At 39.5% G+C, this 250,338-nt stretch overlaps 3 protein-coding genes across 3 annotated transcripts in view; 2 read left to right on the forward strand and 1 right to left on the reverse strand.

Moving 5' to 3' along the window:
* Positions 1–89,103: 89,103 nt before the first annotated feature.
* LOC140235089 (uncharacterized) lies at positions 89,104–215,786 on the forward strand. Its single transcript, XM_072315125.1, has 22 exons — positions 89,104–89,320; positions 155,075–155,173; positions 158,996–159,094; positions 160,242–160,340; positions 170,184–170,282; positions 172,244–172,342; positions 179,129–179,227; positions 183,780–183,878; positions 194,411–194,509; positions 195,614–195,712; positions 196,223–196,321; positions 196,566–196,743; positions 197,770–197,931; positions 198,621–198,830; positions 199,626–199,782; positions 200,528–200,679; positions 201,477–202,189; positions 208,781–208,979; positions 209,693–209,858; positions 210,488–210,666; positions 211,430–211,611; positions 212,666–215,786. Exons 1-22 carry the CDS (start codon positions 89,210–89,212, stop codon positions 214,598–214,600), a joined length of 5,334 nt encoding a protein of 1,777 aa, XP_072171226.1. The 5' UTR covers positions 89,104–89,209; the 3' UTR covers positions 214,601–215,786.
* Positions 215,787–224,420: 8,634 nt separating this feature from the next.
* On the reverse strand, positions 224,421–241,279 carry LOC140235393 (motile sperm domain-containing protein 2-like). The gene is made up of 16 exons (XM_072315420.1): positions 241,211–241,279; positions 239,515–239,572; positions 238,377–238,535; positions 237,795–237,881; positions 236,827–236,981; positions 236,222–236,282; positions 234,006–234,044; positions 233,566–233,690; positions 232,677–232,877; positions 231,626–231,697; positions 231,020–231,090; positions 230,373–230,481; positions 228,827–228,923; positions 228,037–228,172; positions 227,061–227,148; positions 224,421–225,708 (listed from the first exon to the last, which is right to left on the reverse strand). Exons 1-16 carry the CDS (start codon positions 241,277–241,279, stop codon positions 225,490–225,492), a joined length of 1,746 nt encoding a protein of 581 aa, XP_072171521.1. The 3' UTR covers positions 224,421–225,489.
* A 3,962-nt stretch (positions 241,280–245,241) lies between these two features.
* Positions 245,242–250,338, forward strand: part of LOC140234737 (probable cysteine--tRNA ligase, mitochondrial) — a 15,525-nt gene continuing 10,428 nt past the window's right edge. The window contains exons 1-6 of the mRNA XM_072314776.1: positions 245,242–245,367; positions 246,829–246,879; positions 247,220–247,412; positions 248,477–248,582; positions 249,051–249,279; positions 250,045–250,178. Coding sequence (XP_072170877.1) covers positions 245,345–245,367; positions 246,829–246,879; positions 247,220–247,412; positions 248,477–248,582; positions 249,051–249,279; positions 250,045–250,178 — 736 coding nt within the window. The 5' untranslated portion in view covers positions 245,242–245,344. The remainder of the gene's footprint in view (positions 245,368–246,828; positions 246,880–247,219; positions 247,413–248,476; positions 248,583–249,050; positions 249,280–250,044; positions 250,179–250,338) is intronic.

The raw sequence follows: 250,338 nt of genomic DNA on the forward strand, positions 1-250,338 counted from the left end.
CGAAAACTCACTCGTTCAAACTTGCCGTGGATAATCTCATTTTGCAAGGCCGTGTACACGATCGGGTACAGCATCAACCGTGGTCAGGTACAGCATCAACCATGTGTGCAGGAGTAAGCATGAGTTTTCTTAAGCATCTGCTTTTGTTGCCAAATCAAGTTTAAAATGCGAGGAAATGGAACCCAGCCGTCTCAAAAGAATTTTCATGAACGTGCCCTTGACCGGCACTTGACTTAAAGAGCAAATATTATTGTTCCTCTTCATAGCTTTCAAAAATTAAGACCCCCCCCCCCTCTAACGTAATAGAGAGAACTCCAAGCCCTTGCTATCTGTATCTCTGTTTTGATATTGAATGGCAAGAAGGACTCATATGCCTCCTCATTTTAGTACTCCCTCAACAGCAACTTACTAGTCCTGAGTAGCTGTATATTGATGTTGCCAGTAATATTTGGCACTGTCCAGATTCTTTTTGGTGGCCTTGTATTTTTATATGGTAACTTGCACTTTATTACTAGTTCTTGAAATATAATTAAATTCTTTATTAGGCTGAAAAGGAACTCCATCATGGTGATGATGGTGACATACTAGTAGATTACATTGCTAAATGACACAAGTAATGTTTCACACTCTGCCAATTCTTTCTGGTGGCCTTGTATCTTTATAGATGGTAACTTGCAATTAATTACTAGTGCCTAAAATATTATTAAATTCTCTATGCAGCTGAAAAGGAAATCCATCATGGTGATGATAGTGACATGGGCTAAGTTGCTAAATGATACATGTGATAATGTTAATTATGATAAATAAAGCTACAGCAATATAATATTTGTAGCTGGTTTGTACATAGCTCATCTCATAACTATAGGGGAGTAAATCAATGCATTTTACAAGCAAAATGAACAATCAAGTCCCCTTGCTTATCAAACAAAATTGTGCAGTATGAATGATTTTTTTTTTTTTTTGGAGGAACTTTATTAGTATTGTAATTTCTTTGTAAAGCAAGTGTTCTGCAATTGCATATTTTTTTCTTTTGTATTTGACAGGCCATCCCTGTAATGAATTTAGCTTGCTCTACTCTAGTACACCAGCTGTTATACAAAATACCAACTGTGGGTCTTTTAGTCCATCTATTGCATTTTAAAACTGTGGTCTGAAAGGATGTGAATGTGTAAATGACAGTTGTTTAAAGGCTCCTCTCATTTGGAAATATATAAAGCTAAAATGTTTTAGTTTTCATTTCACACTGAAAACAAGAAACAAAACAGAAAAAGAGAAATATCGTGAGCTTTCACCAGTGTATTGCGCATGCTCAATTGACTCGGCAATTTGACAGATACTACAGCTATTGGACATTACACCAGTAGCTTGCACAACTAATTTCACAGTTTGTGAGTGATCACATGGAGGCATACCAATATTCAGTGAAGTCTCAAGATAAACATTGAGAATTTTGTGTGGCAAAAGCTGTCATTGCAAAATGTTAACATCTAACTTCATACAAAAAATCAGACTGTTGTGTGATTTTTCTGGCAATGTGTCATGTGTCAGTTGCTTACTAGCAAAATTCACCCAAATGATGCAATTCTTCACTGGTCGGCTGACTGGCCTTTATGACTACATGTAGCTGTATTCTCATCAGTCGTTATAAAATGGTGTCTTGAAGAGTGAAGTAGCATTAAAAACTGAAATTGTTTGTGCAGGTATGCTCTGTAATTGTGGTATAGAAGTCACTGCAAGAGCCAACTAAAAGCATTTTGTTTGTACCTCTCTCACGTTGGGTATATAGTAGCTTTTGTGCAAGCCCAAAGAAATGCAGATTTACTTCCATCCGTCTTGATGTGGTAGACTTCAGCATAAATGCGCCTCGTTGGTTTGGCAGCCCAGTGTAGAGGGGAGAGCATCTAGAGATTCTCCCTTCTTCCTTGTCTTGTCTTGTCCTATCGCCAGGATGATATCGCCCCTAATCAGATGCCTATTGAATCAAGGGGGGTTCAAATAGAATTGGTGGAGTGAGATTCGAAACGCAGATTGAATTAGCAGGTGACGTGCAGAAATGGCATAGCTGTCACCTGGCAGAATTCTGTCACTCAGAGATGCAATATTTTTGGGCCCCGAGAATGCTCTCATATTATCGTCATCCCTTTCATTTTTTTTTCCTCCCCCTCTTGAGTTTCTGGGAGAATGAAAGGGAAGAAATCTGGAGGTAAATTGCCACCTTGTACACCCAAAAGACGTCAAGCCCTCAAGGCATGCCACACTTGCCCAGCCAGGTCATTTGACGGTCAGAGAAATTACATTGTGTTCCTCTTCCAAATTTCGTCGTGCTTACTGCAACAGTTTGTAAATAATTGCTATCTTTGGTCGCACAATTTCCCAACTTTTAACTGTATGGTCGAAGAATGGACGTGGTTTGGGGAACATCCCAAACACTTTCTTAATCCTAATTCCTGATCTTTGCAGATTCTTATAAATTTTCTGTGCATGCGGAAAAAAAAAAACAACCCTCATTCTACTTATTGCAATATTCCCAACTGGCCAATTACAACTGGCCAATGATGTACAATGTGAATATTATGAATGGTGTCAATGTGATATTCACCTGATATAGGAAGCCTAATTTATTCATAATGCAGTTAGCAGATACCCGTAGTATTCAAAGAAGATGAGAGGAGAATGAAAAGAATAATTTTACCTCCAAAATATGAATATTTTGGACTTACACTAGATTTGACTCCAGATTACTAACATTTTCAGGTGTTTTTGTGGAAAACAGTACGACTGACAAAGAGAGAGAGAGTGGCTTTGCTGGATTTTAGGTTCAGAATAACAAGTTCTGTAGTTTTGATTCTGATAATACTAAAGCCAGAATTTTTTTTTTTTTTTTTTTTTTTTTTTTTGCATCCAGTTCAATTTTGCACATTTTGCAAGAGCCAAGAATTGCAAAATCTAAATGCAAGCTAAAGTTCTAGTCTACACTATATGCATGGAATGCAAAAGGCAATTCACTAAAAATTGCATGCTGGGAAAAAGCTGCCAGCTCCAATTTGCAAAAATTTCTTGCTTTACAGTATTGAAAAATAATGATATTTACAAATTTTTAGTTTGGTTGAGAGTGAGCACTTCAATAATCTGAGCAATTACTGCCAGCTTTGAGTGTTGGATCTTTTTTTAGGACAGATCTTTAAAAGCAAACTTTGTATAGATTTAATTACGTTCACATTAAGGCGGTAATTGTGTGACTTTATATACCTAAGTAATAAGCAGCTGATTAACAATGCAGACCCTTAAAATGTTGTGTAGCTTCACCATGCTTATAAATGATAATCCATCAATATGCGTAATGCTATTGACTAAATGACCCGCAAAATTGACTGTTGTCATTTCAATATCTCTGATTCTATATTTGTAAAGAACCCATCATTTCACTCCAAAGAGAGAAGGAGAAAAAGATACAGAGCTATCCAGCCATTGTCACATAGTTTTGGATTGGAGCTTCATAGGAGATCTGAAAGAAATAGATTTTCCTGGATTTATTGTGCTCTACAATATAAAGCATCATTACACATATGGAAAATAATGATAATGACAGTAATAATGGTAAAGATAATATGAATCGTTCGTATACTGGCCTTTCTATTCTTATCAGCACTGATTGATACTGCAAGAGAAAATCACTGTATATAAGCTATGTATTTCACAACTGATTGAGTTTGTGCTTGAGAATCACAGTGCATGAAGAAGAAATATTTGTGAGTAATATCCCTTCTTAGGAGAAAAACTAGTGATTTTCCACACTGGATATAATCCACTGCTCATTTGTGTGATAGCAGTAAATACAGAATATAGTAATATTTTTGCAAGTTGTTTAATAAAAACAATGAAATATACAGTGTATACAGTATGCAGTACATTTAGTCAGGAATCAGAAAAAAAAAAGTCCTCAATGTTATTGCGTAGATATAGCAACATCATTGACACCACTCTTGGCAATGCCACCAAACTGACCAACGTCTGACCATTTTTGCATGCCAGGCCGCTCTGACCATGGGATATAACGGGACAAATGAGAAAAACTATATTTAGGTTACCGTTGATTGGCATCGATGGATTGTGTAGTAAGAGCCTTGGATTGATTTCTCTTTGCATAGATCTAAATGAGTGAGTGTGTGTTGGCATCTTTGGGAGTTGATTTGTCCTGCAGGAATCAGTTGAACACAGAGTCATTGCACTATTCTACTCGAGATAAATCTACCAACTTGTCTGACCAGGAAGATAGATAACTAATTTTGGTATTGTTACCTGACAAGGCCCCATTGTGCAGAAAAAGATGTACCTAAAGGCACTGTAGATTTTACTAATTATAACTTTATTGTGCATTTGTTGTGTCCTAATGAATGCCTTGTGTGCCGGTTGTGCTGAAAGCAGTTTGTCGTTGTAGCCTCAACTTCACCACAGCTGCTAATGTTTGCTGAATAGTGCCAGTAGGGTATTATATCAGCAAATATTCTGTGTGTTTGTTTGGTACTACAGTTTTTTTTTTCTTTAAGAGGGGGCTAAATCTTGTTCTATATGGTTTGGAATGTAAATTTCCTGCATTGCACTTAAAGATCTTCGATTTGTTGACAAAGTGCTGCTGCTGATGAGATGATCTGCATCAATAAAGAAATACAGTAAATGCAAAATTTGATAATATCACAATGAAGCTAACACTCCTGTTGTTTTTGAGGCTGGTGTTTTCATATTCTCTTGGTGTATGAACTCTTGCAGTGAATGTTAGCTGCAAAGACTTTCAGGTTTTAACTGGAAATCATTTGACATGAAATGTCTCCCATGCAGGAAGAAAGTGTCAATCCATGTATTTTGTCTTTTTTTTTTTTTTGGTTTTGTTTTAATTTTTGCTCAAAAGGTTTATATCAGCTATTTTAATTTATGCAAGACAAAGGAAGTATCTTACAGCTTAGGGAGGACTTTGAAGCCGAGTGTCACCTTTGACCTTGATTAACTGGTGCAATTCTTTTCCCTGTGATGCAATATATATCTGGATTTTAGTGCCATTTCGGCAGTCAAAGCCAGTCATGGGGATTTTGCTCTCTAAGCCTTAATGTGGAGGTCAATTGGTCTTTCATTGTCCATTAAGGAATTGATGATTTCACGAGTAGAAAGGGGTTCATTGGATGCGATTTCAGAGTGAGCAGAAGGTAGGATTTGTCGTCTGCAATACAACAGACGTGGAAGAGCTTTGCTTGCGAACGCAGAGATAAAAACAAACGCGCAAAAACCCACGAGAGGGTATGCAAACCAAAGCTTAGCCAAACTAGACTGATGGGGTACTGTCGATGAGAACGGGTTTTGCGTGATCTTGATGGAACTATTTCCTTGTGTGTCTTTAAATCAATATTATTTTGTAGGTAAAATTGGTCAGTGAAAATGGCATAGCTATTCTGTGGTGCCTTGCATCAGAAGTTTAAGTCTTTAAGTGTTAGAGCAGTCTGTATTATGGGGTCGGCTGCGAAAGAGTGATGAAAAGTGTCTTGAATGTATGTATTACTTTTTTTTTCTGTAGTGAGAAACACACGAATGAATTCTTTTTTTTTCTGTAAAAAAATTGTAAAAAGTATATAATTTTGAAATTCATTCAATCTTTTAGAGTGCACGTATATTGAAGAATGACATTTTCAGTTTGCGCAGTATTAGGAATGCAAATATGATTTGAAAACTGATGTGAGTAGTCATCTTATGCATATAAATATTTGCTCTAAATTTAAGATGGTCGCCAGCCTGTCTGCAAAAACCACCTGCCAGTTAGATCCTTTCCTTCTTGTCTTCTGTTGTCATTCCCCCCCCCCCCTCTAATACAGAAATTTGACTGTAAAAATGTAACTCAGCATGCAGTCACTTTTAGGCTGTGTTTTGTGGTAAAATATGTATACATTTTATTCTTCCATGTGTTAAATGAGTGCTACAGTACATGAATAATACCACTAGAACTCTATGCCCACTTTTATGGAGGTTAAAGTATATATTCAGAAGCAATTATGAATGGTGTGTATTCTGTCTGGAGATGACATTCATAGGATTCCACAGATGAATGAAGAGATTAAGTTGCTGGAGACACCTGCCCTCCAAACAACCTTTTTTGAAAAAAAAAAAATCCTCAAAACAGGGAAGTTTTTATCACAAAGCTTTCTCCAGTTAGTTAGAATGACCTGTGTACATGAGATAATCAATACATGTAACACTGCAGAGATTTCTGGTATCTCTCACAATGACAGACAAAGGTCATGACCCTTTTCAATCATAGGCCACAGATAGTGCTACATGACATTGTACTTCACTGCTAGAACTTTGTTGTCAGAAAAAAGAAAAAAAAATGATGACATTTTAAGCATTCATTGTCATTGTTTAGACCGGACAAAAAAATGAGATAAGCACATAGTGTAAATCAGAAAGGAAGGCAAATATTTAGTTCAGACAAGTTGCAAAGTGAAAAAAAAGAGTATAATGGTGATAATGATGATGATAAACCACATTTCTATAATGCATATCACCCCAGATTTAGTCCCTTTGCGCTTTGCAAATAGAGAAAGAGAAAGGAACCAGAGAAATGAACAGAAGAGGATCAGGCAAAAACATGCAAATCAATTCAGTTTTGGAAAGCACAGTACCGTAACACAAAATGTGGCTATGAAACCTGCGATGATGGTTTTCAAATGTGAAAGATCGAGCCAGCAATCAAAATCTAGGTATAAACGTGTCATGTGAGGGAGATCGAGATGATTTATGTGTTTTGATTTGAATAAGGGTTTTTTTCACCTTTTTTTTTTTTTTTTTTTTTTAGAGCTAGTGGCTGGCTGACAATAGAGAGAAATGTCTGTGTCTGTGTGACAGAAATTCCAGTGTTCCCACATTGTCAAATTTCTCTCCATGATCACAGAGAGGTGGCTAAGACCCCGTTTACAGTGCGAGGCTTGGCCGCGGCTTGGCCGCGGCCGAGCCCAGCCCCGCTTCAGTGTAAACGCGCAAAAGGCCAAATGCGAGGCCAAAAATTGGCCTCGCATTTGGCCTCGCTCTGGAGGTGGTCTCGGCCTCTTCTTGGTGTAAACGCAAACTGGGCCAAATGCACGGCCAATTTTAGTCTGGCTTCCAGACCCTCTGCCCGTACTATTTCGCTATTCACGATATTAACCCCCTCAACGTGGAAAACTAGTATAGTTTAAGGTGGTTTTGTCCTGCAAAGGATTTTTCCTTCGGCAAAGGCCTTTGCCCGAACGGCGACTTCGTCGCCACAGAATCCAGTTGGCAAAGGGTCTGAAAACCAGGCTATACCAAATTGCGTTTGTTTACAAGCAGAGCGCCACTACGACAAATTGAGGTCGGGCTCGACCGTGGCTAAGCCGCGGCCGAGCCCGGCCCCGCACTGTAAACGGGGTCTAAGATTTGGAGTTGTTTGAAGGAATGAGAGGGCGTGAATGCCACAAGAGAAATGGAATGGGAGTTACCGTGAAAGCTGTCCACGTTTGCAAACAGTCAGTTTACGTTGACGGCGCCAACGCAGAGGCCTAAACTGCCTCATCCCCACATGTTCAAAGTTCAAGACAGACGAGTCAAACTTTTGACACAGTCACATATGACCAACCATCATGTGTAGATGGGTGTGGAAGTGTGATCAGCAGAGCTACAGTGCCGACCGCGGGAAACGTCACACTTTTCCGAGATCTGGACGAGGCCACTGACGCGTATCCCCGCGGGTACCCGCGGGTATACGCGTTCAGTGGACGAGTCCATCCGCCCGCACGGATAATCCATCCTCGGGAATTTGCGTCTCGATTGACGCGGGTTGGACGAGGGTGGACGAGGGTGGACGAGGGTATTCAAGGGCACATTCCCGTTAAGCTTTATTTTGACCGCTCAATCAAAATACATTTCATGGAGTTCCGACTTTGCCCATTTTCATCAAATTCCGATTTCAGTGGCTTCTTTTCGATTTAATCACACTCTGATGTCCACTGCCTTGATTGTTCGCTACTTTCTAAAGAAGTACACCTGCGGAAGTTGTGCACATGCGTTCATCACTCAAGTATCAATAATTATTAGAACATATCGACATCGGTTACGATCATCTCGCTATTCACGACTTTTAACGACCTGCGCCACCAAAATTTCATTGCTGAAAATTCGGTGGCCCAATCGGGCTACAAAAAAAGTCGGATGTTTGCCTTTACTTTTGAAAATGAACAGCGGTAACAGTCGGCTCCGTAAGCCCCAAAAATGAATGTCGCATGTTTACTTTTGATTTTAGAAATGAATCACGGTGACATTTGACTCCGTATGATACTGGAATAAATACCGAATGTTTGCTTTGGCGTTCGGAAGTGAATGATAATATTCAACTCCGTAAGACGATAAGATAAATGCCGGATGTTTGCTCTTACGTTCGAAAGTAAATAGCAATAACATTCAGCTCCGGAAGATGCTTGAGTAGGCTATATGTCGAATGATCCCTTTGACGTTCGGAAATGAATAACCAAAATATTCAACTCCGTACGATGATAAAATAAAAGACGGATATTTGCTTTTACTTTCGAAAATAAATAGCAATAACATTCGGCTTCGGAAAATGCTAACATAAATGTCAGATGATTGCTTTTACGTTCGGAAGTGAATAGCAGTAATATTCTGCTCCATACGATGCTAAAATAACTGTTGGATGTTTGTTTTTAGATTTCGAAATAAATAACAGTAACATTCAGGTGCGTTCGGTGGTAAAATTAATGTTCAATGATTGCTTTGATGTTCGGAAATGAATAACAATGACATTCAACTCCGTATATACGTTTATAAAATATACAATGTATATCTGATGTTTGCTTTTACGTTCGGAAGTAAATAGCAATAACATTCAGCTCCCGAAGATGCTAAGGTAAATGTCGAATGATCCCTTTGACGTTCGGAAATAAATAACAAAAATATTCAACTTCTTACGATAATAAAATGAATGACGGATGATTGCCTGTACTTTCGAAAGTAAATAGCAATAGCATTCGGCTCCGGAAGATGACAAAATAGATGTCAGATGATTGCTTTTACGTTCGGAAGTGAATAGCAGTAATATTCTGCTCCATACGATGCTAAAATAACTGTCGGATGTTCGCTTTTAAATTTCGAAATGAATAACAGTAACATTCACCTGCGTTCGATGGTTCGGAAATGAACACAATAATATTCAACTCCGTGTATACGATGATAACATAAATGTCTGATGTTTGCCTTTATGTTCAAGAGTAAATGGCAATAACATTCAGCTCCGGAAGATGCTAAAATAAATGTCGAATGTTTGCTGTGACGTTCGGAAATTAATAACAAAAATATTCAACTCCGTATACTGAGTATACGATTTTGCGTTCGGAAGTGAATAGCAGTAATGTTCTGCTCCATACGATGCTAAAATAACTGGCGGATGTTCGCTTTTAAATTTCGAAATGAATAACAGTATACATTCAGCTGCGTTCGATGGTTCGGAAATGAACACAATAATATTCAACTCCGTGTATATGATAACATAAATGTCTGATGTTTGCTTTTATGTTCAAGAGTAAATAGCAATAACATTCAGCTCCGGAAGATGCTAAAATAAATAACGCATGTTTGTTGTGACGTTCGGAAATGAATAACCAAAATAACTCCGTATATACGATGATAAAATAAATGTCTGATATTCGGTTTTACGTTCGAAATATAACAATAACAATCAGCTCCCTTCGACTTTCGGAAATGAATGATAATAATATTCAACTCCGTACGATGTTTAAATAAATGTCGGATGCTTGCTTATAATTTATATTGCTATGTACTTTCGCAAATAAATAGCAATAACATTCGGCTCCGGAAGATGCCAAAATGATTAATGTCACATGATTGCTTTTACGTTTGGAAGTGAATAGCAGTTACATTCTGCTCCGTACTATGCTAAAATAAATGTCGGATATTTGCTACATGTGTATTACATTTCGAAATGAATAGTAACATTCGGCTGCGTTTGATGGTAAAAAACAAAACAAAAACAAAACAAAACAAAACACACACAAAAAAAAACTGTCTGATGTCTGCCTTGACGTTCAAAATTCGGCCCCATACGATATGATGAAATAATTGTCAGATGACTCATTTCACTTTCGCAAGTGGACAACAGTGACATTCGGCTCCGTACGATGATAAAATAGATGTCGGATGTTTGCTTTTATATTTGGAAATGACTAACTGTTAAATTCTGCTCCGTATACGACAGAGCTGCCAACCTTTCGAAGCACAAATTAGTACTCAGCAGCTCCAAAATTCGTGTTTTCCACCAGAATTCGTATTTTTTTTCAATCTCCCTCTTTTTGCTATGAGGCCTACAGGCTCTAAACATAACGTTATGACACATGCCGAAGCATCCAGCTGGTCACCAGCACGATAAAGATTCTAAACTACGCAATGTTCAGCGTTGATTGATTGCTTTCTCGCAATGTGTACAAGTGCAAGTTTGTACCTCCAAAATCTTTCTGGGCTGATTATGGAAGCTTCCATTTTCTAGCAGGTGACGGGGAATGCTTGATCTTCTCAAGAGAGCTTCTGTGTGAGCGGATGCAAAACTCTGTTCTGTGTTTCCAATTATGTACTATCAAAACATAATCATGCGTTGTTTTCAGGCTTTTTTCAGTTTATTGGATTTTAAACATCAGTATTCTTCGAAGTATTCCAATTCCTTTTCCCCTGACTGGAATCGGAAAGTCTGCTATAACGATGATCGCAAAATGCCGCGCTGTGTGTGGAAGCGCCGATGTGGTGCAAACACGTGGCTTCATTTTCAAGTTTAAATGAATGCGCCATGTGCTCCTGCCTATAATGCAGCTGTCATTTGTATGACGCACCTCTTGACCCCCGGGATAGGTGCGTCAAAGTACCAATGTGCGTCATACCTTTTAGGTACCATGACGTACCCTCCGTCACAAAAAGTGACCCACCTCTATGAGACATTGACGCATTAACCAGTCAAAATGGTGACGCACCTCTTCGTGAAAATGACTGACCCTTGACGCACATGTTATTCGCAGTACGTGCCAGACTGGAATGCTGCAGAGCTCTGTGTGCGCTCACGCAATTCGCTGCCTGCGAACTGTGTACACCGAACGGAACTTCGCCCGCGTGAATCCCTATCGCCTACGGACCCTGCTGGATGTTTACTTCGATCGCCGTGGTACTGTATCCCCATGTTGTGGGCGGCTGGGGAGCGTTAGTATAGTAGCTTAGCTGCACACTGTAGCCAGTTGCCATTACACTCCAGTACCCTGTTTCGATTCGAATCGGGGTAGAAGCGTTCCGTTGTGCAATGTCTGCTTCTTTTTCTCTTCTTCTTCATCCGCTTGTCCCTTGCCTCCCAAGTATGAAATGATTTTTAGGGTGTTGTGTGTGTTTTTTGTAACGTTATTGCATCATTTTTCTGCAAGGAAGAGGTGAGTTTCTGTTCGTGTATTGATGTGCACTGCAGTATGTGCAGGTGAAAAGCGTTCGAACTGTCTTTCCCGAGTATCGTGGAAGCTCGATGTATTTCTCGGCCTATCAAAGGAGATCTCATACAACAGAATACTTATAACAAACTATTTTCCGGTCAAAATGAATTGATTTCCTTTGTTTTGTATCGTTTATTGACTTGATCCTAAGGATCTTGTCGCAATACCGAGTTTCCAATGTGTATTTATTTTCACCTTATTTTCGCGTAGCTTTCGGTGCTGTAAACTGTTGCTAGGGCCTAAGCCTTACCGTTCTCCACTGTCGTTTCTCACACATCGTTTGGTACGATTTCTTCCATTTTATATCACTTTAGCCGTTCCCTTTATACTTTGAAGTATTTGACGTAATTCTTTCAAGTGTCTCACACTGCTATTTTCGTAACGGCGATTTCTCCGCTTTGCTGCAATACTTTTTCGAATCCAAGCGACGAAGTTTGATACCAGCCGCTGTAGTGTGCCGTGTGTTGTCTTTTCTAAATATTTGTGTTGTTGGGAGGTGTTGATACTTTGTATGTGTTATTTATTTTTCTTAATGTTGATAGGAAAAGGCTAAAATGGTCTGAGTGATGTCTGATGGCGATGATGATAACTATGCTGGTGTAAAAAGACGGCTTACTGTGAATGCTGAGCGTACGTGCCGTTCGTTCCATTTTACTTTCCCTCTTCTTCTTCTTTCCCCCTTACTCTTCTTTTCCTTTCCAAGAATGATAAAAAAAAAAGAAATTACATACACCTCACAACAAAATAGAACCACGTGCTACCAACCTTCGTAAAGTTAAATCTAAATGTTCAATATCAGCAAAGAATAAGGGGAAAGCACGAACGACAATAAATTAGAGCGAAGAGATTGTTTTACATGCAGTCTCTTCGGCTCGAAGAAACTTGACACCCCACCCCTCTCCCCTTGTGGAAATTTCCACAAAAGCAGGTGCCACACCCAGGTGCGTGCCAGACGGAAGAATGCGCGCACTGGAATAAACAGCGTGTAAATATAATGGAAATATCGATCGAAGAACCAGCTCATTAGTTGAATTCAAGGAATCATTGCAAAGATATCGTGATTCTATAGCCTTTCTTTTGGCGCATAGTAGGAAACATCAAACAGTCGAATATAATGTACTTGATCGAATATCTTATGTTCCCTGAACAATAAAAAAAGATCGATTAATCAGTCAATTAAAAATGCAACTGAGCCAGAAATACTTGAAAGGTCTCGTATGCCCAGAGAAATTCACTACGAGTAGGTTCAATGAGATGCAGTCATCACCTGGTTAGACAACAAAATCATGACAATTAATTTCAGTTCACGCTCATGATAACTGCTTATTACTTATCAAAGTTTTGGCTATCAACATTCGTTCGTAGGTGTTTTTTGTTTGTTTTGTATGTTTTTCCTCGTGAAAGACGTAATGATTTCTTCGTATCGAACGTAGACTGCATGTTTACCGTTTATCCAAACAGTAGGCGCCTAGGCGTACTTTCTGAATATATTCCGAAATTTCTATCAACATTTTAAATATATTACAAGACTCCCAAATACCAGTTGAAAAAAATTAAGAAATCGAATTTTTTTAGATATGAACAACAACAAAAAAAAAAAAAAATGCGTAGGAAAAAACCACTTCAACCTCGAATGACTTCGAATTTCTCTAAACCGTTCCCTAGTTCATGGACATCCCATAGAAACGCGTGTTTTGATATACACGTTGCTATGGCAAACTATCTAGTTTCGCGAAACTACGGCCTGGCCACAGTAATTTTTTCCGTAACCTCCCGCCTCCCCTTCCCCGATTCGAAAACAGCTTGATTGAAGCCCCTGCCTATTTAAACACGAACCTTATTAAACCCAAGTTAGGTACATGGTTTATATGGCTAGTGTTTAAATAGAATTTACTATTTTAAGTTAATGCAGGTTTTAATAGACTCTCAGTAATGTTAGTTCCATAATCGTTTGTATACATGTGTTTTGGGGCCTGGCCTCTGCCATGCCTCGCCTTCTGTATACGTATGTACGCGTGTACTGTATGTATACATGTACCACATGGTCGACATCACGCACGTGGTTTTGCTGCAGGTTCCACGGTCGACGGTCGATGCTACACTACAGTGAATGCGATTGAAGGATAGCGAGCTTCGCGATGCCGCGGGCTGTATGTGATGATTTTAATCACAAATCGTGTTTGGTAGTGTGGTTTTGGAGCAAATTTGTACTCAAACTTTCTGAAAAGACCTTTAGTCTGACATCAGATAGAAAAAGAAGACATACGAGAATGAAGTGAGTATCAGTATGTTATAATAAAACTGATTGAAAATTGTGTCATTTTCGCGTTTCCAGGAGCCGGTGAATTCGGCCGACTCGCGATCGCGAGTTTGTTTTATTCTGTTACGGAGGGATACCATGCCCCATGCAAGAAGCCTCGCAAAATTACATGACGGTCCCATTAACGAACCTTTTGACACACTCTGGTTAAATGACCGACTATGACGCACATAATGGGTCAGTATTGTGACGGACATTTTGCTCCCGTGACGGCACCACGCGTCATCAAATTGGTGGTACTTGACGCGACCATGACGCACATTTCCCGGGGGTCAAGAGGTGCGTCATACAAATGACAGCTGCATAAGAGGTTACTGCAAGTTCGATGGATCGAATGCGCCATAGCTGAGCTGAGCTGAATGGCTTGTTTACGGTAAACATGCAATTTACGTTTGATATGAAGAAATCATTACGTCTTTCACGAGGGAAAAACACACAAAACAAACAAACAAACAAAATACACCCACGAACGAATGTTGATAGCCAAAACTTTGAAAAGTAATAAGCAGTTTTGATGCGCGTGAACTGACATTAATTGTCCTTACACGTTGTATTTTGCTGTCTAACCAGGTGATGACTGCATCTCATTGGACCTTCTCGTAGTGAATTTGTCTGGGCATACGAGACCTTTCATGTATTTCTGTGATTGCATTTTTAATTGACTAATAATCAATCCTTTTGTTATTGTTCAGGGAACATTAGATATTCGATCAAGTACACTATAATCGACTCTTCGATGTTCCCTTACTATGCGCCAAAAGAAAGGCTATAGACATAGAATCATGATATCTTTGGAATTATTCCTTTAATTCAACTAATGAGCTGGTTCTTCGATCGATATTTCCAGGATACTTACACGCTGTTTATTCCAATGCGCGCATTCTTTCGTCTGGCACGCACCTGGGTGTGGCACCTGCTTTTGTGGAAATTTCCACAAGGGAGAGGGGTGGGGTGTCAAGTTTCTTCGAGCCGAAGAGACTGCATACACAATCTCTTCGCTTTTATTTATTGTCATTCGTGTTTTCGCCTTATTCTTTGCTGATATTGAACATTTAGATTTAACTTTACGAAAGTTGCTATAGCACATGGTTCGTTTTGTTGTGAGGTGTACGTAATTTCTTTTTTTTTTAATCATTCTTGAGAGGGGAAAGAAGAGTAAGGGGGAAAGAAGACTAGAGGGAAAGGGAAATAAAACAAACGTCACGTACGCTAAGCATTCACAGGAAGCCGTCTTTTTACACCAGTCACCAGCATAGTTATCATCACTATCAGACATCACTCAAGATCATTTTAGCCTTTTCCTATGATCAACATTAAGAAACACGCATAATCCCTCGAGATAAATACCTAGGAAACTCATAGTTACGTTCAGACGGCAGGCCCTAACCTCGAGGTTAGGAAACAAATACAAAGTATCAACACTTCCCAACAACACAAACATTTAGAAAAGACAACAAATAGCACATCGAAGCGGCTGGGATCAAACTCCGTCGCTTCGATTGCAGCGAAGCGGAGAAATCGCCGTTACGAAAATAACAATGCGAGACACTAAGAGAATAACGTTTAAATACTTCAAAGTATAAAGGGAACAGATAAAGTGATATAAAATGTATGAAATCGTACTAAACGAGGTGTGAGAAACGACGGAAATAAAACGAAGTTTAGTAGTAAGCTTAGGCCCTAGCAAAAGTTTTGCAGCACCGAAAGCTACGCGAAAATAAACACACATATAAAACTCGGTATTGCGACGAGATCCTATGGGATCAAGTCAATAAACGATACAAAACAAAGGAAATTGATTCATTTTGACGGGAAAATAGTTTGTTATAAGTATTCTGTTATATGAAATCTCCTTTAATAGGCCTAGAAATAATCGAGTTTCCACGATACTCTGGAAAGAAAGTTCGAAGCTTTTCACCTGCACATATACTGCAGAGGGCAGTGCACATCAGTCATCAATACACGAACAGAAACTCACCTCTACAACTTCCTCGCAGAAAATGATGCAATAGCGTTATAAAAAAAAACACACAACACTCTAAAAATCATTTCGTACTTGGGAGGCAAGGGACAAGAGGATGAAAAGAAGAGAAAAAGAAGCAGACATTGCACAACGGGACGCTTTCACCCCGCCTCATACGGTACTGTAGTGGCAGCTGGCTACAGTGTGTAGACACTCCCCAGCCGGCCGGCCACACATTGGGATACCACGGCGATCCATGTGAACATTCTGGGTCCGTAGGCGACAGGGATTCACGCGCGCGAAGTTCTGTTCGGTGTACACTGTACGCAAGCAGCGATATGCGTGTGCGCACATTTTTCTATTCAGCGCTTTCCACATACGGTGCGTACGCAATGCATCGATATCCCAGCTGAATACAGATAACATGGCACATGCGACGTGCGTTTGCGATATTTTTACCCATTATTTTTCCCCACTGTGAATTCGTACTTTCTAAGGACGTTTTCATATTGTCGTATTCCCTTCGATTTTTCGTATACGAATTTTTCGGAACGGTTGGCAGCTCTGGTACAATGCTAACATAAATAACAGATTATTGCTTTCACATTTGAAAATGATTAATGGTATACATAGGCTCAGTATGATGCTTAAATAAATAGAGGATGTTTGCTTCACATTCGGAAATCAATAAGGGTAACATTCAGCTCCATAAGATGCTAAAATGAATGTCGGTTGTTTGCTTTTATACAGTGTATTTGAAAATGATTAACGGTAATATTCGGTTCCGTAAGGTTCTAACATACTATAGTAAATGTTGGATGATTGCTTTTACAATCAGAAATGAATAGCGGTAACTTTCGGCTCTTTACAATGCTAAAACAAACAATCTGGAAATGCTCCCACTTTCTCATCCCAAAAGTAAGCTATGACCACCTATATAGGCATCAACTTTTATAATTATCTATAAGCCTATTTGCTAAATCTTAGAATTCAGAATAATGGTGATAAGATGATCTACTTTTGTATTCATTTATTTTAGACATGGGTACCTGTCACGTCAGTAATGCTTAATAATTGTTTTTAGTAGGACCGATTTAGTTTTTCCTATGTTTTTCTTGTTTTTTTTTTTTGGCCACCAAAAAAAAAATAGAAATCAATGATTTTGGTGGTCAAAAATAAGAATTAGTTTGGAGCCCTGCGATATCATTGGGCTCATCATTACTTAATCTTTCCCATGATACGCTAATATTTATATCATCAATCTGCCGACGTCATCCGACAATTCATGATTAAAACCTTTTTTTTTTCATCGTCCGTAACCCAACTTTGAACACAGACAGGGTGTTCTTTCTCATTCTAGAGTAATGAAGGAGCGCACTTTCGGCTGTGATCTAAGTCCTATTATCGATGTCGCCGTTTAGTGATCTAAACTTCAGCTTTGCTGAACTGTTCAATGTCTTGAGCAGGAAGCGAAAACAATGGCTGGACTAAGGAACCTTCGTTTTTAAAAGGGGGAAATAGAAACAAAAAACAACACTGAAACCGAACAGGCCGGCCGAGCATTGTTTAGGTTAACCACGCGTGGTGATAATCGCGCCCATTGATCGCTCTGTCCAGCTGGCTTAACCCTATTCTAACTGGGAGGAGTTTTTACTGGGGTGACCCCCCCCCCCTTCAGATCTCGGCCACCGATCGCGCGATCGCTGCGAAATTTTTCCTGAAGATAGAGCTGGATGTCAACTACAAGATTACATGGTCATACAATAGAAAAATATTGCCTTTCTATTTTTAATAAATTGATGCAAAGTTGTGCATGAAATCATATTTTCACCTATAACTCCATAAAAAAGACTGAAGTATTGCTAAATTTTTGTGTCAAAATTCCTCAAGACATATAAACCAATTTTCATTTAAAAATAAAGCACAGTCAAAACCAATTTCTTTTGTTTTTTATTGTTTTGTTAATTTCTTATGTATTTTATTGTTTTTTCGACCTTGTGTTTTCTGTTGTTTTTCAAAATTTGTTGCAGGCACTTTTTCAGGCTTATCTACACTATATAGAATTGATTAATTTCAATGGTTCAAAGATGAAATACTATAATTTATATCAATTTAACCCCAAAAACACAATTTACATTCAATTTGCACACGATATCATGAATTTGAGCTGTTTTCCGGTTGACATGCATTTGCATAACATTACGTAACTTCAGAACGGTGTACTCAGACGTCGCAAATTTGGTCTCAAAATATGCGGAAGACTTCAATGAAAAAAGTTGTGAAACGACGCGGCAAAATCTTTGCTCGTTGCAGAATCGTGCGCGAAACGTGGGGGGGGGGGGGGTCAATTTGACCCCCCCCCCCCTCCCCCAAGAATAGGGTTAAGAGTATGCATATTGACCAAAAATAGTCAGAGGGATGCTAATTTACTCTTACAAGCTATCGCTACTATTTAAGTTGAAAACTGGAACTTTCTGAAAGGTTAAAGATGATCGTAAAATCAGTTCTGGCTACAGGATTTTATAATAATTATAATAGCATACAACATGTACCAAGTTTTCATCGTTTACCTGTCTTATCACTCCAAAGCAGTTCAGCTTAACTGTTGGCTTATAGAAGTGATCATCAATCGGTAAGGATTAGTCAGATGAATTCATGAATTCACTTTATGCATCACGGCTAATCGAACTATTCAACATCGTTGAAGTAACCATACTTTTTTATTTTCATAGTTCAAACTATTTCTTAACATTTATATGCAAAACGAAAGTACTCTACACGTTTTTCAAAATGCTCAGATGTAGTGAGTCAATTCCACAAAGATTGCATTACGGCAACCTTTACTGACCTAAACAAGTTTTCTATAGAGCTATCAGTTCTATTATAATGGCATTCTGATAACTTCGACTGCGTTTTGAAGTCGTACCGAGCACAGCATTCAAAACAACGGGTTCCTCAGGTCCTCTTTAGGTACTGGTATACTTGCTAAAAGCATTCTCTTTAGCTTCCATTGACAACAACATGGGAGGAGAATGGAAGCGATCAACTTTCTCGGTAAATGAGGCTTTTCGTATATAGCACGCATTGCGTGCCTCTTTCTTTTTTCTGTTTCTGTTGTTTCAAACTACACTGCAGCCGACACACAACACAAACACACCAAAGTTTACATTCAGGCAACCGTATTTTGGTATTGGTTAGAATCGAATTATATCTGTCTTGTGATTGGCTAATTATCTGTAGCAAAAACAAAACAAAACAAAACAAAACAAAAACAAAAACAAACAAACACAAAAATGCTGAAAACTGCTTATCAAATATCAGTGGCGTGCCAAAGGAGTAAAATGGAGTCTATACTCTAAAGGGGCCTGAGCTTTTGATTCCAAAAGAATCTTCGTCAGAGGCAAAATGATAATCAGGCAGGGAAAGCAATCACATTATAAAGAAGTTCACACAACACGAACAGTCAGGGACAGGCTAGGGACACGGAACAAAGAAAACAAAAGGAGAGGATGGGAGGTCATGGGCAAGGAGGCCAACAGGTGAAGGGAGGGGGATTAAAGCAGGAGGGTGGATAGACAAAAGGCATAGGAGGGTCAGTGATAATCCTGAGTGCCATGGGGGTGCATCCATTTAAGAATGAATTTTCTCACACACCCAAGCTGTCGCCATTTATGTGTGTGCGATGAAGCGTTAACGCCGTCGCTATAAAGCAGGACTGTTGCATCATGGGGGGGGGGGGGGGGAACGGGTTGTGAGCTTGAACATAACCTGAATTTAAGGGCGATTTTCTTTTTTTTTTTTCTTCTTCTTTTATGACTTCTAGGGATGCGGAAAGGGGTTGTTTTATGTATTATTGTAAAGATAAAACTATACAATGTATGTAGAATTCAAGTATTTATATATACATGTGTAGACATGCCTAAAATTTCGTTTACTGCGACATACGCATTTCGACCGAGCGCATCACGACCTGTATGGACTACGCACATGTATTCTTTTATCTTGCGCTCTGCTTTTGTGGGAATTTCTTCAAGCATAGGTGTCAGGTTTTCCTACGTTACGTCTGCGGTCATTAATTCCATATTTGTTAGTTTGTCTGCTTTCTTATTCTGTGTTTATGCATTTTACTTGAACTTAAAGGTCTAGACATTTCGTTTGCTAAATGCACGCGAGTCACGTTGCATTGTATGATGTATTTTGTTTCGTTGACCATTCATGAGAAGCGTTTCTTTGAGCAAACTCTCTTTTCACACCAAAATCACTTATAGAAGGTAGTCATCCACATTGGTTATCAAAATAATAATTCCGTCATTTTCCTTTCGTTCAGAAACAGGAATCAGAATTCTCAACACGTCATCCACATTGGTTATCAAAACAATTCCGTCATTTTTCCTTTCGTTCAGAAACAAAAATCTGTTATTCTCAACACGTTATTACAAAAATTACATCTCACAGCAATAATAGGGCCTACTATATTATAGAACCAACTCATCGCAGCAAAATGACACATTACGGTTACGAGGACATACACAATGCTTGAACAAATTACTTTGCTTCAAAATGTAGAAACAGATGAAGTGACATAACAAGAGAAAGGGCGCACCGAAAGAGGTACACTGTATCAAGATCAACTAAGATAAACTCTAACAAAAAAGAAGAAGAAGGAGGAAACTATTCCCCCCCACACACACACACACGCACACACATACACACAAACGAGTAGATACACAAAGGTCATATGTTTACCTTTGGGAGCAGTGATTTAAAAGATGTTTTAGATATCACATGTGATGCGTAATAGGTCCGTTGTGCAAAGCATCCTACATAATTTTTTGTAATAAAGCCTAGAATATAAGGAGATATCAGTATTTCTCTTATAGATTGTAAAGAACCTTCGGAATTAGGACCTTTGTTTCATTTTCGGATTAACGAACCTTCGGCATAACGAACCTTATTTCATTTTTTGATAAATGAACCTTTGGAATAACAAGTTACAAACCTCATATTTTCGGATTAACGGACCTTCGGAATAGCGAACTGTAACCGTTCACATAGTGTACTGTATTTTCGATCATACGGATTCAATTTTTTTTTTCCAGCAGTTGTTTCTATCCCTATAACTCACATTTCAGAACTATGGGGGTTTTGTTTCATGTATACGTGGTGAATTAATACGCCTTTAATGCAAGAGCAAAAACATGGGAAAGTTTGAATGCTTTTCACGTGCACAGATTCTGATAGGTATTACCCCGTAACAGGGGCGGATCCAGGAATTCCGTAAAGTGGGGGCGCGTTTACAAAATTAAAGGGGGGCGCACGCACCCCTCCCCCATTTATTTTTTTTTTATTTATTTTTTAAAAATAAAGGGGGAGGGCGGGCGCCGGTTGCGGTCCTCCCTGGATCCGCCCCTGCGTAACCAAGTAAGTTTGAGAGAGAAAAGTTTGAGCCAAAAACACAGCGTTGACAAGTACTACCACAAATTGCATAGTACACAGTACGAGAAAGTATACAGCACGAGATCTCTAGTTTGATTTTCATTTCGCTTCGAATAGTAGACGAGCAGTGACAATCCGTCAAAGTGCTAACTACAGCTAGGGCCTAGCGGCACAGTTTACAGGTCTACCTTCTGTTCACTGCATGGTACACATAAACAAGAACAAAAGCGTTTTCTTCTTTTGCATGTTAGCATGGGGACGATAGTGAATTAAGTTCACCAAGATTCAATGTTTGTAAACAAGAAAGCAGCGCGGAGCAAAGACCTCAGATCGTTGTTATAGCACACGTGCATCTATTGTGGTAACATTTTAATCAACGCAATAACACCATCTGAACATACTGAACGATCATGCCACACAATCACTGTGAAGGGGAAAAATGTTCAGCAACAACAAGAGCACGAGTATGTAGCCTACCATATACTGCACGCGCATTCATTCCGTGAGTGCCAAACACAAGCTAGAAACACACGCAATAAAGAAACATCGCAAGTTCGTGAACTGAGGGACCCTTTTTTTGTCTTATATCTTAACAAGATAAAGACGTGATTTCGGGTGCTGTTCGTTATTCCGAAGGTTCGTTTATCCGAAACACATAAATTCCCTAAACCATAGAGGTTCGTTAATCCGAAAACGAAAAAAGGTTCGTTAATTCGAACATTTGCGGCGTTATTTCGAAGGTTCGTTAATCCAAAAATGACATAGGGTTCGTCATTCCGAAGGTTCGTTAATCCGAAAATGAAATAGGGTTCGTTATCTCGAAGGTTCGTTGATCCGAAATGATATAGGATCCGAAATGATATAGGGTCCGTAACGAACCTTCGAAGTAAGTCGAGCTTTGTTTCATTTTCGGATTAACGAACCTTCGGAATAACGAACCTTATTTCATTTTCGGATTAACAAACCTTCGGACTAAAGAACCTTACTAACGAACCTTCGGAATAACGAGCTGTAACCGTGATTTCATATCCAATTTGTTTAATTGGACCTTTTAAAAGCTATGACTGTATCGAATCATTGAGAGCAATGAAATTTAACGGCCTTCTGTCCGCCGTATCAAAAGTGTGATGATAAAGGGGATGTGCGCATTGTCATTCGAAATACATGTAACTACATGTAACTCTACATTTAAGTAATTAGTCTGATTATTATATAGAAACTGATTTTGGGATTGATAGTCACTACTGACAGTTTTTATTCTCGTAAACGGCACCTGTCAATCTCACAGGCGTCAAGTCGAAGCACTCACACGTCATGAATTGACCATAACGTAAAAACGACAGAACTCTACACACAAGAGTTCTGTGATAAAAACACGCTGGGCACACAAGATGAGTATGTTGGAACCACATGGCGCACTCACTGCTGGCAGGGCAAGCACGTGCTTTGCTCATCGAACTGATCGTTTTTATAGCGATCATAATATCGCTGCACAGCAGAGATTCGTATTCCAATGCACAGTAGGCCTACTCTCTCTCTCTCTCTAAAAAAAAAAAATGAAAACATTCACACTTGAAGGGGTGGATACATTTAAAACGGAGTCAATTTAGAGTGAATTTGGAGTGAATTTTGAGTGAAAATGTTCATTTTCACTCGGAGTGACCTCCGGGATCACTCGAAGATTTTGGAGTGCTATTGATGTAGCGCGATTCCGCTGCTTAAATGCATTCAGTTTTGCTCATAATCATTGATTTCATCCTTCTTCTTTTTTTTTTTTCTTGGAAAGCAAGCACTCCTTAAAGAGGGAAAACCCCGATTGGACAAATTGCGACGTAAACATGCATTGACATAGTTATGTGATATGTATAAACAATTTATCATGAAAGGAGAGAAGGGTACCTACAGTACATGTATCCAAGATAAACATTATGCATGCACGTGTAGTACCACTTCTCGGGGACTCGAGTGAAGTTAAACGCAGCTTTGTTGATTACATAATGCCACTCTGGTGGTTTCGCCATACCCTTCTCTCTCTCCTACGTTTTCTTTGTTTTCTCCCTCTCTTTGTCTTTTTCTTTTTTCCCTACAAATCGTGTACTTTAAGAATAGACAGACGGTGTTAAACTTCAACTCAAGTGGCTTCTTAAGATCTGCGCCTCTTTCATCCATCTTAGGGACCGTGACACTATTGTGAATGACACAATTAAAGGCAGCCGGTCGTCGCAGGCGATTCGCAGCTCAGTAGAAAAGCACGACAAGCTGCTCCTCCCGTTATTGTATCCCCGTACGTACCGAATGCCGAACACGACGCTACGCAGCGCACCAGCGAAAACCTGATGGGGCACGAGCGCCGTGCGAGCTGTCCACTGTAATTTCAACATGGACGCCCGAATACCTACCGAATGGGGCCGAATGGGTGCATGCACAAAACCGCACAACAGCCATGCGCATGAAAATCTCTCCCGGTCCGCGACACAACAAGTAGTGAGAGCTGTCGGGTGTACGTACGTACGTATCTGGCTCCAGTCTCTGTTTATATGCACTATGGTGCCAATTTCAGCAATCTAGGCAATAATATTTAAAAATGTCTGAAAATATTATATAACAATATCATAAATTATTCATATATTACGTTGTTTAATATTTAGTATTTATAAATATGCTTTGATGAAGAAATATTAAAACTCTAAGCTTCATGTATAGCAAGTTGCAATGCATATGGCCATATGGCAGGTTGTTATGATCTCATCGCGAATCGTGCAATGTTGTCTGCTGCGTCAGCTGCATGTGTTATACGTACAGCTTACAGTACGTTGGGCCGGATCGTAACATAACAAAGTTGATAGAAAGTCGTCGGTACCGGTATGTCAGTATCAATATTGTGTGTGGTATGGGAGTACTGTTTGCAATAAAAAGTGCTGTACTGTTTCGGCTTAGCCTTGGCTTTGGTTTAGTAATGAAACCTCACAATGGAGATCAAACAGCCGTCCAACTCGAGGCAACGTATCTACTTGTTTGACGCTATCGACGAGTGGAGAACGCAGAGAGACGTGTTCTTAGCTGGAGGACAAGTAAGAGACCAGAGGGGGAGGCTTCAGCGTCAGCGTGCCGATGAAAATTTTGCTTTCCACTTGCTGGAGTTGCATGAACAGTTTTGCAGGAATTTTTATTTAGAATGTGCAAATTCGTGTTACGACATGCACGGTGGAATTGTGTTGCCACGGCTTACGCCAATCAAGCAACCCCAGCTGGCCAAGTCAACAACTTCAAGGAATCCAGATCCAGATAATGTGTAAGTAGAAGTCTACACATGAATCAGTGATTGAAGTGGAATGACTTTTTCTAATCTAGTATCAGTAACTTTAGGGCATTCGCGTTTGATCGACAAGTAGGCCTATTTTTCTATGTATAATTCCGCGTTCTCGTTTATGTCAAATTATGATAATGCCGTAATTGAAATGACATTTGCTGGGTCAGTTTAATGTCATTGGTCCCATTAAATGAGAAGTTTTTCATATCAGTCATGTTATGCAAATTCCCCAAGAATATGATTTAGGATTTGCAAATAAATTTTAAAAAAATGAATAACGTTAGATCTATCGCAAGCTCCATCATACATGTAGTCTAACCCAATAGATCTGGTAGAACTCTAACGTTTAAACAGGGGAACTAAAGGTTCAAAGATGATAGGTCTAACAATAATAGATTCTAGTTTAGGCCCTACTTCGACTTGAAGGTATGTCGGTTGGTGCACGGCCCCCTTCTATCACGGCCACAGTTACACTGTGCAGTGCAACTGTGGCCGTTGGCCCTGCACGGGCACAGTCGCTTCCCCGTCCTGAATTTACACACGCCAGGGCAAGTATGGTTGGACCTACTACTAATCGACCGCCTAATGTTTATCTGCTTGATAAGAATATTTAACACTGAAATTCACGTAAAAAAACTTGACCTACGTGATTGAGAAAATCCAGCTCTATCAAATGCCGTTGTTCCGTTTTCGATTCGAAGTTTCAGTGCAAAAATATCGCCGACGAACTTGCGTGGCCTCGCTTCAGCTCCCCGCGGTAAATCGCGTTAATAGGATCGACCGCTGTTTTTGCATTGACAATGCACGCAAACCGAGTTGTATTGAACACCGTGTTGTACGAAGCTTTTTAGAAGCCTTTTAGAAACTTCCATAGACATTACATTGTGCTGTCATTACGATTCGGTGAAAATATTCATTCGAAATTTTGTCCTTGATTAAAACCATTAATGAACAATGAATTATCGCGTTTTCCCACACCATCCTCACCTACATTCAAAGCCAATCCATTTTTATGTGCTTTGCGCGCAGAGAAGTGCGTACTAAGTGTTCAGTGCGCGAATTATACGCGGTCGGTTTCAATAAGGGTGGTCGATATGTAGTAGGGCTACACAAGACACAGGGTCTCCGACCCAATCGTCCGCGTTCAGAATGGACAACTCGGCGGTAATATCCGCTACCCATGACGATGTGTCATCGTCCATGATGGCCACCCTACCTGTACCTATATATAATCTGATCTGACGATTACAGTGTAGTTAACGAGTGACGACGATCGACGGTGCGATGAAGAGAAGGCGTACACGTCGTAGCTAGGCAGCTAGCTACTATAGCTCATGCGAACATTGCATCACACAGTACATACAGTATACCATACTAGTACATTCAATTCACATTACACAAAACGTACTCCCCGCGCTCAGATCAATCAAGCGAGCAAACGAGATACTATAGCGCGATACATTGCTTTAGGGATGTCTTGCGCACACACACATTTCGCTTCGTAGCAACTTCGGAAGCGAGTTAACGTGCTGCCGCCCGCGGCTGAAATATGTCCATGTATCCTCGCGACTGGGTGTCTTTAAAAGCATCACACAAGGACTTTCACGCCTCGTTAGACCTTTAAGACTCAGATCTTTTTCTTTCTTTTTATGTGTGTGTGTGTGTAGACGTGGACGCCATTGGGAAATATCAAGCTCGAGACAATAAGTGGCCACTTACAATATAATGACCGACCGATGTTGAAGGTAGATTAAATCAGTAACTAAGTCAGAAATTGGGGAACCAGTAAATAAATAGGCAGCGATCGACACTTCGACGGTTTGCCAATCTAATGTGCAGCGATCGACGTCGAAAGTGTCAATCAAATACGTTATTTACGGTCGACGTCGAAGGTTGATAAAATCAGTAAGCAGCGATCGATGTCGAAGGTTGATAATCGGATGGGTGCTGTTCGTAATATTCCGAAGGTTCGTAATTCCGAAGGGTCGTTAAATTCGAAACACACAAATTCCCTAAACCTACAGGTTCGTTAATTCGAACGTTTGTGGCGTTATTCCGAAGGTTCGTTATTCTGAAGATTCATGAATCCGAAAATGAAATTAACGGAACAATATACCTTCTGAATAACGAATCTTCGGACTAGAGAGCCTTCGGAATAACGAACATCGGAATAATAGCTACCGATGTGTAAGGTTGATGAAATTATTAAATAGCGACCAATGTCCAAAGTTGATTAGGTCATACCGTCCGACGTTAGTGATCGAGAAAACTATAAAGTAGCGGCTGATGTCGAAGGTTGATAAAATAAGGACAATTAAATCAAATAGGTATAGCGTCCATAATGTCGAGATCAAATAAAATTGAGCAGCAACGAAGTGTCGAAGGTTTATGTAATCAACTTGGTATCGCACGACGTCGAATGTTAAGCAAAATTATCTGATTTATCCGACATTTGTTTTAGCATTGTAAAGAGGCTAAAGTTACCGTTATTCATTTCTGATCGCAAAAGCAATCATCCAACATTTACTAGTATTTTGACACCTTACGGAGCCGAATGTTACAGTTAATCATTTTCATATGTTAAAGCAAACAACCGACATTCATTTTAGCATCTTACGGAGCTGAATGTTATCCTTTTTCATTTCCAAACGTGAAAGCAAACATCCGCTATTTATTTTGGCATCTAACTGAGCCGATTGATACCGTTAATCATTTCCAAATGTAAAAGCAACAATCTGTTATTTATCTTAGCATCGTCCGGAGCAGAACATTACCGTTATTCATTTCCAAATTTAAAAGCAAACATCCGACAGTCATTTTAGCATCGTACGGAGCCGAATGTTACTGTTTTTCATTATGAACGTCAAGGCAGACATCAGACATTTACTTTACCATCAAACGCAGCTGAATGTTACTGTTCGTCATTTCGAAATGTAATAGCAAATATCCGACATTTATTTTATTATATGGAGCAGACTGTTACTGCTATTCACCTCCAAACGTAAAAAGCAATCATCTGCCATTTTCTGGGCATCTTCCGGAGCCAAATGTTATTGCTATTTACTTTCGAAAGTAAAAGCAAACACCCGACATCTGTTTAATCATCATACGGAGTTGAATATTAGTGTTATTAATTTCCGAACATCAAAGGGATCATTCGACATTTATTTTAGCATCTCCCGGAGCTGAATGTTATTGTTATTTACTTTTGAACGTAAAAGCAAACATCCGGCATTTATTTTTATCATCGTACAGAGTTGAATATTATTGTTATTCATTTCCGAACGTCAAAGCAAAGATCCGACATTTATTTTAGCATCTTCCGGAGATGAATATTATTGCTATTTACTTCCGAAAGTAAAAGCAAACATCCGACATTTATTTAATCATCGTACGGAGTATTATTGTTATTCATTTCCAAACGTCAAAGGGATCATTGGACATTTGCTTTAGCATATTCGGGAGCTGAATGTTATGGTTATTATTTTACTTTCGAACGTAAAAGCAAACATCCGGCAAATTACTGATACTTTTCAAAAGATTTTCGCGGATCGATTTCAGCTAATTTCCTTCATGTAGCCGATGGTTGACGGGAGAGTTTGATTTTCATATCATTAATTCCGCGCTGGAGCGCTCGGGCAAATGCGGGTGTTTAGACGAGCGTGAAAGTGCGGGCGACTTCCCTCGTCTGTACGCGTCCAAACGCCCGCGTATTACCTAGTACGCCCGGACGAAAGGGCTTCCCGCATTTGCCCTAGGGGTTTTCGTGACGTTTCCCGCGGTCGGCACTGTACCAACTAGTGTGTTTTTAAAGATATTTATCATGATTTTACTTTCATGAATTGGAGCTGACAGCTGTCTTCGCGGCATGAAATTTTGTGAATTGGAACCAATGGCCTTTTTGTGGCATAAAGTTTTCATGAATACCACTAGCATCCAATTGCATTCTCTGGCATTTTACTTTCACAAATGTTGGCTTCTAGCAAAATTCGCGAAAGTTTCATGCACACAAAAATTCATGGTTTTACAGTTTGACATGGTTGTTAAGCAGTGTGAAAGTTGTTCCTTGTTAATGAACAGGGGAATAAATGTTTCTGACATGGCAACTTGGACTTGGATGCTTAAATGCCATTTGAAGAAACATAGATTTATTTATTCATTTTTTTTTTTTGCAGATGAAATACTTGTATGACTTATGCAGTAAACTTATGCAGTATTTAGCATGGTAAGTCCCTTCTCTATGTTGACAGTTAATGTTGGAATGATCACTTTTAAACTAATAGCTTGTGTAATGAGTTCAATGTTTGAATGAAAAGGCTCTATCTTATCAGATGGATTGGGTCTCTGCAAATTCTGATATGAATTTGCAAGAAACTTTTGGACTGCAGCAAAACTTTGATGTCATGGTTGGCAATGGTGCAAATGATAGGAAAACTTCACCATCAGTGGCTTACCATGACATGGTTATATATTGGTGGGGCTAAAGGAATTCGTCTGTTCTCATAGCTGAGGTAGTTTGACTTGGCGTTTTAAATTGTTGCTGTGGAGTGCTCCCCTTGCGCTCCCCTCATGCATCTGGAATGTTTGCCAGGCAGTTTGTAGTGGGCTAAAGTTTGTCGGAGTGCAGAACCGAGAGAGACTTGTTCGCAGACTATGTTAATATATGCAGACACCCCTAAAATCAGCTCGTCCCTGATCAGGGACTAGAATAGGTTCAGTCTTACCAGCATCCTGTCGCTCCATCTACCAATCTTCCTCTGTCTGTCTATCTATCCATGTACATGTCTGTCTATTTACATGGTCCAGCCTATCGATTCATCTGTCTCTGATTCATCTATCTCTACTTGTCTACCTGTCGGTCTGTCTTTGCCACCTTCTGTCAATCCATCTGTCTCACTTACTGTGATCTCATTTCCTTTTTCTGCATTATTCATCATTGCCTCGTAAATCTTGTCCTTTTTTTCTATCTGTGACTTTCTTGTGTTCTCTGTTAGTCTTACTTTCCTTTTTTTGTTGTTGTTGTATATGCTGCAGGTCTATCCATTGTATATTGTCCCACCAATCTATCCATCCATCTCATCATTCACCTATCTACTCCTCATCTATCTGTCTATCCTTCTTTGCCTTCTTCAGTCTGTCCCTAAGCTCTGTCCATTTTTAAGTCTATCTATCTGTCCAAGGTACTGTTGATATCCTTTTCTTCGCTAGGACTTCTTTTTAGTCATGCTCTGTCATGTCTTGTGCTTTATCTTTCCTTCTCTCTCTCTCAGTCCTTCTGTTTCCTCATCCTCTCCATGTCGCAACGGGTGAAATGCCTGTGTCACGTTTTGATGCCGGGGAACAGCAGCAGCACCAAAGGCCTAGAAGCGGCTGCCAGGAGGTAATTAAAAACCTCAGTCACGTATGTATGTGTACATCAAGGCATATGGGGAGATGGATTTATCAGGTGTTTGCATGGCGCTATGTGTGTGAGAAGACAATCCAACCAGATTGAGTTAACATTGTCGGGGGGTGACAATGAAAGGGGGGTGAAGCCGGTGGAATAAGGCGCGGTGCTGCGGACCCATGCAGGCATGTACGTCACGTCTGGATCATTGTGTATGCCGTGACACAACCGGTTGTGTGTAGAATGCGGAGTGGCGTAAAATGCATTATCGTATATATACACGTATCATGGCTTGCAATAGGATGGTTTACTTCGTGAAATCTGGGTACATTTTCCTCCATGGGATTATCATAAGCACTTAGCTATTCAGTTCACCTGCTGCAATTAAACTGAATGCACTTCATTTAACTGGAATCTAGTTCACTAGTATGATGTGTTGCTATGTTCAGCAAAAACATGACAAGCTCTCCAGCTATTTGAAGTAACCTTTCCCTGAAGGCATATAATATAGTATGGAAAAATTGGCAAAGCTTTCTTTTCATCCATTGATGGAAAGATTAAACAAAAAGAGGAGATACAAAATAATCTGAATTAATTTCATTTTGAATGAAAACAACTCTTCATTTGCTCTTTTTAGTGCATCTGTGCAAAATCAATCAGTTCTGCATGTCAGGAAAGAATCAATGTCAGACTTTATTCTTCCAGAAAGGTGAGAGCAAAGTAAATTGGGTGCTTGAATCTGTGAGCTGACTTCTGACAGAAATCAACAGTGATGAGAGAGGAGTCAGATGTATAGCAGAGTTTATTGATGGGGTGCAAATAATGGCTTGATTTTTCCTGTCTCTCTAGATAGAAGTGTTTATCCTGTGATCCAGTGAGATGGATGAAGTTGATTTGCATGTTCTCTTTTATTTATTAATTTGAAGTTACTCTTTCAAATTCTTTTCTGAATGTCATGAAGACATCAGTCATTATGGATTTGGCCGAAAATTTCCCATAACGTGATCGACATATCACAATCATTCATTAGCTGTTTTGAGCATTGGAAAGCTAAAAAAAAAAAAAAAAAAGAGAGAGAATTTTTGGAACTGAGATGTAAATCTGCTACTCAGTGATGGATTTCAGCCATTCTGTACCAACAGACAGTGGCTTTTTAGATGAGATCACATGTGCCTATGCTGAACTTTAAAAAAATTTTTTTTTTTTTAATACTGAACTAGCTGTTTATATGACAGAGTTTGATAGTGCAATGTAGGACTTTAGGCCACATGTTGCAATTACTCAGGTTTTAAAAAGCAAAATGAGTTCAAGAGCTCCCTTGGAGATTTAGAGAATACAGACACATGCATACACACACACACACACACACACACACACACACACACACACACACAAATGGTTCTGTAGGTAATATAACACGTGTAAATAAACTTTTGTTGTGATGTGCAAAAAAACTGCTGTACAATTACATGTGAGGAAGAGAAATGTATTACTTACCTTGTAAAATTGTTTTATTTACATGGCTTGCAGAATTTGTGATAAAAGCAAACATTAAAATTGACTCCAGTAACAATGTATGCCTTTTCTTTCAGCTGTTAAAGATGGGATATAATATTTGAGATTTGATAGATATTCGGTGTATGTTCCCTCATATGTTACCTTGAAGTGTCAATATTTGTATAACACTCCGCTCCTCTACGATTCCATTGTGTAATTAAAATCATAAATTTCAGGGTAGCGAATCTCATTAAGTGATGCCATTCAAGTATGCCCTTCTCTTTAAATCGTGTGTCATCCAGAAATAAAATTTTGACACAGTGCTGCTGGGAGAGTCTTAGATTAGGGGGATTTAGAAGGGATAGCGATCCTCTGCATCATTCCGTGAGGGGATGCAAGGATTTGGTTGCCCATGACAACGGCATCCCTGTTCCATTTTTCCTCTATTGTCAACCCGCTCCACAATGCATATTTGATGTGTAAAGGATTCTTTAGGTCACATTATTGCTCTATTTATGACAATGTGGCCGGCCAATGCATGTCACCATGACTGTGTCATGCTGTCTCTCGCATGCCTAGTAGCTGGGGAAATTAGAGCTTTTTTGGTGCTATGTATACATAGAAGGTGATGTGTATTGTCTGAGAACAGTCTAATGGCTGACAGGAGGAATTTGTTTGTTTTGTTTTTACACATGGAGTAAATGTTAATCACAAAAAAATTTGTTGAGCCTTTTTTCTGTCTATCTGTCTCTTGCTGTTTGTTTATATATAACACAATATTATGTATTGCAAATGAATAGATTGTTTGATGCATGGTTGATATCATATTGCATGTAGGACCATCGGTTTCTAATCATCAAATTAGATGAAGTGATTGTTACAAAAAAAAAGTGGACAAAAGAACGAGGTAGTAATACAAAATCAACTCATACCTCATCAAGACAGGGAAACTAAGCTGTGATGGACGGAACACTCTCTCTCACTTGCATTGCATCGGGTGCGATAAGACAGCTTACAGCTTAAATATCTGTTGCAACACATGCGGTAATTAAGTTTATGGGGAGGAGAGAGCCCCATGGGGGGAAAACTGCATGAGAAAGCTGCAGGTAAAGCAGTGTTGTGTTTGGGGAGAATAGTGGAACAACTTGATCCGCATGATTGCTGTAACTTATCTCATCTCCCCAGAGGTATGGAAGAATCCCCACCTCCGCTGTCGTACAAGTCTATACAGTATTGCTTGCTATGTGTGAGTGTAATTGTGGCGTTTGAATTGCTTACCTGTTGTTGTTTAGCAAGAATAGAGAGAGAGGGGAAATAAAAAAGAACAAGCTAGACAGAGGGGGTGAGATGTTAGAGAAAATGCAGAAATGCCGTGTACTGAATGAAAATATTTTCTTTTTCCCTTTTCTTTTTCATCATCACAGATTCGGTCAGTTAGTTTTCACGTGTCGTACTGAGGGTTAATGTCCCAAGTTATTTTCCTGTATCCTTTGCCGGAGTTAAGGTGCTTGGGGAGGTAAGTGCCTCATTTTGTCATGGATTGTGAGCTGGTGTGAAGGCGTAATTGAGAGGAAAATACTGATGGTTATTAAAGTGAGCTAGAGAGCAATTTGGTAAAGTGTCGGACAGCCTCGTCATCAATATTGCTGGAACCCACCACATCCTCTGCCATTATTTCCACTACCCATGCTGTCATCATCATCATCATCATCATCATCATCATCATCATCATCATCGTCATCACTACCACTATCATGTCCTTTCATTATTATCACCACCACCACTATCATCGTTATCCTCTTCATAATGATTAGCATTTCCCGTTGAGGACAGGCTGATTTTGCTACAGCATGCATTTGCCATCATAGACACTTGCCCAAGTATACTTGGGACTCATCTTCAACGGGATAAGACTGGTGGGGAGGGGGGGAGGGGGGAGCTGAAATGGATGTCTTAGTCATAACGACCTAGACACTTAGACACTGTTGATACATGCATCAATAGGCATATGCTCAGTACATTCAAATGCTGTACAGTGAGATTTTTATTGCAAATGTATAAAGAAATTGCCTCTACTGGAGCTGATGTGTAATAATGCAATTTCCAATTGTGTTTCCTCCTAATCAGTGAGAAAGTATAATTTCTGAAGTGAATGAATGAATAAATAAATGGATAATTCACACACCATTAAATAAGACCACTTACAAAATGTGATGTCACTGTTGTATGACCGAGGCAAGTAACATATATGTCATGGTGCCCATAACAACAGTGCCATGTTATGTGGCTTCATCTCAGTTTGCCATGAATATTCTAAGCATTCGAAAATCAAATTTCACATCTTGATCAAGTAGACTTTGAGAAATAAGAATAAAATCGAAGACACTGAATTATGGTCGTTTTATCAAAACTGGACCTGAAATGAAGTCATGGAAATTTGCTTACAGCAACACAGTATGCAAATGAGAACAAACTATGATGTAATCATCTCTCAGTTCTCCACTTTGTTTCTAGGAAAAGAACTATTTCTAACCCCCAAATTTATCATTTGCTGACTATTACAAGGCTACAATGAATTCGTGTGAAAGGCTTAACCTTTTTCCTTCTGAATTCCATGTCCCCCCAAAAAAGGAAATTACTAATGAAGGTTTATGTAAAGCTTAGTCTGAGTCTCATAAGTAAAAGTCATTCTTGCTTCCAAACTACATAAGAATTGCTCCTAGTATCACTGCCATGTGAAAACATGTGAAACTTTAAACATCGCTAAAAAACAACAACTACTTACACATGATATGGAATTGCACTTTCAACTTTTCACATATCTGTAACTTTCTTTTCTCCCTCTCTTTTCTTTTTTTTGGTGGTACTGCCTCCCTTTAATATGATTGTGTTTTTTTTTTTGAAATATGATATTCATTTCAATATGGTAAAAAAAAAAAACTATCAGCCTCAGGGCTGTTTTTCATCGAGTCTGTATAGCCGTTGACAGCATAAAACAATAAATGATCCGTTACGTAAGTAAACGCAAAAACTATATTAGAGTGAAATATTTTTGTTTTGTACAGATCTCAATCTGCCTCATAAAATCGAGTTGGGAGCATGATGTGATCAATGTTTGACATAAGTTGATTTAACTTGGTTTCACATCTGTGAGTCTACCATATATATATCTATATCGAGGTGGTAGATACATATGTTATATCTACGACGGGTTCCTTCTTCCCTTAGCAGAAGAAATGTGTGTGGAACAAGCATTCACGATATTTGAGATTGTGAATGATGGCAAGTCAGGGGAGCAGACGCGGGAAGAGAAACGTACCTCCGGGTCGTGAATGAAATATACGGAATATGGTGTCCATCTCATTTGACAGCTGTAGGCATGAATTTCCCCGGCTTTCGAAATCCCAGACTTATCTGCTCAATAAATCAATGTGAGCAGAAGACATCATGCAATGCAATAAATGGGCCCACTTGTAGTTCTGAATCACAGACCTTTGCATCTGTAACTCGGTTTGTATAGCTGAGGTATGGTAAGCCTTTAAAAATGCTTGGTTGGTATCTGGTACAAGATGACAATTAGAAGGAATGAGAAGGCAGATATATATATTTTACTGGCAAAGGAGAGATCGGAATTTACTTGCTCATGGTGACTGTCTTCCTATGTAGTTAAGGATGTGGGAGAGGGAACTGGAGATAATAAGAATGAGACAAATTACTTCCAATCTAAACCGCATATTGAAATATTGCATGTTGACTAAGTCAATATCTTATGTAGATAACTATGCATGCTCATTGCAAATGAAGTCATGCACCTGTGCTTCCTGTGGGTATCATAAGGTTAATGCATCCTTTTTTCCTTTTTTTCCCCTGTCTGACCTAATCCTTCACACTTTTGGATATTGATGTATTGCGAGATGTGTGAATTCATCATTCATTATATCACCTGTTGCTGTTATAGTATAGATTTATTCAGTGTATTGTAGTTCTGTGTAGTGTCACAGTCGTAGAGGAGGAGAAAAATTACGAAATTGCACCTTGCATCTGGAAGGCCTCACTAGAACAATGAAAAATGCCAAATGGTTAAACCCATAAATAAATCTTTAATATATGATTATATAAAGAGGGAGAATGAGAGAGATTATGTTTATCCTTATACATGTTTATATATATATATATATATGTGTGTGTGTGTGTACAGATAGATTGATAGATATTTCGTATGATGTGTCAAGTTCCTCGACTGTGTTTATAATGTGATGTAGCTCTCTCTTCTGTCTTAAAGTTAGCCTGCAGTTACTCCATATAATTGATTGCGTAAATGGAGTGCGTGTCTTTATGAAGCTGGAATGTTAGTGTCCCACAATGTCCCCACAATGCCCCCACAATGCCCCTGTAAGTGTGCTCGTGTTTGTGCAGTCTTTCTGATGGCACGGCTGGCAGCTTTCAAGGTGTTATTTCACTTAACCACGGATCATTTGGTGGAAACGGTGGGCTCCTAACCGGGAATGAAAACAGCGCGGTGTCAATGTCACATCAGTGTAGCAGCCACATTTAGAACTTCTAAGAGCTTGAAGCTCTCATTGTGACGCAGCATCTGTAGGCGGTGGCCCTCCAGGCGAGGTGAACCAATAGCAGTATCACACTCTGCTCCATATCAAGTGAAAAACTTTTTGTCGTAATTGTGTTTACGTATTTACAAATCGGGTGCCACAGCCGCCATCAGTGGGCTTAAATAGCCGAATTGTGAGGTACAATGTGGGATAATTTCGTCTATGCAAATCCTGACATTGTATGACCAAAGCACTGTGTGTGATGCATGTCCCACAGCATTCTGTATCACAAAGAATGTATTACCGTATACATCAAGAACTTTAAAGAAAGGCACAGTCATGGACGTCCTTTAGTGGAGTGAGTTAGGATTCTTTTTTTTTTGTGTGTGTGTGTAGAAAATATCTGTGATATATAGTTAAAAGGGGTGTATCTGTCATGTTGCAAAAACAAAGTGCTATAGGTTGTTTTTTTTTTGTTTTTTTTTTAAGAAAGAAGATTCACAGATAGCGTAGTTATTCATCTCTTCTATTTTTAGGAATATAAGGTCTTTTGGAAGAGACAGTCATGTCGATGCCATACACGTGTCATCTTAAGATGAGGTATAGAGAAGAGTAGGTAGGATGATCAAAAGGGGGCAGCTTCCTCGGAGACAACCCCACGCAGGGCTTCGCTCTTGTCTGATTATACCAGGAGCAGAAGGCATCAGCTCTTCAAATTTTGATGCTGATTACTATAGGGCAAACCCTTATTACCCCCAAATGTTCCATTGCCACAGAGTTATTATTATTGCCGAGTAAGACATCACCGTGGCATCCTATCAGGTTTCGGCGCGTGGGGGCCGTGTCCACCGCCCCTCATTCTATTGCCTTGATGGTTTCGCCAGTGGCCTGTGTGCCCAGTCAAGTACAAATTCCATTAGCTCGCGAGCGTGCATGCTGTATTATCCCTCTTGTGTTGCAAACCCATCATGTGCTGAATAATTGACTGTGACTGTAAGCTCGGGGTTTTGGCAGCAGCTGTGTGCGGTGCGCTTTTTAGGTGCAAAACCTCCCATCTCCTCACCCGGCGCATTCTGAGTCTCTGGCATTTAAGGCTGCAGGTCCATATCACCGGGCCACTCAGTTGGAGCGAGAAAATCAGACGTTTCGTCTCTATCCCTAGTATAGTCCAGTACTGGACATCTATGTCAGGTGATAAGAACTGTCCCACAGGGTGCCTATGACCCACTTCACAGATGAAATGTGCTGTGGAGAAAGGAATCATTTTGACTTTTAAATGCAGTATAGACAAGGTAGTTTCATAGGGCACATTCTAACCCTGATTTCTACTCAAGAGTCTTCTGTAGTGATCATTTTTCAAAGTGCACTCAAGAAAAGGAGAGAGAGGGAGATAAAGAGAGGAGGGAATCAGTTTAACTGTTAAAGACAGGAGAGATAAAGTAGTTTCAGAAGGCAACTTCTAACCCTGATTTTTACTCAAGAGTCCTCTGTAGTGATCATTTTATTCAAGTTTATTCAAGAAGAGGAGAGAAAGAGAGAAAGGGAGAGAGAGAGGGAGAGAGAAAGAAAGAGGGCATAGATTAACAGACAAAAAGAGAACTTATTTGACTTTTACTTTACCAATGTGTACTTGACTCCAATTTAAGAAAAAAAAGTACATCTTGTCAGCATGTTTCTCCAGTGTTTCCTTGTCTTGCTTTTTCACTTTCCCCTCCTTCCCATGAGCTCCTCCCCCCCCCCCCCCCAGCCATCTCCACTCATCTCGGGATCAGGGGTGTGTATGTATTCACGTGCAGGGTTATCCCGCCCCGAGTGTATATTTACATGCATGTCGGATGCGAGCGTGCATCTCCTGCGCAAGGGTTCAACTGGTGGCGGGGGTATTGCGTGAATTAGATGCACACAAGCATCCATCTTCCCATGGCTGGAGCCGCGGTTGCCCCGATCCCATTATTCCAATTTCTGCTCTTTTTTTTCCCCCTTCGTCTTCAGGAGAGGTGGATCTTACCGGTATTGTCTAGGGTGCCAAGCGTACATGTGTGTGTGCGCGATTATCCCAGAGGTGGCATTTTTGCAAACGTTGGGAGGAAGGTCACAGCGCTTAGTGGCTGGATATCGTGGTGCATGGCTATGAATTGTGATTTCGGAGAGTGGAAGCAGCGGCACTGGGTGAGAATTGGTTTAAGCTTATTAAGTTTTGCTTTGCTGTGTCAGTTTCTCAGCAATGGCACTGCAGGTATCGTGTAGTCCCTGCATCGTGCCTGAAGATTTGAAGTCTGAATGTATGTTTGTCATTCTATGGGTTTGCTTGCTTGTGCTTTAATTCGCTTTCTCTGAATCTATTTAGGATCGATACCAGAAATGGATCAGCAAAACTTCGAAGAGTACATTTTTGTTGTTGTTGCTGAGAGAATGAGATATTGTGTAGAGTAAACTACAGTGGACTCTATTAACAGGGGTCAAAGGTCATATTCAAACTTGTAAGTCTCACCTGTTATTGTAAAATGAATGGGATTGTGTGCTTTTGTACAACAGTTTGAGAGCAAAGTTTCTTTTCCTTTAAATGTACTCGCTGATAGTTCAGTTTTACTTGTGAATATTTTTAGGACCCCTGTGAAGTATTTTTATGATGCTTTTGTATCAACATGGATGTCAGGACCTTTATTCCATATTTGTCCTTGTAGATTATTGCTTTACTCATAATTAGCCCACATTCTCGTCTCTGAAGGAATCTACCGTATGCATGATTTTCATAATGTCCTTCAAAGATATCATTCATGATCAGTGGCCACGAGATTGATTAGAGCGTACGTTGTGTGAAATTCACGTACATGTAGCGATGATCATTTGTGTCAGTGTGTGATCACTTTAGGATCGCAGTGAGATGAATGAAAATGTCAGTCAACTGTGTCATGTGGGATATATGTGAATGGAATATCAAATGACACATTCTATCTTTTCCCAATCACAAATTATGATCTAGGTTATGGCGTGTGCACTCTCAAATTTTCTGATTTGAGGAAGCTAGAATTGTGACGACAGCGTACCGCTGTACTTGTCCCGTCACTGGTGCAGGTAATTTCCCTAGTTTGCTAGTAATGAATTAATGTAGTCTGTGATTGAAATCAAATGGCAGGGCCTACTCACTGACCAGAACTTGACTCTCCATGATCCGAAGGTCGCCCATGCAACGGGCAGAAGTTAAGTGACTCAGGGCTTGCCGTAATCAAGGTGGTTTATTGAAGCAGCCAGGCTCCATTAGGGGGTCTTTTCTTCAAACTGTCTTTTCATTGGAGGTACATATAATGCAGGCTTCTTTCATCTCATTACTGTAAGTTCATGTGAGTTAATCTCTGAGAAAAGGTCCATTATCTTTTGTAAGACACTAAAATTCATGGATATTTCATGAAACACATTTTCTTTTACAAGTGATTTGTGGAATTAAGATGAAACCAGAAGTGAAAGTCTCCCTTTTAAATGTGAATGTGGGGAACCTGGTTGATAAGTTACAGCTGTAACATCAATGGAGTAATACTGATCTTGCATTCATGCTGGTGCTACTGTTGTAAGCACTGGACAAAGTATTCGTTTATTTCTTTGGTCTGTATTGTGTTGCGGTGGCGCCACCCCTGTGAGCACATTCTGTGCATGACCATCATATGCTTGTATTCTTGTCAGTTCTTATTATATCACTGGCCATAGTGTGTGTGGTGTGCATGATTTACTGTAAAACGAAGAATGTTCGCGTGTATTTTAATTTTCGCGAATTTCGCGAGCGCGAAGTTTCGAGAAATTAAAATGCACACGAAATTTCTTGTCTACACTATATGCATTGAACGCCAGTGGCTTTTTGCAAAAATTTAATGTCACGAAAAAGGCCTTCAGCTCCAATTCGGGAAAATTTCGTGCTGTGAATATATCATGTTTTACAGTAATCCAAGAAGAATCGATGTATTGCTCCGATTTGGTCTGCATTCATGTCCAAGTGATGGCAGGGTCACTTTTCTTGCAGATTTTCAGTTGGTTGTTTGGATATTGATAACTTACCTTAAACTAATAAGCCTTTTAATGGGAATTGCTGCCCCCAAAATCTGAAATAGTTACATGTAGCCCAGCCATGTCTTAAATATTCTTGTGTAGTCACATCCTTACTGTTCTTAGGAGAATCCTCAAAACCTAAGGGTGTACCTTTTTTGTTGTAACATACTTTGTGTAAGTGCTCTTATACCTAGCAGTTAATATCTTGCATAGATGCTTGTTATTATCATCATCATTGTTATCATCATTATCATAGTTTTATCATTATGATTCTATATTGTCATTTTCATCATTGCTGACCCAATTACCAACATGGTGAAGCATAACCTTTTGTTGTTGTTGTTGTTGCTTTATTGTTTGTTTGTTTGTTTGGTTTTTTTTTTTGGGGGGGGGCAACATAATGTGATGTTGTCTGATCCTTATGTTGACCATCTGTTGGAGAGTGATACATCCATAATATTTCATCATCCATTTTGATTATAGGTTGTCATATTCACTCCCCCCTCATCGCCGGGATTGGCCCTATGCCTCTTTCACACAAACACAATACCCCCATGACACAGTTATTTTCTGGCCAATCAGTGCAGCGATGTGAGACCTTCAAAACCCCCGACTTGAGATGATTGGCTTGGGAGAGACTGGCATCTGTGCACCTGTCCCAAATATCACAGGAGCGCAGTAAACTCACATGCAGGCAGTCGGTTTAATGGGAGACAGACCGAGAGACTGAGGGTAATAATGATGCTTATCGCAATTTCAAATCTTGGACTTGATGAAGAAAGATGATCCCTGCCCCCCGTAGGTGCATGGGAAAAATGGGAACAAGTACAGAGCATGCATGGAGATAAAAACAAACGGCAGTCATTGTAGAGGCAACAGGCATGCTCGGGGTACAGAAATGTGATCACATGAATCCTTAAGCAATTTTTCTCCCCATCTGATCTGATTGTACTCATTGATATTAAGAATGAAATCAAGTTGTGCCAGAATGGGAAGTTATCTGATGGCTGCAACAATGCAGTAAGCAATACCTGAGCGACCTACTTATTGGCTTGGAAAACAATGTTAGAAGTAAATAGTGAAAATAAAAAAAAAAGAGGTCATTATGATGATAAGGAAAAACGGAGAAATGACATGATGTAGTTACAGAGCACATTAAAAAGAAAAAGGAATGTTACGGGTGTCCTGCAGTGTATAGTCCCATAGTGTAAGTATTCATGACTGGCAATGGTACACAATGAGTTATATCAGGAGATAAGTGCAGAAAAAATAGGCCCTTTGCAAAGTGTATGAGAGCACTGTTTGAAGAAAATAAATGGGTATGTTCCAGTTTGCGCCGTTTACGGTGAGAAAGTACTGTACTTTATTAAGAAAGGAAATATGGTAATTATGCGCAGGTTTTTATTGCAACTGGGCATATTTGAATTATGTGCAGGTGTTTTTTCTCCTGTGGATTATAAGAGCTCGCCTCAGAGTGGACAGCAAAGATTTAAAGTTGAACTATTCTGCATGCTCCATTTTCTGAGAGATGATAGTGATTTTACAAGTATGAACATAGTGCAGTCAATTAAACAGGAACACTGTTGAAAAGAGAACAAGGAGATATTTACAAAGTTATTATTATTATTTCATTTCTCCCAGCACAGATGAGTATCTTGGAGTTGAGATGTAAAGTGCCCACTTGGTTGCTGGAATACCTTTTTAGCCTATTTTCAGTCTGAATATAAAGCTTGTACCATGCCTAATGCATGCTGCACTTGATAAATCAAATTTGTAACAGAGTATGACATGCGTTGTATACCTAATAAAGCTGCCTCAGTATGGACAGCGGCTGAATAATATAACTCCAAGCTCTATGTATTAGATGTTGATCATCTTTATTTTTCAGACTCGGAAGTCAGTAAAGACAGTTGCGTTAAACCTAGGTTCATGACACAGAAATGTAATTTGCTCAACATTGCATTCTGTCATAATCAGGGTACAGTCATGCAGCATTGGTAGGAAATATAAACAATCAGATGATGTCCCTTTGAATAGGTTTTTCTACTTTTTTAATGCTAAAATAACTGTTTCTGATTCATACTTCAGTGTGACTATTTGCCACAGGAGTACTATAGAAGTAAATGATTCCTAGATGTTGAGAAAAAAACCCTGATAAAATATCAGAGCAATACAATGAATGAGATTCCAAGGATGCATAAGAGCTGTGTGTTGAGAGAAGGGGTAGTTTGAAAATAAATGAAGGACTGTGTGCATCTTCCATTCCTTCCTATCCACGGACTCGGCAAATGCCTACTTACCGGCAGCCATTGCCCGTGCGCTCAGATGGCGGCCCAAAACGTGCTTAATGCACCATTTTCTCTGCCCCGCGTCCGCGCCCGGGAACACGAGCCAATTGTGCAAATACGGCTCACGTCGGACGTTTTTGCGGGGGAGAAATGTGGAAGGGAGGATGATGGCACGCAGTGTACAAACGGGAACGGAGTGTGGAGCGGTTTTGACCCTGTTCATGCCACTGGGAAATCTAAGCATTGCACACTTCCTGCAAACTTATGAGAATCCCCTCTCTCTCTCTGTCTCTCTCACTGTCATCTTGTTGTTATAGACAGTAAGATGGTGAAGCATAAATGCATCACCAAACACGTATGCTTTCGAACTTGCCAAGGTTGATGCTGTCTCCTTGTATGGTTAGTAAACAAGACCAATATATTGGTCACAGTCTAAGAAAGCAGCATTAAAGTTAAATACCTACATACAGTATTTTCATGAGTAGTGAGGCAGGAAGAAAATTAACTTCAAATTGATCCCTTACAGGGAATGAAAAGATGTTGTGCAATGGCTAACCCATGTAGGGAGTCAGAATGGTAATCAGTGTGAGGGTGTTTTCTCTGTGTTGTAGGCCTATACTGAATGCACTATGCCATATTGTATATTTGGCAAGTGGTATATTTGGTTACATTTGGTTACTCTGAAGCTCCATTTATCCGAAAATGTACATGTAATAAGGTTCATTATTTTGAAGGATTGTTAATCCGAATCTTAAATAAGATTCATTTTCCGAAGGTGTGTTAATCCGAAAATGAAATAAAGTGTGTTATTGTGAAGGTTTGTTTATCCAAAATGAAATAAGGTTCATAATTTCGAAGGTTTATTACTACGCACCATCGCTATGCTTTCGGATTAACAAATCTTATTTCATTTTTGGATCAATGAACCTTCGGAATAATTAACCATATTTTATTTTCAGAATTACGAACCTTGGGAATAAAGAACTTTTTTTTTCAGAATATTGCCACAAATCTTTAGATTGATAAACTTTTTTTTTTTTTTTTTTGATTAATGAACCTCTACATGTAGGGGTTTTGTGTGTTTTGGATTTATGGACCTTCAGAATAAGGAACATCACCTGTTATATTTTGCAAATTGGGACTTGTGTTTCAATTTTACGAGTGTTTGAATTTGAGACTAAGAATTGATGGTAGGAGGAAGAAATATCATCACTTTTCAAGAAATTAAAAAGAACAAATTCCCACTGTGGACATAATACTGTATATGCCATATATTTAGCATGTCTGATTCTTCACAGATTAGGACTTCCAGACAATATAGCGAGTGGTTATTTTCGTGATCAGCAGTGTGGATGAAAATTTGGAAGCATGCATGTGGCGTTCGTGCTAAGGTCAGAGTTCATATTTTTCTCATATTGTTAAATTTGCAGATAGCACCAGACTATTGAAATTTGCAAAAAGAAAAGGCCCATGAAATGTGATGTTTACAGCAAACAATGTGTTTGTGTTAAAGAAGGCATTATTTTTTGCGAGTTGATACTTTTGCAAATGTTGGCCGACTCGCTAAATTTGCAAAAATTAAAGGAATGTGAAATGCATTACACGTACAGTAAATTGGTCATTGATTAAAATGCTTAATAGATTTAAAAACACTTATGTAATCCTCAACAGACAAGAACTTTCATCAAACTAAAAATGGTAAAATCCTTCTTGATGTTTGTATAAATATGGCAGCTTGGAAGACACAATATCAGTTTTTCATTCCTTCATAAGCAATCTTGCTTATACACCGTAGCTTACACACTAGTTTGATTCTCACTACATATTTTCAGAAGAAATCTTGGAAATTCACAGCAGATATTTTGTGTTTCTTAAGTTTATGTCCAAAGGGTGCAGCATGTTCCATTAAAATGAACATCACGTTTGTACAAAAATCTGTCATGCCCTATACTCGTGAAATAACTTTCAAGTTTAATATTTGATAACAAAAATGAGGGTTACTGATGTCAATGAGTTGGATCTGAGTACAGAATTTCGACTGAAACACATACAAAAAGAAGTGACGTAAAGTTTTATATGAACATGCACACGCTCTTCAAAAGGCTAAAATCTGTCTTTATTCTGTGCACCAATTTCATAGCAGGCAGATCCATTTGTGTTTTTGTTTTCGTTCCTCAGAAAAGCCCCTTTGCGACAGTGATCATTTCAATCGGCGCCCCTGCGTCACTGCTCACGGTTGTTGCTCCCTGTGCACCGCTGCAGGCCTCCCTGTCGCTTCAGTGATTGACGGATGCGCGATGGTCAGAGTCCTTCCCTGGTCTGTTTCAGCAGGCAGAGGAGAGAGAGGCTGCCCTGAAGCTGCTGCTGGCTGCGACCCCTTTCGTACTGGGAAATTCTCCACATCTTCCACCCGCTTAAATTTCTGTCGGTCAGAAATCTCTTTCGGATGAACCCCTGTTGGCTCTCAGATAAAGCAGTGGTGAAACTTTGAGCTGAAAGTACTGTTCTCATCCCATAGATACACGCATCTGAACTGCCGTCTGATAAGTTCTTCGGTTGAAATGCTGACGAAATCAGGCACGCCGCTCAGTTGTGAGGTGTGAACCGTTCCATGCGTAGAGCTGGCTGATGTTAGCGATTCACATTTTTTGCCTTTCCAATTCTCTTCAGACGTCATCACCTTTCAGCCTGGATGATGGGAGGAAAAATAGATTGCTGATAACAAACAATGGATGATTCATGTATGAGGAAAAAATAGATTGCTGATAACAAACAATGGATGATAGGAGGAAAAATTGATAGCTGATAATGAACAGAATTCTTTTCACTGATTCACTGAGATTTCTGAGGGTAAGTAACAGGTACAGTTGGTCTGAAGTCCACAAGATGCAGATGAATCATGTCTGCTGTATGGGGGTAGTCTAATGAGTACACACACACGCACAGATATGCACTGGGTTTGCTCATAGTACAGGTTTTAACCTCCATACAAAGGTCTATGTTGAATGCATTCATGTATGTGTGTGTTTGTTTGTTTGTTTGTGTGTCTGTGTGTGCATGTGTGTGTGTGTGTGTTTCACGCGCAATACTGGAACAAACACCAGACTCAGAGTATCCAGCGCTACATTGTGACTTCCTTGTTACACTTCTGGACGGATTCACATACTTTGTGGGTTGATGTGTCTTCCCGCTGGATTCCAGCCTCAGTATGTCATCTTCATTTTGGATGTCACATTGATGGCACTCTACGAAGAGCTAAGTCAGCTGTTTTGAGTACATGGCAAAGGTACATTTGTACATACACTCCAAGGATGTTCACAAATCAAACTGCATTACACAAACACAAATAGTGATCATTCAGAGGTCTGAGGTCAAGCAATTAACATGAAGAAATTCTCATTTGCAATTTGTGATACAAGATGCTACAGACCCTCATGCTCACGTGTAAGAGAACTTTTAGTAGATATCTAGTCTAAGTTTGGGCAAAAATCAGTGAAGCCACAAAATCATATTCAAATGGCTTACAGACTTCCTGTGGTAGTAAGCTATAATGCTGTTGTGTTTTATTTGTGTGTGTGTGTGTCTTTTTGTTGTTTTTTTTTGGTAATGTGTGGCAGGAGTACAAAATGTAGATTATGACAAATGTGTTTTTTTTTCCTGAGGTTGAATTGTTCCATGATATTCCAGATTTAGAAAAAAAGAAAAAAAAAAAAACCATGCATGATCAGAAATTCGCTTGCAGTTTAATCAGCAACACTGTGACAGTAACGTTATTAATTGTGTATCTGGATAATGAACCCCACTGTATGTGCTAAGAACTGTATGATACCCATACGGCACACTAAATTCTAAAACAGGAACATCGTAGCACTGGCATGAACACAGAAGCTGTATCAATGCACTGCTTTGCAGGCCTAAATCTTCTGTCTCACATACCATTTGTGGCTTTTGGATATGTTTACGATAAAAAGTGACACTTGTGATGAATACAAAACATAAACTCCTTTCAGCATGCCAGAACTTAGGCCATTTAGTACAGATTTTGTACGTTTAATTCAGACCCTGGACGTTCTGTTATTCCCCTCAAACGTGATCAGTGGAACGCTGGAAAGAAAACATTTCACTTCCAATCAATTAGGCCCTGCGTGGCGATGGAAACTAAGACGCGATATTTGGAGAGAGAGAGAGAAAGCTATTCGTAATGTGTGCACGGGTTGCCAATGACATGCTAAGTCCTAGTTGATGCATAGGTCTACAAGTTGTTTACCCATGCAGGACTCCAGCAGTAAAGAGCAAACATGGCTCAATTAGGGCTGGTTGCCATTAACACCGACTCTCTCCCACATGCATGCGACTACAAATGCGTGACATCGTCGGCCTGGTTGGAAATTTAGGCGCACGATGGTTGCACAAAAGCTTGACAGTAAAACTCGGTCAGGGAACTGATAGAGTTTCTATCCTAGCCCTTTTAACCCCCTGCTAATCTGTAGTCGTCTCACGGTACAGCTGACCAAAAAAAAAACTGGACCACCGAAGTATGTTGCCGTGGAAGTGTAACATCTTCTTCTGGCATGTGTATATGTCACACCTAATTTCATGCAATTAAGGAATCCATTATCAGAGTTGTGCGGTAATTGAATCTCTCCGTGCTTGGATGGGCAACCGCAATTCCTTCACTCCATCTGAAGTTCAATTAAAGCAATGTGCGGGAGATCTTCTGCCCCCCCCCCCCCCCCCCCGTTTCATATTGAGATTATAGAGGTAACAGATAGAAGGGCACCTATCTACATGTGTGTGTGTGTGTGTGTGTGTGTGTGTGTGTGTGTGTGTGTGAGTGGTCGTGAATGTCCCAGCCATCTGGCTCACTCTTATGATCGGTTTTACACCAGGGATGGTGAGATCATGTCAAGAGACCTTTTCAGAGGTGATACAAGTTCCAATTTTTGGTCTGTAACCATCTAATCATGTACAGAGTTAATAATCTCCGAACCCAATGTCCCACTGGCGTAGGACCGGTGGAATGACACCATTTGGCTTGGGACATTCTCTTCCTACTAACCCCTGAAATATCTTGGTTCATTCATGTTAGCAGCACATATTGTCAGTCAGGGATTACTTACAATTTGTCATTTGAATTGAACCTGTAGTAAGATACAAACCACTGGCTGACTGGGTAGCAGAGTTGAAAGCGTAACACTAGGACAACATAGGCTGCTCGGGCTAAGGTAATGTGTTCAAAACCAAAAACCTTTCATTTGTAAATTTTCTGATAAATTGTGCTCCTCTGTGACAGTGCTGTCATCTTTGCAGTTTTGTTTGTTTTGTTTTGTTTTATTTTTGACTTGTTTTTTAATTTATGAATGGAAGAATTAAAATATAAAGCAAATATGAAAGGATGATGATGATGACATTTAAGAGAAGGATATTGTGGGAAAGGATGGGAGAGGTAAGAGGATGACACATCCTTGGGCCCGCAGTATGACTTCTTCCATCTTAACGTCCTGGAAGAACCTCGCCAGATTGGGTTACCATCCAGATGAGGAGATGCGCTTTACTGGAGCCGCCAGAGGAAAAGAGGGAGAGATAGAGGAGGAGGTAGGACAGGGGGAGAGAGAGAACAAAATCTGCACAGGAAGGAGGCATTGGGAAGAGATGAACCCCTCCAGGGGGGCACACTGCCCCGTGGTGGTGGAGCCAATTTGAATTGTAAGCGGATGAGCGTGTGTATGAGACTTTGCGGAAAGATGTGGCACATTGGGCCACATCTTATCACTGTCATCCAGATCGGCTTTCCTCCTCCTTTTTAAATGCGATTCTTGCTCTTTAGAAAGCTGCTCAAATGTTTATCGTGTAAGCACCCCTGAAGTGTTTTGAATGAGGGAGAACCAAAGACTCTTTTTCTTCGGGGGGGGGGGGGGGGGATATGGGGGGGGGATATGGGGGGGGGGTCAGGAGGAGGGCTGATGGATGGATGGGGTAAGCTGGATAAGATGATGATGATGAGACTTGGATGGGGGAGAGAGAGGGGAGGGTGGAAGAATGGTGGATATTCAGAGTCATTTGTCTAAGACGGAAAGGTTTGTGAGAAAGATGATTCACAAGGAGAGATAGAAGGAAAAGACAGATGAGAGATAATCTTGTGGAAAGCAGTAGAAAAAAAAAATATTGCTTGCTCAAAGGAGAAAGGTAGGAAAAATAGTGGCTGCACTTTGGAAATTGAAGAGCAAGATGACATTATGGATTGGAGAATTAAAATGGAAAAAAAAATATAAACACTTAGAAAAGATGGGAGGATGCAAATGATGGTACTTTTACTGCAGTGAAATTTACACTGGTTTCACTTTTTCAAAATCTTGCTAAATTTGATTTTGATTTAGTCCTTAATTGACTGTAACAAGTGTCATCCAGTGCATTCACTTTGCAACTATTTGACATTAATGTGGAATGCTTTCAGTAAGAAACGTACAATATTTCTCTTGATGCTTCTTTTTGTCTGGTTATGAAGGGCCACATCTTAGGGAAAGGGGAATTTTTTGAGGGAATGTTTGGACTTCAGAGTTTCATTCAGAGCAGGAGTAAGGTAAAGTGACCTCTAGTTCTATATGTGCCAGTGAATTTCATCTTTTCCAGTAAGCCTGTGACAGTGCTTGAAAAGGAGCCTGGAATCTGTGAGGTCAAGTGAAGGGAGAGAGCCCAGAGTTAGGTAGCACAAATAAGAAAACAAAGAGATGAAAAGAAAAGGGGTAATCTGAAGTGTTAGTCAGCCGAGGCATGGGTGACAAACTGTGGCGGTATTTCCGCTCTTTCTTTCAAAGATTTCAAGAAATTCACAGCCACATGTTTGCAGTGGCATTTAATCCTGGGGCATCGTCGAGTGCTCTGCCAATATGACGTGGAAGTACGGGGGGGGGGGGGGGGGGGGGAGGTCTAGGGACGTATGCATGTTGAATGGCGGAGTCACTCTTTGGGACTATCACCATCTAGATGCAGCCATTTCTGACAGGTTCCCTTTTCGCCATCTGTTACGTTGCCAATCTTCCGCAACTCCCCAAACTCCCAGCCAGTTTCCTCAAATCATATGCATTAAAACTTTGGGGTTTTGTTTGCCGTCGATATTGTTTGGGGATTCATTCATTTATTTATTCATATATATGTACGTATATGTTGGTGGTGTTAAATCCGGGCTGTGATTTCCTGTGGTACTAATGTGATATGTGACAATTTAAACCCTTGGAGTGCGATGTGATGTTAGCTAGAGCTCTCACTGGACTTAGGAGCTGGTTTTTGGCGTTTGTCAGTGATGGATGCAAGCCTGGTGAATCATGGATGGTCAGGGATGCATAAGATAGCTAATGTGGTGACCTCACTCGTTGGGGGTCGATGGCATTTTGCATTTTTTAGGGAACTGCCACCTTCTGGCAAATTTCTCTGCATCCCGTGCAGCAAGATTGATGGCAGGCACATGATGAATTTATTTTCACTCTTTCTGTAGTGTGAAATCTTCCAGCTCCTTACAGTACTTTGATACAAGCTTTCTTATAGGTCATTCCTGGTCATTCTGATATGATGGGCAATTCTTGAAATGTCAATTACTGTCTGTGCAAAGATCGAATGTAACACGAGCTGAAAATCGAAAGGAAGCTGAATGGTGTTAGCGATTTGGAAGGAGTTTGCAGATGAACTTCTGCCCCATGGCCACCAGTCCAGCCTATCCTTTCGTCTTTCTGTAATTTAAAGCTATACCTTTGTTATACAATATAGTATACAAATGATGCACAGGATAGAGTGCGTTAGTGGAGGCGTATAGTGCACTCGAGGGTATTTACAATTGTGAAACATGCATGAGGTGAAGCCAAGTGCATGTTGCACTACATTGTAAATACCCGAGAGTGAGCTACGCCTCCACTAACGCCACGAAATAATCCTGTGCATCATTTGTTGTATAAAATGGGTCGAAAATTCAAAAACTAACAGCATTTTTCACGTACCTTTGTGGGTCAAGACGTCCGAAGATGTTCGTCCCAAACATTTACGCACGTCGCACTCGGAAATCCGGCACATACAGTATAAGTATGATGGGGGTTGGGTTTCTGGACACTTAAGTTCCCGCATAGAATATGCACCCTTTACATTAAAGACTTGATATAGACTCCTCATATAGGCCTACTAGACAACATACTCTGAAAACGGCGTGAGAATTAACCTGCTAAATCGTTGGATTTGCCCTACAAAGTGACTCCATGTACGCGTCCGGTCCCACAACGCTTGGTCTACTGTACTGTACAAAGTGTACGTATAAAGAGTATACGTAGGCCTACGCCACACATGTTATGCACAAGGCCAGGGAAGAAAGGCCGGCCGGCCGGCAGCCCGAACTAGAAGTTGTTTACAGGATTGACAGCGCGTACTGTATGTATGCATGCAATTCAAAGGAGCCGCCGCGCGCACAGACGATCGGCAATAGGATTTAACCACGGTGGATTTAACACGCAGTGCGATGGGACTAGAATAACCAAAGCACACGTGACTCATTTCAGCGCTTCCTATTGGCTACATTCTTGAACCCATTTTATAAATGTACATTAAGAGCTTTAGTCTTGCATGAATAATGAGTGGTTCCATCTGTTTCTGTTTTCTCCTGGATTTTTTGTTTTTATTTCAATGTCTACAAACAATTCAGTCTATCACTGTTAGTCCGTTGAGGATGGACCGATTTTGCTACATCACGCATTTCTCATAGACACCTGCCCGAGTATACTCGGGACTCGTTCTCAACGGGTTAGTTGAAATGTAGGCTAGGGACTTCCTGTATTTTACACTCAGTTCTGTATTCTTTCCGTTGTTCTATAAGTAACATTGCCCTCTTCCGCCCATGTGTGTGTGTATGTGTGTGTGTGTTTTCCAATCTCTTTAACCAACTTCTACCTTGTGCTATGCACCCATGTGCATTGCCATCTTCCGCCCATGTGTGTGTGTTTTCCAATCTCTTCATCAACTTCTACCTTGTGCTATGCACCCATGTGCATTTCACCATCTTCCGCCCATGTGTGTGTGTGTGTGTGTGTGTTTTCCAATCTCTTCACCAACTTCTACCTTGTGCTATGCACCCATGTGCATTTCACCATCTTCCGCCCATGTGTGTGTGTATGTGTGTGTGTGTTTTCCAATCTCTTCACCAACTTCTACCTTGTGCTATGCACCCATGTGCATTGCCATCTTCTGCCCATGTGTGTGTGTATGTGTGTGTGTGTTTTCCAATCTCTTCACTAACTTCTACCTTGTGCTATGCACCCATGTGCAACGCATCTTTGCCTTCTTATCCTGTATATTCTTCTATGAATACCTCTGTATACATTTACCTACTAGTTGCCATTTAGTGTCTTCCCTTGCAATTTTCTGTTGCCTTTGACCCACATTCATCTGAAGTTCTTGATTCTTATTTTGTTACACACTCATCTTTAGGGTGCTTTCTCATTTCCTCTTTCGTTTCATCATCCCTTCACTTGCATGCAATTCCAGCTTTCTTCTCTCTCTCACATTCATTGATTTCTCCCCGTACCTCCATCCTGCCTGGTTGTAGTGTTTACCACCATCTCCCGCTCCTTATCATGAGGGTAATGAATGGTCCATTAGAGTATTGTGCCTCTCTCTCTCCCTCTCGTGGGCTGCAGTCCGCAGCCAAATGGCAAATCAATCACCGAACATTACTACTTGTTGGGATGGTGGGGGGGGGGGGGGGATTTGGGCCTGGTGTCTTCTTGTAGGCTCACTAGATCTCCCTCTTCCCTCCCACCCCCCCCCCCCAACTTCCCACCGACCATACCTCACAATCTCAGTTGTACTGTAAAAGCGTGATTCCATTGCATAGGCTGTTTTCAGATGACATAGGGTTACCTTGACTTTGTTTTGTTAACCACTTTAGCTGCTCACATTTCATGTCTTTTTGTTACCTGCTGTATAACAATGATTAACGTAATGCCTCAGAATGTACTAAATATACCTCAATATATTGCTGATTTTATTTTAATTGTTGCAAATACTCCGTAGTTACTCAGTGAAAAAGATGAAAGGGTATACAATACAATGATGTATATTTTACTGGCTTTGAAAGAAAAGGAGGAAAGGTAATGAGATTTCATGCTCATTTTCAATGACCCTTTGAGTCTTTGTTACCTTGTGATTGATGTATCTCAATAAATTTCCTATTATGAATTTATCATGACAGCTAACTATAGTGGATGTGATGCAAACCTTGAGAGATACTTACACAATTTTTGCTGTCTATCTTGATGAGATGTTTCTATCTGGATGAAAGATTTTGTATTCCAATCAGTGTTTCACTTTTGTGCTGTCTTAGCTTGATATCTTCAGAAGATGTGAAGTTGTAGTTTTTAAGAAATGTTATTCTTTCTTGGAAATATATCAACGCTTTGTGGCCTGATTCTTTCACAAAGTTATAAAGGATGAACTGTTAGTTGTGATGTTTATAAATGGAAATAGAAAAGATTATGAATTTCAAAGGGCTTCTTAAACCATTGTCTATAGCCATATCCTGTACATTAGCCTCTGTCTCTCTTCTCAAAAAAAAAAAAAATATATATATACATATCTGATATAGTTTCCTTAATAATGGTGTCAAGAGACAATTCTGTAGTCACTAGGGAAAAACAAAAAAGGACTTTAAATTGTTTAGTGGACATTTATCAGTATTTTCCATGACTGAATACTCACAACCAGTCTTTTGGTAGTCTTGAATCGAGGCTTCTGGTACCAGGTTTCCATATATACATTCATCACAATATTAGTGGTAGTTGCGATGGCTGGGGGGGGGGGATAGAATGATACTGGTAAATATAAAGTGCTAAACAACAACAGGCTTGTTCCATCTTAATGGTCAAGATTGTAGGGAACGGATGTGCAGTGCTAATTATAGTGCTTTGTCCAGCTTTTTATCAACTCCATCGTCCATCTGATCGCTGCCCTGACCCTTGGTGCACCAGCCCTACATCAAACTGCAGAGATACCCCTCGGGGTGTCATCAAAGCACATCCATCACACATTTGCCTTTTCCGTCTGTTTGATGTCTTGTGAATATTGTAGTATCCCGATGAAATATTGACTGTCCCCTCCCAATATAGAAACAGAGACTTCTTGATGCCCGAGGTAGCCCAAAACTAAGGGGGAAAAAAATAGAATCGAGGAAGGCAAGAATCGTCGAGAGGGGACATGTGTTGGATCAAAGTGTAGCCACATCTCTCAGGTCTTTGCTTGTGATGAAGATGTTTTTGGAGAACAAAAAAATCATCGCCCGCGTGCATGGATTTTCAGTTTGTATTTGAAGGACAGAGGGAAAGTTTTGCGTAATTAATTCGAGAAGTAGTGCCAGACATGCTTGTTACTCTTTCAATTATATGATATGGTCGGTACCTGATGTGATATCTTTCATACAATATGCAGCTGTGAGGAATTGTTTCAAAGAATATTATTTTCCTATATTGTAAGGTACAGGTCTATCTGTCTACCTATCTATCTATCTACAGTATCTATCTATCTATCTATCTATCTATCTATCTATCTATCTATCTATCTATCTATCTATCTATATCAATCTGCATGTATGACTGGTTGTATGTATTTATTTTGTGTGGAAAGGGGTGATCATTGGATTTATGTATGGGATTCATGGTGCAGTAAGGATATTTAGCCAAGAGGAGATTTTCACTGAAATTTCAATTTCGGTACCCATTGGAATCTTGGCAAGAAGTGATATGTCTGTTGGCAAAATAAGTGATTCTCAGAGATGGGGTATTGAAGGTGATCTCAAACCACAAGTGAATCAAATGTTCCTTGGGAGCACATTGTCGCAGAGAGGATGCTTACGTCAGAGGAGATGCATGGTGGGCAAATGCAGGACCAGACGTTTAATGGGAATGTGTGCGAGCCGCACAACCTTGGCCAATTACCATTTTGCAGACACTCGTTCGCGTCGGCCTACATACATGACTTGGATGTGACGTGGGCAAAATAAGCCGTCACCCCTCCCCGCGTCCCGCTGCACAATGTTGCCACGCACCATGATGAATCCTGCGGAGAATGCCGTCAGAACTTGGTAACACTTTACCCAGAGTAAATCCATTTAGCAGCATGCGGCGTCAGATAGACAAACACCAAGGGAAGGGTAAAAAGGAGCTTCCCCAAGACACTCTTTCCCAACTGTCTCTGGGTCTTATTTGCTCTCAAGAGCAATCATCGCTATCACGGAGTGAAAAATTGAATTAGAGCCCCCCTGCTTGCGAGGATTCTTCTCTTCCCTCTGTTTTGCTATGTTTAGTGTGATCATTGCCAAGATTTTATGAGGCGATGATTTAAAATTTTGTTGCGAGCACAGGATTGACAGTACAATGTATGTATAGGAATGTTTGCCCAGGTTTGGAGTGCATTTTACCAGAGAGACTACGCATTTATCTCAATTGCAGGTCACTTGCAGGTCTCTGTGAGAGAGTCCCACAGTTTCCACTCTTAAACTATCAGTGTCCTGGACCCTGAAATTGTACCTCGGAAGAATAAAACCAAACCCTAATATGACTGCATGTATTTCATTTAGTAACAACTGCACAAAGTCTTCAGAAAGATAGGAAGAAGTTTTTGAGACAACTCATATATACTATCAAGCATGCTTGAATTTTTTTATAGTGTTGATAATGGAATACAAGCCTGACTACCTCCCTTCATCATGGTAATTTCTGAAGGGGCGTTCTTTGGTCCTTATGCAGACGTATAGTCAAAAAGGAGGAAACTTCGTTGTTACAGAACTTTGGGATAGCACAGTGACAGGCAGATGCTGATTGATTTGATACTCAGGAGATATTGGTTGCAGTGTCCCTGTGGATGTGTGCACACTGAACATAGCAGCACTCGTGAAATCTTGAAGTGAGTGTTCAATGACTCATACAGGTCTCTGATAGATCATCGATGGAGGAAAGTTCATCACGGAGACACCCCCGTTTCCTTGCCATACATTAATCAGCCCAGTTTACCCTTCTCTCCTTTCTTCCGTGTCACGGATGTGAATGCAGTGGTGGCAATCTGACACCAGCTGATTGCCATGCATGGTGAATGCTCGGAATCCTGATAAGTTGCCATGCCAACCAGTCCATCATTTTTCCCACCCTCAAACACCATGCCAGTTTTGCCAATATTGTCTGTACTCATATGTTCACAATTGTGCCAGATCAAGATGTAGGGCGTATCCAGCGGAAAGATTTTTTTTGCTCACGACTTCAGTCTGGCTTTGTTTTATTCATGCCCTCCCTCAAGGGTATCCTTGTCAGTAGGAAGGGATAAACCCTTGCCTATGCACTTGTCCCTCCCATCTGAAGTTTGAGTTGTAGAAGGGGTACATTCTCTCCCCTCCCAGGTCTTCTGTATCCAACTCTTGTCCTCCGGTAAAGTTACTAGATTTCTCTTGCTGCTGTAACATGGAAAATCTCAAGCCGCTGTTTCTTGGAGGAAAGGAAAGACAATAATGTAGAGATAGGCAAAGTATTTATACATGTACTTACAAATTGTACAAGCCAGAGAAGTTTGATACTTGAATTCATTTACTCACTGGTATTTCATGTTGATAATGCAGTCAAATGGATTATTGCAAGAAAACCCCTCCCCCTTCTAGCAGGTTGCCTAAGTAAATGTTACTACACTTCTTTAGCATTATTAGGTACTTGTTTTAAAACACTTAATGGGGCTATTATTATTTAGCCTAATGGGTTTATCATGCATTCTGTATTGCAGTTGCATTGTAAGAATATGCACATATTGCGGTTTGCAAACGGTATGGTAGAGAACAAGAAGCAATTACCAAAGGATGTATATAATGCATGGGATAAGTAGAGCGATACAATCTGTAATACAAGTGATATAAAACGTAACTAAAATTCTTATTGCATTTATTGATTATGTCATGAACCATGTGAATACTGTTAAATGAGGAATGTTTGCGCGCATTCTAATTTTGCAAATTTCGCGAGCGCCAAGATTCGTGAAATCAAAATGCACGCAAAAGTTCTTGTCTACACTATATGCATTGAATGCTAGTTGCAGTTTGTGAAAATTTCATGCCGCAAAAAAGGCCGTCGGCTCCAATTCGCGAAAATTTCATGCTGCGAATATATCATGTTTTACAGTAGTTACTAGAATGTAAATATCACCTGGATGTGTACAAACCTGGTATTTTGGCCAGATTCAGTTGGGGCTGGGGTGAGATAGAGGAGGTGGCAAGGAAACCCTAGCATGTAACTGCTGGTTTTTGTCTAACATTGTTACATGTAATGCAACATTTGTGTTGCATTACACCGGGCCTTGATACACTTTTTATACACCTTTTTTTTTTCCTCTCTCTGCCCCATCTCTGATTTGTAGAAGAAACCACAAACACCGATTGATGACAGCGTACTGAGGATAACTCTGTTGCTTTATGGGTCATCTTGTGGTATTGCATTGATTTGCAACTGAAGAAATTAAAGAAGAATCACATAGTCTGCTGCCTCTCCTTCCATCTCTGTTTCCGCTATAATTTTGAGAAGGAGAGAATGTTCGTTCAGGTTTCCTTTTCTGCATATGTCTCAATGAGGAAAAGCTGAAATTTACTGTAAACTTTGCCTATTGGACAAAGTGTATAAAGTAGGTTTGCACCCCAGGGTGTTACAATCCTTGTAGCTTTGGGATGCCATAAAGTGGAAAGGCTGGCCTGGCTCGGATATATTCGAGAATCCCCGTAACAAATTGTTTGCAGCATTCTCGCTGATCTCTGAGTTAGTGCACATACAGTACAGCCACAGATTCTTGATCAGAATCAACCGTTACTCATGAGCGTACGCTTTGATGCACATTCCCTGACTGGTGCTATTTATGGGTTTTTAATGTACCCCGGTGGACAGCCAATGACTTGAGCCATCCATGAATCCCCAGGTTAACAGGTCTTTAAGGATGTGTGGGTTACTACAGGAGAAAATATAGGACAAAAAATGAGTGTAGAGTGTCTTGCACTTACTCTTTGTGTCAGTGATGTGTATATTTTATTCAGGTTGTGTCAGTGATGTATATATTTAATTCAGGTTAGAAAATTGTGCTTGATAGAGAAATAAAACTACCATCTATGTTCTCTTTTCACCCTGCTCTTGCTATTTCTCATTTTCTTAGTCATCATCACCATCATTTTTTCATCATTATTATTATAAGCAACATTCACTGTCTTTATTGTCATCATCATAATCATGATCATGGTCGTCATCATCATCATCGTCATCGTCTGCACAATCTTCCTTGTCTTTGCCATCATCCTTGTAATCATCATTAGGAGCTTCACATGGAAAAGACATTGAACTACGCTGACATTTAGCACCTTGATGTGATGCATGTCTTGATTGCGATTGTCTGTGATTAGGAGGAGGTAGAGTCTGTGAAAGGTGCCAAATTAGTTAATGAATTGGATTCCCGTTCTTTGCCGTGACAAATACGGTTTTCTTTTTTTTTTTTCCTCCTGTTGTTGTGTTCTCCAACTTTAAAGTACAATTTCCTACACTAATTGATATAATTCCTGTTCCAGGTCACGATAGCTTGGTAGAACTGTCATGCATTTTTTTTTTTGTCTTGCCATAAATTAGAGATATTACAAAGTATGAATGCAAAGCAATGTACTTCATTTTTTTTTGGTTATTTGTTGTCTTTTCAGATTTGAGGATTTATGCAGCGTTCACTTCGCGTGTCAAGGATATATACAAGTAATCGGCCGAGGAAAACAAGGTGCTTCTGACTGAACACTGACAAAAACGGTGAGATCCATATTGCGTTTAGATTTTGAAGGAATTATGGCAATAGTCAAAGACGTGTATGCACCATTTTAACTGCTCTCATGTTGTGACTGAAGGCTGGTATGTGCTGACGGCATCCCCCAGGCCATAGTCCAGACATGTGTGCCCAGACTCCTGGGGACATGTGAGACGCATGTGATGTCAGAGCAGGGGGAAAATAATCCCCGGCTGGGTGGAGGAAACGACTTATTACGTGGAAATGGACCCATTATCTGCAAAAGCAAAGTGTGCTTTTTTTCCCCTTTTGGAATTAGGTCAATCTCCTTGTATGTAAACAGCGCAACATTTCTGGAGGTAAACAGATCTGTTAAGGGCTCGGATCTGCACGAATGCAGTGAGGTAGGGTGCTGCAGGGATGCTAGTCTATTTAAAGACGAAAATGAATTGGAAGATATAAAGCATGTGTCAGTATGGTAGTGGTAGGTTATTTGAAAACATTTCATTTCAGTGTCAGGTATGAAAAGGATAGATAATTTTATGTGTGCAAGTTTTTTTTAAAAGACTGTATGAGAAATTGTAATGCCTCTATTTGCCTCATATCTGATGGGAATTCAAATGAAGTTTGAATGAAACAACAAGTATTTTAAAAGTTAGCAAAAATGACAATGACTATGTTCAGCTGTGCATATATTGGTGCATGGGAAAACAGCCTGCCGATAGTTGGATACGTGACATGGAAGAAGTTGCACAAGAAATGATGGAGAAAAATACTAGAGAATGGGATTTTCTTATGGCATCTTCATTATGTGCTGTGATATGACTGGTACCTTGGGCTTGGAACCCACGATATGCTGCTTGGGGGTCTAGTCAGCACACTTCCATATATGTCATTTCTTCCATTTTGTCAATATGTCTCCTAACTTAGTAAGCATTGATTTAAAAAAAAAAGAGCTCTAATTTAATATTGGGTATGTCTGCTTCATACACTAAAGCTTTACACAGGGGCATCTCTTGTGAACAACTGTTCCACTTGTTGCAAATTAGAATAAAAAATGAAATCACACAAGAAAGTATTTTAATATCAAGTTAACATAGAAGTGGGAATACAATATTCCTGAGTGAGAGACCTGCAAACAGTTTTATTGTTTTCAACCCAGTGATCCAGTATCTGTTCACACTGACATCAGAGTTCAGCTAACTCATCAACCGCTTGATTGAAATCAAACTCTGATAATCTTAGTGGATTGTCGTACCTTTTGTTTGTGTATGCACTCATTCTGATGTTGAGACAATACTTAGATTAACTACACATTCTGAAGTTTTGAGATGATACACAAACATCACATTTTGATGTTGAGATTATCCCTAGAGGCAAACAACACATTCCAGTGTTGAGATAGTTCAACAAACAGCACATTCTCATAAGTGCTCTGAAATACTGAATCAGTACATTTCTACAATCATACCACCCCTTTCCCATACATATTTATCTTATTTCTTTTGCCCTCTCCATATTTTCCCATCTTTTCTCTCATCTTTCTTCTTTTTTTTTTTGTATCTTCATATCCATCAGATTATGAATTTAGGTCACTACCAGCATAGTGTATCAATCATTTCACCCTTGATTCCTAACAAGTTAATTAATCAACTCCCAAACACAATGATCTCAATCATTGAATGGTTTTTTATGCTTTCTTATGCCAGTAATCACATCACTCTCTTTGTTGCGTCAGATATAATGGAGAAAATTTGACTCAAACAGTCATTAGTCTGCTTTGCTGTGTAGCTTGGACTGAGATTGACTTTGACAGTGTACTTGCTCTTGAGAGATAATTTGATTGTGAAGTGTTTGTGTGTGTGTGTGTGTGTGTGTGTGTGACCATATCTGTGTGATACAGAATGAGGTGATATGCAATTCACTTCTGATAGAAAGAAATACTCCCTGCATGAATAAAACAAAATGGAAAAACCCAAATTCCACATTCTCTTTTCATGTATGGACTCTAAATGTTCAAAGTTGTGTTTAAAATTCAATATAGATATCAAACATCCATTCTTCAACCGTGTAGAATCCAGCATTAAAGCTTTCTGTTTGATCATTACGTGATCTTTGAACATTAATTTCCCCAAGAGCTTGAAAATCCCAAATTTTACCTGGTACTCTGTTACAGTCATGGTCGTGTAAATGTTTACTAAGTTCCAAATAACTTTTACCAATTGCTACATCTTCTTTTTCATCCATTTGATCCATTTCACGACTCTTCAATCCTGCTGGCCTTCTGATGGATATTTTCGCATGACATCTTCGTTCCCCCTCCCCCTTCACCTTCCCATCATGCACCACCTCTCATCGGCTGTGTGCACATCACTTGACGAGATTTCTCAAAGTAATTATATCTTGGGCTATAGTAGCCGCGGCCAGTCACCCTTCACACTTGCCATTCCATCCACTTCATGCTGTCTTACGCAGGTGACTCATTGGATGGTCTCTCTACGCTTTTTTCCCCATCTTGCGACTTTGATTGATTTTCTTCTGCTTTTCCTTTAACCGTGGCCTACGTTTTTCAGGCGGTTACTGACTGCATGGGTAGTACATGACATGACAGGGTCCAGTGGCTTTGTATCGCATGCTTCCGAGGAGTGCTAGTCTCCCGTCAAGGCAAAGAGTGTCTTGCAAATCAGGCTGGACGATTGGTTGCAAAACAGACTAGTCAGTCTCTGAAGTGATTTCACTTCATTCTAAACCTGTGTTGATTCATGGTCATCTGTCATAGTTGTCATGCTGTAGGTTTGCATCTGATGACCTAAAATCTGACTTTTTAATTTCTAGTACAGAAACCCCCAAAACTTTCATCATTCATAATGAACTTTTTCATTCTATATTGTAAATTTTTCTTATTTTTTTTTAAATCTCTCTGTCTTTATTCACACTTTTTAAAAACAAATATATTGTTCCTCCACCCCAATTCTCATATTTTTCTCCAGATTTTCCAATTATATTTATTTTTCATTTATTCTGTAATTATTCAGGGCTTTTGTAGAGAGAATATTCTAACATCTTCTTAGTCTCATTTATGTATCCTGCATTTTCTTCCTGAAATATTTCAGATATAAATATGGCTTTATCTTTTACCATTTCCATCTGCCCTAAACTTTGTGTATCACTCCTTCACCCCTCTCTCTCCTTGTATTACTCTTTGAGATCCTGTTGTATCTGTCTGTTTGTTAGTCAGTTGTCTCTGTGTATGTATGTCGTGCATCTGACTGCCTGTCTTATCTGTGTGTGTGTGTGTGTGTGTGTTTGTGTGTGGCATGTCTGTCTGTCTGCCAGTCTTGTGTGTGTGTGTGTGTGTGTGTGTGTGTGTATAGGTGGTGTGTCTGTCTGTCTGTCTGTACGTCTGTCTTCCATCTCCCATCCACCTCCCTCTACCTGCCATGGTCGCCTCAATTCATCAGCTGCTCGAGTCTTCCCCCGGCCCATCTCCCTGGTTTTATCATCCAATTTCCGGATGTTCAAATTTGCCAATATGGAGCCCGTAGCTGTTGTTTCAATTGCCTCTTATCCCACCATATCTGCCTTGCGTGATCGTTTGAAAAGGAAAATTGTCTTTACATGCTGCCCAAATTTGCTCAACCTTGAGTGTGTGATAGTACGGACCCTTCCTGTGTCTTTGCATTTCACTGGCAAACATTTGTCCAGCTTAATAGCGAGGATGGGTGGGACCAGTTGAATATATTGTGATTGACCATTAACTATGCCTTCATACATCAACACATATGTGACATGTTCAATTGCATTCATGTGTTTGTTTCTCCCCCCCCCCCCCCCCCCCGATCTTTTTTGGTTCAGGAAAAGCAGTTCCATCTACAAACATAGGTTGTAGAAATGTAAAGTCTTCATCATTATGTGTTTACTTGCTAAATGTATATTACAGCTTGTGAGATCAATATTGAATTGAACCAAGCAATGCACTATTAACGGGTCTGACAAAAATGATGACTATAGTAGCGTTTTATTATCACTATTGGTGACTGAGGTTCAGGTGAAATATTTGCTTACTCCAGTCCTATGCTAGGAAGTGCACAAATTCCATTTTCAAGCAGTACAACAACACAAAAATGCTTAAACACACTGATATGCCCCAAAATGCAAAGAACACTCACACATTCACTCATATACTTTTTTTAAAAATAATTTTTTGATAATCTTTCTCCTTCCTCATTCAAACATGAAAAATGAAACATTCCATTTCTGATATGTTTTGGGCAATGTTACATGTATACAAATATGATATTATTCATTAGGAACAAACATTACAACTGGATATTTGACACTTTGCATTTCAGTCATCAAAAAACAATGATTGAAATTGAAACACACACACACACACACACACACATGCACTACATAAATGCGCAGAAGCACACAAAGTATACACAGACACGCAATCACACACACACAGATTCAATGTCTATCATGTGTAACATATGTGATTATATAACAGCATATATATTGCACAGGATACATGTATAGAAGTTCATGGTTGAGTTAAACATTGACTTTAGCTTTGTGATGCTTATTACATGTAAGTGTAAACATCTTGTAAGCAGCATTTCCATACAGCCCTCTCAACTTACCATGCACGCCAGCAGTGCATGAAATCCATTTACTGCTCCTTGAACTCATTAAGGTCACCATGCATGAAGAACTTTTTTAAGATCTCTTTTTTTTTCTCTCTCCTTTCTTTTTTTTTTCTTTTTCTTTTTGCTGGATGGAGAATAGATTCTCTCACAAAGGCCAGTGAATTCCACAGGTTGCTCAGAAAGGTTTTAGACCCCTTCAGGCTTTGATGTCAAATTCAGTGCACTTTGGGGGAGTAGAACATTATATTGAACTGTGTTCTCATTGTTTTATACATCTATCAGGATTTTTAACTGCCTGGTATAAAAAAGCCCAATGTTTTGTGCAGTGCATACAGGCTCAATGTTTCATATACATGTATATCTGAAGACATAAACTAATAGTAAACTAATGATTATCATGTTTTTCTTTCTGCTACTTCATTGCTGCCTTCATACATTTTCTTTCTCTTTATCACATTTGTAATCCTTTGGTTTCTTTTCTTTTTGTTCTTTCTGTTTGTTATGTTTGTTGCTTTTTCTTTGTTGTTGTTATCTGTTTACTCTTGTCTTGATATCCTTATTTTTTCATATGTTTTTCCCCCTCAATTTTTTGTCTTCTTTTCCTTCTTGTTAAATTTCATTTGAAACCAGTCAGAGTGGCATAAGATACTGTTTTGATGATAACAAGAACAGCAAAATATGTGTACATGGCCATCAAGGGATGATGCAGTCTTCATGTGCACCCTCTCCTGTGCCTCCCTATTCTCCTCATCTTCATGAGCCTTTCCCCCCTCTAGTTTGTCCCAATCCAAGCCCCCTCCTCTGAGCCTTCATCTTGCTTTTACAATATAAGTTTACTTCACATTGGCGACCCGCCCCCATCTCTTACCCACATCGTCAAGTTTATGTAATGCACTGAGTATGACTGAGGCTGCCTTGTTTGAAATTAGTCAGTTTTGCACAAAGTTGCTAATCTTAAAAGAACAATGTCAAGTTTTAAACACTGATGATTATCTTGCACTTCAGCCCAGTATAGACAAACTCACAAGTTAGCAATCTTTAGGATTAGTCAGGTTAAAACTGCAAGATTTCTTGTGATTTGCTGTGTTTCCACGAGCCATGTGGACACAATAATCAACAAACTTAACCTTGACCACTCTGTGAGCCCCCATTCCTGCTTAGCTATAGCAGGTCAACCTCCAGAACATGAATGTAGTACACGTCTGTGCAGTACACAACTGTATCATCACACATTATTGGGGGTTTCTTGCTAGCTCTGCATGTATATATTCTGTGTGGTGTTGCTGTAGTTATTAATGTCATTGTGACACTTCCAGTTCTGTGGTTTAATCCTCAAGTGGGACACTTGCTCTCAGAAGTTTAACTCTTAAAGATTAGGTGAGGTGTGTGAATGATCATCGTAGTTTAAAGGGTGTGTACAGTTCTGGTCGAGGTGAGGATTTAGCTTTTAATGTTTTGCGAGATATTCAGAAACCACTCTATGAGATGTTAAAGAGCATGCAGTTCTAAGGAGTATCAAAAGTTTATTCGATGAAAATCGGTTTTGAAATGACTGAGATATCCAAAAACAAGGTGAAACAAAGAGATCCTGATACAGTTGTGGCATGTCGCCTTTTATTATTAACACTTTTTTGGATATCTCAGCCATTTGAAAACCAATTTTCATCAAATAAACGTTGAATCCTTCTTAAAATTACATGTTCTTTCATATTTCATAAGAGGCTTTTCATTATCTCACTTAGGAATGTTCAAAACATGAATCCCCACCTCAACCAGTACTGTACAGTCCCTTTAAGGGGTAAGCTCTTTTCATTGATGATGAGCTTCCGTGTGAAAGTACCTGTAGTTCCCCTTTCTCCGATCGTTCCTTGTCACATTCCTCTGGGAAGGAAGGCATCAGGGGTGCGGTAGCAGACAGGCGGTAGGAAATGACTGTCTCACAGTCAATGTCTCCTGGGCATCTCAGCCCATCATCACTCGATGAAAGATGTCTCATGATCATTTTGAGACAGTGAAATATGTCTCAGATTTTGTGTGTGTGTGTGTGAGTGTTCTCTTATGTTGTTCTTTTTTTTTTCAGTCGACAGTAATTTTATCCAGCATGGATGTGACATTTATGAAATTACATGTATCACATCTCTTGAAACGTGCTTGATTCTAACGGTTTCAGTTTTAGGAGTTTGAGTTCATTAAAAGCGATACCAAGAAGTAGGAACAAAATGCTGGTCTTAAAGTTTGTGATATCAACAGCAATGAAATAAGATAAAACTGAGAATATACATGAGTGCATACAGCAAAGGAAAGAATTCATAAGGAACATGACATACATTTATTAAGAAAATGATATGAACAATGATTTAAAGTCAAATGTAATTACAAATGAGAAGGTAAGAGTTATGTTGCCATTAGATGTCAGAGTTAGAAAAACAAAACAAGGAATATGTGCAATGGACAGAAATGAAAGTTATTCAAGTTTCACTTTGTCATTTAGGAAAAGGAGGAGAAGAAAAGTGAGTCACTGTCAAATTTCAGGACATATTTGCTTGGCATGGTAGAAAAGAAATTGCAAAACTATCATTCTCAAATATATTGTTAAAAGGAAAATGAGTGCAAAATATGCAGCATAGCACAGTGATTAAGCCAGTCACAAACTTGGTTTTCTACAACAGGCACAGAAGTGTCGTGAAGTTGTACCGTGTGTGTGTGTGTGTGTGTGTGTGTGTGTGTGTGTGTGTGTGTGTGTGTGTATGTATGTGTGTGTATGTACAAATGTGTGTGTGCACAATGCAAGAAATACAATTGGTCAAAACTTCTTCAGCATAAGCCAGGTCAAATGTATAATGTTTCACCTGCATCCAGTGTGGTTACGTTGCCGTTAAATCTTCTCCATCACTTCAATATCCGGTCATAAAAAACACCTGATACCTTTACGATATCTACGAAGATGAAAATAATTTGATTTGGTATGTTATGTGAAAATCTGATTTAGCGCATAAAATGGGTATCGTTTGATGCATGCAAGAAAAAAAAGGAAACGTCGTAGATTTCAATGTGGTTTTTTATTTTTTTATTTTTTTTTTATAGATAGCTTGTAGCTCTACCACCTTTACACTTACATTGTACATCTAATGCGTCTGATGCAAATTTAATCAACGGCCCAAACAAAGCTTGAGTATTTCAGCTGACATGTCATGATTGCTGTTAAGTATAATGCATTGACAGTGCCTGTAATGAGTGTTGGTTCTGCATATTTATGTAAGGCCTCTTTAACCCTCATATCAAGATCTTATCATCCCATCAATTTTTCCCCCCTGGGGTGTGATTCCATGGGACCACTGATGACAGTCCAGTCCTCAATGCAGGGACCTGAACATACCCCTTGCCCCACCCCCATGGCTAGATTCTGATGGCGTCAAACACAACATGCTACTCTTCCGTTTCACATTCTATACATACCATACATACCTCTTTCATCCCACTGTCCTATCTTTTGAAAGCAGAGTGCTTGCTATGCCCTATTTTATGTAGGTGGGGGTAGTGGTGGTGGTGGTGGGGGGGGGGATGAATTACATGTAGATTATATGTAGATGATTGCCAATATCCCCCTCCCCCCTAAAAAAAAAAGAGAAAAAATCTGAAAATCTGGGAGGTAGTACTAATGATTTCAACCTTATTTGAAAGTTATTTTACTTTCCTTTTCAAGTTATATCATGATAATGTTTGTTCTTTTTTTTATTATCTACCTGGGATAGCCTCTTCAGTGCAAACACTACTCTTCTAGACTGCCCTGCCTTCACCATTAGCCCAGTATTGTGTGGTATCTGGACATACAGCTCAATTCAGAGGAACAGTGTAGGCAAACATTCTGTCAAAAGAATGCTTACATCACACAGGATTTGAACCCACTGTCCTCTGTTCATGAGAACATTTTTAAACCACTGCACCACACACTATTCTCCCACTGCTAAATTCCACAGGGAAATTCACAAGCAATCTATTCAGAAGTAGTACTCTTTAGTGAAAAATTACACATCTGGCATCTGTTTCCTTTTGTCACAAAAGAAGAAGAGATAAATGTTCAATCGAACAGATATATATATTTTTCCTTTTGTTTCATCATGTGCAAAATTATCGTGCTCCTCTTTTCAGTCATTGGACTTGTGAGTCATGTTTGTTCCATATTCTGATTATCTTTAAGCGCTGCCATACTGGTAGTTCCTGTGCAGAAATTGTTTGTACTAGATGGTTGAATCTATGGGCATGATTGTTCTTTATTCCAATCTTAATTTTCTGAGATCTACGCACAGATGAAGATAGAAGTAGAGATATAAATTTGAAAATTTCTGCCAGTGGTAGAATGAAGAGAGAGAGAGGATAATGATGATATTAGCATTTGTGCCATTGTGCATCTCGCAGGCAGCTGCTTGTTAATGGCAGCCTTAAAGAGAGTCAGTGCTATTCCATTGAAGATTTGATTTTCATAATTTGGTGCGTTATGTGATGACTCATCCATAGCTTAAGCCAATTTTGATGCAAATCCTGTAAAAAAAAAAAGAAAAAAAAAAGAGAGAGACTAAACTCAAATCGAGAGAAAAAAAGAAATGCAACCTCCCTCTTTACTGCTTAGATGATAGATCCCTAAGGATGAACAGATTTAGGATAACTACTTGTGATTCTTGATGCTGATTGGGCATTGACCCAGAAATCATTTTAGGTGATGCAGTATACTGCATGAGTGGTGTAATATGGTGTATACGTGAAGGAGGGCATCTGCAAGAAAGACAGCATCTTGCTGGTGTCATCACTCACTGTTGCCATAGCAACTGTGCTGTCATCGTAGATGTATCCAATCAAAAGGAAAGTAAAGAGAAGGGTGTAAAATGACGTGGGGATGCTCATTACATTCTGGGTTGCTTTTGTTTGAAAACATCAATTAAAAATATTGACCCAGATTTGAATGGGATTGGAGATGCATGGATGCACCTTTAGTATACATAGCAGAGGCTTGACTAGACGGGAGTTTGTATTCAAAGGATGAAGAATAAACATGTAGAAAGGTATGAAAGCATTTGATGCTGATTACTGGTGGAGAAAGAAAATCACAGATGAGCAAAACACAAACAAAACCCCCAACAGTATCTTCATAGCAGCACCTTATTTCTGAGCTGGTAGCTGTGGTTAAATGATAAGAAAAAGAGCAAAACAAAACAAAGATTAATCACGATTCTGTGTTTATTTTTGTAACTTAGAATAAGGATTTGAATTGATGGTGGGTTTAATGAATTTTGATAACAACTTGTTAACCAGTGTATATGAAGAAGGAAAACAGTGGCATAGCTTACTGACTGGCTGGCCGTAAAGTGTTGGAAGTTCTTATGACAGCATAATCACACTCAACTCTTTGCTTTGATTTAGTTTTGTGGCTTGTGGTACATGCCGTACATGTATCTACATTCATCATCTGTACAGATCATGATCGCATCAATAAACATTACGGAGAAATGTGCCCTTGAAGTAGTGTATGTTCTTCCTGATGATCATCACTTATCTGCCATCCATGATCAAGATCCGAACATTCTACTTTGCTGGCTTGTACGCGGATAGGAAGTATGACATTTCTTCATGCTCGGGGCTTAACTGCTGTTATGGGCAGGTAATAAAAGCGGCCATATTGTCACTCTGAGGATGATTAGCCAGCGCTAAAGATTTATGGTAGCTTTGCCTCCGCCGTTACTGCCTCTTTGCTGCACAGCGAACCGATTTAGAGGAAGAAGATAATGCCTGGCCGTTCCCATCAATTATTTGAAATACTTTCATCCGCCCATCCACGCAGGCATCAAAGCCATCACAAAGCCGTACATGATTTTGACTTTGACTGGATTGATGGCAGTGCCTTGCAAATTGTTTTGATCATATATTTTTCTTTTTATAAATAGACCATGGAGTGTGCGTTTGCCCCCGCTCTCTTCTCACAGTGGTCATCAGTGAAGGAGATGCATCGAAGTCAAGTCAAAATCTTTTTTGACATTTCCTTGGAACTTTTGGAACAGATGCATTGAAGTCAAGTCAAAATCTTATTTGATGTTCCCATGGAACTTTTGGAACAGAACATGGAACAAATTCCATAGAACTTTGTTTCATTATGTCTTGGCTCTCATTATAAAGTCAAATCTTAACCTTGATGGTATATGTAGCAAACAGCATGTCATTGTATACCATATTAGCAGAACAACATGTAGCCGCTTAATTCGTTGCTACCTGAATGAATGAATGAGTGGGTGGGATGGGGTGGGGTGGGGGGGGGGAGGGTTTTAGCAGGAACTGCTGTAATTTCCTGAAGTGGTTTGAATGGGAAGTTGCATCGATCCTTCCATTCAAGGGTTCAGTCAGTCACTTGTTTTATGACTGTAATTCTTGTGTGATGATAGTATTTGGGCAACTTGCAAAAAATTTCAGAAGAATTTTGGTGGGCTTGTGTGCTGACGTATGAAAGAACGTATGAGAACCTGCACATCAGAACAGAAATAAAAACCACCTTGACAGTCACACAAATATGCTGACTCTCACTGCACTCATGTGCTTTTCACTGCAGTAGTGAATCAAAACCATGGGTCAATATGAGGTCAATGTTGACTATTATGCACTGTTGAGACCAAGAAAAACAGCCCGAAAGCAAAAGTCAGCAGCAAAGCATACACAGCGAGGATCTGCTTGAGAAAGTCCTTGATTATGTGGAAAGAAGGATTCTGCTTATCGATACCACTTACCAGGGCTGTTAGTGAAGTCATATCAGAAGGAATAGTTGCATTCACACACATACCCAGCACTAACGGTTCTCAAAATTGAAGTTTGCAATGTGATACAAAAACCATCTACTTCTCGTGTGTGGACACACACACACACAAAAGACAAGTTGTTGCAATAACTCATCTCAATTCAAAAAGCAGTCCTGCTTGACTAAAAAAAAAAAAAAGCTCTTGCGATGATTTGTCCTGCTGTCTGTATGTGAGCGGTATGCGCAGAAACCATCAAAGTTTTAAATCCCATGATGCAACTTGCCACGTTATTGTCTACTGTACACTCAGGTACCCAGGGTCATGCTCTGGTCACTGTTCAGGCATGTGCAGTCTGGAGGTAAAGATTGCTTCATTTGCAAACCAGTCAGTCTGCAGCGTGAGCGAACTCGCACATATTAATTCATAGTTGTATGCACAGCTTAATGGGGCTTGCATACAGTGTGTGTAGTAATCAGACTCATGGTCATAAACATATTCATGTAGAATGAAAATTTCTAGTTGGTTTTCAAAAATTATATTATTCCATTAAAGAGAAAACATAGAATTACGGAGATTTATTTTTCATTTTACTGGTCATGAACTAGCAAAATCAAGCTGTGTTCTAAAAACTTCCCAAGAAATGGCGCAATAATCATATATTTTGACACTTCAATGCTTTTCTATAATGACACCAAAAATGGGGAAATAATACCCCTTTCAGTAACTCGTGCATTTTTGGCCGGCTCCTGGGCCCGAGCTAAATCAGCCCGCGTCAAGCAGTAAAAATTGCGTTCAGTAACTATAGCAGAGCAGCGCTACGTTTACGATGACCCATTCACGAACTCGGCCACGTAAGGGATAACCACCATGGTAACTGAATGGGCACTCCGGTGGAGGTACAGACAGGTAATTGTGACCTTTGACTGTGCAAGGAATTTTGGTCCGATCCTGGCACCGCTACCGTTCATAAACTCTTCGATCAGCACCAGGCACGAGCCTGGCCCACGCCTGGTGCTAGGCTGCCGCAGCGCCAAAATAGTCTGCCCCATTTATAAACTCAAAATTTTATGACTTACAAAGTAGCTTGGGCGTGGCCCGAGCCAGGAAGGTTACTGAAAGGGGTATCAGATATTATAAGCACAATCAGTTCTGTCACTTCTGCAATTATCCTGGATCACACAATGCATTGTGAAAGCTACCAATGCCATTGTTTTGACATCACTCTGCAAAAACTCTCGCAAAGTTTCCAAAATCCTGTCAGTCTCAATGGCTCCGACTATGCAAACGAGGTTCTGAATGAACCCATCAGTTTTGCCTCATCACATGCGCTGTGGACTGATTGAGACAGGTTATTTTTGTCATCTATGAACAGTGGCAAATGAAGTGAATTTTCTCATTGTTATGCACAAAGTGATAACTCCTGTGTATGAATCCGGCTAATGGGTTAATCCCTTTGTTGGTTTGTTATTTAGTGCAACCTCTAACCTTGGGCCATTTTTCTGATCTGAATAGCAAGGTGTGTATTCCATCAGTGCATTAATGTGTTATGTTGTTACCAGAGACATTAATATGTTTTTAGCAGGATTTTGTGTGGGAGACATCATCAAATCATTGATGTCATCATTAAACTACAACAACAACAAAAAGGTTGGCCTTCTCATCCTACCACTTCAATTGCAGATCAGCGATGCATGTTTACAGCGCTTACTTCGGTATATGCCAAAGGAAGAGTCAAGGTTTGTTTGGCCGATCCAGACCGATCCAGATTGAACTGTTTGCCACTGATAGGAAAAGGAAGCTGTTCCATTATTGAGAGTTCTCGATGCGCACTCGCTGGCCTACCCAAAATTGACCGAATTTACGAAGAGGAAGCACGGCGGTAATATTGCGGATAGCGGCGGACAGCACGTGCCTCCAGGAAGGAAGTTATCGAAACTCGCTCATTGTCTGGTCCTGCGCCTTTGAATTCGCGTACCAATCACTTTTCTTCTTGCTGTGTTGCCCTTATGTGTGTTTACAAGTCTTTCTTTCTTAGTGGTAAGTCGTAATATTTCTGTTACTATGTGTTAGATGGAAAGCATCATAGAGCCAGTTTGTTTGTTTTTATAGGTGTAAGTCTTTCCACCTTTCCTCTTTCTCGTTGACTCGTAGTGGGGGTGGGGGAGAATTTATATTGGGGGCCAAAGGCAATAATAGTTTCAATCAGAATATTCTTCTTCTTCTTCTTTGTATGCAACAATGCCCCTGGTTGATGCCGTTTGCTCGCTATTGCTAGTCACTTGGGATGAACCTACAGGGGTCGGCATCAAACGCCCGTTTTCTGGGGTATGTAGGGTAGACCACTTCACCGGGTCAGCACCCTGCTCTTTGCAAAGAAGTGAAGTGGGGAGCATTCACGGGTTTGCACCCTGCTCTTTGCGATGAATGAATGATGCGGGATCGTTCACGTGCATGAGTAGTCCCTTTCTCACACACGGGGACCTCCATTTCATGTCCTTTCCTAGGGACAGTGTTTTTGCCTTTTACTAGAGTGGACGGCACAACAGTACACACAACATTACTTGGCTAGACTCGATATAGTAAGTGAATCTGAGCCATTTGATAGCAAGGCAATGTGCTATCGAATGAGCCACATCACCACCCTGTAACCAAAATTTGACTAACATACAATGCTGATACTAAATGATACAAGGCTACTCAGCAAGTACAAATGAGTATTATACTATGCCACTCACCTATGACACACATGTCACCCTCCAATAACCCATATGTTATAATGTAGTCTATCAATTTTTCAGTCCAGATGCCTATTTTGCTATTGTTTTTTGTGTGGGGTTTTTTGATTAATTGCTCTTCAAACTTCTGGTTACCTTTCTATAAATGATTGCCAAGAATCATCACTTTGGATTCAACACACTTCTAAAATCACGTCCTTAACTTCATCAGTTTTAAGGCTGAAGGAGTTACATTTGCTAGGTAAATCCTGTTTAAATGTCATGACTTTTGCTCTTGGCCATGGCTGATGTAAATTGTGAGTAACCATGATATTTCAGCAAATTTTTTGAATATATTGGCAATCATTTCGTATTGGTCTAGATTGCAGGTTAATGATTAGAAATTGTATTGAAGCTATAAATACTACAGATTGACTTTTCCCATTCCCCATTCTCTCTGCCCCACCTGTAATGTGTGTGTGTGTGTGTGTGTGTGTGTGTGTGTGTGTATGAGTGTGTGTGTGTTGTTCCTGGATATCTGTAGAAACTATGCAAAACCACTGACTTTTATTTTGAATTTATTCCCTAGCATTTCACAACAGTTCAGTATAATAAAGATTTGACTAAAGATAGATTGATGAGGAATGGTTAAACAGTGGTGAGTGGTATTAGGAGAAATGTAAACTTCATTATCATGTTTACCCCAAGAATGAAATATTGTATGCGTAGAAATATGGTGTGCATGGAAACTTTATGTAAATTTGAATGGCTGACAGTATCTGCAGGGCTGCACTAGGCCTTCATTTTGCCATTCTGGTATTAAGTTTGATTCGCAGTATCAACAATATCGTCTTCTCTCTGCTCAGCCATCCATCCCTCCATCACTCGCTGTATTTATGCGCTTCGAGGAGAATTTTAATTTTAGACTGCTGATTCGATTCCGGCTGCTCGTTCATGGATCCTGCACAAATTTCTTCCTTACCAACCTCCCTCCCTCCCCACACTCCCCACCCCAAGTCTGTTTAAATGAAACTGGCCAATGAATGGATGGAGGGTGATTTGACAGCAAATGTTGACATGGTGCTCCAATTGAGTCTGGTTTGTAACCCTAACCCTCATTGTTAATGTCAATCAGTCCGCTTTACTGAATGACTTAACGTCGCTGTCGCTACGATAGATGCAGTCAGGCCAGTACTGAATCCAGCCAGTCGCAAGTCCGAGGAGAGAATCTAAATATTGATGATTGTCATTTCTGGGGCTACGCTCCTCTTATGCCCCAATCCCCCCATCTCCACCCCACCCCCAACTGAAATTAAGTCAAATGCTGTCAACAGTTTTGCTGCAGTGCGTGATGGCCTCTCTGCGGATGCCCCGTAGAGGGCGCACTCAAATGCGTTGTTTGAACTTGAGTGTGGGGTGTACCTACAATGTACCTATCAGGTGAAGGGATATGAGCTTTTCTGTCTTCATCAGCCTGTATCGTCTTAAGTATCTTTTTAAGATGCAATAAAATGTTGTGTCTCATTAGGCTGACTGGCGTTCATCATGAGGGTAATTGATAGGAAATGTGATGTACATTCAGTCTTTATATACCTCTCAAAAATACAGAACAAAAAAACAGAATGAGACAAAAAATGTTTAGAATGTATTAACCACTGCAGGTCTGTGCCTTGCTTATTCTCTAACACATCATTTGCATGGTTAACACAAATACACACTTAGGCAGAGAAATACAACATGACACAGACAATGTGATTCAACCAAACACACACCTAATGTTTGCAAAAGTGTACTGGATAGATTTAGCTGTCAGGCCGCAGCATTTGAAAGTAGACCCTATGCTTATTTTATACTCTTTAATAAATAGCATCACTTGCAAGTGGTGTCATAATTCACTCAGGAAACACGCTTTAGCAGAAGACTGCACACTCCCGAGCTGGCTGTTGACCTTATTAAAAGCTCCACGGAGCTCGCAACAACGATGTATAAATTAGTGTGTGTCGATTGTGTCTTCTATTACTTGGTTGCTGACCCAGTGCCGATAGCCCTGGGGTGAAAGTGAACGGGTAAATCTGTATTATGGAGAGGCCCCTACCACAATGCAAATGAGGCAGGTGGCCCTAGGATAGGTGCAGGCAGCAGAAGAGAGCACAGAAAGAGGTGAAGATCCTACGTTCTATTAGTCTTTTCTACGCAAATCTATTCATTTAAAGAGGAAATCCACCCCCCTAGAATAGTTAAACTCCAAAAGAAAGAGAAAAAAAAATCCCCTGCAGAACATTTAAAAAATGGGGAAAAAATAGGATAAGAAATAAAGAAAATATGACATTTTGAAATTTCACTTTTTTCAGAAAACATTTCTTGACCAGTCCTTTTGAATATTCTAATGAGCGAGTTGATGATGTCATGCCCTCACAATCTTTCATGTATGTTATACATGAAATTCAGAAAAAAAAATTGTTATTTCTGGCTAATACAGGTAAAGTCATATTCCCATACCAAAATATATCAGAGGTAACATTTGTTCTTTTTATTTTGGGTGGTTTTAAGGCAAATTTTATATTTGTGAAGCTGAAATATGAGATTGTCATAATTTCTGTATATGAAATCACTAAGAAATTGTGAGAGCATGACATCATCAACTTGTTGATTTGAATATTCATAACTGGTCAAAGAGTGTTAAAAAAATTGAAATTTCAGAATGTCATAACTTCCTTATTTCTTATTCAATTTTGATAATTTTTGCATTGTTCTGCAGGGAATTCATTTCTCTTTCTTATGGAATTGATAAAATTTTGGAGTGAATTTCTTCTTTAAAGCATATGGGGAAAGAGAAAAAGTACTGTGAATACCATCTGGATGGGATTTTAGCCCTTCTACATCACCACAGTCAAAACCTTGCAGTATATTTGATGTTTCAGTGGAGACAGCTAGAAAATCTGAAGAGCTGATTGGCTGGATGCTGTGGCTGTTTCTTAATACTGGACAGACTTTTACCATTACTGATTGCTGAATTCTCTGTAAGTCCATCACAACATTACCTCCCCTAATTTAAAAACACTCTGTCACATTATGGTGGCAGTTGTAGCTTTAATAATAGGTGATAGAGTGGACCGAACTAACCAAATTCTGGACTTTTCTTCACAATCAGACCTTGAATAAGAAAGTCAGAGAATTTGTGATTTTCACTTCTTTACAAATCAGTGATATTTGCAGCAACTAATGTATGCAAATTAGATGAAGTGATGATGTCATGGCATTTCTGGTCTGACACTCCAATCAGTGCTAACTCCATGCTAACTCTCCATGCCCCCATGGTCCTCGGGATCATCACTGACCCTCCTCTGCCTTTTGTCTGTCCACCCTCCTGCTTTAACCCCTTCCCTTTACCTGCTGGGCTCTTTGCACATGACCTCTAACCTTCCCTTTTGTTTTCTTTGTTCTGTGTCCCTAGCCCTTCCCTGACTGTTCTTGTTGTGTGTAGTCCTGTATGTGATTGTTTTCCCTGATTGTTTTCCCTGCCTGTTTGACCCCGTTTACAGTGCGGGGCCGGGCTCGGCCGCGGCTGAGCCGCGGCCGAGCCTCGCAATTTTATCCGTTTACACTGCTGGGCTTGGCCGCGCTTTCAATTCAAACCTTTCAACATTTTGTCGTAGTAGCGCTCTGCTTGTAAACAAACACAATTTGGTATAGCCTGGTTTTCAGACCCATTGCCAACTGGATTCCGTGGCGACAAAGGCCTTTGCCGAAGGAAAAATCCTTTGCAGGACAAAACCACCTTAAACTATACTAGTTTTCCACGTTGAGGGGGTTAATATTGTGAATAGCGAAATAGTACGGGCAGAGGGTCTGGAAGCCAGACTAAAATTGGCCCAGTTTGCGTTTACACCAAGAAGAGGCCGGGCTCGGCCGCGGCCGAGCCGCGGCCGAGACCATTTCCAGAGTGAGGCCAAATGCGAGGCCAATTTTGGCCTCGCATTTGGCCTTTTGCGCGTTTACACTGAAGTGGGGCTGGGCTCGGCCGTGGCTCGGCCGCGGCCGAGCCTCGCACTGTAAACGGGGTCAAAGTCATTGTACCTCTGACGAAGATTCTGCTAGGATCGAAAGCTCAGGCCCCTTTTATCGAACTCTGTGCTCTATGATGTAAAATCAACAAGGAAATCTTGCATCCTTTACAGCATATTTTGTTGTGTTGTTATGACGTAGTAATGGCAAGGGGGGGGGGTTGAGATTCGTAGTTGCTTGATCATTAACCCAAAGCATAATTTCAGTGACATTTTTGTGCACCAACCTATGGGGAGTTTTGAGTTGATGATATCATCACCTTGGCTAATAGAGATATGCTTGCAACAAATATCTTTGGACCATGAAAACATGGAATATTTAAAATTCATAACTTTCTCATTCTAATATTAGGATTTTCAAGTTGTCATATTCTGTTGAGCTCAATCAGTATTACCCTGAAAAAAATTTGAGACCCCCAAAAGCTTGTAGAATTCTGCGCCAGCGTTCACAAATTTTGATGGTGCATTGTTGTCTAGAAAGTGCATTATATATTATCTTTAATAGGTAGCCATCCCCACCTTTATTGTGTGTCTGAAACCTAAATAGGGAATAATGACCCGAAGGAAACAGATGCAAAAAGTTGGCACATGAATTTTTCCTCTTTCTGTCCCATTGTCATTCGAAAGCAAGCGCCTCAAAGAACTTTTAAAAGGTTATGCAATGCAATGAAGTTCCCCCATTATTGAGGAGGTTTTGTTTTCAACATTTTTGGGTAGCCAATGTTTTGCAAAGATTCTCTCTCCAGTGATCCCGTTCTGATTTCACATCAGTTTCCCAATCTGGATGTATGATATATATACAAGTGGTAAAGGTCGACTATTCAGGTAGAGATTAAAGGGAAGATAAACCCCAAGAGCAATGTGGATTGAGTGAAAGCAGCAACATTAGTAGAACACATCAGTGAAAGTTTGAAGAAAATCGGACAATCGATGCAAAAGTTATGAATTTTTAAAATTTTGGTGTTGGAACCGCTGGATGAGGAGACTACTAGAGGTTATGACGTATGAGTGGACAACAATACCAAGAAAATATAAAGAAAATTCTACAAAAATCCATTTTTCATGAAAATTACAAATTCCATCAACTTGATATTGACATATGTTAAGGGTAACAATTATTCCCCCTGCTTTCTGAAAGAGGTTGGTCCATTGCTCTTTCATGATTCTAGAAAAGTGAATTTTTGTTGAAGTTCCTTTATATTTTCTTGGTATTGTTGTCCACTCATACGTCATATCCTCTAGTAGTCTCCTCATCCAGCGGTTCCAACACCAAAACTTTAAAAATTCATAACTTTTGCATCGATTGTCCGATTTTCCTCAAACTTTCACTGATGTGTTCTACTAATGTTGCTGCTTTCACTCAATCCACATTGCTCTTGGGGTTTATCTTCCCTTTAACAAGACAAGGACCGCTCAGGGAGGAAATGCGGCAAGACTTTGTGTAGCTGCCAGCCATTGTTTGATTTGGTTCTGACTTTTTTTTTTTTTTTTTTTTTTTTGGGGGGGGGGGGCTGTTTCCTGCCTCTGTCCTTGCATCGGAAGCAGTTACACAAATGGAAAAGCAATCACAGGTGGCATTGTTGGTGGATTATACATCTCTTCGATAGGTCTGAATGCACCTTGCATTTATAGAATCAGATTTTATATATTTACCCCTTGTTTTGAGGTCTTCAAAACAATGCAAACTTTTTCCCACTCTTCCATTGTGTACAGAGATGTGGTTAAATGAACTAGAGCATGTTTATGCTTTTTCTCTATTTTGATACCCTGAAATTGCTATTTGACCAACAAAATTGAATAATTATTCTTATGAATTAAATGTTTTTACCCATCTTTAATAGTTATATAAACTTGAAATAATTAGTTAACCCGTTGAGGACGAGTCCCGAGTATACTTGGGCAAGGGTCTCTGGGAAATGCGTGTTGTAGCAAAATCAAGCCGTCCTCAACGGGTTAATCTGATCCAAGAGTTTTCTTTATCTCTTTATAAATAGTATTGTTGCAAATGTAAAGCTTAAATCCAGATATGTAGTGTTTGATGTCAATAGATGCTGTAGGGGTTGAGTTCATTCTTTGTCATTACCTGAGATGTAATACAACCATCCCAGCCCTGTACACCCCTAATGACCAAACCCACTTCAGGTTTGACCTTTGAATTGGGAACCTAATTTTGATGTTTCAAAGTAAATTAACAAAGCTATAGTCACAAAATGCCGTAACCTAGAAAAAGTTGTGTGTGACGTTTCCCTCGCTTGGACTCTAAGCTTCCTCAGTGGCCTTTGACTTCTGAACCTATATCATTATGATATGACAAGCCTGTCACATTTAATGGGTTAGATGAAATGCTCGCTGCTTGTAAAACACAATGTGAAAAGATATTCAATGTTGATTGGCTGACTTGAGATTCATTTTCTTTTTTTCACGTGCAATTCCATCTGAAAAATATTGGCCAGAAATAGCCTTTTTTTTTTAAATTTCATGTTTGGCCTCAGCTGCAGCACAGTTTTTAGAATCAACCGTTCCCATAATATATATATATATATATATATATATATATATATATATAGAAATGATTTTTTTTTTTGTGTGTTATGAATTTTTATATTCTTAAGATAAACTGTCATTTTCAGTCTCACATGAGAGAAAACATCAAGGGACATTTGATCTGTGCAGGTTTTGACATGAAAACCATGTTAAAACCAAGAATGAATATTCCTACATTTACTTTTTACAACAGAAATGATTGGATTTTGTGTAGTTGTCCCATATTCCTTTAACTATTCATTGCTGATTTGTATCATTTTGTCTGATATTCACCTGTCTGCACCAATCCCGAGCATCAAAAAAAGCTTTGGAACAAAATGTTGGAAGTTTCTCCCCAAATCCTTGTTTCATCACCAAAACTTGTTCACGGGGGCTTTCAAGACAACTGGCTGGAAGTAAATGATGTAAGAGTAATGGTATTGTCGAAGACAGTGACTCACAGAGTGAACTGAAGACGACACCACGGCCGAACAAAAACAACGAGCGGCATCTCTCACGCATCACCTCCCTCCATCTGTGTTGATGGGGGATCGGTGCTCGTCTCCGGTGCCTAAAAACAGCCAGTTGACGTCACGCAATTAGAGGAACACGGCGTGATGATCTATCCTCGTGTTGCCAAATTGATAATCGCTCATTTTGCAGCCAACAATGCAGTAATCTGTAGCACCGAGTTGCATCTCCGCGAAAAATATCGCCCAAACTTGGCATCTGAAGTGGCACATTCTTTAGACTTCAATAGTTTCTCTGTGAGATTCAGGACATTTATAAATGCAAAAGATGACGCATGTTTGTGTGAAACCTAAATCACCTATCGTAAGAGATTTTGCACAGCACTGGTATTGGAAGCTGTATGTATCTATCCAGCAGTACAATATTTATCACATGGAAGTGCTTTGAAAGGCTCATGAAATCTAACTTGTTGAGAAGGGAATACTGCAGTGCAATGACAGTGTACAATATGGCATAGTACTATACAAGCTGAAATTTTCGCCTACAGATATTTTCGCGAATTACTACTTGGAGGACATTTTTGCGTGTTGTTAATTTTGCGGCTGCGAGGGTCTAACTGAACTTAGTTTTTCGCGCGTTGTTATTTTTGTGGTTCAAAGGTGATTCACGAAATTCGCGAAAATAAAACCACTGCGAAAATTTCAGCTCGTACAGTATCACATACACACATGTAGGTATTGATGCAACATTCATTTTGTATGTCTGGATTTAGTGTCAACAGCAATGCTGAGGTAATGATAAAATTGGAGCCCTGTGTAATGAATATCTGTGCTATATGCTGAAAAGGCTACTAGTACTCTGGATCATGTTGTTTTTAGTATTATCATCATATTATGATTGTGATTATCATTAAAAATCATGTCATCAAATTATTATTATTATTATTATTATTATTATTATTATTACTGTTGTTGTTGTTGTTGTTGTTATTATTATTATTATTATTACTGTTGTTGTTGTTGTTGTTATTATTATTATTATTATTATTATTATTATTATTATTATTATCATCATCATCATCATCATCATCATCATCATCATCATCATCATCATCATCATTATCATTACTACTACTAGTTGAAGAGTAGTATCATTGTAAAGTAGGTATCGATGTTATGTTTCAAACAAATCTTGAAGTTATTTTAAAAGACATGACCTCGAATATCTCTTCTCTTCCTTTCTGCTACATGTATGTATTCAGTTGAAGAAAGACAAAGCCATTTACAATGTTGGCTATACTCATTATATTTACTGTTGTTGAATTTGATTTTTTTTTTAAAGCCTTTTTCTGCTCTTAGGGAAATCTGAAATCCAGTGTACTAAAACTCATAACCGTTTTTTATTCTTTATTCTCTATATTTTATACGTTGTTTTATTTGGAGGGGAGGGATGGGATGAGGTTGGGTTCTGTGAAACATAAGACAAAAGCAATTTGCACAAACAGATGGATCATGAGGGAGGAACTTCTGAAGCATACAGACTCGATCACATTCACTCACACATTCAAGTAGTACTTGGCATACATGCAGTATGCCTATGAATTGATGTAGAATCCACTGGCAGATATACAAGCTTTGTATTACATGTGCAGGATGCGATATGAAATACAATGCACTGTAAAGGAAATGAGAGGAAGAGAAAGAGAGAAAGAAATAAAGTTGACAATGAGAAGAGGGTAGATAGACCAGAGACTTACAAAGTGCATGAATAAGACAGAGTGTGTGTATATGCATGCTCTAATTCCATCTCCACTGGTATAGTGCTCAAGAAGTGTGCTTCTTAACCCGTTGAGGACGAGTCCCGAGTATACTCGGGCAGGTGTCTATGAGAAATGCTTGTTGTAGCAAAATCAAACCGTCCTAAACGGGTTAAAAAGGAGAATGTTATAACATTGTCAGACCAAAGGAGACCCATTTTATATCCTGCACATTGACATATCTTTTGGTTCTCACTTGTGTATTATCCAGTGATGTGATTGTAGTATAGTATGAACACACGAGGGGGTCAATTAGTAACTCAGATTCTGATAAAACATTGGAACTATGAAGGCTTTCGCAATGTTCATTTTGTTAATGTGATGGAAATAGAAACAAAAAGTAACTGTGTTTTGACAAACCTTTCTGTTAAAAGGCTTCCCCATAATATACTCATGGACTTGTAATATTGCTGATTTAAAGGGTGTGTACAGTTCTGGGAGAGGTGTAGATTTAGCTTTTAACGTTTCGCGAGGTATTCAGAAACACTCTATGAGATGTCAAAGAGCATGCAATTCTAGGGGGTAACAAAAGTTTATTTGATGAAAATCAGTTTTGAAATGGATGAGATATCCAAAAACAAGGTGAAACAAAGAGATCCTAATAAAGTTATGGCATGTCACCTTTTATTATTAGCACTTTTTTAGATATCTCAGCCATTTGAAAACGAATTTTCATCAAATAAACGTTGAATCCTTCTTGAAATTACATGCTCTTTCATATTTCATAAGAGGCTTTTCATTATCTCACTTAGGAATGTTCAAAACAAGAATCTCTACCTCAACCAGTACTGTACAGTCCCTTTAACTACTTTAGTTCTTTATAAATGCTACAGATTGTAAGTGGGATATGAACATGTCTCTTGTGTCCTAAATAAGGGTTTGACACTCCTTGTGTAAACTGTTCTTTTAGAATAGTAAAAGAATTTTCTCCCGTGCGACATGCTCATAGAGTGAATTCACATTGAGTAAACTGCAGTATACATGTACCAAGGGATGGGTATGCGACCACATGATTGTTCTGAATATCAATGCATGGAATCACCTGACCATGGACAGCTAGATAACAAAATGTAGTTTTATTCTGGGTAATGTGATTGCGAGGAAATACATATTGAGATTAAAGATAACATACAACGGTTACATCCTAAAGCATTCAGTAGGACCATTATGTTTATTCAGTCTTCTGTAAAAACAGGGTAGTCTTTTCAGAGCCAAAAGGCCTGCTTTTAAAAAGAGCCCTGTTAACATATTGTATAACAATTACACATTGAAACATAACTTCATTGTTAGTGAATGATAGTTTGATGCAGTGGTTCCCATGCCCAACTAGATACAGTAAGTTTAATCCACTAGACTTTTGTTAGTGAATGAGTGACTTCGTATTGCACATTTACACAAGATATTTCTCAGGGGCTATTTCACTTTCTCGGGAGTAAAATGGTAGTTAAAGTTATAATGGTGACAATGTTAGATCAATTATTGCAATTTACCATATTTGCTCGTTCCTGGCTTTACTTTGTTTGTTGCTGTTATGGTCCTGAATTAACACGTTGAGGACGAGCTGACTTTGCTATTTACATGCATAGTTTCTTATAGACACACCTGCCTTAGTATACTCGGGACTAGTCTTCAAAGGATTAATCTAATATTGATTTTTATGAATGCCATTGTTTTACATGCATATTTTCCAAATACCTTTTTTAAAGTGATGTCGCAAAACAAAAATTGCCCGGATTGGAAAAAATACATGTATATAACACTGATGCCAGTAGCAAGAGGCATCACAGGTATTTTTTGTATGAAGTACACTGATGGAATTTTTTATTGTCACAGCACCCTCTAGTGGCCAACTTGTGTACAGACATTGCCTAGGGATGCTGTCTGCTGTTCTCCTCCTTTCCTCAGGTCAGCTGTGAAAATACAAAAAATGTGGGGGGGGGGGGAATAAATGATACACATGTTCTCTCAAGCCAAATGAACCCAGAACATCTTGAGAGGCTGCATATAAATAGCTCAATTTCTAGTCACTGAAACCTGCATTGAGTTTTACCTTGAGTCTTGTCAATCAAGAAATCAGATTCTGGTATTCAGAAGATGAAGCATCATGTCACAGTGACTAAATAGACTGAATATAAACTCAACAAGTTTATGATGTGTGTTATTAACCCATGGCTAAAATGTAGAGAAATGCAAGGTGTGCTTTTTTTTTAGTATCTTTAATCCGTCGAGGACGGGCTGATTTTGCTGCAACATGCATTTCCCATAGACCCCTGCCTGAGTAAACTCGGGACTCATCCTCAACGGGTTAAATGAGAAGAAGTAGCCCTTAGATGGAAGCTGCTGTAATACATGTATGTTCATCATATTCTGCACATTGTGTGTGAGAGTTTGTAATTAGATTGAATTACATATCGCAGTATTATTCAATTAGTGATTCTTGCATCGAGTTGTTTTTTATTGCAACTGATTGACAAATTACCCTACATTTATGTAAATAAGTACCCATTATTCAGTGGATTCGGGTCCTACCCAAGTATATTTGCCCATAACTTTTATCTGGGCCATTACTCTAAATACCAAATAATCTGCACTTATTTACATCATTGAAGAGGAATGTGTCAAGCAGTTGCAACTCAGTAAACCTGCCCAGAGACACAGTATTTGTGTTATATTCATCCAGCATTTAACTTTACTCTAGGCTTGATTACATCATTGCTACATGCACCTGCTAGGAGTCTCAATAGTTGGTTATAGGCCGATGTAAAAACTGAGGAGAGATGAGAGAGTTGGAGGCTGTGATCATCTGTCCCAATATCTTTAGGTCCTTATGATACAAGTTACATTCAGACGGGAGCCCTTAACCTCGAAGTTAGGAAACTTTGAGGTTAGAGCTTGTAGTTGGGGACCTTGAAGACGCACTCGTAGTTAGCAAACCTCGAGGTTTGCTCGATGTTTCGAGCCACGAGAAGTCTTATGGTTAGCGCTCTAACCACGAGTGCGCGCATGCAAACCTCAAATATGCGCAGCCTGAACTCCCAAGTTCATTGACCCTACCTGCCAAAATATCAAAAATCCTTCATAAATTCCTCCAAAATTCTCAGATCACTACCAAAATTTGATCATCTGTTACTTGTATCAATCTAAACCTTTCCTGCAAGTTTCATCCAAATTCGTTACCCACTTTTTTAGTTATTTTGCACACAGACAAACAAACTAACTAACAAACAAACAAACAAACAAACCAACGGTAACGAAAACATAACCTTCCCCCTTGGCGGAGGTCATAACACAGTAACAGCAGATTTGTGACAGAAAAAATCTACTTTGTCTGCAGATTATCCTATCATTGTTTTGATAGCAGAAATTCTAAAGAATTTGATAGGGTTGGGGTTTTAGGTGGTATGGAATTGTTAAATGGTATTGTTAAATTCAAGTATCAGAATGGCTAATCACTTTCGACATCCAGCTGAATCCCTGCTTGGCAAACTGCTTGGCACACTCTCTTATTGCCACAAACTAGCATTAGACTAACATGAAAACATATGAGTGGGACTGTAAGGACAGCAGCAATTCTGCTTTTAAAACCCACCACCTAGGCTTCAGTTTCTGTACCCGTTCACATGGGTGAACCAACATTTAAGAATTTTTAGCTGGCAGAAATGTATCAATACATTGCTTTGAAAGTGATTGCTATACAAAATCAGAGTGTATGTGAGTTTTGTCCTGGCAGCTCATGTTACAGGATAAAACAGTAGTTGTTGAATTCATGTTCATGGAATACAGCAGTGAACACAGAAATGTACACATGCACGTTACATGATCAGGAGTTGATATTTTCACATGTTGTTAGATTTGCGAATAGTACCCAGATCGCAGAATTCCCACTAATAACCCTAGGAAAACAGGTACGGTATGAAATCTCATTAATAAAGATTGTCTTTGATGCGTTTGAGGTGACAAAAAATGATGTCAAGTATCAAAACTAAATGCAATCGTAAAATTTGCTTTGTGTTTGCTCTGTGTTGGGGGCTGCTCAGGTACAGCCCTGCCGCGATTTATACAGCGACTGGGCTGTGTATAGTTAGTGTACAGTGTATTTACATAATATGCACAGCCCTGTACAGTGTATTTACATAATATGTGCATGCACAGGCCTGTCACATCATTATCACAGTAATTCATGACTGGTACTCCTAGTGGTCTCAGTCTGGTGGCCCCTGGCTGGCCCCCCTGCCTTGGACCAGCACTTAGGTTCCTGGCCTCGGCCCGGCCTTGGGCCCCGTGAGCCCCTGGGCCCCTGGGCCACCAGGCCCCCTGGGCCACTGGGCCTGGCCCCACTTGGGCTATGGGCCTCTGGGCCTGGGCCCACTTGGGCTCTGGGCCCCTGGTTCCGGGCTAAGGCCCGTGGCCTTGGGTCCGGCCTTAGGCCCCGCCTTTGGCCCGGCTGTACTTTGTACATGGTCTATGTGAAATCAAGCTTGTCTGTAACTGTATTATTACAAATAATTACAAATAATCACAAATGCTCAACATGTCCATACTATGAATATATACTACTATATATGAATATATGAATATATATGAATATATATGAATATATGAATATATATGCGTTCAGTTCAGTGCTTCACGACGAAAATTTAGACTCGCTAAATATTTGGCGTATACAGTATCTCTGACTGGACAAAAAATGTATCAGGCATCAGTATCAGTGTGGAAAGAGGAGTCATGTGAAAGTGTGTCGATAGTTGCTCGTGGCGTGCTGTATTAATGGGTAGAGACTCGAGAGGTGTCAAGACCAAAACATTTGATTACAATGTAAGTCAGAAACCTGAGAAATGGATAATGTGCACATGGCATGATTGAGGCACGGACACCGGAGGTTGTTTACAGATGTGAAGACATGGAAATTGATGGGTTTTGGAGGAAAGGAACATAGCTGGGGAGAGGTTTGTTAAGAATTCATGTCCACAGTGAATAATAGCAACAAGTAGCAGCCATTATGCACTTAAGATGCAATCTGGCATGAACTGTTATAAGTAGGCTGGATGTGAGCGATCAGGAGTGACCTGCAACTGTCTCAAGAACGTGTCTAATCATTCATCCTGCGCATCCTGCACATCCTTGCATATCGGGTCACAGCTAAACAACTCGTGTTTGTCATCTTTGTAAGAGCTTCAAATGATGGGAGAGGGGTTTTGTATCATACCAGTTTTCTATGCATGGCATAGAAGAAGTCTTTGCAATTAAAAAAGAAAAAGAAAATGTGAATTTGTTCCAGAAAATCGTTGAAAAGGGAAGACTTGTTTGTGAGGCACTTGATATAAAAACTGAAAGTTCTTCCTTCTTGACAAGGTAGAGAAAATCACGTGAAAAATCCTCATTTATGATTTCTGAATTACATCTAGAGGAATTAACTTCTGTTGTGAAAAAAAAGAAAAGAAAAAGTGGAAGCGCAGGAGACCAGCATTTTAAATGTAACCTTGCACCACAAACCAACAATAAGCCACATGATAAGATTTTCTATTTATGGTCCGATTTTGACATGGGAGATGCTCACCTTTGTAATCGTACTTAACTTATTAACCTGTTGAGGACGAGTCCCGAGTATACTCGGGCAGGTGTCTATGGGAAATGCGTGTTGTAGCAAAATCAGTCCGTCCTCAACGGGTTAAAAGAGAATGTTCTTAGCCATGAAAATAATTGAAGGATAATTAAATGTCTAGAAATGCAACTTATGGGAAAAAGTGTTTGAAGTTTTCATTTCTACTAAATGACCCTTTATTGTATTTTGAATGACAAGGAGCTTTAAACTCCATGGCAACCACTGTGAAAGGATTATTGCAGATGCTGAATATTTTGCAAGGGTTTTACTTATTTTTTTATTTTTTGCAAATTTCATGAGCCAAAAGAAATCACAAATTTAATAACCTGCCATAGTATTGCCCTCCGGATACATTGTATGTGAGTACCAGTACTGATTTCGAACTCAACCACCCATGATATATTACACCCACTAAATATATGGCAGCTACAGTATCACATTAACCTAAAACTCAGTACAACTCATTATTTGTTAGTGTTATTGTTACGTTAGTGTATCAGATCTACTGATGACTGCCTTCCCAGTGTATAACAGAATCAGGAAGGTTTCAGATTCATTCACAAGGTAAAACAGAAAAAAAAAGAAAAAAAGAAGAAAAGAAAAAAAAAAAGAAGAAGCATTAGTCAAGGTGTCACTGCACTTAACTCTTTACATTTTCTACTTCCCTAGAACTTGTGTGTAAAAGAAATACACTGTGAGTGGCTGTCTATCATGAAGTAGGAGTCATCAGCATGGTTTATAGTGGACTTACCTTCTTTATCTATCAGTAGAGAGAAGAAGAGTTGCTGCCCTCTAGTGGTGATAGTTGGCAAATTGGGGACAGTCAGTAATGTTCAAGTGATAAACACCCGTGGGTCGATGCAAGCTGTCATTTGAATCTGACAGAGCAGAGTGTACATGAGCGGTCAGCTGTTGTGATGGGCATTGGAATGTCGCAATGACTCTGCTGTTTGTCGCCCTCTATAAAGTGCATTTACAATGACTATCGTGGCTGTCAGCAGAAGTAGGCAGTTACCATGCCATGTGACGAACGGTATTACGCCATAGACATTAACATGACTTTTCCTTATTAGGTCATAATATTACATCAGTCTTTTCAAGATCATAGTAGTCTTAGATACTGAAGAAGCTGTAGGTTCTCACATATATTGAAATTCCAATGGGGGAAGGAGAGGTTAATGAAAAAGGTGCTTTTTTGCCCTCTTCTGATGTAGCAAAACATTCCATCTGCTAATCAAAACATAAGCTTTAAATATGGCTGTTGCATAGACCTCACAAATAATTTTGGTGCATTTTTCACATAAAGCCAAAAAGAAATTAGACAATTTGAAAAACATGCATATAGTGGACTTATTATCACCGTAAGTATACTTCCATACATCAGTGTATGTGCAGCAACTGAACGAGGGAGAAATAGAAAGAAATATTGAATTGCACATTGTTGAGGAGCAGTACAAGTGGACAGATTGCTCTGAATTAAACAATGCTTAATACTGTATATACCAAATATTTTGTGAGGTTTTTATTTTCGCGAATTTCGTGAGTCGGTTGCTATTCGCGAAATTAAAAACATGATTAACTCCACAATCGCGAATTTAACCACTGGCGAAATTGTCGGGAATTCCCGATTCGCGAAAATTTAGACTAGCGAAATATATGGCATATACAGTATCGAATATTTGACAATGAAGCATGTGCAGGATTTATACAGGACCATGTTATTGCAACACAAACAAGGATGTGAGCTTTCATTATTTGTCATTGTTTTTTTTTTTTTTTTTTCAGGTTTATGAGTTCATTGAATGAATTTCATCTTTGGCTGACATGAGTATCATCAGATGTCTTTGAATAAGAATGTTGTTTTGAAATTTACACGAGTGTAGCAGAGGAAGACATTTTTTTTTCCATGGTGAAGAGTGACTCACAGAGAAAACTTCTTGCATGCAGATATTTTTATTTTTGTGCTGTGAATAAATTTTGTAAAAAAAATATACCAGTTTTTCCAAGGGCATTTTATATCAATCGCTTAGCAGCACAGGCTCTTTCTCATGATCCCCAATTCTAATAAAGTAGAGTTATGCAGAAACATGAAAGTAAACAGATTTGCTTTCTTTTGGTCACATTTTCAAAATTCAGAACCTGATTTTGCTCTTTCAAAAGGAAGATATGATATATGATTGTGCGAAGTGAATTTCTAAAGATGACTTTCTGAGAGAAAAGGCAATTGACCCTTTGCATTTCTTCAGTCTCTGTTGAAATCCCATTTTGCTTGATTAATTTGACCTTATCAACTCTCAAAGCATGTATGTTTCAATTTTTCTCTTAACTTTGCAGCTTACTTGACCCGACTCACGGAGCACAGATACCATAGCATCTCATGCATTGATCCTTGACCTGACGGTGACCCTTTGGAGTAGCGGGTCGGGTGCCCCACCCCACTGGCTATCGAGATGGCGGCCGTGTCGGGGGCAGGGATCCTGTTTGGGCACATCGTCAGCGGCAACACGGGCAGTGCCCGGGATCTCCTTCGGAGACTGCACAATGTGGACATTCGAGATGAGGTATGTGAATCAGTCATACATTTTAACTCAAGAATCAATTTCTATATAATGTACATTTCTTCCCCCCCCCCCCCCATGAAGGTTGTATTCCAGTCCAAAGTAAGGATGATGTACATCCATCTTGGATATTCATTGCTTCGGCAACTGATGGGTTTAGGGGTCAGAGGTCATTAATACTGCATGATGGGAAGAGTAATGCCTCCTCAAACTCTCTCATCTTACATTTTCTACGAGTTTACTCCAAGTGGTTGCCAGAAGACAGATGTTGCTCCTGTGTGTATATATAGGTCTCCAGACATCATATGTATATTGTCCTGTTCTGATTTCTTTGCAGGAGAGAATATATATTATCACTTTGATGGTGCTCCTGTGGCAGCAGATGCTGTTTTTGCTGCATATTCATTAAATAATCGTGCACCCATGCTATATAATGTATGTTATTAAACTGGACAGACAGGGTATGATATCAGGAGCTTGATTTTGCCATTTACATCTCATGGTTGTCTGATTATCGTAGAGCTGTTCTTCTGTAAATCACAGACCTGTCCCTTCATGTGAAAGATATAGGTTGATGTGGCAATGATGTAATTGCTTTTCACCTTGAGCTTTCCCAGTGCTGAGGATCCAACATCGAGGGGTATTGCAGTTCCTACCCTCAGTCATGTGGTACTTTCTGGTCATGTGATGCTTATTGGTCATGTGATATTTACCTTGCCTGCATAGGATATGTGCACTATCCCCATAATTTTGAACATTATAGGACTGCAGCAGATACTTTATAGCATGTATGTGGGTATTGTATCAGAGCTAATGATGTTACCATTTTCCCTAACCGGCATGTGAGTATTAAACTGAGAAATGAATGTTTAGATTGACCCTTTTTCCTTGTAAATATCAAAAGCTTCGTTTATACCATGTTCCCGGTGGCCACTACAGTCACGTTTCAGGCGACCGTGAACAAAACGGGATGGATGTGAGACAACGCTGGGAGACCGGATGGAAAAAACTTGACAGCCCGTCATTGCCGTGGATGCCATGTCAGATTTTTAGTAACTATCGAAAAAATTTGCCGTGGCAGTCCCGATACTAATGAGAACCTTGTAGGCTGTAATAAAACTAGGTGAGCGCAACAAAACACGACAGCACGTAATATTCTGTAACAGAACTTGGATGCTCTCCGCACTAGGACTTGATAGGAAAGATTGTGTAGTCTAGCCTGACCACATGCTGTAAAGACGGCATCAGATTGCTGCATGTTCACTTGAGCGAGGAATGGAACGAACAAGACTGGAATACAGAGGGGAAAAAGCAGGAGAATATCTCAACTACACATGGTGCACTATGTTTTGGGCAAACGGGGCTGCTGGGAACATGGTGTAAACATAGTGTAAAGGAAAAAATGGGAGAGTACTAGGGTCTGTGCTTTATCGTCTGCATCAAAACTGCTCAAAATTGGAGACCTTTTTCGGTCAAGGCATGTTGTGCTGCTGCTTTATAAGCTCTTAAGGTGCATTTCCCTTTGTAGGGGGAAAATGCACCTGCTTGGCTACGACGCATTAGGCAAGCTTTGCACCAGGGTCCGTCCGCTGGAATTTTAAAAGGTTTCCCCCAACTCTCTGGCATGGAATGGTGTTTTCTCCTCTTTTTGTTTTTGTTTTGTTTTGTTTCTAAATGGCTGAGTTATTTGAAGAGAAATGTAGACAGACGGATTCATGCAAAGCAGACATGTTTGTTTGGCAACATTGCATTCACATGAATACCATTATATATCGCAGATAGCATGTTAAGTTGATGTACGGAGGGATGGGCAATGTGAATAAAAAATAATGGATGAGAAAAAATAAATGAGTAGTGTAGGTCCTGTAGGTCTTCTTAACATATAAGGCATCTCAAATCAAGATATATTGCTTATTTTATCAGTGGATCATTTCTTTAAACAAGACAGTGTGCTCAAATTTATAAGATTTCAAAAGGTAAATCCTTTTCATTTTCATATTTCCTGGTCTGATGGTGTATCAAATTCACAATATAATCATACGCATGCTGATGGATGCACACATTAAGACTTAACATAAAAGTCGAGGGTAGGAAGGTCATTAGAGCCCACGCAGCTAGTGTCCCTTGGTGAATACGAACTCAGTTTTGTCTGCTTTCATTTTCCTCTGTCATGCTATATATGCATGTGGCATGCCTACTTTAGATTTTTTGATAAAACACTCCATCACCTGAAGAAATTGGAGATTTTTAAGTGCAAGCTTTAGGTGAATCCTTCTTTCAGATTCTGTGGCTGTATAGGTTGTTAGCAGGCCTATATTTCTGTCTGTATGATTGGGATGCGCCTTGGTCAAACGGGGATCGATGTGGGACTGCCAACTCGCTCGGCTAGCGACAGCTAACAGAATTATCCCCTTTTAGAATCACTCCAAGTGGCCTGACCCGAATGCCACGCGGTGTGTTATGGCGTGCTTAATCAGGGATGGGTTGATGCGTTGCCATCCGTACATATCAGTGGGCATGGAAAGCTTGGGACCTTGTTGCCCACCCCCTTCCCTCTCCCCTCCCCCCCCCCCCCCCCCCCCCCCACCCAAAGCAGGTGTGAAGGATGGTGTTGGATGGAGAAAGAGAAGAGTGAAGTTAGATTTTAAGGACAAAATAAAGGAATTAATTCACAACACAGTTTAATATCGGTTGGGCCTTTTCTCCCTTCTCCAGACTTTTGAGTAGGTGATTAGGTTTGATACATGTCAGTCTATTCCGTATACTGGAATAGGCCTGTGTTATTAGAAAGTGATATTGTGTAGCAATCATGATGTTGGGAGCTGATAAGACATGGGATGATCACATGCATCATACGTACAAAGGCATGTGTTCAATCCAGTTGCTGTTTAAATGTTACCACATTTGTCCACCAATTTCACAGAATATTTATTTACTGGCTCTACCCCAAGCAAACATGCAAACAAACAAACAAACAAACAAACAACAACAAAAACCAAATTATTTATCCCTGAAAATTTCGACAGTGCCAAAATCTTGATTTATATTTGAAATTCTGTGATACTGCAGTGGTCTTAAAATTGCCATTTAAGGATAGCAGATAATGCCTGTTAACAGAAGGCCTAAAAATCAGTGCAAATAAATGGTTTGGCTCAATCTTTCAAACATGACCAGTCAAGAAAGCAAGGATCCTCTCGGCAGTTGTGTACAAACTCCATAGAAAATGAAAATACTTGCATTTGTTCCTCATTTTTGGCAACATGATAGGATGATTCAGGAACTGTCAGAAGTTCCTATCTGCCCAATTTTATCCTTTGTCCTTTTTGTTTTGTAAGTTACATTCATACAACATTCCTAAACAAGTTCACCGTGAAGTTTTTAATTTGAATGATTAGCTCATAGCTTATCATGTAGATGTGCTCAAAAGGTCGCTATCTTAAAGATTACTTGATTATTACAACCACAAGATTTCTTGGGGTTTGCGCTCTATCCATGAGCCACGGGGGATCCCCACTTGTAGTTTAGCATTGTGTGGATAACTAGTATTCTAATCAACAAACTTGAAAGTTAGCATGACCTCTCTCCTCCTGAACCCTATTCCCCATCAGCTTCCGGGTCAACCTCCAGTGCATTTTGTTCACTACTGTATCATCACACCATGATCGTGTTTATTGCTAGGGCTGCATGAAAGTATAAAATTTCTTCCGGTTCTGTAGTTTCGTCGAGTGGGACACTCCCTTGAAAACTAAATCTTTAAGATTAGGTGTCAGCAAAATTTCTTTCTTGAGATATTTTCAGGAATGGGATGATCCTTATTTATACTTTGTGCCTTTTATCCATGAGTATATTATCCTTTCAAATTATGGTTTTAAAAATTGGCTTTGAACAATTGTGAAATTCATTGCAATCCTTCCAATGATTCACTGTTGGTGCTGGCGTGCACACGATGAAATATAGAATGACATATGTTTGTTCACAGCCATACATCATGAAAGTGCCCACTATCAGTAAGTGAATGGGACGGATAGTGCTTTATCATTTAGATAGACCAACAAGTGAGGTCCAAAGTCGCATCTAGAGTGTGAGAAAGTACAGCATGATCCAAAGAGATTTCCATGCTCGGGCTCCGACTCGTGGCCCCGTAGAAAAGTCTTTGTATGCTTTGCTACGATCACATGTCAGTCACATGTCCCAAGACAGCAAGTTGACTGACCCTTCGTCAAAGGTCGGAGAAACATCTTTTCCTACCTGTTCATTTGGCAAGGTCCAGCATTCCTTTCAAATACCTGCTACAATCTGTCTTTTTCCTCCATGATTCGCAGTTATTCAAATTGACAGCTTTATGAGAATGTCTAATATTCATCCTGGGCTGGATAATGATTTTGGTGTGTATGATACTGAAATAGAACGCCAGAAGGCCCGTCCACGCACCACATTGCCATGACGATTCAATAAAATTTGGCTTGGGAGGGAATCGTGTGGTGTAACCACATACGGAACCTGTCTGGCATCTTTCAACGAGGAAACCATCAAAAAGCCCTCAACTGATGGGAGCGTATGTTTCAAAGTGATGACATCTGAATTTGATATGGACTTGATGGGACTGAGATTTTATATGCTATGTGCATTATATCCAGTCATGATATTTCAAAAAGAAATGCTTTGTGCAAATTTTGGTGAAATATTCCCATTGCAAAAGTTGTTCAAATTGGTATTCAGTTCATATTTATAAACACAAGTTGTTGGTTTTTTTTTTTTTTTTAGAAGTATGCATGGTTTTTCCATGTCAAAATTCATTGTAGTTATATGCACATCAGTATAGATTATTTGTTAAAGCTTAATCCAACAAGTAATTGTGCTTGGGATAGACCAAACACATGTTAATAGATAACAATACTTATGTCTGAATAATAAAAATTATTTTTTTTCTTATTTAAACCTTTGTCTTAGTACCTTAATTTGTGAATACTATTCATTCAAAAGTATCATGGTCAAAATTAATTTTGAGTGATATGGGTAAAACAATGGATAATATGTGCAAGATGTACTAATGGGACTTATCACTTAACTTTTTCTTGCTATGATATGTAAATGTAAGTATATCATCAGTTCATGAAAAACCTCAATCTAATTAGAAATTATTTGTTGGGCTATTATGATCAAAGGGTATTTGTGTATCACTTTGACCTACTAACCGTATGTCATTACACAATGAATTGAATTTGCAGATAAGGTATCACGCAAAGGCTCTCTTCTTTTTTTCCCTTGTTGATAAGTTGAGTTGAACTGTGGAACTGATTCAGATAAAGTATGATGTCACTGTAAAGAAGGTAAATAGAGGTCTCAAACCAGTCGTGACCTCTGTCTTTCTGTGTTCCTGGTAATTGTTTCTACTTTTAAAACAATCATTGATAACTTCCTACTTTTGTTGGTCTTCCTGGGATGGAAGTACACCTACCTTCTTCCACCCCCCCCCCAAACAACTGCGGGCCGCCACCATCACTAGAAACTCCATTGATAAATTAGACAGCTAGTCAAGTGGTATTTTCCTGTGTGACATAAATGCCAGGATGGTAGGATGGTGCAGTAAGCGTTCCCACGTGGGCGCCTTGTGGTCTGGTCAGTGCAAGTTAGTAGAGATCTGGAAGATTGTTGTTTTGTACACAAGACAATGTTTTCCGTGACATACACGTGACTGGCGTGTGTGATTGGGGTGTGGTAGTTGGGGGGGGGGGGGGGGGGGGATCGGGGATGCGGGATGGAGGGTGGGAAGTCGGCAATTTGATACAACCCTTGAACTGGTGCATATTGCTTGAACGTGGTAAACTTCCCCATGCATGACAATGACTTCAGTCTGGGAAACATCAAGGTTGCAATGATTGTCCTTCCCACGCGCCCACACATACACACACACATACACACACACACACACACACACACACACATACACACACACACACACACACATGCACGCACACACACACACACACATACACACATTACCTTACCATCATACTGTAAACCAGAAACATTTGTGGCATGAAACTAGAATGAATTAGAGCAGATGGCCTGTTTTGCAGCATAAAACTTGGTGAATCGCCACTGGCATTCAGTGCAATGTGTAGACAAACACTTTCATATGTGCATTTTATTCTCGCAATCTTGGCTCCTAGCATAATGTGCAAAAGGTTCATGCACGCTAAAATCTGTGGTTTATACAGTATTATTCAAGGTATCCAGAATTAACTTCATACCGGGTACCACATTGGCACTGTAGGGATTAAAGACACTGCCAGTTTTGAGACACTGCCATTTTTTAGACACTTGCTGTAGTTAATGCCCTCATGTGGTCATTTGTGACCCATAAAACTACAAATACTCTTTCTTGATTCCAAGTAGGATGAGTCAACTGATAGTTTAACACATTTTGTATTTTTTTTTTTTTTTTTGGGGGGGGGGTAAATTTGTGTAAACATTAAACATTACCGAGAAAAGACAGATATAAAGTGATGTCTTGAACAGTTCTTAAAATGTGATGCCAACTGCAGCAGCAATGACGGGCCAAGGAAGTCAAAAATCGAAGAAAGCTTCTGCTTTATCGAAATGTCAGCAAATGATGAATTATTCAAAGGGCTGTAGATAAATGGGAGATATTGTGTTCAATTATGCATGATTGTTTGGGAATTATACATGGGAGGTGGCCAACACAGATTGAAACGTGCACGTAGTCCATGATACTATTTTTGTGTTCTATGCTCCATCAACTCTGGCTCCAGTTATATCCTTACTCATGTGGTATGTAATTTTTCATCATTCATGTTGATTGTCATAAAGCTCCAGCTTTGTAAATAAACGCCATGTACTATTTTTTTTTCTCTACTTTTGTCAGTGGCAGTTGTGCTGCAAGGAAAAAATTGAGGAATAGAAAGAAATTTTTATTACTCTTGATGTTAAACAAAATAATCCCTCTAATCTGTGAAAATTGAAGATCAGAATGCTTCTTTTAAAAAGAAGCATTTTGATGTAGAAGAATATAACGTACCTAAACCTATTGTGATGATGGGCATTGGCAATATATGCAAATGTTTTGTACTGTCTTTTTGAAGGAATTTACTAGAGAAAACATCATCATAAATTTTCTACAGAAGGCATTTCAAAGGAGACCAGAATGTGTTCACCATAATTATGTTTTAGAGGTGGAATACTTTATTACTACAAACAGTCAACACCCTCTTACCAGCCATTCTGTGAAGAGCCAAGTACATGTTTATCTGTGTTAGATGTGTACTCATGGCTCAGTGTGTGGTAGAATCCAGTCTACCATGCCCTTGACCAAGCATAACCCCCTAGCTTTTTAAAGGTTATTGCTTCTTGTGCTCATCAGATTTCTCAAAATCCCATCCTTGCATTTTTCTCTTCACCACAAATTTGACGTGTGGACATCACATGCATCGACAATCCACTGTGCATTTTTGATGGAATTCCAAGATTTACTTGTGTGGTCGCGTTTTTGTGTTTAGTGTGTCTGTGTGTGTGCATGTACATGTGTGTGTTTGTGTGTGAACTTGTTTGTTGTCTTCTTGTTCTTTTGTTTTCTTTTTTTTTTTTTTAGATTGCGCAGTATTTTGTCAAAGAATTTAGGCTGCCCCCTGTATGACCTTGTGAAAGAGTTGGCCGTGGCAACCACTTTGGCTCTGTTTGGCTAGCTCTAACTTTGGGAGAAGTTTCGGGCAGTGTGACTTTGGCTTGCGTGACTCTGGCTGCTTGCAAACATTTTGTTTGTCAGCCAGCAGGAATGGCACTACTTTTCTTCACTCCTTTCTGCCTTTTTGTATTGACCGATTCGGGTTCGTTGAGGGCAGCAGACATTTTACGGCACAGGGCGCAGCCATAGTGGGTGTATCAGCCGACCCCCCCTGCTCTCCCCCACCCCGGGGCAACATGTTTACACGCACTTGTAACAAAGGTTCGCGCACTAAGCAAGCATTCGCGCACTCAGTACGAGACGCCTATTGGCTAAAGCAGTTTTTCATTCTGCGCGCGTGCTAATGTAGGGAGAGGGGTGGGGGAGTGCGGAGGGGGGGGGGGTCGGCTGATACACCCACTATGGCTGCGCCCATGCCAAATTACACATAGCGCGTCACAGAATCGGTCAATAGATCTGGCAATTCTCTCTACGTAAATTGACCAATTTGATGTGATTCCTAGCTTGCCCTGTGATGCATTTGAATTTCCAAGTGTTTAGCAGAAGGTTCCATGAATCTATAAATATCTTTATTTGTATATGAAATAATGATGATATATCCTGGCAGAATACTGTATAAGCTGATTCTTTTCTGCAAAAGAATTTCAGTTGACTGATATTCACAAAATCAGCAACAGAAAATATTGCCGTGAACATTGCAAATGCAAGGTAAATATCATCTCCAAGCAGGAAAACTGCTAACATTGCTACTTGAAAAGAGTTAAAAATATGTTTCTCATTCTTTCACAATGGTTTTTAACCATGAATTGAACCACTTGCAAACATTGTCTCTCAAGTCTTGTTTTTTAAATAAAAGAACAGTATATAGTGCATGGTTTCGTATTCAGTGCATTGATGTGCTCTACCATAGTTAGTGGAATCTAAGCCACACCTTGGGTGTGTGTGTGTGTGCGGTGGGGGGAGAGGGGCAGGCACCCAGTGTACAGCGAGGGAGCATATTTAGCAGCCATGGTGTACACGCATACTATGGCCAACCACAATAACAGGTGACTTCCTAGCGGATAACCAATAATGTACTTGGGCGGAAGGGAGCATACATGTACTTGAGTCTTGAATCCTGGGCCTGTTTGTAGTGTGTATAATTCCAATCCACCGAACCCACAACAACATGTGTAATAATTGGTGGTATGAACGCAGACCATGAACTTGGATCTGTACTGGAAGGCTTGACTACATGAGTATGTACTGCAGTGAAAGCAGGCGTCCCTTTGAACCCTTTCCTGCTTCTTGTTTGCTGCCCTCAAGTTGTGTCTCGTGTGAGACGTTTTGGTCGTGTTTGCCTGCCTTCCTGTGTAAATGTCTTCCCTTGAGGCGGGCACTCCATCAGACAGACAAGGATGCAATGCTGCTGGATCAGAACGGGAGAAGCAAGTAGCCAAGATGGGGAGTAGATGGGCATAAGGTGTTTGTATCTACAGTTAAGAAACGCAACAAGCTTTACTTGCAAGTCTGTTGTAGTCATCAAGTAAAACTGTAGGCCTAATCATCTTGTTCGAGTCTATAATGGAATGCTTTTTGATTTAAAAAATGTCGGACATTGTGTACCTCAATGAAAAATGATGATATTAAGCAGCAATTTTAGTGTATGATGTAGAGGGTTCAAAGACAACAGCAAGAAAATCAGAGAACAGTTAAGAGAAACAGAATTTTGTAATAGTATGCAGAAAAGGAAATGGAAGCAGTAATAACAAAAATGAACAAAACTAGCCAAATAGATAAAGGAAATCATGAAAGATAGCTAAAGTCATTGAGAAGCTGTTGAAGAGAACAACAAGTGTAGGGAATCATGATGACACGATCAAAATGCAAAGTATCTAGTGAAGATGTGGAAGAGTTTTATGTCCATGATGTTGAAACACCATCTATGACCTTCTTGCACTCAACTGAAGAGAGAGAAAGAAAGAGTTAGGAGAATCCGAGTCCGATGTGAACAAGGCCGAGCAAGATGACCCAGACTTTGGAATGAGTACTACTGTCAGTGTGATGACAGCCCACACCATTGCCACCCCTTTCACCAGTTACTCCTGTCAGCTCCGAGATGTGATGAGGCCCTCGCGTCCTTGCTCCTCAACGGCAGCTGGGCCCAGCATCTCGGCTGCAGCGTGCGATGTAACCCCTTAGACCTGCTGACATTTGGCATTTCATAGAGCTCTCTTTTGTGGGGCGGGTAACGCAGCACTACTGGGTATACACCTCTTTGCTCCTCTTCCATTTCAGCCTATACCTTGCACTGAGCTGAACAAGGTAATGATTTGGTCCGGCCTTTGAGTTTGTGTGTGTGTGTGTATGTGTGTTCGCGAGTGAGCGTTAGTTTGTTTTTTTATGTGTGTGTTGTTTGTGAATGTATTATGATGTGAGGTTATTTGTGTGTGTGTGTTGGTGTTTGTGTGTGTATGCGTGTGTGTGTGTTTGTGTGTGTGTGCACGCATGCATGCGCACACATACCAGTACGGGACTACATGCACACGTTGCAATCCAGGAAAATTAATTTGAAGGGATCTCCAAATCGTGAATGAATCCCCTTGTCTGTAGGGAATGATCCCTTCTCCTATCCATCATGAGATTTGGCCGACTCATGAGGCCCTTATGCGGGACTGATGGCATTTCTGTCCCACGTTCTGTCACTCTCCTTCACTCCTTCTTTCTATCCTATTTTCTCTGTCTCTCCTCCATCTAGCCTTCCCTCCCTCTCTCTCCTTTCTCCCCTTTTTGTTGTCTCTTCCCTTTCTTCATCTCTCATCTTCTCTTATTACTCCCATCTTCCATTTGCTCTTTTCTTTTTTTATCCTTTTCCTACGATGCTTCATGCTGTGGTCGCTAAGTGTAAAATGTAATCAGTTTTGATCGATGATTTCCAAGTGTTATTCTATGATGTGTGCTGTTTTGAAATGTTTTGATGTAGTTATATTTTCTGCAATTCGCCTCTTGCTGCGTTAAAATGTCTTTTGATAAACCACTCCGAAGTGACCTGAATTGAGATGAGTTGTCCGGCATAATAGCTGGCAGGAACAACCCAGTTAGAACAGCAGTGAGCATACCCCTGGAGGAGACAGATTTACACCGTCGCTTTTGTCATTTTACCTCGCTGACAAGTTGTGACAAGTTTGTCTGTGATGCACATTTATCTCTTAATGTCCTCAGAAGAAGATACCATTGCAACCACAATTGAATTCCTTCGTACCAGACCCAGCTAGCTCTAGGTTTGAATTTGTTGTCATTTTACCCGTATTGTTGCATGTTTCCACTAAGAAAGCTTTGGACCCTGTCACGTCAAAAGGGTAAACCATCATCATATCTGATGATAAAAAGGCACCATTTCTGTAATGTATAAATTGACTGTTTTTTCCCTATAAGTATGGTGATAGGATGTACTGATATGGTACTATTATCGAGAGTTTTCTAATTGATCAGGGCCTATGAACACAACTGCTGAAAGGTTTCATCAGTAAATATGTATTGTATTTGTGAACATTTCTTTCATTTCATAATGCATGAGGACCATTAGAAGAATTTTGAAATTCTGATCATAGTTGCTAAGAAGGTGCAGATTAGTTCATGTTATCAGTGAATGTGTGAATGAGATCTTACACTGTACATCCATTTGTCTTGTAAAAATGGTCACAAAATTATAAAACGTGCTCCTGGAAACATTCTAAACTTAATCCGTGCAACAGAGAACCCAGTGTGCTTTCTGAGGATGAACACTGCCATGATATGATAGCGATGTTATGCTGTGTGATGGCAGGACTGTAGATAGTATATTAAATGAATGATGACAGTGAAGTAGTGGGCTCCTGTTTACCAATATTGCATGTGTCTAGTCGATGTAATGTTATCATTATAAATCATGATTTTATTTGGTTGCTATTCATATATGCTGTAGTAGTGGAACATAAGACACAACGGTAGCATATACCCTAAATGATCATATTGCTTTTCCATGAAAACTTTCAGTGAGCATTTCATAAATGACCAAGCACCAGAAATGCTATTGTGCAGATAGGCCCCAAGTGACTGTTGTATTATGTAGAGGAAGCTGTTGGAAATGAAATTTGAATTTAATTTGGATCGAGTTACAAATGAAATTGAAGTGAAGTGTTTGAAAACTGATTGAAAATCGTGCTAGGCAGAACTTCATTTGTCCCTGAAGATTGCAGACAAAAAGGGCCACGATTTACCATGCACCAAGACGTGGACAAATATGTTACTTGGTGATTGAAATTTTGGCTTTAATTAATATCTTTTTCTCTCTGTATTTATCTATCTCAATATCTATCTATCTACGTATCTATTTATCTATCTATCTGTCCATCTATCACACATTTATTTATATTTTCTGTTTACAGAATGATAAATGAGCTGCACCTAGATATTGCATTTGTAGCAAACATGATTTTGTCAAATAGCCGTATGATTTATTTTTAATTTGGTGCTCCACTTGATCAAATTCTGGGGTAATTCTTGTAATCAGCAAAATTTATCAATTTTGCAGTTAACCAGTATGTAATTATGTGAGCTACTGTCCATTTTCATAACCGGAACCATATAGAATTTTAAGGCTTTCAGAGACTAGAATTGGATTTTCTCTGCTGTGATTAAAGGCCCCTGTTTGCATTCAGTTGGCTGAAGCTTGCCAAAATTCTGTTGAATCCATCTTCTTGTGCCGGTGCTGGTAAGAAAGTCATGCTTATAGAGCCTTTATTCCAGTAAGACTGACTCACTACAGGTCTGCCAACATTCCCACATCCAAATCAGGGAGATTCCACACAGCAATCAGGGAGATATCTGAGTGTTACATGCATTTCAATGGGCAAAAATAATTCCCAAATCAGGGAGATTTTGATATTCTCTTATTCAGACATGAATAGATTTTGACATTTTCAGGGAGATTCCTGCAGAATCAGGGAGACTTGGCAGCTCTGAAAAGGGGATTGCTTACAGAATTATTTGTTGATGTTGTTGGAGTACTAAGGGTGCAGACTGAACAAGAAATCTTAGACCTGGTGACGGCAACTGACAACAAAAATGAGAGAGTCTCAGTATTATTGATGCTGACAGAATTAGAAATGATACTGCAACCCTCTTTGTTACATTATCAGATAGGAAATCATTGCAAATTGAGAAATCCAGTTGTGCCATTTCTAGTCAACCTGTATAACTTTGATTTCATTATTTTCAATAAAGTTCTCAAATAACCGAGGACAGAGGATGGTCTATATTTATACAGTATAGCATAACCCAGATATTTGTGTGGAGATTTCTGTCTTACAATGAACATGGGTGCTTTACATTAAGGGTTATTGTTGTTATTGTTGTTGTTATTATAATGATTATTGTCATTGTTGCAGTTGTTGTGCATGAGTGTGTGTGTGTGCATGTGTGTGTATAAATTCTCGTGTGTAATAATGGTTAGAGGGATATTATATGAGTGAAATAAGTATGCAGGGCTCGACACTAACGGTGGCCCGGTGGCCTGGGGCCACCAAAAACGCACGGCGGGCCACCAAAATTTCAGAAATGAAGAATGTTGTGGCCTGATGGTGCCACCAAAAAAGGTTGGATGTTGGCCTTTGGGCCACCAAAAATAAAAGTTAGTTTGGAGCCCTGAAGTATGTATGGTTTGGGAATCACATTAAATGCTTTAGTTTGCAAAAAGCATGATGTTGCTCGTGTGCTGAGTCAGTCTGATGGGTTACAGAACATGAATCACAATCCCCTTTCAGATAAGGATATAGGATCATACAATGAAATGATTGACAACATATCCTGTCTTTCACCCTCTTTGTCTCTTTCCCAATCTTACTCTGTATCTATTGATATACATTTGTAGGAGGCACCACGCTGTACCCCAGGGTACAGTCATACCAAGGTACACGGTGTTGTGTAGTACCATCTTGTGTTTGTATGGTGTACAGATACACACTGCTATCGTGGTGGCCAAATTCGAGCAGTTAATCGATGATTATCCCAATGCTCCCGGAGGCATTATGTTTTTGGGTTGTCCTTCCGTCAGTCCATCTTTCCATGATCAATTTTGTGGATAGCGTAACTTGAAAATCAATCGAGGTATCCTAACGAAACTTTGCATGTGTACGAGTGGTCGAAGTTGTGCCTGTTTAGGTTCACATGCTCGAAGTCAAATTCTCAAAATTTCACTATTTCCCCACATATCTATAGATGCAATGCCTGAAGGTACTTTTGTGAAACTTAGTGTATATGTATTTATACCAGATAAAGATTCTCTAGGGAAAGTTTTGGACCATGGGCTCAAAAGTCAAGCTAAGTTTGTGAGTCTTGCTGTTTAAATTTCATATACATGTATGCATACACTTTACTTGACTGCCAGAGCTTGTTGTGTTCTCTTTCTTTAATGTGATAAGAAAAATAAAATGAACTGTACTGGTCATAAACAATACCCAACCGTTCACCTTTCATGCGGTCATCATGGGTCTACGAGATAACGTCGATCTCTAAAAGATTATATTTCACCCTTGTTCCTTCTGTTATTGACTCAAATCCGTCTTCTGATACGGTAGTCAAAGTGCGGTTTATGATAAACATGGGCTGTCTTGTTATTTGTTAACATGTCAGCACTGCTGTGTGAGGTGTCACGTACTGCAAGGTAATCAAACATTTTCCCACCATTTTGATTGGGTGCCTTTGCATGTACTTTCCTGCTGCATATAGTTTAAGAGTTATGTGAGGCCATCAATTCTTAATAGATAACCCTCACTGTGCTTTGATTGCCGTATTGTACTCACGCTGCAGTGCTATCCCTCACCTTTAGACACAATAGTTAGATTCACACGCTGTTCCCAAACTTTACGTTTAGCTCAGAAACTTAACTCTCCATGATTAGCTTGTAGTTTAGCACTGTGTGGACGCACTCGAAAGTTAACAATCTTAAAGTTTAGTCGATGATTAGAACCACGAGACATCTTAGGGTTTACGCTCTTTCCATGAGCCGGGGAGGGGGGGGGTCCCCATTCGTAGTTTCGCTCCGTGTGGACACAATAATCAACGAGCTTGTGAGTTAGCGTGAACTTCGCTTCTCGTTCGCATCCGAGTCAACCTCCAGCAGCGCTATTTTGTATGGGCATAATGTCATCTAGCAAAGACTCTGCACTTCCGGTGTAATCATCGAGTGGGATTCGCTCGTAAGTTGTAACTTAACGTTTAGGTGCGCGTGTGAACCTGCGTCGTGAATTCACGAGTGGAGCTAATCATCAACGGTTAAGTTTTTGACGTAGACTTCAAGTTTGGCAACTGCGTGTGAACGTAACTATTGTGTATACAAGTTGTGTGAAAACTGGTTGTCAAGGAATTGAGATTATCTCATCCCCTAATCCCTATGGGACTGAGGTACATTGGTACAAATGTACACCAGACTGGGCTTGCAACTCAGTCATAGTTTGAAGGGAACACTGAATACTGATGTAAAAAGCTTGGCAAAAACAAAGCAAAACAAAATTTCATTATGACCTTTTTTTTTTGGGGGGGGGGATATCTCAGCCATTTCAAAACCAATTTTCATCAAGTCAACTTTGAAGTCACCTTAGAATTGAATGCTCTTTCATATTTCATAAGAGGTTTCTCATTGTCTCACATAAAAAAGTTGGACACCTCTAGCTCCATCTTAACCAAAACTATATACCGTCCCATTAGGCTTAGTGTCTGGGCACATTAAGGATGAAATAAATTGCATCAATTATCATGGAGAAGGTTCAATTGATTCTTTAAAGAGTAATATATCTGTGTAATATGTTTTCACACTGATGAACTGATCAGATGAGCAGGTGCTGTTTGGATGTGAACGGTGCAAATAAGCTCAACACCTACAGAAATTTTGAGTTATTGAAACACAACCATGGCAGCGCTACTTTGCATAATAAGTGATATCTGATATTTTCGTAATGTTTGTACTGTACTTTGACCTCAAGATCTATCAAACAGGTTGCAGTACGCCTAAGAATGCAAACTTGATAAAGGGTTAAAAGTTGATCTCATGATTTGTTTTAATGCTCTTAAATTTACCAACATTTGTAGGGAGAGAGAGAGTTGTGTACACTGAGTCGAAAGGTTTAGTAAGAAAGTTGTGATTGTCAAAACACTTACCCATTTAGGACAAGTTGATTTTGCTGAAACACATGTTTGCCTTCTAACGACACCTGCCTGAGTATACAACCTACTTGGGACGAGTCTTCAGTGGGTTAAGAACCAGAAGTGTATTGAATAAACAAAGTCTACTTGGTTCGGTAGCTCTCTTGTACATTTCAATTTACATACTTATCTGAAAACTTGCTGATAGTGATTATTCTGATTATAAACTTTATAGGCAGTCCTTTCCAAAACCTGGTTGGATAATTTCCCCTTTGACGATCTAGATCTGTCACAGTCTGCGTACCATGCTTTATCTTTTTGTTTCCTTGAAGAAATACCGCATTAAGTGTCCTTATTTGAGGCTGGATCTGAGGCAAACCACATCCTATGGGATTATTCCTTTCTTGGCTGTGTGTCTATATGATATTTCTCTTGCAGAAATTCAAATCTGTATACAACTTATCCACCTACTCTTACATCTATATTATATGAGCCATGGTTTCTCTTCAGCGTTCTTGTTTCTTTTAATCTCCTGTCTCTACTGGCCTATCTTCTATATCACCTTAACCTCACCCTAGCTCTTTCTCTCTTAGTCCCCATCCCTCTTGCCGGCTTTCAGCCTACCCTAGAGATATGACAATAAAGACACCGTCCCTCTGGCCGGGTTCGTATGTTGACATATTAACATATCTCAGATAATGGTGATAACATGCTTGCCTGCCGCGGGCCTCCCCGCCTCACACAAGCTTGTGTGTGTGTACTGTGTGCTGGGGTGCTTGCCTGCGCCCTGCTGAGCTGTTCTTAGCATGGTGGTTTAGATGTGGGACCCCCACGCTCCCGAGGAAGCTCATCTAGGAGGGGTTCAAAACCCCCCATCGTCGTAGCAAGCCTAGCGCATTCCGAGTGGATCTACCCCGAACGAGGATATAGTGGCAAGCTGACGACTTCCTCAGCCGACTGAAGCCGCTTCTCATTCGGTAAGATGACCCATGCGTGTTTCTGTCCGTTACGAGAACAGAGCGAGGGGAGTTTCAGGTTTAATTAGAGAGCTGGCTGAGGCGGAGGTATGCAAGGGGTGACTGTGTACATTGCAATCCAGTGTGCATATTGTGCTGCTTGTAAGTTGCTAGATTCCAGAGTCCAGACTCAATACGTACACATACTACATTATGTGAAATATACATGAGCAATGTGTACATTTCGTCTCTTGTACAACCATGGATGGTGCACTCATATGAACACTGACTTGAGTTGCAGTATATTGACCAAGAACTTGCGTGTCTGTCACTGTTTCGTTAGTGTTCTGAAATCCCAACAAACTAAAGGATAAAAAGAAAAGATTTCATCAAGGCTCATATTTTAGTAAGAAAGACATTGTAAGAAGTTATTCTGGAAAAAAAAAAAACGATGAAGTAAGCATATTTCTTAATAAGAACATGTTCTTTACAGTTGCTTTACTTTGTGTAGCAAGGGAAGGAGATTGACAGAACATTGTTACCTACATAGAAGAACAAATATCAGAAAAGAAAAGAAAATCTTGTTTATTACTACAGAATGAAAAGGTTGAAATGTCAGTCAATTAGTCATTTCATTACAAGAGGTAAACATTTTAATTGCCACAGCACTGCTATGGTCATTGTAGTGCATTTCAAGAATGAAATGAAGAAAAAGAAATGAATTCACTGATCAGGAGACAAACAGTTCCCCTTTCAAATTTAACATAAAAGGTAAGGCACCCATGTGCAGTTGGACTGAAGTTTGAGGACCAAGCATCGTTGCTTTGGTTGTAGCTTAAAGGACAAGTTCACCTTCATAGACAAGTGGATTGAGTGAATGCAGCAATATTAATAGAACACATCAGCAAGAGTTTGAGGAAAATTGGACAATCCGTTCAAAAATTATGAATTTTTGAAGTTTCTGCTTTGTCACTGCTGGATGAGAAGACTACTACAGCTTGTGATGTCACATGTGTACGACAACATAAAGAAAATATAAGGAAAATTCAAGATATTTTTACTTTTCTCGCATAATAAAAGAACACTTGACTTCCCTCTTTCCAAAGGCAAGGGGGAATGATATTACCCGTAACATACATCAGTGATGAGTCAAGGATATATGCACTTTTTTCAAAAAGTAAAATTTTGTGAAATTCTCTTTATATTTTCCTTATATCATTGTACGCATGTGGTATCATACACTCTAGTAGTCTTGACATCCAGCAGTGACTGTGCAGATACATTAAAAATTCATAACTTTTGAACGGATTGTAAGATTTTCCCCAAACTTTCACTGATGTCTTCTACAAACATTGCTGCATACACTCAATCCACATGTATATGAAGGTGGACTTGTCCTTTAAATTGTAGCCTATTTAAAAGATACGGGTAATCTATTGCAGCAATTTGTTTCTGTTAGTTAACTGACATTCACAAATTTAAAAACACTAAATATTGTAAACCAAAATACTTACCCAATATAACTATTGAAAAATCATATGCTTCCTGGTATAAATGGTATAGATTTCACTTTATACTGATATTTAGTAATCCTCATCTTGATTATCCTCATTCAGTTTCTGTATGTATATCAAACTTACCAATGATGGTAGGGGTTTAAATATGATGCCCAGGTGTTCCCCAATTTTTTATTTAGTTATTTTTTATTTCATTTATTTATTTATTTATTTATTTTTTAGAGCTGGTGAAGCTGGCATTCTTTGTAACTTCATTATTGACCCAATCAGAGTGATAAACTTTTCTTCTTGTTGTTGTTGACAAGCAATGAAGGAAGAATTCTCAGTCAAGTGTTGAGAGCCACACACACACACACACACACACACACACACACACACACACACACACACACAAATAAATGAAGAGATAGGGTGTTACCATTTTTTTCATGGGGAGTGCAGCATAGTCATGGATGTGAGGGGCAAGAGAAATGACAGAGGATCAAAAAGTCACGAAGCCAACAACCTTGAGATCATTCTCACATACATTAGCCACAGGCGTATGTACCTGAGTGACGCTCACAAGCAAACTGTATGCCAAACGTCTCTACTCATTTAGCTTCTGATTCATATTAATTTTTTTCATCTCCTCCCCTGCAAAACATGCATAATTCGTATCGTGCATACATATAATATCCCTTGTTGTGTGACTTGTCAGTATGCATGAATCGCAGATGCTCAGAGCTAGCCGAAGCCGTGATGAAATCATTTCGCCAAGGTGAAACTGATCTGCTTGGAGGAGAAGAATACTAGTAGGGAGTTGTAAGATCAGGCCACCATTTGTCAAGAGAAAGTCGAGATGAAGCCAGGGTCAAGCCGGGTGTAACCAGATTTGCATTCATCCCAAATGCAACTCATCCCAGGCCGGGAGGATACATTTTGTGTGATGAGCCTGATTGTGTTTGGTATTCCGGCAAATGCAAAAGTCATTTGGGCAAATCTTCATTTTGTCCATGTTGATTTGTCAAGGCCCTGTCTGCATTACAATCTGCCCCCCACTTTCGTTTGCTCTTTTCGACTGCGTATACATGCGTATGTTCTTTCTCATTTGTGTCTACTTAACGTGGCTCTGTGTTTTGTGCATAACCATGTGTGCACCCCAATACAGGGATACATGTAGCTGTATAAACTCTACTTGATTCTCTTATAGTGTGTCCAGTTTGATCATTTTTCTTTCTCAATTCTTCTCTATATATTTGTATCCCTCCCTTGCACATATTTTATTCCTATATTGCTCTGTTGTCTGTTTGACTGTAAGCCATCCTCCGTCGGTTAGTTTTTAAGTGTCGCCTTTGCATAGCTTCCTTTTTACCCAAATTTCATTCCATCTTTTTCCACATTGCTCCATCTCCTAACCAAACAGCCCGACCCAGTCTTCCAAATACCGGTATTGATTTCGGGATGCCTCATTACACACTAACTGCCACAATGTAGCAGGAATGGTGTAAAGCTGGCTGGCTTCTTTCCCGTCCTCTCTTCATCCTAGGGAAAAAAAAAAACTTTAATCAATCTCATTATTCATGTCTGGCATCTTAAGAGTCATACATTAATCCCTAAACAAACCATGTATTGCCTTTAGTAAACCATATATCGCCTTTCCTCTGTCCTTTATTATATTTCTCCTTTCTTTGTGCTTTATTATGTCTTCCCTTTAACAGATGAAATTACAACCCTTTAAAGGGACTGTACAGTACTGGTTGAGGTGGGGATTCATGTTTTGAACATTCTTAAGTGCGATAATGAGAAACCTCTTTTGAAATATGAAAGAGCATGTAATTGTAAGAAGGATTCAATGTTTATTTGATGAAAATTGGTTTTCAAGTGGCTGAGATATCAAAAAGAGTGATAATAATAAAAGGCGACAGGCCACAACTTTATTAGGATCTCTTTGTTTCACCTTGTTTTTGGATATCTCAGCCATTTCAAAACCGATTTTCATCAAATAAACTTTTGATACCCCTTAGAATTGCATGGTCCTTGCCATTTCATAGAGTAGTTTCTGAATATCTTGCAAAACGTTAAAAGCTAAATCCTCACCTCGACCAGAACTGTACACACCCTTTAAAGGTATAGGGAATCCCATTTGCATGCCTCAAATGAAGAGTTGTATAAATACAGTGGTATGTTGAAGAGAGTATCATTTTAGAAACTCCCATTAAGTATTGAAAGTGGAAGGTAACATTTAGTACATTTTCATTGACCGTTAGATTTTGAATTGAATATTTTTCGGGGCTCACCGTAAATTCCAGTACATTACTAGGCTACCTTTGCAGACCCATGCACTGCATGTGTGTCCATCATGTATATTTTGTGAAGAAAGTTCATCAAAACTTACAAACATTTCTATATACATTCTTGCCACACACTCTATATGTTATTACATCAGCTCTTATACTTTTAGATTTGTGTTTATAGATTAAAAATACAGAAGACTGCAACAAAAAGGCTTAAGTGTGGCTGACACACAGAACTACTGAGTAGTTGAGTTTTGTACATTATTCAAATTATAGATAACTGTTGACTTCCAAATTTCTCAGCAGTGGCCTAAACAAGTCCCCTGAGGTTCATATTTAATGTTTTGCTGCATTTTGGGGGGTCTGTAAAAGGTATCCCCTACCTTTAAAGATACTGTAAAAGCTGTTATTTTTGTGAGGGTTACATTTTTATTTATTCATTTATTTTTTTTTACGAATCACTTTTAGGTTGCAAATTTGACAAAGTGCAAAAATATAGCCACCTGATCTTGTTTGCAAAAACACCATCTCTTGAAAATGTCTGTCACCTCCTAATTCACGAAAATATCTGTACGCAAATATAGCAGCTTGTACAATATTTCAAAGTTGTATTTGCAGGTTTCTACATTTTTCTACCTCTTCTCTATCTATCTATCTGTTTTGTCTTGTCTGTTTTTATCTATATATTTATATGTTCTGATGTTTTAATTCATAGCTTTTTATATCATTGTTTCCTATCTCTCTCTCTCTCTCCTCTCGGATACACACGTCTTAATGCTTCCATTTCTCTTTCCCCTAAAGTGAGAATCTTCATCGAGGAGCCGTTCATAGTGTATTGTACTTTGCGCTTTGGATTGTGGGAGGGTCCAAGGGATAGTAGTGGTGTGATATGATCTATTGATTGGCATACTGCAAGAGAGAGAGAAAGGGGGGGGGGTGGGGGAGGGGGAGGGGGAGGAAGAAAAAAAAAGCAACCAAACTGTCGTTTGACAGTTTACGCTTATGAAATGTTTAGCAGCACGGGGGAGCAAATATGACTTCTTGGGCCGTGCCTTCTCATGAGCGACCTTCGCAGCCAAAGAAAGTGAGCAGGCGGAAATGACACAGCCACACCAGCTGGGGGCCCTTGAGCCTTTTTTTTTTTTTTGAATGAATGTGCCAAGTTCACCACCAGCTTGCAGTCTGCTGTAGTTTTACTCTTAAAATATTCATACGGACAGATAAGTGTAGATATAGATATAGATGTAGATATGGATATAGATATAGATATAGATATAGATATAGATATAGATATAGATATAGATATAGATATATTGATAGATATAGATATAGATATAGATATAGATATAGATATAGATATAGATATAGATATAGATATAGATATAGATATATTGATAGATATAGATATAGATATAGATATATGTGTAGGTATTGATATAGATGCAAATATTTAGATATACATATGGGTAATGATATAGATATACATATACATATACAGATACACATATATTTAGACATAGATGTACAGTCACATAGATTTCGATATAGATATGTGTGTGTGCGTGTGTGTGTGTGTGTTTTCACAATGGAGACTTCGTATTGCTTGCTTTTTGTTGGCTACAGAATAACAATCATTATGTAGGCAAATCTGGGAACACAATGCAATGTACAGCGACGAAGGAGATGGCAGGAGAGATAACAATTGAGTTGACCAGTGTCAGCAGCTGAATCACGGTTCAAACTCCACCACCGAGCAATATTTGATTGCACAGACAAGTGGCTTGACTTTTTGTAGACGCCAGGAGCGAACAGCCGTCCTGGAAAACAATGCATTAGGCTTTTGTGTGTCAGATAGCATGTTTGCAAGACCAAATGTACAAGGTGACTGAAAATTCCCGAGGGTTCATTTAAAGAGGAAAACGTCTCACGTGGAATAATAATTGCCAGGCGGATTATGTGAACTGATGCTCCTTTGTCGTTGTTTCTATTCACACCTTATTTTCGGCAGTTGGTATGTATCTGACCATAGGTCTAATGGCGTGTTCATGTTTATCCTACAATCTGCTTAATCGCAACTGCTGTGCAAACATACTGTTGTCAGCTTTTTTTTTTTTTTTTTTTTTTTTTTTTTTTTTTTTTTTAAAGGTGTTGGTTTGGCAGCATCAGCATAAAGCCTTGTGTAACAGTACAGCTCTGTCTTGAATCGGTTACTGCGCCATTAATGCGACCGACGCATTTCTGAGCTAAAAAGAAGGAAAGCCTGTTAAACAGCAAAGCATGAGATACTGTATGTTGTGATTCCCCGAGTGTGACCCTATGGACACCATGGCTTTGAGCCCTCTGTGGTGCAAATGAAAACAGTGGTGCCAGTGGGTTGCAGCAAGTGTGTGTTTGGTCACCCATATAGTGTGTAAAAATGCAGGGCAGTGTATTGGTATCTTGGTGTGATAGATTAACACCAGTGTGTTTGACCACAAATGGTGTGTGTCTTGGTGGTAAGTCAATGCCAGCATGTGTGTGTGTATGTGTGTGAGAGAGAGAGTTGGTTGGGCAGGTTGATACCAGTGTGTGTGTAATTTGGTTGTGGTAGGTTATAATACTTATGTGTGTGTGTGTGTGTGTGTGTGTGTGTGTGTGTGTCTTGGTGGTGGTAAATAATTTAAATGCCAATGTGTGTCTTCTAATAAATAAACGTGCATGTGTGTGTGTGTGTGTGTCTGGGTGGTGGCAGATCAATGTTAGTGTGTGTATGAGTGTGTGTGTGTGTGTGTGTTGGCGATAGTAGATAAATGCCAGTGTGTGTGTGTATATGTGTAAGTGTATGCCTTGGTGATGGTGTGTATGTTTAGTTACACACAGGCATACATGTCTGTTTCTGGCGGTGGTGTGGCGGTGCAAAGCAGCTCAGGCGGTGCCTGGAAAAAGCGCCATGTGTTGGCCCTGCGGCTCTTTGATGGTTACTTGGGTCAGGAGAAAAGGAAAAGTCAATCTGTTCGTCTTGACCTACTGATTGGACATTGCTGTACATCGGGTCACCTGCATTCTCATCAAGTCCTGTTAGATCAAACCAATAATTAATTCCATCTTTATGCCTGAACTTCTCAAAAGATTCAGACTTATGTGGGGGAAAGGAGAAGCTTTAGAAAAATTATTCCATTCAGTTATAATTATTTCTCTCTTTGTTTCCACCCTGAACAGACAATGAGATGGAATAGATGCAGTTTAATTCAGTTTGCTGATTTGCTCTGGATATTATCTACTCACATGTAATCCATAACTTCATGTAGAGGAATAAAAGTATGCTTCTGTGCCTGATAAAGTAGCAATCCAAAGCGTTTATCTCTTAGATGCTAAACAGAGTTGCTAGGCATTAACTTCACAAACTCAACAAAATATGTCCTGATAAGTTTTGACTCTTTAACCTATGTGTCCTTGTATGAGCTCATTTTGTGTGTGTGAAGCAGATAGAACGACTGTTGCTGATATGCATGAACCTGAACTCTGAAATCTATTACACTGTCCAGTACAGCAGTATTAAATCAAATGTTGATGTACAATGTAAAATAGCTCAAGAGAAAATCATAGCAAATTTTCAGTGTTTTTTATGCAAACTTATCGGTTTATCAGATATTTTGTCCAAAGTCTTCATGAATAGGTATTTTTTCTCGCTGTTTTAGTTTTCTTCTTGCAGTTTCATATACTGCAAAACGAATGTTCGCCTGCATTTTAATTTCACAAATTTTGCGAGAGCCAAGATTCGCAAACTTAAAATGCATGTGAAAGGTCTTGTCTACACTATACGCATTGAATGTCAGAGGCAACTCGCAAAAATTTCATGCCGCGAAAAAGGCCGTCGGCTCCAATTCGCGAAAATTTCATGCTGCAAAAATATTGTTTTTTACAGTATTGCTCTTTACCTTAGAATGCGCTTGGCACTTTCATAATCAACAAAATCCTGTAGCTTCACCAGTTCGATATCAATAATGTATAGTGTATTGCAAGTGTGAAATACCACTGCCAACTACACATCTCCGCTCATCAGGTCAAACTGCACAATAGAGCTGTTGTAGTGACAAGGCCTCCCACTCGACTCATGACAAAGTCGATTCACGCATCAACTCGAGAAACGGGATCAGAAAGGCGTTTGCCAACCCGTTTTGATAGTGGGTATTGAAAACGTGTTTCAAACATGGAAAAGTTGATAAACGCAGCCTTTGGCAAAGACTAGTGGCAATAATCGAGTGTCATATTAGATTGGAAATAATTCCACTGTCTCTGTGCACCTGCTCCTGTGCAGCAATAGTCTTAATCTCACATGGGCCTTTTTCCAAAGGTCACTGCCCTATCCCCAAATAGCAGAGATGATGCGACTGTCGAATCACTACATGGCAGGGTTTTCATGTACAGAATGCAGACCGGAGGAGTCAATTGTGAGATACGCCGACAGGTGTCTCCTTCAAACGACCCATCTTCTGTTCCGATCTCCCAGAATAAATGACATTCTCCAGCCAGGAAGATTTTTAAAAACCGCTTCACACAAAAAGATGGAGTCTGATATCCAGGCGGAAATGTCTGATGCTGCAGTTAGTATGTGATACCCAAGAGATCTGTTCACTTTTGTTTCTTTTTGCTTTTGCTCATTGCTTGCACCTACACCTGTGCGCACACACACATGCACACACAAATTGTATTTTAAAATATATTCTCTCACAATGTAATGTTTACCATGGTATATTGAAATGAGCATCAAGTTTCAGAATCTCAGAGCAGGGAGTATTCTTTTAAAAGCTAAGTTTCATGTTCTGTTTGTTTTTAATCTAGTCATCTTCACTTTTTGTTCTCATTCGTGTGTACACATACACATACATATGTATGCTCACATGTATGCATTGAAGTAGTGAATAGTAGGAAATCATGCCTCCAGACATAATGTTTTGAAGCCAACAGAGACAAAATTCAAGTCTGAGGCATGTACTGATGAAAAAGGTATAAAGACTAAGGTTATGGGCTTTGCAAGTAAAGATCAGGGAGATATTATTGACCATAGTGCTGTGACTGCAGGTAGGCATGGAGAGTGGATTCTGATAGTTACCGTAGGCAGGAATAATGAGCAGTATTGCGAGTGCCGGCCCAGCTTTGGGCGGGATGAGATATTGAATTTGGCATGACAGTTTTGCTGCTTTGATTTGGCTAATGCATCGGATGTCCACTAGAGCAATACAAACGCCTGGTGATGGATGGTTCATTAGTGCATCGATTCCCTACGAAGGCCAAGATGTGTCTGCTATGGATCGCTGAGGTGTGGTCTTTGTTGAGTCAGCTGTGTTCGGTGAAATTCCTCTCTGCGACCAAGCTTCCACCGAATCACCGAGAGTGCTTAATCCGTAGACTTTGGACTCCCATCGTACAATGTACCTGGTCAGCTGGCAATATGTGACTTATTATTATTTGCACTAGAGAGATGAAGGATTATAGTATGCTATTGTGCCAGAATGAATTACATTTTACATAAGTAAGTATATATGTGAGAGTCTGAGCATCTTGATCTTGTCTGGTGTTTCTATAAGCCAGTGTGGAATTAGCTAACTTGCACGTGGGTGCAAATAACCTTTCTTTTTTCTCTGTTGGTCAGGCACGTTGATCATTTTCAAAGTAACAAAATACTTAAGCTTGCATGACATAATAATTTATGGAATTTATCAATAATTTTCAAACAAAAGGATGAACTTGTGAAGACCAGCTTGGGTGACCAGATTTTATAAACTGTTAGTTATGGCTGTGTGTTAATCAGCCTTCATAGGCTGCATTTATCAACTTTCCTATGTTTGAAATGCATAATTCCCACTAATGAAAACACGTTTGCAAATGCCTTTTGGATCGCATTTCTCTTCTCGAGTGTTGCATTTATCAACTCTGTTGTTAGTCGATTGCGAGGCCTTGTAATCTCCCAGCACCATTGTGCAGTTTGACAGTGGTTTGCGTGGGCAGGTCCAAGCAAAAAATGCATTTTAAAAATTCTTTGCATTAATCATTTCTACAGAGGCCCATTTCTGGCTCAAACGTGTTTGCGATGGCAGTTATTTTCAGGGCATTTTGGAATGCTTTTTATAACCCCTTAATCAAAACATCTTCGCAATTTGTCAACTGCTGAAAACTCCCTGTAAGTTGTTTGGAAACCTTAATTCTGTGCCAGAAATGAGTTGATAAATACACCCATTGTATCCACGTACAAGAACTCATTTTTTGCATGGCATTTGAAAAAAAAAAAAAAGTTTACAAACTGATAATCATCGATGTGTGTGAACTGGCCTTCTTAGATATGAGTTAGCTTCACACGCTGTTCCTAAACTTTAAGTTCAGGTCGAAAACTTAACTCTAGATGATTAGCTTGTAGTTTAGCACCATGTGGACGCACTCGAAAGTTGGCAATCATAAAGTTTAGTCGATGATTCAAACCACGAGACATCTTAGGGTTTACGCTCTCTCCACGAGCCATGGGGGGGGGGTCCCCACTTGTAGTTTCACATTGTGTGGACACAATAATCAACGAGCTCGTGAGTTAGCGTGAACCTCATGTCTCTTTTGTTGCGCTATTTTGTATGGGCATAAGGTCATCTAGCAAAAACTCTGCACTTCTGTTGTAATCATCGAGTGGGGCTCGCTCGTAAGTTGTAACTCAAAGTTTAGGTGCGTGTGTGAACCTGCGTCATGAATTCACGAGTGGAGCTAATCATCGATAGTCGAGTTTTCGACCTAAACTTCAAGTTTGGCAACTGCATGTGAACCTAACTATGGTCTGAAAGACAGGAACAGGAAGGTCACACCAAGGATGTTATTTACCTTTGTAGATTTACACCACCATGTGCCAGCAAACTAGACCTCCACTGGTCACACTAAACCAAAACAGACCCTGAGCCCTGTTCGTGTCCAGGATCAGAGTCAATATTTGTGCACGTCTTTGAATTAACGAAGAGTACCCGACCTTGCGAAATTCACAAAAATGAAAAACCTCACAAGATATTTGGCGTATACTATAAAACACAATATTTTTGCGGCATGAAATGTTTGCAAGTTGCCTCTAGCATTCAGTGCATACAGTGGAGACAAAAACGTTTATGTGCATTTTAATTTTGCAAATCTTGGCTCTCGCAAAACTCGTGAAATTAAAATGCACGTGAATATTCCTTGTTTTAAGGTACAGTATGATAATACCAATGTCTTGAAAATATACTGTTTTTGCAACAACAACAGCAAAAAAAAAAAAATCAAAGGGAGCATGACATTACCATTTTAGATGAATGTGGAAAGTTCTTAGGGGTTTGATGGTAAAATAAGGGAGATGCGTGGAGATGCATTTTAGGGAGAGCTAGTTTGCCCTGGCTTCACACAGATATTTGATAACCGTTGCACATTCAAAAGCCGTTATGATCTATTGCAGAGTTGATTGCACCCTATTACAGAGCCTGTGTATACAGAATCAGGGGAAATATTCCTTTCCCAGCTTTGTTGATGCTATAACCACACAATAGATGGTTTGTGATGATTTAGGAAAGAAATAACAACAAATCCCACTATAAACAGAACCCCAGTAAGGACTATCTTTGTACTGTATGCAACTTTTTCCTCTGTGTAATAAACACATGCATGGTTCTGAATCAGTGTTTCAGTAGAACAAGATATCCGGACATGTTCTTCTGTTATCATCACTTATATCAATATGTGGGACTATTGTTGGTCACTATCTGATGCTCAGCTGGAAGTGCTTGCCGAGGTTTTGCTGACCCGTTGTACAAAGTTTGATTCTTCTGTTTTTCTTTTTTGTGTTAAATATTAAATTAAACATTAATGTGTGTGAAGTAAAACTTGCTTTAGTCATTTTGAGGACATATTGGAGATTGCCACCTCTGAAAATATTTGTAAAAATTTACATGCTGTGCTGGGATTGATATATAGCATTGTAACGTGATTGACTGGGCATATTATGGTGACTGCAAAGAATATTGTGATGAGGTAGGTTATAAGTGATGGCACAAACAGTATTTATCTCTTTACAGTATTGAGTGAAATTTGTAACTTCCTTTTACTCTGTGCCTTTAAAAATGTGTACTTCATCATCAAACATCAACAGGAAAATTCACCTTGTCCTCACAAAACGTATTGTAAAACTACAAATTTTTACGTGCATGAAACTTTCGTGAATTTTGCGAGGAGTCAAGATTCACAAAATTAAAATGCACACAAAAATTCTTGTCTAAACTGTGCATTGAATGTCAGCGTCATTTCGTGAAAATTTCCTGCTGCCAAAGAGGCCTGTGACTCCAATTCACGAAAATGTCATGCTGTGAATATTTCTAGTTTTTACAGTTCTCTGATTTCAGAAAAAAAAGTGACAACACAAGCTTTACTCTAGTTAACTTTGATATTGTATTGTTTAGTACAATTCACAGTACATATAAATTCTCCTTCTATTCTCCTCTCTCTCTCTCTCTCTCTCTCTCTCACTCTCCTATCCTTTCCTTCCTCTCTGTCAACTCATGCACTTTTTAACTCTATCAATGAATGTGTGGTGTGAATATCTTGGAAAAATGGGAGGCTGGAAGTACGCAATGTCCGCCAGCTGATTGTTGGCAGTTGACTTCAGGAAGTTCTTGTTGGGTCTCGCAGGGTTCATATACCTTTGCCGAAACAATGATAGGTGTAATGAACAGCGATATATATAGCCCAGATTAAGTCAAATACAGGGCAAGTGCATTCAGGGAAGGGTCGTCTCACAAAACTTGAAGAGAGAGAGAGAGATAGAGATGGAGTTGGATAGATATGGGTAGAAAGAGATAGATAGATTATTGATCGGGGGGGGGGGGGTGAGGTATGAGGAAGAGGGTTAGGAGAGAAAGGGAGTGTGTGAGAGAAAAACAATCACAAAATGGTGGCTGTTTTGACAGATAAGTAGAAAGAGACATATACAAATGAATAGAAAGAGATATACAGATTTATAGACAGAGAGAGGTATATGTATAGATGGATAGATATAAAAGAACTTAAAGAAAAAGTGGGAGAGAGGGATAAGCAAATTGTTGGTTTTCTTTTCATTGCAAAAATTCCACTTAAAAGGTTTTTATAGTTTTGGTTGTCGTAGGGATTCAGATTTTAACTTTTATGCAAGATAATTAGAAACCACTAATATGAAATATTAAAGAGCAAACAATTCTAATTGGTTGATGTGAGGATTCAGATTGTAACTTTTTGCAAGATAATTAGAACCACTAATATGAAATATTAAAGAGCAAACAATTCTAATAGGAATTAAAAGTTCAGTTGATGAAAACAGGTCTTAAAATGGCTGAGATATATATATAAAAAAAAGTAAAACAAAGTGGTCCTAATAAAAGTTGGGCCCACCTTTTATTAGGACCACTTTTTTCAGCTTTGTACTAGAATATCTCAGCCATTTCAAAACCGATTTTCATTGACTAAACTTTAAATTCCTCTAAGAATTGTATGCTCTTTAATGTTTCATATTAGCGGTTTCTAATTATCTCACAAAAAGTTAAATTCAGAATCCCCATCTTAGCCAGAACTAAACCATCCCTTTAAAATGGATAGAAATAGAAAATGGTGTGGGTGAAAGAGAAAAAAGAGAAAGAAGGAGAGAGAGAGAGAGAGAGAGATAATGTTTTGCTCTGTGAGTAAGAAGGGCAAATGTAAGAACATGCAAGGTCCCCTAATGGCAAAGTAGGTTGAAAGTTTTGTTGAAAGTGATGCAAACTGAACAAAATTGTATGTTAAAAAAAGAAGAAGAAATTCTTTGAATATTAATAGGTTATTAACTAACCTGCATAAAAAAAAAATAAAAAAATGCAGCAATATTCACTTCATAATTGAAAATAGAGTGCCGAACTCTGTATTAGTGATTATAGGTTACAAATGAGATTAGACTAATAGCGGTTTACCACATCAAATCCCTGGTGTCTGATATCTTAAATTAACTAAGTTGATAGCAGTGCCTAATCTGTTAGTCTTACCATGAACTGGATCTGAACTATAGAAAAAGGCTACTGGTACATGAACAATGGAAAGGCCCTGATTACGGCACTCCTGGTCTTGAACTCTCTAAAATCAACACAACACTTTTTATGCATTCTCATCTTCCTCCCAGTCATCAATTTCAGAAGGAAAATTGTCAGTAAGCCTGCTAATACACAACTTCCACTTGTGTTAGGGGGCACAGGCTGTAGTTATCAACATGCTGCCCACTAAACAAGAATAGAGTGTTGGTCTTGTCAATGAATGAGAATTATAGCCTGCCAGTCAGCCAGAGATATATCGCTGGCGAAGGCTTAAAGCCAACAGCTGATCAAGTGTCGAGTGCCTTCCTGCATGTATGAATGCCATATTGAATAGAGTCAGTAGAGTGAAAGCTATCCTTTTTGTGTCCCTTATAAGTCATTGTTAGAGGGGAGTCAGCTGGGCATACATAGTGGTCAGGGAGGGGGCTGGGCCCTCGGTCGTTTAGGTCCAGTGTGCAGGTAGGCACTGGTAGCCCTCTCCATCCCCAAGCAGCACTCAACAATGGAAGTGGATGCACTCCGCCGTGTCCTTGTTAACATGTGATCGACATCCAGTGGTCATGTGGCACGGCAATCAGCTGTTCGGAGATTGGAGGGTTGTGGCAGTTTGTTCCAGTGATTAGACAGGGTCGAGGGTTGCTCGCTCTCTGCTTCAGCTCCTTGCCTTGTTTACAATAACACGCTCCCCTTACTGTGTGGCTGTATCTCGCTTTTGCATATATCTGGGCCACAGCAAATTTCACCATTTCCTGTACGCTGACAAGTGCAGTCGTTGGTTGGCAGCAGTGTCGGGCATTGTGAGCGTTCTTGCGGCAACAGGGCGTTGCTGTGAGGCTGTTGCTTGGGGGGGTCTGATGCCAGCGATGGGTTGTGGCCACAAGTTTGGCTGTAGCTGCAAGGAAGAGAGTGTGTTGTGGCTGTATGAGTGACCCCCCCCCCCCCCCAAACACCACTAAAGAAACGCAGGTGTGCATGGAGAAGCATCGTAGAGCATTGAAGAGAGTGGGCAGTGGTTCCACGGAACATCCAAGAGTGACCCTGGCTTAGAGTTCATCTCATTGTTTCATCTTTCCCTCTTCAGCCCTCGGCTCCTTCCTCAACCAGGATGTGTGTCTATTTTGTGTTCCATTGACAAAAATTCAGCGAACCCAGTCGATTGCCATCACTTGTTCCCATCACCAGACGAGACCTGGGCTCCCGACCAGTCAGGATGTTCGGCTCAGGTACTTAAAATCCTCGCAGCGGAGACTCTGTGGAGTAGTCCCCGCATCATAGCCGGGCGTTGGACCAACCCACATCCACACAGCTGAATATCTCAAATCATTCTCCCACAACAATGTGTTCTGCTGTGTACTTGTTGGACATGTCCCTCATTAGGATGTAATATGCTCCTTTTCCAAACTTTGCAGGTCATCATGCTCGCCAACGTCACAGTTCTGTGTACAGTGGCCTTTTATGCCTTGTATTAAAACTGCAATGTGCATTTGTACGCTGTTGAAGAAAATCAGTAAGTCGGGATGTCTTTCATCTTGTTCAAGCTCAGGCGAACATTGTATCAACATAATTATTGTAATGTCAGCTGACTGCTAGGATTACTACTGCTACCATGTACTACTATTTCATGGCTGTTCACAATCTGGAGTGCTGATTTGGCATTTGGATGTCAGCTCTATTTAGAGGACATTTCACACTGATTTATACCCGTGCCAACTGTTAACAATGCAAAAAGCAATGGACCTTACATCATTATCATTATCCTGAATGGGATTTGGGCAAGTTGATTTCAGCAGCTCGTCGTATTTGTGCAGTACACTTATTGTCCGTCACATGTCTGTGTGATTGGTGGACGAGATGCCGGGTCCCAGGTCGCCGCTCGGCCCTATTGGTCGGGAGTCTCGCATGCTGGCTCTCTCGTTCATCTACAAGAAGCCGTGGTGCAAATTTTTTGGCAGCTCGGACACCGAACCCACCATCATTGAGGTAAGGCAAGACAACAGTGACTCATAAAGCGAAATGCAGTGTCACATAGATTGGCAGTCACAGTGTATGTCGTTGCGCAAGCGGGAGGCTAGCATCAACATTGACCATGTTAATTCATTTTAGAGACAGCTCTAGACAAACTTTTCGTTTATGAATACGTATAAGTCAATTAAGTCTTGCAGAGGATCAATTGTCCTTGGATGAATATATGAACCAGTCATGCTCTCTTAAAGAAGCAAATGAAAAGCTTGAAGGTATTATTAGTAAATCAACCTGTCATTAAACAATTATCATGATTATAATATAATAAATGCTTTTCCTTTCTTTTTGTCAAGAAAAGCAGAGTATATTTCCATGTACATGTTGAAGGGATGAAGGTTTCAAATATAATTTTCCTTTATATATCTGGTTGATTACTTTTTTGATTACTTTCTTTTTTCCTTTGTAACATACCTCTGTGGTTATTTGCTCTTTCCAATGCAGAGATTTTTTTTTTTTTATATATATAAGCAGCCAAAGCCAAATTCAGTAGGAATGCTGATACATTGTTCACTAGCATAATGCTTCATGTACTTGTACACTATGTGATTCAGCTATAATTTGAAATATAGGTGATCCATTATGCAACATATAAAAGGAAGAGTATAACTTTTTGAGTTCATTTGTGTGTGTGTGTGTGTGTGTTTTTTTTCTTGAAACTTTAAACTAAGTGTTATAACATTAGAATATACAGCACTTCATAGACGTAAAATCTTCAGATACCATGACATTCTTGCCAATTAAGTATCTTAATCCTTGTGAAGCTCTTCAATAAACACCAGCACAATTGAAGCTTTCTGGAGATAAGGAAAAATTAGAGGAGATAATGGTGATACAGTTTTGAACAGTGAACACAGGTGAAATGTATACGTTGTACCTGTAGGCTATCTGTTGCCTGGCCAGAGAGCTCTGGGCACCTGAAACATTTCATCGGCAGAATTCAGGAGTGTGACAGGGGTAGACTTGTCCAGGTTGTGTCCAGTCTATGGTGTTGAATTCTCTCTGGAATAGTAATAAGATGCTGGTGATTGACTAGATTGTGTTTATGGGTTATGCAGCTCACATGTATAACTTTTGTCATGTGAAATGATTTGCTATGAATGATGTGTGCCACAGGTTGTTAGAAGCTCTGTACAATATGCAATCATCTGTTAAATGAATGGTTCACAGGAGAAAGGACATGAAGCCCTCTGGTCGTATGGCTTCTCACTTAGAAGTGTTTCAGCTCTACCTGAGTGACTATGTAGAATAAATCCAAATGCACAAAACAGACAAATCAGCTCATGTCTACATCTGAGGATTAAAAAGATTAACAAGAGCATTGGTGATTTGAATGAGGTCCTTTCTGCTATGATGCTACAAAAAACTTCACAAGAAATAATTAAAAGATGATGGCATTCAACATTTAAGATGGCAATGGTGAATTTCTTTCATTGAATAATACAGTCATATTTTATGATTCATTGAATAATACTCTAATATTTTGTGAAAAGAATATATAATATCATTCAATGTTCATTCCATTTTTTCTGTTTCAGAACTTTAAAAGATCATGATAGACTCAGCCTCACTAACATGAACTCTTGACAGTTGACACGATGCTCATGAAAAAGAACATTGATATAGCAACAAATGAATATACGTAAAAGTGCATCACATTCACAATAAACAATGTTGTCAGAACTATGTCTTACCCCTGTCGACCATGTATCGTACAGCAGCAAAGCTGTCAGTCTGTTTTATGGTATGATACGCAGGATATACCGGTCTGGTAGCTAGATCTCCTGGTCTTATCTCGTTTAACAGCCAATTTCTATGGAGACCTTATTTGTGAGGTGGAGTAGAAGAACACTGCAGTGCAACTAACTTGGTTCACACGTGTACAATGGTTGGGTGATAATTGGATTTGCATTACTAGCCAATAAGATCCTTCCTTTCCATTTTCTGCATGTGTATGGTTTTTTTTTTTTTTTTTCACGTCTTTCTTTTGAATCTGTGTGCCATCGAGATGAGTTCTAGTTTTGAGACAGAATTTAAAGGTGACAGTTAGTTTCGGTTATCCTAGTTCTTTGCCAACTTCATCTAACCTCTTGTAGGCGACATGAGAAATGGACAGTGGCCCTCATTCTCTGTGATATTCAAAGAAGGCCGCTATTGTATAATGAAATGTGTTTTGCAGAATAAGAAACTCCAGCACAGTTTATCATAGAGTAGTCAGTGATGCAAAATTGCCAGTCAGGATTAAGGTTTGTGTGGACGGGCAAATGTGTACAAAATTACGATATCTCCTGAAATCACGTTCCCTCAAAACCACTGGCACAGAAAAATTATGACTGACTGTGTATCATGGCTATGAATTTCTGCAGGCATGGAAATTATGCATATTTGAAATTATGGAAATTTAAGTAAGTTATTGCAGTGCAAATCTCTGCCTCAGACCATATCTGCCATCATAACCTGGGCCATACAGTTATATGTTTCACTTCAGAATTGAAGTACAACCATATTACACTTATGTTTGTGTTTTTTTTCTCTCTGGCAGTTTTGCCAAATTTTTAATATGTTGCCTCAGACAGCTGACGAGTCTCCCTGATTTTGGCAGAAAAATTCTTGGAAACTTGTTGAAGGGGAATTCCAGTACAGTTGAAACTTACATATATGTAGTCAGAAAAGAAGGAGTAAAATTTCCGTAGCACAGTGATGAAAATTTGTTCAAAATTGAATGAAAAATAAGGATGTTATGAACTTCTGAAATTTCACTAATTTTTCCCGAAACAGTCCTTGAATGGTCAATATGCAAATAGTGAACTGATGATGTCATCCCCTCACAGCTTTGCAGCTTAGTTTGTACATAAAATTTTGAAATTTCCAATTTTTCATTAAAATGCAAAATTATGCCCAGGTCTCAAATCCTGATGTATCAGACTGATCATTATTTTTGAAGTTATTTAACCGGGAATAACATTTTGTCTTAAACTTGAGTAACATTTTTTTTTAAACTTTGATAAAAGAAAAATTCAATTTTCATCATTTTTTTTTTTCATGATCAATGGAAAATTGTGAGGTGATAACATCATCAACTCACTTTTTCACATGTTCATGTCAATTGTACAAGAATTGTTCTGCAGAAATTAGCTGAACTTCACAGTCTCATAATTTCTCTAATTTTCTGAAACACAGTCTTGGGGGTTCCACTCCTCCCCTCCCCCCCCCCCCCCCCACCAAAAAACAACAACAACAAAACATGACTTTACCAAACAAAAATGAGTAAATATCATAAAGAACAAAGACAACCTTTCTTTGTGCATCAAGGTTCAAGAAATATGACTATTCAAAATGTTTTGGACGAACAATTATCAATCAGTAGGGTGTGATTGAAAAAAGATGTATAGAGAGAAAGATGATACAATGTGTATGAGAATGGAAGTGTGCACATGTACATGTACCTTCTAAATGGCTCAGCAGAGATATATGATCTATCATAAAATAAAAAAAAAATGCCAGTTTTAGAGTCCAAAGTCATGTACGGTACCTCTTGTCCGATGATTTAATTTTCCACTACATCATCACTGCAGGTGTTCCATGAGCCACGGGGAGAATGTAAATTTTCTCATAAATCACTTCAAGGTACACAATATTTCATAGTTTCTTCATGAAATGGATCGGCGGATGGTTGTGACGGATGTTTCCCCATCAAACTCTCTCCTAGATATATCTCCGTTTTGTGTGTTGTACTTTTTGTAGAAAAGAGTTCTGTTCTAATGTCATACATTGAGTGGAGATGACAGGTAATTTGCTCAGAGGAAGAAAAGGACAATGAATTAAAAGCCGCTCTGAGAGTGGCAAGATACAAGATTTTTCTCCAGACAGGATAGTTAAAGACACTTTGTAAGCCATTGTTAGAATGAAAGCTCTGGTAACAAAACTATATTTGTAATTTAATTCTTGTAAGAAAATATTGAAGGTCAGGTCCTCCAAGATTTTGATGGACTTGTACCGTGACTAGAGCTTGTATCGCGTACGCCACACGACGATAGCTGTAGATTGAAGGCATCCACTCGCAGCAGCGAGTGAAAGTTTAAAATCGAATATTGCCCGACCGAGCTGTGCTAAATGTCATGATAATTTACCATAGCCAGACAAACAGAAGTATCATGTGTCTGCCAGTGTGTCATTTGGGAGTAGTTTTCCTCACTGAATTATTGCTTTCCACTGTGCAAGGGAGCCCATTTGATTTCATTTCAACGGGGAAAAAATGCAGTTAAAATGCAACTATGCGTCACATGAGAAAGTGTGGATGCCAGTCGATACTTCTGTGTATTCTGCTCCCTGAATCTTGTCCACTGTAAGTCTTACAACAGTGGAAATTAATGATAATTACAGCTGCCACAAAGACAACTGGATGACAATTGACTGGGCTCTATGCTGCTTAATTCTTAATTGATGGAATATATTGTATTATTTACGTCATCATACAATGTCAGCTTCTTCCTTTCTTGACACAGGGCCCAGGATAAACATTTTTGTTGTTTTATTATTTGAATGAAATTCTACCTAGAATTCAGTCTTCAAGCTTGGAAACAATATCAAAGAAGGTTTTAGTAGGTAATGTAGATATGAGAGGTTAAATTCAGGAACAGAAAATCAGAATAAACTGTCAAACTGACTCCAGAAATATCAACCCCGAAAATACTTAACTAGAGCTGCAAAATGTGAGGAATGCTCCAATAGTACATATTGTACCACCTGCAGATGACCTGTGGATTTGTAGTCACATGTACCCGATTAAGAACAGGCCAGAAAAGACGAGCACTGCAGTACTGGAGGTAAAACTTTTGTTACATGAAGGTGGAAGAGAAACTGTTACAGACAGTTTCCAGCCGGGGTGATATATTTTTGAAGTCAATGGTAAAGGAGGGGGCGTCTGAGGACAGACCTAGATGCCATCGCACGGGGGCCCCCAGCATCGTTTGATTCCTTGAAATTCAGTCTATTTTGGCATGCAGACAAGGGAGGGAAGAGAGATTGATGTCACTAGATAGATGTTTATTGACTGCTAGTGTGCTGGCATGCAAACGAAGAGAACAACGAAACGGTTGTTAGTCTCTACAAACAGCATTTCCCGCTTTGATAATCCATGTGAAGGTGATGAAGGATTGGCTGCAATTGCGATACAGTTCACTCTAGTTATAATGTGGATGCGGTTATAACAAAGCCCTCATTATTATGAAACAATCATTCAGGTCCCCAAATTATCATCTATAGTCCTATATCTTTTTATAGTTTATTTTTCATCTTTAACAATATTTCAAAATAATGAAAGAAAAATGCCGGTTGGAGAACTTTGTTATAATGGGAGTCCCCTATACAGTGTGAAAATGTTTTATTTGAATGACTCGCCAATTGTTCGTAAGTGATGTGAATCTGTTTTGATCTAATCAAACATACAAGAAAATGAAGATGCTTTACATGTATGTAGTCTCATTATTAATATTCTTGTCACTTCAATGAAAAGAGAAAGTTGAGCAAAAATCATGTGATCAACCTGTTGTACATGTATACGCGATCCTGAAATTCTCATTGACTGTGTACAGAGCTACCCAAATTCCATTGGCAATGAGATGAATATCCATTTCATCGCAAAACATTACCAAACTCCCTAAGTAGAGAATGGAATCTGCACAGATATAATGATAATCTCGAAATGCAGAGGTACTAGTGTGGTGTGTTCTTACTTGTTTCATTTTTTAATGTTTACCTTACAAATGAAGGGTTGGCGTACAAGTCCTAATTGGTATTAAAACAAAAATAAGAGGAATCTGAATTTATGAATTTGTGGGATTTGTTTTGGTGCTTTTTTACTGTCCTTTTTGGAAACTTGATTGAGAATTGTATTTCAACAGAGTGCTTCTTTGCTCTAAAACTCCCACTGCATGTTTTCTGCCACTCAGACAGTGTTGTTGCTGGCACCTGCTTTCAGTAGTTAAAGGACAAGTTCACCTTCATAGACATGTGGGTTGAGTGAATGCAGCAATATTAGAAGAACACATCAGTGAGAGTTTGAGCAAAATCAGACAATCCATTCAAAAGTTATGAATTTTTGAAGTTTCTGCTCAGTCACGGCTGGATGAAAAGACTACTATAGCTTGTGATGTCACATGTGTACCACGTCATAAAGAAAGAATTAAAGAAAATTCAACATATTTCCATTTTTCTCGCATAACAAAAGAACACTCCACTTCTCTCTTTCAGAAGGCAGGGGGAATAATATTGCCCTTACTTAACATACGTCAGTAACAAGTAGAAGAAATTTGCACTTCATTCAAAAAGTAACATTTTGGGAAATTCTCTTTTTATTTTCCTTATATCATTGTACGCATGTGACATCATACACTGTAGTAGTCTTCTTATCCAGCAGTGACTGCGCAGATACTTTAAAAATTCATAACTTTTGAACGGATTGTCAGATTTTCCTAAAACTTTCACTGATGTGTTCTACTAATATTATTGCATTCTCTCAATCCTTATGTTTATGGAGGTGGACTTGTCCTTTAAAGGGAAGATAAACCCCAAGAGCAATGTGGATTGAGTGAAAGCAGCAACATTAGTAGAACACATCAGTGAAAGTTTGAAGAAAATCGGACAATCGATGCAAAAGTTATGAATTTTTAAAGTTTTGATGTTGGAACCACTGGGTGAGGAGACTACTAGAGGTTATGACGTATGAGTGGACAACAATACCAAGAAAATATAAAGAAAATTCTGCAAAAATCCATTTTTCATGAAAATTACAAATTCCATCAACTTGATATTGACATATGTTAAGGGTAGCAATTATTCCCCCTGCTTTCTGAAAGCGGTTGGTCCATTGCTCTTTCATGATTGTAGAAAAGTGAATATTTGTTGAATTTCCTTTATATTTTCTTTGTATTGTTGTCCACTCATACGTCATATCCTCTAGTAGTCTCCTCACCCAGCGGTTCTAACACCAAAACTTTAAAAATTCATAACTTTTGCATCGATTGTCCGATTTTCCTCAAACTTTCACTGATGTTTTCTACTAATGTTGCTGCTTTCACTCAATCCACATTGTTCTTTGGGTTTACCTTCCCTTTAATGTGCAACATCTACCCTTCTCTACCAGTATTTGTTTTCTTTATAAGAATGCACCTAGCGTACACGAATCCAAGTAATGTACATTGTATATTTACATTTTTTCTCTCTCGATCTGCCTTCATTTGCATATTTGAAGCATTTGTTTCGTCCAGGAGTTGGGGGCTTGGCTGCCATTGTTTCAGGGGCCAGCCTTGACGAGACCAATCACCATTGTGAAAAGCGTGATATAAAGTCCACTGGAAATGTCAATATTATACCAAGGATTTAGTCTGTTGTTTATGTCAGAACCTAGATATCTTGATCTGTTTTTGCTGTGATTAGTTGGTCTGTTTTTATTCTGACTCTTATTTGGGCAAAAAAGATGTGAGCCCAGCTGTAAAATTTCTGAAATAGATAATGTCATCAAAACTGTTATGTGTATTGTCATTAATCTGTAAAAGAAGTATGTTGTACGATCTAGAAACAATTTGAGTTTAGATATTTCCCATGCCATTCACATGTGAGATGTTGTGTGTATTGTGCGGCATGTTTGATTCACGGAGAATTATGATGGTACTGCTAATCCCACTTCCAACTCAGTAACCAGTGCAAAATATGCATGGTAGGTGTGCGTTGTGTATCATGTTTAGACTTCTACTAAAATCTCTGTGTGGGTTGACACATACTTAGTCATGTCTTTTACCCTAATGGGGAATAAAAACAAACAAAACAAAAACAAACAAATAGAACATATCTTCTGACGTCAGTGAAATTAATGCCACCCACTGCTCTGATTCATCTGTTGTACTGAATGAACTTTGGGAAGTATATGACAGTGTCTTAAAAGGATTTTGTGTGAAAAGGCTCATCCCCAATTTTGTGTAAATGCCTGTACAAGTTTTGTTCCCCTGGTGGGGATATGTTGTGCCGGGTAATGCAAAGGGATCGAAGCAGTGCTGGGAAGGAAGCTGGGGAGGATTTGATGACGCGTTCTGATAATTGATTTTAATCAGCTGACTGTTCTAAATGCTGCGGCTTCAAATTTCACAACAAATCTCTTGAGTGGGTGGAGAGGGAAGTGGATTACAAAGGGACTCATAAAACTCAATTCCTCCTGTTTTCGTCTCATTCGTTGAGGCTGAGAGCATGTTACCATGTAACCATGTTGCTATGGATACTCCTATCGCCATGGAGATAGACACTGAAAGTGGAGCATGGCTGTGCATGCCTTTGATGGGGGCCAGCCGGAGCTGATGTGATTACGATAATGCCATATTAATTATGCCCACATCACAAGTCCTATCAAATATTAAATGTAGTCATAATTCTTTTCCCCCGACAACATTTAGATCTGATTTTATGCTTGTGAAAATTGAAGGATTTGGATTCTTGCCTGGGAAAAGAGAGAGATCTTGACCGGAGCATTCATCCCCTGATGAGAAAGATTTCAGGGTTTGTTCAGACGCCAACACGAAACAAGTGACTTAAAGTCTAAACTGCATTCCTACTGTGAGTGCTTCAGTTCCAGGATAGTCGGCATATTTTCCATTATTTCAACTCATATAAATAACAAATTATGTGTTCTGTCACAAGTAAGTTTTATATCATGCTAGAAGAATTTCATTCCTACTTGTAGACTCTCTCTTTTTTTTTTTTTTTCTTATGGCAAAGCAGTATTGTTTAATACCTCAGACAATTTGGTCTGCTCTGCTGTCATATAAATAGGTTCAAGATTGAGATCAAGAGTTCAGAGGTCAAAGGTGAATGTCATGTGTTTGAGCCAAGACCAGATCAATATTTTAAAATGTAAGGGCAAGTCCAAGATATCGCGCACCTTACGTATGGGACATTCAGAGATTTCAAACCTCTGAAAAGTAATGAAGGAGCACTTGGATTTTATTGTTTATCATCAGGAGGACTGGTATCCTTGAGAAGAATATTGTGTTTAAGTTTGGTGTCATTTGACCTTGGGTTGATTATTTTATTAAGAAAAATATGCCAACTTACGTATGGGACCAGAGAAAAACTGGATTTTTCAAAATAAAGTTTGAACTGAAAATTCTCTGAAAGTACCTTACTGATCAAGTTCTGTTTGGAAGTGAAGAAAGGTACAATACTGAAGTATCTTTCAGCAAAGTTTCACTGCAAAAGAATAAAGCATATTTTCATGAAGTTGGTTTAATTAACGAAAGTACACCTTACGTATGGGACATGGCTCAACTTACGTATGGGACATTTGTCTTTAGTGCACAAATGCATTCATGGGAATGACTTTAAATTTCCCCATAGTGTCATATTTAGTTCCACAAATCATGCTACAACATGTAACAAATGAAATAGACTTCTAAGTGGGTACTTTCCCGGTTCAGGTACCCAGCAAAAGCTAAAATAAAACAAATAAAAGTAATTATCAATTTACAATTAAATGTCTTAGTTTGGATTCCGTCATGCATTAACACTGTCCTCATGATGTCTACACATGCAGATATAGTATACTGACACTCTATTTCTAGCCCATTTGTAATTACTCTAGTCAATATTTTTTCATCAAATGAAAAAAAAAATGAGCAAATTCTAGCTTGTGACCTTGATATAGCATACATGTACATGTACAATAACTAATTTGTAGTCTTGATAATTTCAACTTTAGAATCAAATGTCATGTACAATGTATTTGCAGATACAGTTTGAAGTGGGTACTTTCAGTAGCTCTAGGCTTACCTTGCAAGTTGTCTAAGTTTTTATAAAGCTTTATAATTGTTTGAAATGCAGCACAAAACACAACAACAAGAGTACTTCATTTTGCTCTGTAATCATCATGTTTTGCCATGTGAATTTTAGCTGAACTGCAATATCAATCAAATTTTAATGAAAGTTTTAGATTTTAAGGAGATAGAAGAATGTATGTACCAATGCTGTTTCTGTTTTTTTTTTTTTTCAAATTGCTTGGCTTCGTGTCTATGAAACCAAAGACGACAAAATTTGTGCTACTTTGTACATACATACATGCTTGTGTAGTGATACAGGAAAGATTATCATTTGCACATTCAAATCTAGATTTGAAACACTTAAGTAACTCACTGATCTGCAAATTACAATTTTGAATAAATTCTAATAACCTCATTTGATCATACACTACCAGATTGCAGTGTATGTTGATAATTGTGTAGATGTGGGGTACAAAGTAAGTATGAGTTGATGAAGGTGTCTCAGAGCACATCTGTCTCTTCAAACACAAAATAGAAAAGAAAATTGAATTTCCTATTTGTTTGTGTAATTTGTGTTTTTAGCACTCCAACCACAGAACCAGTATTGATATTGTGGTTTATAGCAAATGTAAACTATAGTCTTCATTTTACAGGATTTTCAGAAATCATGTTCATGACCTTGATAAGTCATGACATATTCTGAGGGTGAACAGTTGAAATATTAACAATCATATCAAAATAAAAAGTACAAGTGTACTCTCATAGGGTTTTTCCTTTGCTATCAACTCAAGTAATGACAAAGTTACCTGCTCACACCTTAAGTGATTTTTCTTTTCAGTAAGACCTATAATGTTGTCATTGATGCGCGCCATAAGCACAATTGTTTTGATTTCGCTTTTGAGGCTGTACAACCTGTGGTACATGCTGAACAGTGTACTGCACCTAAAATGACACTCAGAGAATCCCATTCTTGGACAAAGTCATTTTGTAGAGAGGTAAAGTTGAAAATGATAACTGAATTAAGAAAATGTCCAATATCAAAATGTTAACGGGGAATGTTAATTCAAGACCAGCTGCACAGCCTGTAATGAAAATAAGAAATTACAAGTATAAATGAATATTCTTTATTTTCCTTTCTTAATCATAGAATGACTCAATAATGCTGTTCTTACACTCTCCCTGAGGTCATCTGAGTAGGAGAGGCAGATATATAGACATATTCTTCAGAGTAGGTGCAAAGATAACCATTAACCAAACAAATGTAAGGACATATAGCATCCATGTCAAAAGGCGGTTTTCCCATTCACTTTGCATGTAATGTCCCATACGTAAGGCATTTGTCCCATACGTAAGCAAACTTTAATTAGTTATAAGATGAAGGACTAATTAAATTTCCTCATTTAGTTTTGCTAATCTGGAGTTGAAATGAATAAATTAGAACTTCCTAAAGTATGATTGGTCAATGTTACAAATCTTCAGAAAAAACTTAAAAAAACATACTCAAATCCTTACGTATGGGACACTATGTTCTGGGAAAGTGCATAATTTGCATAATTAATGTGCTGACCTTGTCTTACCAATTGCAGATTATACTAACTCATACAGGGGTCATGTCCATAAAGGAACTAGGTCAAGGACAAATTCAACTGATTTTAGATGAATATTTATAATTTGTCCCATACGTAAGGTTTGTTTTTGATTTATGCAAATCAAGGCCATATTTCTTGCATAAATTTGCATAATTCAATATTTTCTTTGCTGGAAACATATGATTTAACTCTTTGGCTACAAGATGATATCAATAACTTTTTGATAAAATCAAGATGAATTTTGAGCATCTGAGGGGACATTATCTTGGACTTGCCCGTAAGAACTAATTTGCTATGGTATAATTGCATATGTATGTAGTTGCTTTTGCAGCCAAACCTGCTGTAGTGACTTGGCCTTTAAAGACCACCTGTCAAGAGACCTCTTTTCCTTTTGGCTTTGATGGTATATGCTATACTAACTGGATAAACATGTTTTGCCAAGTATGGATAAGTCATCTGAATGTAGGCCATAGTTTGATTCAACTGCTTGGACATTCTATATTATATGTGATTATCATTTAAGGGACACAGCACTTTTACACTTTTGATTAGCCCCCCCATTATTGGTACATGATTATTAAAAGTGGGCAGAACTTGTTTGATACCTTTACTTCCCAACTGGCGTGGATGTTAGACAGTTACAAAACAATTTGCAAAGTAGACCTATTCATGGTATGTGAACCTTGAAGAGTTGAGTTGCAGAAGCATGTATAGTATCATGTCATCATCATGATATAAAAGTGCATCATGTGATAAAATGAACTTTTTTAGGATATAACAGGGAACAGATATACAGTGATAAGAAAGTTGCCTGAGTGTCCTATATTTTTGTGTTTTTTTTTTGTTTTGTTTATGAGAGCTTTGATTGACCCAACAGAGAAATACACAATTTTGTCATTCAAAACTCATTGGATAAGATGCCAGAGGTTGTCAGAGTATTGGTGTCATTGATTTTTAGTGCATAGTGGAGCGAGCCCATCACAGTAATTGAGAAATGGATATTTTCATAGCACTTCCACTGAAAACTCGAAGGATGATAAATCATGCAAATACTGTCAGGTCTTGAGTGGGCTCTGAAATTGTGAGGATACCTACAACTGTATGTTTGAAATTGTTAACTTTGTGAACGCTCTGACATGAAGTCTAAGTTAGTCAGGTTATATATATCCTCAGCTGAGAACCAGAAGGGCGTTATCACATTTTTTTTTTTTTGGGGGGGGGGGGGATGGGGGTTATTGAATTATTGGTATTTGAGTTCATCTACATTATGGTGTCAATCCTAAATTATTTTCATTTTCAGTAAAATGTTAAAAAATCAAAACCACAAGAGAGCTGTTTTGCCCGATATTTGCAACTGTGCTTATAAATCTAACCAGTTTTTGGTGAAATAAGTTTTTCATTCTATGAAAATTTATTATTTCATTTTTATTAATGCTCAAATCTTAGAACGTGATAGCGCCCTTCTAGTTCTCAGCTGATGATATGTGTGTTTTAGCCCATTGTGTCTCTTACACTCCTTCCTGCCTTTGTGTCTACGAAAATAAGACGTATCTACACAGCACCCACCTACAACACCTCTGAATGTGACTTTCGTCTAACTTCAAAAGTTTTCCTACTTTCGTGAATCCATTTGTTTACAGTTAAAACAAAAAGTAAAATGGAGAAAAAGATAGTATACAGAGTGCAAAACAGATCAAGTGGCATGGTTGCCCGTTGTTTATCTCCATACTTATATGAGCTCATGTGAGTAGTGGTATAGTAGCTATATTTTCATATTGCTCCCCCACCCTTTCGCTCTTAGAATATTATATGAGTCAAAAAGGTGGATTAGGAAAAAGACATCAATAATTTTGCTGTGCACAGGCTCCATAGTGGGATATTAGATACAAGGCAGTGAAGTTGAAAACTGCGTACTATAATATCATATTATGATACACAAAAGTGTGGGGTAATATGGATTCACGTGCATGCACGAAAGTTGTGAGGTCAGTCGTATCACCCTGGCCGGCACATGAACCAGAGACGCCTGCATCTCACAACCTGCATATCTTTTATGCAACGCTCGCGGTGTGAGATCGGCTTCCACCGTGAAATGCCCTTGGAAAACAGCGTGGCTAGGCTGGAGAGAGGACAGAAGGAGGGGGAAAGGGGGCAACAAGTGCTTGGCATAGAACCGGGATAGGGGTAGGAGGGAGAATTACATAGAAATGGGGGGGGGGGGGGGAGGGGGTGGGGGTGGGGGGAGAGAAAATGATTGAGAGAAGAATTAAGAAGATGGAAGAAAGAGTCAGAGATGAACAGATCAATAGAGATGGATTAACAGAAGGACAGAGGAATATGTTGATAGGGACGTCTTTAGCCTGTATGGAACAAGACTAATGCTTCTATGTCATTGAACTTTTAATCAACATATACAGTTGTGCTATATACAGTATACTTTGATCTTTGTTTATGGGGCCATAGTCAAATGCAATGCGTAGCAGCAGATGACTACAGATTAAAATTTCCTTGAGGAGTGAAAGAGAGTATGGTATCTGTTTTACAATAATATTCTTGTAAACAGTGTATTGTTCATTCACACGAACATCTCATTTATTACAGATTTTTGTTGGTTGCAGTAGACTTCCATGTGCTTTACATAGTAAATGATGACACCATTGGCCCCCGCGCCCTCCCCATTTCTTTTTTTGGGACTCCTTTCTGTTTACCATGTGGCTTGGGAGCATCGTGAATATGTTTTATACATTTGAAGAAATTGATAAAGACAATGAAAGAAGACTGGTAGAGAATGGAGAGGTGATGCGATGTAGTACAACAAGAGAGATGAGCACGATAATCATGCTTAAAGGACAAGTTCACCTTTATAAACATAAGGATTGAGAGAATGTAGCAATATTAGTAGAACACATCAGTGAAAGTTTGAGGAAAATCAGACAATCCGTTCAAAAATTATGAATTTTTGAAGTTTTTGTGCGGCTATCGCAGGATGAGAAGACTACTGCAGCGTATGATGTCATATGAGTACAACAATATAAAGAAAATATAAAGAGAATTTCACAAAATTTCATCTTTTGGAAAAAGTACACATTCCCTTGACTCGTTACTGACATATGTTATGGGTAATATTATTCCCCCTGCCTTTAGAAAGAGGCAAGTCAGTTAAGGATGCTCTGGTGAACTTTTTCAGGATTGAGGAGGAGGAGGAGGAGGAGGGTCACTGGACTGAGAGACATTTAGGTTTCTAGCTCTGGAAAGAGAAGTACATTGTATAGAGGGGTAATGAAAGAGGTGATGATGGGAGATGATTAGAGTGTGAAAGAAGCTGAGAGATCATGAGATGGGTAGAGGGGGAAGGGGGGGAGGGGGGGGGGGTTAAGTTCAAGGTGTAGATGGAGAGAGGAAGATAAAGCTTCCAGACTTCGGGACCATTCAGACATATGGACTTCTCGCATATTCATACAACGTTTGGATATAAAAAGTGTTGCTGTGAGTCCTTTCAGATCCAACGCTCCGTTATTCGATAATTGTATGGGAGCATCTTTTGCGCAGTACAAACTTTGTGCGAGCTTTGCGCTTCATGTTTATACTTTGTGCTGGTCTCATCTATAGTAGAGGTCAGGTACTAAGCATGCATTGCGAATAGGCTCTGCCCACGTGTACGAGGTATGGATATGCCAGAGCTTTCAGACGCAAAAAGACGTCGTATGGATAAAGCATAATCGTGTGAAAAGATGCTAAAAACATCATTTTAAAAAACATGCTCTATTGAAACAACATATTGATATGGGGGCATTCAGATGGGGAAAAAAAAATCCCGTGCTATATCCTTACGTTATATATCCCTGCATCATATATCGATACGAGAATACTCGTGTCTGAAAGGGGAATTGGTCAGTTATAGGGAGATTATGAAAGAAACTGAGAAGGTTTAAAAAGAGATTAATGGAATGGATGATTAGGGAGGAGAGAAGAGAGAAAGAGAGAATGTGAAAAAGTAGATGGAGAGATAGGTAGAGAAATGATGAGGAAGAAAGACCCCAGCCAATCCTCCTTGAACCTGATGGTGAGGATTTGTCTTCATCCCAGCCAGGCCCTGTGTCGTTCCCCCATCTCTCTCGCTGCGCTGCGTCCTTGAACACTTGATAGCTGTTTTGACGCATTGTCACAATCTTCTCTTGTCTCTGTTGGTCCTGTTCATCAGTCTGCTAGTTTAAAGGATCAGTCCATCTTTCCAATTGATCTGGCCATGGTTTCCTTCAGAGTTGATGGAAGCAAAATGCAAGACTTCTTTTTGAATACATGTTAGCAGCTTGTTGTCTTAACATGATATTCTCTGAACAATGTGATTCAAGATAATATTCCATACAGCACAATGTGATGCAGCTTAGGTAGGTGATGTAATGTTGTTGATATTAGAGGTCTGCACAGAATAGCCGGTTTTCTTGTAATTGTTTATCAGTTTTGTATTACTGTTGTTTGTGAGGAGAAAGATGAAGAAAGCTTCAGTGGGATGTGTTTGATTGCATGGTATAAATTGATGTATGGATACAGAGGTGCATCTCACTTCTCTCCAAGAGATCTGAACATCTATCATGTGGTGACGAGAGAAGGATCAAGTCTTTAAAGAGCCATCACAGCGAGAGGCTGAAGAAGGCTTTGCAGGACGGTGCCGAGATCTTCCCTATCACATGTAACCCGGTACAGCAAGACTTTGGGATGGGGAGCATTTTACTTTACTAGGCCAAGGCGCCGAGGCATTGTACTTCTATGATTGACAGCAGCAAACAGATAAAATGAACTTCATTACATGTATTGGCATCGGTCTGCAGAGCGGAAGATCCTGGCTCTACACAGCGGTAGGCTGTGGTATCTAGTTTGCGCCAAGGGTAGTCATAACTGTAATGTATGTACTCGTAAATAAGCCCATAGAGTTATGCTTTGTTGGCAGTATTTCGCTTGGAGTTTTCTGACACCTTTCCTCATGCGAGAGTGATTGCAACATTTGCCGTGTCCAGAATGCGCCAATTGGGACGCCGACTTTTCGTCACATCTTCCATTTCACTGCCATCGTCCCCCCTATTATGCGCTAATCTACGGACAAATTTGCTGAGCCGACAGGAAAGATAACTTTCCACTCGCCTCTTCCAATATACCTGTAATTAGCGCGCATCTGGCTCCTGTTTGCTCTCCAAAGTGGCACTAATTAAGTTTGATATGCTCTCCAAGCACCCCCTGCTCCTGCTGAAAAGGCCCCACCATGTGCCTGCCCATGTCTCAGCGTGTATGTTGTGAATGTCCTTATGGGAGGGATCGTTGGATTATGACAGCATTCTACTCACACGCCACCACTCAGTTGTCTTCAAGACATGTATCCTGCTACCAGCCACTTGGGTTTGTGCAGCTTTTTTTACTCTCGACTTCAGCTCCCAAGAGGAATCTAATTTCTGGCATTGCATAGGTGTACGTAGTTCCAGAACATCCTCAAGAGGACAGTGGTCGACAGGCGAAAGTTGTACGGCACTGAGGCGAAACATTGTCTTTCTTTGATTGCACTTTCTTTCTGATCACTTGTGAACGCACAATGGCCTGCATTCTTGCTGATACGGTGAGTACTCTCAAACTTGACTGATGTTAAAAAACAAACAAACCTCACATAGCATGCTGTTCATCAAATCTGGCCTATTTGTTTCCGTCACCAATTATGTGGCAATAACATAACCGCTACTACCCTTCAACATCCACACTTGTTGTTAATGTTTGCAGTGACCATGATGTTGGTGTGTGTGTGTGTTTGTTCCCGGAGCCATTTGGTCATACCAGAGAAGAATGATGTTTCTTCTAAGTTTCCAAGTAACATCTGCCCACTCGAGTGAGATTTCTAGGATTTATATGTGCCACAAAATATCTGTTCGATTCTCAAGAGTCAGATGTGATCATTTTCCTCGGTGTCTTATCATGAAAATCAGATGTCTGGAATGATTCATGGCCAAGTTCCCTCATGACTTAAGCTTTTCTTGGTAAAGAGCGCTCCTTTGCATACTGGCCGTTCCATTGTAACATTAAACTTGCAATCGTATCACTTCTGTTGAGTCATGGCAGAAGCAGGCGTTCAAGAAAACTCATTGGAATGGCTCTCCTCAGAGTCATAGCTCATGTTGTTAGTCAGCCCTGACCTCCTTCTGCTCCAATTTTATGTGCAATCAAGAAACGTGCTGTTCGTCTTAATCTCAGAAGAAATCACTTTGCTACGCGCCATGATCAAATGCACAGTGATGAATTGCTTGTGTCGATACATTAATGTGGTTGGTTTGCAAAGCTCCAGTTGGATGATAGGCTTTTTCACTGTACAATTTACGTGTATATTTGTGCGAGTAAGAGAGGGTGGGATACAATGCATTTACTCAAGACAGCATAAAGGCAAGTTTTACGTAATAGTTACGTGATGGTAGCTAATCATCGAAGATAAGAACATGCCCCCTTAACTACGGCGTGCATCCACACAATGAAAGTAATCACTGATGGTATGTAGCTAATTATGGATGATAAACTCTTGCCCCCATAACTACATGTGTATGAACGAGTCCCACTCGATGATTAAACCTCAGAACTGGAAGAAATATACGCATGCTGCGCTTGTGAAACCCGATGATGCGTGACGACACAGCTGCGTACAGCATGAACTGGAGGTTGACCTGGAAACTGAGGGGTCGGGGTTCATGGAGAGGTCTCGCTTTTGAGTTCATTGATGGTCGTGTCCACGCGACGCCTAAATATGAGCATGGACAATTACAATAACTACAAACTACATGTATTTATTTCACAGCACATTACATCACATCATCATTCTTCCCCCCCCCCCCCATGGCTTGTGGATAGAGCTTAAACTCTGACAGATTTTTTATGGTTCTCAACCAGTATTGAATTAGGATAGCTAACTTTCAATTGCACGTGGTACTCAACTATGAGCCTATCATCGAAGAAAAGTTGAACTTGAAGTTAAAGGGACATCATGTTAAAGGGACTGTACAGTACTGGTTGAGGTGGGGATTCATGTTTTGAACATTCCTAAGTGAGATAATGAGAAACCTCTTGTTAAATATGAAAGAGCATGTAATTTTAAAAAGGATTCAATGTTTATTTGATGAAAATTGGTTTTCAAATGGCTGAGATATCCAAAAAAAGTGACAATAATAAAAGGCGACAGGCCACGCCTTTATTACGATCTCTTTATTTCACCTTGTTTTTAGATATCTCGGCCATTTCAAAACCGATTTTCATCAAATAAACTTTTGATACCCCTTCGAATTGCATGCTCTTTGACATCTCATAGAGTGGTTTCTGAATATCTCTCAAAACATTAAAAGCTAAATCCTCACCTCAACCAGAACTGTACACACCCTTTAATGTAACTAATGATGGAAAGAGATTGAAAATGAGTAAGAGACTCCAGGCAGTTAATACAAAAGACAAATTAAAACAAAAACAAAGAGATTATGACAGAGGAGTTGGAAAGAGAGATAAGCAGAGAGAATGAGAGAGAAGGCTAAGTAGCAATAGATGACTGTCATAAGTTTGTGTATGCCATAAAGAGCTGACACATTAATGAGAGGAACAGAGTTAAAAGCTTGGATGGTTGGGTCACAGAGAGGGTAGACTGAGGACAGAGAAAGTGTGTTAGGTATGTGACCTTCATGATAGTACCAAAAGGTGATATGTCTTCTCCTTAGATGCACAATGGCTTTAGTTTAATGCCTTTTGTGGTTCTTTTATGTTTGAGACATTTCTTCACAGAACACATTGAAAGTTGTGGTTTTTTTTTTTTAATGTTTGAGATATTTCTCCACAGAACAAAGTGAAAGTGGTTCTTTTATGTTTGTGACATTACTTTTAAAAATATTTCAGAACTTTTAGGAGTTAATGCCTTACCACTGATTTCCTGTATTTTCTTTTTATAAGTGCATTCGCTATACTGCAATGTGATGGTGCGTCTAAATAATGCAAGTCGCAAACTACTTTTCTGTAGTGTAATCATTCCACCTCTCTACCACTGTTTTTGGTATGTTTTGTTTTGATTTTTAGCTGTTGTACCCAAATGTAACATAAGACGATTACATGGTTTATGTTGGGGATTAAATCATGAGCACCCATCATAACCCCATTTTGTTTTATTCGGATTGATCAAAGCAAAATGGCAACACTCTGCTTGACGATTGAGCATAGGCTTTGATGCACGTATTCACTCACAGGCGCTATTCATGGTTTTGGAGAGTACTCCAGTGGGCTGCGATTCATTCGGACTATACACAAATCCCCATACCGCCAGGTCTTCAAATTGACAATTTGTAGTCCCATTGGTGCACCATCATGTTCACTGGAAACTAGTGGGACCAGAACATCTTACTGTGAAACGTTCGTAGATATGCACATTCATTGCCTCAAAAGAAATAAATCTACCTTAACCCGTTGAGGACGACTCCCGAGTATACTCGGGCAGAGGTCTATGGGAAATGCATATTGTAGCAAAATCAGTCCGTCCTCAACGGGTTAGAGGTTCAGACAGCGTTAGAAGCTTGAGGCATATGTTTGCATGTTATATCATATATATATATATATATATATATACACTCATTTGTGATACCACACCAGACAAGAGATGAATGACTAAATCAAGGCTGGTGAGTGAGTCTACTCAAGAGGTTCTGCACCCATGGCACTGGGATAGGAGTAATACCTTGACAGGAGGCTGTGCACCTGCTGTAGTTCCTGAACATCCGGATTTGGCATCCTAGATTAACAATGACACTAACCGTGGAGATGAACATCATCCATGATGAGGATAGATAGAGCAAAGAATGTTATCCCCAATTTTGAACAAGAAATTCAAGTAGGTAAAAATATAATTCATAATGATATTTACTGCAATATTGTTCCACTAAAATATATTTTATATGTACATGTATGTATGAAATGTGCCATTTTGTAGCTATTCAGTTGATTATTTGGCATATAACTTGATCCTGTGCTCAGTGTAGTGGATGATTGATGACTTCAATTGTTATACATGACATATCATCGCTTATCTGTTGTTGTTGTTGTTGTAGGATGGGTATGTCAGAGCTTGATTCAATTTTGGTCATTATTTGTTTTATGACTTCATTAATGGTTACTTTAATAATTAGTTTATTTGATCATACACCTCTCGGTCATATTCCATTTCTTGATCTCATTTCTGATATTGTAAAGTCTGACAGTTCAAGATACGCCTTAGCTTTGTCAATGTTGGAGCCTGCTGTCTGGGCCTGCTATTGCGTGATTGATTATTCGTATGTGAGCTTCTCATCAGCCCCTTGCTTTTAGGACAGTTAAAGACCTTGTATCTAGGGCCCGACCTCCATTTTGCCACGAGTGCCAAAAGGTGGCGGATGAACTAAAGGGGAGAGGAACGTTGACATTTCTGATTTTTGCATCCTTAAGGCCCTGATGTGAATCAGATTGGACGGGCGATATGTTTTGCAGTCACCGGTGGGGGAATACTTGCGAAGGTCCCAGGCCGTGGGACAGTGCTAGCTCCGTGATGCTTGGTATAGATGCCTGGTGATGTGGTAACTGGTATAAGAACCTGCATCACTTTGACAATTGGGAGTCTTCTCTCTCTCGCTGGCTGTGGATAACAGTAGGAAGCAAGGACAAGCCAAGGGGCCCAAGAATGCTGGAGAGTGCAGAAACGCAGCGACAAAAGATTCTGGGCGATTGATATTATTGCTAGATAGATTTTGCTGGCAGCGAATTGGGAAGAAATTTACTGGTCCGATTTGCCATTATCAGAGAATAGTAGTTGCAGTGTCATGAAGGAGAATGCAGCGTCTTCATATTCCAGGGATGGTTGATGCAAATGCCCCAGTGTTGGCACTCACATGCTCCCGGCACGTCAACTCTCCGTTGTCCCGACGTCATGATGCCTGCTTAACGACAGAATGCTATGAAAGCTTGTCCCAGATGTCGGAGACATCACCTTAATAAGGTTCTCAACGTGGATTTTTGTGTTGTTATCATCAAACGGCTTTATATACGAGACTCCTATGCTGTCTGCTGGAGGCGTTTGGAAAGGAAAATATGTATTCAATAGAGTATACGTCACAGGATACTGGTACATGAAATATGTGAAAAAACAACAACCAAAAGGATGGAGTTGCAGATTGTGCTATCTGTAACATCCCTGGATAGATTGACCAAGAAGAAGTATCACTTGATTGGGGGAGCGGGGATTCGTGGTCCATTTCATGTGGTTTATGATTACTGCCCTCTCCACTGAACATGAAGTCCAATATTTAACTCCGTAAGTGGTAGTAAGTGCATGTAACAATCTTGGCAGGGATTGGTCAGTGGTGTAGTGGTTGTCTCGAATTCTAACATGGATGGAGATGAAGTCTTCCTGCCACAGGTGGAGGAAGTGTTTTTGCCACAGCTGGATGAAGGGCCCATCCTGCATCATCGGGGAATGAATGCCACGATTGCCACGCCCATGGATGTAAGTGGTCTTAGAGATGATCTAAGCACCGTCTCGTCTGTTTGTTTGTCTGACTGCTCGTCTGTTTCTTGTTCTGTATGTGTGTGGGGACAGAGAAGGACTCTGTACACTTGTTTGCTGAGTAGATGATAAATTGTTGATATGCTTGAACTCTTCCTACCCACCCCCTTCAAAGCAACATGTAAAGCATATAAGTGGTGATTTATAACATCACATACTATGCTTTCCGGCAGCCATGCTTTCCATTGTGCATCCCAGTTTGGTTATCATCACAAATTAGTCTGCTTTTTCTGCCTGCAATATTGAAAAGGCAAAGAAAAAAGATGTATTTCATGCTATTGTCAAAGCTGCAGTCACTGTCAGTTTTGGGTGACACAGTGTTTGCTCCTGTGACAATTGCTCTGGTCTTATTTTCTCCAAGACCGTAGGGTTGGGGTTAGGGTTGTGAAAGGGTTAAAGATTTATTTTCATGTGAGGATTAGGATTAGGGTTAGGGTTATGTTTGTGGGTAGAATTAATGTTTGGCACAGCATGCAGATATTTCATGGGAGCAATTGTTGCAGGAGCAAATGCCATGGAACCCAGTTTTAAAGGAATGGCATAGTATTGGTGGAGATGAAGTTTGGGCTTTTAACTTTTTGCGAGATACCAAGAAACCATTTATGAAATGGTACAGAGCATACCATTCTTAGAGGAATTCAAGTTTGATGAAAATTGGTTTTGGAATGGCTGAGACATCCAAAAATAAAGTAAAACAAAGCGATCGTAATAAAAGATGGGCCCTGCCTTTTATTAGGATCGCTCTGTGTTGAATGTCTTGGCGATTTCAAAACCAATTTTCATCAAATAAACGTTGAATTCCTCTTGGAATTACATGCTCTTTCGCATATTATAAGAGGTTTCTCATTATCTCACCAAAAAAATGTTAGAAACCTGGAGTTAGGTCTCAACCAAAATTATGTGATCCCTTTAACTCGTTGAGGACGGACTGATTTCCCTACAACACACATTTCCCATAGACACCTGCCCGAGTATACTTGGGACTCGTCCTCAACGGGTTAAAACTTGTCACAAAATGGGTAATTCACAGAGTGAAGAGCTTAAAAGTGTATGAAGGGACTCATGTCTGATAGCATTTGCAGTCTGAGTATGATGACATTGCTTGAATTTTAAGCGTGTAGTTTCGACACACATCACACCGAGACATATATGACAATGCTCCACTTTCAGCTAACTTCAACTCATATGCTGCCTTTTGCAGGTCCTTGTATTTTGTATTTCTGATGAATTATAATTCTGAGCAGTCTCACGATCCTCAACATGAAATAGGGCGATGTGAAAGTTTTTCTCTCGGCTCATAAGAGGCAGATAGATGGACATATTGACTGATGTGCAGCTAAGCGACGGGAGATGTTTCGAGCAGCATCTTCCTATGTTCCCTGTGTCACTGTTGTTCATGAGTACAATTTGTACCTCCAAGGCTTACTGTGGCTGATGCAGGTTTACACCGCGGACAGAGAGGATGTGGATGGCTAATTGAAATCGAGAGATTCTAATTCCAAATGTCAGCATGGGACCAGGCAAATTGCAGTCCATTTACTGCTCCGTTTTCGCTCTGCGGTCCATCCGATATTTGGCTCGGGGAATACTCAGGTGCTTTGTTTTGGTAAGGCCTAGCTTTCGCTGTGGAGAAGGAAAAAAAAAAAGGAAAGAAAGCAGAAACTTCTATGCATTAACAGCTTCTTGCTGCTGTCTTGAAACCTCCTGCGAAGAGTGTTCATCTTTGCTAACAAATGTGATTGTTCTGGCGAAGTATCATTTTTTGCATTTTGTTTTGAGTTTTCGTTTGTGTGTGGAAGAAAAAAAAAAAGCGTTATGCTTTCTACGTACACCAGAGGGGTTTCCTACTGAAGGTAGGGAAAAAAAAGAACATAACAAACCCAGCTGTGTTACCAGAAGTACTTCAAAGTGCAGTGCCAGTGCAAGTAATGGGTTTGTGGAGATAAGGAAATCATCTGCCCTGGGTGTTGCATAACTCGTCGGCCGTCAGCGAGGGCGCTGGGTTCAATTTAGGTACTCTGCTGCTATGTCATTGAGGCACACAAAGACGTGTTATCGCTGTTGCTATTTCAGGCACGGCGGAGGATACAGACATTATATATCTGTCCGATCGGTGTGATATGAAAAGTGGAGCACACACAGAACAGATGAGATTCTTCTGTTTGATTTACCACATAGTTTTATAGTTTTATAGTTTTTAGAGTGTTTGTTCTCATTTTTTACACTGAGGTGTAATCTATTTTGGTTGGTAGCCATGAGGTCATCGTGAAAAATAGATAATTCTAAGATGTATCAGATCTAGTTGTTCAATACGGTATGCCTTACACTGTTCAGAGTGTACAAATGTAGTTTTCACCAATTATAATTATATTCACAGGAGTGTCACGTTGAGCAGTTAGCAGAGTAAATGTTTTATTGCCTAACAAAGAAAGAATCCTCAACTTCTTCAAGCCAGGATATTTTATGGTGATGGTTGTGGATTTGGATGTGGTTCATACATACATGAGAGCTTCAACTAATCCATAAAAATTGAGGAAGTCATGGTATGATGTCTGATTAAGATATGGTGTGGATTATGTCGATTCTTCAAATGTGAATGGGGTCCTACCCCTTTCTGTAATGACATACAATGCTCTCCTTTCTTAACCTCCCAGGAACACAGTAATCTTACAGTACAACTGTAAACATGTTTGCGAACAGCACTGGAAGAGCTAAACCCCAACATTGCCAAAGGCAAAGCTTTCATGTACAGTGGCATTGACATTCTGAGACAGACACTCCTAGAGGGTTAAAAAGACATAATCCATGCATGCCAAATGGATGAGAACTGAAGGCTAGACATTCCTGACAGTAGTTTCATATTGGATATGTTGTGGTGTAACAGAATATTGAGCTTCTTAGTCAACTAGGTGGTAAATGGGGTGGGAAAAATGTCATGGTTTTGAGCACACACCCCGCTCGTTACGCTCCCAACAGAGCACAGTCGGTGCCTCTCATCCGCATCACCTCAAAAATTCTGCAAGATCACCTCGGGTTTGTAACTTGGCGGTGTGGGAAGTTCAAATGGCTACTTCTCCCTGCACGGATGAGGGAACGTCACTCTGCGTGGCGCAGCGGACAAACTGGTTTCGCAACGGATCGCATTAAGCAAGTCGATTTGAGTGAAGTATCAACAACATCTTCCCCGTGGGAGGATGCATGGGGGGGGGGGGGAGTGCGGGGCGGGTGGGTTAGGCGCACCAGTGCATCTTCTGTGTGCAGCATGCATGTGCCTGTGTGTTTACAAGTCACTGCGAATCATCGTGTGCTCCTCCGTGTCAGTGCAAGTGTGATGGTCTGTGTGTGTGTGTGTGTGCATCTATGTGTTGCTCCTTTCGACAGAGACGGGCGCATCCTCCCATCATGGATATGATGCTCGTGCCGTCAATCCCTCCTAGCTCTCCGAGAGAATTGATGCACAGAAGCTGGGCATGAATGCATGCTGTTCTCTTTTTTTACCCCGTTTTCTCTCTCTTCTCTTTACCTTCTTTGTCTTCTTTTCTGTGAGCAAATGGAGGCATACGATGCAGCAGCAGGTTACCGGTGGTTCCAACTTGAGAAGTGAGGTTGTAATATAAATGACATGCTAGGGTGGCACACTGTAGGCGGAATAGAGTCACCGGCTTGGCTTCTTAACAAAGTGTGATGGTGAGCAAATTAAGAAGATGGAGAAGGAGTTGTGCTTGACAAATCAGATGGAATAAAGGATGAATACACCAGAGGAGAGGGGAGTTAGCAGAAAGAGATGCATATAATATGATATATATAGGTGGATAAGGGGGAGATCGAGAGAGATGGATGGAGTATAAAAGGGATGGAAAGATTACATATGGATGGATGGGTGGATAGACAGATAGACACACAAATAGAGAAAGAGACAGATAGAAGTAGAGTAGGTTGTTATACTGCTGCTAAGCTACATTGTATATGCAGATAATATGATTTGAGCAGCAATCATTTTGGTACATTTCTATTTCTCATGCCTCTGAAATGTGCTATATTAGATTAAACTTTCATTTGAGATATCAATATATCTATTATTATTATTATTATTATTATTATTGTTATTATTATCATTATTATCATTATTATTATTATTATTATTAATTGTTATTATTATTATTATTATTATTATTATTATTATTATTATTATTATTATTATTATTATTATTATTATTATTATTATTATTATTATTATTATTATTATTATTGTTGTTATTATTATTATTGTTATGATTATTATTATTATCATATTATTAAAATCATAACTAGTACCACTACTACTACAACTATTACTACTACTATTATTGTCATCATCATCATCAATATTGTAGAAAATATGTAGGTTAAAGGCATAATATACCATTTGCAGATGAAACAAAAACCCAGCATTAGTGCTTTAAATAGTTGTAAAATGTGAGTTACGGATAGAAACAACCTCTGTCAAAATTTGAATCCATATAATTGATGTTAAGTGTTGTTAAATACACAAAATGTGAACAATAGTTATAATAAAAGATGTTTCCAGACTAAACCGTATACAGTTACGGTTTATTGAGAAAAACCCTGATATCTCTTTATATTTTAGGTTTTATTGCAAATATTTCATATGGTAGGATGTTTTATGATACAACAGACCTACACATATGCATCAAATGTGATATCTTGAACATTTTTGAAATCACTGCTCCCAAAGGTAAACTGGACCTTTAAGGAGCTCATTTGGATATATGCAAATGCACATACACACGCACTCACACATACACATACACACATGTACGTTTCCAGAATGGAAAAGAAAACAAGGGTTTATAAAGCTCCAACACTCGAGCACCTCGCACAAGTGTAGTGTCTTCCTTTCCAAGATGCAGAGCGTGAAAGCGAGACGGAAAAGAGAAATAATGGAGCTCGAGTTGCATTCCTCCACACATATGTAAGCATATCCCTGTGACACAATCTATCACGATGTCACTTTTCCCCTCCTCTCCTCCCTCTCTCTCTCTCCCACTCTCTCTCACACTCTCTTTTTTCTCTTTGATATCTGTGCCATTCCCTACTCTCTTTTTTCTAACCTTTCATTGGTGTATGTGTGTGTGTGTGTGTGTGTGCGTGTGTGTGTGTGTGTGCATACGTGCATGCGTGTCTCTCTCTCCCTCTCTTTCGGTTTCTCTCTGGAGAGCACATTTCTACACCAAACGCAAACCTGGCCGCAGTCTGTGGTTCCCGCTCCCCCTTGACCAAACACGAGGGGAAGAAGAAGAAAATAAAAATCAATGCCGCTTTGTCCCTCTATTTGATAGAGAGGTGCCAAACGCTGCTGGCTGCCAGTGCTTCTTGGCGGCCCGAGGGGCTTGGGGGGGGGGGGGGGCTAAAAGACGCGATGATGCCGAGTGCTGGCGGAACGGAAGACCACGCTCTGGCCAGGTCTGTTTGGTGGGTGTTTCTTGCCCAGCACGGCCATTTACAGCTGCTGATTACAGAGTTCGCATGTACATAGGATGGCAGGGTGGGAAAACATTGAGGGAATTCAGACTTACCCCCCCCCCCCCCAAAAAAAAAAAAACAAACAAACAAACACACAAAACAAACAAACAAACAAAACAGCAAAACAAAACATGGTCTCTCATTTGTACTATGTACTAAGAAATGCTTAATGCTGATTAAATATTTTCTGTAAGTCCGAAGGAAATCTTGAATTATGTTCCTTCTACACATGTTTTACATATCACGTGAGGGCAGTCATGGTCTGGGAGTGTTTCAAATACGCATTCTGCAGTCTGAAAGGTTTGACCTCTACAAAAACTTTGAAGTGGTGATGCTCAGAATGACCTGATATTCACTTCCACTATATATGTACTCCTACACATGCAGTAAGTGTCCTAAGAGTTGTGTTCTTGAAAGGTATGGATGTTGTGGCACAGTTATTGTATGGAATACTATTCACATTTTGCATTCAACGCAGAGATTCAAGTCTGTATCATGTGAACATTCCTTAACTCAAAAGCAAGTTTAGAATGCCTTCTGAATGCCTTCTTAGAAATGTGATTAAAAACAAGTTCTTTTGTAAATCTGAAACCCCTCATAGTCTCTGAATATTAGGCCTCTGGAATATGATCCTTGTAACAGCCATCAACATTCAGCCTTTTGAATGTTACGCAGTTTGTAGACTTTGATTTTTTTTTTTTTTTTTTGATTGGAGAGGAGATGGGATTGTCTTTGTGTGTATCTAGAAGTCAGATTTGTTTGCAATATTCAGAGAAGAAGTGTTTGGTGCCATCCTGTAATATTTCTTATTAAACCCAAAAGTCATCTTTTGACATTTACTCCACGATTAGATTTTTGTCAAAACTTTTCATCAGTGACATTTGAAACGATGCCCTATGATGGCAGGGCAGCCTCATGATGAAGCAGACAATAATCACGGCACCAGTCTCCTTATCGGCATAAGAAGACTGGTGAGAGGAGACTAGCTGCTGGTGAGCCGATGAGTAGAAAAGATTTCTGCCCTCGCATTGCTCTCTGTCGTGTGCGGGAATTAATAGCGCAGCATCCAAGATGCGGAGGGATCTCCCAGTCAGCCAGCGTATTCCAGTTATGATGAGATGCCAAGTGGCTGGCCGCTTGCTCCTGTCTGCTACTCGCTGCTGCTTCTCCTAACCACGTCAAGCGATCCAGCTTATCATCGGTAGAAACTGTCACCGCGGTGACTTCATTCTCCTCATCCCCCCCATCTCTGTCATCATCCTCCAGGACCATCTTGTACCTCTTCTGTTCTTGTTACCATGGTTCTGTGATGCCCATGGTGAGCATCCCGTGGTGCCGAGAGTGATGAGGATACCTGCCTCTTAAGCCATGTCTCCATGGAGATCTGAAGGCGGCATCTTCAGCCGCATCCACAAGTGACTATGGCTGATACGTCTTTTGCATCTTTACCCCATGGCAGCATCTGTGTGTGTGAGCTGTCTCCCTCCCAAGATGTCAGGAATCATATTTGCCCGGGGGGTGGCAGAGTGAACCACATCTGAGGAGGTGTGGAGGATGCTGAAGGCTAAAAGGGATTTGTTATGACTTCTACCCGTGACGTGATCCCGGGATTAAGTATGACCATACTCAGAAAGTGACTTCAATATACTGTCCTTTCCAGCTCGTGTCGTATTGGAGAGCAAGTGATTGCATTTGCGCTGTTCAAATCATACTGACATTTCTTACTTCGTCCTCATGCTGTGCTGAAGGAATAACTGGAGATTTTGGGATCTAACCAGATTTTAGGAACAGCACAGAGTGGCGATACTATGCCTAAGGGCTCTACTCGGGAATTTCATATGTTGCCATGAAAAGCGCGATTTCCGTCAGTCATCTCGCTGCACTTGGCATACATGCGTGGATACTCCAGATTTGGCAGCTTGGCGTGTCAGCTAATGGGATGCGGGTTTGCGGTAGCAAAGCTTCGTGACATTCTCTGATCAGCCACAGATGCATTTTCTCTTCTGAATTTCATCTTCCTCATTAGCATAACATTTAGATGGATTCCGTTCCCGAGCACACAGTCCTCGGAAGGAACGGCTGATTTGCGGGTGAATCCTTTCTCCATTGTGTTTATCAAATCATGCATCTTCTCCACCCCCCCCCCCTTCTCCCCCTTTCATTTATCTTGCTTGTCAACACCTGTGATGGAGTGATATGCCTAAGGAAGTATGTCTTTCTTCTATTGAGATTTTAGCTCTGAAGAGCAGAATTTGTATGAAAGCAATACTCCTTGCATTTTTGTGTGTTTGTTTTGTGTGCATATGTGTGTAAGTGTGTGTGCGCGTATGTTTGTTTGTTTGTGATGTCAAAATCTCTCAAGAGCAAGAATGTGTCTCTCACCAGAATGTATGACCTCATCCTGGCAAATATGCTTTTTTTGTTACCACCTATTACGTGAGATAAACTTGTAGTGTTGTGTTTCAGTGCATTTCTGTTGAGATGTCATGCGCTTCGGTGTCATCAGAGTATGTGAGACTCCTTGACCAATGGTCATTGGTCAGCTGAAGTATAAAGTTATGTATTTGAATATGATGATCACAGTTGATCATGTTATCATAACTTTATCTCTCTATATATCTGTATACACTCTATCTTATGTGCCATAAGGATGGGGACATTGTTGTAATGTGAAATTTGTACTAATTCATTTTCTCAACACGGCATCATCACTTATCAATGTATTCCCATTGCCTGAGGCAATTTTGCATATGTACCTCTGGGAGGAAAGCTTGATAAAGTCTTTGAGACGAGACAACACATTCATAAGTGGTTCATTTTCATACCCCCGCTGTTTTTGTGATTGTAGTTAACTGCACGATACATCGAGTTTCCTATCCGGAATGGGTAACGACGTTGCCATATTCTCGACATTAGCATCGATAATGGGATTTGCAGCGAGGCATTCAGGTTGTATATCAATTTATTGCGAGAGTAAATTTTGATTATTGAGATAGTGGCATGATGATTAATGCGTTTGTGACACTGTATGATTCTCGATATAAAATTCTCTACATTCTGCCTTTATGTAGTTTAGCTGAGAGGGTAGAGAATTCAATTCATCCTGAGTACGGATATATGATGAGTCCATTGTGTCTGTAAAAGGATGAAATCTGAAGATTTCATTTCTTCTTTTTTTTGCCTCCCCCCCCCCCCATTACTGGATAATAAACATCAGGGAGATAATTATGTTGCGTGAGCATAGTTTGAACATCATGAGCAGCAAAGTTATGACTGTCCAAATGTTTTCCAAATTGTTATCTAACAGGGCACTCACTGGGAATCTTCAAAAAGTTAGTCTGCTCTTTGGTATACAAAATCATGGGCTAAATAATCTTTTATATACATCATCAGATAGAACACAAACCCTTTCCGGTGATATTTGTTATATTATAACAAAGAATATTCCTTAAGTTATGATTAAAAATATCTTAGATTTTCTTAGTATTTTCTTTAGTTTATAGCAGCTTTAATCACAAATATTTCAAGGCAACAAGAGCAAAGTCAAGTTATTTTTGTGATACAGCTCTTCATATCATTTGTTGTTGTTTTTTGTGAACTTCGCGATTCAAAAATATTTGCAAATTTAACCCACCACCAAAATATTACCCTCCAGATAGGTTTGATTTAAGTATGAGAGCGATGTATGTATAATCCAACATGAATTTACCATGTTCTGTTGATGGTTCTGGAATGCAAATTCAACCACCACTGAAATTGTTGGACGATTTGTGAAATATGCCTGCAAAGTATTCAGAATCTGCAAAATTTTCTGCAGGACTCTTCTTTAGACACCAGCTATCACAGGTCATTGTGATATAGTCCTACAGTGTATCGCCAAGGAGAGATGTAGTTGACTTCTATTGGAGCATAGAATTGATATTTGTGTCAGGCATCTGCTAACAATGTCGATATCGATTCCAGTGATATCACAGCCATGTGACTAAAAGATGGCTACTTGAAAGGTTTCCTTAAAAAAGCAGTTTAATGGGGTCCTGTAAACCAACTTGACTGCTTGCCGAGGGCAATTAAAAATTCACTGTTGGGCAAGAGATACGAACAGACACATGCCTGTGTAATATGTGGGGCCCCTTGCCCGAACACCCATCCAGGCAAGTGGATAATACAATGATCATTCTTTGTTGCCCTGCTGTATGAAATGATGTACTGACATACCAAATATCTTCATGTGTTTGAAGTTCCCATAGTATGATAGAATGTTTATTCTTTTGTAGACCTGCCGTTTGAAATGACGTACTAACACACCAAGGAGCTTCATGTGTTTGAAGTTCCTTGGACATACATTGTACTCACCATATTGCGTGTCCTATCCACTCGTCAATATCACAAATATGCTGTGTTGCTATCGTGATTTTGTTGCCACACAACAGTTCATTTACTAGATTTTCCCTCTTGAGCTTATAGACAGCCAAGGGTGTGTAACATGAACTGTTGTAAAAGGTCACGCAGTGTGTCGAGTTGTGTTGCCAGGGAAATAGATACAATGCGTAGGATGCCGTCATTGTATTTTGTAGAGCCCACAGATTTAATATAAATATATTTCTTTGACAAACCAAATTTTGTTTTCCCCCCTCAATGTACCATCAATATACACCCCAGATGTCAATGTATTTTGCAAATTTTATTTCAAAAGACAGTGTAATTTTCTTTTGAGCATATGGCACAAAATTCGATCCCTGCACTTCTGAGATATAACTTCAGAGGCAGTAGTCGATATTGCTCTACTTTAGACATAAATAAGTGACTAGGTTGACGTCCAAAGAAAACGATCTAAAAGTGAACATGGTGCGTTAATAATCCTCCAATCCTCTCGTAAACGCTCAGAAGATGAGCCATAAATATCTGCAGTCAAACACCCGCCATATGTAACGCTATCAACAAGCTGCTGCACTTGATTATGGCCGTCGTTAAGACGAGGCAGTTTATGTGGCGCGATCAGAGTCACAGCCTGAACTCGCCTCAACTCCCGTAATGTCCCTGTTTAGTTGCAAGTGCCATTTTGGCTCCTGGACTGCATCCCTGGATATATCTAACTAACCACATGAGAATGACCGATGAAGATGTTTAGCATACCACACGATATCATGATTATGATGTAGATTTGATGCTCATGTGTGACTAGTGAACATGCACTTTGGGGAATGAAGGTAGCACATGGCTTGACAGAATGAAATTGCTGCCATTTTTCATCGTTACTCTGGTGTGTATGTCATCTTATGTAGAAAAGGAAACAGGGAAAATACATTATCTTTATTTTGACATGATTTTGTTAAAAAGAAATGAAGGACTGGTGTGTTTCATTTGCCGAGGTATTTGCTACAAAGTATGATGTCAGCTGCAAAATTTGTGTTGCATAGTCTCATACCTACTTGTAATATCGACAGTGAATTATAATCACTTATTTGTTCTGTTTCTGATGCTGACAGTAGCTATTGGCCCCAGACAAGTCATTAATGTGATGTTTTGGGTCTTTATATTTCATTTTCACCTTTGCTAGGGCGGACAGACATCTCTTATGTGCGCATCGCAAATTGGCAACCGAGAACTGGTTCAGGAATTACTACAGAAAGGTGCTGACGTCAAAGCCATGGACGAGGTAGGGTATCCTCTTACTCATGCATGGATGAGCCAAAAACTCTTCCTCCTCCTCCTCATCTGTATCATTCTGACAGCCACTACCAACCATCCACTACCCCTGCCTACCCCACCCCCATCCCCAACCCCCATCCCCCACCCCCATCCCCCACCCCCATCCCCATCCCCCAACCCCTTCTTCATCTCATCCAAAATATCTCTGCCGCATCAAATCATTCTTTAGATTAACTCATAAGAATTGGATTGGAATCCGTGAGCATTGTAGCGTTGTGGACGGCCACTACCAATCATCCAGCCGCCCTCCCCACTCTACCCCACCCCCATTCCCCAACCCCCTCCTCATCTCATCCAAAATATCTCTGCCGCATCAAATCATTCTTTAAATTAACTCATAAGAATTGGATTGGAATCCATGAACATCATAGTGTTGTGGACGGCAACTACCAATCATCCAGCCGCCCGCCCCACACCACCCCACCCCCCATCCACCACCGCCATCTTATCCAAAATATCTCTGCTGTATCAATTCATGCCTCAACTCATACATTTTTTAGTGCCACTGTTTGCCGAATTTGAATCCATGAACATCATGGCATCGTGGACGATTTTGAAGTTTTCTGAGACTTTCGCTTTTAAATCATTTGAATGTCGGCATGGCATAGTGGGTTAGAGGGATCAGTTGTGCCAAATACATATCATTCCATATCTGGTTAGCCCGGCAGACTAACCCCCCTTAAATTCATGTCTTCCTCTGCGGTCTTTTGACAGAAAAATCCTTCACTTAATCAAGGGTGGAAGTGCCCTGCCTTGACAATGAGATGCCCTCATTGACTTGACAGAATGTGCCCTCCTCGTTTGTTATGTGCATGCATGGTACCGATGCACACCGGTAGTGTCGTCCTTAGAAAGTCTGCCCGTGTGCTGGAGACTCCAGGGAAGGTAGCTAATGGACCTCCAGTTCTAGCACCTTGCCATGGGGAGCTGACTAGGAATAGGGAGGCATGCTAAATGTTACGGGGGGGGGGGGGGAGCTAGAGGTAGGGGATGGGTTATCAAGGCATACTAAATGCTATGGGGGGGGGGGAGAGCTAGAGGTAGGGGATGGGTTATCACTTAGAGCTCCTGTTTTATTGAATGCCTGTGTCTGTAGGTTTTAAGATCTGTGCAGGGTTGAGTGCAACTCATGAATAGATTGTGAAAAATTCCACCGTTATGACAAGACACACACAGCAGCTTTGCATACATTGTACCACTTTAGTTTGATCACTTGCTATATGTGCTCGCTGTATGAAATTAGGGAAGTTGTATATTATGGTAGTCGCATCATTATGTCGTTTTTCTTTTGTAAGGAAGATGTTGTAGTGGACCCTCAGTAGAAAGAGACCTGTGCTAATCAAGTACTTACCACATAACAAAGGTATATGTGTGGGAGTCTAGAAACAAGACGCGACCATAGCTCTGATGTTTTCTCTTTAGTACACTACGGAGCAGTAAGTTTCAATCTAACCAAGACAGCTTTGACACAAGTCTGACCCCTGTTTCTTGGAAAGCTACACACAACACAAAGGGATTATGAATTTATTTCCTTTGTTACTTTGAGATGGAGATTGCCATCACCTTCTATAGATCACCTTGCTTGTGTAACATGGGGCTATGATATATGAGATGTAGAGGTCTTGCAGAGTTTGATGTAACATCAAGGACCAATCAGAGTGCTTGCATACACGTCATTGTAGTACATGATGGTAGAAATTTGGACATAAGAAAAATTGTTGTCTACGGAGAAGTTATAACATCTTTGTTACAGGCAACAAATAATTACCTCATTGTAGTTTCACTTTAGCTGTGAAACTCATCAGTCTTTTCCATGATTCATTAAATGCACTGAGCAAGAAAAAGATATCATGGCTGATTCAGTATTGGTTTTCCTGAGACTACTCATGACCCAGTCAGTTTAAAATGCAAATGCTGAATAATGTTCGTGTATAAGAGAAGGCTGACATTTGATATACTACTTTATTTCTGTGGCATTTTCAGTTAGGAACAAAAAGCACATAATGGTAAACATACTCTTTCTAATCTTCAAAACATCTTCTGTAAATTGTTTCTTTAATCTAGCCCCCCATGTTTTTCGGGGAAAAATGAACTGGGGGGGGGGGGTCAGATGGAAGGGGAGAGACTGAGGTATTTGGCAAACCTGCATAAGGTTAGCTCTGGACAGGGTCCATTTTTGAGCCTGTGTGTTTGATCACCTTACGAAAGGCCTACATGAAAATTCAGTAGAGGGATCAAATGACGTGGAAGCCGGTAAGCAAAGCCTCGCTTCTCCACGCTATTCAAACAGCCGCCTTGGCGCAGTGGGTGCGATCGGGGGGCGGTCGCGATTCAGAAACGGTAATTGGTATGATACCGATCCCCCGGACGACTTTACGGAAGAGGGGGGTGAGACCAGGGGTGGGGCGAGGGGGGTGGGGTGTTGAAAGAGCAGAGAGAAGAGGGAATTTAAATTATATGAACAAGACACTGGGAAAGATGTGATGACATTGTTGACTTACATTCGCATGTCATCTCCACATTAGTGCACATCAACGATGTCCTAGAAAAGCAGGTAGGGGCCACGGGAAGAATGAGAGGCTATGGCCAATCACAGAGGACAGTCTTACTGGACTCTGCCTTTGAATATCAACTTTCCATCATTTGTAACTCCATAAACACAGTGATGGTGTAGATGTAAGTTTGCCTCGCATCTGAGGGGGCCAGAAACAACTATTCCTAAATACTTCCATAATCAAGAAATATGCATGAAAGCTGACATGACGAAAATTGTGATTTTCTCTTTCTCAGCATCTGATGCTCATGCCATACCTGAGAGAAATCACAAATAATGGTGCAGATGAATTTGCGATATACGTTGGAGGCAATCAAGCCACGCTAAAGGTTTCCCTGTCAGAAGAAAAGAGGAACATTAATGGAAGGCTTCTTTTTTTGCCCTAGACAGACGTCTTCATTTTGAGTCCCATCACGTTCAATTTGCATGTAATGACTCCTTCTAGGAATGGATAAGATGCAGAGAGTGGTTGCTTGGCGACCGCATCCCTGAACTCTTGTTAGCATTTATGCATTTTACCTTCCCCTGCTGTGCGGCTCATCAATCTCGCAAAGTAGTCTGTCCTACCCTACCTCCCCCCCCCCCCCCTCTCCCTCTCCCCCTCTCTACTTCTCATCCTCTCTCTTTCCGTCTGTCTCTCTGATCTTTACCTCTGGCGTTGTGTTACAGGTGAAAAGGAAATGAGATGACAACATTTATGTATGAATTGGAATCCTTTGTGTCTTACACAACTCCACCGTCTGTGTAAAAAACCTGCACATGACTGACTACCCCCCCCCCCCCTCTAGAGTTATTTATCATGTCATCAACATTTAAAATTCAGGAAAATTGATTTAAAAAGGAGTCTTGCAAGAACATGATGCCTTTGGTAAGAAAAGGACGGCACATGTACTTGCTGGATGAAACAAATTAGTGATGGCATTTCTTTTTACACGCCATCTGAACCTTGAGATTCACATACTTTCTACACCTTTTTAGACTTATCCCGTTCCTTGCAAGAACCTGGCGGCCTTTGTATTAAGTCTACAGGGATTTCAGAATTTAGTATGGAACGATTTAAGTGGGTATTTGATGACACACAGTATAACTTTGAACTGGCATGTTAGTTACAAGACATTTCTGGGATTTGTATGTTATACAAATGTATATGCTATCTCTTGTCCCCTCCATTCTATTGAGATGAATAACTGTGTGGAGTGGTCATTCCTCCTCCAGGACAAGTGGACGCCCCTGATTTTTGCTGCCAGGGAGGGTCATCTGGAGATTGCCAAGGCCTTGCTGGACAAGGGAGCCGATGTTGACCATGCTGATGTGGTGAGTGTGTGGGTTCATTCCTACCAAGTGTCTGTGATCCTACTGGGGCTTATCTCCATTAATGTGATGGTGTTTGTAATTAATGTAATTGATTCATAATAAATAAAGATAAGAAATAAGATGGAAATTGAAGGTTCAAAATTCACTTGTGTGTGCCCCATTCATGTGTTCATGTATCTGTTTTTGTGTAAATTCTATTTAACCTACTGTATATTAATCCCTTGGTTTTAAAGCCATGCTTGTACTGCCTTATCACTGTGGAGCACAGTTTGAAGTACTGATGAGAATTGCTATCAAAGATAGTAGATAACAAGATACGAAGGCGCGCGATAAAAATGGACACAAAATGGCTACCCTACATGAAGATACAAAAGAGAGCTAAGTACAAACTCAGTACACCTAGGAGCATCATTCATTTCCAAAGGTAGTGGTATTTTTATTATCTTAAAAAGATTTAAAAATTATAGTCGTAGCTTTTTTTCGATTAAGGGGATTATTTTGAAGAGCGAGATTTTAGAGTAATAAGGATTATTTCGTGGAGGTAAAAATTTGGCAACAACATGATCTCACGATCAAAACGCTTGATAAACAACAACAACATCTTCAAAGACAGCGCGTCTCAGGCAAAGACACACATCACCTGAGACGCACTGTCCCTGAAGCCGCTGCTGCTGTTTATCAAGCGTCAAGGCAGCGCGTCTCAGGTGATGTGCGTAATACGCTTGAGGACCGCGCACTGTCCATTTGTTTTGTACAGGATTAGCGCGCACTTTCCTGTCTTATTAGTTAAGCGTCTTTGATTGCTATCATAAATTGTATAAAGTGGCAACAACCATGTAATCTTCATCGATCGTATGTGTCTAGTCCAGTGCCAGAAAAACCATGTACTGCATTAGCTTGAAAAATACCCAGTGCCTGTTAAGTTTTCTAGGAGCACTATCTAAGATTGAGGAATGCATATGCCACCTGTTGAGAGCTAGAATATACAAATGTGAAAGAACAGTACCATGCTCCATATTTTGTGCATGATTAATCAAGAATTGAGAGTGGTAACTGGAAAAGGCATTATGCTGTCATGGCCTGTGCTAAAGGCTTGATGTCGGGTTAACATTCATGTGTCCCCTGTCTCTTCCATTTCCATGCTCAGAATGATTGGACGCCCCTAATGTGGGCGAGTTACAAGGGACACACGGACATAGTCAAGGAACTCCTGGAGCGGAAGGCTAACCCAAATGTGCAGGCCCATGTGAGTTTTAAAGACACCTCAGTAATATATCATCGTTGGTCTTTAATAATTGCCTATTTTTGTCTCTCTTTTTTGATTGGCTAAGTATGGGTACTGTTTAATAAACATTCTAGCCAAATTAAATTCACCTCATTTGAAATAGTGCCACTTGTGCTTGAGAAAGTATAGCATGATGATAATTCAAACACGTTTTAGAGAGGATCCCAGTGGTCTTTGTGCTACACAGAAGACAATATGGGGGAGCGAATAAGAGGAGAAAACACAGTGGATGAGTCGGTGAGACAATTAATTGACCAATAGATTCATGGGGATTAAATACTTCGATATGGTCAGGCTGCCTTAATTCGTCCATCCTAAATTTGAGCCAGCAGATGGTAGCTATTACCACAGAGCCATAGTTGGAACAAGACGGGATTGCATCGAGACGTACAGAGAGTAATTTCTTTATTCCTCACCCCTCCTCCCACATGCACACTCATACACAAACACACACGCAAACACACACGCACACATACACACACACACACTTTTTTCTCTTTCGTTTTCTTTCCAGGTGCCAAGATTTATTAGTCCTGGTGCTTTACAAGCTAATCATAGAGCTCCCAATTCTTTCATATCATCAGCAGTTTTAACTTCGAGGAAGTGTAGAATATGCCACAAAAAATAAAGGTTAATTGATGAAAGAATAAGCCATCTTCTCAGAGGGAAAATGAACAAACAAACAAACAAACAAAGAAGCAAAGAAGCAAAGAACAGAGAAAAGAGAAATATAGATAGCGATAGAGAGAGAGATATAGAGAGAGAAACAAACAAAGAGGATATTAAAAATGAATAAGAGATTTATTCCAAATATTAACAGAAACCACTGAAGTTCATTCTATTGCCAAAAAAGGAGAGATCAATGTAAAAGTGAGAGATCAGAAATATTTCAATCAAAAAGTATTTCAATACAAAAATGAGAGGTATAGAAATGTAGACATTTGTAAGTACACAAACGTGAAAAGAAATCAAATCCAAATGAAATCTCATACATAACTCAAGTTTGTTCGTTTGTTTGAGGGTTTTATTGTGGTTTTTTTTTTTTACTGTTTATAATATACCAGTGACAAGCCATCATACAGCATGTTGCCAAAAGTTCTGTCACACAGTATCTATGTTGTCCAAATTCTTATTGTGGGTAAAAAAAGATGAAGAGTTATTGAATAATTCAGTCTATGTGCATTGGAAAAAACAGCTGAAGCATGAATAAGTTGTCTCCCTCTATTCCTTGTGGTCAAAGTCTTATCATTATGGAAAGAATACTTGTGTGGTTGAATCATCAAATCCACATCAACCTAAAAAAAAAAAATTCTGATTTTTTTTTTTTGTTGTATCATTGACTTTACAACTGTTCAAGTTTATGGCGATGCTGGATGCAAGTAGAGCTACATGTTAGATGAGTTCTTGGCAAGACTTTTAAGTATTTGCTGCTTGTATTACAATATGAAATAAAGAAATCTTCTTACCACTTAACAATCATCGGGGGGGGGGGAGAAAAAATTATTAGCAGCATATTACATTGCATTTCTTTCAGTGAACAGATGCTTTATACATGATTTTAGGCATGTATACATGTGTGGGGAAAGGGGGGTTTTCAAATTTAAGTTTTTGTGAGCTGAGATGTGGGATCGAAGTGCTGGTGTTGCGTTAATTGGTCTGTTTTGCATCTCATCAAAATTAATTGGAAGTTTTTCAGCAGAAGTAGAACGGGGGATGAGAGAAGGGGAATGAGGCATGTTGAAGGTGTGGTCTGCTGCACTGACGGGAAATGACAGTAATGATGAAAAATGACATTGAAAATAATCAAGTGCTTAATAATTCATTTGCGCCGATCCTGCTCGCATCTTGCTTGCGTCAGCCGTGTGTGATGAACGAGGCCTCCCCATAGTGCTTCATTTGAAAGAATGTGAGGAAGAGAAGATATTTTTTTCTTTTTTTATTAACTGCCTTTATGTCAGGGATAGAAATAATTACTTGGATGTAGGAGGATTTAAGCATGGCTACAGACAAAATGCTAAATGAGGAAAGAAAAATCACCCTTCCAAGAAACGTGGGTGGAAATTAAACACATACTCAATGAAGGTGCAAGATATCCCTTTATGAAATTATCATGAGGCTCATAGAAAAAAAAGGTTGACTTCAAAGGTAGTTTTAACCTTGTTTCGTATAGCTACAAATCTCTAGTGCTGATATAAGTTATTTTGGGTTTTTTGAAGTCACTGTCTTATGTTAGCTTATGTGAGGTCAGCCCAGCTTCGGCCTTTGAGAAATCACGACAAGACAAAATAGAACTGAAAAGAAGAATTAGATTCTAATTAGCAAATCCTTTTTCCCCTTGCTTGCAGTCAAAGCCTCACTGTGTTGACATTACAGATTGTGATCACCCAATACGAATGCTAGTTAGTTTTCTGAGAGTGCATAAAAAGTAAATCTGGCTGATTATCAAAACAAAATATTGTTAAGTGTGACAAATTGTATTTAGTCTTCCATCTCCAGTGTTTATGTAATTTCTTCAAAACTATATTTGCTGATTAGAAATAAGTATCAAATTACTAATTCATCCTTATTATCACCATGAATACAGGGGTACAGGGAAAACTGTTAAACCAGTGATGACAGGGGGCTGCTAGATGAGGTTTTGATGACTCTATGCCTTTGATAAAACAAAAAACAAAAAACAAAAATGAGATATTCCGTCGTGAGGGGAGGATGCAATGAGTTTTAATACTGTAAAACATGATATATTCACGGCATGAATTTTTCGCGAATTGGAGCCGACAGCTTTTTTTGCGGCATGAAATTTTCACAAACTGCCACAGGCATTCAATGCATATAGTGTAGAAAAGAACTTTCGTGTGCATTTTAATTTTGCAAATCTTTGTGCTCGCGAAATTCGCGAAATTAAAATGCACACAAACATTCCTCATTTTACAGTAATTACGAAGGAATAGGTCTGGATTTCTTAAAGGGAAGATAAACCCCAAGAACAATGTGGATTGAGTGAAAGCAGCAACATTAGTAGAACACATCAGTGGAAGTTTGAAGAAAATCGGACAATCGATGCAAAAGTTATGAATTTTTAAAGTTTTGGTGTTGGAACCGCTGGATGAGGAGACTACTAGAGGTTATGACGTATGAGTGGACTACAATATCAAGAAAATATAAAGAAAATACTACAAAAATCCATTTTTCATGAAAATTACAAATTCCATCAACTTGATATTGACATATGTTAAGGGTAGCAATTATTCCCCCTGCTTTCTGAAAGCGGTTGGTCCACTGCTCTTTCATAATTCTAGAAAAGTGAATTATTGTTGAATATCCTTTATATTTTCTTTGTATTGTTGTCCACTCATACGTCATATCCTCTAGTAGTCTCCTCATCCAGCGGTTCCAACACCAAAACTTTAAAAATTCATAACTTTTGCATCGATTGTCCGATTTGTCTCAAACTTTCACTGATGTGTTCTACTAATGTTGCTGCTTTCACTCAATCCACATTGCTCTTTGGGTTTACCTTCCCTTTAACTATTCTTATACCATCCACTACTGTATACGGCAAATATTTTGTGAGGTTTTTATTTTCGCGAATTTACCGAGTCAGATGCTATTCGTGATTTTGAAGAAATGCAAAAATATTGACTCTGAATGTGACGTGAATGTGACATGCACATGTACATTTGTCTGTTCAGCACTGTACTCCATGACCGCGAATTTAACCACTCGCGATAATATTCAGGAAGGCCCGATTCGCGAAAATTTAGACTCGCTAAATAAAATATATGGCTTATACAATATTACTACACCATCTACAGCATGGCACTTCAGACAGTCATGGTATTGTAGAAAGCCCCTGTTCCATTAAATGTGACCACCCAGCTCAAAACCCACAATAAGTCACAGATATGGATTCTCTGTAAGTGTTATCGACCAAAATATGTCATCTGGGTTGACCCACTCAAATAAATTTTTGAAGTTTTTCGTAGTCGGGAGGTAGTCAAAATTTGGCGGCTTAAAACAAAAACTGAAATTGAGATAATTGCAGGTTTTTTCTGGACCATAGTTTTTTTCTGACAGACACTGCTTTTACTGTGAAATAGAATATATTTTCAATGATATTTCTGCAGAGCATGCCTGAGTGGCCCTTATCTTTAATCCTCTTTCCCCCCTTTTCTATGAAGCTGCACCTCCTAGCTCTCTCTTATTTTTCTCACTTATTTTGAATGAGTTAGGATGGTCCAATTTTAACAAGTTATACGTCATTTTGAAGCTTGGGGCTTACTCTTTTAAACTGTGTAGAAAAGTGGAACTCATTTTGGCCTACTTTTTGTGGGTTTTGAGCTGGGCAGTCACAAATATGTATTTGAATGCTAGTGTATTGCAGTGACTGCAAAAATTATAGCTCCTCAAAGTTGATTGCCTTATGCTTAGTGGTTGTTGAAATTGTTGTAGGTTGCTCGTTTATTTCAGCCGTCCACAGAACATGGTGCACATTTTACACTTTTTGCCATGAATGAATCCACAGGGTAAAGTTCATTTTCTTCTGTCTTTGTCAAAATGAAATGGGAGAAATTAAATCTCCACAATTTATTTAGTGGGCGATCTATCTATAAAGTGAAGTCATGAGAGATGCATCGAAAAAAGTGAATACATGCCCAGTTATAGAAAATACCATCTGTCTTATTATTGCCACACACGAGAGATGAAGCACATTGGAATGTAGGAATCTGATTACTGAAGGGGACCGGGGAAAAAAAAAGAAAGAAAAACAACCAAAAAACTAGATCACTTTCTGCTTTTTGAATGAGGTAACGTGGAGGAGATGCAAGGAGAAATTAAGATTTTAAAAAATGCGAGCGTTCCCCTTTGGCCCGGTCGAGCTGAGTGAATGATCGCAGAGGATCACGCATTTGCAAATTAGTTGCTTGTTGGAAGACAGTGCTTCTATCTCTCATGCAAATTGAGAGTAAATTACGGCGATACAGCCCTCCTCGCCCCCTCCTTCCCAGAAATTATCTGCGAACCGTCGCCGCTCATCTTCAGATGAGGGAGGAGAGAAAAACGAGATGGGAAAACACCGATTCTGGTGTAGCTACAACAACGCCACAGGTCTTTTGACTTAGGGGATGGGGTAAGGGAGGTTTATCAGTTGTAGCAAAAACTTGAATTCAGTCTTTGCAGTGATTAAAACCAGCCAAGTGTTGCCCGCAATCAATGGTGCAATCCCTCAAATTGCCCGTTTCTAAATCTTCCCCACTGATTCTTGTCCAGCCACTAAGTGAGCATTGCCATGGCAACAGACCTTATCAGGGGTAAGAGATATGCAGGATTCTGAATGTCCCGAGATAGAATCTGTATGCCTGTTTAGTAAAGCACATACATCATAGTCACATTGAATCGTTGATTAGTTTATCAAATACATCATTCTAACCAGCCCATTATAAGAGAGGTACATTTGTATATTTTGTCCAGTGTCATTATGCAAGGTTAAGGTTTTGGTACTTGTTGAAGACAGCATGAAATCTCAAGGATTTTCTGGGATATGAAAGAGGTTTTATTTTCTGTAGCAGTAAGATTGCGATGTATCCTAAAACACCTGTTGTACTGCATGCTTTTGAACACCCATGGCTACACAACCTGTGTGTTTCTGTATAATAATATGTACAATGTGTATGTGTACGGGTGTGTATGTCCATGTCAGTGTGTATGTGCACACATGTGCAAATGCTTTCAAATGTGGTCCGTGCTGACAATAAGAAAATGCCATCCTTAGAGTAATGCAGATATTCCAGATGTTGTGGTACCTACGTACTGTACAATTTACAAATATACATTCATACATGCAAACATACTGTACATACATGCAGACATACTCCTACCTTGCATACAGGCAAACATGCATATGTATGCACATACAAACACACACCATACTTACATGAATATGCATCTGAAGTCAACTAGTGTGTGAGGCTTTAGTCAGCGTGTGAATATGCTTGTAGGAACCACTTCCTTACAGACATTTACATGTAATTATGTCTATAATATCGATGTTAGAATGAAACAAGAGTAAATACACAACAGTGAAAAACACTCATTAGGCATTTGACAAATTACCGGAAACACTTAGCCAATGCTATACCCTTGGGAAAAAAGTTCTCCCTTGCTTGAAGACTACATGATATACCATGTGTGCTGTACTCCCCATTGAAATTTATGCATTAAAAAAATATCAACCATCTAAGATTGAATCTTGCTGGTATTTTGTTATATGATTTATTTACTTTTTTTTTCTGAAAGATAATCTAAATACGTTGCATTTCTAAAGGATATAGATGCACTCACCATGAGCACAAAATACACACGTACACATGCATACGCACAATCAATGCTATGACATGTACAAGTACTACAGGAATCATTCGTTTGCATAATTGTGTGTGCCAGGGGGGTCTCTTGGGTTCCAGTGCAAGGTAGTGTGTTGACAATGCACGCAACTCAAAGGGACTTGCTTTGATGCTGCTTTCAGATGAAATGTCATCCTTTCATCCAATTTTACCCCCCACAGCATCATTTCAGCCGAAGTGATGTCTGTAAACTGCCACATAAAGTCAAACATATCGCTCATCGTTACGTATGTACATGAGACATTTCCACCACAATCCCGTTGCCTTCAGCTGAGTGCGCAGCGCAGCACAGGGATCATATGGTTGGTTGTGTGTAGCACGGAGATATATTTTTATCAGCGTTCGGGTACTGATGATGTGCAAAACACGTCCCATTAGACAGACTCCCACAGGGTTACAGTGGCAGCGTCTCCACTGTGACAATGCTATCATTCTTGTCGCGCATATTTAACTGCTTGTCACAATGGGAGTGCGATGGATGCTGACAATTTGACATTTCCCAGCTCTGCGTTTTCTTGAGTCAGCTGCGTGTATTCTTCACGGTGTCATCTCTTTCTCTCTTTTCTTATACGTGTCTTCTCATTCTTTCTTTTGCGCAACAAGGTCAGATGTGGCAATCAACTCAAACTCGAGAGAATAATTCACTTTGACTTCTCTAAATTTATGCCGCTTGCATATTTTTTTTTTTTTTTTTCCCCAGGAGAGACATAGCATACGTTCCTCTGAATGTAGACTCGTTTTACATACTCTTACTACGGTTGATGGTCTTAGTTTATTCCGAAAGTTGAATTTGTTGCTGTGATGTTCAACCAGTGTCAGTTTTTTAAAGGAAGAAGGAGCAACTGTAGATGAAATTATTTTTCTGCCATTGTAACCCATTTTGCTTTAAAGGAAACCAGAACCCAAAGAGCAATGTGGATTGAGTGAAAGCAGCAACATTAGTAGAACACATCAGTGAAAGTTTGAAGAAAATTGGACAATCAGTGCAAAAATTATAAATTTCTAAAGTTTCGGTGTTGTAATGACTGGATAAGGAGACTACTAGAGTTCATGGCATCATGTGTGGACAACAATATAAAGAAAATATAAAGGGACTTCCACAGAAATTCATTTTTTATGAAAATTACACATTCCATCAACTTGATGTTGACACATGTGAAGGGTAGTAATTATTCCCCCTGCTTTCTGAAAGCGGTTAGTCCAGTGCTCTTTCATTCATTATGCTAGAAAAGTGAAAGCATGTTGAATTCTCTTTATATATTTTCCTTTTGTTGTCCATACATAATGTTATAAACTCTAGTGGTCTCCTTATCCAGTGGTATCAACACCAAAACTTTTAAAATCCATAACTTTTGCATCAATTGTCCGATTTTCCTCAAACTTTCACTGATGTGCTATACTGATGCTGCTGCTTTCACTCAATCTACTTTTCTCTTTGGGTTTTGGTTTCCTTTAAAAGGGAACTTCTGGGAGGAGGTAGAGGTGGGGATAAGAGTGTTACAAAATGACATGTCATCACTCATGTTACAATTGAAAACCTTTTGGGATTCCTAAAGATATGCTCTCGATGGCAATCAATCATTATGCAATCAGTGAACATTTTGGTCGATTTGTGATTTCTGGAGACATTTGTTCCTGAGAGTAGGATTGTTTTATTTAACCTCGAGCGGGACTGGCTGGAGAATACTCCAGCGACATCAATCAGGATGTGATTACGGTGTCGAAGGGCAAGCATTTGATTAATAGACAACGGAGAGTTGTAGGTCAAAGGTCAAGGTTAGAGTTTAAGATTTGGCGAGCGAAAGAGATATATGGAGGAGAAAGATGCACAAGCCTGATTGAAGTCTCGCAACTTCCACGAACAGATGGCAAAATGTGCGCGAGACCGGTGCGCTCCCGTTTCATCGGAAGTGAGAAGCAGGACGCAGAACGTATTGTTTATTTATGTTCTAGTCTGCTCCTTCTGGAGACAGACTTCCTCATCATCATGCATTAGTCTCGCTTCCAGCGAAGACCGTTTGGCGAGAATTGCCTACAGGTACAATTTTTGGCTAGTGTTGCAGTGTTTCAGCTATGTTTTTGTTTTGTTTTTGTTTTGTTTTTTCCGCAGTGACCCAATCAAACACACGGTGGCAAGGTGTGGCAGATAGCAACATCTTTAACACACTTAGGGGAAAAAATATGCATACACGTACACACATACAAAAGTTCAGTTTGAAGAATAGTTCTTTGCCTTGATATATTGCTGCATTTTGCTCCCAAAATAGACAACATGCAAGTGATTGTGACAGAGTTAAATAAAAATGATAAATATCTTGCCTCTCCTCCCTCCCCCCTCCCAAAAAAAGAAAAGAAAAAGAAAAGCAGCAGCACAAATGGAAAAACAGACTTGTATTCAACAATACAGCAGATGAATTCAAATTCATATATGATGCTGTCCCTAAGACTTTATCACTTGGGTATAATAACATGGAGGTATTTCCTCTTGCTAGAAATATTTTTGATTCCATCTCGAGCCAGATTTTGATTTCTGATTAGTACCCCTCTTGCACGTGACAAATCTCCTTTTCATTACAATTGCAATCACTCAGAAGTCCTTCAAATCAGTCGCTAGTATTTTTTCAAGGACAGCTTGAAATTAAAGTGTCTGCAGATTTGACTTTGATCTGAGGGCTTTCCTTAGTGAGAGTGAGTTTGATTGAGTAAGGGCTCCCATGTGGTGAAAGATCTCTTGTATGATGGTCAGTGTAGGTTAGGCACTAATCATCAAAATGTCTGCCGTCAGGTTGCATAACTAGTTTGGGATATTCTGCTCTCAACGACCCCTTTAAGGCTTGTTTTGGTGGCTGAGGTTTTTTTTTTTGGCCGTCCGTGAAGTGGTCTGCGTTTGCGCAGGATCTTGCTGCGTAATTGCAGTCCATGATGGCTAACTTATGTCACACATTATGCAGCCCAGCATAGTTAGCCGTGCATTTGCATGCGAATGTGAGGTCAAATCGGTTAACCAGCATCCGGAATGGCTGGCACCCTATAACCAGGACCCAATGTGCATCTGCATGGTCGTGCACATCAGAATGAAGATGCAGCAATTCTTCCCTCGTGATAAGTGAATGAGTAGTTAATACATTGTCCAGTTCCTTTTTTATCTGATTTTTCTTTAAAGTAGATGTGTCAGATGCAAGTATCATCCTCATCAAGGATTCAGCTTATTGAAGGGAATAAATTATCATTGTGCTGTTTGCCAAGATGAACCTTTCTTTCTTAAAGAGATGAGCAGAAATAAAATGATGTACCATTTTCTTTAATATCATTTTTGAATATTTCCATCACTGTCAATGTCAAGTGTATCCCAGGTTACAAAGCACAAAGTGAAATCTGATTGGTCTGTTTCTTTCCTCAGCATGGAGTCACACCCATCATCTGGGCAGCGGGGCGGGGTCACAGTGGAGTGGTGGCTGCTCTCCTCAAGGCAGGGGCAAAGGTCAACTCAGCAGACAAGGTAAAAATCTTTACTACATTATATTCCTGTCTTTTTTTATGTGTGTGACATCCTCCCAGCCCTCCTTTCCTATACATGTACAAATACATGATTACTGTAAAACACAATATTTTTGAGGCATGAAATTTTCGCGAATTGGAACCGTCTGCCTTTTTCGCGGCATGAAATTTTCGTGAGTGGCCTCTAACATTCAATGCATATAATGTAGATAAGAACTTCTGCGTGTATTTTAATTTTGCTAATCTTGGCTCTCACAAAATTTTTTGAAATTAAAATGCACGCAAACATTCCTCGTTTTACAGTAATATATGTGATGAATGTCTCCCATATCATGTCCCATGGCCTGCCCCCCCCCCCCCCAAAAAAAGAAGGATTTTCATACAGGGCATTGTTGATAATGAGCCAGCCAATTGTGGCAACATTTTTGTGGAAATGGCCACAGCATGTATGCATTTTATACAGGGTTGATTTTAAACCAGAGATTAGTAAAATGTAGTGTTTTGTTTACAATAGAGGTAGAATTCATGAAGGCATGGTGAATTTTTGAGTCATTTATAATCTTCAGTGCATAGATGAAACCTCAACAGACAGTTTCTGAATTTGAAGATGTACATTGTATAAAGGTTATAAATTACATGATAATGTCACTGAGCTTCATGATGTCATGAAATATGCAGGGTTGTATGTCCATTTATACAATTATAGTGCATCTTCTCTCCCCCCCCCTTTTTTTTTTTTTTTTGTTTCTTTATCTACTGGTGTATTATGAACAGAATTTTGGCATGGTCCTAGAGGGCTTTTGCTCATTAAATCACCAGCAGCCATTTTTGAGACAAAGGTCCAAGACAAGCTAGTGATAACCATGGCAATCTGTCAAGAAAAGATATACTGCACTGTGACCATCTAAACACTTGGATGGGACTACTGCACAGATTCATGTGAAAAGACCATAGTCTGTGTCAGTTTGCAATGACAGAAGAGAACAGAGACCTCTCCCTTTAAGCGGTGCAGAAGTAATGTGAGCGGAGAGAGGAAAATGAGAAGCTGTGCCGATGAATACAGGTGTTTCTTTAATCTCAGAGTCTGTTCCATCTACAAGAGAGAGGGGGAAACATGAGAGAGAAAGAGAAAAAAATGGATGTATATATATATATATATATATATATATATATATATATATATATATATATATATATATATATATATATATATATATATATATATGAAGAGATGGAGAGAGAGAGAGAGAGAGAGAGAGAGAGAGAAAGTGAGATACAATGTACTCTTGCATAATATTTATCTCTGGAGATGCACAATAACCATCAGTCACAATGATTCCTGAAGAACTTTTGCCACAACATTGATTTTTGCATTGATTAAGAGCTGATTTATTAGAAACTTTTTTTTATTCATTTGATTACAAGGACATTCCATAAGTGTATATATAACATACATGTATACATTATATTTTTTTCTATGATACATTTTCTTTTATTTTTTAGTTGTAATATTACCTCCATGAATTCAACATTCTAGGAAACAAATGGTTATTTACCAAGTTTTATACTATCCTGTTACTGTCTAATTAGAATTTTTCATATTTTTCTGTTTTATATTGTATAAGAACTCATTGTTTACTTGATATTTATCAGAATTGAAGAGGTCCTTTATGTGAAACCAAGAAATAAACTGCTCTCCAAACTTCTTTTTATATTTCATTTGCTATCACCACTGAACAGGCAAATGAAGTATTGCCCCATTGAAATGCTGTACTCCAATTCTTGCATCATGTCTTGTTTCTATGCAATATTGTTCAGTTATTTCTTCATTATGATGGATGAATCCTTGTTTTTCTGTTGGAGAAGAAATTGATTGATACCACACTTTCAGTGGCTAGTCCTTTGCTTACCCCACACCTGTGTGTAACATCTTGTCTTTTTTTATGTTGTTGTTGTTGTCAGTATGGAACCTCGGGTCTGGTGTGGGCAGCCCGGAAGGGTCATGTGGATTGTGTGATGCTTCTTCTGGAACATGGTGCCAACGTGGACATGGCCGGCATGGTAAGTCACAGATGTCTTTGGTTTTAAATGCTCACTATTTTAGTCCATAGTTTGCCAAAGGCAGAACCCCATTGGCCAGAGGATGCCTGAATACAGAGGATATGATATTTGAACATTGGTCTTTGACACATAGTGTAATATCTAACATAACCTATTGAAGGAAATTTCAAAGACAGTGATGATGATTGCATGTGTAAGACAACAACAAGACTTTTCAGCAAAGGTCGAGTCTGGTTAAACAATAAAACTTGTTCTTGATGCGAAAATGTTTTGCTGTGTATACTTGTACATGACAGATGTTCAGAGTTGTCAAATGGTGTAGTTAGCAGGATATGATATTTGAGTACGGTCTTTGACACAGCCATTATGGTTAAATGTCTAACATAATTATCTAAGGTATAATCATAGATATTAATGGAGATTACATACTGTTTAAAACAACAACAGGACTCCTCAGAAAAGGAAGAGTCTAGCTGAACAATCAGTTCAGATTTGAAAATAGTTTGCTTTGTATGCTTACTTGTACAAGACAGAGATGTTCAGGGTTGTGAAATGGTGTAGTTACCAGAAATAATTTATAAGTGTTTGTCAGAGGGAAGAGTGTGTGTTGGTAGCAGGCAGAGATGCATTCTGTTGAAGTCACTCTTCTTAGCGAGGGAGACAAATCAACGTTTGACACTGCGCCACCTAATTGGCAACAATTCTCATCGCTCGCTCCATCTTGTTTCCGAGCGGAGCGCTGGCACGCATTCTCTCCCGCTCGGGATACGGTATTCCTCCACCGGGGTGCCCCACCCCCTTCCTCCTCCTCCTCCTCCTCCTCTTCCTTCTCCTCTGTCTCCTCCTCCCGTCTCTTCCTTCTGCAAGATGAAGCCAGGAAATCAATCAGGATAAATGGCATTGAATAATTCATTTGCTGAGCTTGTTACTAGATTACCTGTGTGTCGCAACAAGAGCTGTTGGCGGTGAGGCTGCTGAGGAACAACAGCTACCCTGTTGCTTGGGCAGGGGGCTCCACAAACTCCCAAATCAATCAGGCTGGTAATTACCGGAGAATTAGCGTCTGGGGGGGAGCGCAGTGTGTGGTCTGAACAGGGATGAGCAGTTGCACAGTGGGGAGAAATGAACAAATTGGGGGCGTTCACACTTCAGTAACAAGAAAGAGTGAGCAAACAAAAAAATGGTGTGATTCTGTTCTCCCAGATGCATATCCATGAGTTAATTATTCAATCCTATGTGTGTATGAGTGTGTGGGCGGTTTAGCATGTAGAGCAGCAATGGAATTTATTCTTCTAGATGTTCAATCGACATGGGAGATGTGCAGTCCAAAATGCGTGATATAGAACTATCTGCATTACTTGACTTTTTTTTGTTGTTGGTATGGACGCTCTCTTTTTCTGTCTTTCTCCCTCTCCCCCCCCCCATCTAATATATTTTTTACTTATTCATACACTGCAGTATTGAAGAGCCCTACTTCTTCTGTCCACCTAGAGTGTTTTCTTCTCTGTCATTGTGTTTTCATATCTCCTGCTGATTTCGCATTGTGTAGATGTGTACGACAAATATACACAATTCAGGAGTCAGCCAGAGATCGCAGTTGATGATATGGCTCAATAAATACTGTTTTCCTTTTGTGCATGTAATATGATTGTGGAAAGTTGAATACTGTGCCTCAAGAATGGCATTAATGGAAGAGATGTACGACTCTTATTGACCGGATGTACATGTATTGCATAGCCATTTGTTGGTACACACTTAGTAATAGAGGACTGTAAGTAGCATGAATGTACAATGTACATGTACATGTATGTAGCTCTCTGAATCCAGTCAGAAGATAAAATCACAGTGCGCTGCAGTAATGAGTAATCCATCGGCTGGGTTAGTTGAATTTCACATGTTTTTAATTCCACGGAATCAAGACATTTATGAGTTTAACATATGACAGTCAAAAATATTCACTTTTTATTTTCGCACTGGTTTCTGGTTGCGCGAAATGCACGAAATTTTCCACTTTTACAGTATAGTATACTTGCAACCATGTGTTCCACTTCTGCTGCGTGTTGATGGCAGCCGTTGTTTAGAAGAACAATTTTGCAGTCTGAAAAATTGTGCTTACAATGGGACTTAATATTTGTACAGCACCTATTGAAAACCATAGAAAATGTCACTGCACTGCATTGAAAGTGTAACAATTTACAATGTAAACATATGTGTGTCAGGTAGCGGGATTTTGCAATTTAATGTTATAGTTCACCTGTATTATCCAACAGAGTAAAGTATCCAGCCCAGAAAATGAGCCCTTATTAGTTACTTAACCCGTAGAGGATGGACTGATTTTGCTACAACACGCATTTCCCATAGACGCCAGCCCGAGTATACTCGGGACTTGTCCTCAACGGGTTAATAGACACTGAGTTGTGGAAACCCTGAGGAAGATTAATACATGAATCTGTGAATTGAATTATTGAAGTCAATTGTGATTTGTAGTATCCTTTGTGTGGGGATTCATGCAGAGACCTTCTCCCATCCAAGATGGGATGGAATGGGATGAGATTGGATGAATGTTTGCTGAAAATATTTTGAGAAATGTGACGGCGACTGTAGCTTCCGTCTAGTCAGAATTCGCCCGTCCATCTTCCCTTCGTGTCTAGATTGCATTTTAGAACAGCTAGAAGAAACAGGGACAGAGGGGGAGAAGGAGAGAGAGGGAGGGAAGAGTCTGGGGTATTTGTTTATTACCTCCGCCAAGGAAGGAGGTTTTGTTATCATTGCCGTTGTTTTGTTTTGTTTTGTTTTTTGTTTGTGTTCAAAATAGCTCAGAAATTTGTGAACAGATTTGAATGAAACTTGCAGGAAAAGTTGATAATGACACAGGGAATAGGTGATTAAATGATGGCAGTGATCCGAAAATTTTTAAGGATTTTTTGTTTTTTTCGGCAGAAAGGGTCAGCGAACTTGGGTGTTCAAGCTGCGCGTATTTGAGGTTTGCATACTATGCGCTCTAAAGTGCGTGCTGTGCTTGGGCGAGGCGCGGCAGAGCTGGAAGCTGGTGACATAAACAAAAGGCTTCTATATTGGGAAAGTGGACAATTTTCAGCATGCATGTATGAGTGGAAGGGGTGGAAATGAGCTGCTTGGTGGAGGTCTGCACTCTCTGAGTGCTTTTCTAGTTGTCTTCGTTAGACCAGAGAGAGATAGATGGATAGATGGATAGATAGATAGATAGATAGATAAATAAATACATTGTAGATACAGATATATAGATAGATAGATAGATAGATAGATAGACAGACAAGACAGACAGACAGACAGATAGATAGATAGATGGAGAGGGAGAGAGGAGGGTCCAGGCTGTGAAAGATTTTGTCATCTCCGACGAGGTGCTATCACATTGCTGGTGTCTTCTTACTTCTTGGCATGCCGCTCTGCTTGACATGGTGGCACAGGGGAAGGGCAGGGTGAGGTACAAGGGTGGTGGTGACGCTGAATGTCGTCTCCGTGGTGAGGGAGAGACAGCGTGAATTTGGGATGTACGTCAAGGTGGGGATGATTTTGCTATTTAAGTTTCCGTTCTGAACTCTGCTCAGTCCGCTGCACTCGCACAAAATGTACTGTTGACAATAGACAGAAGACCATATATCCATCCATTATTCTAAGTGAAGAGGCCCGTTACGCCAACAGTTGTAATGGTTACTAAACTCAGTTGCCATAGCAACAACGAAAATGTGCACTGTTGATTATTTGTGTCCCTGTTTGTCACCATGGTGACTGCAGTTATCAAAAAGTTGCAGTTTTTATGTTTAAATATGGGGTATAGAACATACATATTCATGTAACCTCGCTCATAACATGACTGAGGCTTGTGTTTTCAAGTTTTAGGACAAAAAAAGAATGTGAAAATTGGAAGTGATAATTCATGATACTTTTATAGTGAAAAGGAACATCAAAAATGTTCCTTCAGCTATGCCAGATTCCTTCTTCTGACAGAGGAAATAAAAAAAAAATAAGTAGACTCATATTTGTATGATCTCTTCAAGAACAAGCCAAATTGTTTTCAGATTGAATGAATAGCTGGTTTTCTTTTTACACAGACATAAAACTTGATAGCATTGAAGTGATATGAAAGGAAAAGAAGTGCTGATACTCTTCTGTCCTGTTCTGCCCTGCATTTGCAAGGAATGCAGGCATTGATTTTTTTTTTTTTTTTTCTCGTAGGTTTGGAAGCCTTTTTCTTTTCTCTCCTTTTGTTCTGTTTTGGCCCAGGAGAGCGAGAGAGAAGTGGGAGAGGTTTTGCTTTGGCCGCCCGCAGACAGGCGAGATGAAAGGTTTGCGGGTGGGCAAACTTAATTTGAGATTCAAAACCAGATTGGGTTTACCCGAACGCATCGTGTGGTCCGTGCACGGGGAGCACACACTGACGCATTAGCGGACCCCAAATTATCACTTAATGCCTTTTAGATGTGCTTATTAACTTATTGGCAGTGTGTAGAGTCTAATGCAGCATTATTCCAGATTTCAGCGGTATCCCATCCTCCTGGAAGATAGCGGCATGGGTTTAAATGTCAGTCAAGTTTTCTTCTTTTTTTCCCCCTTAGCAGCAAATCTTCACACTAACCCACATGTAATACTGTGCTCTCTATTACAGACCTGCCTGGGTTATTCCAGCTGCATATCTTAATGATAACAGTTTATGTTCATATTAACCACTTAAAGGGTTCGGTTGAGATGGGGTGAGAGGTTTCCAACATTTTTTATGAATATTTGTTTAGATAATGACAAACTTCATATGAAATATGAAAGAGCTTATGATTCTAAGAGGAATTCAAAGTTTGTTTTGCTGAAAATTGGTTTTGAAATGGCTGAGATATCCAAAACAAAGCGATCGTAATAAAAGGTGGGACCCACCTTTTATTAGGATTGCTTTATTTTAGTTTGTTTTTTGATATCTCACCCATTTGAAAACCAATTTTCATCAAATAAACTTTGAATTCCTCTTAGTATTTTACACTTTTCAACATCTTATAAAGTGGTTTCTAAGTATCTCGCAAAAAGTTAAAAGCTGAATTCTTACCTCAACCAATACTATGCCGTCCCTTTAAACAGAATCCTCAATTTGTTATGTACAGGTAGTGATATATGAAGGATTTATTTGAGAGGCATTGTACTGAATGATAGTGACAATATCATTTGCAGCCTGTCTGAGAAAGAACACCGTGCGGCATTTTTTGATCCCCCGCATTATTGATGTAAGATAGGAAACTCATATTGTCACCTAAGTGGTAGTCTATGAATACATGCATTGGGCTTACCTTGAAGGATCTACCTCCTTTATTCAAGATGTCCCGGTGGATTTTGTGTCACACATGATGTGGTGATTCTCACGGGCACGAATGGGCGCTACTTTCACATCTTAGGCTGATGAATACCGGACAGTCGGATCTCATCATCAAAGGGATGTCATCAGTTATGCCACTACCGCTATTTCATTTCATTTTATTTATTAAGTTTCCATACAAATTATACAGTATTGTATTTGTAACCTACATCCATGACAATGAAAAGTAACACATATTTTGTAAATTCAGTGTATAAAGACTATAGTAATATTACATGACACAAAATGAATTTAAATCAAGTCTAAAGTATGTTACATTCAAATTTGATGATTAAGAGTATGTGCGGGGGGGGGGGGGGGGGGACCTATATAGAAGCAAATGCTTGTGGGGGTAGGTCCCCAGAAAAAAAAAAGAGAAAAAAAATAAGACACAATCAGTTACACTCAAACGCACACACACACTACCGATTTGGGCACTGCATTTCAAATCCGGCGGATCCCCTGCCCATCAGATGTCTGCCGGACCATGACAAATAGTGCGGAACACCGACAATGGACCTGCCTCACCTCATGCTGATGATTGGTCATGGTAGTTGGGGGGCTGTGGGGGGAATTCTTGACCACGCTCCCATGGATGATTGATGTTTATTTCTCTTTAGTGTCCAAGATATGAAGGGGAGTGCAATGGGCCGTGCCTCAGTGAAGGTGTACCGTCAAATTTGACAAGGTTTATAGATGGTGATACAAATAGAGGAGTTGGGGGGGGGGGGGGAGTGGGGGTCTCTTTCATTTCTCTATCAACGCCATGGTAGTGGTAATGGAGCAGCCCAAATCACTTCAAGATTTGTCACTCACGCAGATGATGCATGGTGCAGACTTTGCGACCATAGTGTGTGTATGTGTTTTTTGTTGTTTTTTTGTCCACGCTCAGTCCTTAAATTCATTATGAATACATACTTGAGGAAGATTCTAGGTGGACTGTTATGTATTGCTTTCATATTTCTCATTATTTGATCTCATATTTTCACATCCAGCGTAAACAAAATGCGATCCACTGAACCACCTCACTTGAGGTTTTTTTGCATATTAATGATAAGATCAGTAGAGATGCCTGGTTTCCTTGACTCTGTAGGAGCTTCCTGAAAAACTGAATGTCTTTGTATGTCCTGACAAGATTATATGAAAGTTTTTTCTGATTAGAGAATTTCATTTGCCTGTTACATTAATTTATCTGATACAAGGAACATATTTCACTCTTGTGTCTAATACAAAAGCCATAAATCACCATTATGTATAAATGTTTTGTAAACTCCTAGAATGTTGGGGGGAGAAAAAAAAAATGCCAACATTTTGGCTCTACATGTATGCTCTACCCAGCTCTCTTTGGTACAGAGCAAAACAGTGTGACTGAAGGTTCAATTTCACCCTTCTTGTTTTTTTCTCCATGATAGAATTCATGGACAGCTCTCTTGGTCGCCTCGAGAGGCGGTTATGTGGATGTTGTACGGATGCTCCTGGACAAACACCCAAACGTCAATGCAGTCGATAAGGTAAGTTTATGCTCTTATGCCCAGATGTTGAATGTGTAATCTGAAATGTTGCATTGCTTTGTTTAGAGGGGGGAAAAAAATTGCTCAAGCATTTGGAGCTGATATTGTACTCAGATGGAAGGGTGAATGTAGAGGAGCTGAGGAGCCAAATGTCCTTTTGGCTTTTTGATGGAGATTGTAAGGTGAACCGTTCCTGAAATCCTTGCCGAACGTTGGCATGATATTGATTTGTTTTACTCACAAGTTTTGTGAAAATATTCTCAAACAGGAAAAGATGTATCACCTGGAAGTTTCTAAAAAAAGAGTTGAAGAGTGAGATAGTGTACGCTGAAATCCTGCCCTAATCCACATCTGTCGGGGAGGGGGGAACGAAAAATTGAAACTTTTGTCCAGCAGGGCGTGGAAACTGCAGAGTGGGGGTATGTTTACGGCGAGGATGCACACACTTCTCAGAAATGTTTTTGCTTGGCTGCCAACCCTGTAGTCAATAGTCCTCGTGGACGTGGTGACACAGTTTAGTGTCAGAGAGGTGTTCTTTTCCCCCACATGTTGTCACAGTGTGTGAATAACAATGCAGCAAAGTTAAAGGATAGTCAGCATTCTTCAACCTAGAAAATGTAGAGCAACTGACATTTCCCAGGGAAGAAAGAAATATGGTATTATGCATTATTGCTTCTATGACATTTGCTCCTGTGTCAGTTGTTCCCATGAAATATCTGCATGCTAAGCCAAGTATGAAACCTGCCCACAAACATAACCCTAATGCTTATCCTAACAACATGCAAAGCAAATGGATTGAATTATGGGGTAGACTGAGGAGCTTGAAGATCGGACAGGAGAAGATGAAATATTATCTGCTCTTTAATGGAATGAGTATTTTTGTTTTTTACATATACATCTGAATCAAAGTAACGGGAATTACAGGTGCCTGGCAGCCTGCATAATTTCCCTTCAAAATATCAAAGTAGCACCAGCAGGCAGCTACTTCAAGTCACGCGTCAAGTACTCCATCTCGTGCGAGCGGCGGCTGAATATAGCGGCCGGTGTTCTGCAGTGTCCGGTATCATTGGATGGTGGGGCAATACTTGCATCTCGTCATACTGTCAAATTCGTTCCTGCGTCAAAGTCGAGAGGTGCGGCCAATTTGTTTGTGTTGGCGAACCCATCCTAGTGGTCAGATACTTCAGCATTGCCTTTGCTTGGCTGGAGTGTGTAAATAGAGACTGAATTAAGCGGTCATTTTTGGACAAGCGTGTGGATGATGAGTTGCCGAGTTGCCCGCCTGGCCAATGAGTGAACAACTTTTCTTAGCCCCCATATGATGGGCGCAGACTGCATCTTCTTTGGCGTTTTGTGAGCCTCGCATGCTGTTCTATCTTGGTCCTCCTTTAACTGCATTGATCTCAGGAGGCATAAGGGAAAAACATAAGGGAGACTTGATGAGAGACTACACATATCATAGATCTGAAAAGATATAGTGTTCGAGCAGAAAATATCCGAACCAATGTCCAGAGGCTTGTAAGTGAGCTCTGAATCTACTTGGATGACATTTAGAGAAGTCATGTTGTCATTCAAAAACACAAGACTGCAATAATTATATTTCAAGAAGACTTTCCAAAAGAAAAAAAAATAAGCAGTTGAAGCAGAGCAGTTGGTATTCTGGCAACAAAGCGATGGCATTCCTGGAAACATACAAAACAAAGGGTTAAAATGTTCTAAGTTTTCAATACCTATAGTTGGGATCCATGTGGAAGTGTTAGATCATTCCAATAATTCTCTATTTTTCATATCCACAATTTATGTATGTTTGTATGTATGTGTGTATATGTATGTATAGTGCATTTAAGTTTATACTAGATTCATATTGCACATATATATATCTTCATATTGCACATATATATATTGCACATATATGTACATTCATACAAACATACAGACAAACATGTAAGATTTATTCATATGTTCTATTGAAATTTAGGCATGCAAAGTCCTTCATTGGTGTGTGAAAACAGACATACAGAATAAAAGACATGCAGTAGCCAACACCAATCATCATCTGTTGCAATGCCCAACAGTGCATGGAATGTTCTTGTCTTTCCGTCCCATAACGCTAATTTTGCCCCAGTTTCCTCACCCTCATTCTGTTCCTCCCAACATATCATATTGGACAAAACTGGCAGAAGCCAAGACCTGAGCCTACTTGAGCTTTCCCCCAATCCAATCTTTTTTGCCGTAATTTGGCTAATTCAATTACCATGTCCTCAAGAAGCAACCCCCTTTTTATTACAGTGCCCTCAGAAAGGGACAGATAGAGATAGAGCAACCAAAAGAAGAGAGAAAGATGAAAAAAAGAAAGGAGGATTATTTCAAGCAACCTCTTTCAAACAGTACTCTCAGATGGAGAGAAGAGAAGAAGAGAGAGATGGACAGAACGTGAAAGAGATTAGGAAGGAGCAGGAAAGGGATGGGATGGAGTCTTGTCTAATTGTTTGTGTACCACTCTCGACGGATCCATTCTGTCCCGGTGAATACTCGGGGAGAAAAAATCAAAAGAGATGCAGCGTTCAATTACACTTGGAAGAAGGTTGATTGGTACTTCCGCATGAGCGGATCGGATTTCTAACCCACTTCTGTGTGAGCGGTCGTCGCAGTCTCCACGAAGCCGTCGCGCGGAATCGTCGATGTATTCTCGTCGGGGAGATCACACTTGCTGTCCCAAGTAGGCTTGCATTGCTCCTAATGGAGAGGCTATCGAAGGGGAAAGCATAGATTGAAGATATGAGTAATGCACAAATAATTTTGATTAATATCTGAGGGCATTGATTAATGTTGCATGACTCGTGCTGAAATTGGTATACCTCTTACCCAAACCGGTGCTTGAGGTAGTATCAATACCTTCATTTTTTTTTTTTTTTTAAACCCAATGCCATGCTTTTCCTGAAATAACACCAATAATTCCAGGAGTGCATAGGTACATCATGCTGTTGCATCCCATATCAATCAGCCATACAGCTCAGATTGACGGAGGTAAACTGTTTAGACACCACACCATTTCCTATGCTTGAAGCGCACGAAAAACCTCTACCCTTCTGTGCCCCGCCACTACAGCTCACCACACACCAACCAATCACACGCTACAGTCCCTCCTGCACTCGTGTGAGCGTTAATTAATCAACAAAATGGACGCAGAGGGATATTTTTCCGGGGAAAACGTTTATCCACTTCACAAGAAACAGCTGTGATTGCGGTTACACTGGGTAGAGGAACCCCCGCAACGTTCATGGCTCGACTCCATTTCTGTCGGGCAGTGGCATTTCACGGTTGGGCGGGCGTGCGCAGCTTACATCTCTGTCAGGCGAAGCGAATAAACGGCAGCAACAAATTGCTGATTGTTTGCAGTCTGCGTGATGCGCTGAATTCATGCTCAGATGCGGGCTATGTGCTTGAATGATTGAATTGACACAGATGTTTAGGAGTAAAGTTGCTCCGCACTCGGGCAGGCTTTTTGCTCAGGTGTGCGGAACATGAGTAGAATGGTTCTCCAAGCTGGCTGCAGTAGGGCTGTTTACACCATGCCTATGAAGTTCTTTTAACTAGAATTCAGGGCTGGCAACTAGTGTGTTTTTTCTTCATAAAATTAGAATCTTAAAAAAGAATGAAAAATAAGTTTTTAATAAAGTTTCATTTGGCATGCTTCTTAAGCCATTAAAGTATCGATATATATATATATATATATATATATATATATATATATATATACACAATATATATATATATATATATATATATATATATATATACACATATTGCTGTCAAAATATGTTTTTCACTGTGCATCAGTATACATTAAAATCTGCAGAGGTTAGCAACCCTAAGTGTACATTTATTTGCATATCAATATCATTTTCAAGACATCTTTAGATTATTTACAAAGTAATTGTTGAATATTGCCTGAAAATCTCAGTTTGTCAAGATTCTCATATTTGAATTTATGGGCATGACAAGTACTTCAGTATTAATCATATTTTAGATAGGGAATGCAGGTATACCTCTTTTGGGGACAATATCTTTATTCATTGCCAAACCAAGAGGCTATTTGTTCTTTGGCATTGGCCCACTGCATGCTGGGAAACACAGTCACAGTATTCACTACAATAGTTTTTGCCTTGGAGTTTGTTTGAGATTCCATTTCATACTGTAAAACACAATATTTTTGCGGCATGAAATTTTTGTGAGTTGCCTCTAACGTTCAATGCGTATAGTGTAGACAAGAACTTTCACATGCATTTTAATTTAGCGAATCTTGGCTCTCGCAAACTTTGCAAAATTAAGATTGCTGCGAACATTCCTCATTTTATAGTATTAAACATACAAGTACATGTGCATTATACAGGTGTTAGAGTGTGTTATTTCAAGAAATTTTCATGAAAATAAGGTGCAAGTTACCCCATCTTCGTAGTGATTGTATTGATGTCATTTCTGATGTCCATTTCTGATGTCCATTTCTGATGTCCATCTCTAATGTCCATCTCTAATGTCCATCTCTCCACAGGATGGGATGTCCAGTCTGTGCTGTGCTGCCATGGAAGGTCACGCAGAGGTCGCTGAACTTTTGCTGAACTCAAGAGCATATGTCAATATACAAGACAAAGTAAGTCGTCATCAGCACCTGATATGTGACAGTACATGTATGCAATCATGTGTGAGACAAAGTGAGAGATGATAACCTCTACCTTAATGCTTAAGGCAAAAATGAAGAAATTTTTTACAAGCCTATTTTTGTCAACGGAGACACAGCAGGACATTCCTGGGTGCCTGATCAACCCTTACAGCAAGGAATGTTAAAGTCATGTTTGCACACGCCTTAGAAGATTAATGGGTTTCAAAAAAAAAAAAATCAATTTTTGGTAGGCTCACAGTATGGTATTTCAGGGATGTCTGTGGTAGAAAGGTTTGTAATAGAGAGGTTCATGATTGGGAGGTCTATGGTAAGGAGGTATTTTGGTAGAAAGATCTTTATATGGTCTGTAACAAGGAGGTCTCTGTTTAAGAGCTCTGTAGCAAGGTGGTCTGTGTTTAAGAGCTCTGTAGCAAGATCTGCTGTACAGATGTCTGCGGAAGGAAATCTGTAGTACTGATGTCTGCAGTAAGGTCTGTAGTATGTCTGTTGTAAAGAATTTATTGTAAGGAGATTTGTTGTAAGGAGGTTTGTAGAAAGGAAGGCTTGTTGTAAAAAGGTCTGTAGTAAGGAAGTCTGTAATATGAAGGTCCGTAGTAAAGATGTCTGTGTTATGGAGATCTGTGTTAAGGAGGTCTGTAGTAAGGAGGTCTGCAGAAATGAAGTCAAGGTACAAATGTAGTCTGTTGTGACGAAGGCCTTTAAGGAAGTCTGTAGTTGAGGGATCTGTAGTAAGGAGGTCTGAGGTAATGAGGTTTGTAGTATGGAGATCTGCAGTAAGGAGGTCTGGGGAAAGGAAGTCAAGGAAGTCTCTAGTTACGAGGTCTGTAGTAAGGAGGTTTGTAGCAATGGAATGTGCAGTGAGGAGGTCTGTATTAACCCGTTGAGGACAAGTCCCAAGTATACTCGGGCAGGGATCTATGGGAAATGTGTGTTGTAGCAAAATCAGTCGGTCCTCAACGGGTTAGAGAAGTCTGTCGTAAAGGAGTCTGTTGTAAGGAGGCATGTAGTAAGGAAGGTCTTTACTAGTGCACAAGTCTGTAGTTCAGGAGGTCTGTAGTAAGGAGTCCTATGGTTAGTAGCTCTGTTAGGAGACGTGTAGTAAGGTAGGATGTCTACGGAATGTAGAGGAAGAAGATGAAGGGCCCCCTCGTACTGTGAGGGGAGTGCTCACTCATCTTACACTTGTGATGAACTACGGGAAATCTGACCAGCCATCACTGGCTTCCCGCGGTTGAGACACAGATAGATGTAAGATGAGGAAGAGGGAGAGAGTTAAAGATGCAGACATGGAGACAGATAAAGGGAGGGAAGCAGGTAGGGGACAGACAGAGGAAAAGAGGAGAGAAGGAGAGAGTAAGTAGAGGCCCAGACAGACAGACAGACAGACAAATACGAAAGAACAGACAGACAGACATATATAAAGGAACAGATGCAGAGAGAACAAATAAAGAGAGAGAATAAACATGTACACTGAGAAAAAGAGTGTGTCTGTATGTGTGTGTATGTATATGCTGTATATTTGTATGTGAGTGAATGTATGTGTGTGTACAGTGTATGTGTGCATGGGTGTCTGTCTGCATGTGTGTGGGAGTGAGTATAGAGCACTATCATGACAGAGGTTAACATGCCATCTACACACTGTACTGGCATGGATGGAGGGCTCTTTCTTAGTCCCATTGCAAAGTATATGTGTATGGCCGCTCACTTGGCACGTCCTCTGTAGGTACCTCCCTTGGTCCGTGGCTTTCTCCTCTGTGTGGTGGCTGTCAACACCTTGCGTGGCATATCACCTTACTGTGAGTGCCATCACCCCGTGGGATAGGCCTAGGCCTCGGTTTCAGAAAGTAGAGCACGTCTTCAGTGGAGCAGAAATATGTGCGAAGTATGATTTCGATGCAAAATTATGATCGAGGTACAGTGTGTGCATGATGAATTTCATGTGCGCAGATAAAGACACATACATTACATGCGCTGCGGAATCTCAATTGATGCACATTTATGCGCACCCACACACACATACACACACATTACTTGTGTGCTACTCTGCGTAATTTATTGCTCACTGTATTTCATACGACACTCTTTGAAATTCTTCTAGTATAAACCTATTTGTGATATTCTGTGTAGGAAATCAGGTGCTTTTTGAAAATGTCTTTTATCAAGATTGTATTTTCCATTTGTATTTTGTAAATCTTCTGTTTCTCACCCCTTCAACTCACCAATTAAATGTGAATTTCCAGCCAAGGAAAGTTACCACCCAATTTCCCTCACATCATTTTGTGATACTAAAGTAATTTGCATACTTACACCTTTATCAAATACTGGCACCATTGACAAGTACTGAAATTTGTGTGGACTTTTTTTTCCCCCATCCATCTGCATCCCGAGTGGATGACACCAAAGGAGATTCCACGAGCAACTGGAAAGTGGCCGATAGTCCTGTCCCTTTTGAGCGCTTTCATTTCAACCATAAAAGGCTACAGCTGAAAAATCCTGGGAATGTATTGAAACCTTGTGTCTCAAAACAGCAAGACTATGGAGAAGCAGTGAGAGCCATGTATCTTGTATTGCAGCTCATTCTGTAGAGCATCATCAGGGGCAATGGTCGTACCGAGGCGAGTCCCACCCTTAGAATGCAATTTGATTTACCTCTTTTTCTTTTTTATGAAGGCGTGAAATTGTCCCCAATCACCGCAGTTCAGTGATGCGATGTGCCCGTAAAATACGCCAGTCACTGATGTAGCCCAGCCCACTCAACCCCAGACATTTGGCTCTAAAGCAGGAAGTGCATAACATCACTTACCCAGCTCTTTCTCTCTCTCTGTCGTCCTCTACCTCCTCTTGCTCTTGATTATATCTCCTCCACCGGTGATGATGTGGAGGGGGAAGATGGGGAAGTATGCACCTGAAAGGGTTCTCCTTGAGTTTGGAAAAAATGTCAGTGAGGACTTTTAAAGGAATGGTATAGTTTTGGTTGAGATGGGGAATTCAAATTTTAACTTGATTTGCAAGATAATTAGAAACCACTTTTATGAAATATTCAAAAGCATACTATTCCAAGAGGAATTTAAAGTTTGTTGGATGAAAATTGGTTTTGAAATAGCTGAGATATCCAAAAACAAATTAAAACAAAGTAGTCCTAATAAAAGGTGGGCTGCACCGTTAATCACAATTTTTTGTTTGGGGATATCTCGGCCATTTCAAAACCAATTTTCATGAAATAACCCTTGTATTGCTCTTGGAATTGTATGCTCTTTCATATTTCATAAGAAGTTTTTCATTATCTCACAAAAAAGTTAAAAACCCTCAGCCCCTTCTCAACCAAAACTGTACCGTCCATTTAATGTCATAGTGTCAAACACATTTAAAAACAAAAATGGAGGGACATGGTTATGATCGTACTCTCAAGACTTTCATGCACTTAAGTTTAAAATGATAATATGATATAGAGTCTGTAATCAGGAGTGATCATTAATCACATGTGCTATGCAGGAATGTAGTGTAGCATATAATATTCTTGTGTAATATCCTTCAAGAGCTGTGACTAAAAAAAAAGGTAGCAGGAATAGTATTTTATCACAAATAACAACAAGAAAAGGACTTTGGGATAATCAGCTGTAACTTTTTATCTTTTTGGTAAATTCTCCAAGGATTGAAACTTTAAATAGATTTAAGGTTGTTGGGTATCTTCAATACATAACAGAATCACACTTCACTGGGTAAAAAACAGAAGAAGAATTGCATGAACAAACAAGGAAACAAGCAAAACTAGTGAATTTGGGAGCCTGTATCCCATCCTACACGATAACCTTCCTTGATGACTATCTATTCTTTAGCGTGAGTCTGCCATGAAATCCAGAGTTTCTACTCACATTTGAAAGGATTACAGAAATTGGATTGAGGTGCAGTTTGCTCACAAGTTTATACATCACATCTGGCACACATTAAATCGACGACTCCACGGTTTTGTTGTTAAATCTATACTCCAAACACCCACCCCTCTCTTGTTGAGACTACCACTTTTTGCTGTGTGCTCCTTAAATCACTGCTGCCAGTTTCTCTCTCGCTGTGCGGGGACTCTTCACGAAGCTCTGTTTCTGGCTAAATTAAGGGCTAAAGTGAGATTTGTGGGAGTCAGTTCGAATGTGATACGCCATTTCTCTCCCTCTCCGGTGATAAAGCCGGGCAATTTGTTATCCAGCCCCAAATCTGAGACTGCTATTCTGTTATGATCACCTCCCGCTACCTGCGCTCATTTGTTTCTCTCCCGGCCACGGACCTCGCTCCTCGCCCCTCCACCCCTCTCCCCAACCCTTCCTCCCCTTTCAGAGCCATACATTGCGCAGGGTGCGTGCGAGTGTGCCATCGAGTTACTGGCTGGCATTTGAAATGCTGAACATAGGTGAGGTGTGTCGTTTGCAGCGAATCCGATTTCTTGCCGCCAAATGTGATTGGGATCCACGTCTTTTAAAAAAACGGGAGCGGGCTGTGACCCAGTTCCATCCGGGATAAGATCCGAGGTTCGCTTTGGAGTGTGGGGAGTGGCGTGGCTCCTCCGTAGCATCTGCCACTTCTCAATCAAGAGGCAGACAAGAGGCGGTGCGTTCCACGTTTTGTGGAATCGTTAAGTTGATTGTCACTCAGCATGCCACTCGTCAGCGATAGAGCCTATAACTTGTGCTTCATACTCTTGAATAGCCGCCTTCCATACATACCTACTTGAACGGACAGTGCGGCTCTTCTGCCACTCGTAAGGATGTTTTTTCTTTGTATTTAATGATGCCAATAAACTTAGAATCTGCAGTCACTCAGGTGATGGAAGTGAATCTAAAGGCTAAATCAAATGGCAATCAAGTCACAAATGGTGATTCACGTTCTTCCAAGTACCCAATAAACTTATTTTTTTTTAAATCCTGTTTCATGTGTCTGATTTGAGGAATACCAGCACAGTTCAGTTGGTAAAAACTGTTTAATTATTTTACCATCTGCAATGCAGAGATCCAGACAATATTATTTAGGCAGTGTGTAAAACCACCAAATATGTGTCCCTTTTTACAGACTACAAGGATTCAGTTTTATCTGAGGCTGAGAAATCACACTGGTATTTTCCACAGTCTTCAGGTAGATTTTGAAGAAAAATGTAAGAAGTATGCCTTCTCTTTGTATTGCAGAGAAAAGATGCATCAACTTTCACTTCATGTGTTACGACTTCAATGAGGCAATACAAACTTGTTTGGAACGAAATCAAAAGAAATGAGTGAAATCAAAAGATAAGGGCCAGCAAATTACAGGCAAAAAAAGAACAAATTGAAGGGGGAAAATAACACTAGAAGTGAAAGTGTTAAGTGTGTGTGCTGTGCTTTTATAGACTCCCATGGGGGATGTGGAAAAAAAAGTCGCCTTCATCATGCGGCTGCTATGTCTTTGCAGAAATCGCTGTTCACCTCAGAGGGCCAGAATATGATCTTCTCCAATTCTTATGATGTAAGCAACTTCCTCGTGTCTCAAAGGATTTTGTAATGTGATACGCTTGATATATGCTGTAGCTGGGCTAGAGTCACAAGGATAGTATGTCCTGTACGAAGAATGCGGCAGTCACGTGACCCTAGCCGATTCTATCTGAAGATGCTTCTGAATGTCATGTGAGATTACAAAGACAGCTGAGTGGTTCTATTTTCTAGAAGTGTGCATTTCGGTGTATGTATTTCTGTTCTTTCGTAAATGGAGAATACTGTCATGTCGGCATCAAAGAATGGGGTAGTGTACAAATACCAAATGTGAACATCCATGGCTTTTATCAAGGAGATGGTCATTCTGAAAAGATTTAAAGGTAGGGGATACCTTTTACAGACCTCCCAAAATGCAGCAAAACATTAAATATGAACCTCAGGGGACTTGTTTAGGCCACAGCTGAGAAATTTGGAAGTCAACAGTTATCTACAATTTGAATAATGCACAAAACTCAACTACTCAGTAGTTCTGTGTGTCAGCCACACTTAAGCCTTTTTGTTGCAGTCTTCTGTATTTTTTTAATCTATAAACACAAATCTAAAAGTATAAGAGCTGATGTAATAACATATAGAGTGTGTGGCAAGAATGTATATAGAAATGTTTGTAAGTTTTGATGAACTTTCTTCACAAAATATACATGATGGACACACATGCAGTGCATGGGTCTGCAAAGGTAGCCTAGTAATGTAGTGGAATTTATGGTGAAAAAAAAAATTCAATTCAAAATCTAACGGTCAATAAAAATGTACTAAATGTTACCTTCCACTTTCAATACTTTATGGGAGTTTCTAAAATGATACTCTCTTCAACATACCACTGTATTTATACAACTCTTCATTTAAGGCATGCAAATGGGATTCCCTACCTTTAATGCTGTTTTGAGATATGTACTGATTTTCACATTCTGGAACCATTATGTAGTTTCATGCAGGACTGATACACTGCTGAATCATTTGTTATTTCTAGACTAAAAATATATAGAGTCTTGCTGCAAAAATTGCACATTGGGATCTTCCCGTGTGTTGTGTGCGTGAACCGTGCAGTAAAGGTGAGATAACATTCGAGGTGTGAACGAACCCCAAGTGCTTCATGTTTGGATGTGTGTGAGGCTTTGCATACATCAGGATCAGGTTCCCACTGACATTTGTCTACCGTATTCCTCTCTTTCGAGGGGGGTTCGCTTCTTCCTCGAGACGAAACATCTCCATTAGTAATTCGCTGTGAAATGAATAACCATCTTGGCTTTGCCCCCCCACCTCCCATGGATAACCAACATAGACGGACAGGAATGCATTCCTTGGTCTGGATGGAAAGAGAAAGTCGAAGTAAGAGATAGAGAAAAACAGAGATGGGAGAGAGAGGGGAAGAGAGAAGGAAAGAGAGAGAAAGAAAGGGAGAGAGAGGAGAGGAGGAGGAGAAGAAGAAGAAGAAGAAGAAGAAGAGAAGGACAGAATGTAAGAGAGAAGTTGTGTGGTAGAGAGTGATGTACAGTGTGGTTGTGTGTCTATCTGGAGGGATGTGAATCTTGTCAGTCTGAATTAGCTGTGGCTAAGTATCTGGGTTTAAAGGGATGGTATAGTTTTGTTTGAGGGTGGGGGATTCAGATTTTAACTTTTTGCAAGATATAAAGACAGAATAAACTGACCAGAAAAAATATGAATTATTAGTGGAAAGATGAGCAAAGAAAATTGGATTACTAGACCGGTGCTCTACCGACTGAGCTATAGAAAGCCCTAGTGCAGTGTTCGTCCCAGAAACCCTTAATTCTCAATGCTCGGGTGGTCAGATTAGAAACCTCTTAAGAAATATGAACGAAAATACAATTCTAAGAGGAATTCAAAGTCTATTTAAAAGAATATCAGTTTTGAAATGGCTGAGATATCAAAAAACAAAGTAAAACAAAGTGGTCCCAATGAAAGGTGGGTCCCACCTTTAATTAGCACCTCTTTGTTTTTGGATATCTCAGCCATTTCAAAACCAATTTTCATCAAATAAACTTTGAATTCCTCTTCGAATCGTTTGCTCTATCATATTTCATAAGGGGTTTCTCATTATCTCACAGAAAGTGGGGAACCTGAAGCCCTATCTCTACCAAAACTATCCATCCCTTGAAAGAAGTAGCCAGAGGATGGCAGAGGTGACTCTCCTAGATATGATAGCTTTGGTTTGAAATGTGTGTTTTTACAGAGAAACTTGACTGGCACAGTCACCCATGTGTATTACAACTGTCATCCTGCACATTTCATAAAATGGTGAATGATGTCTGCAAGTGACAGCAGGACTGCCCCATTTTGTCCCGTCATTTTGGCAGTGTCCCAAATTTATCAATTTAATCTTGTCTAAATCCCCCCAGATTTTCTGCTGTGTTTTTGATTGTGTGTTCCTTGTAGCCATGGCAAGGGTATGATAATATTGAAATACATTTCATTTAGTTAGTATGTCTTGTCAAGTAAAACACATCCTCTAGCACATTGACACTGTCGTTGTCTTATTCTGTGATTTAAGTGACATGATACCCATTTCTTTTAAAGGAATATAAAGCTTTCAGTCCCATTGAATGTGTAGCTTACTTTTACAGAGAGAGAGAGAGAAAGGGAGAGATATCACGACACTATGTGAACTCACTTCACTGTTTTCCCAATGTTCAAAAAAACTTTGAGTCATTTTACATCAAGCCGCTTCATTTTAAAAACTTCTTGCAACATTACAACCATGTAAGAGCACACGAGTCATAAATGACAGAGACAATCAGTGGTGGATCCAGAGCGGGGCGCGCACCCGGTTGAAACAAAAGAAAAAAAAAAGAAAAAATGGGGGGGGGGTGCTTGTGCCCCCCCCCCTTTAATTTTGCAAAGGCGCCTCCCCTTTACAGAATTCCTGGATCCGCCCCTGACAATAATATGTGAATAAGCAAAGGCCATGTCGATAGTTTCTTTAATATTTGCTTAGTGATGAGCCATTTATTTCACAAGCTTCCGTCAGTTCTCGTCATTGTTGGAAGGTGTTTTTGAATGTACCGGTCATCATTTTCTTAAGCTAGGTCGGGCAAGCCTGTACAAACTGTCAGGCAGCCCTTTGGTTCGTGATGAACAAATTTTTGAGGGAAGTGAATGCAAGAAATGTATAGCTATTCAATGGTAAATCACTGATCTATTTCAGTGAAAGACTGGGGATAGTGACAAAGGCTTGACATAAGAGAATCTCCACTTTAAAGGAGAATATCATACTCTGAAGATTTGTGCCTCTCAATCTCATACATTTTTTTTTTCTGTTGTTGCTACAAATCAAGACCAAAAGTCCCTCTCCATTGTGTATTGCATTCCGTCCAGTATTTTGCTGTGCAGAACTTGCTGTGAAATATCACACCTTTGTAAATTTCCAGACACACACACAAAATAATCAATGTTCAATTTCATTCTTTCTCAGTGAGGGCTCTGCCGTTGGGCTTGATTCTGTCAATATTTGCATTCCTCCCCGAGTTAAGGTGATGTGAGGAATGTCAGGATGTGTCGTTTGTGTTCCAAAATAACAATTGATTGGCAAGTGTGGCATTTATGGAATGCAGATTTTTTTCCCCTTCGCTTTTGATCAGGTTGCAGAGATGCCACACAAAGTCATTAGCCTTTCACATTCTGACCTTGGATCTGTTGGGGCTCTGCCCTCCTATAATTCCAGGGACAATTTGTCAATTTGCAAATTATGATGATGGTGGGGGCTTGGTGATTGTCTTCAGAGCACTTGCGAGTTTGGGTTAGAGAAATGTTTGCAAAAACAGCTGTCACCCGTGGTGATGGAGCTCAAGGCATCTGCTGCATAAGCATCAAGGAGCTTCAAACGCATGCAGAAGCTTTATGGTGTACATCAAGACGCAACTGATGGGTTGGCTAGAGAGATGTTGGAATAAGATACAATGTCAAAAGGGTTGTTTACTTTTATGTTTCTGATTGCAAATTGCAATGTTAATCATCCTGTTAATGACTGTCATGAATGATAAATCTTTGGTTGTATACAGAGTTAATATTTCTGAGATAAATGCTGCTGTATGTTTTATTTAAGTTATCTGCTTATTTTGATATGAGTAATCGTGCTTGCATGGTTTCATACATTATTTGTTTGTTTGGTATTCATTGTATGTGGAAGCCATTTCTTCTCTCTTTTATAACCTGTATCTCAATCAGAGATCATTTTACATCCTACATTATTAACATTGTCTAGGTCACCATCATCATCATCATCACTTCCACCTTCAAAATCATCGTCATCAATATCGGCATCAGCAACAGCACATTATAATCATCATCACTGTCAGCATTATCAAAATCATCACCACTACCATTATAGTTCTCTTCATTGTCATCATCATCACTTTCAGCTGCCACCACCATCATCATCACCACCATCACTATCACCATCACCACCATCATAATCACCATCACCACCACCACCACCACCATCACCATCATAACCACCACCACCACCAATACCATCATCATCACCACCACCATCATCATCACCATCATCTTTCTCTCCCTGATGGAGCCTGTTGTTCCTCCTCATCATTATCACCACCATCACCACCATCACTATCACCCTCACCACCATCATAATCACCATCACCACCACCATCATCATCATCATCATCCATGCCATTATCATTATCATCAACATCATCACCATCATCACCATCACCACCAATACCATCATCATCGCCACCACCACCACCATTGCCATCACTAACATCTTCACAACCATCGTCATCATCACCACCACCACCATCATCATCACCATCATCTTTCTCTGCCTGATGGAGCCTGTTGTTCCTCCTCCTCTCCCCATCCACAATTCCCAACTCGTCCCAAAGAGGACGGTCCCAGTGCCGATGTTTGTCCGTGCTGCTGCATGGCCTGCCTCGCAAACCAACGATCCCCATTCGTCTCACTCACTAAATCTCATCACCGTAATTCTCCTCCCCTTTCTAATCTCTTCTCCAGCACGAAGACTCGGTCCTCATACACGCGGTGAAGGGGGGCCACCCGGAGGTGGTCAAACTTTTACTCAAGAAATGCGCTGACGTTGACATTCAGGGTGAAGTGAGTAATTCAACCTCGGCCTGCTCCATGATGCGATTGATTACGCATTTTCTCCCCCCACGCCATGGCCGCATATATGACAGCTCGAAAGAATTCAATTTTGAAGTAAAAGAATTTCTCATCATCGTTCTAAATGTGGCACTCTTTTTTTTTCCTGCTCGGGATGTTATCATGGCAGCCCGTGGCCCACTTTCTCAAATGAAGATTATTAAGGTACGAAGACCAAAAACTGTAACATCCTCGCTCGAAATCTGACATGTAATCAGCATCTCAATTCCGTCAGGTGGTTGTTGAAGGTTAATCTTTGATGGAATGACGTAGAGTCTGTGTTATGATTACACTTGTGCATGATGCCAAATATGCACATCGTATGATGAATGTCGACAATTGAACTAATGACATCAAAGCCTGACTGAAATCAGAACAAGATACAAACCGTACATACATCAAAGAAGAACAGGCTGTCTTTTGCTTGCCAGCTACAAATATTGGCCAGATCCTATTTGTATTCCATTTCAATTTCATCGCAGTCCTAACCCCCCCCCCCCCCCGAATGACTTCATGGTCTGTCCTAGAATGTGCATTCTTCTGACTCGTGTCCATCAAAACTCATGGTATCTTGTAGTACAAAGAGGAATGATATAAAAACATTAGATTTATGTATCAAATGGCATGGGCACTGTTAATGATACCATAGTCATCAGTCCCCTCTCTCTATTGGTTGACCATTTGTGCAATTACATTCAATTCTCATCTGTTCAAATGCAGACACACACATTGGCATGAAATGTCGACGTGCTAAAATGTTCCTACAGTGTCAGCACGAAAAGATTTCATTATTTCATGCCCTTTTCCCATTGAAGATATAAACCCAAGCCCTCTTTAATATCTACATTCTTCCTTATGATTATCATGAAGATTGATATTTTGCAATGTAGGGAGATATTGATAAAACTCCACGAAGTATGAAGATAAAAAATGTATCCTTGAAAAGAGTTATTATTTCATCTGTACCACTGAACTACTCATATTTTTTACCTACGCTCCAAAGACATGATGGTCATGTTAATGGTGATTGGACGATTTTGGTTTTTCCATTCACAGGAAAAGAAAACGGCATTATACTGGGCAGCTGAGAAGGACCATTTGGACATCTTAGAGACAATCTTAGAATGTAATCCAAACACTGAACTAGCAACCAAGGTAATAACTTTTCCGTTTTTACCCATTCACAATTTTTGACAGCTACAGAATTTTTGTGCAGAAAATTTGAGGAAGGGAAATAGAAGGCCAAATAGGCCAGAATTCACAAAGGTGCTTAGAATCTACTCCATGGATTACCATATACTGTAATGCTAAAAACCGTTTAATGGGGTATGTGCATGTGACATTATGATAATTGTAGACAGTCATGTTCATGTGTATGTTTTAGTCCATGGACTAAATCTAAAACATTGATGTGATTTAAATCACCTAATTGATTTTTGGCCATTACAATTGTATGTGCAAAGTGGGTACACTCTATCTATTGTGTTGAGTAAAACAATTTTTTGTGAAGCTAAAAGCTTGATTAAAGTCAGTCAACTGTTGATGTGATGATATGTGAGTCACACTTTTTAAACCTGTAAAATATAAATTCTGTGCATCTACTTTGAATTCTTGGCCTGATTTATGGTAAATCTCTTGCTGTTGTTTGTAATTCTGCTCCTCCAGGATGGGGAGACGCCATTATTACGAGCCACGAGAAACCGAAGCCGGGAGGTCGTGAGGGCGCTGCTTGACAAGGGAGCCAAAGTTTCAGCAACAGACAAGGTATACATATCCCTCATCCTCCAGTCAGTATGTGGTCACATGATATCAAATGCAGACTAACGCAAGTGTACTTCTGACAGCGTGAGTTTACCTAAACAAAGGAAAGAAAAGCATTTGCATTATTTGCATTCACACTTATTCTGTAGTGTACAGAATGCACAAGAAGTTTCACACTGCAAAAGTTTTCGCAATAATCAACAAGAGTTGAATGCATGTTCACTGTTTGTTTGTGTTTTTTATGCAGAGGGGTGATACACCACTTCACATAGCCATTCGGTATCGAGACAAGAAGATCTCGGAGCTGTTGCTACGTAATCCCAAGGATGGCAGGCTGCTGTACAAACCCAACAAGGAAGGGGAAACCCCTTACAACATTGACTGCAACCACCAGAAAGGCATCCTCACTCAAATCTTTGGAGCCCGTAAGTCAGCCTCCGGTCATTTATACTGTTTATTTGTATCTTTGTTGTTGTTTTTTTCGCTCATTTTATTTCTCTTTAACCCGTTGAGGACGGTTTGATTTTGCTACAACACGCATTTCCCGTAGACACCTGCCGTAGTATACTCGGGACTCGTCCTCAACGGGTTAACCTTTACGGTACTGTCTTTGCTGATGGACACAGATGTCTGGAAGCTATGTGATTATGAATAGAGATAACCTAATCCCGTTAATCCTACGGTGTCGTCACGGCCTTCCTCTTAGACTACTGAGGCACATTATTACGCCTAACGTACAGTTAGGTCAAGTTTGGAGGAATTAATTTGAATGCTGATGACAAATCACTGCAAGTAAACAGATATGCTCCTGGTCACATGAATAGTTGATCTGTACTCCAGACATACAACAACAATGACAACAACAAAACACACATACACACATACACACATACACACACACACACACACACACACTTCTTTGATGCAGATTTCAATGCTGGAAATCCAGTGACAAATGATTAAGAAATAAGGTCACCATTTGCATCTCTCAGTGTGATACTTTTCTTTTTCAAACTTGCCGTTTACTCAAAACCATTCATTTAGTACATCCTACCAATGCACCAAATAGTAATAATAATCAACAACGCCTATATATAGCGCATAACACATAGTGTATAAATTGTATGTCCCTATGAGCTTCAGAAAAGGAAAGACTATAATCGAATATTCAATTGCAATTGCAATGGTACTGATTTTCATGTTTGATGAGACTTTAAAAAGAAGATGATATATTTTCAAGGCAGAATTGAATTTATTGATGTTACATGTAGTAACTTGTCTTAGATTCTAGGGTAGTTTACTTCATGAAGTAGAGGCATTACATGCAAATGTTCCTTCTCCATAAAATTTGGTTCTTCTGTCTACAATAATGAATAAGTCTTTGCTTTTTGAACGAAGGTTCCTCTCGAGATGTTCTGATTTGGGAGTGTTTGTTACATGTCTCACCGTAGGGAGCTTCAGCCCCAGCGATGAGGTTGAGAATGAGTTGAGCGACCTGTGTAGCAGCTCTCTGGCAGACATCCTCAGCGAGCCAACCCTCCTGCCCCCGGTCACCGTCGGTCTGTATGCACGCTGGGGTAGCGGCAAGTCTTTCATCCTCAAGAAGCTGCAAGGTAGGCGGGCAGTCATCTGCCATCACTTCGTTTCATCTTTCTTTTAATATCATTACAGTGTACCTCCACCAAGGAAGGAGGTTGTGTTTTCATCTGCATTTGTTTGTTTGTTTGTCTGTGTGCAGAATAACTCAAAAAGTTGTGAAACTTACAGGAAAGGTTAAGAATGACACAAGGAACGGATGATTTTTTTTTTTTCATAGTTCATATTTGTATCTTAATGTGTCTTTAAAAAGTTGATTGGAATTACAGAATTAGAAGATAGTCCATGATAAAAATAATTTTTTTTTCACAGATCTTGGAAGATTTGCTCGTTTCGTGGTTGTATTCTTTATTTCAAGCCCTTTTGAAGCTTACTTGCTTTGTAAATTTGATTGGAAAGTTGATTTTGATATGTTATCATTATCTTCTGTCCCCAAATTAATACATGGCTTTCTGATTTACAACTCAAAATAATCTCTTCTTCTTTGTGCAGGAAAATATTGAATATAGATTCCATTCTGTCATTGTACAGAAAGGCACAAATATGAGCAGCTGTGAGGCTATTCAACCATGGCTTGACTGCTAATTCTTATTCTTTCTATCTCCTTGTCCTAATCTATCATTCTGTCAATCCTTCTTCCCATCTCTGCTTTTCTGTCTGTCTGTCCGTCTGGATGTGTGGCTGTCTCTCTGCTCTGGTGTTACAGATGAAATGTTCCAGTTTGCCCGTCAGGACTTCCGGCCAATGTTTCGTTTCACCTGCTGGGTGTTCATCCTGTGTGCCCTGGTTGGTCTAGCTATAGGTGCAGTGGTTCTATTCATCCCCTTCGCCATGGAGGGCTACACCTTTAAAGGTGCCGTCAGTCTAGCAGGGGGTGTGGCTTTAGGAGTCTTTCTTTTATTATATTTCTTGTTAGGTGAGTATCCAGGCTTTTGGTGTAGAGGTATTCCAATGTCCCATAATGATGATGATGATGATGATGATGATGATGATGATGATGATGATGATGATGATGATGATTTTATCATGATATTGAATGGAACATCTTTATATGTGTTTACAAAGTTTATGCAGAAGTTTGCCAATTAGTGATTATGCTTGTGGTTGTGGTTGTTTTTGTTGTGTGTGTTTGTTCGTTTGTTGTTGTGTTTGTTTGTTTCTTGTTGTTGTTTTTTTTTGGGGGATATTTTGAATGTTTCTATTGTGCCACTCTCAAAATCAGTTGATGGAAGCTGTGAGTGGTGTTCAGCATTGCCTTGACTTTCAATTTATGAAAGAAGATTGTGCTGCTGACCAGAGTGGGAATAAGGAACATACATAATTATGTGCATTGCAATTTGTGTGTGAAGTGAGATTTTATTGTATTCATTTGATCGCTTGTTGACAGTTGCTGGATCTTTGTGATAGAGATCATGATACTGAGTATCATCCATGTAAGTCTAGGGTTGCACTTATCAAGAGGTTAGTTATCCCAAAATTATCACTGAAGTCTTGATAATGAATATAATATGGCAGTAGAACTATGCTGGGATAGTGCACATCCAGTGTGTAATTGCCAAAGAATGCTGTTTATTATTACATCATTCAATTCTTCTTTTGTTTTTATTTGTCATCCTGTAATCCTTTCCCACTTATTTGTGCTATGATTATGTTCTGTAATATGCATAGAAATACAAGATCAGATGTGTTATTCTTCCCTCCTCCGTTCCAGCTCTAGTATACTTTGGTCATCGTCAGAAGTGGAGGGGGTCGGGCAAGCTAAGCAAGTGGCTTGCCCGGCAATTCAACTACTTCCGCCTCGTGATGGCGCTGTGCTACTGCAATCCTCCTGTCTCCTCCGAGAGGACAGCCAAAGTCTTGCCAGTTAGGTGAGTGGCGAGAACCATGTGACCGCAGAGCAAGGCACGTTCACACAAATCTATAGATTCACACAGGATTCTCGTATGCATTTGACAAACCATTGATCAGTACCATTAGCCAAAGTGTACTCCAGGCAAAGGAGAGCAATACCCATTGGTTTAACCCATACAGGTGCCTGAATCACCCTCAGTCACCCATACATGGGTATGTGATGTGTTGGAGGAATGGCATATTATTGGTTGAGGTGAGGATTCAGTTTCAAAATTTTTGTAAGATACTTAGAAACCAACTTATGAAATGTTAAAGAGCATACAATTCTAAGAGGAATTTGAAGTGTAATTGAGGAAAATTGATTTTGAAATGGCCGAGATACCCAAAAACAATGTTACACAAAGCGATTTGGCTCGCTTTGTTTTGGATATCTCAGCCATTTCAAAACCAATTCTAATCAAATTAACTTTGAATCACCCTTAGAATTATAATGCTTTTTCATATTTCACAAGAGGTTTCTCATTATCTCCACACAAAAAAAAAATCATCAAAAAACATTGGAAATCTTAAGTCCCATCTCAACCAAAACTGTACCTTTTCTTTAAGAAAGTGACTCTTTGCCTATCTTATGTCATCCTTGTATCTCTCTACTCTACAATCAAATCTCAAATAATAGTGTCAGATGTACTGTGTCCTCCCTGGAGGTATGCTGCTGAAGTTTCTTCATATTCAATTGCATCAATGATATAATTCTCATTGCAGGTTTATTTTTGGAGATCACCTCCACTTGAACAATCTGGGCAGCCACGCGCCCCTGGCCCGGACCATCGGCAGCCTGGGCGTGTCCCTGGAGAAGGAGCTGGGGACCCTGGTCTCCAGGCTCTACAGGGTGGTCCGGTCCACCCCAGATGGGGGTAAATATCCACTGCTTTTGACCATGTTCTCTTTGTCCAGGTCGTCTTCTCTTTCTCCTCCGTCTCCTCTTCCACCTCTTTCCTTTTTTTCTTTCTCTCTTCTCCTTCCCCTTCTTTTCCTCCTTATCATCATCCTCATCTGATGTTTCTCTTCCTTTTCATATTCTTTCTCCTCCTTCTTGTGAGGCTCATCTTCTCGATAGAGTTTGTTGCAGCTTAAAACTTTACATCATTTTGTTTAGCCCTTTATGTCCCCAAGCCATTAACTTAACCTGCCAAGCTTTTGTCATCACTATTCAGTATTCCCTGGAAACCTGACCAATGTGTCTCAGTCCTACGGGAAGGCCATGGGTATACAGTAGGGATTAGGGGGATTAATAAATCTCTTTTCCTTGAGGAGTAATTTCTAAATATCTATGCCAGTTGGGGAAAAAAATGCTTGAGCATGCTACGCAATCAGCAGCCAAAGGATGGTAAAGGTTTCTTGCAGGAAGGGTAACAAACTACAAGCCTGCCCTGTAATATCCACAGAACTGCATGTATGCCAATATGCTAAATGATAAAGAGGGGGGAAAATAGTTCTATAAGATCTAGGAGCATATTTTGTTAGTGAGGTGTAAAAACTAGATAGCCAATAAAACATGTAATCATCGTATATTGAAATTAGTAAGACACACTTTACTCTTTGTGTTGAGTTGTTATCTTTTAGTCTCGTGGTGAACTTTAATCCCATATATCTTAAAGAAAGAAGGCTATTGTGTTAATTTTTCATTTTTTTTGTGCTTCATTTCTTTCAGGAAAATCCCGTTTTAAAAGGTACTGCTGCATTCCTAGGTTTATAATAACAATGCTGGTGATAGGCTGTTTACTATCAGGACTAGTCCTTCTTGTGAAGGTCGAGATGCACATGGAGATTGTTGAGGCAGGTGAGGCGGAGAAGTCCGCCATCACCAAGCACAAGATTGCCATGCTGGTACTCCTAGGAATCGTGGCGCTGTCCCTGATCCTCAACCTCTGGAACTTTATGCAGTTTGTGTACCAGATGGTGTACCCGCCGCGGGTGCGCATGGAGCGCAAGGCACGCCAGGCGGGCCACACGAAGCCGGACGACTTTCTGCGGAGCCTCAAGCAGGAGGTGACGACGCTGACCAACATGGTGCAGTGCATGGACGCCTTCCAGGGCGTCCAGACGCGCCTCGTGGTCATCGTCGACGGGCTGGATTCGTGCGAGCAGGAGCAGATTTTGAGCATCCTGGACTCCATCAAAGCCCTCTTCTCCTCCCCCAACTCCCCCAACTCGCCCTACATCACCATCCTTGCCATCGACCCCTACATCATCACCAAGGCCATCGACCAGAACCTCCACAACGTCTTCAAGGAGTCCAACGTCCGCGGCCACGACTACCTGCGCAACCTGGTGCACCTACCCTTCTATCTGGAGGTGGGCATCCGCCTCAAGGACAGCGCGGAGATGCCGCTGGCCAACCACGTGTCACCATCAACATCCAGGGTAAGTGTCTCCCGGCCCTTGCATGCTCCCTGCGCATTCTCTGAACCCTCCAACCTCTAGCTCAGAATGCTCTCAGTAGCCTCCGACATGTTTGCAGCAGTCTTGTCCTCCGTGGGAGTGTGTTGTCGCTGTCGTACGTTGTGGTATTGATCGGTGCATTTAGAACTCTTTAGCCTCAAAGTCATTTTTGCCACGTGATGTCTTACTTCTTCCAACTTCCGTGAAGAATGCTCAAAGACCACAAGTTTTTAGTTGATAGAGGCAGCAGTGATCTCAATCAAGCTTTTTTTGTTGTTCACTCAGAAACATTGGAAGGCTGTCAGCCTGCTAGCTTTTACTCTTTCATTTGCTGTAACTTCTTATCAAAAAAATTGTATGTTATTTCCTTCTTATGCTTCTTTTCAGATGCTTGGCTAAATCTTTTCTTATAATACATGCATTCCTTCCCTTTTTATCTTTTTATTTCCAAATTCACATAAACGGGCAAATTGTGAAGTCCCTTTCATTTACATTCTCTGCTCAGTATTAACAATGTGTGCTATTCTTCTGTGCACATGTCCCCCTAAAAGACAACAACCAAAGAAAGTGTACAGACTTCGCTAACAGAAACAGGGTATTGTATCATACTTTCGTCACTTCTCTGTTCATGAAATTATCAAAAGCACCTGCAAAATGTGTTTCTAGGAATGCATCCTTTCTTCAGGGACAGAGCAAACTTGCACTTGTAAATGCTTGTCATTTAATGTTTTTTAATAAAATAATATAATGTTTTATATGTGGAGACGAAGAAATAATCAGATCAAAGTTGAAATCAATCCAAGAAAGTCTGGAGAAATGTTCACTGAAGGAAATTTCTGCTTTGATATGTTAAGATGACATAAGTTGTTAGGTCAGGTTATGAAACTTGGGGGGGGGGGGAGGTGGAATGACAAAGTCAGATGTTTCTTGAAAGATACTGAACAGGTGTACACGATATGCATTTCATCAAATAACTCTACCTCTTGCATTACTTTCCTCAGAATGTGTGATGGCAAGTATCCTGGTAGATTTAAATGTACATTAAGCTGGAGGGGAGGGGCAAGCATATGTCATTCCCTAGTTCCATGAAATATGCTTTCAAAGGGTCAAGCAAGTTTTACTATTCTATACACTATGTGTAGTTTGTAGCAACATCTCTGCTTTGTCCTGCCTCCCACACCTTGAATAAATGTAATCAACATCCTCATCAACATCCCCATCATCATCATCATCGCCTTCGTCATCATTATCATCGTCATCATCATTATCATAATCATCATCATCCCTATCATCGTCGTCAACATTAACATCCTGTCATTATAATCATCATCACTATCATTATCATCGGCATCAATTTCCCATCGTTTTCATCATAATTGTCATCACTATCATTTCCGTCAACATTGACAACATCCTATAATCATCATCATCGTCTGCACAATCACTATCACTGTCATCATCATCATCATCATTATCACTATCATCATCATCATCATCATCATTATCATTACCATCATCATCACCATAATCACTATCACTATCATCATCATCGCCATCAATATCTTTATTTTCATAATCTTCATCATCAATATTATTGTCATCATTATTCTGATACTGACTGTGCCACCTACAGTCAACAGGCACGAGTAGAACTTGCAAAGTAATTCACAAAGTCATGGTTTTCACTATTTACTCATTGTGCCTGTTACATGGCAAAAATTAACATACAATTTTGTACGCTTGATGTATGATACCTACACCTCTGTACATACTGTACATCAGGTAGAAACGAAACCCTAGACAGTGACAGGACTTAACTCAGTGTGAGTTTGTAGAATGTCTCTTGGTGAAATCAAGAGGTTTGAATGTTCCCTTCATTAACTGGCACATTCATGTCAAAGAAAAAAAAATAATAAAACAAAAGCAACATGATATACTTATATGCCTGACCCTACAAATAATGATATTCACTGAATTGCCTCTGTTGAGTGACATAAACAAGCTAATAATCGTCTCCACTGCTCTGCCTTCTTCTCACCCCCTCCTACCGTCACTCGTTATTTCCGTTTCTGAAAACGCCTACGGTAGATGATGCGCTGGGCACCTCCGTTATCCCTCCCTAGCATTCCCGAACTGCCTGAAAGCGATTCCACACCAAGCCCTCCCGACAAGGCGCAGCCATCACGAAAGGCCGCACGGGTAAACAAACGAGAAGAGAAAAAGAAAGAAGAAGATCCAATCCAGAAAACGGGACAAACGAGCAGAGAATGATCCCCACCCCCCTTCGTCTTGCCGATAATACCCCCCATACTGCATCTTTGGCCCCTGTTGTATTTGCATCTTGATCTAGTCTACCCACCCAAAGATTACTCAAGCTGTTAGTTGAATGAATACATCATGTCTTTCTGAAGTGACCCCCTAATCCGCTGTACCTCCTCTCCCAGTGATCTGGTGTTCAGCATGCTGACGGGCGGTCATGATTTATCCCCCCTTTTGCACAAGTCTTTGAGCCCGAATGATGGATATTGAGCATTTTGCCCTTGAAGCTGTGTGTTTTTGTTTTTGTTGTGTTTTTTACCATTCACCTATCCTTGTCTGCTTGTTGTCGGATATCTTTACTCATGACGACCATAGAGTGATCTTTTAGCTGTGTGTCCATCATTCAATCGAGTGAAAGATAACCCCCTCTCCTCCCATTCCTCCCCCACCTCTCTCTCTCTCTTTCCTTGCCTATATTTGTACCTACTGCTCTTTTGCGGTAAGGAATTCTCTTCCACCTCTTCAAAGCTGTGTGTGTCTCAAAGTGCCTTTTTCTTTGCAGTTGCCTCTTCAACTTCTGGAGGAGGACGTATTTCAGAGCATCTGCCTTCCTGATGCTTGCTTTGTAGTGTTGTCTCGACTATCCAAGTCCATCTCTTATGTCACTGTCAACATACTATCACTTTGATTGTCATTATTTAGTGTGAAAATGTTGTTAATTCCATTAAAGGCCATTAGAGTTTCATTCAGGATTACTCTCTGACTCTCTCTCTCCCCTCTACCTACATGTACCATCTCTTTATCTTTCTATTGTTCTTGTAGGTCATGTATAGAGTTGGAATGAGATTTAATACACTGATGATTATAAATTTTGTTTCATGGAGATGATTTCCGTCCATTTATGTTCACAAGTTATGTACATGTCATTGTATAATTTTCACTTACCTCCAGAACTTTCTTAGCTTAGTAGGGGAGGCAGAAGGGGCCAGATGTGCTTAGCAGCAGATGCCCATGAAAGTTTGGATACTTTCTGAAATTTAATCTTGCTTTCGTGCATTTCGGCGTAAGGATACTTAAGGGGTTTATTTTAAGCAGTTTGAATATTTAAAGGGACTGTACAGTACTGGTTGAGGTGGGGATTCATGTTTTGAACATTCCTAAGTGAGATAATGAAAAGCCTCTTATGAAATATGAAAGAGCATGTAATTCTAAGAAGGATTCAACGTTTATTTGATGAAAATTGGTTTTCAAATGGCTGAGATATCCAAAAAAGTGATAATAATAAAAGGCAACATGCCACAACTTTATTAGGATCTCTTTGTTTCACCTTGTTTTTGGATATCTCAGCCATTTCAAAACCGATTTTCATCGAATAAACTTTTGATACCCCTTAGAACTGCATGCTCTTTGACATCTCATAGAGTGGTTTCTGAATATCTCGCAAAACGTTAAAAGCTAAATCCTCACCTCGACCAGAACTGTACACACCCTTTAAGGTGGCATTGATCGTTTTGGCGAAGACGATTTGTGTACGGAATTATTTAGTTTTATCTTAGCCTCATCATCTCTCTAGTCTCCATTATTCTTATTTCCTGTCATCTTTCTTTCTTCTTTCCACTTTTATCCTATTTCATACATTTTTTTTTCTTAATCTCTCCATGTCTTTTGGTTCTTTCTTTGATTTCTGTTTTCCCCCCTTTCTTGCTATGTGAGAGTGTAGCAGTTTTGTGATGTGTGGCATGACCATCATACAAGTTTCATGATTCAACAATTAGGGATTCCTGAGTCATATCAGTATTTTTTTTTTTCTGGTTAAGTGTCATAAGTGAAAGAATTTTTCCTCTGACACATGTGAACAGTGCATTTGATGATGAATTATTTTCATTTCCCCTACTTTTTTAAATTGTCTTTATTTTTTTTTATTACATGTGATACAATCTCTTTGAATGTATTTAGCAAAGTAAAACAAAACAATTTTATTTTTATTTTTAACTTATTGCAATAAAGATAGCTGAAAATATTTTGCATAATTTTGATACTGAATTATCAAGATCATCATGATTGGGGACACACAAGCACACACACATATGCACACAAACATACAGCAACTGCAGCAAGAAGAACAAGTTGTAGAGTACAATTTATCAGCATACTTTGAGATTTTTCGACACTTCACAGGGTACTTGACCTGTGGACTCCGCCGAAAATACCCTCTTCAAAATGTCATGGATCCAGGGGTTTTAGAGGGTGATCAAAAGATTAATATCAGTGTTAACAGAATACCTGTATTGTTAAAGTGTTATTACGCTGCTACCAGTTCCAATTGTTTGGAGGGAGGGAGGGGTGCAGCCTCATTGTTTGGCAGAACCACACTTCTGTGGATGTTGCAGTCAAAACCTGTTATCTCTTATCCAAACATTTGTGCACTTTATAGTACTTTTGAACATACACAAAAATATTGTTTCTATCGCTCTGAGAGAATCAGTGTGTTTGTATGGTGGTGGTTGTTTTATTTTTTTTTTTCACTTTGCATATTCCATTGTATTGGTAGGAAGTGTTAGGATTTATCCTTAGAAATGCACTCATAAGCGGAATGCTTTGCACAAAATTTAGCACATGCTTGAAGCATACTTGCATGGTTCAGTGTATGTACTATGCATATAAGAGATTGCTGATGAAAAGCTGAGATGAAGTTCAGGGTGTTCTTTGATAAATTATGAGAGGGATTTAAAGGGCACTTTCACTTGCAAGTGGGATTTAGTTATCCTACTATCGTCACATGAAAATTCCTTTTACCAAAACAATACAATGTTTATGATATGCTATGTTGTTGCTGCATCAACCATGCAGCAAATCTGAATGTGAATTCTGCACACTGGAGCAATACTCATCTACATAGATGTAGCATTGCTACTCCCCCAAACTGTTGAAATGATAGATGCTAATGTCAAATTAAGACATTGATGTTGAAATGCAATTCTCGTGTATACAACATGAGACCTTGTCAATGCATTGTTACATTATTCAAATGAACAGACTGAGATTTTTAGAGTTTTCATGTCATGACGTAGCAGTTATGATATAAATCTCCTCAGTTATGTGAAAAAATGTAAAACAGTGAAATAAACTTTTCAGTGAAGTGAAATTGGAGCTTACAAAAATTTAGACGGGCACAGAAAGCGTATGGTCCTATCTCTTCACATTGCTTTAGATATGGCATGTGCATTCAACATTAGACCTTGTGTTTAATCTGTATACTCTTTTCTGTTTAAGTTTTGTTTTTTTCATGACAGGACTTTCTTATAACCATTACATCATATCACTGCTTTAGAAGTATTCCATGCCATGAAAATAGTTGATCTGTAGTGTTTGTTCATGACAAATTTGTAGAGAATCCACAGAATGGAGACCCCTGGCTTTCAAGAAATGTATCATTCTATCATTTTATTATGTGTTCTCATGTGGATGGGTTTATATATGCAATTCATCATAACATGATTTGTGTTGTGTGTGTATGTATACGTATGTTGTAATCATATGTCTCATACCATTCACCACAAATGCTGTGACTTTCATTCCAAGAGTGGAGCTTGCAGTTGTTGATGTTTTTTTTTTTTTTTAATTGTCATTAATTCATCTGGAATTTTGCCGAGGAGTGTGCACTTTGCATGTAATGTGAAACATCATGATGACAAAGTAGACTAGTGCGAGGGCATGGCAGCAGATTTCAGCTGGTCTTTAGAATTCCAAATATTCTGTAGAGAGAGTGTGAGTTTTTAGTTGTTTCATCAGAAATGTTCATTAACTTGTATTAATTGGAATTTAGTTGATTAATACTGCAAAGATATTGTGGCATTACAGGTGTGTTTAACATTAAAAGTACTGAGCAGAATTCATCTCTGTTTGATATGTGACTCTCATTCAAACAAATTGCTGGAGTATTTTTCATTTGAAAGTTATGATTGTTACGAGGAATATTCAAATCACCATGGGGCAATGTACACATTTTTTTAGGTGTGCAATGAAAGCACTCAACTGTCAGGATTCAGCCTTTTCTAATAAGTAACAGATAGTGGTTACATGGACTGATGTGTCAGAGAAAATGTAATCTGATAGATACATAATATGTATTTTCTTATCATGCAACATTAAGCAGCTTTCAGTGAAATCTACCTCTCATGCTGAGAACAAATGATTTACTCCACATTGTAAAAAAAAAAAAGTGATAGAATATTTCATCCTGTGTTTTCATCTTCTTCATCACTCTGTTTTACCCCTTGCCCCTCCTCCCTGCCCTGCCCCCTCCCCGAGCAGACGGAGATGACGATAGTGACCACAGTGCCCGGTGACCAGCCGCCCAAGTACGGCAGCCCAGACGCCATGAATGCCCCTCTCCTCCAGCGCCAGAGGTCAACCACCAAAGACTTGTCCCAGATGTTGGCATCAGACGAACAATTCAGTGACCTCAGCCCTCGCAGTATGCGGAGACTGCTCAATATTGTCTCCATTACAGGTGAGAAGGGCGCCCCCGGGTCCTTTTTCCAAGGGCAACAAAGCACGCACACATGCACACACACGCACACATGCACACGGGCACACAAGCACACATGCACTCAAAAGCCGAATTGATTATCATTTCACTTCGATTAAGATCACCAGAGCCATCAAGTACATGTATTTCATGATTCTGGAGGAAGCTCCCCAGAAATGTAGGTATTGGTTTGAAGTATGCCACATTTTTCAGACAAAGGACAATTGAATATTTGATGTCATTAAACCAGGCACATTCCCACGACTAGTTGGGATCATTCAAGTACAAAAAAAAAAAAAAAACTTTGGGGAAAACTTTCTGACAGTATTTCATCAAACTTTGTTCTTTCCACCAAATGCTGTGTGGCAAGATTCAAAGTTCACCTCTGTCAATGTTATGTACATCATTGAGGATGAAGTCATGCCAAGAATGATCACATCACCCTCACACCATCAGAAGGAAGTTACTCCAGGGCCCTGTTTTATGAAGAGTTAAAATTGATTATGTAGTTGATTTCAACTGTAAGTCTATGGCAGCTTGTGTAGTAAGAAAATTTATGATTGATTTTATCTTTTGAGAAAACGGGGCCCAGGTGAGTGCTGACTGACCAAGTCAGCCACTTTGCGTGTTCTAGAACATCAACAACCCCATACTTGTGATGTCCAACTGGCGATGTTTATGTCTTTCTTCTGCAGGGAGGCTGCTGAGAGCGAACAACATCCCATTCAAGTGGCAGACCCTGGCCCACTGGATCAACCTGACGGAGAGATGGCCCTACCGCACCTCTCGCCTCATCGTTTACTACCAGGAGAATGAGGAGCACATCGAAGACGATGTGACACTCAAGATCCTCTGCGACAGGTAAGAGTTGTCTCTTTCATCCTTTTCTGTAGGGGTGGCGAGGTGGTGAGCATTGCAAGCAAATGGCTCGTATTTAAGTCTCATCAAGTCTAGCTGAGTGATGTTGTGTGTTATCATTCCATCCCCTCTATAGAGAGGCATAAACACTGTATCCCTGGGATGGGATGTTAAATGGAGGGCCCATGTGTGAGGTAGGCACGACTCCTGCATGACAAACATCCTGTGCTTCTTCCTCACAAAGAGCAGGGTGCTAATCCAGTGATATGGTGTGTCCCACAACACCTACGCTCCAAAACAGGCGAGTGATGCCAATCCCTCATGGTTTGTCCCAGGTGGCTAGCAATAGTCAGCAAAAGGTACTGTATCACCCAGACACATTGTGCCATACGAAGAAGATCCTTTTTCTGTGGCGGTATAAAGAAGACGGAACTTGTGGTATCCTTGGAAACTGAATGCGAAGATAGCACATCCTTGTGAAATACATGTCATGGAGGCATTTGTCAAACTTGATAATACACTGATAGTAAGAATTTTTTTTTTTGTCTGCTTATTTCTAAGTTTTTCTTCTCCTACGGGACTTTCCAAGCTTTAACCTGTTCCCCATCTAATCATCATCCTCCTCCACCCAGGATCGCCGAGGATCTCCAAAGTCTCCACGAGATGGACACCCTGGCCGAGATGGACCAGGACCACCGAAGCTTCATGGTCTGCCTGGCTCGCCACACCCCTCAGCTGGCAGCTGGTGACATCCGCAACTTCCTCTCCTGCACCTGTAACCTGGACCCTCAGCTCAGGAAACAGATCCGAGGTAAACGAGACTCCCCTGGAGGCTCTTGCAACATGGGGTTGGCATCCCATTCATTTGATGGAGGAAGATTGCCATTTCTGTGATCATGACATATTGTCACTGGATAGAATGGTGTAATGTTTGTAATCTTTGTAGTATGGCATCCTCAATTTTGACACATCATCACAGCGGAGGCTATTTTCTCTTGTAATTGATTACATGATAGAGAGCTATCTTCAGAAGGGTCTGAACATTTTATAGCCCTCAAAAGAAGTGAAGAGAATATTTATCATTCTTTGTCTACATGTAGATCAGGTAAGCCTTGTTGAAAGTAATAGCCCTATTCTGCATCCTTTTATGATTTTTGTTGTTGTTGTATATTTCTTTTTGCTATATTTGATCTCTCAGCGACATTTCGTACTAGAGTTCGCGAGTGAAAGTGTAGCTCTTGCTACAAACTGGAAAAGCCAGCTAAAAGCAACTAATGAATTCCTTTGATTTCTCTCACACAATACTTCTGGCATCTTTTAGTGGCCTGGGATAAAGTATCTAATTTAGTTGGCGAAGTTTTAAGCCTTGTCAAGCATATTTCAGTCCATGAATCACCTGAAGATTAAGAACAATTACTACCACCTATAAAGGGGAGATTTATTCCCCCAAAAGTGATCCTTTTGTTAATATATCAATGAATCCGTAACACGAGCATTACAATATTCTTTGTGTAGAGAGGGCCTGCAGCTCCTCATATTTACTCTTTCCATTTTGCCGTGGATGATTATGTCAGACTCTATGGACAATGCCGATTCCGCAGGAGTGCTACCCAACATCAGCAGCATCGCCAGACCACAAAGCCTCGGCCACGCCTTCCCCACCATCTCGTCCAGGGCCTCCGTCTACTCCTCCATCAGTGACACGCCCTCCAGGCTCAACTACCAGATGATGGCATCCAACCCCTTCATGAAGAAGGTACGGCGATGAAAAGATTTGTAGTTTTGATGTACCTTGTGCTGCTGTCTCTTTATGTGTGTGTGTGTGTGTGTTGTGTGGTGTACATGAATTTGTCAGATAGCTTTTGACCCTTGGTAAGAGTGTGATTGTGTGATAGGGTTATTTCTATGCATCTTTATAACTCTATGATCTGTTCAGCATGCTTGTGAGAAATTGGAGCAAAGCATTGACATTCATACATTCAACCCTGCCGTCCCAAGTCATAACTACCTTTTTGCATGTGACTAGTATATCACGTGAAAAGGAGGAGAATGGGTCCGTAGGTATCAAAAGTTTTATGGCGTTTAATTCAATTCAATTCAGTTCAATTCAATTCAATTCAATTCAATTCAATTCAGTTCAGTTCAGTTCAGTTCAGTTCAGTTCAATTAAGTTTAGTTCAATTCAATTCAATTTGACTCAATTCAGTTTAGTTCAGTTCAATTCAATTCGACTCAATTCAGTTTAGTTCAGTTCAATTCAATTCAATTCGACTCAATTCACTTATACTTTATTTCCATCAATAAAGGGAAATACACTATACAAGGGGATACATATATCAATTCAGTTTGACATCCCAAATCATTACAAAATATATGTACAAATGATAGTGCAACAAAAAAACAAACAAACCCAACAACACAAACAGAAGAAAACTGACCAGAAATGAATGTAATTTATTCCCAAGTTGAATTATCCCCAAGTTTAAATATCCTTTGTGTTTATACCAGGTTTAAGTGTGTGCGTGTGTGTCACACACAAACACACTGCTATAGCTTCTGACCATTTGAGCTCTGAGAATTTAAGGTTTTTGAGACGAACACTGAACTAGGGCTTTCTATAGCTCATTCGGTAGAGCACTGGGCTAGCAATCCGGAGGTCTGGGGTTCGAATCCCGATGGAATCCCATTTTCTTTGCTCATTTTTCTAATAAAAAAAGAAAAATTCCAATTTTACATATAGAACAAAAACATAAAGATATGGCAATGGAAAAGAGAGATCCACTGAACTTATCTTCTTGCTCCTCACACAGATTCTACAGAGTCCTGGGAATGCACCAAGTCCTGGTATTCTCACTGTCAAGGATGTCTGCGACAGATTGCTCAGTTTGGATGGCATCGACAAGCACTCCATTCCTCGCTACCAGACACGCATCGCTGAGCACAACATCAACGGCCCCGTCCTCCTCCAGTGTGACCTGGATGAGCTGAAGATTGTCCTGGACATGACCTTTGGCGACTGGCAGCTCTTCAAGGCCATGGTGCTACAGATGAGGGGTCAAGCTCTGAGTGCTGCTGCCACGCCTCACAGCCCCAGCCAGGCCAGCAGCGACCCCTTGCAGATGGAGGGGGAGGAGGAGGAGGCGGCCAAGACCGAGGAAGAGCCGGTGGACCCGGCCAACGACTATCTCAACCTGAGCTACGAGGAGCTGCGGAAGAACTCTCAGATGTCTTCGCAGCGTTCGTCCATCCACAACTCGCACATGTCGCTGGGCACGATGCGCAGCGAGTCCTCCCACGTTGACACCTCCAGTGGGGAGAACACACCCGCAAGGAAGCGCGCCGGCAGTCACAAGCACTCCACGTCCACGAGTCTTGCGGGTATGTTAGTCAGCATGGACAGCGGCACCGAACAGAGCAATAAACCCACTCAGGACGGCACCCCCCAGGCCATCCCTGGAGCAGTCCCCCCTGGGGTGGTGGCCGCAGCCAACACCCGCATCGTTCCTGTGACAACAATGGCCAAGAGTACTGCAAGCGTGGGGACCAGCACGGGGCAGACCACAGTGGCCGCCGTGCATCCGGGCAACGGCAAGAAGCCCAGCGATGGGGGTAGGGAGAAAGAAGGCAGCGTTAGCAGTTCCTCTGAGAGCAACACGGATATCACTGCCTTGAGGAGAGACAGTAGGGGGGACATTTCAGAAGATGAACCCACGCCCACTCCGGAAGATCCTAAGCCAGACTCAAGGACTAAGCAGCACCTCTTCACGGGGGCTGGGGATAAGGCTAAGCGTAAGTTACAGCGGCAGGTGGAGGAGGATACGGAGAGTAGTCCATTGTTGGGAAGCAAAGATGAGGCAGAAGGCAAAGAGTCCAAGGAATGCAAAGCGAAGAGCAAAGTAAAAGAGAAGCTTTCGAATGGCAGCGTGAGTGAGATGGAAGCTATGTTAACAGAGAGTAGCGAGAGTCCCCTGCATCTGTCCAGCTTGGTGTCAGCCGAAGAGACAAGTAGCAGTGAGCAGGGCTCACGCCCACAGCCCGAGCAGGAGGACCGCTACCAGATCAGCCCCACCCTCAAGGAGCAGGTGACGCGAGACGTGAATCGCATGTTTGACAACATCCAGACCGAGATCACGAGTCGCGGCAAGGAGGGCCAACCCTCGGTGATCACCAGCCCCACCCTGGGGCGGGTTCGGGCGGTACGCACTCCCATCAAAGGGGAGCAGGAGACACACGGCCTGTCGCTGCTCGCAAGCTACTCCACCTTTATACCGCCGGTGCGTGAATTGGACAGTGTTCCGGAGTCCCACGTGGCCAGCTCCCAGTCAGTGTCTTCTGTGGGCCGGGCACGCAGGCCGGGCGTGACAGGGGGAAGTCCTATCAAACATTCGCAGTCGGTAGGGGCCTTGCCCGCCCCTTCGTCCATCGGCAACACAGACTCGTTCAGCCGCTTTTCAGACACGGGGGCTGGCCTCCACGACACCAAGCGGACCCTAGACCAAAGCTTCGACGAGTTCATCAAGTTGTCGCTGGGCGAGCAGCGTAAGCGACGCCACCAAATACACACACAGCTGTCGTTTGAGAACGAACGGAAGCCGAGCAGTGGGCAGCAGCGGATGAACCCCAATGTTCTGCTCAGGAGATCAGCACCTGTTCTCAACCCCATTAGCCGATCTCCCGAACATAGCATTGACATTGACGATGACAAGGAGAGCACAAAGGTAGATGAGGGGCACTCAGTTGTGTAACACAGTACCTCTCTCTCCTCCCCATTATGTCAAACTCTTTGGTTCTCTCATCTCTTAGTACTGCTTCTAATTAGCATGTTAATCTTGCCAAAGCGTTGTGGGCTTCACCGAAGACTCCCTCACATAACAAATTTGATTTGTTCGACATTGTTGTGATTAGCAGAAATTAGATATATCTTATAGTAAGAAATATGATTATTGTTCAATCTACTTGAGATACGAATCAAGAAGAGGAATATATGAATATGAATATATATATAAATATAAGTATATATATTTGAGAGTGACGTGGTGTCACTTTTTCTACCCAAGATGCAAATAATTGCATTTTTAGACAAGTTTGCTGTGCAAATATTTTTGCAACAGGTTGAGTCAAGTACTCAAGACTTTCTAGGTGGCTGGAAGGTCAAGTAGCGTTGATAGGAAAGAATGTTCATGCTGTCATACTTATACAATGTTTTCTCAACTGGAATATATAATCTCAATCCAAGAAACTTTCCCACAATCCTTTGTGTGTCACTGCTTTTCATGTATTGCTCAAGAAATGCGCTCACTTCTATGAATTGCATAGGTCATGGAGGTCTTTTACAAGCCGTGAAGTTTCTGTGGTAGTGATACGAACAAATGACACTGTAAAGTCAGGGCGGACTGATGCCTGTACATGGGGATTTAATGAGCATTTTGTGTGTTCACGCGAGATGACTGTTTGGCAAACTTTTTCGTCTGGTTGATACCCAAAGCGATCTCTCTCTCTAGCTCTCGCTCTCTCCCAATCTGTCAATTCCTAGCGGTCAGTGTTCCGTGTGAGCCTCAGCCCACTCTCTGTGTCTTTCTGGCCTTATTCTGTCCACCCTCATTTTGTGTCATCACACAATTGCTTAATTTTGTTATTTGCACTAATCACAATAGGTCCAGTTCCACTTACATGCTCTTCCACTAAATGACCACAAGAAGGACGCCTCAGAATTATCCAGACAGCTCTTACAATGACCTTAAACGATGTTACTTGACTGACCCATGGCTCATTCACAAGCCAGTCTAACAAAAATTGATTTCATCTGGATCACACATGGCTTACTGAGCAAATCTAACCAGCAGCTGCCAGGCAAAGCTCTGAGGTTGCGTTTTTGCATTTAGGACTGATGGAAGCTGGCATAGGTTCTCAAAAACTGTAATTGTGGCAACTAGATCTTAAATGCCGAGTGTGTTTGACAATTTGCTGAAGAAGAAGTTAGTGACATTAGCAAGCCATGATTTTGTGTGACGTTTTCTTTTTTTTATATTATATATATATATTTCTTGATTTATTTCATTGATTGATTGATTAATGCTGACAGCACAAATATATTTGATTGGTAGGACATCTCAGTACTCTGGTGGTCTGATTCACGCCAATGATTTACTTAAAGAAGGAGAGGTGGATAATTCGCTAACGTCAATTTAGAAAGAAGAAACCGGGAGTGGTGTTTCATTCTGAAAGTTATACATGTGGTCTTTCTGTCCATAATTTTTTTTGTATTTTGTGTATTTTGCCCACAAATCGATCAATTTTTTACTCTTTTTTTGCATAATGTGTATAGGGTGCATAAATAAAAAGGGAGAATTGTTGAAGATAGAGGTAGACAGACATTATCTCTGACTTGTGAAAGAGGATGATGCAATTCTTCCAGCCACTTTGCTGCTAGTACGTATGCCACTCTCTACTATCAACCCCCACCGGTAGAGGAAAGGGTATGAGAATAAAACCAACGTAATTCAGCATACTACCTACTGCTAGTTTTTCCCCTTCCCGCTGGAGTCCCTCAAACTGTATATCACTGTTTCTGATTCTGATCCACTTCGGACCTATCTCTTTCTGTGTTGAATGTGCTTTCAGCTTCGTTTTGTTTTCATCGTGGCCAAGTTCCGTCGTCATTCTTTGCCACTGAAATTTCAGTTATTTCACTTTCGCTTTTTCGTGAGAGTCTACTGTTGGCATGCAGTCTTTGTTTTGTTTTCTGTACTTACACTCAAGTACTGCACCCATGTGAAAATGTCATTAAGTAAAAGCAGCTTGATGTAGGTAAGCAGTGTTTTGCGTGAATATACTTGTGTGAGTGTGTGTGTTCATTTGTTTGAGTGTGTGATTTTTGTGAGGTGATTTTGTGTTTTTTTTCCCTATTTTTAAATGAAAGCTGACATAGAATATCCATGACTTGATTATTGGTTTTGCATTAAAAAAGAAGAAGTTGTTGTTAGGACCCCTTCCATTTCCCAGAGACATCCATGTACAGAGTTGAGTGACTGCCTGCCATGTATACTGGTCCCTTGTTACCATGGCAATATGTATAGTTTCATTTGTGCCAAGTACTGTAGCTGGAATCTCTGTGTCCCACCCGAGTCCTGTTGTCATTCTTTCTTCCTTTTTTTGTTGTATTACTGACATGTTTGATGGAAATGCTAATCTCTATCATGCTTGTGAGAGTCCTAGCGTAGCCTAGCTTGTGCAATAAGTAGATTTCATCCCGGATGCTCCCAAGTCTCGCGATTTAACCAAAGAGATCTAGATGGGCTCATTTTCGGGACCCATACTGAAGTGTGACCTACCTAATGTACTGTGACAGGGGTTTGCTAGTACCTACGTACATTTACCTGTATCAAATTCTGAGAATCATATTTTGATAAGAGTGGTAATGCGGTTATTGTGTGAGGCATGGCTGCTCTTAGAAGAAGACTTATTCTTATGAAAAACGTTTTTATGATGTTCCTTTTTTTTTTTCTTCTGAAAGTGCGTGGAAATGTATTTTCGTGTTGAATTTGAACAGTATATGCTATATTACACAAATATGGATGAAAAATTCATAGGTTTCATTGAAAGTTAGAAAGAATTGATGTTTGTGTGTGCATTCTTTTTCTTTTTTATGAAAGACATTCTATATTGATGATAGTGCTGAGAACAATTCCATTATTTTTTAGATTTTGGCATTTAGTGATTTACTTACGAATTTATATCCACGTCCCTTGTACTGTGTACATGTACTTATGAATATGTGTACTGAGTTCTTCCCTCCGTGTGCAACAAGGAGAAGAATGGTTACCACTTGGTATGAAAGTAAGAAACGTGCAAATGAGAGATGGTAGGATGTTGTGATACTGTTTGTCACTACACATTACCAGAGGTGGTACGACAAGCATCTGTGCCAGAAGGGTCGTTTGTCTATTGTGTGTGTCTGTGCGTGGTGCTGAATTACTGATGGATCTATTTGGAATGTCATTCCTAAAGAAAGGTGTCATTACATATATATATATATATATATATATTTCCTCTCTCTCTCTTTCTCTCTGTCTATCTCTGTTCTGTCTCTTGAGAAGAAATATGTAGAGGATTGAAGTCAAATTTATGCCTGGACATTGAAGTTGGAAAAAAAAAAAAAGATGAGAAAAGAATGAAGGGTGCTTCATGTATTCATTGTTTATAGCAATCGGCATGATGTAGACCAGTTTAAAAATCACCTGTTACTGTGAAATTCAGCTTACCTCAGTCACCGCCCAGGGAGCCACTGCCACATGGATGTAATCTGTCCTAGTCAGCCATAGTCCAAGTTTGAAAAACATGATAGAAAAAAACAACAACAAAGAAAGAAAAAAAAGAAAAGAAAAGAATAGGAGCAAATTTTGTCTGTGCTTCCCTTATACAGTGATTTCCATGTTTCCATGACGACGGTAAATTTGGCGTGGGATGTCTCCTGTTTCTTAGAAGCATTATATGCTTGTGTGTGTGTGTGTGTGTGTGTGTGTGTGTGTGTGTGTGTGTTTGTGGAGATGGTGATTTGTGCACATATTTTCCCCATTGCCTTTGCTACAGAATGAGGTAAGGCAAATTTCACAGCAAGATGCTGTGCATCTCAAGTACGTGTGGTTCCCTAGTTACCATGGAGATAACCTGTCGGATTGTTGGGAAGCGAGTAGTACTCTTGTTTCTTTTTATGCATTACCGGTATCATGAAGTTGCCAGATGTCTTTTTGGCAAAAAAACAAGAACAGAAAGCAAAACATGGCTGTACAATATGATATATATGTATGTGACATTTTGTGCTCTTTATGATTCCTGTCTGCTCCACTGCTGATGAAAACTATGTAAACAATACAGTTGAGAAACCTGTTCAAATAGGGCTAAAGATAGCCTAGATGTTTTTTCATCAACCTTGGTGATACATGCGAAGAAAATATATCCCTAGCCACTGAGAAGCAATTAAGAGTTGCAAAGTTTCCGACAGCATTTTGTACGAGATGTATTCATTATTGTGAATGCCTCATTTCCTTTTTCAAGTACATAAAGTAGTTTTGAGCAGCTGTTATCGTGTACCAGAAGTAACTGTATTTTCATTGAAGTGTTGTACTCTTAACTTGTGTTTATTTGAATGCGCTGGTCTGTATTTGGTCATGCACGAAGATGAGCCATAGCTAGTAACATTTTTTTTTTTTCACACAGGATACAGACCACTTCGTTAAAATAATTTTGGATTCTATAATGCTTTGTCAAGAGCACAGGTAGCAGATAGATACAGGATGAACTCATTCGGAATGGAATGCATGTTGTTGCCGGCAGACATGTGGTCATACTGATCAAAATGTAGGATGGAAATGTTTCTTTGGTCGGTTTCTAACCATATCCTGTCCGACTTATGCGGACAGACTTCAATAGTTTTATCACTCATTTTGTAGCTCCGATCGAGGAGTGGCAGTGTAGCTAGGAAAAGATATTTTTGATGTTGTAACTAATTTATTGTAGGTAGCACTTTCGTCTGCAATGTGAATCATTTATCTGTGGGAGAGATGAAACTGTGTGCGTGTTTGAATGAAATGTATCTTCAGTGATTGCTACAAAGATCTTTCCCTGTGTTCATGTGAATGTCTGGGTTCAAGACTAATTCATCACAACTTTACTATATAGTATGTTTTGCGCAGAAATCCTCCTCCCCTCCTGTTTTGTTTCTTGGTTCCTCCCGGTACACTTGCAAAATATGGAAGCCGCAGAGTAAGAATAGATGTTTAACTCAGCGAGCCTCACCCGACTGATCTCATTCACATGGAAGCTGTCGGGCTTCACTCCTCTGTGTGTGTGTTTGTTGGAGTGTGTGTATGTGAGTGTGTGTTTGTGTATAGGCAAATCGTGTTTTAAATCTGCGAGCGCCAATGCTCGCATTACAAACTGTCACAGGAGGAGCTAAGGCAGCAGCAAGATTCACTGATGAAGCAAAAAGGTGCTCCTGTTTTCCTACGGAAGACTAAAATATCAGCTTCTTGCTTTTTGTGTTTTATATTTATTTGTATATTTTGCAGAGAAGGAAACAAAAAAAAAAAGACAAAAACAACTGGATAATTGAAAAGTAAACACACTCCTTGTATTGTGTAGTGTTTACCCTGTCCATGCAGGTTTGTGCTCTTACTGAAATAGATTTTTTTTTTTCTGTGACACTCATATTTTGTCCTCATATTCTCATTTTTTGCCACAAATCAGATAGATGTTGTTGTTGTAGCTATCTTGTACATGGATAGATTTTTAGTGACCCTTTTGGAACTTAGTCTGGTATCTCTCTCACAAAGTCGAACCACAATGTACAGTATTAAAGATGGTTGGGAGAAGTATGAAGAAAAAAAAAAAGAAGAGAATGTCAACATTTCTTTGTGTACGGTGTCCAATTCAGATTTACAACCTCATGCCATGTGTTGGAACTATTTGACAAAAATGATGATTAAAAAAAAAAATATGTATAATGGCTCTCAGAATATGAGGGCAACCAAATGACAATGTTGTCTTGCTTTTAATGCCTCTATTCTATTTTGCAAGTGATGTTAGTGTGTGTGTGTGTGTGTGTGTCAAATGGAATCACAAATCCAGTAAGAAACGATGCAGGAACTTCCATTTTAAGTGTGATATATAACAGATCAAAATTTAATACACATATACATCCTTATGAAGAAAAAAAATCCATTTCATGTACATTTTTTATTTGTATATACAAGCCAAATCAAAAGACTTGTCCATGAACAATCATTAATTTATCATTATTGCATATCAAAAGTGTGTATGTACAGAGGTAATGCATATGAAATTTCGTATGATTTCTTAAGTCAAATTCTTAAAGGCAATCTTCACGGGTTAGTACAGAGCATCCTAGTTACAATGAGGACCTAAAAATCACGACTATTACCCAGCATTATAGCGTTTCTCACTACACCAGGGTACAAAAACATAGAAACATCAATAGATGGGACTTGCAAAAATCACCTTGTTATAAGAGGGTTTTGCTGTCTGACCTTTATATGAAGTTACACTGTACAGACAAACCCTGTTATAACAAACATGGATACAACGCGATTTCATTAGACCACAAGGATTTACTACAGTAACTGGTAGCACTGCCATCATTTCCCTTTTTCCCTTGGACATTTTCACAAGATTTTGTTACACAGGGAAACCCAAATAAAATGAGGTTGCTGTTACCTCAGAGTGCTAAAAAGAGAGACCAGCTTTTAAAATACAATATAACTGAAAATCCAGACCAATGAATTTACTAAAAGCTGTACCTTATTGTAAGCAAACTTGGCGTAATGGGTATTCCCTGTGAAAGGAAAATTCATACATTTCCACCTACAGTGCACTCCTGCACAGTAACAAAGTAATTCCTGTTACAGCGAAGTAAAAATTCACGCCGCAACATTATCCACTCTATGTATTTTTATTGTTCACTTGTTCAGTTACAACAAAATTTCGATATAACGAAAGAAAACTGCCGGTCCAGAGGACTTAATTATAACGGGAGTCTACTGTATCTTGCTATAGCGGGGTTCACCTTCCTTTACAAATAAATCAGGATGCCGATGTGTGAAGGAAGGGTAAAAGGTCATATGTCTCACTGGCAACAAATCGTCTGTTGAGAATGAGAAGGGCGTTAAGTGGTCTTGAACACCATGGGTTTAGTGACAACTTACGCCCTATCATTCTCAACCGACGAAATGATGAAATCATGCTTGTCTTTATGCCATGATGATTATGACACTGTAGCTCTACAGCAATGGCTTGGCAGCAAGACTATGATAACAACATGATTAAAAGATATGCTTTAAGTACAATAACCAGTTAGAGCTTCTCACTCCAATCACATTCATTAAATCAATGAGTGATCATACAGCTGCATTTGACACATAGAAAGTTTCTACTATTAAAAATATAATGCATGTAGTAACATATTAATTTTTACTATTTCATATCTTTTTGATTTGATGTGCCATTATCTTCAGTCATTTGTGACTGGCTATTGAAGTTGTACAAGTTGAAGTTGTACAACAGTGCTGTACAATGTATGTCATATCTGGATTTGCACTTTTAACAAAAGAATCCCTTGATTCTGAACAACAAAAGCACCCTTTATACAGCCTGGCAAGACAGCTCTAAGCAATAATTACATACTTAAGTCACACAGTCGATTACATTTACACATTTACTTCCGCCTGATATTCTTCCCTCAAAAAGTATACAGATAATACACATCACTGACGGTATTGGTTAGAATTACCCATACAAGGTACCTTTTGAACAGTCTAACATGTCCAAGGTGACAGCCGAAGGTGTTTGGACTGTTTCGAAGGTACTGAATGTGAGTAATTACACTAATGCCCAAACAAAATGATGTGTATTTTTTGTTTTATAGAATGATGAAGTTAATCCTGGTCATTTGATAAAATTCCGCAGTGCAAGAGCCATTTTCGCATGTAGACGAGATGGTGAAATCCAGCCTGTCCAAGTAGGCCTACCAAGCCAATTGCATGAACAAAAGTCACGTATTTGAGCAATGATATTTTTGAGCGGTCCTTAGTACAGTTCATTTGTCATGCTCATTACCAAGAACTTCTGCCTGCTGGGCAATGTTAGGCAAAATGAAAGACTGGTCATATGATTGCTGTCAGCCAATCATTTGATTAGGATCCATATATCACCACTCTATGCCATCTTCTAATACAATGCATGGTATAAGTTATTGACTTACATGTACTTTCCTCTAAGTTTTATACAGAAGATTGAATAGACACCTTTGCACTGTACTGATTGTCACATGAAGATTATGTTGGAATGTTGAGTAGTTTCATATTAAGTATTTCCCACAAGTACGTAAGGCTAGTTTTAAGCATACTTTCCGATACATTACAGTACAATTTTAGCTTAAAATCTCATAGCCAATCATGAGGATTTACAGAAAATCGAGATCAATGCCTGATACTTACACAGAAACCTTAACATTTCTAAAATTGGTCACCAAATATGAAAAATTTGTGTCACATGTAGGGCAGGATGTTGGATCAAAATGCATGGTAATAGTCTTCATAAATCTGAACATTATCCACACATAATACAAATTTTGCTGTATCGGTTAGGTTTTCAGCAGACTAAGAGTTAGTAAAAAAAAGTTACAACATCACATTTCAAAATAAAAATGGAATAGTAACATGAGATATTTCTTGCATATACACAGACCTAACTGGTCTTCTCTCTAACATAGCAAAACATTCCATATTTCTTGGCTACTTTGACATTCTGTATTGACATTAGGGGCTGGGAGGTGTAAAATTCAATGTACAGTCTAAAAATCTAGGGCATCCTGCATGTCACATTTCGAAGAAGTCCCATTTGAATGAGATTTAAAGGGATGGTTACACTCCATTGCGCTCTAACAAGAAATTTGGCAAGACGAGGAACAGGCATATTAGACTTTGAAAAAGATAAAAGACTTCTCATCTAAAAGTGCAAAAGTACCACATCTACTAATCAAGGGAAAAAAATTAGCATACATACATTCCACTAAATTACAGCATACTGTATTAAAGCAAGGACTGCTTAAAGTATGGTAATTTCTTGAGAATTTCATGCTAGACTGAACAAGCAAAAAGCAAATATTTTTGAAGGTATTCAATTTTGTACAAAAATAATCTCATCCCCCTTAAAATATTACAAGAAAATAAAGAATGAGCAAAATTTACATGACACGAGTCCAGCTCATCAAATTTACAGAGTTTCCACAGTCACAGGGCATTTTAGCTGCTACTACAAATGTACCTACTAGAGAGATCTCATGGCCTCATGGCCTTTAATTAATACTAAAAACCACATAGATATTTAACAACTTTAGCTGAAAGCAGGATTTTAAACCATGATTAAACATCTACATTCAAATTCAAACTCCAAAGAGAATACAGCAATCTATATGCAATGACAGGTACATGTATATCAAAGAATGGTACAGTAAGACTTGGTTGTTTTAGGGTGCATGACCTATGCCACGAAAGAAAGAAACAGGTAATAATTGCATTGGGACACATCAGCTGGGCCATGTGGCTTTTCTTTCTGCACAGCCTGCCTGGAAGTCACTTAAAACAGGAACAAGTGAGGCTACATTCATTTCATTACACCATGTTTCAATACACCATGTTGAATCAGCTTAAAGGGATGGTACAGTATTGGTGGAGATGAGAACTGGGCTTTTAACTTTTGGCGAGATGCCAAGAAAACACTTATGAAATAGTACAGGGCATACCATTCTACGAGGAATTCAAAGTTTATTCGATGAAAATCAGGTTTGGAATGACTGAAACATCCAAACACAAAATGAAACAAAGCGATCGTAAAAAAAAAAAAAAAAGTGTGGGTCCCACACTTCATTAGAATCGCTCTGTTTTGGAGAACTCAGCCATTTTAAAACCAATTTTCATCAAATAAATGTTGAATTCCTCATGGAATTACATGCTCTTTTATATTTCATAAGAGATTTCTCATTATCTCACCAAAAAATATTAGAAACCTAAAATTAGGTCTCAACCAAAACTATACAATCCCTTTAAAGGCGAATGGCACCCAAATATAGATGTACGGATTGTGTGAATGCAGAAATATTGGAACACATCAGTGAAGTTGAAGGAAAATTTGACAGTCAGTCTAAAAGTTATGAATATTTACAATTTCAGTACTGCCATCACTGGACAAAAACGCAGATTTTCTTCAAACTTCACTGTGAATTTTCCCAATCCACCTGGGTTACATTCTCTTTCACAACAGGCAAAATCAAGGCATTCAAGAGAGATCAAAGCATTTACCATGAATCCAGGATGTAACAAATATCTCACCATTTTTCTCTCTTTCACACTTTCAAAAACCCGCATCGAACTACGGACCTAACATCATTAAAAAGGTCTAAAATTATCCAGGATCACATCACTGACAATCATGTATAATGCGTCCATTCATATCTATATTCATGAGTACCAATACGTTCTTTTCACAACTGTTACTGACTCAAATTCAATAAAGTGCTAATGATTTTCTTTCATCCCAGCACAGTAAGACTGGGAAAATAAGGCTTTAAAACAGAAAAAAGATATACATGATTATATTATGGCATTGCACAAACCTTGACCACAGAAGACATTTCAGAGAAAAATCCCAATTGTTCTATAAAGCCTGTCCTCTATTATAAACTCATACACATAAAAAAAATGCATAGTGCTATGTTATTACAGCATCAACCTTTGAAGATTTAAGATTCCATGTATACAATTGACATTGGACGCAGATTACACACCAAATACAGTGCAGCTGCCCTCTTCTTTGTTAATGTACTTGAAGCATGGCATATACGTTTCCATTATTACATAGATTACACCAAAGGATACATCTTTCTTTTTGCCATCGCACGAAAAAGAGAACATGGAGGATGAGGACTTTCAAAATATAAGTTTTACATTATCTTTGCATGACAAGTCATTAGTGGTGAGATTCCTCCATTGAAAAGAGAGCATTGCGCACTTTTGGCTTCATGAGCACCTTACTATGGACACTCATCAGGAGGCAAGAGGACTCATAGACTCTCTCGGGCTCCCCGGAGGAACTTCTCCGTGGCCTCAGGACAGCTGGACTGACCGCTGGCGTCGTACGACACCAGGACGCCCTCTGTTGGTCGGTGGAAGTACAGGAAGAGCAGGAGAAGGAGGACAGTGAGGAGAACGAAACCTTGAAGCCAGAGGAGGCGGGAGATCTGTGACTTCATCTCGGCCATCTGGAATTCCATGATCTTTAGCTGGAGGCAGGGGTCAGATATTAAGAGGGGAAAGTTCAATTGTAAAAACACCAGCGTCTAGAGGGTCATCCTCAACATAGGGGTCATTTTCTGCACACATGCCATCTCATAAATGCTACACCATGCCACCACATATACACATGTGTATCTCTCCTATTTCAAACAAACAGGTAATTACTTCATCTAAAGCCATGGGCAGCTAAACCACATTATGATATACCACCCACTTGAATTCAAACTGTCACATGGAGTGGTAATAAGAGCATGTCCTGTCATAAACTTGTCAATCACACATGAAAGAGGATTCACCAGAACAATGGTATGCTGACATCCAAATCAGATGCATAAACAGTGGCAAGTAATGTACAGTTGCAGTAATCTGTGCTCCATCAGACGCACACTGATCACAACAGACATCTGGGGCCTGTTTCATAAAGAGTTGCCATTGATACTACGCTCGACTTATTGAGTGTAACTCATTGAATCAAGCTGAAGTTCAATATTGAGCAAAAGTCCTGTTTCATAAAGACACTTTATAGGATTGACTTCAAGAAAAATCACGCGTAACTATCAGTAGATTGAGCCTTACATGCGATCAATCGCAAAGTTGTTTGTGAAATGCAATTTGCGATTGATTACAACTTACACTCAATCTTTATGAAACAGACACCTGATCTAATAATATTCTCTCTATTCACCGGATGATGGTGAGAATACACAAGTAGAAGCAGAAATAATGGGCACTCAGAGAAACAGAGTGCTATCAGGGCCCTGTTTCATAAAACCTGTACTCAATAACAACTTACAAGTTGTTATAAGTTACAGAAATCCCTGCATCTGATTGGCAGAGAGCAAACTTGTCAAAGAAATGTGGCAGTTGTTTCTGATAACAAGTTTTATGAAACAGGACCAAGGTCAGCAGTAATGAGGTGGTATTTACAAATTATGAGAATTTTGCTTGAGATGCAAAAAGCTGTTTTGGGTATCATGCAACACACTCTTTCTATTTTAGAAAATATGTTATGAGGTAGAGATACTAATCATATGTAATCAATGTACACTTTTCACACATTTGTCCAAAAAGTTCCAGTGACTTTGGTAGACATTCGACCATGCCAATATTCATCTTACATATTGAAATTACTGCACTCTTTCCTTTTTCTGTAGAATCTGGCAAAAAAGTTGGCTTTTGCACATTTATCTCACATAATGAAATTACAGCACACTTTTCTTTTTCTTTTGAATCTGGGAGAAAGTTGACTTTCGCACAGTCCACTGGATACTCCTATAGCGAGGAGTTGAATGAGGTTTTGCCACACAAACCAATATATTGTATGCAATGGCAAACTTACCTTGGTGAGTATGGACTGTACATTTCGGTCAGCAGCCTCCGGCGTGTCTGCCCTGGCAGACTTATGGGGACTGTAGAGACAGCTCATTCTAATGAAGAAGATGAGACAAAAGCCTTCACTGGTACTATTCATTGATGTGGACGCTCCACTTATTAGATGCCTTGTGCTGCGAGAAAGCATTTCCTTTTCATCATCATCAAAGGCTTATGATGTTTTTATTCAAAGTTGATTTCCTACACAATCTTTTCTTTGCTTTTGCTGTGCTTTCCTTTGTGCATCTTGTAGTTTACTAGATAGATGGAGCACGTTAGCACTACACAATGTCAGTGTTTGTATCATTCAGCAACGGGGAAGCAGATATCTGTACTGGTCAATCTCTATGAAACCGAGTCCTACTACACTGTAATTCACAACCACTACGTACAGAGTATCAAAGTGTGATGTCATAGCCATTCATCACCATGGAAACTGGTTCTAATCAACCTCAAGTGGCCCAAGTGTTTATGCGCACACCACGTTCCAACCGAAACTATAACAAAAGACTGTGACATCATCACTTCGATACTCTATGCAGCCATCTGTTGAATGCTGCTAAATTGCTTTGGCAAAAAAACTTTTGAAAAGTGTTGATGAATACATATAACTACATTGTATACCACACTTTAATACTTTAATATGACAGAGCACCATGTGTACACTTACGGAATCTAGAATGGGCCCTTCTAGTAGGGAAGGGGAGAGTCCTATCGATGCTTTCAAAACTATCCTGAAGAAGAGGCTTCAAAATGGCTTACCGGGCAATACCACCTCCCCCCCCCCCCCCCCCATTCGTAAATGTCCCCATGAGCCAATATCCAAACACAGTCAATGTACAGTCAATGTACTGTATGTGGTATGCAAGTTTTACAACCTTGATTGCAATTCTGTGCATCCATCGCTGTAGTAGAGCGATGCGTGCAAGTGTGGCATTCGTTACCTGTGTTCAAACCTGTCCTCGAGTCTGACTGACTTCCAGAAGTGCGCCATCTCGCTGGTCGCCTTGAACGAGGCACCCTCCGCCGGCTCACTGCTGAGAATCAGGAACTTGTCCCTCACCACCAACTCTCCCGGGCCTGCAAAACGGAGTGGGATGGACAAGGCAGACAGAATTTCACTTGTGGGAAGATATTTCATAATGGTGGTAAGCTCGATCAATCTATCTGTCATTGAGGGCTTCTTTCTAAATGTGGTGGATTCTAGATTCTTTTGTTCGGTAGGGAGAGAATTTGAGGCATTTACACCTTAGCTGATATTCACATGGGGTTGCGACCAATGATTATCATTGTTCTTCAGTAAAAACATGGGAAGCTTTATGATGGCAATACTTTCTTATTCAAAGTTTTGTTATAATGAAGCCTCTACAATTCCACTTGACTAATTTTATTCTGTTCTTAAAGGTCAAGTTGAACATGGTGCAGAATTGTGCTCTAAAGATGATTAATCAGTATTTGAGATCAAATTCAAAATGAAAAGCTTGAGAATTCTTATAAGATACTAATAACATAGAATTTTGAAAGCTCATATCCACAAGGCTACCACCCTGAGTCTAATATGAAGCACAATTTTTTAAACGGACAAGGACCTGACAACGCCAATAGTCTTATCTCTGCTTGGCATTACTAGTAATGTGAAGGAAGCGACATATTTTGTGTCATGGGAAAACATCTAGACAAGTTGGTGACGGGTGGGGGGGGGGGGGGGGTTGGGGTCTTAGGAAGCCCACTGACCTGAGAGCAGGGTGATGGTGATGTGGATGGATGAGCCGGGGTTCACTGGGCCCATACTGGGTCTGACTTTGTACCTCTCTGGGGTGGTAGTCTTCACCTGCAAGACCCCAAGCATACAACATTTCCAGCTTTTAATGAATGAATGTTGGCAATATTGGTATCAGAAGATATTTTACACAGTACACTCGTGCGTGGCTGAGCATCCCATTTGGTAAGTCAAACAAACTGCCTAAAATTGTGGTGGCTTTACCCTAACTAGGCCAGATTCTGTGAGTTCTTAAAGCCTCGGTAATGATGAACTCGATGGCACAAAAATTGGCATGTTTACAGAGTAGCACGTAAAGCATAAAATCAAGATGTATTTCTATTTCGATATTCTCCTTTTTTTTTTCTTAATATGCAATTTTGCTACATGTATATGATATTGATGAAGAAAACTGTGGAACTGTGCTAACTTAGCTGTGTGATGAAGGTGATTAATGAATTTGAAAAAAAAAAAGTTTTGAAACTAACGCCGTCATTATTTATGAACAAGTATCACAAATATCATTTCATTGTAAGTCATCACATCAATACAACTTGGACAAAGAATGCTATGTATGGCAATGTAACTTCCAATGAGACAGTCACTGGCTTAACAGTGTCTTAAATGGTCAAGAATAATGACCAGCTCTGAAAATGTACACATTTTAATACCTCTTATCATTTCAGCACTTGAATGAAACTAGCACTTAAAGAGCAAAATCAAATGTAGCAACATCCAAGAGCCTGGTTTATCTCCGATACCAATCCATACTTCTGGAGGTTTCACAAACAGTGCTTTGTAACAGCCACATGGGCTTTAACACGATACATCATCGTGGTGAGTCAAACAAGATAACTATCTGACCGTAATGACAACCAACATCATCATATCATCATTTTATTATAAACTAAACAATGACGATAGCAAAATTCAAGAACAAACATGACTGGCGAGTGCATAAAACAACTGGAGAAGCACTCTGAGAGCGCAGACCTCCGCCAAGCAACTCGTTTCCACCATTGATCTTGTTCTTCCATAGAGATGAATGATTTCCACCCATACATGTATGTATGTATGCTGAAAATCATCAGACTTCCCAGTATAGAAGACTTTTGTTATGTCATCAACTTCCAGCTGCATGGTACACCTCGCCCTGGCAGACAATGGAACGTGCACTTCAGTGCACGTACGTAAGCTTTAAAAAATGCGCAGCTTCAACTCCAAAGTTAATTGACCCTTCTGCCAAAATATTGAAAATCCTTCATAAAATCCATAAAAAATTCCCAGATTACTGCCAAAATTTAATCATCTGTTCCTTGTGTCATTCTCAACCTTTCCGGTAGGCCTAAGTTTCATCAAAATCCGTTCACAATTTTTTGAGTTATTTTTGCACACAGACAAACACACAAACCAACAAACAAACAAACGCCAATGAAAACATAACCTCCTCCTTTGGCGGAGGTAATAAGAGTGACGATAAAGATGTCAGGAAGAACAGGGACAACAAAGACACCTTCTCACCTTGTATACCACTCTCCTCTCAGTCGTGTTGGTGATAGTGAGACTGGAGGAGATGCCTTCCGACCCTGAGATGCTGGAGGGAGCTTCAAACACCAGCAGCTCTCCCGGTCTGTGGTGTGGCGGAGAGTGGGTAGAAGCCATCACATCAAAGAGGGTAACACATAATCAAACACACAAACAAACAAACAAACATCACTCTGTCATCCAATATAGAGAAGACTTTTCTTGATTCACTACATTTCTGATAATAAACTCTTGACTGCAAAGACTGAATACTGCTGAAATATCTATTGATCTTTGAATGTAATTCTACTTTAATATCCCATAAGCATTAGAACCTCTGGCAGCAATTTCACAAGTTCTGATGGTATGTAACATGGACCTGATACATTAACATCATTACCATACCCAGAATAGCAAATATTGCCGTCCCACAACTAATGAGCTGCATTGGCCCGGTACATTTTGTATCACTGTTTATATTTTTGCACAACAGATAGTCAATTTATGTATAACATTGCAATCCATGGATACACAAAGTTACCCACTACATTTCCACCTGTTTACACAATGTCTTTTTTTTTTTTCTATGTTAGATGATATCAAAGAAACATGTTCCTGTCGTAAAATACACAAAAAGTCCTGACCTTATACTAATAAGTGGTCCACTGTGCACGTCCCTCGATTTACTACGCTTAGAGTGACTTCCATGTCTTTTCTGTAGATACAAGAGCAAGATAGAAGATAAAAAACAAGAGTTGATACATTAATGCAAGAAGAACATGAATACAAACGAACTCATCAGAAATCATCTTTCGCTTTCCTGCAGGTTCCATTATGTTTCTATTAACTTTCGCTGGGGTTGCTACCACATGATATTGATGTACTACAATATACATAATCACGACTGTAACATTTTTTTTTCACTTCTGACATATTGTGATAATTTATGCTTATTACTGTGTTTATATTTTCTTACAGTATATTGTGAATAACACAAGAAATTTTGAGAGTGAAGTTAGAAAAATTTGAATGGAAGTAGGCTGACAATGTATATCACAATTGGCAATTTTACATAAATTGCCATAATGCATTAGAAGGACACAAAATCAGATTAAAAGAACATCAGTAAAGATCAGTGTACATGTGTGTAGGCATGTGTACAAGTCTGCATGACTTAAACATAGCACATAAACATTAAACATAAACACATGCACCAAAGCATTATATCTTAGTTGATTACAGGAACTTACATGTTTCCTGTGACTTGAGTTATGGTCGGGATCAACATTCTCTTTGTCCTCAAGATTGTCTTGGAAATGAACCTTGAAGAGAGAGAGAAAAAAATATGTCATTGCGGTTATGTTACCCAAAACAATCTTCACTGGGTCATTTAAATACTTCAACTGACTACCGCAGCTTCTTTGGTTACAAAATAGAACAACACATTAAATCCAGCTTAGATGTGCAAAAATATCACTTGGTAACAAAGAACATGGCAGTCCATTAGTCAAAATTTGACTCTACATGTAAGTGAAAAGTGCTACAGAAAATGACAGGACCTACATGAAAGCAGACTGCAAGCGACTTTCAAATCAAAAGCATGATATATCACTGATATTGGAAGTCGCCACCCCCTTCCCTTCATACCAGTGCCTCTGAGTGAATAAACCCTGATTTCTAGGTAAGCTCTATGATCGACGACAACAAGGCAAACAGGGAGGTAACTTACATTCTTGTTGTTGGCCAAGTAGAAAGAAAGTGTACGTTCCATGGGTCAACACTCAATGCAAAGTGAAAAATGAACATAAAGCCATACTTCCTTACTACTTCATGCAAAGTGACTATCCCTGGAGATGCCACATACATGCACTTAATGCAAGATTCCATGAATTGAGATAAGTCTCGAGGACTTCGTCCTCTGACAACCGACTCGTGATGTCAGTCTGCAATATGTCAACACCATGTCTGATTTCCAAACACACTATGGGTAAACTTTCTTTCATACTGCTTTATATAAGCTTTGATTGTTGATAAGCTACAGCTCTTGAGAAATATAAAACTGGATAATAAATCAGTCCTTTCAGCTATTAAGAAAAGCCTACGTCAACAGAAACTACAAGAAATCAATAAAACATACAAATACAAAAAAAAAAAACATTTCACCGAAAAAAAAAAAGAAACCACAAGAAATGCATACAAAATGTAATAACTATTCGACAACCGCCATTAAAGATCGTGCAAATGACTGCAAAAATCTGTTCAGCAATGTTGTTCAACTTGGTTTTTATCCATCATACTCACTTTCTTGGGCTGTCTCTGTTGCCGTGGCGATTGGACAGCATTGTTCACTGGCTGCAAGGAGAGGTCATTGTCCCCATCCACTGACCTGAAGGTCACATCGCCGTCGGCGACATCTCCTCCATCTATCTCCTCCTCCTCTGCCTCCACATCCTTCATCTCTAGGTCTTCATCCTCTGGGATGTATCTCCACTCGTACGTATCCTATCAAAAAAGGGCGGAGTCATCATCTTGAAACACCAATTTATGACAACTGTATACACTACTGAAAGGAAGCTAACACAGCAACTTTCATTGTCATAGGATTATATTTGGGGATGATGAGGATCTGTGATTTATTTTTCTGGTGTCTGTATATCAGGATTATGGCTGTACTGCTGGTCAGAGTCCAGTTCGCATGAAAAGACATCAACAACAAGGACTATCCATTTAATGGAATACCATCTACATGAAATATTTTGCAAGGTTTTCATTTTTTTCTCGAATTTTACATGTCCGGCGCTATTCCCGAATTCAAAAACATGTGAAATATTAACTCTGGTTGCAATACCAATGTGACGCGCACACATACAATTCTCCATTCAGCACCGTACTCCACAATCACAAATTTAACCACTCGTAAAATTGTCAATTTTGTTTTAAAAAAGTCAGACTAAGTAAATACATGGCATATGCAGTACTGGACAGCTGACCAAAAAGGTGGCTAGCCTTTGCAGTGATCTACACAAACATTTTTCAACCAGACTATTTACTTACAAGGTTGTTGTTTTTTAAGTTGTTGGTTTGTTTTTTATTGTTTTGGGGGTTTTTTTTGGTCATCTTGACAAATAACAACTCTTTTGAGTTGGATGCCGAAACCAGTTTCAGTATGCTGCACTTTAGGAAAACTTACACTTCCGCCCATGTGTGGTGGTAACGAGTCGAGGTCGATGTACGTTTGCACTTCTTTCCCACGGATGAACTTGATATGTTCCCTTGCCACCGCTGACAAGAAATTCTCCACAATCTTCCATGCAGCTGCACAACACAAAGTCAAACGTCACATGAGAAAATATTAGTGTTGCCCCTGGATGTTTGCCAGGAGCACTGCAAAGAAACATTCTCAAATATCAATCTGTTTTGCAAATTTGATATCCTAACTCACATCAATTGTCGTTATCCAAATGAAAACAAGCAAAATTCAACAAAAGACAACTTCCTTTTCACCATGCAGAGAAGAAAGGTGGAGGGATAGTTATCAGATAAGCTGTCTCTCCTTACAGCAGAGCTGTGAAGGGGTTACAAAAAAAAATATTTAGGCTCTATTGACATCATTGCAGTAGATCTACTCACCATTAAGTATCCATGGCATGTCATATATGTACAGCATGTCTGAAAAAAACAACAACAACAACCAAGAACTTGATTTAAAGAGAGGAAATATGCAACACAGGGTACAATCACATAAATGATCAAGATATTATAATAAACACATGGTACACTGTAATCACAAACACTGAACAAGAAAGTTATCACCTTCCCTTTCATTCCAGTGGGAAAAAAAAACCAAACACTTGGCTTCTGTCATACAGATCATATGACATCATGTGATACCCTTTCATCATGCAAAAACAAATAAATGAATAAATAAAAAAAAAATAGAAATAATCATAATTATAATTCCTATTGAAGGATAACACTGGGTACAAACTGAATGTTTCTTGCGCCATGTACCCTTTGACAGTATATATGCAACTATCTTTCATCCCAGACCATTTTACAAACAAAAAAATGGCTGTCAATAATATATCAAATTCTGATCATTGCTACCTTTCCTTCGACTACTGAAGTCTTTCAAAGTCACTGATACATGTACACGAAAAACCAAATGAAATTTGGGGACATCCCATTTGATTTGTTTTAGATTAAGTATTGGAACATGCACAAGGGCATACAGGCACAAGCTAAGTAAACATACTGGTGCCATAAAATGGCAGCACAAGGACATGAATATGCACCTACCTTCACTTTAAAAAAGAACACACACTGTTCCAAAACAAATTACATGAAAAATTCACTATATCCAAAAATGAAAGGGCATACAGAATAAACACAATGTTTCAGCCCTATTTGGCAATGTGACATGGTTGGTCTAACCCAAAGATGCATCAGTGAGATAAAGTGGCTTCAATTGTAACTTCTAGGGTTTCCCAAATAGCAATACTGCATATGTCCTTTTATTGGCAGAGAGCTAAAAAATGTCATTCCCTGAAGGTCCTATGGAAAAAGTTTCGAGCACTGATAGGAGGTAAAAAGAAATGAGAATATTTTGATTTATCACTTCCAAACTCATACAACGTTTGGACAAAAGTCTAGCTAGAGTTGAGGGTCATGTGAGATTCAATTGAAATTCGATGGACTTTGGACGACTCCTGGAAAAGAGAACAACAGCACTTACAGTTCCCCCCCCCCCCCCCCAAAAAAAAAAAGGAAGTTTGGGGAAACATATCTATCCCAAATTTGCCCCTCTTTCAGGGTCATGTCAGAAAAAAAACAAAAACACCTTGTGTCATGTATACAGGCAGGTCTAGGCAAGGAAATCGAGTATGTTATAAATCAATCTACCAGCATACCACAACATAAATCAAAAGTACTACTACATGTATATCAATTCAATTCAATTCAATAATGGTTTTATTTTGATCGCATTGCAGTCAGAGACTGAATTGCTCGATGTTACAAAAGTATAACACATACACAATATAGATAACATAATGATAAAATTACAAAGAGCATTTCCATTATGAACACATCATATTATATTCAGTCGGATATGGACTCGAGAGGAAGTGAGGAAGGGAAGAAAGACAGACAGACTGATAGGGATTATGGAGGCAGAAATGAGGGTGGGAGAAAAAGAGAAAGCGGGAGTCCGCGTAAGAAAAAAAAACATAAACATCATCAGTTAAGATACATTTATAAGTTCAATCATTTGTATGCAACTGTTCATTACTTCAAAATGCTGGAGCATTAAAAATAAATTAACAATTCCATAAAATGAATCATATCATAATAAAGATATAAACAGTCCGCGGAAGAATAAATGGAATTGATGAAATTATCAAGTGTACAAAGACTAGAACAATTAACAGAATTACAAATATACATATTTTCATAAAATAAATCAAATTCCTCTATCCTCTATAAAATTCACACTCTTTCACATCAAATAAAATATTTCGCATTATCTCGAAATCATCGTAAAAAAAAATCCTATGTGTAGTAGTATTAGCTGCACGGTCTCTGGACAGCTGCCAGTACATGTATTTGTGCGTATTTGTAATCTTATTTCAAACTTTTTAAGACCAGATTACCACACAAGATCTCGCTTTTAACCATTCAGTTAGGCCATTTCCGTAACAATCAAGTCTTCACAGTTACAGTTATAATAAATCTTGAAAGATGCAAACGGTGTCACAACTTATGGAAAAATACGACACCACGAATCATTAATTCTATCGTATTGCTCAATTTCTCTTTTAACTTTGATAAATGAAAGTAATACTAACCAACAAAAGCAGGGAAGTACAGCTCGAAGCATGTGATCATGAATCGCACCATTTCAATATCCTGGAATCATGAACAAAACGAAAGATCATTAAAATGAAACAAGACTTGTCCACCCCAATCCCCCTCTCCCCTTGAACATATAAATGCTTAACAAATGTACTTTGAATTGCCGAGGCACACAAACATGCCTGGTGGTAAACGGAACCCCAACCACTGCCATCTGGCAATCGTATGTCGAGCAAATTGATTTATGTGTGTGTATTTGTGGGTAGTCTTGTGCTTAACTACTGTATGCATTGGTACACATTTGCAGGCGACTGTCTGCATGCAAAATCATACATTCTAAATTCCACTGCAGTTATGCATACAGGCAGTTACTTTTGTGCAGTGAGAAATAAATGATTAAGTCTTAACCCGTTCTATACGGGACCCTGGCGGCCTGGATATTAATTCTATGGGGATTTAAGAATTCAGTATGGAACGGGTTAACTTGAAACAATCACATTTGCCTGTTTTAAGTAATTTCCCCCTTTGTAGACATCAGTATGAGGTAAACACATCCTAAAATTCTTCTTCCTTCAGGACACAAGGTCAATGAACTTACCATGTTGGCAAGCCCCGCCCCCGTCATGTCCTCCATGACAACAATCCTGTCGTACGGGTTGCTCTTCTGGAGCTTGTTGAGCCAGTACACGGTCATCTTCCTGGCCCATTTCTGGTATTCTGGCTCCTTGCGGTAGAACTTGACCCGGTACCACACTGGATGAACAGACGGACACAACAACGAAAGAAACTTAGTGGGATTTTCCTTTGCAGCAAGTGATAGACCATCAATCAAAGTTTGGACAAATAAACTGACACTTGGGACCCATTAGCAATGTGCTATCATGCTTTACAGAGCATGGAGAGTTCAGGCATAATGAATGTAGTAATGTACCATAAAACAACTATGGACAAATTAAGGTGACTCTGATCTTACTTTTTTATCACTCTACTTTCTTATTATTCCCTTTTCTTATTATTCTCATTTTTCTTTTTTTTTCTATTTTTTTTTTTTTTTTTGGGGGGGGGGGGTGGGGGTAGGGGGAGATCATATTATGTAATATTAGCAATACATGGCCAGAAGAGCATATGCTAAATTTAGAAAACAAAAGTCTGTTTTGAAATTAATTTTTTATCATTATTCTTCAATATATAGAAACTTATTCAATACATAGATAAAAGCAAAATAAAATCATGCTCAAGCTGAAGAATTATAGAACAAAATCAGACAAAGAGAATGACATATATCCATATAATATCTAGTAGTATCCATCACTGTAATTAGAATTGTATGTTTTTGTATAATTTTCTATTTTTTTAGTGCACAGGGGCATTATGCACTCTGTGTTATGCCCTATATAAGCACTGTCAATCATTATTATTATCATTATGACACATACAGGTATGTACAGCTATCTATTTTTGCATCTATCTGTCTCTGCGTGTTACCCCTAATTCTGACCAAAAAAAAAAAAAAAAACCCACAAATACACAAACGAATTACAAAAGTTTGCAAATATCATTACTCACATATGCGAAGTCCCTTTTTGTCCGTAGCATGAGAGTAGAGCGCCCCCATTTGCTGGAACTCTTCTGGAAAACTCTCAAATGTGATATCTAACATGAAAGACGAAAACAAAACAGCATGATGGTATATGATGTCAGAAAGCCAGATGGGAGGAAAATTTCTCTGTATACTCCCTAAGGAAACTTGGTAGGTTTTGTCTTTATTTAACTTGTACCGTTTTTTTTTTTTTTTTACTTAGTTCCCCCCCCCCCTTCTTTTTTGTTGTCTCTGATTTGTTCATTTTGTGTAGTATACATTCCCTCTTTATACTTTTAGCATTGTAAATCAGACACAATTCAGGCATTGGGCTGCAGAGTTTGATTTAATAAATAGACACATTCAATTCAATAGAATTTAAACTTGAAATCAAGAAACTATCTTTGAATTATCTTTAGAGCTACAAGCTATGCATTGTGGATGTACAATGATCAATAAAGCACCAAAAAAATATAAATATGAGAGGGTTTATAGGAAAAAGAAATTAACTCTCAACATCTGACCTCTTATTTGCTACCAAAGTTTCACTCATATGATCACTTTCTTACCATTGACACCAAACTCCTTTCTCCATTTCAGGATCTTCTTCATCTTTTCAAGCGCTGCGTCAATGTCCTGCTTACCAATCAGAAAGACGCTGTGTACGTAAGCATCACTCTTTCTCACCCAATCCAGGTCACGTGGGTCATACAGGGACTCGCCATTTTCTGCACAAAGAGTTCAGAATTCCAAAGTCAGTCTTCATTTATATGAAGGAAAAATGGCAGTATATAAAAAAGAGATATGGTTTCACACTAGCAATCTTTACATCATTATCCTTTAAATGTGGATACACAAGATATCTTTACATTCAGCCTTTTAAAGGAAACATGTTGAAAAGGCAACAGTTATGAAATGTGTCTGACTGCTGGCCAAAAAAAAAAGGAAAGAAAGAAAACAAATTGAAAGTTGATCTACTTGTCAAGCAAGCTGTGAATTCTTGGCAGTATTTGTATGTGTGTATGTAACTAATGAAGTGTTAGTGTATTTTGAAGACTGTGAAAGGTATGGGTCAGGTCTAGATTGGCTCATATAATTAAGGTACACAAAATATATGTTATCTGATCTTCTTGTTCTGAGGATTATTATCTAGATTGTGTTTGAAATTTAAGCTACTGCACTATGCAGGCTCATAATATCAGGATTAATATGGCAGACTATCAAACTCATCACCTCAGGCTAGATCATACGATCACAGCTAAATCTTGTTGAAAAACAATCTAAGTGATAAGAACAGTAAATCAACCTAACTTCAACAGTTGTTTCAGAACCCTGAAATTTGACATACCCTGGTAATGTGATACTGAATTGAGGTAAAAAAGTAATATCAGTTTCTGCTTGACTAATTACATACTGTACTCTCTCCTCTACACAACAAAATAATGAAATAACAGAATCTATTTTGTAAACAAATGTTCTAATTCTTCGATGAAATTTAATGAAATTGAAAATGTGATTTAATGTGTCATGGTAGGGCTTACATAAAGTATGTTATGAGCAAGTGTTTGTTGAACTGTTATAGTTTGTCATTCTGTTGCAGGGCCCCCTAGGATAACAGTGTTTAAACCACTGATGGGGCTACCCTGGGTAAAGAAAACTGAATAAATAAATAAATAAATAAATGACAGACAAAGCACTTGAGCTTACCTTCACCACATTCCTCAAAGAACCTAGTTCTCAGCTCATCTACTTTGGCTTTGTTGTCCTGAAAAAGGAAACAGAAAATGTGACTATGAAGGCGATCATCACTCACTAGACTAAAAAAGACCAGTTGTGGCACTCACAACCATTGACAACTTAGCTTTTTGTTCTAGCTTACTAAATCGCATAAAACCTTCCAAACATTCAACACTTCCTTTCGGCAAAATATTCTTTGGAGTTTGCAATTGCTTGTAAATGATGAATGATCGCAACTTCAAATATCAGAGATTGGTAATGCCTAGAGAATAGGCATGAAACATTGTAACCGGTGGAACAATGAACAACTAGAAAAGCACTCTAACAGCGCAGACCTCCGCCAAGCAGTTACTTTCCACCGATGATCTTGCTCTTCCCATAAAGAGATTTTTCTCCTCTCCACCACTGGGGAAAAGCCATTTGGGTAATTGGGCTCTTCCATGGAGATCAGTGATTTCCACCCATAGGTATACTAGTACATGCTGAAAAATTGCCCGATTTCCCAATATAGAAGCCTTTGTTACATCACAAACCCTCAGCTGCCTGGCGCACCTCGCCCTAGCAGAAACTAGAGCACGCACTTTAGTGCGCGTTTGAAAACCTCAAAAATGCGCAGCTTGAACTCCCAAGTTAATGTGTATTGCATGCTGTACAGTTTCGTCAGTTTTCCCCTTGTTTGCATATATATTTAATTATTTGGATTGTTTTTTTTCACTTTTTTTGTTTAAATCAATCTCATATTGTAACAGTGTCTTGAACTCAATACAGATAGCAATTATGATGATTATGCTAATACCCGGTGTTGCCTAGCAGAAATTTTAATCAATATCACTCGTAAGATTATCCTTTTAAACCCATCTGCATATTTTGATAGATTAACCACATAAATACTCATTTAAGATTTTCATTCATACCATACATGCATCTTACCTATTGTTGTTTTTACTGTTGGTTGTAAATAATGTAAATAGTTTATCAAATTCATTTCGTTCAAGATTTTTGCTAATTATATCAAATTTATGTATATTATCTATTGTGCTTTAAGTTTACTGTTGATTTGTAAATAATGTAAATAGTAGTTGTAAATTGTATTTTTCTTCATTTTCGTGTTATTACACTGTGCCATGATTTGATTTTCCCCAATACTCTATATTTGAGTGACATGGGAAAAAAAGAAATTGTCATTGTCAATGTCATTGTCTAATGTCCTTGGACCCTACCTGTCAAAATATCAAAAATCCTTCATAAATTCCCCCAAAATTCACGGATCACTACCAAAATTTAATCATTTGTTACTTGTGTCATTCTCAACCTTCCCTGCAAGTTTCAGCCAAATCCGTGCACAACTTTTTGAGTTATTTTGCACATAAACAAACCAACGGTAACGAAAACATAATCCTCCCTTGGCGGAGGTAATAACCTCCATAAGCTCCATATCGATTCTGTAGCAGCGGCTAGCAGCGCGCAGCGCAGGGACAGCGCGCTTTCCTGCCAGTTCCTCCCCTCAAGCTCTGGCTGAGGAGGTTCGGACAGGTAGGTCTACTGACAGTGATACGCACCAACTTTCCCAACACAGAAAAAGCTCTCTGAATCCCACCCATTGGACCTTATTCTATACACGGAAGCTGTAACAAATTTCTACAGGTGTAAAGAGAAAATAAAATACCTTGATTTGTTGTCGAAGGTCAGTGGCTTGGCGACTGGAGTTGGCATTTGCGTTTGTGTTTGAAGCCATTTTGCGAAGCTTGGCTCAGCTGACATGAACCAACGTTCCTCCTGCGACCGATATCTCGCACAAGATGCGCTGTGTAGTGCTGTAAAAGTACAAGAGTACGAGTACGTGTATGGGTAGCATTTGCGATGATCGATACGAGCATGACTAGATTGCTGCCAGCCGATTTGTTAGTTGTTTGCTCACTGGCAGAGATACGAAAAGTTTTTACTTTGTAAATATGCAATTATTTGCAATACCCCTCGAGTTTAGCATTATGGCGTTACAAAATGCCTAAACTCATAGAGGCATATTATACTGCGAAAGTGGAAAATTTCACGCATTTCGTGAAAATGAAAGCACGCGAATATCTGATTCCGCGAATATACTCACGTGACCACGAAAACAAAACAAGAAGAAAATAAACGAAAAAAAAAAAATCAGTGCCAAGGTTCATAATCAACTGACAGGGATCCCGTTATAGGGAAAATTAATAATAATGATAATAAATGATATTAATAGAGAGACTCTTCAAGCGCTCATTCTACCTAAGATAGATCATGGCGCTGTAAGTTGAGATGAAACACATAACCCTCACCTAAACTTTATAAATATATATATGAAGACTTATTTACCGGTGGTGTACAATAGGTAGGTCTATAATGAAACACTGCAGGTACTATATAGTAGGACATGTTGCCTGTTCATTGTTTCGCACTAAAGGAATTTTCTGTTTGTAAGAGAGTGCATAAACATGTTTGACTTACACACGGCACACACGGCGCGCACACGCATACACACATATACACACACACATCAACACACACAACATTCAATCAATCAATCAATCAATTTCCTCTCATTTATACGGGTATTTTGCTTGATTAACACCACGTGTTAACACTTATATTTTCATAAGAAACACAATGAGAGCAGAGTACAACAAACAAACAAAAAAGTTTGCAAATACATTATACCTATTTTTCATTAGAAATGTTCCGAAGTTATTCCTAATCAATGAGTTTCTTCTGCCTTTTCTGGACTGGAAACTTTGGAAGGTTGTGTATAGGTAATTATACTAACAGCAAGAGAATATCAGGTTATAATCCTATTATACTGATCTATAGTCCTCATTCAATGGACGGGAAGCGATCAACTGTCGAGAGAGGAAGAGCCGTGATTAAAACTTCCCCAGTGCATGTGGCATGATGGGCGTGAACAAGTCTTGGACTTTGAAACAGATATGCGTTATCACTTCGACAGAAAAAAAAATGGAGCACCACATACTCGTTGACCAGTAAATCAATATTCACGTGCAAAACTATGATTAATGGTGTTGTGACTTTTATGACATAATTGATGGAAATGGAGGGGACTGCACAAAAAGCAGGGCTCGTATTTTGTATAGTTTCCGAGGCTTCATACACGTAAATACTGCAGATCACCCAAAAACTAAGCAAATTGCCTTTGAAAAAAAAGAAAAGAAAAGAAACATACAAAGAAATCTACACACAAAAAAAACAACATATAGCGCTCATCTCTTGTAAAAAGAAAAAGAAAAAATGCATCGAGGCTTTAGACATTATTTTCATGTCATGCATATGAAAATTGGGGAGAACCATGATAATCATACGAAACTAGATCCAACATGTGCTGGAAAGTGCAATGAATGTATACTTTAATTTAATGACCAATCAAATACAAAGAAACAACGACTTTGCCCATTTCTCTTTTTCTGACCTAAATTTTGTAATTCACTTTATAACACTTGATCAAAGAAGCTTTGAAGTTTAAATACTTTCACTTTCAAATAAAACAAAACTCTTACAAATTCTTATATAGCATAATGAGATATACTTTTTAAAGCCCTAATTAAAAGTTTCCTTTACCCAAACACAACTCATTTTCGTCTCAAAACATAACCTTGACTATATTTCTATGAGCCCGTACATCTCGTGACTCGCGTGCTCACTCCTGCTCTCGTTTGTTTGTTTGTTCGTTTGTTTCTTAACAAGAGATGTCTGTTTATTTAAGAGCAAAGTTGATGTTATAATTGTATCCATGTTTTGTTGAAACGTATGCGATTCAAAGTTCCTTAAAACAATCACATACTCATGTAAGCGTTATGTATAATTATTGTTTTGTATTACTTTATGTGTAAATGAAATCACGAATTGATGTTTTGGAAATAAGTGTTTGTGTATTGCATATTTTGTATGTGTTTCTCTTGTTCTTTCCTATTTTTAGGCAACATGCCTAGTTTGTTAGTTTAGTAAGTAATTATTGTTTATGAGGTGTCTGCAAAATACAAGCTCAGCTTTTTAGCAGCCTCCTCCATTTTCAACAAAGTTTATTTATATCTTCATCATAAAGTTAGACCCTATTATACATTTATTGCATTTCAGTTCACCACAATTTCTCTTATCATGTTGAATTGATCTCGTTATAGCGGTTATGTAAATAACTTACAGCAATTGTATTTTTGTTTGTTGGAAATGGAATAAATAAGAATAAAATTAAATGAAAACAAGGGGTAAGTGGGGGCTACGAAAAAAAGTAACAAATTAAAATTGCGGGACTCCCCTACCCCCACCCGGGATCGGCGGTCTGAGCTATCTATTTCATCCAAAATTAAAAGCTGTCATATTCAAAATATACTATGCTCAATTAGTTAGTTCAATTGACTTCGTATTTCATTTATATATGGAAAGGAAGTTCAGAAATAAAATCAAAATTAAATTTAAAAAAAGGGGGAAATTCTCTTCAGTCATGAGTACAATGTAATGACCCTGTTGGAACAAAGTCCAGCCGCGCCGTCTGCCTGATGTTACACGATATTAAAGAACAGCTCCGTAGGCCCATCGGAATAGCATAATGGGTTCAGAAAAAACCGACTGTATTTACGACTATTAGATGATCGATGTCTTTGTTTGAAATCGGTTTATGGATAAGGCAGTGTTATGTTGACCTCTCACAGCCCTTTGGACTGTTCCTCTTTGTTTGAAGGGGTAACCAAAATTATCAGAATGCAATCATACCTGTCTTTCCAGGAATATTCACCCCTCAAGGTTAATTCAATTAATCATATATTCAACAAAAGAAATTGTTTTGTTTTCAAAGAAGTTTTTTTTTCGATCAAACTCACAGTAACATTTCAATGTTACTCAATTATAACCCTTTTTGACAATGATAAATACCAACTTTAAAGGGGGACATCTCCATTTAGCACGTGTGTAAAAAGGAGACAAAAATCACCAGCAACTACTAGTATAGATCCTACAACAAATGAATTCTCCTCTTCTCTGGGGCTGTTTGTACGCTGTGAATATTTTAAACTTCCGTGCCTGTGTCCTGGCCTGTGAAGTGCAAAACGTGATGCAGAACAAAGTCGATTGTGTGGACTAAAACTGTGTTGTGTTTGTCGCGACCAGCCCGAACGTGTAGGAACGATGGAACACTCCGGCGGCAAGAGCGGGGTGGTGAGTGTGGACTGAACCAGCCAGCCAGACGCATACCGCAGCTGCGGGGCTATACTATGGCCTATCATGTATCATGGATATTGTGAATGTACCAGAGCTGTTGTAGGCCTTGGTCATGTGACACCACCATCAACAACTACTGTAGATCGCCGATCTTTTTAATGTGACTCACGAGTTGGAGTTGTTTATCACCAACAAGCCATCAGAGCCCTTGTGCAACCCTTGTGCAAAACCCAAACTTTTTTAAGGTTGAAAGTACACTGACCCTCTTCACTGCATACAGCCGAAAGTTATCATCTGTTTGTCAAGAAGTGTTAAATGAACTACAAAGATGAAATTACTTACGTCAAACAATTCACTGGCTGCATTGTTGCGTAGGTCTAATATCCGCATATGGAGACCGGGAGTTTTTCCCAGGAAAACGCACATTAACCCAACGGACCTTAAAGAGATGAAACTTGGAGTTGGAAGTACTGCGTTAGCACGATGTTACTCTGACTTGACACCAAGATTTCCTGTGCACCGGGATGGCAAAACAAGTGTCCATGTTGTTAACTCCTTGACCTGTGCTCCAGGCAGAAGAGGAACAGAGAAAGAAGAGCTGCTCCTGATGAATAAAGATTTAGCAACCTGGTGAATAATTTTTCACCTCATGCAGATAGAGTCTAGATTGTGTGTGGTAATATTGCTGTGTAGTTCTAAAGTCCACAGCAAGTGGCCAAGTGATTGATTTTGTTATCAAGTGTTTAAATAAAACAACAAAAAACAACCAAAGAATCACTTGCATTTCCTGCAAGTGTTCTCACTAAGCTCACTACCACTATTGGACGTACAAAATTTTTTGCATTTTATTTCCTGTATTTTTAAAGGTTGACATGCAAATTTCCAATCCACCATTTTGAGAGCTTGTCTCTCATGCTCTCTCCAAATTTGATGGATGGACTAAATTTTGAAGAACTGAAAATTCTGTGTAAAGCAAGCCACCCATAATTTGACAATAATGCTGTCCCAAATTTGACTGCCTGCTACCGTTAGTGCACCAGTTTTCAACAGGACCCAGATTTCGACACCCACGCAGCAGATAATTCTTATAAATTTTGCATCAAAATCATGAGGAGATCGATGTGTCAAACACACATCCACAAAATTTGGAAGAAAAAGTGTCCTTGAACCTTTTATGCATACGATCATGGTAATATGAGTTGACTTGCATGTCAACAGGTGAACTTTTGAGTTGATACCAGTGAATGCAGCAACAGACTGATCTACCGTATGTCCCCCCCCCCCCCCAAAAAAAAAAAAAAATACAAAGGGACCCTTCGCAATGATAACTTTAAAAATAGTGAATCAATCCAAATAAAATTCAAGGATATGAAACTACAACTCACTGCCCACATCTTACAGAAAACCCCATTTGATTTGCTTCAGTGGTCAAAGAGAAATGAGGAGTTTTGTAGAGCATGTCGGGAATCCCCTTCCCTCCAAGTTCTGTCTGTCATGTTCACACATTAATATGCAGTTCCACGAGCATCCAAATGCTAAACTTGGAAGAATCAGACTTGTGACATGCGTTACAATAGTTCATATTTCTCTGTGACTGCTTAACCAAATTGAATGGGGTTTTCTGCAAAATAGAGCTAAGATGTTATATTCTAAGACCCTGAAGTAGCATTTGGACAGTTAAATCATATTGGGTGTTATCAATGCGAAAATAAGATTGTAATTTTTTTTTTTTTTTTTTTTTGGGGGGGGGGGACATATTGTATGTTGCAGAGATTTATACCATTCAGACTTGCTGTAGTGATGTTTTCTTGTTCTCTTGTTTCTGTCAGATCACTTTTTCTTCTGTAATATCTATGTGTTGTTTTGTTGTTTTTGTTTTTGTGTTGGTGTGTGTGTCTGTTGGCCGGTGGGGGGGGGGGGGAGAATTATTAGCTGGAAATGTCTCATGGTGTCAGTTGTCACTTCCTTCCTTTCCTCATCCCCACTTTCCAAAATCACCATTTGTGCCATTTTAGAGATTGAGAGCAACTGTGAATACATGAAATATGTGGATATCACTAAGTAAATGTACTTTATTTTTTTTCTGCACAGGTATGCTTGTGGTCCAACCGTGTATGACTCTGCTCACATAGGACATGCAAGGTAATATGCATTTTTATAATTTGAAGTTTGATGATACTACTGCTTGCATCATATTTTCACAGCCACATACAAGCTGTGACTTTCATCGCAAAAGGAATACTGGAATTCTAATCATGTAAATTTGTTGAATGTATTTAGTAAGATTCTGTGCAAACCTTTAAATCAATTTTGTCGCAAACAAGTAATATGGTCAGTTTATTATTATTATTTTTTTTTAAAGTGCACTATCATGTAAAGTTTTGACATCTCACTAATGGTATTTTGTGTCTTATGTCACAAGTGTCTTGAGCACGATACCAGTGATTTGATGCTTTGTATCAATCTTGCTTTTTCTTCCCAGCTCATATGTAAGATTCGACATTGTCCGGCGCATACTCTCCAAGTTCTTCCACACAAATATCATCATGGTGATGGGCATCACAGACATCGATGATAAGATCATCCGGAGGGCGCAGGAGACTGGGGCAAAGGACTTTAGAGACATCTCCAGACACTATGAGACGGAGTTCTATGAAGACATGGCACAGCTTAACGTAAGTACAATGTGTTGATGACCATAGAAATATTGCAGGATTTTTTTTTTTTCATAGCCTTTCTTCCCAGCACTTTTGTGAATGCATGCCCACCTTCATCTTTGGATATACACCTGTACTTGGTCTGTTGGGCATTTGTTCCAAGTCTGTCCTATCATTGCCATAAAACAGGGCTCCACACTAACTTTTATTTTTGGTGGCCCAAAGGCAAACATCCGACCTTTTTTGGTGGCCCGATCAGGCCACCAAATTCTTCATTTCTAAAATGTTGGTGGCCCGACGTGCGTTGTTGGTGGCCCCGGGCCACCGGGCCACCGTTAGTGTCAAGCCCTGCATAAAATCACTTTGGCGTAGTTGGTAGTGCTGCTGGCTAGTACCAGTAAGCAGCACCTAAGTGATTGGATCAAATCCAATGCTAGCATTTTTTTTTTCTTCTCTTGGTCCCATTTAGTACAGTTGAACCTCTCGTATCCGGACAAGTCGGGACCGGGGCTCATCCGGATAAGGGATTTGGCCGGATATGGGAGACTCAATGCTTTATACATGTACATATACATACACATGTACTGATGTAGCCCATTGTAGTACCACATGTAGTAATGTGTATACTGCAACCTTTTCATTGTTACATTTGAGGATGTTTCGGGATGTTGAAATGTCTGAAGGTAAGCAATTTGGAAGGAAATTTGATGCAATGTATGTTAATCATATTGGAAGTAATATGTAATTCATGTGTGTTTGGGTAGGAGTTCTCAAGGAGTTGGGAATCCCCCTTTCTTCCCGTAATTATAAAAAAAAAAAAAAAAAAAAATCACGGCGAGATTGCATCCGGATAATAGAGAGATCCGGATAAAGGGAGGCCAGATAATAGAGGTTGAACTGTACATATATTCAGACAAGCTGTTACACTGAAGCAGAAAGTTGTGCTGGTATTCATATTATAATGATATCAATCAGTACCTATCTATGGGATGTGTTTCATTGAATTCCAGGTGATGGTTATTATTTTGAGTTCTATTGAAATATGATAAATTTCTCTGTTATATATATTTTTCCTTTTACAGGTCCTGCCGGCCACTGTGTACACCCGTGTGTCGGACCACATACCTCACATAGTGGCTTTCATTGAGAGGATTGTCCAGAATGGCTATGGCTACCCAACAAGCAATGGTAAGTGGCCCTCCAAAGCAGCCTCAGGCAGACACAACCAAAGAGTTGTATCTTGTTTATTTTTTTTTTTAATCATATAATACTGTAGATTGTTATGGCAGTTGAAGTTTTGTAGCATACTTATTACAGTCTTGGTGTAAATAAAAAATGATTCCTCCAAATATCACAGTGTACTAGTACATTGTATACAGCCAATCACCTTGATGAGAGATGATGTTGGAAGAAATGCACAGTTGACCAATTTTGATTTATAGATTTTTGCCTCTGGCTTGTGATACTTTTTTTTATCTTTTATTTTTTAACACTTAATTCCAGGATGTATGCCCTGCGGCAATCTTGTGAGGTGGGATATTTTTGTCTAAGTTTTGTATTCATGCTATGATTTCTGCACATAGTGGATATTCACTGAAGCTTCTTCATGCAATGCTTCCTGATGCGGTCAATAGTAACCATTGTTCTTTGAAATAGGGAGTGTCTACTTTGATGTGGAGGCATACACCCTTCCCCGCTACAACAAGCTGGCCAGCCAAGATCTGGACGCTGGACTGGATGATGACCCGAGCGTTTCGGATTCAGAGAAGCGCCACCCAAGAGACTTTGCCCTGTGGAAGGGAGTCAAACCAGGGGAGCCATGGTGGGATGCCCCATGGGGGCCGGGCAGGCCAGGATGGCATATAGAGTGTTCAGCTATGTCATGGTTAGTCTCGCTGTGACCTGTCACTGTCTTCATTACTATGCTTCCATCTGAACTCACATCGCCGTACCTTCTGTATCAAAACTGAACAAAGCATCAAAAGGGATAGCCCACTGCTACACTGCACCAGCTTGGAAAAGAATGGTGTAATCTTATCTGCTTATTTTCACTGAGGTGTGTGGCTGTATGTTCAGAAGATTTGATCAAATTTCAAAGGCAACCTTGTACTGAATAGGATAAAGTATATTGTAAGTTGCAATCCTTCTAGTTTCCAAATCATTGCCGTAGATAATTAAACTTGTTACCTGTGCAAAACTTCAAATACACTGTACATGATCAATCCCCACGTTCACACAAAAATCATGTAAATTCTCCTTCTAAATCATCGTGATATTACTTCAAGAAAAAAAAAAAAAACAGACTTGCCTTACAAACTTTTCAAATATCACATCAATGGCATGATTGATATCTCTCCAATGAGAAGCTGTCAGTGGTGCCAAGATTTTCTTCATTACCCTGACCTTGATTGTGCAGTTGAGACCTTCTGCAAAAAATGCCAATGTGATTCATTCGTAGGTGGACAATAATTACTCTTTTTACAATTGTATGCAAACTGCAGTAAAAAGAATAGATAATAGCACGGTTAAGTGATCACTTTCCTTTTAATATAATAAAGTGATGGTTCCAAAGGAACATGTATCTTTCCACACGAGCTGTGATTTATCATGTTGCTGTGTAAACATGACAGTTTGATTAAATTCTCAACAGTGCCATCTTTGGCCAGCGACTGGACATTCACACAGGAGGCAGGGATCTGGCCTTCCCCCATCACAACAATGAAATCGCTCAGTGCGGGGCTTGTTTCAACTCGGAGCAGTGGGCTAACTACTTCCTCCATACAGGTAAGCAAGTATCAGAGAATCTTCTCCAGCCTTTGATGAAAAAAAAAAAAGAAAAAGATGTAAATTTCAAACCCTAGATCACTGTGAAGTATCCAGGTCAAAATATTGTGCAAATGATCACCAGAAATTCCATTTAGAGTTTACAGTTTACATTATACTT

This window comes from Diadema setosum, chromosome 11, assembly GCF_964275005.1.
Source record: "Diadema setosum chromosome 11, eeDiaSeto1, whole genome shotgun sequence".
NCBI classification, from domain to species: domain Eukaryota; kingdom Metazoa; phylum Echinodermata; class Echinoidea; order Diadematoida; family Diadematidae; genus Diadema; species Diadema setosum.

Bases quoted from the DNA above. Each gene is read 5' to 3' on its own strand.
- LOC140235089 (XM_072315125.1), top strand. From the start codon at position 89,210: ATGGCGGCCGTGTCGGGGGCAGGGATCCTGTTTGGGCACATCGTCAGC. The intron at 89,321-155,074 runs GTATGTGAATCA...CACCTTTGCTAG, and splicing joins ATGTGGACATTCGAGATGAG to GGCGGACAGACATCTCTTAT. The intron at 211,612-212,665 runs GTACGGCGATGA...CTCCTCACACAG, and splicing joins CCAACCCCTTCATGAAGAAG to ATTCTACAGAGTCCTGGGAA.
- LOC140235393 (XM_072315420.1), bottom strand. From the start codon at position 241,279: ATGGCTTCAAACACAAACGCAAATGCCAACTCCAGTCGCCAAGCCACT. The intron at 230,482-231,019 runs GTCAGGACTTTT...GCCACACCACAG, and splicing joins GGACCACTTATTAGTATAAG to ACCGGGAGAGCTGCTGGTGT. The intron at 227,149-228,036 runs GTAACGAATGCC...CTTCTTCATTAG, and splicing joins GAGGACAGGTTTGAACACAG to AATGAGCTGTCTCTACAGTC.